Source organism: Chiroxiphia lanceolata, chromosome 1 (genome assembly GCF_009829145.1).
Source record: "Chiroxiphia lanceolata isolate bChiLan1 chromosome 1, bChiLan1.pri, whole genome shotgun sequence".
In the NCBI taxonomy this organism is placed as follows: Eukaryota; Metazoa; Chordata; class Aves; order Passeriformes; family Pipridae; genus Chiroxiphia; species Chiroxiphia lanceolata.
Window position 1 is genome coordinate 126,350,771 of NC_045637.1, and position 276,526 is coordinate 126,627,296.

The following is a 276,526-nucleotide window of genomic DNA, read 5'->3' on the forward strand; positions in this document are numbered from 1 at the left end:
TAAGACATTTACAAGGCAAAACTGGAGCTTGTAGAGAACATAAATATATATATAAAATGTTAGAATGCTACTTGCACATTTAATTTTGTTTCAAATAGGAAGCTGGTAAAATTTTGGTCTCTCTCCACACTATAGCAGAGGCTAAGGCATCCTGCATAGGTGTGATTCAGAAAAACAAAATTAGATTAAGTACTTATGTGACCAACGGAGAGAATTTCAGTTGCCCAAAATAGCCAAGAAAAATATTGTTGAGATCATTGCCCTTCTCATTTGAAAAAATAAAACGAAAACTCTCAGCTTTTGAAATGCCAGTTGGCACAAGGTCAAAGACATTATTAATATGATAGCATCAGTACAACAAGATGCCTGTGGAGGAAGTTGAATGTGCCTCACTGGAAGCAGAGTGACTGGATGTGATGGATATCAACATTTTACACGCTATTTGCCTGGTAGTTTACACACTATATACCTGGTAGTTTGCAATTACACACTAAATGTCTCACTGCAAATCCCAGTGTCAGCTACAGTATTATAATGTAAGAGCAAATACAGATATGTATGTAACCATTACATCTAGGGTCTAGCAGAGAAAAAAGAAAAATGAAAGAAACCCACAGAAAAAAAGGGATTTATTTCTTTATGAAGTGTTTATATAGACAGTTTTCTTTGCTCACTACATTAGAGTTAAAAAAGCTGAAAAATTAGAAAAGTATTGGGGACTAAATCAGAGATATAGATCTACATGTTTCAAATTCCTTTAGCTTTGTGACAACACCTGGACTCCAAAGATACACCCATATTCAGTGGAACTTTCAAAGTGAGTCTGATGTGAATATTAACTTTCTTCTCTGAATTCTGAAGAGTTGATACAGGTAAGCCTGTGTTAATTCTTGGTTTCCCCACTTCCCATCCTATTGCTTCTGCTCGCTGCATTCCAAATTCAAATATATACCTGTCCATGGTCCAAAGGAAAGGACTAACAATGTTACAAAAATGCCTTAAATATGTCAACAGTAATTTTACTGACTGAGAGTCATGGTCTAAAATCTTCACCAATTTACAAGTAACTATAGAGAATTATGAGATCAATGTACATTCTTTTTAATTGAAAAATGCAGGACAATGTATTTTAAAAATTGACTGATTCAGTTTGAATATCTAGGTTGTGAAAGATTTCATAGTCTTTTAACAATGAACATACATTCCCCAGGTAGCTCATCAGTCTCTTAAAAGCTAGAGAGATGGTTCATGTCAAAATTATGGAGCTGATTCATTGCAAACCTACTCTAAGCAGACAGAACTGACCTTGAGAGTTGCATCTGGACTCTTGCAAAAATCTTTTTCTAATTTTCCACTATTTTGTCTTCCAGTATCTTGAAAAATTGCCACGAAAGAACCACAAACCCTTAAGTGTTCCCCAAAACACTACACACACAAATCTTACTATTCTGATTGGGTTTTGGCTCAGACATTAAAACAGTAAGTGTTTCAGAACAGGTAAACAGCACAGCAAAGAAAACCTTACAGACATCTTGATCACAGCTGCTGTATAAGTTACTCTGTAACACTGGAAGGATTCCCCACAACTTAATATCAGGGAATACATTCCATACTTATGACATACAAATTTGAAGCCTATTTCATTCCCCGAACATAAAAAGAGATTAGAAACATTCATGAATATGTGGGGAACTAGAAAGAAGGAGGAAAAAGTAGGCACTTCCTAAGTGAATTTTGTAGTGGATAGTCTTTTTTTCCCTCAAAGTAACGTGCATGTATAAATGAAATTTCATATTATTTTTCGCTTACATCCATCATATAAAAAAGAGGACAGAAAAAGCAAAAAAGAAAAATTATGATATATATATTACTTGTAATTTGATTGATCATACTAATTTCAATCATTTGTTTTATCAAATAACTTTTAGAGTTATTCTTGCTTTTCATACTGTATTAAAAAGTGTGAAGCATGAAATGAACTGTAGGCTTGTAAAATGAAATGCACTCAAACATTGAAACATTTATCTTCAAGTTTAACAGACATGTCCAGTGCTTATGGATTACAGTAGTCTTTAGTTACCTCATCATAGGCTACTTGGTGCTGGGACCTCTAAATAGATTACTGTTCTAGATTTTATATATGTTTTTATATATGAATTTTCACTTGCTTGCTTTCCTGTAAGTTTTTTTTTGTCTTATCTTTTTTTCCCTCTAACAGTTATTTGCAAATTTTGTTGTATTTATTAATTAGTTTTTGTCCTGGTTTTAATTTTTCTTCAGTTCAAATTTCAGCATTAGTTGTTTCTGTTATCTTCCAGGGCCTTCTGGAGCTACAGCTTCATCCAGTTACCTTCTGAAAGGAATGCTGTTGATTTTAAAAATGGCCTGCAACTTCTGTTTTTATCTAATTGCTGATTAGAAAAGAATGTAGGACTTCAGTAAGTAGGACTTCAGCTAGTAGGTATTTTGGCAAATAAAGAGCCAGCTAAGATGTGAAGAGCATGCTGGAACGTCTCCAGGTAGGATGAGATTGCACAATATTGTAAGGTTTGGTTCTGAACATGTTACAGATAAATTACTTGGAGTGTATCAAAAGAATTGGAACAATGAAGGATCCCCTTACGCAGGTTTGGGCTGCAGGGAGCACTTGGTACTTCTCTCTGGGGTGGTTTCAAGGTGGGAGGTGTGCTTTGGCAGAGGTAGTTAGGCACTGGGTTAAGGGAGTAGTGAGAGGATTTGTGTGACTGTAAGAGGAAGTGTCTAATTTCAAGGATAACAGGCAGGTGATGGGCAGTGTCTTCACAGAGCCCCTGGAGCAGTATAAGCATCAGCTGCAACATACAACAAGCAAAGGAAAGTGAGAGGCTATTTGTGGTTGAGTGGTGGATGGAGACTCCCCGAGTGGAGGAGGCTGCCAGCTTGTGATTCTGGGCAGCAGAAGAAAGGCTCTTTCTTTGCCCTCAGACATGAATTTGCAGTATTGATGCACTGGCTTAAAGGCAAGGAAGGGGAACAAACTCTGCCAAGGGTGAGCACAGAGGCAGCTGGACCAGAAGTGAGCACTCAATCTGAAGTGGTAGGGGACAGTAGTTGTAGAGTCCCTTTGAGTGGTGGAGAGCTGACAGTGTTCATCTCCTAACATGCTTACTAGCATAGGAGGCTTGTTGCCTGCCAGAGGCCCAGGTAACTTATTCACTGGAAGAAAAGAAAAAGGGGATTTCCACCTTTCCAAAAGTGTTTCACCCCTTTTGGTACCTAAGCTTTTTACTCTTTTTATTTTATTCAAACACATTAATTGCACTCAGCAGTTATAACTCACTGTAGTTTATTCAAGGGAGTAATACACAGAAAATAATCTCTCCCTCAAGGACTAGGAATTTGCATGCTAGATAGAAGTAGAAACTATGTGGTTTTCCCAAGAAAGAGAAATTATTCCCCGTTCCTCACAATAAAGAAAAATAGTTGATTTAAGGCCAAATGATTCTTCAAGATCTTAAGTTTTAAAATATTACAGTGATTTTTATCAAGTACGTCTGCTGCTGGTACTAGAATACATCTTTAAAAATATGTTCAGTGTTAACTTATGACAACTGTCTTTTTGTTGAATTTCACATATATGGGAATAATCTTTAAAATTCTCTGACTGTTCTTTACTTTAAAAAAAAAAAATCAGTGTTTTGAGTAGTCTTGCTTGAAACATTGTACTTCACATTCTTCCACTCAGAAATGACTCAAACAATGTCTGCTTGTGCACATGGAGTAAAGTGGCAGCATGTGCTATTATCTTATGTGTGCATCTCATATCATGAGATGTTTCAGAATTCTGGGTATTCATCCATTTGGATATTTGTTGATATTCATCTGTTCCTAATTCAAAAACATCAGAGACTGTTCTGGCAATAACAAATAGTTATAATCACGGGTCAGAGAGCACAAAGACCTGTTAAATAGGTTATAGCATGTCTGATCAAATGATCTTGATGTATAAAGCAATCTATACTGAATCTGAGGTTCTAAGCTATATAATGCTGACCTATCATGTAGGCTACAGCACAAAGCAACCTGAATCCTAGTGTTCCTAATAAACTAAACTAAGATTTTCAGAAATAAAAGTGCAAGAAATTGCACAGCAGAGCATGCCAAATAAAATTTGGAAAAATACAACAGGTGGGCAGGCTGTTCTTCTCAAGTTACTTGGTAGGCCTGCCTTGAAGATGGAATTTATTTTTCCAGTAACTCCCATCCCATCCCCTCTCCCACCAAAAAAAAAAACCAAACAAAAAACCACCACATTTTTTCCTCAGTAAGAACAAAAGGTTTAAGTACTTCAAATGCATAAAATGATGGAAAATGTTACAAAAATACTCCAAAATGGTGTCTGCCTTATTCTTCAGCTTGCCTGAGTACCCTGATGACTGCTCCCTGACTCATTAGACAACTGAGTTGTCTGCATCAGAGCTGGGCACAAGCAAGTCAGCTGGTGTAGGGCCGCTTATGGCTTAAAAGCAGTTTCTTGGAGCTGATTCAGGTTGTGCAGAGTTAAGAGAACTTCACAGAGTGCCAATAACTTCCCTAATTAAGGATTTACCTCTTTAGCAGATTGGTAGCTGAACAACCAATAGATGGGGCATATGAGGAGCCCAGCCATGGGCAGCTGACAGCCCAGGTGATGAGTCATGCCGACAAAGGATTAGCAATCATTTAGTTAGACCGCATGCTGGCTTATTGACAAATCTTTCTACAGAGCTCAGACATGAGATGGATAAGGTTGAAGTTCTGAAGTTCCCAAGCTTTCCTCAGCAGGGTAGAATCTAGACTACCATGTTGCCCTGATAACCCTTTCTGTTGTGAATCTCTGTCATGTCTTCAGACCAGAACAACTCAAGCCAGTTTTAGTGCTTTGTTGGGTCATTTTTTCTGTTGATGTTAAAATGGCTCAGTGCAGTGTCTAATGACTACCAAGGTTTGCACAGAGTGCACCAAGAGTGCAGAACATACAGCTAGAAGGGGGGGTGGGCTGAAACCACTACTTAGGCTCTCTTTGGAACTTCTTTCTGTTACAGCACTGTTCAAGAAGGCTAATAAGTAAACATGTTACAGGACTTTCTGCTTGTGATTTAGTTTTCAAAATCAGGCAGAGCTTCAGGATGTATCTCCTTGTCTGTCTTCCCAGACAGCAAAGCAATCACACTGAAAGGATTTTCCCCCTAACAGTTTTACTATAATAGAAAAACTTAAACTGAAGTAGCTTCTAAAATAGAGAACACTGAGCTTTTTGATGAGCACTAATAAAAATACCAATTGGTATTCAGAGCATGAATACTAATTCCTGCTGCTCACTGTATCCTAATAGGGTGAGCCATTACTTCCAGTATATGCCTCAGCCTGTAATCTCAGCTGCTTTTCTGCAGCAACCTCTGTAAAGCTCCTCTGTCTACAGAATAACCTCCCTCCTATGGCTCTGGGCCACTCTTGTCCTCTTTCTGATCAGGTCTCTGCCTCCTCATCTCATGATACATCTTTCATCTGCTACACCCCTTGAACTATCCCCTTCTGGCTTCCTGGCAGACCAATGGTCCCTTGTGGATCCCATGGAGAGCACCATTCTTCTGTCCTTCCAGAAGATGTCACATGACCCCATCCACGTGTGGTAGCTAGAAGATGAAGTACCAGGGAACTTTCCTGTCCAACCAATACCAACCCATAATATGCAGTATACACAGCACAGGCAAATAAAAGAAAAGATTCCATCCTGGTAGAGACTGACATTCCAGAGGAAAAAAAAAAAGGAAAACTTTGAAACAAAGGTCCTGAAGTGCTGATGTGAAGGAAGTATCAACTGCTTGGATGTAGTTCCCTGCTGACATATGATAGCCTGCCAAAGCCATATTTTTGACAAATGCACAGGACGCAGTGACTCCATGAATGTTCAGTTGCTCTAATAACTTGCTGTTACTGAAATGAAGAAGTCCTCTTTCCACTTCATTCTCCCATCTCTGTAGCTGTGTGGTCTTGCACTTTCTCCTGTGGTTTCATGCCAACTCCTGCAATCTGTGGGCACTCTTTTTAGCCACTTAGTTCACTAGAGCAGTGGAGAAATATAAAACTGTTTATTTTCTGGCTTGATTTCTTGCTATGTGAGTTTGTGAAATAAACTCATGGAGCAATCCCGTCAGTCTTAGTGCTAGGGCAAAGTAAATGATAGAGGAATTAAAAACAAAGAAGTAGAAAACAGTGCTACCCACACATGTTCTAGGAGAAAATCAGCATCCGGCTCAGCTAAGGAGGGGACCAGAGTCTAAGGTGCAAATGATTCCCAAGGTCAATACATTAGGTGACAAAAGAAGGAAGATAAGGAATTTTAGAAATAAAAAAAATTAAAAAATATTTTCTCCATAAGAGAAAGAAGACAGCAGATCTACAGAAGACAGCAGATCTACCACTGTGTTGAAAAAAACCCAACAAACCAACAACAAAAAACCAACCAAAAAAAACCAACCAAAAAACCTCTAAACAAAAAAAACCAAGAAAAACAAAGTAATGAACAATAACCTTCTATAGGATCAGGAATAACAAACAAACATAAGAGGATAAAATTCTAAGACTACTATGTACATTTATCACCAACAGACTCACTAAAGGGTGTATTATTTTTGCTGGACATCTTGGCAACCCTTGAATAAATTGATTCTGCTAATAAGTTGAACTGAATTAAATAATTTAGAATGATCATATAGGAATACTCTTCTGTCATTACCAGTTCTGTGCAGAAAAAATGGAAAGGTAGCAGTAAGTGGCCAAGTGCATAGCACGATGTTGATTAATACTCAAAATATCCCTGTCTTCAGGTTTCTGGAGTCAGTAGTATGCTATTATTAAGAACTGTGCATTAATACATATTGCTTATAATATCAACAAATTAAATAAGACTATTTTTTTCTTAAATGGTACTGTATGATGTACAGTTTATCACTGACAAAGACAACATTGCAAATATTTTGTAATACCAGTTTTATAATAATGCTGATGCATTTAGTGCTCCCCTAATGTCATCCACTGCCAAGCATAGGTGTGTATAGGTGGAATGGTGATACAAAATTATTCTGACAGCTGCTTTTCACAGTGTACTCATCATACAAAGTATTTCTATATTCAAAGATACTACCACATAAACAGAGCATACTAAGCCCAGCTCCATTCTGGATATGATTCAGTTTGCTGTGAATGACTGCCAAGGCAGACTATATGGCCCATCCCAATTTCAACCTGCCCTAATTCCCTTTATGACTTTATTATTTAGTGCTGTTTTAGTGCTTAGAGAGACCCAAACAGGAAGACTCTGGGCGTTCTCTGTTCATGGAGTGGGTGGGATGGAGCTCTTTAGAGAAAACAAAATATGATCCACCTACAGATCATGTTAGGCCAGCTTCCCAATTTCCTCTAAGTAGAACAGAGGCCTTTGTTGCCTTAGTTACTGGAATGATCTACTAGTCAACAGCAGAAGCCCAGTCTCCAGACAGAACATCCTTCTGCATTTTTTATGGCAGTATAGGATGGGAAATATCAGCTTTTCTATTCTTTTGTTGTGGTGAAGAGGAAAAAAAGTAGATTAACTCTTTGTAGGAAATAAAATAATTTAAAAAAGTAACTCTCGCAAAAAAATTCTGCAAGGTCACTGAATGGAGGTAGCATTGTCTGGGAAAGGATTAGTGCCTCCAACAAAGGAACATTCCTGAGTACTTTATTTTCTTTTTCTTCCTTAGCAGCAAAAAGAATGAGCACTGAAAACTGCATGCTAAATTTCAAGGCATAAGTAGACAAAGCAGCTACACTTGTCGAGCCAGACTACTGGAGCCTGTCAAACACTCATAGATGCTCCAGATAAGATTTAAAATTGTTCTTCTCCTCACCAGAAGTGTAGCTATTGTAGTGCTATCAGCTATTCTTCCCTGGATAGAAGCTGGAAAACGCAACCCACCTTTTTCCCCTGTGAAATGTGATCAAGTCCAAATTCTTTCCTTTGGTTTTGAAAGCAAGAGCTTCACTGCAGTGATATTGGGGTGACAACTTACAGTGAAATGACGGTCCAAAATAATAATTTTTAAGAAAGTAGAAAGTCCTAAAAACTTGATGGATTACCTTATTTCCCAGAATGGTGTGATACGATGTACTGGTTCCATGGTACCTGAAATGCATCTCAGCTTGTGTGGCCATGGGCTCCCTTTCCCTGCTAACTGTTCTTACCCCAGAGTGGTCCCCCAATACAGTTCACTGATAACAATTTTTATGGGATTAAGTTTAGGCCATTTTTAACTCTGTGAGCTGATGGTGGAGCAAGATGAACACCAGCACCAGAACAGTGAAGGGCTCGGGAGAGCCTACTGAGAGGGTGTGACTGAGGTTATGGTGAGTTAAAGGAGCTTGAATGTGAGAGTAATGTCATAGAAATACTAAAGCTAATCTAAATGAACAAGAAGATGTTTTCTACCACTGGTTGCAATGAAGATCTAGTCAGAATGCTGTTGATTTGTGTGATTTTGAGTAAATTTTGAATTTTCATTTAGATTGATATTTTAGAAGTTAATAACTAGAGTTCTGGAAGAACCTGAGATTATCATAAATCAGTGACATTGAGAATATTAGGATGCAATTTTAAAGAACTTAAATTTTATTTTTTTCCCTTATATCATAATACTAGTATAAACTATATATATATTGAGAGAGTGCCCAACTTTATTTCATCATCAATGCCACTTTACAATACTTGTGCCTTACTCAATTTAAAGTAAAATATTTTATTGGTATGTCCAATGACTTTCTGATATCCCTGCTCTACTTCAGCTGAAATTATCTTGCATAGTTCCTTTCCAAAATTAAGGGTTGATTCAAAGTAAAATGTTTTTCTTAATTTAATTACTGCTAGAATTTAAATTGTGGTAAAATCCTTAACAGCAGGATCTACAGTCCATTTCTTTGGCTGACTGCAAGCAGAACTGAACATTTGAAATGAAGGAATTGTTGGGACATTTCATTTTTATTTCTGACTAATCTATCACAAAGCTTATTATTTGTACTAACACTAAACATCAAGTGTGATTGCTAAACATTTGACATGATCCTTAGCTTCAGATTGAAAGCGTTGAATGTAAAAACCTGTCCTTATTCCCATTTTTTAAAAGTAATTTTCTATAAGGATCTAGCATGCATTTGTTTTCACTGTTTCTTTGTATTTCCCTAGTTTTAACTCTACGTAAATGAAAGCAGGATTGATGGCTTCCAGAGGCTACCTTCAGTGTAGTCATGTTAACTGAACTGCATAAAACTGAGCTGTGATAAGCCCTATTACAAAATAGAATGTTATAACGTGAAGAATGCTGGGCTGGCCCATACAGCTGAACAAAGGCGCCAACAAAGGACACCTTGGCCTGTTTCTCAAAATGCTTAACATTTTATTTTTATGCAGAAGTCAAAACCTGAGCAGTATTTTTTATTTTTTGCGTGGAAAACTGTGTAAAATCGAGAAAGGACAGTTTGAGCTCTGCTGTTTTTTGAGGTTCTGACATTTTTGAGGGTACAAAGGGAGCTGGGGTGTGCAGTGGGCAGGAAAGGTGTGTGCGGGGCTTTCTCAGCTTCCAGAAGCAGGCCAGGTAGTGATGACACATACAAAAAAGAACCGCCATGCCAAGCAAACCTCCAAAACAGCACGATGCAGAGAAATAAGAAACGGGAGGCTTTCCCCACAGAAGCCCTTAAGCCCGCAGCTCCACGGGGTGAGGAGGCGAGGCCGCGGGGCTGAGCGGCGCGGTGCTGTGGGTGGGCGGTCGGTCGGTCCGTCCGTCCGTCTGTCGGTCGGTCCGCGCTGTGCGCACCCGCGGAGCGGAGCGGGGGCAGCGCGGCGGGGCCATGGCCGCGGGCAGCGAGGCGGGCGGCCCGCGGGACCCCGCGCCGGGCCAGCAGCTCCGCGCCCTCTTCTACGCGCTGCCGCCCGGCGAGAGCTCCTTCGGTTCGCTGGAGGAGGTGCCCGACTACGTGGAGAAGGTAAGAGTCCCCTCCTCTCCCACCCCCGGCAGCGCTCCTCGCCCGCGCTCCTCGCCCTTCTCCCCTCCGCCCACCTCCGCTTCTGTAAAAAACCACAGGCGGCCCAAAGAAACGATGTCCGCGAAAGGGCACCTAAATGAAAATTAAATACCTCGTGTTTCTCTGGCGGCTTTCACTCCTGGGTTTTCTGCCTATAAGCTGCCAGAGTAACCGTGCCCCTTATCTTCATGTATTTTAAATGAAGGCTCAGATGCTTTCTCCTGACACCAGGAGCTAAAGTTTTCAGAGAAGCACCCCAAATATCGGAAGGTTGATGTTAATGTTATATCCATCAGCACTGACAAGCTGACAGCAAACTGAACTGAGTAAACCAGAAAACATGATACTATGTTTGGCTGTTACCATTCTTAAAGAAATAAAAAAGTCAGGTCTCTTTGAGCGCTTAAGGCAAGTGGTACAAGCTCAGTGAAAGAAAGAAAAATAAAAAGTTTCTATTTAAAATAAAAAATAAAGATTGTTTAAGAGAATTTAGAACAAATATTTGTGCTGGAACAGTGCTGTGTCGTAAAGCTCCAATGCAAGAGTACAGAGGTCAGGGGTGAGAACTCCCTTGTCGGCAGGCAGCAGCATATCTCTCCCTCTGCTCCTGCCCTGCCAGTTTATCCACTTCCAAGAAGGTACCTTTGCTCTGTTCTGTCGTGTCTATTGTATGTATCTTGACAGTCAGCTCCTGCTGAACCCAGATCGATGTCAGCTGTTCACAGAAACCGCAGGTAAACACTGTTTTGCACTTGACAAAGAAAATTTAGCCCAGCTTCACTGAAGATCTGAACTTTTTACATGGATCTTCGTAGTTCTGACTAGCTTCTCTGTCAGGTGTACCTTGGACTGCTGTGCAGCTGCTGTCAGGCTGCAATGGGGATGTCATGGGTTTTGCAGGGCTGGGCAGTGTAACACTAGGAGCAGCTTTCTTGGAATTGTAGTATGCAGCAGCCCCTCACTGATGGATGTTATCAGCAAAGGTTGCCCTTTTGGATAGGGTAAGCAGACAGCTGCTGCAAGCTCAGCATGTGTGTGCAGTGTCTGGTCGATGGACTGCTGTCCTCAGAGGTGTTTTGCAACTAATCTATAGCGTCATGGTCAAGGAAGACTCTAGAGCTTGATGGTTTTGCCTTGTCAGCTGATATCTCCCTCCAGCTCTTACCTGTTATCTCAGTCCCTTGTACTGCTCCCACATTTCCAAAAGAGTATCATTCACTTTCTTGTCAACAGCATTCCTTAATATCCCGGGGCTTTCCTCTCCTGTGTGAAATATTAAGCTCAGACCTTGGCCAAACATGGAATTTCTTATACTGGGCACATACCTGTAAGTTTGTGTAAGGATTCTTAATACTTCTTTGAATTATAAAAGTACCTGCAGACTTATGCTGTTGTAGAGCACTGCTGTGATATATTTTTAAAGGAGTATCTCACAAAAAACTGCACTAAAAATGGGTTTCCCATTACAGTTATACTTTTGTATAATTCCTATCTTGAGTTAGCTGTACTGGATTTCCCTCTTGTCCAGTGTGTTTGTTTCTAGAACAGATATTTTGAAGCTTGGTCATGTGGTTGTATGAAAGTATTTTAGGGGTATAACTGTTTTAACTCTATGGTTTTGGTTTGAGCTTAGACAGTGCTCATCCTTCCTCTTCTGGCCATGTTTGTGGGCAGAAGGTAACTATCTACAGTCCCTCTCTAGCTGCTTTTCTTGGACTGTTTAGGGAACAATTGAAAGAGCAGCATAAACATTGGAATCATCAGGAATAGATTTAATAGTGAACTGATGAGCCTTTCAAGGAGGGGTTGGAGTGGTAACCCCTTGAGTTGGTAAAGATGGAGGTTGGTACAAGTGGATGTTTGAGATCAACCCTACACAGAAGAAAAAAACAATTCTAGTGTAGACCTGATATTAAATGAAAGCCTCAGCTCAAATAATTCACACTTTTTTAAAATAACAATCATGATGATGCATGTGTGAAACAAACTACTGATTACATTTGCATCCCTAAGTAGTGTGTGGGGTTTTCTTTCTTTTTTTTTTTTTTTTTTTTTTATTTTCCTGAGACACTGTATAGCAGGTGGATTTGCATCTTGGATCTGTGATCTGTCATGTATATTAGACAGATGAGAGTATTTCTAGTACAGTAGATCACATGGCTACAGCTGTGGGGGTTTGCACCTTCCAAAATTAGACAGGTGGCAGAACCTACTAGTTCATTCAAATATTCATGGGTTTAATGATCTACAAAACTGAGCACTTGGGAGGTTTAGGAAATATATACACTTTGTCAGAGTGGCTGCTTAGAGCTAGAGTTTAGTCTGTGCTGTTATAACTAGGCAGGAAATGACAGCAGTGGGTGAAGCAGCTCTAACTTTGGGAACACAATGGTTTGGTTAGCTTAACTTATGCAGTGTACTTTCTGTCTGTGGTTATATTACTTCCACTTTCAGAGGCAGGACAGCTCCTGGTCGCCGCATTGTGCTCTGTATGTTGGCAGAGTTGAATGTGAAGGCCCCAAGTCCTGTTTAAAACATGTGTGGATCAGCTGCTACCAGCGACAAGTAGAAAAGCTCTGCAGCAGCACCCAGGGAAAAGTCACCCTTTCAACTAATCTTCAAAATTCTGGGAAAAGGGGTCTGAATCTTGGATTATCGTCATAGAATTTATTTTTATGTGAGTTTTTGTCACATAAATGTGACAAAATGTGAATGTAGAATTCAAACCCCTTGATTTTCCCTTATTTCTGAGGAGAGTATATTGATTTTCCTTCTGCAGGGCAGAACATTCTGACTTACAAATCTGTACTGATGCTTGCCCTTTCCTTTTAAGAGCACCCTTTTTTGTATGGGTATAAGATTAGACTCTGCTCTGTTGATTGTTTTTGATTGCTTTTTATTTTATTTCTTTTTTAATTTTCTCATAATCTACAGATAGGCATAAGGAATGCTGCTTTTTATGCCAAATATAGTTTTCATGAACCATAAATTCATAATTTTCATAATTTCAACCTCAAAATGAAATTAATTTCAATTTAAGAATATTTTTTTTTCTTTTCTATTTACTCTCTTGAGAGCCTAAAGACCAAGTTCACATTTAAACTCAATTCACATTTTAGGGTTTGCTTCTAAATAATGAGGCACAGAACCTTCATATTTAGTTTTACTTGAAAGTTGAGAATCTTATAAGAATCTGGGACTTTAAGAAAATAGAAACTGTTTCAAGAAAAGCAATAAAACTATGAATGTATGCTGCGTTTCAACTTAGAATATTATTTTTTTTTTGCAACAGTATAAAGCAGAAACTGATTTAAAATGGTCCTTTGCATTCTGAACCCTCTTACTAAGTACTCAGAGTAAGGCTTTCAAGTTATGGATCAGTCATTCAAGTAAGCCACAACCTCATGCAAATCTCCGTTGAGTATTTCTGGTGATGGGAGAAGAAAAAAACCCCAACAACTGGAAACAGAGAGAGAGTAAAACATAGACCAGAAGATACCAAAAGTATCTGACTTCTGTCTCTGACCTGTGATGACAACAGTGGCTATTTCTTAACTTTGTGTCATTTTGTTTGTAGGGACAACTGTTGAAAACTGTTGCAAAGCTACCCATCTCAACAGGTTCTTAGATGTCTTCACTACCATTTTAATTTGAAGCAAAAAAAAAGTAGTGATTAGGCTGGTGAGAGTATTTTCTCTCTTACTGTCTCCTTTTTTCCTGAATTACTTGCAGTATCCTTCTGTTGTATTACATCTCATCCTTACACAGTAGGATCTTTTGGACAGGGAATGCCTTTTCATTCTGTTTGTGCTGCATCTAACACAGTATGATCCTGCTCCATGACAATAGATGTTATGGTCACATAAATAATACATACTAGCCTTGACGTAGTTCATCCCTTTGATCTGCTTTGGGCAAGGCTTAATGCAGTGTATGGTAGACGGGTAGTAATTTCTTAGATAGTAAGGGGTATGCCATAAGTCTTTCCTTTTGCAAGCTCCTTGATGGGCAGGAGGTTAAGGCTTTCTGAATGTTTCTTTATCCTCCTTGCTATGACACTACCTATTTGTGAGTCAAAAAGTGCTGTCAAATGCTTGGCTGTTTCACAGCTTCCCAGTGGGAAGAAAATATTTAATGAAGTCAATGAGAAAGGAGTTATAATAATGTGCATTAGTATAAAATCAAGTGTTTTAACTGTTTCAGAGATTGCTGGGTAAAGTGAATCATTGCATAGAATACAGACATTGTACATTTCCCATTAACTGTTTTCATTTCATGAAAAAAGTATCCCACTTTTTCTGTCCTGAACCCATTCCATTTGCTGTGCAGCTTCTGCTTTTTCATACCTTCAGACTGTTTGTAGTCTGTGTTAGACCTGGCTCCTAATACTGTGGTCAAGTGTTTCTTAGTTTTTCTTATTAAATATTTTTTTTTCTCTGATGGAATGTACAGCTGTGGTGATCAGTCTTTTTTGATAAATTAGGAATCTGTTCTTTGATGATACCAATTAAGAAAAGTACATTAAAAATCTTTTCTACTCAGAAATGAAGTAGATAGATAGAGCAAAACAAAGAAGTATTTATATTTTCCTAGAATACTTAATTGATTTCAAATGGAAGGTAATGGAGCTTCTTTTTATTTCTTTCCTTATTACTGATTTCAAATATTGAAAGATTTATCACATTGGTTTTCTTGGGTGTTGTTTAGGCTTTATGCATAGGTCTTCCTTTGCTTTCTGAGTTTTTTATGTCATCATTTAGTACATACCACAAACAGGCTTTTATACGCCTAAAATGCTGTAACAGAGCAAGCTAGGCACCTAAATTAAAAAGTGTCATGTTGATATTAATCTCTGTTCATCTGTTATTGTAACCTAACCCTGTGCTGCTGAAGTTTATGAACTTTCACATTTCCTAGACGCCATAAATCTCTTACTGCTTGCATGGTTTGAATCATCCAATTCTTCTTCGACTGAGCAATCTGGTCTATATCCATCTTAGTCTCTTTAGTGTCCCAGCCTGGTAGGAATTCCCAGATCATATCTCACTTGGCAACAAAAAATGAGCACCCTCCAAAATGCAATGGCATTTGCACAGGCAACATGCTTCTTCCATTAAAATGTTGTATAGGCAGTAGCAGCCTCTCTCCTACAGCAGTGCAGCTTGGAGGGTTTCAGTCAGTGAAGCTGTATGCGGTTGCGGGTCATTCGAAGAGGGCAAAAGCAGCAAAAGAGTAATAGGTCAAGTTTGGCAGTGTGGTGCCTCCCATAGAGGTGCAGAACGTCTCACTGGTCTTGCGTTTCTCTTGCCCTACAAAACATGGTGGGAATATTTTTCCTTAATATAGTAAAAAAGCAATTGTCTGAATGTTTCAAAGGTCACCTAAGAACTTTCTACAGAGCGAGGGAGGCAGTTGAAGGAACATTCACAGACACGGAGGTCTGATAACTCCATTTTCTTTGCAACAGGACTTCTAGATTTTGGTGGCAGTGGCTAATATGCTGCCACTGCCTTGTCATTCCTTCCACACATGAAGTACAAGGACTGTTAAGATTCCATTGTTAGTAAAAAGAGTATATGCTCTACCAATTACTGTTACTCAAGGCTTTTTTGTTTTTGTTGCCTGTGATGATGAAAATTTGAGAACAGGTCTAAGGGTCTTTCTCTGCTGGTAAAAAACAATGTCACTAAAATGTTACCAGTGCTACTACTAGTCATAGCCACACTTTTCACCAACACTACTGGGTGCTGCTGTTGTGCATTTTCAACTTGGCAGTTGGTTGGGGGTGTAAGATGGACAGTGAGAATTGAATCCTCAACTAAAACAGTTTTGAATGAGAAATGTTTAAGTCTTGCTCATCATTATACTTTGTTCAGAAAGGCAGAAAATTATTTTATAGTCAGTACAATCCAAAAAAAAAGGAGAACATTATATTGTTGCTACTTGGTCTGGAAAGAAGACATGTATTGCACAAATTGGAATGGGCTGCATAGTTACTGGGTTCTCTGATGAAAACGCATATGGAAGAGCTGCTGCTGTCTGAAGCAAAAAGCATGGCAACAGAAATGCTGAGTAGAAATAAACTCACTTTACTATGCCTTTCAGATAATAATATTGGATGCCAAGTTCAGGGGCTGAACACATTCAGAAAACTTTGTACATATCAAATAAAAACCAGATTCTATTCTACCTTGTGGTTAGAGAAATCCACAAACGTTGCTGCCCTTGCTGATTCACTTGAATATGAGAAATATGAGTTTGGAAAGACTTTTGTGTTTTGTTATGATACCTTTTAACAGTTCATGTGCAGAATATACAAAAGAAAACTATGTGGTTGGAGGTTACTGCAATGAATTTATGCTGGTGTTATGGATTAAATGGTAGCTTTGGTTGTTCTGATTTGTAAGAGCTTTATCACAGTAGTAGCTAGTAAGGTGCCAGCCAATCTGAGAAGCATCTGGCTGCATAAACTGCTGCTGGAAAGGTGTAACTAATTTTAGTTGTGTTGTGACTTCTTTTGTTTCAAACTTTTTTTTCAGAGTATTCCATTCTTCATTACTTTTATTGGGCTGGAATTTGCTGTCAGCTGGATTCAGAAGCGCAAACTGTCGGGTCGGATTAATGATGGCATAAGTTCTCTTTCCTTGGGTATCCTGTCTCGATTGCCAGAGTAAGTATATGTATACAATCTTGAGATTGCTTTTTAATCACTAAGAAGGAAGAAAAGAGAATTATATTTTGAAGTTGTTATTGATAACCCAAAATGATTAAACAAGGCATCTGGATCTTTCTTTATGTAACTTAATTTTAGCAAAGTGTGTAAAGCCTTTCTAATCTGTAAGGCTAAATATGATACTTGCAGAATATTGTTCCGCTCCAGTTCTGTTCATCTGGCTGTCACCTTTTGCCAGTTTTGGGATTTCAGCTGACTTGACCATATCTTATGTTAGACTATATGTTAAAATCTGAATTTTAGTTCATTAAAATACAGAAAGAAGATAATAAAACAAAACTGACAAACCACATCTATTATTTTTATTAGCCTTTAAAAACAAAATTCTGTGCATATAACCAGATTGATAGAATTGCAAATATGCATGTGATCCAAAGTTCTTTGAATGCCGTCAATCTTGTGTTTGACTTCAATGGAATTGAAGAATTATTGGAAACATGACCATCCAATCTACTCTCCGATATAAATGCTGTAAGATTTACCTGAATTAGTTCACGACGAACAGATTTGTATTTTAAACAAACAGCCACTGTGGGTTAACTGTGGATTCCAGTAAGAGGGAATATAGCAAATTCTTTATGTAAATACCTCCAAGTGTTTTTCAGAAGCTCTAATTACTTGTAAGGAATATCATGTTTGAGATCTGCCTTTGCATGGTATGAGCTTCCAGATGATAGATTTTATTACATCTTTTCGTATGAGATTACATTTCTATTCCCCATGTATGAATTCGCAGATGACCATCAAATTGTATACAATCTCTTCATTATATGAAGAAAAGTTTTTATTATTTGAGCTTGACTATATGGTGTATTTGCAAGTCTTTTAATTATTCCCACAGTTCTTTTTCTGAATTCTCTGTGGTTTTTCAGCCTTCTTAGTGTTGATGTCTCAAGTGCACTCCATATTTCAGAAATTACTACATCAGTGCCAAATAATGAAGTCATTTGTTCTCTATTTCTGCTGGTTGTTCTTCCCTTTATATATCCCAGATCCTTTAGCCATTCTTCATCCCTGAATAGTTTTTTGGATTCTGAGGCTTACATTCCTCATTCATAGGCACTATGTTCTTATATTTGGCCATATAGAAATACATGGATTATACATTTGGTCCTCCTGAAATAGCCTGAATTCATGAAATGTTGTCTTTGTTACTTAGAGATCCCTGGTTTTTGTCATTGCAAATTTTACTAGAAATCTTTTCCTTCAATCTAGATTCTTGATGAAAATACATTAAAAGAGCACAGCAACAATAAAAAAAATAAAATTAGCCCTTCTGGCTAGTAGCACTCATTTTCTGAAATGTGTAAACACCCACATTGTAATCTATTGAATGTTAGACATTTAGTTAATATTTTTAAGCTTTCTAATCAATAAAAATTTTGACAGGGTCCATTCAGTACAAAGACAATTTCTGATGGTTATGTTAGTTATCAGTAGTAAATATCATGGATGAAACCTTTTAAGGACACTCTTTGAAACTCATCAAATATTGGAAAAAAAGAGGCATGAGCTTTCAATATGAAAAATAGTCAAACATAAAGTAATGTGTAAGTTACTAGAGAATTTTGTGAAGCTATTTTTTCAGCTAGTGTTCAACTTGTATTCAAACCATTTTGTTGCTCTTAATGGCTTGTGAGCATGATCTGAAAGGAGCAACATTAAACTTTTCAGTATGTTTTAAGCTGTGATAAGTATTTATCAATACATTAGATTTGTGTGGACCAACACACAACTCTGATACAGCTTCTTCTAGTGTGCATGAAGCTGATATTGAAATAGTTCAAATGTTGCTTCTTCAACTTAACCCAAATTTTCGACGCTCGATGCTAAATACTTACCTTTTTTTTTTTTGAGATATTCATAACTAAATTAATTAAAGGGACTGAGATACCCGTAAAGAAGGTTTGAATAGTTTTACAAGGCCTTTCAGCTTTAAGAATACTAAAACACTTCAGATACACTCTTTCCTAGAAGAAATGCTTGCTAAGAAAACTAGCATTGTGTGTGTGGAAAGCAGCTTTGCAAGGTGCTGAGTATTTTTATTATTTTGGCACTCAGTACTTTGCAGAATTTGGCTTGCAGGCTATGCAGTTTTCTTTTGCAAGGTTGTTTCAACTGAATGAATGATCTTTAAGGACTCAAAGTTTGCAGGATCAGGCAAATCTGCAAGATCAGTACACTTATTTATTGCTACACCAGCAGAAGTCTCTTCCAGGTTGCTCGTGCAGTTCTCATGTCTGGAAATACAAGACCCTCCTCAGTTCATTCCAAAAAAGAGACCCGTAAAACTTTTAGCTTTTTGGCTGCATGTGAAAGAAGCTGGCAAAATACAGACTTCCTAAATTATTTAATCTCATGTTAATATCGCAATTCTAATGGTGACTGCTTAGTGTAACACCTCTTTTGTAAGTAAGAGGAGTTGTGAATAACTGACTGGCTAAAAAGGCTTGAACTGAAAAAACCAGAACAGTTTACCATTCTGTCTTCTGCTTCCATGGTGTGAAAGAACTGGGTCAGAAAAAAAAGGGGAAAAAATAGCACAGGCAAAATCTGTTGCTAAGACTTTCACTTCAGTCTTTCCCTTTCAGGCAGAAAAAAGGTAGGGAAAGCTGACAGTAACTGCTAAAACAATATTTCAGCAGAACCCACAGCATCAGGGGAAATAGTAGTGCAAATCATTAACAGCTGAAGGTTAGATTAACACACCATTGATTGTATCCTCTCCTAGGGACTAATTTTCATTTTCTCAACTAGCAGCAATGGTTTGCCACTTCCTTAAAAAAATCTGTGGTTGAGTCTAAAATGGTGGGCTTCAGTCTATTAGTTAAAATGAAGCTTCAAATGTGTCATTGCAAAGAGGTCTTTACATTTAATGAAAAAATTAGGAGTCACAAACCAGATTCAGCCTCTAAGTATTTTTTCCATTTCATAGTCTGTATAACAGAAGTATTGTGTATCTTGAGGGAAAACAGTATTTATTTAGTGTTTCATACCTTGTTGTTGAGAAAGTGCAAATCATAAATTGTTGATATTTGTATGCCAAATATTAAAAATGTAGGTGCAAGAGGAAAAGTCTAATCATCCAAGGCAATGTGTTTTGTTTTCAGGCTTATTAGACTCAACAGCATGTAGTAAGTTGAATTGCTTTGTATGTACACATCATCTCTTATAAAATAGCCCATACATTTCTTGAACATAATTTTCTCTGCCTTAATGCATACTATGCATTCCTCTGCATGTATGAATACTAAATGTTAAATGCAATGAAAAGTAATTTGGGAGAAAGGGAGAAACTTGATTAGTAAGCTTATTCCCAGCATCCTAAATGTTGGTGGTTAAAAAATTTCTGAGAACTTTTATTCTAAATAAATAAATAACTTTTCTAGCTAACCATTGCCAGGAGACTTTAAATGCTGCTGTAAAAATATTCTCCCAAGAGAAAGTTTATTTTGGGTATAAATATCTACTATACAAGTATGTGCATTATTTCATATTGACCCATTTCTTCTTTTAAAGCAGCAGAACATAAATCAAATAAAAAAAAAGTGTTTGGGGGATAACTGAGGTAGGTACATTTTCAAACTAGTTGGGAAAGTCTCCATTCTTTATGTTCATGCTCAGTTGCTTATTTTTAGTGTTCAGCTCTGCAATACAATTCAACAGGGTATGAGTGTTCATATATATAATGTCTAACACAGTTTGGTCAATCAAGTCTGAATGAACTTCTTAATTTCTAAAGAGAACTTTACAATCTGTATACATTATTTACTTTGATTTTTGAAACAGAGGAAGTTAGATTTCTCTGAAGTGCTGAACATGAGAATGGAATGAGGAAATGCTTTTTGTTTGGTTATTACTATTGTGTATCTTGAGATATGTACACATCAGCAACAACTGAATCAAAGCAGTATAAATCCTCTTTCTCCTGTAGACCAATGTATTCAGTTTTTTACATCATCTGGATTCTAAATAATCTTTTTTTTTCAGAAGCTGGTTTGAAGAGGCAGTTTCATGTAGATTTTAGACCAGCAATGCTGCCAAATGAAGCATCTTTGACTGGCTGATACTTCTGGGTGCTCGTTCCTCCCTTTGTACCTTTGCTCCCCTTTTGCCAGCATCAGCATTTGTGTTGCCCTGTGGTGAAGGGGCCTAGGAAGCAGGTCCAGAACCTCCCCATCAGAGTGGGGGAGGTTGCATCAATTCTTACTGTGTCTTTGCAAAATCTTGTGCTAGGACAAGAAATGGGCTTGGAAAAATGCAACCGGGGTCACAGGACAAGAAATTCTCAATGCGTTTGCAGCATTACCGAGTTATCTGCTTTATAGCATATGTAAAATTGCAGTCTGAAACCAAAGGTTTTCAATTTTTATTAGTAACAACATGCAGAGCTGATTAGCATGCCCTCAGTTCAAGTTGGTGCAAGCTGTTCACAACCCTGTGGAGCCAGCAGTGTCCTGACAGAACAAAAAATAATTGCTTGCTTGGATTTATCCATTTAAAGTATGTGCTGGTTTCCTGAAGTATCTACTAGATACTTCATGTGTGACTATGGAAAATTATAATCTCATAAATTAGTGATTGCATTTCGTAGAAGAAAATTTGATACATGCAGTTTCCCATAAATTATATTTTCACGTCCAGACTTATTAGGTACATTTGTTTCTCCACATCTGTTTGACTAAGACTTTGGACAGATGTTTGTTTAGAGCATGGTCAGATGTGTTGCTTCTGATCCAGCTGCCCCCTCAGATCTGCCAACATAGCTGCACATTTAATTGCTCCCTAACCTAGTCCTGACACGCTAAAAGCAGAAACAAAAGCCCCCCAAGAACTATAAAAGAGGTGTTTAAGCTCAGCTGCATTCATTTTGACAGAGCCAGGTCAGGGAGCAGCTATGCATGCAATTATGCTGGCAGGTCTGAAGGCTGGTAACCACCATACTTAGGGCAGTGATGAGCAGATGGGGCCAAACTGGAAAGGTAATCACTTAACCTGGTTAAATGGGGAGTAAAGCTGCTGCACCGTGCCCTTAAACCAACCAAACTTCTGGCAGTTCTGTCTTTCCTGTACTCACTTACGTAGTCCTCCCTTTCTCTTGTGTTGGTTCAGCTGCTCATCTGATCCCAAGTGGAATTATTTTGGTTCACTGTGTGAGCAAAAAGGTATTTGCTTAAGACAGAGAGACAAGCAAACTGTCTGGGGGTGGGAATGGGGCAGCCAAGAGCTGCTAGACTGTAGGTTCAGTGTCTATGGAACCTGCAGTCATGATCATGCCTGTGGCAGCTAGCTATGGCAATTTAATACACTATCTGTCAATAGGTGTTTCCAAAAAATAGAATTTTTAATAGGTAACAAGCCTGAAGAGACAGAATCTACTCACCTCCCTACTTCACCCACTCTACAAGTAGCACTAGGTAGTTATATATTTCATGAGAGCACGCTCTTGGCTTCACTATCCCATATACACTGTTAATTGTTCCCACATTTTGCCAAAGGTCACAGCCCTCACAGCTTTGTCAGAGGAACAGGTTTTGAAATAATTCAGTAATCGTCTGTAGGTAAAGCAGTCCGAGAAGGACAAACAAATTGAGTAAGAGGGTAGCGCTGTGCAGCAGAATCTGGTAGGATTTTCAGCAGGCAAACCTGACCCTGGAAGGAGACTTTCAAAATTTGTTCAGTTAAGCTCATGGCAATAACTGTCTTACCTGAACAGTTATTGTTTGTTCTAATTAGTTGTTTGGTTTTTTTTTAATCTGGTTTGCATTGGTGAATTGAGTAGGACTGAATCAGCAATTTAGTAACTCCTGTGTGGATTAAATATCTTATCTTCTTATTTCATCAGTTTAACATAGTTTTATAAATTTGGTGTAAATCATGCTGTGTCCTCCAGCAAGTCCAAATCCAGCTGTGCCCAGTAAAGATGCGAGCGCGTCCTACCTGCTGTCTAGTGCACATCACCACCTCCCTAATCCCCTTTTACCATCTGCACTTCGGTGGTGAATCCTTCCCAAACACACTAGTTTAAATATCTTCAGAGATTCAAACTATAGAATTTTAGTACTCTGGTTCCATTTGTTTGAAGCAGGCTGGAGAGCACAGATGTGGACATGGCTGCTGGCAGGGCACAGGAGTACCAATGAGCAGCTCTAAACAGTGCTACTTTGTGGTGATGACTAAGGAAAGCTGAGCCAGAATTTAAAACTCTGGACTTTCTAATAAAATGGCATATAAACTACCTTACATTAAAAGTAAGGATTCGGGAGAGTTGGGACGTTCTCAAACTAGTTTACTGAAACGACTGATAGTCTGTACCTACCATAATGTACTAGAGAGTGCTGTATTTCACACAAACCTGTCAGGGATCCAATTACTCTTTTAAGTTGTAACCTCTTATACAGAATGCGTGTTCGTCTGCATCCTTAGTTATTGCATCATTGCCTTTTTTCTGTACAGTGGGGCAAATAAATGGCTTGGTGCTTGCCCATTCTTAATGTCAGAGCCCAGCTTTGCACCTGCAACATCTTTAGAACAAAGAGAAGCTGTCGGAGTTAATTTTCAAATATACTTGTGCTTTTCTGTGAAAGCATATACTGTGAACTGAATTTACCCTTATTGAAAATATGTTCTTAATTAAGTTCAGTAGTCTCTGTAGCTCACAAAATATACCAGTTTCTCAAATCCCATAAAGATTTTTCATTCCATGTTTCTGTATTTTGATTGAAGATAAATTGTGTCAGTTTTCACACATTTTGAAAAAAACTCGAAGAAACTGCTTCTGTGTAGAGTAGCTTTCTGACTGAAGCACATCTCTGCTAAAAGATGAATTAAGCTTAAATCAGGATTCCACTAGATGGAGCACAGGAGTAGCATTTTTAGAGCTGGCCAACCTAGTTTCTTGGGTCAACACTTAGAAGTTATGGAAATAGGGGAAAAATGTCTCAATGATTCTGTAAATCAGAATCTGAATCAGATCTGAAAAGAACAGACTTTCTTCACCGCTGGGTATCATGAACAAAAGCAAACTGTCTTTTTAAATGTTCAGAAGTATGACCAAGGGACTTCAATATAAATTCTCATGTAAATGTTTTTCCTCCTTTCATCATCTGATATGCTATGATGTCTCACTGAAGCTATTTCATTGTACTTTTACAGACCATAGGAACTGTTACTGGTTCCTTTAGTTCTTCTGAATCCATCTAGGACAATCCGAGTTCAACAGAATACTCTTTTTTCTCATTACTTGTTTATATGTGACCTTTGAGAATATTATAGGCTTGTTCCCAATTTAACTTAAACTTTAATGCAAATTTTCTCACTTCAGATCAAAATCAAACCTCGAATGTAAAGAAGTTCTAACCAGGTGGTTGTATTACACTCATATGGTGATATTTGTACCAATATTGAAAAATCAGGTCCATTGCCTTTCAGGAGATGACATTGTAGGATCTTCCAGTATTGTGTATCTTGAAGTTACTGGAACAGAATTGACTGCCCAGTGTGCTGGTATAAAGAAATATAACTTCCATTCTCATAAAAGAGGAGGAGTAAGCTGCAATGCCAGAAGCTCAGATGTACTGAAGGTTTTAAACTAGGATTTTTAATCTTGTAAAGATAAAATGACATTAGAAGTACCTAAAGAAATTGCATAACCTTAGGGCATAATGTGTTACTGTGGATTGTGTCACTAAAGGCAGCGGAACTTCTCATGAAAATACTTAAGTTGTGCTGCATTTTTAATTGATTGCTTATTTATGTATGAATTAACAAAGATAAACAAGTGACTTGAATTATGTAGCAAGATTTGGACTTAGGAATAAAAAAATGTACCACTGACTTTTGTTATTTTTCTTCCAAAACCTGTAATTTCATGTTTTATTCCACCTACTACTGTAAATGAATATTAGTGTAATAAATTAAAGGATATAAAGTCAAGTGCAACAGGAATAATTTTGGTGAATGAACGGTCAGCTTGGTCAGGCAAAATACAACTAGCAGGGATACCTGAGTCACCTGCATTTGACTTCATTTTGCATTTGATATTTTCTTTTCTACTTGAGGGAAACTGGAGGTTTGTATTGTTTAGGCTAAAATACTGGAAAAGAAAGCCATACTAAGGAAGACGAGAAGCTTTGATTCAGCTTTTGTGTCTGATGGGAACATTTTCTCAAAATGTAGGTGCTATTTCCTGTAATCAAGGGCTTTCCAGAGCCTGATAATAATTTCCCAGCTGTATCATTTTGGTGAATTATTTTTTAGCCTTGGGTTATTTCATGACTGGTTTTGCATATTCAGAATGGGAGAAGAGATCATATTCATCTTGATGATAGAAAACAGGGAATAGAACTCCCACAGCTCCCTCTCCCTTTCCCTCCACCTTGTGGAAAGTTTGGCTTTGTGCTAAAGCGTGAAAAAAGCCTTGACTGCAGTGTGTCAGGCATATTTCAGCTCGATTTGTGTCAACCCTAATAAGTCAACTGACAAAGTAATAAATTGAGTGTCTGTTCAAGACCTGGCACCTGTACAGGAAATAAAAGGGGATTTCAGTTGCAGGAGGTTTGCTTTGTTTTGCAAATAGACCTTTTCTCGAGACTTTTCTACCTCCTTCCCTCCTTCTTCTCTTTACTGAAATCATGTTATCAAAATGTTTATTTCAATTTTGACTGGAGTCAGTTTTTCATCTGGAAAAGAAAGCTCTATGAGTAACCTTGGAAATCTCTATGCTTTCCACTCTGAAACAAAGACTTACAGAGCATTTAATTATTCGTGTATCCTGCTGTTACATAAATGGTCTGAATAATTTCAAATTATTGAGAAACTGCCTTTGTTCAACATTGTGAAACTTTACATTCATATAGTTCAAATCAGGCTAGGAATACAGAATTTATTTAACCCAGGGAAACTGTATTAGTAATCTCTCACTATTTTTCATGATAATATAACCTTGTGACCAGGGTGTCTTAACATGTTTCCCTCTGTGTCTGACCTCCAAGGATGCAAGTCTGTTACAGCCCTTGAGAGCAGAGCCTTTGTAGGTCCAGCTGTAGGGTTGTGTTTTTAGCTCAGGGGCATCAGGTCAGTTCCCAGTGTGACGTGAGGTGGTGACTGCACAAGTGGTAAGAGCTGAGGCAGTTTCCTTGGGGTATTCACTTTAGGTACACAGATCTTCCTCCGTTCTTGGAAGAGAGACAACAGCTCCTGTCTCTGCCCCTTTTCCTTTTTTGTGACTGTCCTGGGCACCACGGAAGAAGTTTTCTAGAAGTGTGGTTTCAGGCTCTATGGCTGATCTGTGAGTTAGAGGAAGCAAAAGAGGACCTTGTATTCTTTGAAATGGGCAGCTTTCTTTTTTTCCAGTTGAATTTCCTCCACCTTTTCCCTCCTTCATTATCCCATAGGGATCTACCATAAGTAGATCTTTATTTCCACATGGAGAGTTCATCTCCCAGAATTTCCTTCTTGGACTTTTTTAATTAGAGGAAGTGATAATCTGACCCAGTGGAAGGTGAAGGGGGAAATGATTTATTAAAAACAAGTATTATCACCATTGAGTAAAGTATGTATGAACTTTGGAAACAGGGAGATGAGAACTGTCTCTCAGAGTCAAAACAGTTGTCTAAGTGCACTTTGCATGTAATAAGAAAATTTTCAGCAGTAATATTCAAAATCCAATAAATAAATCTATGGAATGTATATAATAAGGTTTTATATACAGTCTATTCTAGAATTTATTACTCCTTATGCAGAGGATTGGACTAGATGAAAAAAGTCTTACCTATCCACTTCTGTCACATTTATGGTTATAACGTGTAAATGAAGAAAAAATTTCTTAAGTTCTCTTCAATATTTTCAAGAAGCGAAAAAGGAACTTAAGGGAGAAAAAAGGGGGAATATAAACCTTTAAAACTCCAAGTGAACTTCCAGAATTGTAATTGAATGCAAGCTCTGGCCTTTCCTATCTATCACACTGTAAATTTTTAAAAAATACTTAGCTAAGCAACTCTTCTTTCTCCAGAATTGCATAGTAATATGATAAACTACTCTAAATTAATTATGGTAATCAGCTAACGTTATGTGCTGTAGAGTTGTGATTCAAGCATGAAGGAAAGAATGTGCAGCAAATTATATATATAGAAAAATGTGTTGCAGGGTTAGCTCAAGTGTTACACGTTGGCCTCAGCCTGTGGAAAAAAAAAAAGGACTCGAGAGTGAAATACTGAAAGCTGATCAAAAATGGAGCAAATGTTCCAGGTCACATATCTTTGGATGTACTGCAAAGGCATTATGTGTTAATAAAAGCAAAAGAATAAAGTAAAAAAACAGTACCTAATAATAACTGATTCTCTATGTTGCAAGAGGTGTTTCAAATTTCCTGGTCATTGAAACTGTGTTAAGAAATGCCCGTTTCTGTGTGTTTGAATAATATCAGCTCCCTTCTGACCTGTTGTGAAATGGATTGAGAATTTATACTGAACTTTACAGATTCCTCATGAGATGAATTGCAAAAATCTGGTTGGACACATATAATCTTCTTTAAAAATATTTATAGAACACAGCTCTTATGAAAATTAAACATGTTCCAGGTGTGTATGGTCCACTTTCTGGGCATAGCCAATTTGTTTTTGAAGTTGCAGATACACCTGTCCTTGCTAGTCAAGAGATGTTCTTCATGGGTGTGAGCTGCTGAAGTGAAATTCCACCATTTTTTATTGTATTTATCCAAGAGAAGAACGAGTATGATTATAGGAAAGGTGGGAATGAGTTGCAGGTAAGAGATGCGCCTGGCTGTGGAAAAGATATTAGCTCTCTTCTTCCTGAGCAACAACAACTTGTAATGCTTCAGCTCTCAGGATAAAGTGGTGGATGTGATGCTATTATGCTTGCAGGCTAGTATTGGGAGCTTGGGATTTTCAGATGACTTTGTTCCTCTTTAATAGAGAAAGTGGCACCACAGAAGCTCAAGGTGTTTTTTTCTAGCCTTATTCAAAACACTTATGGGAAGAGGTGCTAATGCCAGAAGTATAAAAGCTCTGAATGGGCATCTCTGCAAAAAAATGGAGGTGACTGCAAAGTTCAGTTATGGCTGAGGGGGTGGCTTGCAAGCTGAAACAACCATATTTGCTGAGGTTCCCTTGTGTTTTGGTGCAGCTGCCCAAAAGGACAGGGCATGGCCAGACTATTTTCAGGGATCTTTTCCAGATGCGTGAAACAAGGCTTTAGAGGTGAAGGAGTATATTTCCTTTTTTAGTTTTCAGATTCAAGTATTTTTGTGGCTATGCTGTAAACTATATGAAAAATAATCTAGCAAAAAAAAAAAAAGGGAAAATATAAAAAAAAGGCAGGGTTTTGGGAAGAAATACCATTGAGAAGTGGTACTGAGACAAGAATGAGCAACGTGGACAGAGATGCATGGATAATCTTTTAGCCGATTTCAATGTAAGGTGAAGTTCCAGCTGAGTCTAAAGGGAAAGAGAGATGTTGCTCTGTCTTTCAGCTGAGACTTTGCAAGGCTAGGACACCTACGTGCAATTTGTTACCACCTCTATTCAAGTACTGTCTTGCAGGTATGCCGTCTGTAATGTCCTTTGGAAGCTCCCCGAATTTGAATCCCTTAGTCTTCCTTCAACCACAAATATATTTTATAGATTTTTAAAGTCTTGCTCAACTTTGTACAAAGGTGTTGCTGATAATTCTTCCACTTCCCCCCCAAAAAATACCAACAGCAAAACATCTGAGAACTAAATTATTTTTTGTGTGTAGAGGATGGTGATAATGATTATCTTATTTTTGACTCTTAGGCTCTAAACTCAGGTGCAGTTAATTCACTGATATATAGAAAAGGATACGTGTGACTTTCCCACAATTAGTATCTTTTACCGACTTTTTTTCTACTCACTGCTTTCAGACACTGATGCAGTTCAGTTCACCACTGTTTCACTACATTTTCAGCAACACCACAAAGGAGAGTAGCAGGAGGAAATGTAAGGAAGCTGCTGCAAATCCTACTGTTTCTTCTAGGAAAATGGCAGTTTAAATATATATCAATCTGCAGTTGAGGTACCATTTCACAGCTACCTAAGCCAATTGTCACCTGGGCTACCCCAGTGCCTACAGCTTCTCAGCTCTCATTTGCTGTGTTTAACGCTTCCTGATCCATCCAAAAACTCACCCAGTAAAACCAAAGCAATTTGTTGGAGATGGCTCAGGCTCCCAATTAGTGAAATGAGGTGGTGAGGTACTGAGGAAAGGGTGTGACACTGGCAACTCAAATTTGTATTATCTCGAACAGCTGTGGAGAGTTGCCACTGGTTTTGGACTGCCCATCCCAGAGCTACTTCCTTTCTTCTTCTGGTTGTACCTCTGCGCTGTGTTAGGTCAGGGGGAGCTACTCAGTCCCTGTAGTCCAGGAGCTCAGAAGGAACAAAAGCTGCTGTTTGTGGGCTTTCCTGTCTTTGCAAATTCATGATTTCTTCTGTCTCTTTCTGGCAACCCTGCCATTTCTCCCCTCTTTTCAAAGGCACTGGGCTTTAGCTCCTCCTGCTGCATTTATCCTTTTTTAAAGTGAAGTGATATGATGAGCAGATTGAATATTTCACTGGTCCTAAAAGTCCTGTCCTCTTCCCTGTCCTTCCCCATAATGGAAGTAGTCAGAGTATTTTAATGTCTTACATTAGTGTTTGAGCATAATTGCTGCTACACTTCAGTCACTTCTAACTTGTGAGTTAGCAAGGATGGGTTTCTTTCAGATTTGGGAAAACCGGAACACCATAGCACCTGCAGAGCATAGGAGTGCTTCAGCCCTTGAGCATGCCTAATGGGTGGTGAGTGGGTGAAAGCTGGATTTAGAAACCTTGTAGATGTTAAGGCAAGGTTCCGCTGAAGTAAGTAGTAGTATTACTTGACAAGATTGCAGAATGGGGACTGTGTTTTTGTGTGTTACAAAAAGACTCTCAGCTGAAAAATAGTCAATATATAGTAAAAAGGTTCTGAAATTAAAATTGACAAAATTATTGATAAAACATTTTGGATCTCTATTTCAGCGTTTTATTCAGAAGTATTGACTTAATTAGTTACATCTATGTATGGAATAACTACAGACTCTTTGAACTGCCCTGGGACTCGCCATGGACGTGGTATTTGACACTTCTGGGAGTGGACTTTGCATACTACTGCTTTCATCGCATAAGCCATGGTAAGATTTCACAAGTTTTTCATGTGTTTAAATACAAAATATGTGAATTGTCTATTAATAAAATGAGGTATTTGTTTTTGTTTCTATACGTATTCTACTCTAAGCATATATAGCTGCTCTTCTTCTCAAAGGTTAGCAATGACACACTTTGAGCATGGAGAACAGTTTACACATCATACTCAATATAGTAAACATGATTTTGTGAAAGAAAGGAGTATCATTTTGAAAGTACCACAGTACTTCAGAAGTTACCACTTCACAGGAATTGAAGTATCATTAAAAAAATAGTAAGGAAAAAATAGTAAGTGCATAAAAAGTAAAATAGAGAGCAGTAAAAAGCAAAGTAGCCAAAATAATGGAGCCTGTCTAAATCATGCCAGTTGTTTCTGTACATATATATGGTGAAGATGTAATAGGATTGATCCCTGTGTGTCTGTCTTGTTACATATTTCTGTTTTGTAATGACAACGTATTTTTGCTCTAGCCTTTTATACCCTATCTGAAAATGCAATAACACTTTCTATCATTCCTAATTGTGGGCCTGATTGAAAGTCTGTAGCAATGAAATAAGAATCTTCTTGTTCTTTAGAAGACTTTGGACTGGGCTTCTCAAAGCAGAGCGCCCACTGCTCACAGAAGCTGTGAGATCTGGTAATGGTACTTTATGTAATGTGCTTTCAGAAAGGGAAAATGCTTTGATGCCAATAGGTCAGCGGAATATATGGAAGTAGGTAAGAAAGGAGCCTGAGCTGCTGCTGCAAGGAGTGGGAGGGAGGAAGGGTCCCTCCCAGGTGGAGATGGCAGGCGAGCGTGAGAACAATGCAGGGTGGGCGTAGGGGGGACAACAATGGTGGGGGGACAGGGAGGGAGGCGAGGAAGCAGGGGGAGCTGGAACAATGCGTTGAGGGGGACATCACGGCTGGGAGCTGGGATCTTCGTGTGGGTGTACGCAAGACTGGGAATACGCTTGACAAACAATGACATTAACAGTGCTGGCAGGGCTACAGCCTCAGGCTGAGAACTGGAGCAGAGCAAGAGGCTATTCCTGCATTTTAAAATAAAAATAATTGTCTTCGAGTGTTAGAAAATCGCTAGCTTGGCTGTGCCTTCACTGGAGTCAGTGGTAAAATTCCCACTGGCAGAGAAGGGAACAGCGTCATCTCTGGGCTCCCTAAAGCAATTGGATGTATTTCTGTTCCTGCAGCAACTTTACACTTACTCTTCTCTGTTTTTCTATGTTTTGAGGGAATTGCACACTTTGAAGTGAATCTTAATGGGTTTTAGAATTAAAATACAAACCAATTCTATATATAATGGAGTTGAGGAAACTGTAAGAAAATGCTCTTCTCTTAAGAAGGTCAGTGCTGAGCTATTCTATAAAAATTTACTCTTTTTCGGATTACAGAAATATTGTTCGCTGTTAGATCTCTGCTACTCAGCAGGGAACTGATACAACATTGTAGAAAATCACTCTAAATGGAGATTTTAGTTTAACCAACACTCTTTTCTCTGGTCAAACAATGATGAAATCTGTAGCACGGCAACACAGCTGTGAAAGTCAGCTGCCTTGGAAGTTGCTGAGGAAATTTAAGTGTAGGAGATGGTCTTAAAGATCCTGAAAAACACCTTGGCATGTTGAGAAGTGCACTGGAAAAGCCGCTGGTACAAGCAGACAAAACACACCCTTGCATTAGAAAGTGTGACAGGGCCTGGTGATTCAGGCTTGGATCCTAGAGCAAAGTTAAAAATTAATAGCACATGTATTTTCCCGGAAATTCAAGCTATGTGGGTTTATGTGTGGGGATATAAGTAATAGCACTAATTGTTTCAAACTGAAAACCTAAAATTCAGATACATTTTTCTGTTGTTTCTTAATACTTGATATAATTTTTATACAAAGAATTATCATCATCATGTAGCTTTTCCTAGGTGCAAGCAATAATTTAGTAGCTCAATCCCCTGACCTTTTTACTATCTTATTTCATGTTGTCCATGCAATAATTGGATTTTTCATTCTACTATTTCACAAATAGTCTGAATCATTATGGATTTTAAAGTTTCTTCTGCAGAAGAAACTCTACTATGCAATATCAAATTTTTACCCAGGATTTGGGGAGATATTTTTAACTCTTCACTATATGCATGTAATAGCTATTATCACAAACTGAAGTTCGACAGCAACAAAAGGAAGTATTTTTAGGTGTGATCTCATTTTGCAAAGGATAGAGTTATTCTAAGTATGTGCTTGTGTTTTCCATTGTTTGCAGTAGCCCCTAAAAGGATAGAAAATAAAATGTTTCAACACTTATTCCAGCTTTCTTCTGGGTCTGATCCAAAAGCCATGGCGGTCAACGGACTATTTAGCCACTGCTCCTTTTTTGTGGCATTTAAATAAATTTATAAATCAATGTAACTTTTCCCTTTGTGTCAGTAAAAACACCCATTTTTAGGCTGTACTACTGAAAAAAGTAAGCTGTAAAATCACGGGTTTTATTTTAAACAATTTTTTTTTTTAGGGAAGGATATGTGTGGGTTTGAAGGATTTTTTTACCAGATATTTTAATCTAGCATATATGGATTACTCCTCAAGTTTCCTCTCCAGGTGCGGAGTCCTTGCGGAGTTATTCCTGCTAGTAAGGGGGATTCGGTGGTCCCAGAGCAGTGCCGAGCCCCAGCCGTGGCCCAGCACACTCTTCCCCACACCCTGGCCTCACAGATACTCCTGTTGCAGACAAATGACAACGGCAGTAAGGAATTTGGAGGCTCTGTAAACTAATTTCTTCAGCAGCCACACCTTTTAATCAGGGGAGGAAATCTAGAGAATTCCAGATCCATGCAAAAACAAGGGAGACAGCGCTGGTGTGGAGCCCAGGTCCTGGCTGCGGTTAGTGGGGTATCTGGTGGTGGATTCTAGTGTGGGGGGCTCTGCTGGGTCCTGGGGCACCCCTGGCCAGAGCAGGTCCCTTAGCAGGGGCTGTGCACTCAACCCTATGCTCCTGTGGGGAATAGTGGGGAGCTGTAAAGCTCTGGTCCTCTTAAAGGGAGTAGTTTTTAATCTATGGTTTGTAAGGGATTGTGTCCTGAAGAACAGAGTGGGTTTGTATCAGCCAGAGGACCCTCCTCTCCTCTTTCAGGCCCTGGAAGAAGCTGTCCAAGTCTGGCAGCCAGTGGGTTTAGAGAGAGAGCCTGTCTCTTTTTAACAGCAGCTTCCAACACCTCTTCTTTTGTTCTCCTTTACTGCTGGGGAATTTCCATTGCTTCAGTGTCCCTCCCCTTAGACAACCTGGGAGAAGCGAGTTTCCTTCACCAGGGCCAACCTCCGCAGCAGCTGCATTGTTCTGCCTGGGCCCCGGTGGCCGATGTCAGCCGCTCGCCCCATTGTCCGCTGGTGGCTTCCAGCCGCCCTGCGGGATACGTGACATGGTCCCTGTCAGCGAAAGGCCGAGCCAATATGAACTGATGGTTTGAGTTACATCAGAGGTCATAAAATAGACCTCAGCTGATGAGTATATTCTCAGCAGATTCCCCAGCTGCTACATAAAATTTTGAGTTAGTGGTGTGTCTCTTAGTAATTCTGAGTTTATTTATGGTGGATGAGAAATGACCCTTCTGCACCAGGTGTATTCTAGAGCAATAAAGTCCAAGCTTCTCAGATTCCCCCATCCAAAAGGAGTGACCTTTTGGCCAAGGCCAGCTTCTGAAGGGGCAGAGGACAAAGAAAGAAATCCCTAAAACTCGCTTCAGTATTGTCCTTGAAAAGACCATGCCTCAGACTGTGGCAAAATGTCTCAACTGAAGATGTTGAGGATTTTCCTTTCTAAGATTTCCAATAATTGGAAATTTTATGAACTTTTCATGCCCTGTTTTATAGATTTTTTTTTTTTAAAAGACTGCTTCTCTTAGCTATGACTTAACGTTGCTTCTACCTCTTCTCCCAGTGAGCAGCTTTTGTTACAGTTTCTTCAGCAGCAGAGCTGACTTCACAAGTTTCTGGCTGCTCTTTCCTACACCATGCTGCGCTTCGCAGCCCACTCAGTCCTGAAAAAAATATTGTGCATGGAGACTGTGCATAAGATCACTGAAATAGTCCGTGTTAAAAAAAACAAGGTTGTGTTACATTTCTTTCCTAACAATTCAGCTAGTCCAGTAGTCATAGGGGTCAACTTAACCATGGAGCAGGACATAAGCAAGACTTACTAGCAGAGAATCTATGGGATAAGTGGGGACTTGTGAGAGAGCAGACAGAATTTTCTTATTCAGGAGTACACAGACAGGTAACTCATTACTTTATGAGGAACTAGAGTGGATAAATTGGGATGGGTGTCTCAAGATTTGTGCCATTAAAATGACTGGAATGTGCAACAGTAAAACCCAGTCCTATTCTTTCTGATAATGATATATGTATTGTGTAATAATAATCCTAATCTGTTATCACTTTTGACAGCAGTGCAATACTATGTTTACTGTTGCACGAGGAGGTGAGTTTAAACTTCTTAGAGGAAAAGACACCAAGACTCAGAGTCTCTTCACCATCTACATTTGCTGATAGTTTTTGGAGGATGTATTGAAATCATATGATTGAGCTATATTTGTCTGACCCATTCCTACCTTTGAAGTGCTCTTTTAATCTGCATTTTATAATGTACTTGTCTGAACTCGGTATATTAGAATGGGCTTGTTAAGTAGATTTTATATTAACAATTGATAGTATATGGAAATAATTTTGGGTTTAAAGTGTTTCAGATTTATGGGAAATTCATTATAATAAAATGATGTCTGACTTTTTTTATTGGAAACATGGTCAGAGACACACTTTTTTTATTTTTTCAGGAAAATCTGTATTCCCCTACAAATATAGTAAATTGCAATGTTCTTTTACATGCCAAAGGGGTCAGGGGAAGAGATGTGGATGGTGGTGGGGTTTTTTAGGCTTTTTCTTGCTTGTGGGAAAATGTCATTGTTTACCTGACTAGAAATTCAGTACCATATTGGTTATCCAACATGAAATACATTTAATTTCACCCTAGTGAAAGATAGAAAATATTGGGAACTGTCAAGTGACTAGATGAGGCTCTGCTCTTTTTCTTGTCACAGCTTGTGTTGATTGCAAAGGGAATTGATACCCAATGATTAAGAGAAAAAGATCCTCTTTTTGTGAATTTTACAGAAAACATTTTTTAGTATTCTATCAGTTGTTTTTCTTATTTTTTTAAACAGAGTTGGGAGAGCAGGATATTAAAATGCTGCCTTTACTTGCCTTACAAAAATAGCAAAAGCAATGGCTGATTGTCGTATTTTCTGTTTCATCTTCTGATTGATTCTAGTCTAAAACCTGCAGACAACATAACATGAATTGAAAATAAATAGATAGTTCATGTGATTATGACTCATTCCTTGCCTTCCAAGTTGACTGTAAACTAGATGATTTGTTATTTCTATATACTTGTTTTTATAACTGTGTCTTTTATCCTTCTCTTTTTAGCAGTAAGAAGTGCTCCTTCACTATGTGTCTTTTAATTTCCTGGGTGGACACTGAATTTGTAGAAGACCAAAGTCAGTCTTAGCAAACCAAGATGTTGCTATTCCTTCTTGTATTTAAATGTATATTTTTTTGAGAAAGTTCACCTGAAAACACCTCAGCTGTAATGAGGCTTCCTGATATGGAATGTCTAGGGTCCCATAAAATTGTAGGAGCCTGCTTGTATTGTTTTCAGTTTGTTATTGTTCATAATAAGTTCCTGTTGTTTGAAAGACTGATTTCTTGTATACTGGCAAGAATAATGTCCTGATATGAGGTGAGGTTGACTCATTTAGTCTGTTAATTTTATTGTGGCACATGCAGATAGCACAAGCCCCTTCCTGTTTTACTTTAGATGGGGTGAGATAATAATTGACTTTCTGAAAAATATTCATAACCTGAAGAGCTCAGAAGATGGAAATAAGAGGGAAACCCCTAGAGAGTTTTTACTTAATTTCTGACTATCCAAAAGATGTTTCTGGGTGAATGGATTTTCTAAATATGTGAAATGTCAGAGGTAATTAAGAATGATGGCAATAACAAGTCTGCCAGCAGGTTGGAGGTCAGACAATGGTTGGCCGTGAATTTTTGGCTCTTTAGATGTGCTGTAGGATGTGCTCCTGAGTGGGAATACAATATAATGGAGGGTGGGATGTGGCTCATTGCTATAGGTGAAGAATTAAACTCCGTGGTCCGGGTTCAACACTATATGCTTGCTTGACTCTTGTAGGTTTTCTGTAAATACCTGGTAATTGCTTTTCTTTCCCCAGGATTCTGGGAGAGACAGATCTCTGACTGTTATGAATTAGGCCTTGATACAAGCATAAAAGCAATCTTTTTTATTTTTTATTTTTATGATGCTAGACACAATGTTTTTTTTAAAATATAATGAAATATGTATTAATGAAAGCGTGAGCTGACACTGTTGAGACACAACTTTTATGCCAAAATTCAGGTGGTAATTCCATCTCTTTTCAGCACTGTTTATGTTTTCTCAAGCTCCCACCATGGACAGATACGGCAAACTTCTCAGTACAAAATGAAAAAGAAACTATTCCTCCATTTTCCTTGTTTGTCATTTTATGGTTGGGAAAGTGGCAGCACAAGGTTAATACTCCTTTAAGTGTCACTTATTACCCTGCTTTAAGGATTTACATAATACATTTCCATTCTTGAGGCTCTCTATATAGACATGTATTAGTTAGACATGTATACGGGTGTCTGGAGGGTGGAATTTCATCTTTTTCCTACCTGCAGTGCCTGGGTTTTTCCTAAGTACACAGATTAGGGAAAAAGCTCTGGATCTGCTTGCACAAAAACAAGTTTGCAACCTACTTATTTAGTAAAACATTAGAAAATATAACAAACTTTCTTCTTCCACTTCATCATAAATTAGCATGTTTGACCATTCAAAAAGTCAGCTGTCTTCACACGTCCATATCCTTGGCTAGTGCTGCCCTCTAGTCTGCACCTGCCTTTTAAACAGGGAAAAAGATAATCCCTTTTTAGTCTGAGTGGAGACATGAGTATGAAAGCATCCAACTCGCTGTGCAGAGAAACAGTTCATTTGACATACTTTTTCATGTCTGCTGCTGAAAACCATTGAAATGGTTCATAACAGTAGTATTTTTTTTAAGGTGTTATAGAACATAAAGTAAAATGTGAATTATCAAAGTTAGTGAGTGTAGAAGAGGAGAAACTAGTTCTTTTGCAATAGTTTAAAGAGTTTCTTTTTATGCAGTTTTACCTGAAACAAATACTTTGAAATATTTCTGTTTTACTATATTTACAATATTTGGCCTCCTAATGTTATAGAACCACCTTCAATCAGGTGACTTCATAAGTTAAAGAGAAGGGACTGTATGTTTGCAAGGAAAGCAGTCCAGCTATGTCTGTATTATCTTCCTTTTTCTTTGTCTTTTGAATATGTATCATGCTAGAAACTTGTATTTTGACTAAGTGAAGAACCCACCTGAGAATATATATTCCTGTTTCCCTTGACTTAATTTTAAGCCATGACTTCAGCTAAAGGCTTCTTGCTTAATTAGAGAGAAATGTAAAAATGCTCACTAATATCTGTTTCCTGTAGAAGATGCAAAAAAATCACTTCATCTAGGCTCATTTTTAACCCGTCTTTTTCCAAAACCAATTGTGGTGACTTTGGAGATGCTGCCTCAGCTTGTGATACAGCAGCTGTGCACACTCTCTTGCTAGAGGGCTTTGTCTGAACTGGCAGGATGTTTGAAGAGGGGCAAGGTTCATTTTTATGTCACTTCCATCTTTTACCAATCTGTTGAAATCAGCAGTTCAGCAATAAAAGGTACCAAATGCAACAACTGGTTTTAATCCGCGATATGAAACTATGATTGTAAGGAATTAGATTTAGAGTAAAAGCACACACCATATAATTCATCAAACAGCAGCAGTGGTAACTATTTTTTGTCACTAAGTTTTAAAGTAGAAGCAGAGGCCTAGAGAAATAAAAGGCATTGTTGAAACAGATGACCCATTGAGATGCTTGTGCTTTCTCTGTTACAAAAAAGAAGTTGTTTTTCTCCTCCTGTGCTAGTAAAAATTTCCTGGTCACTATTGCTCTGTTTGTCAGTCTGTATATATAGTTTTAGCTTGGAGAAAAAAATGAACAATGCTATTGCTCTGCACCCCTACTCGAAAGCAGCTCTTTAGCTAACACACACTTTGAAGACCTATGGCATTTGCCATTTCAAATAGCTCTTTTGAAATTTCTTTCTGTGCAGAATTTAGCTTTGGAGCCCCTTGACAGTCTACCTGAAGGGAAAGGTAAGGATGTTGCTGTGGCATGTATGTGGTTGTGTGGCTGGGGGATGTTGAGTAGGGGCACAGACCCAGCTCTTCTCCTGGGGAGATAAGCTACTCTGAAAGGCTCTGACTCACACTTCTCTTCCTCAGCAGGACATTGCTAAAATATCCCATTTCTGCAGTATTAGGACCAAGGACATACCAGAAATATCATAGAACAGTTTGGGTTGGAAGGGACTTCTAAAGGTCATTTAGTCCAACCCCCCTGCAGTGATCAGGGACATCTTCAACCTAGATCAGGTTGCTTAGAGCCTCATCCAACCTTGAATGTTTCCAGGGATGGGGCATCCACCACCTCTCTGGGCAACCATTGTTTTATCAACCTTACTGAAAAACACCTCTTTCTTATATTTAAATTGACCCTACTTCAGTTTAAAATCATTCCTTCTTGTCCTATCACTACAGACCCTATCATTTTCATTTCTTCCCTTCTCTTTATGCAATTTTTTTCTGTAATTTAAATACACTTTTCCAGTGTGTATCCATGAATATGTGTATTTTATGCATGCATGCATATAAGTTTTTTAATTATATTTGTTATCAGGTTATGTGACTGACTGAAATATTCAGAACTAGCTAAAATCAAAAAAAGGAAAGAAAAAAGCTTCTCCATTTCTAATTGCACCCTCAGTTTTACTGACTGATGTGCACATCTTCTTGCAAAGAATACTGCACGATTATATTCAAATTTAAAAAGGATATTTTTTTGTTTTGCTAAGAATGAGAAATTTAGAACGACTTTTTAATGCAGAATAAAAGTTTATTCCACTCCAACCCCCAAATAGCAAGCTGTTCCTTTCAGGATATTACTCAGATTTCTAGAAACTGGATGTCTGTAATAGTTTTCCTGGCTTGCTAAAATCTAGCTAGGCCATCACCATTTAAAATACTTCATTTTACATTTCAAGATGGGCAATTAACATTTAAAGTGTGTTTTGAGCAGACAAAACATTATTCTATCTGGACAATGTTCTTTGCATGTAAGTTTCCTTCAATGCATCTTTATTGCCTTAATTAAAGTATTTAAGCTGCCAAAATTGATTTTTAAGTGTAGGAAGGGCAATCTTTTCCACATTGTATTCTGTCTAAATTGATAGCATGCTGGTGGAAGATGCAAATTAATAAAAATTACTAACCAGATTTTTTTTTCTTTTTTCTTTTTTTTTTAATGGCTAAAATTATCAGTAAATCCCATTTTGGTATAACTTTTTTTCCCCACCAAAGATATTTATGTAACCTACAGTATTTCTCAATAATCAGTGAACTTCAAATCTGAATAAATTCATCAACAGTAATTGTTTTAAAAATAAAATTACTTTTAAATTTAGATGAAGACATGCTCTAAATAGAACGTAAACATACTGTTGCAAGAAGATACCTACAATGTTCTTATGTATAAAGCTGTATGAAAGGCAGATATCCTAAATAGCAGTCACTCAGCTATTTTACAGTCTCCGTAGTTGGATTATGTAAAGGATTATGTTGGGTTATGTACTTGGATTTGAGCACTTGATGTTGGCTTCTGGGCTGCTTATTTTGAGGGCTACATGGGAACAGAAAATTTCTGTTTGTTGCTGGGAAAAAAAAATTGTGACTAATCAAATCGTATTGCTATGTATGCATGAGGAAGTACAAGGTTTTTTAGGGTCCAGGAGGAGGATTCTTGATTCTATCTAGCTATTAATTTTCCAGAAATGTTTACAAATGTTTTTCTGAAAAAACTCTGACTGTGCTCAGTCCTGATGAGGACATTATGCAGACTGTCAGTAAAATGGTGTGGGCATTGCTTCAGACAGTGCAGTGCAACCTGGACATGTGACCTTTTAAAACATGGGCAAGATTCCCCCTTGCTACTTTTAACTTTAAAATTAGATTAATTCCTTTCCATTTAAGGAACATATATCATAAATATCACTGTCGTTCTAAGTATACCTCACCATTTTATTTCTGTAAATTCAGGAGTGGCAAAACTCTTGCTAAGTATAAAAAGGGAAGTGCAGACTCTCAGCCTGTAATAACATTATGGCATGTAAGATGTTTTCACAAGAAATCATTTCAGAAATCAATGACATTATGTTCATGCCTTCCATCACCTGGAAACTAGCCTATTAAATTGAGACAAGAAGGTAGGATTTTATTGATTATATAGCACAGTGGTGTAAGGAAAGTATATGCTTTATATGTGCATCATATATTTTACATCCTTCTCTGCTTTCTTTTAATTTCTTATACATTTTCATCACTATTAACACATATGGATGCTGAGATCCTAAAGCATTTGTAGTTATAAAAATAAAATCTTATATTTTTTAAGACAAGGTAGCCTATACTTTGTTACAGAAATAAAAATAAAAGGAGTTCTTCATCAAAAGCTGTCTTTGACTTTAATGTGCTTCTGACTGCAGATTAAGGGAACTTTTCCAAGTTGTTTGTTGGCTAGAATTGAAGTGAGGCAGGAACAAGCAAACCTGTCAAAGCCAATGCTCGAGTCCTTCCCCCATTTGCAGCTTTACTCTTCTCCTCATGTCTCTTATCCACTCATTGAAATGTGATTTTTTTTATTATTATAAATGTTGTTTTGGTACTAAAACATATATATTTTTTGTTGATGTAAAGTTGAAAAATAAATCTAAAAATATGGAGCAATGCAGTTAAGTATGTAAGCTTATTATATCGTTAGCAGCTTCCCTTGGACCACATTGTTAAAATGAATCTGAGTCATGAACACTTTGTAGCATTCCTATGGGACAAAGGACAACATGCAAAGTGCCCGCAGTGCACATAGAAAATAAGTTAATACTAAATGATAGAATATTAAGAAGCCATAATGTTAATTTTTGCTCTTTTGTTTTTAAATACTGGTATGATTTTTAAATTAACATCTCTTGTAAAAGCACTTCAACTTCACCAAGCAGAGTTAAGTTGGAAAGCATGAAGCTGGTTCAAAAAAATTACTAAGGAGAGGTGCATGCAACCTTTGTTTGAAGTATTTTATTTCTTGTCTAAAAAATGTTGCTAAACAATTTCAGATTAGATATCAGGATAGAGATGTGGAAAATTTAAAGTCAGCAGTAGCTTAAAATTACTGACCAATACGAAAAATTAAATTCAAAATTAGATAGATTAAGAAATGATTCACCTTTTCCTTTGCTCAATATGTATCTTTTATAATAACAATTGAGTCTCTTAGAGTACTTTTTTCATAGTTAAACTGCAAAGTGTGTTGCAATGGGGATGAGTTTCATTATTGTCCTCTGTAAAATAAGACAGATGATAAGACTTTCCTAGTACAGTGGCAGAGCAAGGGACAAACTCAGGAATGAGTTCTGCAAGTGAATTTTTTTAAGTGAATGAATTATATATTTCCTGTTTTGTGACTATCTGAAGTTTAATTGGCATAAGTTTTACTATATAGTTGATTCACAAATTAGTCTGTATTCTTACTTGTGATTTCAGTAGTTTCTTCTGAGAGTATGTAATAAATATATATATATATATATATGCCTGTTTAAAGACGTAGGATATTTTGCAGGATTGCAGATATGACTGTGTAATTAATTCAATTGCATATGTATGCTCTCTGTGACTACAGTGGTACATATTCACAGAATAAAAACTACAGTCAAAGGAATCCAGACTGCTTATTTTTATACTTACTGATATCCCAGGGAAAAAGGTAAAAAGCAGTTTATAAAACCTGGACAAAAGAAGGATGTAACTTTTTTTTGTACTCCCTTGGGCTGAATCTCAGCTGAAATAACGGACAGTTTTTGGACTTACTGAAGGAAATGATGAGTGAAGATAAATATCCAGATGTTTGCTGGCCAGATGTGTAAGGTTACATTTTGGAAAGCATGAAAGTTCTACCTGTGTCTTCTGAAAAGGAAGTTGTAAATAGTAAACATGCTGGATTTTTATTTCTACAATTTGGGGCGAAAAGGGGTTCAAAGTAAAACTTTGTTTTGCCTTCAGTCTAGTGTCTTAAGAACAGATGCAGGTTGAACATGCAGATTTGCACAGCATGCAAGTGGGATTTTTTTAATGGCCATTGTGTCTGCATGGCTAACTTAGCACCCTTTGTGCATTGTTTTTAGTTCAGGGGAGATGCAGCTTATGGAACTATCTTAATTTTCCAGCAGTAGGAAATAGGTGTGTCAAGTCGTTGAAAGTTTCCTATTTTTTGTTCCCATGTTTCAAACTGCTTATTTATGACAACAAAAAATTTAAACCTTGACTTTTTCCCCTCTTTTCCCCACCTACGCCGAGTCTCTCCCTTCCCACCTAACATACATATCTCCTTCTTTTCAAATAAACAGTTGGAAGCGGCTGCCTGCTCATACAGCAGCACAGCTCATCTCAGCTTGTGGCTTGCTCTCAAACTCGGGAAGAGGAAAGAAAAGTCTTGTTAAAGTCAAGTAAATAACCTAGCTGCTAGGCAGTAGGAAAAATATTGGATTTGATTGTGTATTATTCCCATATGGGTGAGATATATTTAAAATTGAAAAGGAAGCCAACTCCCTTAAAACTTAAAGTGACAGGTTTTCAAAAATTGGCAGCCAATTTTCACCTCTAATTGTACTTAATGTGGAAGGGATTTTCCTCTGCTGATGAGGGATAAGAGGGTCTTGCCACCATACTAGCAGTGGGGCAGAGGAGGCCCCTTCCAGCATAGATGTTGCTGGCTGGGTCTTTCTCTCCTTACTTGGGCTAAAGATCTCCCATGGCCTGCAGGGCCCTGGAGAGGCAGATGAGGGCTGGAGCTTGCTCCAGTGCATGGGAGGTGATGAACTGATTTATGTGAACTCCCCACTCCTTTAGGAGCTTCAAAACAAGCATGCCAAGAGTGAAACCTTTTTTTAAAAAAAAAACAAGGAAAAAAAAGGAAAAAACCAAAACCCACCACAAAAACCAAACTCAGCTTCTAAACAGGATTATTCTTCTTCTGGGCAGGCAGCGTTGCAATATGTTGCAGCATGTTCTAGCCCTGCAAACTCCTTTCAAGGGCATTGCCTGTAGTTTTAAATGCAAAATGCCTTGAACTTTTTTTTGTGTGTTTCTGCAGACTTGTTTTATGTGTTCCCATTCTGCTAGTGTGTAAACATTAGAAAATATATAGCCATATAATTACAGAAGTCCATTCTTTTTCTCCTTAGAAAAAATAAAGAGCTTTCAGAAATCCTTGTCTCAAAGACACCATCTGTCAACACCAAATTTCTTCAATGATTCTACTGATTTCTTCTCAGTCATGTATGAGAAAAAATAGGCTCTGGAGCATGACCTGAAGATGGCCATTGCAAGGATGCAGAAGTTGCTTGTCTCAATTACCATGTAATGCCTAAAACATCACTTGGAAGTGTCGTATGCTCAGGACAAAGAAAGACATTAAAAGGTGCAAAGAAAGTGTGAAAGTATCACCAGTTGCAACACTTGCTGTCACCAGTCTTTGCATAGAGAGAGGGAAGGGAAGCCGTTTAGAAGAGAGAACAGGAGGAATGGAGAGTGACCATGAAGAAAAAGGGACTAAGTCAAGAGAGAACAAATTGCTAGTCTCTGGGAGAAAACCCTTCAGCTAAAGGCTAAGTAACCATTGGAAGCTGCCCCAGCCCATTAGTTACAGTGGCAACGCAACTCCCAGGGAAGGCATTGGTTCTGGACTCCACCACTCCTGTGGAGGAATAGGAGAATGGGCTGACAAAGCGATAGTTCAGATTTGCTAGTCAAACTAGTTGTTTCTCAAGCGTGTCATGATGGCTTATCTGCATGTGTGGCCAGGTCTTGCAATATTAACCTGTCTCAAGAATTTTTTTGTGGTGTTGGTTTTAAAATAATTCTGAGATTATTTCTCCTTGGTTTTGATTTTTGTGCCTATAGGACACATTTTTCTTTCTTTTTTCCTGCTTCTTGGAAGAGCAAAATAATTTTTATAATAGTGGAAAGGGTCTAAACTACAGCAGTTGAAGCACTAGGAGAGATTTTAGATATCACAAAAATGACTATAGAAGGAGAAAGCTGGGGCAGGCAAAGTGGGGTACATTCACATGGGAAAATGCTATGTCTGTCTGTTTGAGTGGGATATGGAAGCATTGCCGGATGTGGGGAAGAGCATGGGGAGGGTTGGATGGAGCAGGGGAATGTGACAGAAAGCAGTAGGCATTGGGATGGTGTGGAGGAATATACTCGGAGTTAGGACGAGTTTAGGAGGAGTGATGATGGATAGATTTATGGCTACTGCATGTCAAAGTTGAGGGATAAAGCCCTGTCCTATACAAACTGTTAGAAGGCTTGCTGTTAATTGCAAAACAAGAGTTTCCACCAAAAATGAAGGAAAGCACTCTTTTTATATTAGGCACTAAGAAATCCTGTATTTTTTTTTTTTTATATAGCTAAGATGCAATTTTCCCATAAAGTTAGGTAGCCCTGTTTGGTCTTCTGAAAATACTCTAGTCTCTTCCCAATTAGATATGCCTCAAAGTTTACAATTGTCAAGAAAATATAATGATTTTCCAATGTGCAGAACTGGCAATAGTAGTTTTTACTAGATGAGTTGGGTGAAATTGTCCTCTACACTGTTAGCACTTGCCATTGCCTTTTCCTTTTTAAAAAACTATACTTTTATGTATACTTTGTATATTATTCTTGTATACTTTTTACATCTTAGGAAAGAGTTAAGATTTTTCATTTGCTCATGTTTACTAAAAGGCTGAATTAATATTTTTTAGGTACGTACAGATTTATATCTATTAGTCAAGTAATACAAGCATCCCTTGAGAGGTGGGCTACTGAGTGTTAATATAATTGCTGAAAAGTTTCACACATTTTTTAGTTGGGAATAATATCCAATGTGTAGTGGGTTTTCTGTGAGGTGATAGCACAACATTTTACATATTAATCAAAATAACTAACAGAGCTTACTTCATCTTCCACTTTAGTAGGATAGTAGGATATGGTTACTACACAAATAACTTTCGGACAGGAAGTAAGAATAATACTGTAATTAACTGAAATTGCAGGAGAACTTAGGTAGTCAGAATGTAATTACGCAAGGCAGAACTCAGTCAGGAAACAGGATTAACTTTCCTGTTCTTTTGAAAAATGCTAGATGATTGCTAATATTTATAAATGGTTTTTACACATCAGCTGAGTGATGATGCCTGTGACAGAGGAACTGCCTTTAAAATTATGCTAAGCAGTTGGTTCCTCTCTGACTAAGTGATAAAGATGCTTCCTCCAGAAGCAGCTGTTGAATTTCCTCCTTGCAAGACAGATTTCCTTAATGGTGTCACATCCTAAGATCAGCAATCTCTACTAGGTTGTCAGGACTGTTTTGATTGCACTATAGCCAAAGTAAAGTCAAATTGAAAATGACTGAGTAAAACTGTTTTATTTTAGAAAAAAAAAACATAAGTGCATATGTTATGTCTATGTTATGTCAGACACTGACATAGGAAAGTTAAGTATGGCAGAAACTGGATCAATAGTGAAATGCACAGTTATCTCTAACTTTCAAAGGTTTACTAGACTTCTGCTTACTTTAGTAGAAATAGTTTATATAACCTGTACCATGGCTGAAAGTGTTTGCCATGTGGTTCAGAAGTAGCACAATAGAGGTAAAATCAGAAATAAACTGTGCCAGAAGAAATAGAAAACAGGAGTAGCTAAGTAAGTATTGTCAATTAAAATCCAAATGCAGGGAATGATACCTAGTTCAGGAAGAAATTCACTGTATCTGTGATTTGTTCTAAAGAGAGCTTTGGAATGCTAATTGAAACCAAAGTATTGCAGCCCCTAAGTCTGACTCAGGAGAATGCTGTATTAGCAGCAGCTTTGAATGTTAAATATTAACGTGGTCAAATGAGCCAGAGTGTAGTCCTAGTGTATGCTATTGATTCCTATACACAAACCACAGCAACTTTAATTGTAAGTCTGATGTTATTCTCAAGTCATGAATTTTGCCTTTGATCGTTTTTTTTATTTATTTTCCTATTATTTATAAAATTGTGTTTGCAACACTTTTAAGGATTCAAAAATTAAATCGCTGACTACTATGTTAAAATTTGAAACAGGTTACAGTTGTGAGCTATTTTGAGACTGGTACTTATTTTAAAGTAAAAATTAATTTTTGTCTTCTGAATTTCTCTACTATCCATAATGGAGAGTAACTCTATGAATTCTCTATAATCCACTACGTTGATACACTACATTTACGATATGATGATCATTAAATATGTTAGTTTGCGAAAGAGGGCATGATGTTATACTGATTACAGTTTAGTATGAAATAGTTATACTGTAATTTGACACATCAAGAATGATATTTGCATTGCAAATAAAAATTGTTACTTCTACACCTAATTTTACCACATTGATCGAGTTAGTCTACAAGGGAAAATCCCCAAAAATCCTCTGCCCTCTTAATGATCTTGAGGGATTTGTTCTGCTTTTGGCATGTATATTTTTATGAAACCTATTTGAGTAAACAGTATTGCTTGCATTAGATGCCTAAGGGCCAGTCTTTCTAATTAGTTAGCATCCTGAACTAAAAGTCTGAGGTGTGATTTTTTAAGAAAAATCTAGCTGAAAGGTTATTTCAGCCTTTTTGGATTCTCTGCAGATCAGCAAAGAGATACAAAATGTTAATCCTTCATGCTAAAGTATATCTGACATCATGAGTGGTATTTCTTGGGGAAGTACTTGCCAAAACTGTAAAGAAAATGTTTTTACAGGGAACCTTACTTTGTCCTGACATCTATGCAAGGACACAATTTGCCATGAACCTTTTAATCTTCCTTTTCCTTCAGAGAATAATGAAAGGAGCCTATTCATCCTGGTCTCTTGGCATTTTTGTGGAAAAATAATAGTTCAACTTCACAGGCCCACTCCTCATCTGAAATATGAGTAAGCCCTGAAGCTGAAGCAATCTGTGCCCACTGCATATTTCTACCAGGATGCTGGACCATTGCCATTGTTAATAAGGTTGAACCTAAACCCAGCATCCACAAATGAAAGAAATAGATAAAAATACTTATCAAAGATCAATGTTTATGGTATAAATGTATCAAAGATCATGTTAGAAAATATCTGTCGTGTTAACTGTTGGTTATTACGTTAGGTTTTAAAACATTTACACTTAGAAATGGCTCCCTACTAATTTCGTAGTTGGGGAATATTCCTTTGGGAGCAATGGCAGGAAGTTTTCTGTTAATCTCATCTATTTTATTTTAACTAGAAAAGGAAAAACTTTTTTAGCCAATTTTTCTTTTTTTTTTTGTTTTTTTTTTTTCCTTTTTCCCTGTAACTGGATAATAAACTTGTATCTAAAAAACCACTTGCTAGAAAGTGCTGTTATCTGTTTAAAATTTACGGAAATGCTGTGTTTTAATGGTACAATAACTAATGCTCAATTATAAAGGAATTCCTCCGGAAGAACAAGTCATGACTGCAAGTGCCAAATAAATCTAGTGGTGTGACATGGATAGTAAAATTTCATAACATAGTAATCTGAGGGTTATGTTTTCAAAGCAGATTGTGTTGATAGTACTACAGCGGCCTTGCCATGTTTGGTTTGGTACGTATGTGAGTTATAATGTTGCTAAACTATTGAGGATTAAACAGGATGACTCACTGTATATGAGGTGAAGACTCATGAAGTTATGTTTGGATTAGGTACTAAAAGAAAAAATAGTATCATGGCTATATGATGGTACCTCAGATTGGTACCCTGCGCTGCTGTGTTGTAACCCAAATGTATGACTATCAAAATAAAGCAAAACACTTTTGTAATGCTATATAAGAAGAAAAAATATTTAAAACCTGAAGGTGAGAGACCAATGAGGAGAAACCTTTTCAAAATAGGAATAGTATCATATAGAATTAGTTTAAAAACTGAATTGCCACAGGAATTCTCCTTATAGGAGAAGAATTGCAACTCCACTGCTACTGTAAGTTGCAATGCTGCTTGCTTTTTAGATTCAGAATTCCCTCTCTGTCCTTTTATCGTGTTGTTTTTTACCCTGAAGATTCTTAAATCTTAAAAAGTGGATGATATTGTTTTCATATAAGGTGTCTATGTAGTTCTATTTTTACTATACCATTAAATAGAACAAAGTACTAGTTTATTCTTGTAGATAATTTAAAAATGATTTCTTTTTCTGAAAGATAAAGATTTTTCTGGATAAAAATCTGCAACAGAGTTTAATGCTCTTATTTTATTATGTATTTGCTTTTAAGTTTTAAGAAAAAATATTCCATGCCTCTTTTTTTGTTGTGTTCCCCCCCCCCCCCCCCCCGAGATGCTCTAGTAAAAATGTACAGCTGACTTCTAAAGGAAGTACATTCCTCATTTCCATTATGGAAATACAATGGATTAAAGAACCAAAGTTTTCTTAAAATTTCAGATTTCCGATTAAATGAGACAGTCCTGGCAATAGAAGACATACTTTTTAGTGAAATAAGATTAATTGCTTTTAGGAGTATAGGGGTTTTAGATGAGAGGTTTTTTATTCCTTTCATTTAATAAGTGAATCAGAAATTTTAATTTTCTTGTTGACTGAAGCAGTGTCAGGTTTTATAGGAGCATGATTTGCAATGGCATAAATTCCATACAGGATGCGTAAAATAAGATTATTTTTCATCTTTAAGAAGCTGAAGAAATGAAGGACTGGGTAAATCACTTCACACTTCTTTACTGAATATAGGTGATATAAGAAGCATAAATAAAAATAGTATCTCAGAAGTAACTTATCATTTGGTTGCTGTAAGTATTAATTCCATAGCACAGCACAGGGAGTAATTACTGCAGCAAGTGGTTATTTATCAGTGTCTCGGATATGGTGATGGCACTGACATTTTAAAAGAACACGTATACAATTCAAATTTGGTTTAACAGAATGTAGTTAATGTTCAATAATATATTAATTTTAAAATAGCAAGTATTCACTCTATAACAAATACCAAATGCTAGATTTTAAAATTCGAGGTATCAAAATTAATTATCAAGGCATATAAGTCTATAGAAATAGCATCATTTTGAGAGGAGACTGCAAAAGCTGATATTTAACTATTTCTGTTTTTGCTGTGTATTGGTAAGTGTGTTGGTAAGGATTGCAATTCATGTCTGTTTGAGAGCTGGGTACTTTAAGACTATAGGGGAATAACTAGTTCTATGGATCAAGTGAAAAACCCTTCCATTGTTTGGAGTTCCAGTCGCTTTGGACATTTGAAAATCAGGTGGCCTGAGAAAAAGTACAAACATAGCTGACCCCGTGGTGGAGAAAGAAACAGGCATGGCATAGAGAAGATGTTTCTAGTTTGCCTAAGTTTGTTGGACAAGAGACTGTGAACTGTTACAAGGTAAGGACTGAGGAGTGTTGCTGCTGTTGCATGAGGAATCAGAGGGTCATTTGAGTTGGAGCCTCCTTTACATGTGGAAAAGGTCAACGGAAATGTTACTGGGGATGTACTGAGGCTGGCTTAGGAAGGCCTTTCCCTCCTTGCCCTGTGACTTGTAATGTACTTTACGTCCAACTGTAGTGGAGGAAGTATGGAAAAGTCATCTTTGCAGGAAAAAATGTTTTTGAACCTGTGCACATTTAATAGATGGCTATTTTTATATGTTTGTTACATTATAAATATATGGAATATTTTCTATTATAAAACGTCTACTTGAGACAAATGAAAACCTTTAGACGCTGTGAGAGGTGAGGCCAGTAGGGTAACAAAATTGCTTCTTGAAAATACATCTTTAAAGTTGAGTCATACAACTGTTGAATGAAAAACAACTTCTGGTAGTCAGTGTCCTGAAAAAGTGAGAGCATCCCTGTGATACATGTTTGATCTGAGCAACAATTTCTATTTTTTAAAAAGGTTGCATTTAAGGGAGAACAGTACTACTTTCTCATGTTTGAAGGGAGCAACTTAAAGAATACTTTTTTCCCCTGAGAGACTGAAGAACCTTATCTCTTACAGAATAACCGTGTTCTGTACTAATTGCTCTTGTGGGATTAACTGCTGCTTATGGAGACATCCTTTATCTAGCTGGTTTGTTTCTGATAGCATTGGAAACCAGCTTATTACCAGCTCTAAGACTCTGAACAGGCAGGATAGCTTGTGTTAAATTTTCTTGCCCTGGTTTGCAGTCTGCAAAAGAACTAGTTGCCAGTTAGCTTGGGTAATTCTACACAACCTGTGGTCACCTAGGAAAGTCTTCACACTTGGTGACTGTTACATTGCTTTAATCAAGAATTAGTCTATTCTCCAAGGAAACATAGAATGTATACCCCCCTGAAAGCATCCTGTGCTGGCTGCTGTTTCACTGCTTCTGGAAGAGTTTGACTGTGGATTAGGAGAACATACCTTAAAGCAAACTTCAGAAGTTGTGTTGCACAGAACCATGATTAAGTTTTTGAGAATGGTTTTAATTAATAAAAGCTGGTACATAATTGCTGATATTCTTTTTGTAAAGGTAAGCTGATTCAAAAATTTATGGTTTTATAAAACCATTTTTGTATGTGTGACATGGGTCAAAGGAGAGAAAAATTTGGTTTTTTACAGCATGAATGTTTTTTATGACTACCAGGTTCTTCCTTGATAGCAATACATGCATGTATTTCTGAATGAATTACTTTTCCAATTGCTCAATGATCTGGATGAGTTTATTATGAAATATCAAAGTACCATTAATGTCCTCTGAGCAAAAGAACAGCTTTTGTGGGGCTCAGTGTTAATTCAGCTTGTTTCCTCACTGTTAAAATTGTCCATCATGTCAAGGATTTGTTTCACTGATCTACTCTTGCAATGGCAAAAAAAAAACCAAACCCAAAACCAAAAAAACCCAACCAGCAAATTCTAATTTAAGACTGGTTATCCCCCACTTCTGTACATAGTAAATGGATGTGGCAGGGACAAAATCTTTATTCCTTCTGTCTTATTAAACTTCAAAAGCAGTAGTCTTTAGTTTAATAAAGGCTCTGTCCTCCAGCTGGATTTGTGAAAGGAAATGCTCCCACACAGAGCTGATTGAAACTAATGATTCTTTTATGTGAACATGTTATACCTATCTAGATCTTATGGCACTTGTTACAGTGAATACAGTCTACTAGTCATCAGTATTTTATAAAAGTGAACAGTATAATCTGTGATGTCTCAATACCTGTCATATTACAGACTTCTATTTAAATATTTAATAATTATTTAAATTATTTAAATAATTTGTACTGTATAGTGCTTGAGGTTTCTTTATGTTGTTGTTTTCTATATTCACTTTGAAACTTAATTTAAATTCCTTATGCCTTTTGCAGTAAATGACCAACAAATGCTTCTTGCACTTTGTGCACTTTAGAGTAAAGAATATTCCTTTTTTTAATTGGTAATTGCACAGCATATTATTTTGTGGTGAAAAAAATCCATTCTTTTCCTAAGGCAGAAACCCAAGTTCCTGTCTGTTTTGCGGATGTTAAAAATCCCTTGACACTCAAAGAAGAAGAGTGGGAGTATTAACTCTCAGGAACCCTTGGCTGAATATCCATGAAAAGAGTCTTCCTCCTCCCAGCGCAGGGGACTAAACTTGTTAGGAATGCTTACTGTGAAAGAAACACTTTATGTAATCTTAATAAATAAAATAAATTTAAGAGCATTTTCTTAAGCAGGAGGGGAGGATTGGGAACCAGTTCAACTTTTTATTTTATTAAGAAATATACAGAGGAGGACAGATTATCCGAGGGTTTGTCCAAGCTTCTAAGCACGAATTGCTTTGGGAAAAATGACTGTAAAAAGAATTTTCCTTACCTACTATTAATATTTTCAAATACTTTTAATATTTGATAACTGCAGTGGAAAAAAAAAAGTCATTTTTCTCTCTCTTCCAAATACTATGTGCAATGAATAGTGAAACCACTTGCACTGTAAAAATCATAATATCCTTGGAAGTAGCTTTTAACATGTTAGCAAAGAATCTCTTAATTACTAGAAATGATGGGAGTTTTTCAGTCAGGGTGACCACTCTACATAATGAAATAATATTAGTGACTGGCACATAAGAATAAAGGGTCTTGCACTGTAATTCAGTATAATCAGAGCCTCTGTAATGCTTTTATTAGTCCACATTGCAGACTTTTACGGATTTTGTAGATTTGCAAACTTTTTTATATGCAAAGATATAAGACCACTGGCTCCAAGAGTTGAGACTCCAAGAAGTGGTTCTTGGAGGTGTGGGTTATCTCAGCTGACACAGGCCTGGCAGGTAGCAGGAGATGGGGCTACTGTGCCTATGGGAATTGCTGGCCGCCCTCACTAGAGCCAAGGGCTTTGTGTGTGCCTGTTGTTAAGACAAACAGGGAAAGCGAGTACCAAGAGAGACCGCCCTGCCTAGCTGTGGATAGATGTTATTATTTTTAAGAAGAAGCTCTCTGGTGATATAACAGGGCTGACCCTGTTAGCAGAGGCTTCATAAATCTTTCTCAAGTGAAAGTTCCTGGCTGTGCAGGTTGGAGGGCAGACAAAAGAATCAAAAGAGCCAGGATGTGAAGTCTCTGTACTGTACATGTGAGGGCTGCCTATGGGACTCTGCAATAATACAACAATAGCCAAGATTGCAAGGCACAGCTTCAGTTCACTGCCTGCTTTCAACTGCTTCTAATAACAGTTTTAATTTTAGATTCCTCATGGCATTCTGCATAAAATCTTAAAAGTGTAATTATTCTTTACCAAGAAAAAAAAGAATTAAATACCATTGAGATCTCAGCTTAGAAAATTCTCTCATTTATGTAGTAGCAAATATAGTAACAATTAAAGATAGTGATTAGCATAGAAAATAGAAAAAAATAGAATGGCTACAATATGAATATGTTTGATTCACGTTGACTTTCCACATATTTGCTGTGCTGTGATGAAAAGATCTTTATATAATGTATTACCTGTCAACCTACAGGAGACCTTTTTAGTCTTGTTATCATCTATTAATCATTTGAGTTAGCTAGTTTGCAGTACAGGACCTTCTCAAAGCTGACTGAAGAAGTCTCCTTGGAGCATACTGATGACATGCCAATCTCACAGTCCAGAATGAAACTGAGAAACTTTCTTTGTGGTTAATACTTGCACCTGTTCAAACATGATATATGTCTATGGAATATACATAGCCTCTCTTACTCTATCAATACTGAAGCCATAGATCTTGGTGTTTGCCAGCTGTGTACTGGTGACCCTGCAAATGGAATAAATACTTTTCAGGTCCAAAAATCACAAGACTTCAGCTATTTGAGCTAAACTGGGCTTACAGTTGCATTTAGGTGGTTTGCATTGCAGCAGGTATTAGAGATGACATAATCCCTAAGCCTGGGCTGTGCCTGAAGCTTTTCTTTATCCCTCTGTGCAGTTGTGCATAAACAGAAATTACTTGTGTTACCCTGGAATCCATACTTCTTGTGCAAGAAGAAAGGGAGCACGGAGAAGTGGAAGTGTAATATTTAGACAAGTATGCAGGGCCAGTTTGAAAGCCATTCAGATTTAATAGGGAGATTTTTACATTTTTCTCCTTGGAGCTGTAACAGGAACAGAACGTATGTTGGTAGAGCTTACGTGCTGTGGTATTTTTAGGGCAAATTCTCCTTTCTTTATTTGCTATTTTAGTATTTCAGCATACCATCATTCCCCCAAGTGGAAAATTTACATGCGGTGAAACATTATGAAAACAAACGAGCAAGTCTTGATTGGCTTTGCAATTTACTTAAAATGTTGGCAAGAGCTTTGATTAACAGTTTAAATTCACACAGGCTTAATCAAAAAGAAATTAAAATCCTATAGAAAGGCTGCTCAGCATTCTCTTACAGAAACCAGAATTGTCATCAAGACCTAATTTTGTGTGTTTATATCAAGAATAGGAGAAAGGAATGGAAAATAGAGCATAATGGACAGTTGAAATGTAATTAATACATGTCTGTCAGTGCACTCACAAAAAGTAGGAAAAATACTAAATAGGAAAAATGCTACATGCTGTAGATCTATGAGCTTGGAGCAGTACTGGCCAGTGGAAGACCCAGTCTGATATGATTGACAGTTATCACCCTTGTGGGTGTAGCCTCATGACATAAGCTGGAAATTAATGAGGACAACCCTAGCAACTGATAATGGGGGTACTTAATGTTCCTGCACAGTGGGACTTTATTTGCTTAGGTTACAACCTATGCTCTTCTGTTCCGTAGCTCAGAACATTCATGTAAGGCAACACATTAAACCTAAACAAAATCAGACTATATTGTTCTCCTTATGACTGACTTTCATTATCAAGAATGGAAGTTCTACATTGCAGTGCACTTTAATTACATACTAGACAACAAAAGGAAAAGTAGTTGGAAGAAAAAAATGGGAAAACCAGGAAAAATTTGACTCTGCATTGAAATATTGTCTGCATTAAAAATTTAGCCAATCACACTCTTTTACACAATCTTTTACAGCTTAGCTCACAAGAGAAATATGATTTTTAAAGATAGCATTTCAAGAAAAGAACTTCATTATTTTGTAAGGGAAGATGGAATTATTTATGCTAGTCATTGCTGGTATTTTATTTTTGTGGCCTGAGCCACCCATTTTATAGCAAAGTTCACAGATATGTAGCTCTGAAAATAATTTAGCCCAATAAGTCTCATTATAGATTCCCTGACGCTCCCATGCTTTCAATTCTGTATCATATTTGACAAATCTAGTTTCTAATGTTTGAATTTAATTATGGAATATTTAAATGGAAAAAACCCCCAATAATTTCTCTAGGAGGATGTTATTACTTGGATAGCTAATCTTTTAACTTGTAAGGGTGTCAGCCTTCAGTATGTTTGTTTTGTATTTTTGGAGGGTATTTCACAATTGTAATTAAATTTGAAATATGCCAAAAGTATGATCCTAATGAACTCTGTGCAGACAATAGCTTATAGCAATTAGGAGAAAATCAAGGTCCTCCATATTAGTATGTATGTTGCTGCCATACTGGAATATCTTTATTTTATCCAGCTACGAACCTCTTGTATTATGGGAAGTGTAATCAATAAATAGTGTGCTAGTAACAACTGTTCCATGTATCACATCATATTTCAGTGTTTCAGTTCCCAACAAAGGTAGAAGGTCCCTGTGTTTTATTATACTGAACTGTACCTGTTCAGTTCTCAAAGCCAGGTCAGGAGGAGTTGTGTTCCAATTCATAGTAATTGCAATGGCAAAAAACCCATCAGCTTCCTTTTGAACAAAGCAAAGCATTGAATAGAAAAATCCATTTACCTAATGTTGTCATTTCCTCAGTGTCTGTGGCCCTACTATGGAATTGCAAATTGTGCAAAATAAACTACATTCCTTTTAAGAAATCTTCATGAGTAAACTACTCAGATGACAGTCATAGTCCCTTAAAAAAGTCAAAGGTGGTTTTGACAATAACAGTTTAGATGCTTTGACATTGGGGCCTCAAATATGTAGACTGATTTACCAGGAAACCATTTCTAAATACAGTTGCCCCTGGTTTATATTGTAGGCTGTAGATACCATGTATGAATGTATATACTGTGCATGTGATTCTGCAAAATACATTAACTCTTTAAATCTTGTGAAAACTGGGCATGGCCCATCACCAGGTTTCAAGTATATATGTATTTAGTGAGTGTTCAGAAAATAACAGGTATGTTAAGTCTTGCTTTGGTAAGAAGTTTCTTGGAGTTACTCTCTACATTGTTTATGACTAAAATCATGAAGTTAGAAGGAGGAAACATAACAAAACGCGGAATGAAATGGCTTTGATATGCTTTCTATCCAACCTTTAGGTAGTCAGGCTTAAGAGTTGAATGAAGAAAGAGATCATCTTGAGTTAATCAAGGTAATTGTTAGACATTTAAATACTGTTGCACACAAGTAATTTTTTATTAAAACTGATTTGAGAGAGTCTGCATTTAATATAAAAAGCAGGCTTTTCTGCTGGCATGGGAGTGAGAACAGCAGCGTGATCTATGATGGCGGCACGTGACATGTCCAGTGTCCTAGGATCCAGTGCTTGTTTTGCTTGGCCAGTGTCACACAGCAAATTCCATGGGATTTTGTACCCCATTAACTGTGCTGGTGACAAGATCTGAAGTCACTCAGCAGACAGAAAATCAACAGCTATTCAGCATATTGCTTGCATGTGCTTGACTCTACTGTTTTCTGTAAGGTTTATTAGCTGCTTTCATTATTTTTTTGTAGTAAGTATTGCTCTTTCTGATCCAGAACAAGTTTAGACAGCAATAAAAAGAGATTTTGTGCTGCTTACTATGGTTTTAACTGTGTTTAAAAGTAGAAGCACATGACTGTTTATTGAGTTGCATTGATTTTAATGAGTTTTCAACAGCTCATCTTGGGTATTTTTTTTAAAAAGGTTTAAAAAAGGTTGCAATTCCAGAGTGAAATTTCCTCCCTAAACCATCTAAGTGAATTGGTCAGATTACACTGTAAAATAAGAGATTTCCTTTTTCTTCTTTACTGGCAAAAGTTGGCCTACTGTTTGTTTCTCAGTATTTGAAAAAATTGCTCAAATACCCATGTTGGTTTGAAATAAGTTCCAGTTGTGTGTACTGAATTTTCTGTGTCTGCACCTGTGAAAAAGAGACAGAGAACTGGAGTTGAGTTCTCACCCATTAGTGAACAAAATTCCATTTTGAGCTGTACAGTGATTCATATGTAATGTTTTTGTATGGCCCTTACAACTAGAATATCTCATTACCTCACAAATGATATTAAATATTTTCCCCCATGGGGACATTTTCTTTTTACAGTACCTTTTGCAAATATCAGCGTAAAAAGAAAATTATATATACGTAAATACATCTTTAATTTCAGTGTTTGTTGAAAGAATTTTAACAGGCAAAACAAGTTTCAGTATATATCCTTTCTTCATTAACAAATGGTCTTCTCAGGAAACTGAGAAGCATTTTAAAGTACCATTTCATGGGTGACTTTGTCTCTACTGTACTGATCCTTATTTTAATTTATATGTAAAAAGCTGCTGTCAAGAGAGGGCGTGTATATACCAGATAGGTCAAAATTGGGGGGTTTTTAGTAAGCAATAATTCAGGAATGCCAGTTAAAATGAGCAGCTTAACTTTGCAGTGACAAAGAATGTCAACAGTTTTCTTCCCGTGAAAGGCCCAGCCATTGTTTTCATGCTGCATGTTTTGGTGCTATATGTGTATCAGTAGTGAAAGGAAGATGCCTTTTCTCATAACATCTTTACTATCCATGGTAGGAAGCAGCAAACAGGTGCTGGGAGTTAATCTACTCCTCCCACTCATCTCTTCAACAACCACAAGAAAGTCCACATGCATGTAAGCCTATCCGTTGCCAGCAGGTCAAAGGAGGAGATTCTCTCCCTCTACTCTGCTCTGGTGAGACCCCACCTGGAGTGCTGCATCCAGCTCTGGGGCCCTCAGCACAAGAAAGACATGAACCTGTTGCATTGAGTCCAGAAGAGGGACACTAAGTTGATTAAAGGAAGCCTACAAGGAAAGGCTGAGGGAATTGGCAGTTTTCAGCCTAGAGGAGAGAAGGTTCCAAGGTGACCTATTGCAGCCTTTCAGTACCTGAAGGGAGCCTACAAGAAAGATGGAGAGGGGCTGTGTCCAGAGGCATGTAGTAAGAGGACAAAGGGGGAATGGTTTCAAACTGAAATAGAGTTTAGATTAGATATTAAGAAGAAATTCTTTACTGTGAGGCTGTGGTGAGGCACTGGAACAGATTGTCCAGAGAAGCTGTGGATGCCTGTCCTGGGTTGAGATTGCCCCCCCGGGAGTCGGGGGGGGCCCAGAGGTGATGAGGTGCCAGGGCAGTGTTCCCTGGAGGGCCAATCACCGCTCGTCTTGTTCGCTCCTGCTGAAAAATCATAGATACACAACCAGCAGAAGTTGTTGGCAATCGATCTGTGTCTGCTGCTGTGTGAGGGTGTAGAAGGCCAAGGGGTGGCAGGGTCTCCTTCTTATCCCCTTTGGGGGAGGAAGGGGAGCCCTGCGGCCCCACAACTCTGCCTAAGTCAGGGTTGGAGACAGCATTGGAGTGAGTGTGTGTTGTGAAGGAAGGGATTCACAACACCTGAGATAAGAGGGAGAGGCAAGCCCCTTGCAAGGAGGCCAGGCCCTCTTCCCCCTCTGCAGCTGGGCTGCGGGGCGCTTGGGACAGTGTATAACTGGACTGAGCTGCCTATGGCCAAGGCTAGGGGGCTGTTTTCCCTCTCACAATCAGAGAGGGGAGGGAAGGCTCAGCATTGAAGCAGAGCCAAGTGGATGGGCTGAATACAGCTCGGTGCCAGGGAGATAACCCAGGCAAAATTAGAGATGGACTGGAGAAAGGCCTGGAGGATGTCTTCACGGTAATTTAGACAGAGGACAACCGAAAACTCGGAGGAGGAATCAACATTCCAGGACACATACGTATGATAAGCTGACTGAACTACAGCAGCCTACGGAACCAAGGTATGAGGTATGAGAGAGAACCACACAACAGAGATGGCACAGAACCATCCCCTCTTCTACTGACTCAACATATGAATATTTTGTAGGAACACTTATATTGCTATTACTCATAGTTGATTTTTTTATAAAGAACACTTGTTTATGAGTAAGCCCATAGTAATATTCAAAGGAAGAAGTGTATATCTACATGCAGAATTTTTTTGGTGTCCAGGTTGATTTTTAACAGTCTGAAGCTTTGTACAGATGATAAATGAGCTGAGAGTGGTCACTAAAGGACTGAAAAAAACCTAAAAGCATGCCAAGGAGCAGGGTACCTTTAGTGTGCATATGTATACACATATCTCAGTTTTTTTGTGTGATTTTCAGTAAAACAACCTATCTTTCTATCTCTTTCGTACAAGATCCTTGGCTGCACTTCTGTAATGAAGTTGGTTGGTCTTTAAGTGTGCAAAATGGTAAAATTATTAGTTCTTCTATAATGACAAGCAATTAAAATCTTGAGTTGCGTTTTGGAGGAAGTCTGGATTCACAGTCCAGTCCAAGACTGTTACTGTTTGTACTGTAACCAACACCTCTTGCCATCACACCAGAGAAGAAAGAGCAGGTCAGTTGTCTGTATCCAACAGAATGACTTAAGTACTTTAGGCAGTGGCTTTCAGGTGAGGCATCCTCCTTTCTCATCTAAGGTACAGATCTTGAGACTGTAGGAAAAGGATATAGCATAAAATAGAATTTGAAAACTGCTTGTTTGAGGTATACTTTTAGTTGTCTTAAGTTCAGAACACTGTCTGCCCTTGTGGGCATCCACACCTTTCCCTATGAACGTGCTGATGAACGTGCTGAACTTCATGCCTGACTTTTAGGTGTTTCTGTGCTCACTATTGTTAGGACTGTATTTTTATAACTGGGTCTAAATGCTATCCATGCTGGGAAAAGCAGGGGTTAAAAGGAAAACTAAACAGATGACAGAGCCAAGGATGACAGTCCACTTCTCTTGTTTTACAATCCCATCCAAAAACTAACCCATGGAGCTGAATTACCCTGCTGAGTGTTCTGAGTGCCAGAGCGAGCAGGCTTGTGTGTGTGGGTGTACAGGAGGACAGAGAGGAAGAGCAGCAGAAGAGGGACTTGTGATCATCGCTTTGGTTAGAGCAAACAACCAGATGGGCTTTGCCGTGTGGTCTGACTTCTCCCTGGAGCTCAGCTCCCCTTCCCACAGAAAACATTTCCTTTCCATGCCTCCAGATGCAAGCTGAAGCAGGACTTTCCGCTTCGGGTGAATCCAGCACAGCCAGAGTGGCACAAGGGGAATCCCTATGGGACTGGAATTGGCAGACTTGCTTGTCCCTCTGTAAATACTCACATATCCATTATTTTTGGTGGACACACATCAACACTGCCAGGAGAATCACCAGGTCTGCAGAGAGAGCTTTTGGCTTTCCATTGCTGCAACAGGCTAGTGCTATCCCCAGGTACTACTGGCAGAGATGAAGCATCTCCACCTCCTTTCGGGGCTTTGGAGGAGGCAAGGTCAGAAGAAAATCTGTCTCAGAATTTTGCGAGGTGCAAGTCTGTAGCTGAACCAAAGCTGCTGATTGAAGAGAAACAGCTGCCGGTTCACAGGGCTGGTAGAAAGAGGGGATGAAAGTAGGGGCTGGAAGAAGCTGTAGGAGAGTTCCAGATACACAAGTGTCTTTCTGTTTTTCTCCTGTTTCCCATTTCTTCCAAGATACAGTTTCACTGATTGCCACAGGATTTCATTGGGTTTTTTATTTTATTTTGCTTTTGTGTGAAGAAGAAAGGGGTGGATTTAGTTTTTTGTTTGCTTGTTTGTTTTGTGGGGGTTTCTTTGGTTTTGTGTTGTTTTTTTGGGGGGATTGGTTCTGTTTGTTTTCTATCATAAAAAAGCTTCAGTGATTGTCCTGTTACTCCATCAAAAATGTGATTTAATTCCCTGGCATCGTACCAGAGGGGAAAAGAGATGAATTCAAAATAAAAGCTCCATTGATAAGTGGCAACTCTGATAGTGTGTTGCCATTTTCTCTTAGTATGCTTCTGCAGAGTCAGGGGTTTTAATGATGTTTGACTTTGTTACATTCATGTAAAACTTTTGGACAAGATGATTTCTAATACATCAGCTGCATAAAATGTGTTAAAGTTGTTTTTCTGTGCTGGCTTAAAATCACTTTTAGTTTAAAAACACTCTGTGCTAGTCTGATCCAATACTTTTTTAGGAGTGTATGTGAATCTGAAATAGAATTACAGAGCATGACACCCTGGGATGACAGCTTGTTGTAGATAATAAGAGGGGGATGTGGCATGTGGCTACAAGGTTGTCTTCTGTGAGAAGATACTGGAAGCTTCACCCATGTCTGACAGGGCCAATGCCAGCTGGCTCCAAGATGAACCCACTGCTATCCAAGGATGAGCCAGTCAGCTACAGCGGTAGCGCCTCTGGGACAGCAGATTTAAGAAGGGGGAAAAATAGGTGTGAGGGAAATTGCTCTAGGATTTAAGTTTTATTTCTTCTCATTATCCTACTCTCATTTTGATTTTTAATAAAATTAAACTAAGTTGCCGGATCTGAGTCTGGTTTGCCCATGACAGTGATTGATCTCTTCCTGTCTATGTCTTGACCCATGAGCCGTTTGTTATATTTTCTCTTCTCTGTCCAGCTGAAGAGGGGAGTGACAGAGTGGCTTTGGTGGGCACATGCCATCCAGCTAGTGTCAGCACAACCCACAAACAAATCCTTTTAGTTCTGTAGGGGCCAGAATGTTGACTTGTCAATCTAAAGTTTTAAGAGTATAAGGAACAGCTTCTGGCCAGGTCCAGGAAACATCAGCAGATGTTACCCTTACACATTCTTACCATTTCGTTTTCTAAAATTATTTTCTGCTTTACCTCTCAGTGGAACAGAAGCACTTTGTTTGCTGAATATTTGTATTTAAAATGCTTGATGTAAAATTAAGCTTAGCAGAATGCAGAAAGTAACCTCAAACAGGGCTCAGGAGATGTGTAAGCAGCCACAATTATTTCATATTTAAAATAATCACTGAAGAATTAGAGAGTTGTGAAATAACCTTTTTTTCTAGCAGATTTGGGTTAAAAAGAACCCCAGTCATTCAAGCACAATAAGTATTTAACTTTAGATTTCTAGTATGTACTGTTATTACGTTCATTCCCACAACATATGAGAAAAGCCTCCTCATAAACTTATAATGTGTACTTCTAGTGGCCCAGCAGGATAGAATAACTATATCTGGTTTTTGTTAGCAATGTATCTACTAGCTGTTTGAAAAAATTCATAACGTAAAGACACTCAGAAGGGAAATAAATATTTTATTTTATCTCTTTTTTTCTAATATAAAGTTGAAAAGGAAAGTGCATCTTCTTCTGCATGTAATAAATTCAGATTTCCTAGAAAGACACACAGATTTCTTTGCACTTATCTTTCAATTTTGTATTCAATAACTCTTTCAAAACACAATACATAATAAAATATTATTTATACAGAACATAATAAAAACCTTTCCTTTACAACCAAGTATTTGTTATTTCTGAGTAGTCCAAAAGCAGAGACATGAGGAATATCCTTCCTAGGAAGATAGGATCTCTGGTATAGCCATTTGTAAGAATGGAAAGGTTTTCTGTTTCAAGCCTCTGCTTGCTTTTATATCACTCCAGTCTCCTCTGCTAAAGTCACAAAATAATGAACTTTATTTAGTGCTGACTGGTGGGTTTTGGAGACAGACAGAATGCTGTGATCCTTAGAGGACATAATGAGCCATCAGACTAGAGAAAATCTTGCAAAAAGCTGTTTGAGTGGTTCAGGTTTGAGAAGGAAGTTGACATGGGGTTTTCTTACATCAGACAGCAGAGCTGGCCTGTGCCATCTCCAAAACTGTGGCCATTCAGATGATACACAAAGTATCTTCTCTTCAAAGCTGCATGAAGTTCCAGTTTGTCATGTTTGTACTCCCAGCTGTTATGATCCTGTTTTTAAAATTGTTAGAAATGCTGCTGCCCAAATTAAGGTACCAAAGAGACCAAATGCCAAAGGCAATAGTATGGGTTTTATTTAATGGTAAATGTGAGACAAAGATAGAAAGAAATAGGGAAAAGGAGGGGATGGGGGAGAAGAAAGAGCATGATGGAGACAGATTAAAACAGGAAAAAGTATCACCACTCCGTGTAACCTGGAGGCGTCTCATTGGTCCAGTTCTGGTCTTCTTGGTGGTGAGGGTTTCCCAGAAAACATAGAGTCCAATGGATTAATATACATTCAGGAGATGCTTGGCACCTCCCCTTGGGGTGTGTGGGGGAAACTTTGCAGTCTCTTGTAACAAATTTGTTGCCTCACTTGGATTACATGCAGTCTTCTGGTGGTGGAAGGCCTCAGGAATTAATTAGGGGGTTGCTTTGGGGATCTTTGGTGGTTTATGATCCCTTCTCAGCTGCCTCTCATGTGAATGTCCCATGTGTATGTGGTCTTCTCAGGGTGGGAGGGCAGGGGGTTACTCCTTTGGTGAGTGGAGAAATTTCACCATCATACACCCGAAACCCTTCTCCCCTACTACCCTCTGGGTCCAGCTAGGGCTGATTCTTAACACAGATGCCTTCTTCTTTCCTGAGCTTTGTTTACTTCTTCTCAACTTAAGATGATTAGGCAATGGTCTTATCTGAAGTTCCCAGCCATAGTCCAAACTCCAGTCTGGAGACACTGGGAGGAGAGGGGTGCGTCGGTGGCCACAAACAGACTGTTGCATCCTTGCAGTTTGACAAAAAGGATGCTATGATATTGACAATGTTTAAGACATTACCAACATTTTAGTCCATCACACCAGCAAAACAACCAAGTGTTTAGTTACTAATCAAGACTGGTTTTACTCTTCCACAGCAGATATCCTGGCTATTTTTGCCAGCCTGTGAAACACCTGTTGTGTTTCGGCAGAGAAAGTCTGTACTGCACAGTCTGTCAAGACAGAAAGCTAAAAAGGTCCAGCTCCTTTCATTTTCCTGGGAGTCTCTGGGTTTGCACGGGTCCTCGCCGAAGGGCTGGAGGACCTGGCGAGAAATCCCACCACTGTGGAAAGATTCTGGAGGAACAGGCTCCGAAGACAAGAAGGGTCTCCTGGGGATGGCAACTTTGGCCCCTCTGGGCTCAGAGGGCTTTTCCCATTGCCCAGGGTACCCATTTGGAAAAGCCCATCTTCCAATGTGTTCCCACTTGAACTGGGGTATAAACTGTTAATCTGTTGCCTAATTAGGGGAAAGGCTGCAGCAGGAGATTAAAAAAGAAATTCAGGCTTCATTCCATATGCAGCAGATTATCTGTGACTTTGGTGAGGACAGTGCTTGCCCAGCCCTGTTTCCAGGGTGTTTCCAGCCACACCACATACTTTCTAGAGAAGCCCCAGGAGCACAGTATTGTGCAGGAACAGGATGAATTTATTTGCCAATGTGTGGATTTAGAGACTGATCACATTGGAAAATCTTGGTCTTGACCTTGGGTTACATAGATACAATTTCTGTGTGCATCCACACTGTATCTATCTATCTATCTGTCTCTCTCTCTCTCTGTCTATACACATTCATGTTACCTGTGTACATATAACATGTACAGTTCCTTTGAGTTGCATGTACCTAATTCAGGATAAGAAAGACAACACCAAGCCAATGTCAGTATTTTTCTCTTACACAAGACTTAAAAATTTTAATAGTACTGCTTCATTGAATCCAGCTATAGCCAATTTTGCAAATAAAAAGTAAGTTTTTCCAGTTTTTGAGGCAAGCCCATAGAAACAATGTTGAGAAAGGAAATTGTATCTGGCAAGTTGAAGCAGCCTGGATTGCTATTCTTTACTTCACTACAACATACACCCACACAAACTTTGAACTCCATTGCATCCTAAATTCCTGCTTGCTGCCTTTCCAAAGATTCAAATTATTTCTAATAAATGAAGTCATCAGCCAGCTTTTCCCTCTGAATTCTGAAATAAATGGTGTGACCTTTAGTTACCAGTTTCCAAAATTAATGGATGAATCATAAGAAGGCATACTTCATTCTTGTTTATAATTTGAAAATGTTGGCCCTTGTGTTTAGGATCTTCTTTTATTATTATTATTATTTTATTTTCATTATTCACAATTTTATTGTTATAAATGTGGGAAAAGTTCCTAGTGGGAAAAGAATGCTGCACACACACACACACAGATCCCACAGCCAACCCCCACATTGAAATTTTCCTATTGCCTCACATCTGGAATGTTTAACTTGCAATCTTGACCATAACAAGAATTACTGAACAAGTTGAGCAAGTAAAAATTTTGCATTTGATAGAAGAAAGAAGTTTACCCTGATAAGGACTTTTTTTTCCCTTTACATGAAGCCACATCTTTTTTCTTAAGGGAAAAGAAAAAGATGTGCTAAGTTTCAACCTAACTCAGGAAGTTAAACCCTGCTAATGAGAGCTCAAGCTCACACAGCTGGCTTGTAATCAGGACTGACTGTACTCCACATTGTCTTGCACATATATCCAGGTTTTTTCTTCTTCTTTTAAACAATCTGTACGTTGCAGCTGGAACATCGTGATTTTTCCAGTTCATAGCTCATATGTAGTGAATACCATAGAGAAGGGTAAGTTGAAAAAGTGGGGTTTGGATTGGAGATTTTGACTTTTATCTTCCATTAGACATAATTCAGAATTTCTGTACTAGTATTTGGATGGAGTAAAATAAGACCAAAATAAAAATAACTCACCTAAAATGATTATATATTTCAAAGTATGCTAAAATCAGCAGCATAAAAAATAACAAGTTTAATCTGTCCCTGGCATAACTCAGCTGGATTCAGTAGATGTAGTGCTTAGATGATTTTCTGGTCCTGTGCAGGGTCAAGAGCTGGCCTCGATGATCCTTGTGGGTCCCTTCCAACTTGGCATGTTTTGTGATTTTGTGATTCTCCTTTCATAATTTCTAGTTGGACAATTAAGAGTTATTATACTTGTGGAAACCTTTGCCAACCTGATATGTCTGAAATTCTGTTTATAGATTTTTGTGCAAATTGACAAAATGTAGTTCATTACAGGTGTTTCAATGTGAGTTCATGTGTCCATGAGCTATGCAAGAATGTATAAAAAGTGTGAATTTACAGTTGAACAGTAATTTTTTTATATTCTTTAACTTACTTTAATAATTAAATTGTCTAATAGAGCATCCATTACAGGATGACCTGAGCCCGATCCAACAATCTTACAGTCTTTGTAAAAAAAAGATTAAATTGATTCAATTTCCATTTTCCATGGTCAAAGTTATAGATGGAAAAATTACACAAAAATTCCGTGAGATCATAACCACCAAGTTATATGTTTTCAAGGCTGATACTGCCAAGCAGAGATTTGAGTCTTGCCAAAGGTAAACTCCATCCTGCATAAGTAAAGAAATGGAAGATCAACAGGCTGACAAGAAAGGAAAGTTTCTCAGCAAGAGTCAATAAACCCACAAAGATCTACTGCATTTCTAAATAATAGAAACTGGGGAGGCATTAACTGAAAGGTTTGATTACATAAATATAGCAATGGTGATTATAAGCAAGAAGTAGAATCAAGAAAAAGAAGAAGACATGGATCACTATCAAGGCACATTGAACACTGAGGGCTGCAGAGGCATAGCTTTATGACCTCACTAATGCTGAAGGTGAATAAATTATTACCAATAAGTAAATTATTACAGAGAAGATGTCCACAGCTACAGAATAGTCTTTCTATTAACTGCTGATGAATTTGAATGAGTTATTTTGTTAAAAAACGGAAAGGTTCTTGACTACTACGGTTAGATGTTTAACATGTGTTAAGCACCAGTCTTTCAGATGTGCACAATGAAAGCATCATTCATGGAATAACTCCCAAAAAAGAGTATACTATGCTGAGAGCTTAAATCCTCCCACTCCCAAAGTGATCAGATAAGTATGAAGAATGATTGAACCATTCTCCCTATGTGCTCCCATTGCCAGTCTGTAAAAGAACGCTGTAAAATATTGGTGGACATATGATTAGCATATCAAATGCATACTGGAATTTTCTCGTCATCTGAAGTTCAAAACCTCAGGTGTTCAGGATAAAGATGTTCACAGTAAATGACTCGCTTTGGTGAGAACACAGTATCTTTTTCAAAATAAGTTGAGCTCACTAGCAGCCTCCTAAAGATATGCAATGTATTATATTAATCTGTCTGTCACTTCAGTAGCTCAGTTTCCAGATTTTTTCATTTCATACAAATTCACTGATTTTTTGTATTTGATGTCGGTCTGATGGTGGTTTTTTTTCCCCCTAGTTTAACTACACAGAGGCAGCTAAATAATTTAACAAACACAATATTGGCTGTGCAATAAACTTGACCAAAATGAATGTCATTGTACCTATGGATGCCTAAAACGATTGGCTGCAAAGCAGGCATCTGTGAATGGTACAAATTTCAAGTCCCTTGATTTCCAGGTACTGAGTCTGACTCTTGGTATCTAAATATATCTATGGTAACTATAAGCAAGATGGTGAAATGAAGGCATTTCCCTTTTCACCAGCTTTCCTTTTCATGACTTTCAGTCAGGTTGGTTGTCTTTTAGAAATCTGAAACTGGTTTGTGCTGACAAAGAGGTTGAAACCCATTAATTAGACAATAAAAATATTTTGATGTTGGTTTTAGAAGAAAATGTGTCCTTCCATTTTTTCTTATCCTTAAAAAAAATATTTTAATTTCTAGTCCTAGCAACAAGAGAAGCTTAATACTAAAGACCTTTAAACCTTACAGTTTTTCCACATATGCATTCCAATCTAAAGATTTTTTACAAAATAATGTTTTAAGTAGAGAGGTTTTTTTTTTCGAATTTAAATATCAAAATTAGCTGTGAAAATGAAACTGATGCAATCAGCTACTTTCTTGAAAAATGTAAAAGATGTCTGTCAGTCACTAGGAGAAAGACTTCACCTGTGTAAGGATTAATTTGTTGTTGTTGTGGTTGCTGGGAAAGAAGTCTAAGTGGAAGGTAGAAAATAAGTCCCATTTCTTTTTCGGTGCATCTTTAAATACATCAGTAGAATCTTGACATCAGTTTGATCTCTAAAATCGAAATTGGGTTCAGTAGGGTACAGTGAAGTGAGACTTTCAAAGCAGCAATAAAAGCAGCTGTTGAATCTCCAGCATAAGTGTAGTAAAGTGATGTCTCTAAACATGTTAAGGCTGATTGAAGAACAGACCAGAAAGTTACTTTTCTTGCCTGTGCAAACTTTGGTGCTGCCATGGCTTAGGTACACTTTTGCCTTTCAGTCTGAAAGATCCTTTCCAACCTAAATGATTCTGTGCCATCAATACTGATGTGGTGTGAAGTCAGGTGAGTAATTCAGTTTCTAGAAGAGAAGCACAGTTTCTTTTTTCTTTCTTCACTTGTCTAATCACTTCAAGCCCCACTGAGAGCTGTCTCTGAAGGGAGCAGCCCTGATCTGCCACTCCCTGTCACCCTGCACCCATTGCTTTGTCCACTATGCAGGCCACCAGTCAAATTACAGAAATTCAGAAGCACAGTCCTCTGCCACACCACCATTCTCATCCATTCACAACCTCCCCTGGTGTTTTCTTCCAAGTCCAGCTACCATCTCACCCTGGCTGTTTTGTTGGTTACGTGTGCATCGTCCTTGAGCTGATCCAATATACTAATCCACTATACTGCCAGGGAAAGGGATATTTTTAATTTTTCATAGGGCTAATATCCAGAGATATGGGAAATCTTGAACTACAGGTAATATTATAGTTACCTTTATTAGCATCTCTGGATCATCTCATCCAGCTAAAACTGTACATGTAATAACCTTCAACACACTTGTAGGAAATAAATGAAAGATTTTTTAATTTTGATAACCATTGCATTTTATTATCCTTTTTATGAAATGAAGAGAGAACAAGATTTCAATTAAAGATTATTAACTAGAACAAAGTCAAAACATGTCCATTATAAATTTCATTTTTACGGAAGAAGGATTAATACTTCTTTAAAGTGATAAATGACCATTTAATCTGTATACGTATAATGTTAAAAATTTGAGGCCCTTATGTATGCTTTAGTAGTTATGGTAAATTTGCACAGTCCTGCAGAATGCCATTCTCTGGAGTGATTCATACTAGCAAGGTAATTTACACTCTTTACTTAATCCTGCTGTCCATGGGCAAACATGGTTGATCGGCTGGTTACCAGAATAGCTTGTTAATATATGTGTGGTTAATCAGCTTATAAGTACTTTTTACTTTTAATGATTTGTTTGTTCTTAAGTTACATCCTCTAGCCTCTTTCCTTCATGGCTCCCTCAGCAGTACTGAGGCCAGACATAGCAAGTACATATCTGATGCTTATTTATAAAGAATTTGACCTATCCCTTCTGCTTGCCCCTTGAAACTTCTCTCTTATGACCTCAACATTTCACTCAGTCAAGTCCTATAAAATTCTGTTTATGGGAAGAACTTTTTATGAGGGAATGTAGTATCATTTTCCTTGTTTTTTGGTCATTGCCTTCACAATTGCTATGGTAGATTTGGTTGCACAGATGTTGTATTTTGAGCTGAGAATTTTTCATGGCAGTTATGTAAGACTGCCTTAATCACAACTGGCTTCCTCAGCTGTCCCTTGGCTGTGACCTATGACATCTTCCCTCCTTTACTTCTAAATCCATTTCCTAATAGAACCCAGCAGATCTTGTCTATGATAAATTGTAATTCTGGGTTGCAGCTGGAGATCTCATCAGATATGCAGTGTGTTCTGGGGCTCATTCATTAATGCAAAATAGTGGCCACAAGCAAATCCCTACGTGAGCGCTTCCAATTTTAAAGTTCAATTGTGGTGGAAACTGGTCTAGTAAAATAGGCTATGAGTAGGATCCATAATCACAGTCAGTCACCTCTGTCTGTATACCAATGGGTGACTACTGCAGAGGGGATGTTATTAGGTAATACATAGCAACATACTTATGTGGAAGTACATGGAGTATGGCATGTTTATGAATGCTCCAATTTCTTTATTTTACGTTTGTATAATTTTACCTTCAAATAAGACATCTTGTTAAGAGCTCAAACTTACAATCTTATTGTGAGTTGTATGTAGCCTGCTATTTCTTCTGTGTTTTAAGTGATTTTGCTGAAGAAGCATCAAATCCATCTTGACATGCAAAGTGATACAGTGAATAGCTGACGGGCAGAGGACCATTCTTGTTCTTTGTCAAGAGCTTTACTAGTCAGTAAAAGATGGCCATGAATACAAGGTGGTGCTTTTTGACTACGCTGTGACTGTCATAAGCGTCATTTGGGGTCATAGCAACTGGCCTAAATCTAAACCAGAGTTTTCCATGAGGATGTTGTTGAGGTGGGGCAAAGCCATATCAGTGTGGCCAGCAGGACCAGGGAAGTGATTCTTTCCCTGTACTCAGTGCCGGTGAGGCCACACCTCAAGGACTGTGTCCAGCTCTGGGCCCCTCAGTTCAGGAAGGATATTGAGGTGCTGGAGCAGGTCCAGAGAAGAGCAACAAGGCTGGTGAAGGGACTCGAGCACAAGTCCTATGAGGAGAGGCTGAGGGAGCTGGGGTTGTTTAGCCTGGAGAAGAGGAGGCTCAGGGGAGACCTCATCACTCTCTACAACTCCCTGAAAGGAGGTTGTAGCCAGGTGGGGGTCGGTCTCTTTTCCCAGGCAACCAGCAGTAGGACAAGAGGGCACAAGCTTAAGCTCTGCCAGGGGAGGTTTAGGTTGGATATTAGGCAGAAATTCTTTACAGAGAGAGGAATTAGGCATTGGAATGGGCTACCCTGGGAAGTGGTGGATTCACCATCGCTGGAGGTTTTTAAAGATAAGACTGGATGTGGCACTTAGTGCCGTGGTCTAGTAACCATGGCAGTGTTGAATCAAGGGTTGGACTTGATGATCTCAGAGGTCTTTTGCAACCTGGTTGATTCTATGATTCTATGGGAAATCAACAGCAATGTATGAACTGAAGCTGGTGAGTTGCTCTCATAGGCCCTAGTTCTGTAGTTTGGCCAGTCGAAAGACCTGGTTGACAGCTGCAGATCAAAACATTAGGCATCACACTGAAAGGATTAACTTGTATAGATTCGGATAAATGTTTGGGGGGAAACAAAAGCCAGAAATTTCAGGGCAGAGCAGATATATTTCTCCATAATAATCTCATTCATCTTTTCTAGTACAAATGGAGATTAGTTAGTAGGTTAATTTTTCTTGTCAAGACTTCCTCCAGTATTTTGACATATAACAAAAAGTTATGGGGAAAACCAATTTTTTTTAGTACTCTATCATCAGCATTTTTTTTTTCTATCCAGAAATACAGAATTCATGTAGAATGTTTCTGAAAGTGACTAGGAACAATCTTCTGGGTTATGGTTGGTGATAATCTTGATTTATTTGAGAATGTAATGCAGATGTTTGTCATTTGTGGTTCACTCTTCAAGATGCAAGAAAACCACCCCAACTATAGATTTCATGGTGCAGGAGATCATAAACTGTGTACTCCTTGGGTCATGAGGTTGGCAATTTATATGTAAGCTCCTAATATCCATAGGACACCAAAGATGTGAAATTTTTCTGGAGTTTTAGTCCAAGAAAGTTGACTTACGGTCTCTAGAGAGTTGCATTGTTTCACAGGCTTTATTATCTCTTGTTGCTCAAGTCTAGGACTGCAGCTCAAGAGAAGATTGTCACAGCATGCATACAGTATGTACGCAGTGCTGAGGCCTCTGCACCTTGCAGGATTAAGCCCTGCTTGAAATAGCTGCTTTTCTGATCTGGTTTGATAGAACAGATTATGATAAGAATACTTAAACTATCTCCAAACTACTGAAGTAATATAAGGCAAAATACAGAAATACATGGTATAAAAGTAAATCAGATAACTTTCTGAGTTTTTGTAATTTTTATTAAAAAATCATAATTATAGAAAGAATAATTTCTTTTTATCATTAAACTGGATTAAAATGAAAGCTTCTAAGTAATTTTAATAAAAAGAGACTGTCCAGAAATCTTTGAACATATAAAAAATTACCAGTTCTCACATCAAAACCACTCACATATTTTCTTTAAACAGATCTTTGTCCCTGGTTAGGCTCATGAAACTGTGGGGTCTGACTTCTTTTTTTTACTTGATTTCTCTACTGTGAGATAAGAGAGTTGAATGAAATGTGAACAGAAAGTTGTAACCATACTCTTTATTTAGTGTTTTTGAGAATTCTCTAAGAAATGTGCTTGCTATACTGCCAATTTTGAGCATGTTCATCTGTTAATCTGTGAATCAAGTAGAATATGAAAATATGAAAATATGCTAGAAGAGTGAAAGAAAAGACTGTGGTGGCTGCCACAGAGTATAATTGTTTTTTCTTTGATTCTATGATTCCATTTTTAAGTGAACTTCCGATATTCAGACTGATGATGCATGACCATTCTGCTCTTTGCTGCATTAAAACTGGGGGGGGAGTAAGTAATAAATATCTTCATTAAATTATGCAAAGGCAGAATAACATCTACATAGCTGAACGTCTGTAAATACAGTACACTAACATAATATTCAGTGAGATGATCACACATGGATTATGGCTGTGGCCTTCAGGAGAAACTCCCCTAAACTACCTCTCAATATATTTTGCTGCATATATATATTGAGCTCTTTCAGCTCAATTTTTTGCATTAATGCTTATTATATTGTACTGAAGTAATGAGGCTGACATAAAGTGATGTAATACATGAATAAATACTAAGTTGTTTCAGTTGTTCAGTTATTTTTACAAAGGCTATCAAGACTGTACATGGTGCAAAGTAAAACCAACATTTTTAAATCTCTGTGATTCTGATTGAGCAAGAACACTTAAAACACACAAATAGTCACATCTCTGTGTGATCAGGTTCCAAATTAATGAGACCCTTGAGATACAGCTGCTCATCTGACTTTCCTTGAAATGTGAGAATGCTGGAATATAATGAAGGCTTCCAAGCTCTGAAGTTCTGTCTTTCCGCAACAGTGGATACATGTATAAACTAGAATAAGAAAAATCTTTGAATACAGATACCCAAAAACTTTGAAATGTGTAAAAAACCATGTATTGCCTGCCCATCGTGTCATTCCAGAGAGAGGTGCAACTCTGAGAAACTTGTAGTGAAATCCTGATTTGAATATTACCACTCAAGGGGTTTCCTTCTATGCTACTAGGACAGTCTCCTTCTTTCCGCTGACTTTAGCTGTGTTCATTCCACTTGTCATTCCACTGACAGGCCAGCCTAGTACATTTAAAGAAAATGCGCTGTGTGCAGTCACTATAACTGGTAAACGAACCAGCCAAAACCCCATACCACGTGTAAATGAAAATGTTTGCATGCCTGCAGGATCAGGATCAAGAAAAGTTGTGAAGTATGTTGTTAAAGCTGTTCCTGAAATATGATCTGTATTGGGAGCCATAGTATATTTTGAGTTTCAAACTCTTCCTCCAGAATTCCTCTTAAATAATTACAGGGAAATGAAGCAGCAATCAAAAACTATGAAAATCAGTAGCTGAGAGTTGTTCTATGCCTGCTTTAATAAAGATATATGAAAAAGAGGTAAAATAGTTTATACATTTTTGTAGTTTCTCCTAAGGCTCCTGGTAGATCTGAACTGGAATTTAGCAGTTCTTCATGTGGCCTCATGTTCCTGCACTTGTAGTGCTTGAAGAGCTCAGACTCTATTTGATCAAGATGACGTAAAATGTAAATAGACATAAATTCAGAATAATTGCTGAAGTTTTATAAAGTGTATGATAGGCACAGTTTCTCTATCTTGAATATTATTATGTATGATAACAAATTGCAGTGGAGAGAGTGCTCTTTTGGAAAGTATATATAGGTGTTGAGTGGATTGCTCTGAAGTCTGGTCATAATACTGTAAATCTTGTCACTCTTTTGCATTTTCACTAGATTATTAGAATCTTTACAGCATCAGAGGATACCCCCCAACTGGTAATGTTCACACTGCTAACAGTAATTTAGATCTGTTGGCATCCAAAAGTCACTCTCATATTAGTCCAAATTTCAAAATAAGTTGTAGCTCACATGTGAAAATTACTTGTATAGTTTTGAAATAAATTAATGCAAATTGGGAGCTTAGAGATGTTAATTTTTTTTCTTGCACCTGTGAAATACCTTTCTGAATTTATCTTTATAGACTCTGAACTGTGACCCATGTTAGATGAAGGAGAGATTTAGATGTGTTTGGTGCAATTGTAGATTAATGTGTCATGCAATCTGTGTGACTATGTGTTAGTCATGCCCATTAGTTTTCCTTCAAAATTTCATCTTTTAGTGCAGGAAATATGGTTTGACTTTAGATTTTGTTTGTATCTAGTAGCACTTAATCCTCTAGATTAAGTTTTTGGGGTTTGCTTGATTTTTTTCTTTCCCTTTTTATATGGTTTGCTATGTAATTGGTGTTGTAAAAGGCGAAACTTCTTCTGTTACACCTACCAGTTTCTCCTCCGGGTAGGCAGCATTGTAAATTATTAAATAGAACCACAGATAGTGTCATGATAAGTTTTAATGTGACAGTGAAGTGAGAGCATTGATCTTATGTAATTTGAGTCAGAAAAATCTGAACAGGTAAACTATTTGTAACTTCTTACAGCTGAATAGGAACATAAGTAATATTAGTAACAGAAAAAAGGCCATCTGGTCCAGCTTGCCTGAGTTTGTTTGACTGGTTGATCATAATCTCAACCACCTGCTTTTCCACTGAGCTCCACTTCACGAGCCCTATCCTATTCTGGTAACAAATGTATCTGTCTCTTGTACACCTTTATAAATCTTTCCTCATAACTTTGAATATTTAGACCTTATGTGGTCTTATGGCACAGGAGATCTGCAAAGCCTCAGAAGAGTTCAGAGTTGGTATGTTCTGTAAGCTCAACAGATGCACAGAAAGAAGAGCTTCTGATCTAACAGATCATATTTTCAGCAAAAATATGTGGATGATTAGAAGATTGTCATGATAGAATTAGATGAACATCTATATAATGATATGATTGCCTCAGCCAGTTACAAAATGCAAATTTTTGTCTTGCTTTTAGATTTGAAAACAGACACCTTTACTGTACTGACATCCTGCTAAAACTATTATTATTTTATTCAAGTTTTGTTAAGGCACTACTGTCTTCCTTGTAATTTGTGGGAGGAGGGAATAAGGAAAGTATTTATTACTGGTAAACTACAGTTCTTTCTGCTAGTAGCAGAGGGAAGTAAACAACAGTCCTGTGAAGTAAAAGTTTTGTTCTATAAACTAAAGAACAAAGAAATTTACTCTTCTGCCCATGTCTTTCAATTCCCACTTGCTCTTTATCAAACATGCTGATTCTCTATGGCAGTGGTTAAATAATTGGGAATGTGATTTAAATGGATTAAAATTACCTTAACAGTCACTTAAATAATGGTTTGATATCTTTCTGCAAAATCACATCAACCTTTATATCCTTCAAGTTCTTTATAAACATATGTGAATTTACTGTCCTGTTGTGTTTCAGCAACTAAATCTAAATAAGGTTTGCCTGTGTTTTTACAATCCTCCCCCACCACCTTTTTTTTTTTTCTATTTAATTTTTCTTCTCCCCTTCTTCTCTCAGCCTGGAGGTGAAATAAAGAAGGTTCATGTGCTATAGCCATTGTCTTAGATGTTATGATACTGGAACCTGTAAGTTATACTTGTTTGATTATCTAGGTCCTGATTCCCTAGCATAAGCTCCTAGCATTTCCTCCAGGGTTTTGGCTAAAGAATTTTCTTACCTGGACTTGCACAGTTGTGCTCTGCCTCCCTCTGGCCATTGTTTCACTACCACTGAGTGTCTCTTGGCTGGGAAACTGAAAAAAAAGCCTTCATCCATTTCTGGGACCTGCTACTAAAGACTGTAAGTTAGTGCTGGGATGAATATGGGATAGTTGTTTAACTTAAAAGTTTTGAAAGCTCCCGTGCTGGGTACAGAGATAATGGGTACTGTCATGAATATAAAATATCATATGAAATTATACATAGCTGCTTACTGTTCTATATGTCTTAACACACTGTAAAACTTTTTGCTTACAAGTATGTTTTCCATAAAGAAATCAACACTTTTCAGATAAGAGAAAGATTCTCTGTTTCCCTCTCCTCCCCTGCTAATAGTAGGAGGAGATTGGCTGTGGAGTAACAGGATTTTTTTTGTAGACTAGAGTTACATTTGGCACAATCTGCCTAAAGAAGCCAATAGCACACTCATTTTGGGTCAGTTCTTTTGTCTAGCAATGGATTTTAACCAGAAATCTCAAAGCAGCAAAAACCCTCCTATTTTTATATTGAAAATAAAATCCCCTATCCTTGCCAGATAATAATGACAATTTATAAAGTAGAAGAGCCTACTTTTCTTCTGCAGATCTGTTTCCTATATACAATTTTAGTGGTTGAGGTAAGTCTGCAGTCTAGTATCCTTCACTTCATAGCTTTAATGCTGATTTTTGTGTGTTTGGAAAGTACAAAGTACAACAGATGCATCCAGCATTGAGCCTTCAATCTTAGCTTGTTTTATAGCTTAGAGCAAACAGACAAAGGATAGCAAATAATTAATTTACAGTGGGATTTGTTAAAATGTCATTATTAATTGGTTAAATATCATTCTTTTCCATACTTGTTATTTTCTGTCTCTGAAATCTTTTCCTTTCTGTTAGCTCTGGTACTAATTATCCAGCCACTAGCTGCTGGCCTTTAAAGTCAGACAATGCAGTATCATTCAGGAGACATGTGGCTGCAAAACCCAGTGAGCATGCAGGAGGAGTGCCTTTACAGGTCAAGTGCTATAGCTGCTCTTTGACAAATCAGTCTGAATTAGCATCACAGGCGCTTGTTGGTATTCCTGCTCTCCTGCACCTCTGGCTTCATCTGTTAGCTGCTGGTGTTGCCAGCCATCGTTTTGCACTTCCAGACCTGCAGTATGTTTCAGAGTTTTTACTGGTAGTGCTGGAGTACCTTTGGCCCCCCAAACATCACTAGCAGAATTTATGGCACACATTGAAATGAGCTCTGTACCTGAAACTCTACTGTGTGTGGCTTCACCTGTCTTCAGCTAGTAATCATTTATCAATATTTTGTGGAAAGAGGAAATGGAGTATAAAGTAACTCCTCTGACTGATGGTTGAAGTTCAAGAGTTAGCACTAGCAGCAATGGGCACTCAAATAAAAGGCTTTCTTAGAGGCTGTTTCATGCCTTTTGGCTAAATGTGATCATGCTGCTAGTACCTGTATCCCCATGGATGGTTCCAATGTAAACACCTACTTGTGTAGTTCTAGTTGAGGCATATGTCTGTTCCCTGCTGAAGAGACAGGGTAGGGAGTGGTGGGAGAGAAAACACTGAAGATAGCATCCTTGTGCTAGAGGCATCCTCTAGATAATCCTAGCTGACACATTTGGAGGTGGGCTCTACCAGATGGGTCCCAGCCTGGTGGGGTGTGGAGGCAAGCTAATATGCCCCCTTTCTTCTTCACATTTAAATTGAGACTGCCTGCTTTGACAGTTACCTGTGTTCTGCTCTCTTTATCTAATCTATCTGTCCAAATGGCTTCCATGTCCTTGTTAGAATGATAAATGGAAAAGGCTGTTAAAGTTTCAGCATGTTTAATAATGTCCAGAGCCAATCTCTTGCATGACAGATGCAGCAGTAGGTAATTACTTGATGGACCCAGAGGATCTATGGTCAACTATGTGCTTTTAGGAATGGGAGTGCAGAATAAGTATTGACAACACTGGTCCAAAGGTAGTTTGTGGAAGTGCAGGTTTCTTTTTGTTTGTATCACATATGCAATAAATAAACTGCATGGCTACCAAATACAATGGAACTATGACTACTTAATAAGCACGTGGTATCCATAACTATATTTGTTCTTTTTATTTCTGTGAGAAATAATTTGACACTTGTAAAACAAATATATAAATAAATATGTGTGGCTAAACTCACTACATACCTAAACGTGACTTCAAAGGGTTAAGTGTCCTTTGTTTTGAGTTGAATACTATGTAATGAACTTGTTTAAAAATCTGTTAAAGTATAATGGATATTTTTCAACTCAATTCACTAAGTTTTGGATCAGGTCCGTAGAGAGTACAAAATTCATGTGCATTGCCTAAAGTGTCTACCTGTCTTTTTTGTGGTTTGCAAATCAATGAAGGATTGGGACAAAAGTTGGAGGTAAATTTTTTTTTCCTAAAATATTTTAAAAGTTTATTTAAGGGAGGTGGTGTGCCTTGATGTCCCCCAGGCTTTACCAATATCTCTGTAAATTTCCGTATATTCATTTGCAAATCTAGTCTGCATTTCCACACATCTATCATTCAGGAACTTGGCTTAATAAATCATCTAAAACACTCTGGAGGAGAGGAGAGCTAATTCCTCTTTTATACCAGAATAACTCTGTTGACTTATCAGTGTTAATTCTTACTGTATCTAGTTTGGAAAAAGGATGAATCAAATAAATGAATGCAGGAATTCAACCTAAAAGGTAAAATAGTTACATGAAGGGGCCATGGATATTTTCTTTTAAAAAGTGTTTATGCTTTCAGGTTGGAAGACTTCCATTCATTCTAGTTCATCCTTTTTTTTTTTTTTCCTCCCGAGTATGTTTATTTCCCCAGCATTCTTTGAATGTATTGTTCTGAGGGGCAAAAAAGTAAGATTAATGTGTGTATGAGTTAGTATCAGTTATTGTTTTCTTCCTAATATCCTGCAGCTTTATGTTGCTTTAACTTATGTGCATTCAGAGTTTTGAACATTGTGGGAAAAGGTTTCACTGGTATCCATTCTTGCCATTAAAGTGCTTCCCATCTGAATATTGCCTGCCAAAGTATGTGGTATCCTGCAGAGCAAGAGGATGAGGACGTAGATTGCAATGAAGCTGAACAGTTTGCACTTCCTAACGGTGACACCAACCATCAATCTTTTGTAAAGACAGCCCAGAATACAGGAGAATGAGAACTCTCACCCCCACTCCCCCCCACAAAAAAAAAAAAAAACAAAAGGAGAATTATCTTTTCTTTTTTTTTTTTCCATTTCATTGCAGCAATTTCCTTCTAAGATCCTCCAAGATGAATACGTTCTCAAATTGCATAAGTTGACATTTCAGTGGCTGAGACGCTTTTGGGGAAGGAAAAAAATAAAAAGAAAGAATTGAAGTAAAATTTATTTATTTATTAGGTCTTCTGAAGTACCTTTTTTTTTTTTAAAGAATTTATTTAATTTAATCTCAGTTCTCTTTTTATCATCAGACTAATGAATATGGTGCTAATTCTATAACAGTTAATGCATTTCACACATTTATACCACAGTTTGACATCAGTATTCAGTAACACTAAGTTATATTATACAGGTTGGCAAAAGCTCAGAACTAAAGATTGCCAGTGCTGTAATCAGCCATATTTAGAGAGGCTTCAGTCAAGTCTGCAGCTTGTATAAAGTGGCACAGATCTGTAGAAATCACTTTGCCCCAGCTGCTGGGGATCTTCTCCTTTACACAGAAATTTGTTGCAGGTTTTATTTTAATGTATAAACCTAATTTCACGAACAGGATGATTTATAGTTGTGAAATTAATGAGCCATATGCTCCTCTTTGTAGTAAAAAAGGTGCAGAAAGAGAGAAGTGCTGCAAAAAGTTTCTATATCAATGAGTTGCAGAAGTTACCATATACTGTGTCACTCAGTCAAGAGGCTCTGAGGGTACAGGGTGGGTAGACCAGAAGAAACCCTTACTAAAGAAAGGGTAGTTGGGAAAAACTTGAGGTCTACACTGGTGGGAAATGTTTGACAGGGCTTGGGACTGGGTTCACAAATAGGATTTTATGCTATGGTTTAGTTATCCTTGAAATTGCCATAGCACCAATTTTTTTTTTTTTTTTTTTGGTACAAATCAGAGCTATTTTAACACTGTTACGCCTAAAGAATCTGCTGTGAAAGCCTCAACAACTGGAAAACAGGATACCCAAATCAAGCCTCATACACACATGAAGGAGACAAGTGAAAGTGTAAGAGCTGCTGCCATCGTGTTTCGTCATAATCTAGAGACTCATATTTTTGCTACAGAGGTCATCCAGACCTCAGGCAAAAAAAGCTTTAACTAACTGCAGAGCTGCTCCAAACAACTAGAGCACTTGAAATTGGGAGATGTGAAAAACAGGTTGGTCAGGAAAGTTGGTGTAGCAGAATTTGTGTGAGATACCTGCTGTGGACTGAAAGACTTGCTAAATTCCACTATTTTCAGAGTTTGCAGATAAACACAGTACTAAAACTTCATTCCTTCTGTGTTTTTCTTCTGCTTTTGAATTTTTCCTATTTGTGGAAGTGTCCAAATCCAACATTTGCATGCTAAAATTGCTTTGGTTCCTTTCTCTTCTCAATATCTTTTCGCACAAAGGAATGCACATTCATTTTCTGACAGAACTATGAGTGAATTAAGAGATTGAGTCACTGTTAATTAATTTCTGAATTTTACCTGATAACCTTTATTCCTTTATGGTTTTACCTGGTGTATGTATGTAGAGAGACTGTTCAGTTCCTGGAAACTGTATGGAAAGCTCACAGGCCATGGGTTAGGACTGCCCTAATGTAATTGAGATTCTTATTTTGGTTTACATGGATATAACTATGCTACATGAAGTTTAATCTGTGCAGCTTAGCTTCCAAGAGAACTGCTCCTACTAGAAGAGTCTTTGGGAATGCTGTGGCTTTCCCTAGCCTTTCCATTGATGTCCCTTGCTTATGAGGATGCCAGGAAATAACATTGGGCATGTACAGGTTGAAAGGACTGTTATTTTTCATGTGGCGAAGCTCTGCTTTCCTAACCACATGACATCTTAAATATTTTACAGATTCAGAAGTGTATCTAAGTATAATTCACAGCCCCTCAGATTCTTGCTAAGAGGGACACGATCTGGCCTGTTGTTTGTTCTGGGTAGCATATGTAATACTTTGGCTTATCTTGATTCTTCCCACGTTTCCCTAGACCATTCTTCAACTTAAGTTTTGCAGATCTTATTGTGGATTTTTTTGTGTGGGAGCAGATTTGTGTTTTCAAATGGTATGGCAGCAGATCAAGCAGGAGGTTTTGGCTTGTGCATAGATTCTGGAGGGAGGTTTTGTAGAAGGTTTCTCCAATTTTTGGCTTTTAAGGCATGGGAGCATATACCATGTATTACTTGATTACAAGTTAGCCCACTCACTAAATAATTTACTGACTGCATACAGTAACGTAAGAAGAGGGCTGAAAAACAGAGATAGTCCTGAACAAAGCTCAAAAAATCACATCTTGGAGCACAGATGAATCACATGCTGAATGTGAAATCTCCTAATTAAGCTACTGGATTATGATTATGTAGGATGCCGAGTGTCTCATGGTAGCATTATTTTCTCCTTGAGACTGGCTTTGTAATGTGCTGTATGATTGCCTATCCTGGCATTACCTGGGTAGTGCAATATGTATTTCATTGCAAAATGACCAAAGAAGACTAGATAATACTGAGGCTGAAAAGATGCTTCTGAGTTGTTCATTTCTCCTGACACACCAATTGCTCTGTGAGCAATGGCTAATGTATTTCAAACAATGGTGGAACTCCTACTGCCGAAATTTTGAGAACTAGTCTCTGTCAAGGACATGCAGTGATACGTGCTTCTCAATAAAAAGAAGAAGAAAGTTAAGAAAATTGTTGGAAGGTCTATAGTGAATCAAATCTAATTCACCACTTGAACTCAGATCTCCTTACAGCCAATCTTTTGATTTACATATGTGATCGTCTTGGGAATACAAACTGCTAACACTCACTTTAACCAATGCCACAATATAAGAAAAATGTGTCTTATTAAAAAAAAACACACAAAAAACCAAAACAAAGCAAAAAAAAGATGTACATTTCCCTGTATACATGCTTCTTAGTGTGTGGTATATAACAGAGCCTTCCAGATAAATTCCTTGGATCTAATCCTGTTCTCATTAAACCCGCACAGCTCTACTAACGTAACTGAGGAAAGAATTTTTCCTAAAGAATTATATTTCTAATAAGCAGGAAGCAAAGCCTTCTGGCAAACCACCTATCCTGCAACTCTGACTGAACAACACTAAAACAAAAAACATAAAGCAAAATTGTCTCAGAAGACTCACAAAAGAGGGGCTACACCACAAGAGACTGAACAGGGAGGTTACATACAGATCATATCTACTTCTGTTGTGGAGATTATAAATAATTTGTGTAGGTAGATTTCTGTTTTTACTGCGAGGTAGAACGGAATCTAGGGTTACTTCGGAATTTTAATAAAGACATCCACTCTGGGTCCCAAAATGCAGTTTTTAGCCAACTTTTCTTAGAAAAAAATCTGGTAGTTGTCCTTTCCAGTAACAAAGTTTAGATGGTGTTCTATCTCAGTGTTTGTTCACCCAGTGCAAGTGTAGAATCCATCAGGGAATGAGATTCTGTGAAAAAGCTCTACATGAGAAGAGATTTATTCAAATTCTTAAAAAGCATCAACTGAGCACTAAATTGGGAGAAGCTGTTGACTCCCTCGAAGGCAGAGAGGTCCTGCAGAGAGACCTAGACAAGTTAGAGGGCTTGGCAATCACCAAGCACATGAAGTTAAACAAAGACAGTGCCGGATTCTGCACCTGGAACTGAACAACCTTGGATGTATGTACAGACTGGGTAATAAGAACCTGGAAATGGATCTGGGGCTCCTGGTCAACAGCAAGTTGAACATGAGTCTGAAGTGCCCTGGCAACCAGGAGGGCCAACTGTATTCTAGGGTGCATCAGGCAAAGCATCACCAGCTGGTTGAGGGAGGTGATTGTCCCGCTCTGCTCTGCACTGGAGTGGCCTCACTTTGAATATTGTGTGCAGTTTGGTCACTACAGTGTAAGAAAGATATTAAGCTATCAGAAAGTGTCCAAAGGAGGGCTTCAAAGATAGTAAACAGCCTAGAGGGGAAGCCATATGAGGAGCTGAGGTCACTTGGCTTGTTCAGCCTGGAGAAGAGGAGGTTTAAGGGAAACGTCACAGTCTACAAATTCCTCATGAGGGAAGAGGAGGGGCAGGCACTGATCCCTTCTCTGTGGTGAGATCAGTGACAGGACCTGAGGGAATGGTATGAAGCTGTGTCAGGGAAGGTTTAGATTGGCTATTAGGAAAGCTGGTTCATCCAGAAGGTGGTTGGGCATTGGAACAGGCTCCCCAGGGAAGTGGTCACAGCACCAAGCCTGACGGAGTTCAAGAAGCGTTTGGACGATGCTCTCAGGCACATGGTGTGACTCTGGGGGCTGTTCTGTGCAGGGTCAGGAGTTGGACTTGATGATCCTTGTGGGTCCCTTCCAACTCAGGGAATTCAATGATTCTGTGAACAAATCAATTAGAACAAGGCAGGAGGGTAGTGAGTAATCACACAGAGTTTTTTGTGGATAACAAAAGCTAATAGCTTAGCAGGTAAATTATTTATATAAATACTATGTATTTTTCACTGTTTTATCTTTATAGGGACAGTTGAAATGCATAGAAAAGGAATGACTGAAAAATTTACCTTCTACGCCATTTTCCTTTCCTTGGTTGTCCTGGGGTTTCTAGTAAATCTGACTGGAGAGAAGTAGACCCATGAGATGATCCCTTTTTTGCTTCTGAAACCCTACAGGTTACAGCTGCTGTAAGAAGCAGCAGATTACACACTGGGGTCAGTGGGGACCACACCATGGGCAAGGGAGTTCTTTGCCATATGCTTGGCTTTATGGACTTCATTGTAATGTGGTAATCCATAGCATAGTAAATGTAATTTTGCTATCTTTTAAGTTTCAGGCTAGATAAATTGTAGTTCCATTCCTCACTGAATGCTAAAGGTATCTAGTCTTTTAAAAGATAGCAAGCATAGCAAAACTGAAGGCTCTGTTTAAGTAGATACTGAAGGGAAACTTTCACCTGTTCTCCTAGGTACAGTTAGTATTGACTGAAAGAGAATGGAAACTTTGCATAATTCATCATCTGTATTTTTTTCCATATTACTTTAGTGCCAGGTCTTATAAGGCTGTATGCATAGAAACCACATATTTTAATTAAAAGGTCTTATCTAATCTTTTTTATTCACTCAAGATCCATCCAACCTTTACCATTTTACTGATTTTGAGGATTTTGTAAAATGGCTGCTTTCATTGACATCACTCTTTGAAATGACTGCAGGGTTTTTTTGGCACACATTTTCTCTCTTGTTGACCAAAATGTATTGGCCTGTTCAAATTACTTATAATTACAGAAATTAACCAAAAAAAAGTCTCATTTTGACCTCTCTCTACTATGCATTCTTAAAGAGGAATCTTATGTGCATGATGACAATTTTCTACTACCACAAAGGAAATATTTCAGAAGTAGTGAAATATGGCCCAGGCATTGGATCTGTATTGGAGACTCATAGAAAGGGACTTCAGAAGTAATGAAAAAGTAATTTGAAATAATAAAAAAAAAAGGCTAAGTAAAATCATAGGTTGCGTTACCACTATGATTGTGAAAGCGTGTGAAACATTACATTTTATTTATTAGTTAGGAGGAGGAGAGAAGGAAGAAAAAGGAGACTAACATCAATAGTCTACCTTCATTTAGGAAAACTCAGAAAAGAAGATAAAGTGGGACTGCTCCAAAAAGCTTGGCTCGAGCTTCTTGATAGCCAGTGCTACAAGGCTACTGTTAAGTTCCCTCAAAGCCTGTACTTCTTCAGACCACTTCTCTCAGCTTCTTATTTTCTTTCCTATAACAACAGAATTCATATATTGAACTAATGCTAAAATGACAAATCTTCTTTTCCTTTTAGAATTAGTTTAAAGATACAAATCTCTCAACTGCTTGGAGCCACTGATTTTACCAACTGCCAGTCTGACTCTGGGACAACTTCCTAGAGACTGAAAAAGCTAGAGTAAAAACTGAGGGCCTGTCCATCATTGAGCAATTTCTGTGTAGCACCAATTTTCTTTCCTTCCTCACCAAGCTACATGGCCTCATTTATTCTCTGTTGTGATTACATACTAATTCTTTTACAGTTTAAATTGGGTGGTGGAAAAACCCCACTACAGTGGTAATAATAATAATAATGTATGAAGCAACAATTAACTCCAGTAGCAAGATGCAAATAGTTCGTCAGGTCTCCATCTGTTAACAGGAATCTGGGGAACACCACACAAGGAAAGGAGGTCCTTGCTGTGCTAGGTTATGATTTGTATAACTTTCCTCACAAGTACATGAAAAGGAAATGCCCCTTTTATCTTCAGTTATAGTTCTTCATAACAGCAGAAGATGCAGAAGTTTTCCGAGACTATCTGGGTGTAGTACTCAGGAACTTAAAGCTGATCCTGTTGTGAGTAGGAGGTTGGACTAGAGACCTCCTGTGTTTCTCTCTAGCCCGTATTATCCTATGATTCTGTGATGTTCACTCTCCTGAATTAAAAATAGGGGGTTTGTGCATAACTGTATTGTGGTTATCTGGTTTTTAAATTGTATTTACCAATCAAGTTTGAATCATGAAACAACAAAAATTCCATTAAAGCATTGTCTTGGTGGCTTCTCTAATTCCATCACTTAATTTTTTTCTGTGACCTTACAGTAGAATTTGACTGGAGAGTTCTATAAAATTCAGTAATACTTCCTATTTTCTGCATTGATTTTTTTTTTTTAAATCTGTGTTGGAATTGTTTGTATCTATCTTGATCTCTTTATTGGGCATTATGTAATAATACATATGAAAAAGTGCATGTGAGAGAGTCTTTTATGATTTCATCATTCTTCAAATAATTTTTGTCATCTGCTTTCAAGTTATCATCTTTAGGTATGAAAAAGTGAAACCACAGCTCTTCTACAGACATATAAAATTTTGTTTCTGTTGTGGGTAGTTGGTGAGCACTCAGTGGTATTCCTTGAAGAATGCTTGGTCTGTTTCTCGCATTTGAGAGATGTCTTCTAGGCATTATGATTGTAATATTTTTAATGTGCTAATGGTTACAGACTGAGTTTTGGGGTGATCTATTTCACACTTTTTCATGATGTTATTCTTTTGCTTCAAATAAAAAGTTATTGATGATCAGTTTCTTCAGATAAATTTTTAATACAAAAATTATTTCCAATCATCAATTCTGCCTGTTTTGAAAAGGAATTTAATGTAGTCTCTGCCATTGGTGTCATCAAGAAAAGGATTAAGAAGCAAGATTTAATTCACTTAGCTGTAACAGAAGTCAGAAATAGCTTTAGCAGTTAAAGTACTTGTGGCAGAATTGTTTGTTTATGTCCCTAATATTCCTGTGGTATATTTTTGAATGATAGATCATTTAAGCTGACTCGCACATCTGAAAGGCTAACATTTTACCAATATTCAGTTACCTTATTCCATATACTTGTTAGTGTAAGAGGCAGTTTAACTGAAAAATGAATCCTAATAAAATGCCTTTTTAGTAATTCATTTTGAAAACCATTTGACCTTAACTACAATGAAAGTAGACTGTAAAAATCATCATAGATTCCCTTCCTTGAACTTCTCATAATGCTGAAAAATGACTGAGGGAAAGGAGAAAGATCCAGTTACTGTACCCTGTTTGAACAGCTGTACTTCATTGAGTGGAGTCTTGTGTTACACACAGTTTGTGATAGGAAGTAAATGCTTTTAAAACAACTAAGGAGACAGGTCTTTAACCTCCACCTTTTCAGATGCTTTGTTCACTCATTTAGCTTCTGTTGAAGTCTTGGGAAACATTTCAAATACAAATTATTATTGAATACTAAAGCTCACCTGAATAATTAATTTCCTAATGAACTTATTAGGCAGAGATGCACTGAGATGATGTTGGAGGTTTTTTTGGAGAGGTATCATTAATTCTTGATATACTGAACACTTCTTCCTTCAGGAACAAATACATTTAAAGAAGAAAGAATTCTCAGATTCAGTGTTAAGTATTTTGTGATAGTTGAAATTACAGATTTATTTCAGCAATTGTAAGTATTTTCAAGGACTTAGAGGACATTTAAAAATGTTTTCATGTAAATTACTAATTTGTCAAAATTAATTAGATTTAAAATTCTCAGTTTCTAGCAGTGCACAAGACTGTTACCTCCTGTGACAAGACTGTCTAGACCCCTGAAATGGTGAAGATACCTTGAGATTCATTAAGTGGACTTTTTGGCATTACTTTACATTGCAAGTGCATGTTAATCGACAGACCTAAACTATTTGATGTAAACTTGGCACCAGACAATTTCAGGACTTTTAAATACACCTTATAAGATCGTTCTGTGAGTGTGATTCTAATATCCTCCCAATACACTTCTCTAATGGCTCTGGTGAAACAAGTCAGTGGCAATGGGAGTGTCCAGCTGGCAGACAGCCAGTCCACTTGTAATTTCTGTAATCAAGCTTTGTGTATACTTCATCCCTTGAAATACATGAGATCTTAAAGGTAGGTTTATGCTAAATAGGCACTATTTGGGCTGCACTGACTACACAACTCTTTCTCTTTTCCTGTGATTAAGGTGGCCATGAATATTTTTGTCCTAACGTCTGTCTGTCTTGCCACTTCAGACTGGCCAGATATCACTATACTTACACTGTACAGTGCAGAGAGGCCAACCAGATCTGCACTTAAATGAGAAAATGCCTTGAAATATGATCAGGATTTTGAAGTATTCTTCACTTCAGCACATTATAGATGTCATGCCTTCAGAGGACAGGGCTAACACTGGTTTTGCCCTTATTCTAACAATCTTTTTATTTAACTGTAACAATAGAACTACTTCTCTCTTTTGGCTGGGTCAAGGGTTCCCAGCACCATCTGCTTGTTTTTCCGTCTGTCACTAGTGTTTTGTGATCTGTGGTACAAGTGGGTTGAAGATTCATGCATTCCAGAAAAATGTCAGCATAAAAGCTGACACCAGTTAATTTGTTTAAATTTGATGCAGAAGACTTTTAGAACATTTTGTGTCCCCTTTTAGTCTTGAAATATAACAAATGTGGTCATGAGAGCATCCTCAGTCCTTGTCTCTCTGAATCCTGTAACACAGCTCCTATTGATTCGTGTTATCAGGACTCAGCTCAGGCTTTCTTGCTATTTAATTCTCGTCTCACACATCCTTCTGCTCTGCCTGCAATGATTTTAGTTCTTGCCACAGCCTCGTCTTCCTCAGCGTGAAATTCACGCTGACTTGTGTCCACTGACAGACAAGTAACCCAGCCTACCCAAACTCAGCTTTGACTGTTGGGCTTTATTATCTGCTATAAAATGCTAAAATAGCAAAGTGTAAATTGGGGGCTTAGTTGCTTTTAGCTTAAGAAAATAGGCCTTGGGAAACAAACGTTGCTTTTTTTCTCTAGTAAAAACCTCATTAGAAATTATTTGTTTTGCAGAGGTTAATATAATATGGGCTGCGCACCAAGTACACCATAGTTCTGAAGACTACAACTTATTCACAGCCTTGAGACAATCTGTACTGCAGAAGTACACCTCCTGGGTAAGTTGCAGAATATTTGTCAGACAGTATCAACAATATTTAGTAAAGGTGAAAGCATAGTGTTTATTTTCCTTCAAAGAAAAACATAATTTAAAGATGTTTGACAATCAAAGCACAGAAGGTGAAACTGAAGAATCTGAGAATCATAAGCATAAAAATATATCCACTAATGTTTGTACAAAAAACTTGAAAACTTCTACAGTACTTAAGTTAAAGAAGGCTAACTATATAAACCTGCATTTATATTTTCATAACTTTATGAGTAGAATGGGGAATTTTTTTCATTCAATTATTCGTGTATAAGTACAGGAAGAACAGAGTATAATGTAACTACTTGAGAATATGTCTGTATAACTGAAAGAATCAGGGAGAGAAATACTTGTTAAAAATTGATCTGGACATACAAATGTATTTATTTGTCCCTGCTCATTCATGTCATGTCAGTACTCTATTTAAGTATTTAAGGGCAGTATGTCACTACTTTTACCTAGTGTTATTTCAGATATAAGGTATTTGAAATGGTGAGCTGTGTACACATGCAATATAAATTGAGTATTCATTTACAGATTTAAAAATGTATATTTCCAAATGCATTCATAAATGTAACATGATATTTAGGGTTTAGTTCTGGGCCCAGGATATCTGCTGATTTCCTCAGTTGTGCTCTCATGTTCTCTTTCAACTCTGTTTTTTTTTTTTTTCAGATTGTATTTTGTCTGGTTGTTGTTTCTTATTTAAAAAGAATAACTTTGAAGTTTGAATTTTAAGAATTAGCATTCAAAAGGAATATTGTGTATTCGCATATATAAATATATGCCTATAATTATATATTTACATGTATATACTCTCCAATGAGGCATAATATGGGTGGTGAAGGAAACCCACAGTCCTCTGGCAATCTCTACATCCAGCATGTGAGCAAGTGACTCAAAGTCAAGAATGTGTGCTCACACATGCAAATCCAGTATAACTCCTTTAACTTCAGTAAAGTTAGTCTGGATTTATGCTTACATAACTGAACATGGACTTAGCCTGTTTTGGTAACTGTTTTCAGTGCGTATCATTAAATTAGTTAAAAGTACTAGGTTACAAGAAAATGGTTAGTTCTTCTGAAAATCGTGAAGCAGTACTATTTTTTAGATTTGTTTCTTAAAGTCTTCTATATAAATCCTTGTTGTTTATTTATTTAGTAAATAATCATCTGATGTTAGTCAGAGTACCTAAAATTTAAATTACTGTAATGAACAAGAGTGGAAGGGATGCATCTTTGTGACAACTCTGCTTCCTCTTTAAATACTGCTATGTTAAAGATTTAACCTTTGGCCATTTACCATTTGGGACCATATGTGCAAATGCTTAACAAAAACAGTAATTCAAAAAAAGACAAAAAGCCTTGTGTACATATGGATGGGTGCATGAGCACTTTGTCTGTCTGCATGATTTGGAGGATGATAGCTCAGAAAGCATAAAATATTCAGGAAGACCAAGATGTCTGGCCACCTTGGATTCCAAAGACCGTCCTCAGGACCGCACTGGTGGCACTTGGCAAATAATATATGTGCACTGAAAACTCATTTGCTTTGTGCTAAGGAAATAAGCCTAGGAATACATTGTACTTTTGTGTGCAGTATTTTTTTCACCAAATATTTCGTATTAGCCAAAACATGTGGTTAGTGTAAATACTGTTTTTCCTCCTCCCAGAACTTTTGAGACATATGCCAGTTTTCTTCCTGCAAAACCTTACTGTGCATGATCACAGTTCTTGCTAATTCTTACCAAACTTCTATTTTTGGATTGCCAGACTTGTCCAATACCGTGGATGGATCTGCCTTGAAGCCGAAACTCAGCAAAGCCTTTAGTTACTCTCTGAGAATGATCTAGTTGTTGAATATGTATTGTACTATGTTGTTGAATGCAGTTTGACATTCAATTTTGTGGAGGCTGTGAGAAAGTTGTGGTGGAGGGTGTGGGATTGTGGGACTGTTCTACTGCCAGCTCTGTCGTGTTTTAAGTTAAACACTGTAAGATAAATAAATCAGCATATTAATCTATGTGGATTGTGCTCAAACTGATAGAAAAGATGTGAAGTGAAAGAGAATTGCAAAATGTGCTTGACAATCAGTGGTGTGAGATGTACTCCTGAATTTGGAACCAAACGTGCAGTGCTTCATTTTGCATACACAGTGTTTCTGTTTCTCCAGTGGAGGGGCTATAGGGAAACAAATCTACTGTGAAGATTAAAAGATTGTGTTGAAGCCCATTTTGTGGGAAAAAGACATAGAAAAAATATATATTTTTTTTAAGAAGAAAATAGCAAGCTAATGCAAGATAATGCTATGTAAATGAATATATAAACGATGAAACAGTCAAAGTGCAGTTGTGAAAGGAGAGATTTGGACGTGCACCTTGAAAACTCTGATTTAATGTTTTGAGTACCAGTTCTCAACTTTCCTCCAAGGGTAAGATTCATAATAATTTGATAGCTTAAGAGTATACATTTAGATAAAGTGTTGAATAATGCCTTGGTATAAAAGCAGGGGAAGTATCTATGTATAAATCTGGAAAGGGAAGAGGTAACGCAGTTCTTTTCAGCAGTCAGAAGTTCACTTGTCTACTGAGGAGTCTGTCAAGACTGCAAGGGATGTGGTTTTTTTTTATCCTTGTCTTTAACCCCTGCAGATTCCTCACACAAGTTCATGCCCACACAAACTAGTTCTCAGCAGCGGTCCTGCAGCCCCCCCCGCCCCTGCAGACCCTCCGTGGCTGCATCAGCAGGTGGCCCCAGAGACCCAGCGAGGAAGTGGAGGGGCTTGGTGCAGGAAACTCAGCGATCCTGCTAGACCTCAGGAGTTTCAATTCTTTCCCTTTCTGTAGTGGAAGCGTTTATAAGCTTTTACTTACAAATAAAAGGGAGAAAGGTAGAGATGCCCCCACCGGAGAGTGTGCAGTGGACATTCAGTCTTCCCAAGGGGCAATGCCTTCGGCGTGGAGGCAGAGCTGCAGTGCAGCAGCTCCATATGAAAAATTCCTCTCCGCTCTCACTGGGTGCCTTTCCCGTCAACTATTGTGGCACTTTCTCAATGTCTGCTGCTGAATCCACAAGTTGGAAAAGATCTGTGAGTGTAATAAACGTTTTTCTGCAGTTTTGACCCAAAATTCCATCTTGGAGCCAGGAAAGCTTTTCCTCTACAGATTAGTGAAAGTTGGTATATTCTCATAAAATGTTTTGATTTGGTGAATTGACATTTCCAGGGAAAAACTATTTAATGATTTCTTTTTTTCTGACACTGATCTTGTTTCAGCAGAACCACAAATAGTAGAAATGAATCTTTGTATGGTTTTCATTCCTCCCTAAGGGTTCCACTTCTGTAAATGATCTTTGTAATCCTTTCTGTGCAAAATAAAGCTTACATTGCAAGGAAATGTGAGGCAGTTAGGAAAGCATACTCCTTTGTCAATCTCAAATTTACCTGTAGATTTACATAAAATTTCCTTCATCTCATGACTTAGCAAGGAAATTCTAGTGAAAAGCAGGTTAGAAAATAAATATGAAGATGATCCTTCCTTCTCCTCTGAATCATCTGTAAATACCACCAAATTGCCTCTGATATTTTTAGGGGAAAAGTGCATAGTTTTTTAACCCTACTTTCAATCCTGCAACCATTTCCATTAATAATCTGAAAACCATCTGGGTTTTTTTTGTGTGGGTGGGTTTTTTTCCTTTTTTAATCAACGTCCTCTCCATTACTTTAAAAAAAAATTCCTGCTGTTATCATGCAATTACACTGGTACAATCAATAATAGGAGAAAACTGAAGTAGCTTTACAAAAATGTGGCTGTGTGTCCTGTTGTGTTGTCTTCTATGTAAGATAACCTTTGAGAAAAAACATGCCAACCCTCTGATTGTTGTGGGACAAATATCTCTCAGTGTTGGGGTTTTTTTGATATCTTTTAGCAATTAATTACTGAGGTGGTACAGATTAGAGGAAGGAGGAAGAAGGAACTCAGAAAAGAGATTGACTTAATACCAGTGTTTAGAGCATTTCTTTTGAAGTACTGGGAATTTTGCACTACATTTCTGTTTAAGAGCATGGAGATTTGTGGATTTTAAAGTCACTCTTCTGTTTAGTAGTCTTCTGCACAAGCCAGTCTGATCTGTGTTTTTTAATTCTTATATACCTCTACTCTACCTCTACTCCAGAATTTCATTCCTAAATGCCCCTCCCCCCCCCCCCCGATGGCATTTACCAGCTCCCACTCTACATAAGAGTTGCTGTGGTTTTTTTGTGAGTTTGCTTAGGCTGAGTGATTCTTATGGATTGAATGCCCAAATTTCATTTTCCAAGTATAGTTTGCTTCCTTTTTTGTTTTATAAATGCTAGGCAAACACATCAGCCTTTGAGGATCAGAGTGATTAAAACAAAATAGCTGTTTACTTCATTTCTCCTAAGTTCCAGAAGCTCAGTATTCTTCTACTACCTTTTAATTCCTTTAAGTCTTGGAAAACAACTTCCAAGACATTCAGCCAGAAACACACCCCATGTGTCATTTGTGGGGCAGCTGTGATCCATGAAGTCTTTGAGTGTAGTTTTACAACTGTCCCAACCCTACCAGGTGATCCTGCAAAGTCTATAGGGTTTTATCCTAGTGCTTCAGACCTTGTCTGGTGTTGAAGCCAGCAGACTAAGCTGAGATTTGAGGGCCTTAGTCCTTCTTGGTTCATCACAGTGATGACTGTGGTGACTTCCTTGAGAGCATCAATCACATCACAGGGATGGGGCACAGTTGTTTCAGAGCCTCAGTGGGACATCTACCTATTGAGTAGACCTTTTGACTAAAACTGAGAGAATATTGTCTTTAAATGCTACATCCAGACCTACACTAAAGGAATTCCTGGTTCAGGAGGCCTGTCATGGCTATCAGACTGCTTTCGCTGATGTTTAAAGTTTTGATTTTAGTGAAAAGGACAATAGGAATTTGGAAACAGATTTTGCTAATTTTGCCATGTTTCACATGGATCTCTTGTCTGCTACAAAGATTTTCCCTGAGTGCTAAAGAGATTTAAAGTTTTAAAGATACTTCTGCTACTGTTTGGTTTAGGAAAAATATTTTAGAGAAGAATTAAATTTTAATTGCAGGTGATACAATACAATGTCAGGTACAAGGGAAAAGAAAAATATAAGCCTTTTTCTGAAGAAAGCAGATTGACTTTTGATGTAAGGTGGTCTTGGAAGTTTTATTCTATTGCTCAGCCAGTTAAACAATTAATTGTGGAATTCCTGTGACTTAATCTGTATGTAAGATACCAGAGTGTTTCCTAAGTAAGATAATCTGTATGTAAGATACCAGAGTGTTTCCTAAGTAAGAAGTTTTCTGATACTGTTTTCATGCTAGCGTGTTTTAGGACTCACACTTTAATGAAGATGCCATAGGAAAGTTAGGGTGAGAATTTATAATTAACTTAAGGCTAAGTGGCCTTAGCCTTATGGTACTCATGTAGGGAGTTTGGATGTTAAAACTATGGTGTTATAAATTCACACCTTGCTTACTCTATGATAATTCTCCCCTTTAAGTGAACCCTTCATGTCAAGGATATGATGCTGTCTGCTCCATGTAATACACAGAATAAACATCTAATATCAGGATTTATGAGTTCTTGTCTTGATTTTTCTACTTACTCAGTATGACTTTTGGGAAACCACTTTTGGATCAATTTATGTCTCATCTAGTAGTAGTATAATGATCAGTATCTATGTATGCTGTGTAATTTCTACATTAAGGACATATTAGAAGAAGCAAGTATATTGTGCAGTGGTTTGCACTCCTGAGGTAGTACTTCATTATGTTATCATGAGTTTACAATTATATATCTAATATATGATCTTTTTCTCGTTTTTCAGATGTTCAACTTGCCCATGGCTCTTTTCATTCCCCCTTCGGTGTTTGCTGTTCATTTACAGTTTAATCTACTTTATCAGTTTTGGATACACACAGAGGTAAACCAGGTTTTTAAGCCATACCTAAACAGTTAGCCTGGAGCAGTGTCCTGGAAATCCACTAGCAGCTGATTTATTGTGTAAGAAAAATCTTTGTCTGATTTCTTTAAGGAGAAACATCTGTTCATTTTTATTTCTTTTTCTGAATATATATTGCTAAGTTTATAAGAAGCAATGAGGCCAGTTGGTCCCAATTAGATTTAAAAGTAACTGTGAGGAATCAAAACTTTTTGCTATTTTAATAGTATATTTTTCCCTATCTTGCAGCTTATTAAACATTTTTGGCAGATACTGAAACTGATTTCAATTTCTAAGATAAATATTTTAGGGAAAAATATCCAAATACCAGTGCTTCTTAAAGATCATTTAGAGCTGCAACTAAAGTCAGATATTGTTTCTTTCTTAGCACTAGTAATTCTCAGATGAAAAATGCTCTTTGATTATTTGATGGCTATTTGTTTATGACTTTATTTGTGTTTTGTGAGTGTATAGACCATATCTAGTTTATGCACATATACAGTTAATAACCCACTGTAATTAATAGGTAGTTCCCAGACTTCTCAGGTAGTTCAACAGCCTTTGCCTTCTTCCTTGCATTACAGTAGAGGTGTTTAAAGGTATTCCATGTTATAGGTCAGTAGCGAATTTCTCAGTAGCCCCGAGTGGGCTGCGGGCTAATTATTTTTACAACACTTACTTCTTTGATTATTCTGCCCATACAGAGCCTTTTCCCCCTCTAGTTTCATGATGTGATTTGTAGAACAGTTCTTTGGGAAAGCAATTTTATTTTCTTTATCTGCTATTTTAGGTGATTGTGTTGTTTAAATTACAGTTTTTTCTTTTATACTTTCTGTCTGTTTCCTTTTAAAAAAGGATTAACCAAAAAATAAGAAAAGATAGTTTTAGTGAACCAATAACAAACTTTGGTTGATGACATTTCATTTCTGTTGGACACAACTCTAAAATCATTAACACGTCTGATGCTCTGCAATACCACTTGAATAGGACAGGCTTACGATAAAATTTCACAATCACCAGAACTGGCATAAACTCAAGCAATACACAGTTAAGCTTTTCAAAATGTTTTGAACAAATTCAAGCACTTTTTGAAACTACTAGTGTGAATCACATGGTAGCAAAGTTTCTTTGCTCATACTTTAGGTTTCGCAAACTACTTTTAGTGTGTTTTGCCACTGAAAAAAAATGTAATATGCCTCATCTGTGTCTTTGCTGTTTGAAGCTATCTCTTCCTTGGCTGTGAGGTTTCTAACATTCTGCTGCATAACAGTAACTCAATGACTCTCAGCACTGGTGCCACAGTGGACGTCTAAAGTTTCTAAAGTGAATTTCAGATGCTTATGAATTGCCTACATCCCTCTAAAGCGCTAAATCCTTCATAGGGCTTAAAAGGAATTTCCATAGCATATGTGCAATGTGCCAAGTTTAGACACTAGTCTAAACAAGAATGAATTTCAGTCTCAATGAAAAGATAAGCACTCCTTACTATTAAATTATTGTGCCAGTAGAAAAACAATGGATCTTTTGTACTGATCCAGTTGATCCACTCATAGGACTTTGCTTAATGTTGATATTGTTGATTTTTTAGTGCAGCTGAAATGAGTTGAAATATGTTGAAGTCATGCTGTAAGGTCAAATATGATGTCAAAATAGAAATAGGGTTACACCATGTATTAGCAGATTTCCTGCTCTCAAGGGCAAAGGATTGACAGAAAAGAGTAAGGAAAAGAAGGGAAATGGTAGCAGCCATGCAGGTTTATGTTACCCAATATTTTTGGTGAAATTAATATGATGCTTCATCTTTATTTTGGATTTTCTTTGCAGAAACTATTCAAGTTTAACTGTTTATAGCTGTGTCATCTCTATTTTTTTTCTTGCAGTCGTTTTGTGAATTTTAGTGGTTCTAATTATTTTACACAGATCATGTTAATAAGAAAATTCTTTCTGCAAGTCTCAGTTTCCATCTGTTTCCAAACATATGAGGGTTTTTTTGGGGCTGCAGACCTGGGGTTCTATGAAAAACAGTATCCTGTCTCAGTAACTGCTATTAGCTCTTGCTCTGAGAGCAGATATTCATCATCTCCCAGCAGCTCTGGTGTTCTCTGGGAGCCCATGGTGGGTGCTGTTACAGCATGACGGTACATATCAGTAGGGGCTAAGGGACATAGGCTTTATTATGTCCATTCTACCGTGAAAGATAGAATAGTTTGCTTCTAAAATGAAGGAGCAATTGGTAAGAAATGTTGAGTTTTTCTTCAGATTTCTATTGCTTTTTCATCAGTGTAGATGTTTCCTTAGATATAACTTGGCCCACATTAACTAGTCAAATATGTTTGGAAATTGTCACTTTAAAACTTTTGATTGTACATCTTTCTCCTTGAGGAAAATAAAATCTATTAAGATACAGGGAAAAAAATCTCTCTTTTTTTTTTCTTTAATAGTTTTTTTTTTTTTGCTTAGAACTGAAAAGTTTAAGGAAGGACATTCACAATTTAGCATTTATAGAAAAAACCCCCACATGATATTTAACTAATGGGAAAGATTGAAAGTATGTGAAAGTTTCTAAGGGAAGATGTTTTGTTTTGGGAGTCATTTACATTGAATTCAGTAATTACAAAAGAATGATCATACTGTGCTGAAATTTTCTATGCCATGTTTCAGCCTAGAGCAAAAGTTTAAAGCCAAATATGATCTCTAATATTTTTCTATCTTTCCTACTTTCCAACATGTGTCCAGTGTTGTTTCAAGTAGTGTTAAGAGATGTTTCCTGTGTTATAACTTTGACTTTTCTCAATATTTGTTATGTTAAGTTTTTTCCAGCTTTCCTATGAGCAGATCAGACATGGTCTATTTTATTTTATCTTATCCTAAGTGACTCATGTATTCTCCGACAACAGTATCATGAAGATCAAAAGTACACTCTGGTTCTATCTCATTTAGACTTCTGTATTTCCTTCATACTTGACATGTGTTAGTTTTTGTCCTTTTGTATAAAATAGTGCAGCATTTCAAATGCTATAAATCTTATATAAAAACTAGACTGTACCATTCTCTTTTATTATTACTTATTATTAGAATAATGATAAGTATCTTTTATTATTACTTATTATTAGAACGAACTATCAATAAAGGAAAGGCATATCTGAAATTAATCAAGAAAAGCTGGGTATGCTAGAGTGAAAACACGACTTTTTGACTTAATATTACACACTTGTGTTTAACTATATTGTCCCATTACAAGAATTTTTGTTATCGGAAGTCTACTTTTTTTTTTTTTTTCACTGCTTCTGTGCATTCTGGATGTACGGGCCAAAGGCCAGAGACATGAGATTCAAGGCCAAGTGGCAGGTCCTTCACTTGGATCACAACAACCCCATTCAGTGCTACAGCCTAAGGGGAAGAGTGCCGGGAAAACTGCTGAGCAGAGAAGAACATGGGATGCTGGTCAACAGCTGCTGAATGTGAGCCAGCACTGTGCCCAGGTGGCCAAGAAGGCCAATGGCATCCTGGCCTGGATCACCAATATTGTGGCCAGCAGGACCAGGGCAATGATTGTACCTGTCTACTCGGCACTGGTGAGGCCTCACCTTGAATTCTGTGTCCACTTCTTGGCCCCTCACTGCAAGAATGTCATTGAGGTGCTGGAGCAAGTCCAGAGAAGGGCAACAGAGCTGGTGAAGAGTCTATAAAGTAAGTCCTGTGAGGAGAAGCTGCGGGAACTGAGGTTGTTTAACCTGGAAGAAAGGAGGCTGAGGGGAGACCTTATCAGTCTCTACAACTTCCTGAGCGTAAGTTGTAGCCAGGTGGGCGCTGTTTTCTTCTCCCAGGCAACCGGCAAGAGGACAAGAGTAAGTAGCCTGAAGCTGTGCCGGGGAGAGTCAGGCTGGACATCATAAAGAATTTCTTCACTGAAAGGGTGATTAAGCATTGGAATGGACTGCCCAGGGAAGTGGTGGAGTCACCATCTCTGGAAGTGTTCAAGAAATGACTGGACATGGCACTTAGTGCTGTGGTTTAGTGACATGGTAGTGTTTGGTCAAAGGTTGGACCTGATGATCTTGGAGGTGTTTTCCAACATTAATGATTCTATGATTCTGTGATTATTGCACCATGTGCATGCCAATCTGAAATTATGTCAGAAGTTTTCCAAAGATTTTTTAAAAATCTCTGAGTAGCATCAAGGTATTGAAATAAACTCCTAAAAGTTTATTTAAATGAAAAATGAAAAAAAAAAAATCAATCCAAAAGCAACTGAGAAAAACATTTGGCAGTTCTGGGTTGATAATTCACTTGATCTTAGAGTTCTTTTCCAGCCTAAATGCTTCTATAGTTCTGTGATCTCAATAAATCAAGAAAAAACAATTTTTGGTTCTATCCAATACTGTTTAGATCAATGGAATAAGTCAGGAGATCTGCTTCTAGTCCGGGAGAAACACTTCTGTGACCAGACAGACCATTCTCATCTAGATCATAGGGGAATGAAAAAAAAACTTCAGTCAAAGAGCACTAAAAATCTAATTTTTCAAAAGCCACTAAATGTTTAAGGACTGTTACTGACAGGCAGAAATACTGCATTTCAGTTTATTTTCACAGGTGATTCGGAAGGTCTATGGCTTATATTAAACTATATCCTTCCATTATGCATTTATTACAACCAATAAGTTAGGTGTGTTTATAACCTGATAGACACCTGTGAAAAACAGAAATTAGTTTCTGTTGGTTTAGCTGTAATTTTTATGAGATGTCAAATTGTATTTGGAAAGTATCAACTGATCCAATCCCTGATGGTAGTAATTGCAGCAGCAGATTATTCCTTGCCTGTTTGATCTTTGACATGTATTACTTTCTGTTTAATTTTCTAATTTAAGGAAAGACTGTAATCTGCCCTTTACCATACTCATGGAAGCCAGGTTTTTTAAGGCATCTCTTTTTACCTTGTTTAAGTTTTTCTACCCCATCAAACTCTGGGAGCAGAAAAAGGTGAGGGACAACTATTAACCAAGAGTAACATGGGTGAAAACAGGTGAGGAATGGGAATAATTTTGGCAACATCTCGTGCAGACTGGAAAGAGAGACATGATATTGCTACAGATATAGGGAAAAGTACATTTGTTTTTGTCAGAAAACACCAATTCAGTGAAACTGAAACTTGCTGAGGAAATGTATTGTATTTGTCAAAAAAATATTTTGCACTTATGTGCAGTATGTACTGGAGTTTTTTTTCTGTGTCTTTGTTTATCTTTGACTTCTGCTCAGTTTTCTTTAATAAAAAGCTTTGACAGAAAGAAGTCATGAAGTCATCACACTTTCATGCCCCACATAGCCCATCTGGGCTCCTTGAGTACAGGTGAGCTGTTGTGGCCCAGTCCTAAAGTCCTTGCATCAATCAGCTCATACCTAAGAAAATGGTCAAATTCAGGAAAGATCTTCTGTGTTTCGTGTTGATTTTCTGTCTGATAAGGAAATTAAACAAACAGCTTTAAGAACCAAGTAAAATTAAGGAAAATACATAAAAATGTACATACTACTTTTAAGTAGCAGTGCACCTGTGACTACTGTATCAATAGCAAAAGCTATTCTTGAAACTCTAGAGAATGAAAAGTCTATTGGATGGTGGTCAAAAGAATCATAAGATTTTTAAGACAATGTGAAAAATAAGTGACAGCATGAGACAATAGATAAAATATTCAGTTGTTAATTTCCAGGTCCTAACAACTGAGGTTGGTATATTTCTTGGCAAATTTTATTTCTCCATTTTCTTGGACCTATTTATTCCATATTGTATGCTGTAGTCTCATTTAAATGAACAAGAAAGGAACACTGGGTTAAAAAACAAATTACAGTGTCTATTTAAAGTACTTACAGTAGTTTTGTAATTTAAAAGCATGTTAGTAATCCATTTCATAAAACTGAAAGGTATATCTGATCAAGACATGAGACTTTGAATTTAGAAAGCATTTTAACAAAACTTATTTGACTATTACACTTTTGAATGTTTGCACTGGGAACAAGTTAGTTTTGTTATTGTGGTTTATTTGTGGAGTTGGAGGAAGGTCTTTAGTACAGAGCTAAAATATTCAATAGTTTTCAAATAAAAACAGAGATACTTTGTTAGTAGGTTAAAAATGTCTAGGCCTTGTTTGCAAAGGCCTATATTTCTTCTTATTTTAATATATTGTGAATAGTTTCTATAAGGTCATAAGATATGAGTTAAATTTAATGTATGGAAGTTTTTGCAAAATGGTGATATACAAATGGTATGCATAGTGGAAACAGAGTATAATAAACTGATCTGATTTTCTGGCCAAGATAACAAATATGGTTAGGCTTTGTGGTTTTTGGTTGTTGTTTTAGTTTGAGGTTTGCTTTTGTTTTGTTGGTTTTTTTTTAAATTAAAAAGCATCACCAGTAAAAGGTAAAATCACTAATAATCCAATGTAATTGAGTAAAATAGTGAAGCTGTAGTATCTCTTGAATTTGATGCTGGAAGGTCACTTTGAATTCAAGTACCATATGCCAACAAAACCTTTAATTTTCTTTATTCTAGTACATTGGTTCACTTAATGAAAGAGGAAAAAGCTGTAGCAAAAACCAGACACAGGTCTATCTGATGTTCCCCTTCAAATTAGAAACACACACATCTGTCCTAGTCAGGTTAAAAGGGATCAGAAACTTACCATTCAGAAGACTTTTACTAAAAGTCATCAAATAGATGAATGTAATTAAAAATGATTACAGCCGTTCTCCTAATCTGATGTTCAAGATCATGTCTGTCAACTCTCAGTGATACAGATGATTTAAGTGGAATTCCTAGAAACAGATCGCGTCATCTGACACCTACTGGATACTTTCTCACTGTTACAAAGGTCCAAGAAATTACTCTGAAACCAACGGGGAATGAACTATTTACTGATATGCATACAGAAAAAAATTTTGGTTTACAAAGGAAAGTTCTCAACCCATTCCTGAAGCTGACGCTTTTATCATTGATAAATTCATTGTTTACCTGCCACAAACTCTCAATTCAAACGTTTACTCTGGAGGGAAAGAGAACAAATAATTCAATAACCACCAGAAAGATAAAAATACTTTCTTCAGTGTAGACAGTGACTTTGTAGGCCCAGATAGAGTATATATACAATGTAGAAAATAAAACTTAAGCATGATTCCAAGAAACAAAGAGATCTCACTGCTTCAATCCAGCCTGTCTGCCAAAATGGCTTATTAGATTTTCTGATCAACCTGCAGGATGAAAGTCTTGTCAACATTGCATTTGCCAGAATGTGGAGGAGAGCAAAGCTGACAACACTATCACTAAGCAGAAATACTAGTAATAACTGCAAAATATGTTCTACTTTTCCATGTTTCTCTTCCCCCATGAGGGGAGAAAAGTATTATCTTTCTAGATATATAAAGCACATAACTCTGCTTTTTGTTTTAAATAAAAAGAATAACAAAAGGGAGAGAAAATAAAACATTCAGAAAAGAGCACACTGTTCCTGTTCTGCTAATTGTAGGCTTCACTTGAACACAGTTTAATCAGGAGAAACATAGTGGGATGAGGTATGGAGTTCCTTGCTTGGCACCTAGGACTTCGGTGATGATTAAGAGTTCCAATGTGACACCTTAGTCGCCTCAGGATGACCCTGCTATTAAAACCAAGTTCTCCTTGGCACTTTTAAGTATCTGAGTCTACCTGGAAGTGCCTTTACGCCACGAGCCAGTATTTTATTCTTATCTATCTTCTCTTTCAACCTAACTGCAAATAGAGAGAGGGAGAGTTAAAAATATTTAAGTAATTTAAGTGAACTGTGTCGTGCTGTGCACTCGGTAGCTCTGAATTCAACATGGAGCACAGGAGCCATGATCTTTTCATTCAAAAGTGACTGCTCCATGATAATAGGCTTATATTGGTGATTTGTGTTTGATGGGCAACAATCCAGGCAGAAGAATCCTTCCCTTTCCCTGTTGAAGCTGGGTCAGTAGTGAGGCCAGAAATGAAAACTTTATGGGACAAAAACATAAGCAACGACTTCAAGTTTGATCCCAATAATTAAGTCCTTGAGTTTGAGTATTGGCTTCTGGTCCTTGCACCAAAGACTCTTCTTGCAAGTGACAGATGTGAAATGTTTACTTAAGCAGCAGTGGGCCTGACTACTGCTAATATGCCTGCAGAAACCCTAAAACTAAAAGTCATAGTTCAAGAGTTTTATTTAGGTCACTTCTGTCTATTAAGTCTCTGGAGAATCATCAAGGTAAAAGTGAAGTGAGTTACTTAGAGATGCAATGCATTTCATCACATTCTGCATCTTGGAAAAGAATCTAAACAACTGATTTACCAAACAAAGTTAATATAATAATGAAAGGATGCCACATTAATGATGTTAGAGATGCTGTTCTTTGTAAAAAAAAATAAATCTAATTTTCCATCTTAACATATTACATGTAATACTCTTGAGTTTTTCTCATTGCTTACTCATTGAGAAGCTATTTAAATGACTTAAATTCAAAGCCAACAGAAAATGTGAAAGACCATTATTTGTTAAAAACACAAACTGTAGGCTGCTTACTATATTTCAGTCTGTTTAAAAAGGAAGATGAAGAGCCTCACTTGGCTATATTTTAGTTTATTTCAGGACTGGCATACTGATTTATGACTTTCTGGTTTTTTCCCCTGCAATTTCCAGTATGTATTTGTCAAGCTGCTGAAAAATGCTGAAATTGTATAGCAATTTTTCTCCTGGAGTTTGTTTAAAATGCTTAACTTGATGCATGACTGAAAGTGTGACTTGCTCCTTGCTATGCTATTTGTAATACTGCAATTAAAACAACCAGTTAGTTTTCTCATTTTTAGTGGAAAAATTGATTGAAGCTTCCTACATTTCCTACCTTTCCCACAAGGTTTAATTGGACCTATAAAGAAAAAAAAGTTACATCCAGTTATTGCAACTGTTAACTTAAATATTCGTGTAAGATGACAGTTTGATTCAAACCTTGCCTTCTGGCTGAAGTGCAAAACGATGAAAAGTGACAACAACGTGCCTTCAAGACAATTTATTATAAACACATTTCTTAAGGCTGCGTGTTTATTATATAAATATGCCCTAAACTGGACTATCCATTAAAACTAGGCTTTCGCTTCCCATTCCTACAATCCAGATTTATCAGAAATTCACCCCTATGAAACTCTTTATGATCCCAAAAGGCCTGATTCCTCTGACTTGTTTTATTTCTAAATTCTAAATATTGTTTTTTCACTTCTCAGTGTGGAAATCTGGCTATATCCATTTTACATGCTTACTGGAGTAGAAAACTGCCTAATCAGATAGGAAAACAGTTGGCGGCATATAAATCAGGGTTTGCTGAGGATTTCAAAGTGTGAAACTGGCAGACAAGCACATATCCTAGGAGTTCCGCCTTTCCTCAGCTTCCCTGTAGAGATTTCACATGGCAAATCTGATCACTAGAGCCATCTGTATAAATACATGGGTGTGTTGTCCTGAATTAACACAGCAGCTCTACTGGGGAATGTAATTAAGGTCTTATTTTTAAATTTCCCCACCAGACTGTCTGAAATATAGATTTATATACAAGGAATAAGAAACTTGTCTTGATTTTGATGAGGAAATGAATTGTAATATGTGTTTTACTACCAACTAGTCTAACAGAAACCCCAGAGTTCAGGGTGCTCCTTAGTGATGCTCCAGGGATGAATTTACCCTCTTCTGTCCTGCAGATCAGTAACACTGTGATGTTGAAAGTAATGCTGTGCTACAAACAGCTTTCCTTTTACTCAAAGGAAAAAAAAAAAACAAGGCAGAGCTTTTTATATACGAATGGTTTTACTGTAAGGTTGCCTGCTCTACTCAGTCGACTTTCTTTCCTAGCGTTCATGTTGAAACAGAGTTAAGTAAAGATTCATGTTGCAGTGGTGACAGGAGGAGTTGTTACACAAGATGTAAAGTTTCCCTTGGATTTCATGTCACGATTTTTTCTCATTACTTAAACAAGAACTACATTGAAGTGGTGCAGGTACCAGGCAATAAAGATTTCCCTTGGTGCTGACAAACTCTGAGACCGCAAACGGAGGTGCTTACATGCCGCAAGAGATATTGCATAATGTTCTTTTCCTTTAGACTAGGGATTGCTGTCACAAAGGAAACATCTTTATATAAGAACTACTATTGTAGCAAAAAACATTTAGTTCTCATTATATTCAAAGATTTCAATTCCAGTGTGTTTTATTCAGTAGTGTATGGAAGCTATTTCTAAACATGCAGCTTTTAGCCTGCCTTCTTTATTGCACTTGTCTTGGAGTTGCTTCAGTTACTGTCAGTAATTCTGCTTTATTATTTAATGATACCCAAATACAACAGAGGAAATAAGTTGGTTTTTAAAGTAAAGAAAGGAAGAATACATTTTTGCGGAGAATTCTGACAAAGCTTTTACATCTATTATGTGAAAGACATCTACATATCTGATTTGCAGGTAGTTTATTGAGTCCGTTTGTAAGGACTTTGACAAGTGAAAAATTTATTTTGGCAAGGAGATGTTAAACAATGAAGGAAGTAGGATAAGAGTTTTGTTGGAATACTGAAGTTCATCTGTGGGTCACTAGCATGGGAGTTTTGGTGCACATGACGTGTTTGTTAATTGAGAAAGGCAAAATTGGAGACAGAAGTTGATTTGGAACCGTAGGTGTCTATATCAGGGAAACAAACACAAATGTAAATCCCCACTCATACCGGTCAAAATACAGATAAGGTTATTGTGGGACAACAGTTTAGGTATTTCAACTTTTAAGGGATTGGTAACTATTTTTCTATATTCCCCAAATCACTGCAAAGTGATGAGAAAAAGAATATTTTATATTCACAGTATTTCCTTTGAATAATATGTAATAAGGTTTGAAATACTGTTGGTAGGGATATTGAACAATGGCATTTCATGGATTTATTTTTTTTACTTTTGAAACTACTTTCCAGTAAAAAAGTCTGATACAAAAATCACAGTAGCTGCATTTCCATTTTTTTAAATGAAAATCCTGATTACAGGCAACTGAGCTGATCTGCTATTCTTATCACATTTATTTTGCTTTTTTAAAACTTTTTTTTATTCCTGAATTGTGAACATTGTGAAAATTCTTACTCTAAAAAGTCAATTTGAATACAACACTATTTTAAGCTGAAAATGTTTTTCTGTCTTGAATAACTGGAACTTAGTGTATATGCTTTGGTGACTAGTTGCAACTCCAGCATAAGCCTGGTTACTGCTACAAAGAATGCTTCTTTGAAATTGAGATTCTCCAAGGAAAATGTCTGGATAAAATGAAGGCACGGAAACAAGGATAGACTGACAGATGAAAAGTAGATGGGTAGGTCGAGTAACTGCTGCTGCCTTTCTCTTCTCTGTTACCTGTTAAACTTATTCTTTGGAACAAGTACTGTTGTTACACCACATTAGATTTTGTTCCTACAAACTTCATTCCTTTCATTGCAGTAAGTTCCTGACAGCTTGACATGGCAGTGTCAGAATCTTGCCTGTCAAAAAATGTCCTACTATCCTAGCCTTGTCAATTTACTTTGATGAAAAATCTGCTGAGTTTTGCCCCAGGTAAATGGCAGAATATAGAAAAATTCAACAAATTTAAACAAAATAATTATCTTCTTTGCCATGAGGTGCTGCAGAAGCCTTCACAATTCAGTTTTCCACTAATGATATGTTTCTGTTTGTTGGAATAATTGGTTATATTTATAGCATATATGTTTATAAAATATTTATAAAATTTTTGGCACCAAGTTTTCCACGGACAGCATTTTTTATGTTTTAGGAATGTGCTAAGCATCCAGAAGTAAACTTACTGATAGCAAAGGAAATTTCTAGAAATAGCATCCAGTACCATTTTGACTGTCTATTGAAAAAATATTTTGGATGTATTTTAGACAAAGGATTTCTTTATGGATTGCTAATTTCATCATACTGGATTTTTGCTTCATCACGTACAGAGTTCTGTACTGCCTCTGATCTTAAAAGTCATGCAGTTATAACTGTTATCTCAGATGATATTTCGATCAGTGTGTGGCTAATATATCTTTGCAATGGAAGAAACCTTGACTGAAGTAGGCTCAGGCATCAGTCACTTATTACGCTGTAGAGAAGATATTTCAGTAGATTTTTGAATGTCATCACTCCAAGAAAGACTGTTTTAAAGAATGAGAGAGGTCTCATTATCCAAAGAAAGTAATTTCTCTAGGATTAGTCAAAAATACTTGTTTAAAATTTTACGTAGGTTCCTGAGGTCCTCAGGGAGCCCCAAGACACAGAGTTCTGCTTTAGCATATGGATGTATTATGTAGACTTTCAGAATCATGAATTTTAATTTTAAAATATTAATTCAATCAGCTGGGCATTGAGACCTGAAGTTATTAATTCTGAGAATATTTTATTATAATTCACAGGTAGGCTAAGAGTGAAGACTGCTATTCCATACTGATTCCTTGCTCTCCTAGTGCAGATTTGGTTTATTTTCACAAAAATTTTTAAAATACTTACCTAAAAAAATATTAAAACCAACTGGATCAAAGTTAGGTGTGGTGTAATAGAGAAATTGCTGCTCTCTCAGGTGCTGAGTAGAAGTTCAATCCAAGACATTTGTCTTGGATTAAGTTAGTGGTCACATCTCATACAGCTTAAAACAGTGGGATGTTCTGCTTGAGAAAGATGGGAAGTGGAACTAGCATGAATGATGAATTATTTCTTACCTTTAGGTGGTCTTTTCAGACTTGAACTTATTTTGAGGGAGAAATAAGAAATACAAATGGTCCTACTTATGTTATCCTTGGCTTCTGAGTTAAATTAAACAAAAAAAACTCGTCTCAGTATTCTGCTTTTCCAGTCAAGTGTATGCAGGATTTTGAGAAAGGTGCTACAAATGTTACAGTTCTCTCTACCTGAAGAAGTTGCTCATTTCTATACTCCTTTAATTACAGAAACACTCTACTTAACCAGTTAGGTAGATGTTCTTTTTGCTGTTATTAAAGAGAAAAATGAAAAAAAAAAAAGTATTTTTTCCCTTTTATTGTGATACTTTCCTGATTCATAACAATTTAAATATATATGATGAATGTACTAAGTCTGCTTTTTGAATCCAGATCTACTTGCACTTGCACAACTGTGAAGAGAAATGGAACTGCCATTTTTCGGGACTTTGTTCTGTAAACATTAAATGAATAAAACTCCTTGTGTATTTAGCTTTTAGATGAATGGACCTGCTCTCATGAGTAATGACTGCTTCTCTACTTACTGTATTTTGTGCCAATATTATCTTATCTCTATTATTATATTACAGATTTCCCCTTTCAGCAGTATGAGTACTAAATTTACTAATTAAGTTGCGTAAAAGACAAAGTGATAGATTCTTAAGTTTGTTTCTTAAGGTCTAAGAATTTTTATTTAGCTGCTTTTATGCCCCTCCCTCCTTTTTAACTGCAAGACATTATGGTCATAAGACATGGTGATTAGATACCATTTTAGAATATATTGTGAATACAAATCCTTTTTGGTTAACCAGTGATTTTATCAATTTGTGGTTGATGGATTTGTGTTTGGGATTAAGGAATGGTTGCTGTTTTCAGGTGTCCACACACTTGTGTCGAGCTAACCAGACCACAAAATTTGAAGTCAGTAGTGGCTTTCCTCCATAATACCGGAGAGTTCCTAATTTAGTATAAACCCTGCTGATACAAACTTAATTCATCCATGTTTTCTGACAAAACTTGGAAAATTAGAGTTGAGTTTATGGCAATTATGCTTTCTATCACTTTGGATTTGGTATTAGAATGATCAAGGCTGGACTTTCTGTACTGTTGACTCATTGCCTTAAATTGCAGCTCCACTATGAATGAAGCTGGTCTGCTTTCTTTTCATGCCTCCAACTCATGCTGGTGTATTTGTGAGGATATGTTGGATCAGATTCAGGAACTGATTGAGTTAAACTAATTGAGAAAAACAAAACAAAATTAGTTTTGATTTGCATCAGTTCCCTAATCAGGTTTGTTGTGTTACTGCATTTGTGCCGGGGTAAAAGAAGGGCATTGATAGAAGGAACAAATAGTCAAAGGTACCGAAGGAGGAAGGAGTACTTGTTTCTGGGTCAATGCCATTTGCTCATGTAAAGTGTTCACATAACTTGAATCACAGAGTTACACTGGATCCCAAGAAGTGCTCATGGATATGGATAAGAAGCATGAGTGAAACAACTCGTATGGAATCACAGGATCATCAAAGTTGAAAGAGACTTTCATGATCATCTAGAATCACCCCTAAACCATATCCCAAAGTGCCAAATGCAGACACCTCTTGAACATTTTCAGGGACAGTGATGCCACCACCTTCCTGAACAACTTATTCCAATACCTAATCACTCTTTCAGTGAAAGTTTTTTTTCTAATATGTAATTTGAACCCTACCTGGTGCAATTTAATGCCATTTTGTCTTGTCCTTTCACTTGAGACATAGCAGAAGAGACCAACACCCACCTCACTACCACCTCCTTTCAGGAGTTGTAGAGAGCAATGAGGTCTACCTGAGTCTCCTTTTCTCCAGACTAAACAACCCCAGTTCCCTCAGCCACTCCTCATAGGACATGTTTTCTAGACTTTTCACTATTGCCCTTCTCTGGGCATGCTCCAGCACCTCAATGTCCTTTTTGAAGTGAGGGGCCCAAAACACAGTCAGTACTCAAGGTGCAGCCTCACCAGTACTGAGTGCAGTGGGACAATCACTTCACTGTGACTCCATGCTATTATCAGTTCTTGATTCCCAGTTCTCTCCATGATTAGTTCTCTCTCATGAACTAATAATAACAATATTTGCTGCTGGATCAAAAAGAAATTTAATTTTTAACTTGTGTTTTACTATTTTATTCTTTTTTTCCTGAAAGTTCTTGTACAGGGAAATGGTTTAGGCACAAAAAAATTTGCATTTTTGTCTTTTTATGCAATTCACCATAAGATAAACATCCTCTTTTTTGCATTTTCTCCCTCTCTTTTCACTTCTTCTTGATCTTATACAGTATTTTCAAGTTCATTGAAACATTATGTTTTTTAAGGTTATCACCAAACTTGGGCCTCTGGAGTGGATTCTTAATACTCCCAGTCATCACAGAGTTCACCATGGTAAGATAAAAATGGAACCTCTTATTCTTCGGTGTGGGGTTTTTTTTTCTCAAGTTCACTATTTATATAGTAATAATAATGTAGTAAAATTGTACTGTAAAATCAGTTTTACAGGAAGATTTCAATTTTGACCATTGCATCAAAAATAGTCCCTGTTCAGTTAGAAATTTCACATTATTTTAAAAAACTTTTTTAGAACTTAAGTTTATTTTAAAAATTTTATGTTTAAGATTAATTATTGAGCAGAAATTAAGTCTGGATAACATGAAAGAATTTGAAGACTGAGCAAAACAATTCAATATTTGTAAATATGAAGAGTGATAGAAAAATATCTTATCCTTCCCTGACTACTGAAATATCATCAACAAACATGCTTTTGTGTTCAAATTCAAGCACTGTAAGTGCGAAAAGACATGGTTATGTTTTGGAAGAACTGTTAAATGTTTTAGTTTTGGCTGGAATTTGGAATTTGGTTTTGGCTCTCTGAATTATTCTCACTCCACACAAGTGCGTGATGATTGACTTTTCATCAATATTCAGAGGCATTCAAGACTGCACAGCATATGTAAATTGGATTAAGAATGAACTCTATTGCATACTGAAAAATGTCATGGACATATTTGATGAGTAGAAGTGAATTTCATGGATGTCCTTGGCTCATTCAATGTGCAGAGATAATAAGTTTGAAAAAAATAGGGGAATGGAAGAAAAGTTTGAAACAGACTCAAATGTAGTTATATGTAGTTATATGTACAGAGGATGTTATAAATATTTATTATATCCTCCCAGTGTAAAGTGTTTATGGCACTGTGTAGACTTTTTAAAGAACTGTGATGCTCTAAGTGTCTAATCCTTAAAATTTGCACAACTACTGATAATCCTGGAGGGAGACACTCTGCTCTTGTTTGCTCTGCTGTAAATCTAAACTAATCCTCTGATCCTGATTGAAGTTAAGCTGAATCACTCTGGAGCTGATCAAGGGTTGTACAGTTGCTCCAGAGAATCTCCATGAACTCTGGGATATGTAATTGATGTTTCTTTGCTCGTACCTTTGAGGACAGTCTATGTACAAATACATTCGCTAGAAAAACATAGAAGGATCAGTTTTCCTCACACTGAAATTAATAATAATGAAGGCAGGTTAAGATATATAACATAGAAGACAGAGACAGCTGACAGCCATTAATGAGATGATTACACATACATGTATTTAGCATATATTTTCTTTGGTTAAAAATGGTGAAATTATTTTTGTTCACTTTTTAATTTGTCTTGATAAACATATTTTGAATTGGTTTTACTCTACAAATGAATCCTTCTATTTCACAGAAATTTTGGGTATGACACATTGGGTTTGCATGTTTGAATCTGAATAGAAAGAGAGCAGTAAGGATAGTAAGAAAAAAAAGATTTTTTAGAATTATAAGGAGTGGTGGGTTTTAAAACTTTTAAAATTATTTTTAGATGATAAATTATGCTAATGATTTTCCTTCATAATTTAGTTGCATGTATTCTTCTGTATGCCATTACTTGTCTCATAAGTGATTTTCATTATAGGTAGAAATCCTTACTGCATTGACAAAAATTATGGCGGCACACTTATTATCTGGGACAGGATATTTGGTAAGCAAAAAAAGGTTTTCTCTCTCATGTTTAGTCAGTGTGGCCAAAATATGTATACCTTTGAATTTGATTGTTGGTTGTTTTTTTGTTTTCTTCTTCCGTCAGGAACATTTGAGGCTGAAGATGCAAAAGTTGTATATGGCTTAACACATCCAGTAAATTCATTTGATCCCATCATGCTCCAGGTGCTACAGTTTGTATCACTGACTCTGGTATTTTCAACAGTCAGTCATGTTCAAAAGAAAGTCCTCTCTTAGGCACAGTTGAGACCATCCTTGCATTGCTGCACAGTCAATTATCTAAATTATCTACATTATCTAAATTTTTTCAGTATTTCATTGCAAGATAGTAATTTCTACTCACTGCACTGAGTATATGCAGAACTTGTAGTAATCATGAAAATACAAAACAGTAAAATCAACAACTAATTACAATGGTGATTGTAATAGGGAGAGTTCGGAAAGATACTGAAACTGAAACCATAACACCATTGAAAGCTCAACAAAGACCAATATTTATTATTAAGAGGTGGCCAACAAAATGAAAAAAGCCCAGGAGAGAGGAAGGAGGAGAGAAATAAGCCCTCAGTACAACTCCCCCAGTCGCCCAGGTGTTTTATATGAAGTTATCTTACTGCCCCGGAATGCCTGTAATTACCCGTAGCAGAAGCTGCATTCTTGGAGAGTCAATAGGCTCCCAAGGTAGCAGGCATCCCTGCAAAAGGCAATGTCGTCCTTTGATGTGAAGCTTGCACTTTTCATCCCTCCTCCCAGCATGAGCTCTCTGCTTTTTGTACAATTAATTGGTGAAGTCTACCTGGGCAGGTGTGGCCAGCACCGTCCAGCTAGAGACCTTCAGTCCCACCCCCTGGTTATGTAAGTGGTGTCTCTTCTGCACATGTGTGGGTACCTTGGAATTCCTCTTGAGCATGCGCGTTATACCTCAGGGGTCTTTTCTAATTGAGTTTGGGGGTTTACTTCATCATTCTCCTCTTCAGTTTCTCCTTCACATGCCCTTGAAAGGCGATGAGCCAATCATAAGACCGCAATTAATTTCAGTTTATACAAGATGCTTGCTTCAAGGACGAAGTTCTCTTTTACCAGTGCTTGTTTTCTCATAACTTGGCAGTAAAAGAACAAACTTTCACAAGTGGCTGGGCCAAACACAGACCAAAGTATCAACATCTAATTAAGCCCTGATACAGTGATATAACAGGCTTTGGATTGAATGATGTCTGTTTTGCAATATGCAGTGATGCATGGACAAAAATATATTTTTTCAGTTGTTTTTCTTCTCTAAATATTGCTATTTCATAAAAAATTCCATGATTATTTGGATACTCTTTTGCATTTTGCTGTTCGGTGTATTCCAGAATGATTTGTGTTGACAGGATTATATAGCAGCTGTCATGGTCTCAACAAAACCTCCAGAACAGGCTGAAAATAGTTTTTTAATTAAAAAAGGAAAAAAAAAAAGTACTTATTGTGATGCTTCTTAGATTTATTGGTCCAGGTTTCATTTAAGCTAGATAAAAATTCTCTGTAAAAACCTGAGCAGTAGTGGAGTCCTCATTTGCTTTTCATGACTGTTCACCCAAGGAGGCATCTCAAAGAATGAGAAATTCTACCTGCACGAGTGTCTGGGCTGGAAACTGGAAGGATGTGCAACGATATCCATTCTAGTTACATACCAAGTAATTTAGTTATTGAGAGTATGTCATGTCAAGGTCCCAGTAACCAAATTCTAGATTAAAACTACCATAAATATAGCTACACAATATGCCATTAAATACTCTGGATTGATTATAGAAGGGACAGATGGAAAACCACATATTTCTCTGGGCAGAAGTCATTGTAATCCTCACAGTAAACTAAGGGCTTGTTTTGGCTTCTGCCTATTTCAGCCAGGTTTTCTGCACTATCTTCATCTATTTCTAATTTATTCTCTTTACAGAGTTTGATAAATCATTTATTTGAAAGCTAAAAATGAATAAAATATGATGTTTTATTAAACTTTATTTTACTAACAGTGAAAAATTACTTAATTTTTTTTTCCAGCTACGTCCCTTGGCTCATATTTGGAACACATTTTGGGCCACACCTGGATTCTGCAATAAGCTTTCTGTCATATTCAAAGGGCCAGGCTGGGGACCAGGCAAACCTAGACTTGGCCTTCCTGAGGAAATCCCGGTGGTAAATAGAACATGCACAGGCTTTCAGTTGTGTGTAATTTACTTGGACCTCTTAATGCTACTGGATCAATGTTAAAAACTCTACACATGCTATTTTAAATTAGCAAATTAGCAGTCATAAAGCATAGGGGAAGATGAAATGGGAACAGAAACTGAAGGAAATTAATGTTTTAGCTGTGGGGTTTTTTTCTTTTAATTTGAAAGGAAAAATATATTTTTTATTTATTTTTTCATTATTCATTTCCTGAAGAGATTTTCAAAACTGTTCTATAGAGTACAGTAATTTCTTTTTTTTTTTTTTTTTAGCTGTGGACATGCAGACACACACACACACAGAGTTAAACTCTGTCTCACACTAGGTAATACATGAGTCTGACAGTAGATTATCTTGGTGCAATTCTCTGTCTCCCTTTTTATATTTGTAAGTATACTAAGGAGCAGGTCACTCTTGAAGACTAATATCTGTTTTGCTTTATACAGATCACTGGAAAAGAAGTTCCCTTCAATCCGATTGTACCAGCTTATCTTAATTGCTATGCAGTTGTACATTTTGCTGTAATAGTGGACTTGTACACTGAACTCCTTGCTACTGTGACTGTAAGTAATTCCTACCTTTATGAAATAACATCTTGTGCAAACAGTAATGACACACAACATTTTTAAATATTAAAGCATTGAGCAGAGGTTCTACAGTCTGACTTGTATTTTATTGGAACTTTTAAAATAATAAATAGATTCTGTAAAAAGAATCAAAATAAATGGCTAAATATAATTCTGTATAATTCTATAATATTAAATATACAATGTTTGATACTGTTTAGTAAACAGTATCTAATAACCATATCGGTTATTTGCAGATGAATATAATTAAGTAATTAAATTTAAAAGTAGTTTTCCTAGAAGGCATATGTGTCTGCTTCAGTTTTTAGGACATCATGAGGCTTGAAACTCTGTAGGTTTTAAGATGTCAAGTTTGGTCATACTGTTAGATACCAATAATGTCCAGGCTTTAGAAGGAAGATTGCAAAGGTCTTGCAGTGCTTGCATGTGGGAAGGTTCACGTCAGCATGAGTTCAGAGTTGGAGTAACACAGTAAGGGCAAATTCTTCTTCCATTCTCCAACATACAACAGCATTGATAGAAATACAGCAAGGAGAAGCATGTATAAATCACCTTGTTTATGGGCTGATGGGACCTCCCTGGTAACTGGTTCTTCTATGGATACCCGGCAGCCTCCAAAGGTGAACTACAAGGCCCTCTCCACCTACACGAAGTGAGATGTTAACTGCTTCCAAGTTTTCAGATCATTCCAAGGTCCTTTTTTTTCATTCCTTCTATGATGACTCTAAAGTACTAAAGCTAAAATTTTCTAGTTACGAAGTAGAATTTAATGCATTTAATATTCCCACAAATCAGTCAAAGACCTACCAAGACCTACCCAAATGCCACAAAAGTCTATCAGTTTGATATACTGTCCTTTGACCATCTTCTTAAGCTCTTTCTAAGACCTCCTTGGTTAAACAGCAGTCTTCTTGTTGTGTTTGTGTCATCCCTGTTGGCACAGGCAGGCTGTGAGCATTCCAGGGGCCTCTTGGGTTCAGCCTCTGCTGTCCTGTGGACCTGTCTTGTCCTGGCATGCTCACCTGGCAATCTCCAACTCTTGGCCAGCAGTGGTTACTGTCCCCTGCCCACCTCAAAAGACACTGCAGCATGTAGCATTCCTGATATAATATAAAAGCTACCTCAGGCATACTCTTCTGATTAGTAATAAGTTATTCTACATATTGTATTTACCTCTGCAAAGGGTCACACTGCAACTGCAGGGAATTTGGGGATTACTGAATCATCCGAGGCTTAGCCTATTCTAAGTTGTTTCTGAGGACAGGAAATTAAGCCAAACATAAGAATAAATAGCTCCACTGTATACAAATTATACAGTATACATGATTGCCAATGTTCTTATATTGAGAAAAGTCTTTGCAAGATTTTCCAGTTTGTTTTTTTCTAACTCTTTTGCTGTTGCTTTTAGCAACAAGAAGTAAGGATTATGATCATGAAGGTTTTTTTCCTATTCTATTCTTTTTTCTTTTTTCCTTTTTTGGGTCCTGGAAGGAAAAATGGATGGCCTACATTATTTTCTCTGTTGATAACTGCAGCCATTTAAGAATAAGTAATAAGGGAAGTTGAAAAATGCACTCAAGCCCCGCATGATCATTAAAATCTTTCAGTCATGGAAGAAACATCCTGAAGATACACCATTTATGAACTCATTTTAGAAAAGCAACTAGAAAATTCTCTGCACAAAACTGTGGTGTAATAAGGTAGTAAGGATAAGAAGGAGAGCACAGGGGATTAGAAGCACCTCATCTCAGGACATAAACCTTCAGCGTGGGTGTAGAAAGTGCTGGTCCCAAGGCAGAGTTCCAGCATCGCTCTACAGTACAGTGGGGAATCTGTCATGAGAAGGAAGCTTGTGTATGAATAACTTTACTTGGCAAAAATCTTTCTTCAATATCAGTTTTCCACTACACTGAGTTATGAAATGTCTATGGATACAACTGGAACTTTCTGTCTGGCTATGAATTATGTCATAACTGTGGCATAGCTCCATAAATGGAGAAAACTAACTGTTTTCCTCATCTTTAGGTATAAGTTCCATTTCATAATAACCATAAGACACAGCACACAGCTATTACATTTCTCAAGTGATTACAGTTGCTCAGTGTTTGGTCTCACGCCCTGCAGAGGTGTTAAATTTCGCTATCCGTAATGAGCAACCATATACCTTCTGTCTCAGTGACCTACATTTAACTTGTGAAAAGAGCAAAACAAGAAAGAACAAATACATATTTTCCACAGGAGAGAGTGTACTGTGTTTGTTTTCTATATAGTGATCTGCACTATATCCAGTGAATAAAAATTGCTTCTGAGCTCTACACATCTAGACCTGATCCAAAGCTCATTGAAGAAATGGGATTTGAATCAGTCCCAGAGAGAGTGCTAAGAGTGTAAAACTGCAGTACATTCAAAGCAAAAGTCTCATAGCTCCAGAACTGCATGTATCACATAAATCAAAGTGAAGTGCACCTTAAATACATTTTGTAGTGTCTTTTTTATTGTTGATAGATAGTGTAACATTTACTGTGCTTTTAATTCTGTGAATATGTGAGCAGTTTCAGTTAGACGAAAAGTAGTAAGGTAGATGTCTTGAAAGTTGAGAACACAATTAATGTGTCCATTTAGTAGGAGATCACTGAGTACTGTGCATGGAATATTGCTAAGAATTTACAATTTTTTTTTCGCACGAATTCTAAGTTAAAATGAGTTCATACAGCCAAGGACACCTAAAAATATAAATTTCATAGCATTGTATTAGCATTCCTAACTTAAGTGTCGAAAGTGTCTATGACAGCAGGGCATCTGTTAACTTATGAAACAGACTGACATCATACCTAGCAGTTTTTTTGAAACAAAGCAGGATGAGAAAATACATCTATGTTATGCTTCAAAAGGAATAAAACAATCGGAGTTCTTTGAAATGTAAAAGTCAATTTGGAATATTTGATTGCTTATCTAAATATACATTGGTATAACATTTCCTTTGTGTAAATGAATTATTTTTTTTCATTACAAAAAAAACATAAAATAATAATGCTGTAGCATTCTGTTGATTACAAAGCCATGTAAAGTTCTTACTAAATTCTATAATCCCCTCCCCCTCCTTTTTTAAGTCTCAGAAATATATTTAAAGCTTTCAATGAAATGAAAGTCCAACAGAAATATTTTTTTCTGTTTGATTGCAGCCAATAACCACACTGCAAAGTTGTGGCTGACTTGTAATTGGGGAACCTGCTGTGGTCCCACATGCTTCTCTGTTTATACAAATACTCCAGTATATAAATACTCATTTATTTTATATATACATCCATGCATACTAGGTTTAAGTGGAACAAGGATGCTAGCTCTAATGAAGGTGTAAAAGGCACATTCTTTTCACACTGCTGCTTGCAGTGCATAGATTTAATATATGGATGTTAGTTTAGTGATATAACCCACTGACTATTTTGTTGATTTTGGTAGAGTAGTGGCTAGAAAATGGATGCCTCAGCTGCCAGCATCCACTTCATAGGGTGATACATGTTTGAAAGCAAATAAAAGAATCAAGGCAGCATACAACTATACCACTGAAGCTGTAAGAGAGAGTTAGAGAAGCAAAGTAATAATAGTAAAATCTATGCTACATGGCTAGTTTTCTAAAACCTGTTATTCCCAATGGCATCACGGTGTATTTCACTGCAAATTCTTGGTAATCCTTGACTAGGAGCACAAATGAGGGAACGCACTCTTTTTGTTGTATGTGAATGTGGTATGTGTACCTACAGTGAAGGGTAACTTATGCCTTCTACCTTCAGGGTTCCCAGTAAGGCTTTATGCCTCACCCTTCATTCCTCCAGAAAGCTGAAGTTTTGGGAAGTGGAAAGTTGCAACACTGTGCTCAAGCATTACAGTGCCATGCTTTTGTGTGAATATGATGATAGTGGCAATTTGAAATTAACTATGATCTGCAGGTTGTGCTTTAGAGTTCTCCAGTCCTTCATGTTCTGGTCCACAGGGGGTACTGACCATATGGAATTTTACAAACAGTTAGTGTTCAAAATACTATGGTTCAAGTAGGAGAGTGTCTGAAGAGAAATGGAAATTGACCTGAGAAAACAAATCTATAAAATATGATCCCACTTGGCTCAGGTAGTTATTATGCCAAAGAACCCCACATAACATTTTAACCATTTAAAGATAAAGGCTTGTTTATATTTAAGTTTGATTTTTTAAGTTATAAGGTTGCTTCAATTCTTCTGATTGACTAACATACATTAAAAAGTATTTCTGCTCCCTTTTTTTTTTTTTTCCTGGAACTGCATGTTTCAAACTGATATGCAATTTATTAATTTCCTTTCAAGTTCTTAATCTATGCTTTATTTTTCTGTGGTTAGGTAAATGTAGAGAGTCAAATGTTAACTCTGGGCTCCATTTTTGCAAGTCTTTGAAAAAATGCTTAAAAAAAAGTTTTCAGGGTCACAACTCCTTTCTTTCTTTGTGGAGAGAAAGTTATGTCTCTATTACCAAGCTTATAATTATTTCAATGTTCATCAACAACAATATAATAGAAAAATGATAATAAAAATTGTTACTGTTCCTGAAAATATGTTAACTTTAAAAGAGTAATTTTTAATTTCTTTTTCCTACTCTTCTGTAAATGTCAAATAAAATGTATTTTTAAGCAAAGAAAAAAAGTAGTTGATAGAAATTACGGGTAAAAACACCACTAAAATATGAATCAAAAATGTCTACTTTGGGGAAATGTTTCCATCACCCACTCAAATCCAACTCTTACTGCAGTACCAAATTTAGGCTTTAGAGTTGCAGTCTAGCTAATAGCAAGAAATTGAATCATTCTCAAAATGCTCTCTCTTCACCAATTACAGCAGAAGTGTAGGTTAATAATAGGTTTTCAGGCACTTCAGTGGAGGTACTTAAAGGCAAGTAGAATGAATCAGCACCTCGGTTTTCTGAAACTGGAGTCACGAGGAAACCCAGATGCCCAGGACTTGGTGACTGGTTGTCTAAGGTAGCTAGCTCATAAACATGGGAAGGCAGAAAAGTGTGAAATCATGCAGCATTTTTAAACTGGAAATTGGGGACACCCTTATTAATTCATAGCATGTACTCTTGGATCCTCCATGAAAGCAAGTATTAGCTCTTGTATCAAAACCATTGCAGTTTCATTAATTTTCCATAAAGTGTGATTTTAGCCATATATTCTAATGTAGAACTTGATTGAAATCTGGTTTTGATGTTCGGTTCTCTTTCCTGCCTAAGAGAGATACAAAACCTTACTCTCTTTTTCTCGGAATAGTGCCCTACCACTGTGGGAACATTTTTAAGGCAGTCTGCAGAACCCGGTGCATCACACTGGGAACAAAGCAAAACCTGAACCACCTGGCCAGAATGATTAGGTTTTTAAAAAAAGGTGTAGTTCTTCAGCTTAAAAGTCAGGACAGTCTCTAAGGAGAAAAGTCTTGAATTCCAGTCCTCATTCCCTGGAAAACTCCTTTATTTGACAAGTAACAATCATTGAAAAACATATCAAAGCATTTCTCAGAAATTTATGGGTGAGTTCCCTTATGCCTTTGCCAAATCATGTTTTTCTTTGCTCACTTCTTGAATTTTTGTATGACCCAGTTTCTACAGGAAGCTGAAGTGGGAGTTGAACTCACTGTGGCTAGATGAGCCGTTAAAGAACTTCTCATTTTATTAAATTCAAATAAAATAAAAAAATCTGTGTCTGATTTTTATAAAAAAACTCTGTCCAAACATTTGGTCACTTCAAAACAAATTGCTTCATGCTTACAGTGGAAAAGTTATCATCAGGAGGGATGGAACAGATTGGAAGTATAGAAATGCAGTAATAAGTTTGATTCTCTCCTAGTATTAATCTGTGAAACAAAGTGGCTTGACAGGTGTCATTTGTGAGAAGTGTGTTCTGGCTTGTAAACTGGTGAGGCTGCTGTTCAGCTTGCTCATTGCTGGGATTGAGTTTTCTTTGTTCAATAGCTGTTTGTTAAAGATAGCTAAGTAGGTGTTTGTGATTCTTCAGTAAAACAACAGAAAGCTTTCCAGCCCGACTGTGTGGTTTGATGTGTTTTGCAAACATGGGCACTCTAAGTTCACACAGCTGTAAAACTTGAGAATATCCTCCTGTGGCCTCCCACGCTCACAGATCCTTACCTTAGATCTCTTCAAGGGGTTGGGGCCACCACTGAAGGAAGCTGGGCATGTCACTGAATGGGATTTATTGAAATCAGGGCAGACATTCATAGAGTTTTATTTTTCCAGTGCTTGCATTGTGGAAGTGCAAGATGCTGTTCGTAAACTGTATTGCTGTTGAAGCAAGAAAAGATTCCTATAACTCAGATCCATTACTTTTGTTTTGGGTTTTTTTGTTGGTTTTTTTTTTTAATGAAAAAACTAATATTTGAAACAAAGTCAAGGAGGAAATAAGAAAACTGATTAAATATTTGATTTTCAAAGGCAGTTGTGTAGAATACAAAAGAAAATTTAGTAAATGAAAAAATTAAAACTTTACAATCAAAATAATTTCTGTTTGCCTGAATTTTAGTTATATCATTTTTATGTAAATTTTAAGGACAGAAGTCCCCATGCTACTATTCATCCAAGTACTCACATGTTAACATTAAAAAATGTTTTAGGTCTGATTGATTTTAATGATATGAGTTGAAGGGTTTTGTTGAGCTGGGAATTGAGTGTTTAGTTTTAATGAAGGGAAAAGATTAATTTTGTTTCTTCTCAAATATGATCACGTCATGTGAATTGTTATTCTCACCAATACATTGGTTTTGGTGTCCACTGGGATTCATACATGACTATTGTAAAGACCTCGTAGCATAAGATGAAAATAAAAGAACAGGGATGCTGGGATTTTTGTCTAGAAATAAGTTGTTCCCTCTTTCTAAAGTCATAAGGGAATCAAGTAACTTTGGGAAAACAAAAAGTGCACAAGGGGATAACATGAAACATTATTTTGGAAATGCAGCATTCAGGAAACAACTATTAAGGTGGTTACTCCAGATAGATTACTTTAAAAGCAGACACTAACACCACTGAGTGAGGAATTTGAAGCTACTGTTCTATACAAACCCAGTTTATTTTCAGCAAATTACTCTAAATGAATTCTTTGCCTACTTTTTAACAGATGTTATCACAGGGAACTGTTCTCCTGAGAATTGGCTTTATCGTTCTGTCCCTGGCCTCTTTCGGACTACTTATGGAGAACAAGTAAGCTACAAAACATAGGTTTTCTTTCTTCTTTCATTATGTATTATTATAATTATATGGAAATCTCAAGTGTGTCAGAATTTATATCGATAAAGAAATGCAGATATACTTGGACACATATGTTGTTTCCAGTAGACTAGAAAATAGCACATGACTAGCCAGCATCTAAATACAGGAGTGTTCTCATAGCAATTGGTGGCTGCATTTATATTGTCCCTTGCAGAAAAGTTTTGGGATGGGTTAGTCATGTCTCCCACTGTGCTTGCATTTATTGGGTCCACACCTCTGGGTTTGGGACATTGGCAGGTGAGTGGGACCTGCCAGCTGTCCCAAAGCTGTTCAAGGACTGACTGCAATCAGATCGTGTCAGTCCTGTGTAGCATGCCCAAGGTGACAGATATAGTGATGGTATATGAAAAACACACAATGTAGCTCAGAGTAGACTCAATATCATGCAGAAGATTGTGTAGACTTAAGACTAAACGTAATCAGTATGCATTCAAATGAAATTGGATGTTGAGTACACAAGCCCAGTGAGACATACATTATGAAGTAGTGCATACAGGCACTGTGGCCCTACAGAAGAGTAAGTGGCAACCCTAGTTTCTTACAAAGAAACTATTTGCCCTGCCAGAGCAGAAATGTGGAATAGAAGCTTCCTTTGAGACTGAGGGGCCAGTACTGCTTTGCACCTGTTGTTCATTGTATTTTCAGAAAGGAATGCATTTTATTTTTATGGACTGAACAGTTTCTTTCAGGATAGATAAAAATCTGTCAGTATGACATATATGTGTATAACTAAGGGAGTTAATAATGTGAATTAGTAAAATTTATAGAAATAGACCCATGAAAAGGTGTATACTATAAAAACTTAGCTATAAGGTTATGAAAAAGATGACTCGATGCAGAACATCACAGACTAATTCTACTTTCTGTTTTTCACTGAAGTTAAAAAAGAAAGGATTGGATGTTAATCTGAATTGATTCCCTTTTCTAGGTCCAAAGCAGGAATTTTGGAAATCATCCGCTGCTTAGTCTTCATAGGTGTTTACAAACTTGGCTACTTTAGGAGTCAATTTTCTTTCTTGGGCTATGCATATGAGGTAAGACATTTATTTTGAAGTGTCTGTGGTGATTACTCTAGATTTTTATCTTTCCAGAAAAAGCAGAAACACTAAACATTTATATTTTGCTTTTTTATGTTTTGTTACACTATTTGAGCATTATTTTTTTCTTATCTCTTTATTCTTCATTTTTTATGATTGTTTTATAAGAAAATTATTTGGGTTTGCTACACAGATGACATTGGAAAAAAGTCATGAAAGTGTGTATTTACCATTTCTTGTGAAAATAATACATTACTCGCCATATGCTTTGAAGAGAATAATGTAAATGAATTGCTGAATTTGAATTGTTTAATTCTCCTTTTGTGGGAGAAATCTGGAAATGCTTGGAGTCTGGAAGACTTAAATATAAAATATTTTGTTTTATACTTTACCTCAGAAACATACTTTTAGCCATTGACAAAGACAGGATACTGAACTAAATACATCTATAGTCTGATTAAGTCTGGTTGCTTTTGTGTTCTTAGCACTCATTTTTATCCTATTTGTGTCTTTAGCTTTTTAATCTTTCTTTCTTTTTCCAGTACAGTTAGCATTTAATGACCCTTTTAATAATATCAGAATTAAAATAATCATTAATGAGATTCTGATCTGAATAACATTACCAAGCTCCCTACTGTTGGTTACCAGCAAAGGTTGTTTTCAGTAAGGTTATGAGTAGTTTGCTGGACTAATAGAACTGTTATCTACTACTTTTTGGATTAGAATTGGAAAAAATCAAATAAAACAGTAGGGACTGAGACTCAACCAGGTTCAAAATGGTTCATTTGACTCGAAACATCTGTACAATTTATAACAACTTTCCTAATTGGAGGTTTCTGGTCATGGTGTTGATTCTCCTGCTTTTCTAAGGGAACAGGCAATAGAAAAATGAAAAATATCTATTACTGCTGTGGGTCTGGGTGTTTTTTTGTTTTGTCTTTTTACCTGGAATAGGAAACAATAACTCTTAGACAATATTTAAAGCTAGAAAAATGTCACTAACTGAGAACTTGTTAATTTTTTCCCCCTATATTGTTACATTTTCAAAGCTTTGGTGTATAAATCAAGCAGCTCTTGAATTGCTTTGATAGGAGTCTGCCAGAACTCAGCAGGTATTTTAAGGGTTTTACTTGCCTAAATATAATTTGGGAAATGTTTGCATTATTTCATGAGTAGCCTACTAAAGTAGACAGGCTTGTAGCAACAAATTCTAAAATTTGGCAGCTAATCCTAGAGGCCTTGAGATATAGCTTTCAGACTTGAATTATTTGGGTATTCTAACTGAATTTTGGGAGAATTATATGTCATAGTATACACTCTCATTACTTGCTGAGTTGTGTGTATTCATACGTAATGGTGTTTCTTACTAAGAAACGAATAGAAGTAAAATTATCAGATTATTATTTCTATTGTTTGTAGGGAGTTATGGTTCTTACTCCATTTGTTATATTTTTCTGTCATAAAAAATTTAACTTTAGTGTCATCTCGAGTTCTTCTCTGCTGTACTCTCCTATCCTTTCTTGTGTGCAATGTTTTTCCTTTTATCCTTTATATTACAGTTCTTTGTTGCTCTTATTTTAGTCCCTTGTTTGGCACAGTCCCTTGTTTGGTAGTCCATTTGTCACAAGAAACAGGAGTACCTTGCTTACAATTTTGCTTTGAAAATTCTGAAAGAATAGTTGTCTTTCAAATAATTTGCTGTTGGGGAGACCAGAATAGATAATGTTTCTGAGTGATGCCAATGTGTCCGCACTGGGGATTTACATTTTATCATGAATCAACAATTTGGTGATATTAATAGCTATTATGATCATAGAATCATAGAATAATAGAATAGTTTGGGTTGGAAGTGACCTATAAAGGTCACCTAGTCCAATCCCATGGAATGAGCAGACACATCTTCAACTATGTCTGGTTGCTCAGAGCCTCATTCAAGCTGACCTTGAATGTTTCCAGGGATGGGGCAACTACCGCCTTTCTGGACAACTTGTTCCAGTGTTTCACCATCTTCGTCATAAAAATATTTTTCTTTTTTTAGTCTGAATGCTTGCGATGAACTCCAAAGCATCCCCCATTTTAAAATAAATGATCTGCTTTTGCTCCCAATGCATTATACTGTTTCTGGATTCATGTTAGTCGTGTTCTTACGTGTCTAATGGAGTTTATGTTAAAAAAAAGTCTGAGCAAAGGGAAACTGATTAAGATTTTTCAATTCATGTTGAGAAGTCTTCAAACATTAATGTTTTAGCTCAATATTGAGATTGACCTGATCATTTTAAAATAGCAGTACCAGAAAGCATAATAAATAAATAAACAAATTGTTTCCCCAGAAATTAGGTTTAAGATTTATCCTAAAATTGTTTCTGTTCAGTATTCAAACAAGTTATGTATCCTTGATAGTATGATAGTATAGAAAACTTTGAATATCTTTTGTGGCACATAAACCTAGAGATGCAGGTTTTTTAATTTATGCTACATATATCCTGGTAATTTTTATCTACTTGCTTTTCAACTTCTTTGCTCTGTTTCACTTTCACATCCTCTTAAAAATTTTAAGAGGTATAAATTAAAACATTAATTTATTATTTTTGTTTTCCTCGTCTAAATATCCCTTCTTTAACATACACCTAGATTTAGCTGACTTGGATCTTTTTAATGTAATATTTCTAGAACTCATAATCTGTAATATGAAATATATCAAAGGATGTCCTCCTTACATCTTTATCCTTATATGTTACCAAATAATGCTTTAGTAAACCAGCGTTCAAGAATGAACACACAACATCATGTAAAAGAATTTCTGTTGAGTTTTTTTTTAACTATAAATTATGCCTTCAAAGGCATAATTACTTAGGGATGAAGAGAAATTAATTGCAAGAGACATGATGGCACTATTCAGTATTTCTAGAATTTAACAGATAATTCTGTCCCAGAATTCTTAACCTGGCAGTGCACATTGCAGCAGATAAGTGCAGGACTGATTTTACCAATGGCATGTTCAATTATTAGTGAAAAAGTATGTGACTCTTGTCTATACATGTTTCTATGTTCATATGTTTTTCTCTTACTATGTTTCGTATGTTCATATTTCTCATGACTATTTTAGAGATAGAAGATAAGACTTCAGAAATAAATAACTTTGCAGTACAATTTGCAGGGTATTCTAACTAGCAAAAATAGGTGCCTTAAACTGCAAATGATTGCATTTGGCTCATAAGAAGGTCTGACAATTATCAGAATTAGTGCATTAGAGGAAGGCCTTCTGGATGGAAACTAGATGGGAAAATAAAGAAGAAATGAGAGAAAACTAGGGGATCAGTGAGAGAAGGGAGAAGAACAGAGGAAACAAGGAGCAAGCCTTTCCCACTTTTCCATTAAATTAGCTCAGATGGGCGTGAAGAAAGCAGCTAATGATGGAAGTCTGTGGGGGAGGAGCAGTCCTGTCCTCTGGCTCCAGCCTCTTACCCTCTTCACTGCCCTGCTAGCTGGGTTAGTCAGCTGGTCTGACTTAGGTAGCCAAAGATTTTTCTTCAGATAAGTGACAAAACTTCCTGTGGAGCAGGTGAGATTCTTAATGCTAAGGCTCAGGGAAGGTGAAAGTAAAATGAAGCTATGGGTGTGTAAGAAAGAAGGACTTAAAGCTATATCTTAATATGATTGTTAACTGTGTCTGCAGTCTAATAAAAAACCAGCATTTGCTCTACTGATACTTCAAAGTTGTGTGTTACCAGCTTTGGTTCTGTATGAAAATGGTGTTATTTTTCTGATCATTTAAATATATTGTTCTCTCTACTATTGTATTTGAAATCCTTCAATTATACACTCATGGGGATCTCTCCCGGTGCCCTTTCCTTCTACAAACAAGAAAATAATTTGAAGCTATCATCATCACAGAAGTGACTACAGGAGGTAGAACAGTGCATGTTTCTCAATATGCATTTTCTGTTAACCTTGTCCTGAAAGTATTTTGTATGGATGGTTAGATGAAAGAAGTTGGGGTGATTGTGGTTGGTGTGTTTGTTTGGAGTTTTATGTTTTGTTTGTTTGTTTAAGAAAAAAAGTGGTGATGTATGAGGAAATTTTTAGATCCTAAGAAAATTGTTTCTTGGATGGAGGTCAGTGAAAACCTCAGTGTTAGGGACAGTTACATATTTGACTGGTTTGAAGAGCCAATATGTTTCTTTTTGAGAATCTGTGCTGCCTATAAAACTAAAACTAACTATACTAGTTAGTTTTCTTTAGGCTGATTACTTCATGCCTGTGTAATGTGATGATTGTGTGTATTACTAAAGCCAAATCATTTTCTGTCAGACTGGGCCTGGAGCCTTCTAACCACCTGGAGGTAGCAGAAAACATTGCTTGTATGTTCAGTTATGTGACGGTTCAGCAGGCATGATATGTAAAAATAAATCTGTGATGATGGTGCACCTCTTCAAAGTGTTTCCATCCAACTGCTCTGGTTTGGCATCAACCTGCATATTCCATGAGCTGAATTTGGTCAAGCACTGGCTGTTATTTGACAGTAGTACTAATGAGGAGCAAGTAGAAATGAAAGCCATTGACATATTGTTGGAACTCTTGTCTTAAATATTTTCAACAACTCTCATAGTGGCTGCAACTCAGTACTGAGAAAGAGTCTTAAACTAAGGGGTTAGGAGTGAGGAAGCTGGAGGAGGAAATAGATGTCTGTCTTGATGTACTCATTTATCTGGCAGGCATGCATTAATTTACAGGTAGGAAGGACAAAAATCTAGGGCAACTGTCATGGAGGAAAAAAGAGAAAAAGAGAGACTGTATATGCATGTGATGTTTTAAATTAATAACTTGTTTTCTTTTTTGTTTTATGTGGGTGTGTGGTACATTAGAAATATAACTAGCTTTGGAAGTTATACAGAATGTTGTGCTGCAGGGTACAGTTCAACCCTTAACTAATGAAGGCAGAAATAAGCTTTGTTGTGGTCGAATTGTTTATTTACACCTTCAGAGTATCTGAACTTGGTAGATTCAGCTGTTGCAAAAACTTTCGGAGACAGTATTCTGTACCAAATGGACTGCTTCTCTGATCTTTGATGCAATTCACGTGTTTCTTATGGCATGGCAACTAATTGGTCTGGATAAAATATAAAATATCTCTTTATTAAAGAACTGATTTACACTGTATCCTGTGTTCCACAGAAGTCCCTCTTAATGTGATATATTACCACGCTACTTTTTTCTCTTTTCATCGTACAAAGAGTTGCTGTTACCTCACTTGTTTCTTAGTGTAATTTACCAGCGTTGGAATACTGACTTATGAGTACTGACTTAAAACAAACATTTACTCATAAGAACTTATTTCCATCAATGATGGTTTTCTACTCTGTAGCATTTTTCCTTGGTCCCTCATTATGATCATCTGTGCCACATTTCAAAGAGCCGCATATCCCATATTTGGTTTCCATTAAGGTTAAAGCTCCATGCCCTGTGTTATGATTTATGGCCTCAGCATTTATACAGCCTTTGTGCCCTAACTAGATTGGCTGGTGTATTTCAAATGTATTTTAGAAATGTAACTGGGGATGGAAGGAAACTCTACTGCCTTATGATAAAAAACCTTGTCAACACACATGGAATTAAATAAACACAAGTTGTAATAATTTTTTCTATGTTAGCTTCATTCAGAAGAGTTTGCTATGCCATACGGTGTATCCCAGGGACTGGACTTATAATATTCTTGACAATTGCCCTAAGAGGAATAATGTCCCTTAGAAAAAGTCACAGTAAAATCTGGCAGTGGATTAAGTTAGTTTCCACTTAGGTGTGACAGCAGAGTCATTACTGATTTTAGACTTAGCCAGTTTGAGAGTCGGCTTCACCACCATCAACTAAAAACTATGATGTATAGTTCCAGATGCTCCGGCCAATTGACCGTAAAATTGCTCCACATTTCTGGCAGAGCAGTTGAGCTGGAGCTTTTAAAATCTCCACTCTCTGAGCTCAACACCCTCCCCCCTCTGCTTAAAAGCTGCTCATTATTCTTCTTCTGCCTGCTGATCTTAGCAAAAGAAAAACTTCTGGAATCAATTAGAAGTGTCTGCACTTGATGAGATTTGCACGTGAGTTCGGAATTGCGAGGCTTTGATAGTGTCAGCCAACAGCTGCAGTTTCAGGTGGTAAAATTGGGGAAGGAATTTTCCAGGGTTTATTTACAATCATAAAAATAAAACAAAAATCAAGACAAGTTGGAAACCATCTAACATGTTGTTAAAATGAAGCCTGAATTGGGTTACATATTTATTTTGTCTCAAAAAAAAGTAAACTGGTGGTTTATTATCAGGATCTTTTCAATTACCTTGCAATTACTAGGCTGTATAGAGCAGTTGTAATAAAATGCAAGCTATGGTCTGCTTGCTGTAGTTTTAAGTATGAAAGAAGCATCTGCTATTACTTTTGTCACTTTAATTGCTTGACAAGACGAGGAGGTAGTCATACTTAATGGAAATCAGAAGCATGCAGTCAAAGATAAAGCCAAGGTAGTACTCTGAAGATAAAAATACATATTCACATATGCTGTCTGAAATTTTGTGTTTTTTTCTGTCAACACACTCATAGTTATAAAGTTTATTTTCTGACCCTTCTTAGCCCAAAGCAGTTAGTGATTGGCTTGAAACTGTATGCAGTGATTTGCATTTTAAAGATAACAGACATGTCAATGAGATTATTAATGTTCAGTTATACATCTGAGAGTGTCTTTGTGAAAATGAAGCTGTACCATTTCACACACATTGTTACTGAGTGGTTTGGTTCATAAGTCAAAGCATAATTTTTCTAAAAGCCAGTAATACTACAAACCCCGTCAAACTACATTCTTCTCTACATCACAATAACACATGGATAGTGATAGAAATGTCCATACCAGTGAATTGCTTCACTGACATTAGTCCCTGGTGACAACTGAGATATTCCACATGGATAGATGTTTCTGTCTGTGCAATTGCAGTTCTAGTACTAGAGTATTAACGAGCAATTTTTTTTTTTTTTTTTTTAATGCACAAATGTGTAAATTTGTTTCATACCTGGTTTCTTCCACAAAGGAAATCTAATCTGTACGGTATTTTTTAATTAATTTTTTCTCCCTTTAAATTTAGAGCTTAAAGTATTTCCAGCAAAGACACACTCAGAGAATGCATGTTGGCAGTGTTAGTTATCTGTGTTAGCACAGAGGCACCTCTGCATCACCAGACAAGCAGTGCTGGCACACATTGGAGTGAGAGGCAGGCATACATACAGACCTTGAGCTGTTTGGATTCTATAGGAAAGGTGCAAAGGCAGTTGGAGCAGACGTGTTTCCTACTCCTGACAGAGCCGTTGCTTACTGGTATGTTGACACTCTCATACATTTTACGTTCAAAGATGATTTAAAGGTATAGTGGAAAGTACACTGCAGTCTCTAAGAGTCAAAGATAGGGTAATAAAGAATGGGCGATTCCTGTGTCCTGAAAGAAAGATACTGGCTTGTCTGCTGAGATTTCCCGTCCATGCAGGTTGTATGGGGAGAAGCAGAAGATGCAGTCCAATGGGTGCAGAAGGTATCCCCAACCATGTAGAGCACCCTAGAGTGGGGAGCCTTCCAGCATCACTGTGCCAGGCCAGGATGTGTATGTTCTCTGGGACCTGGCTGTCTTTAGCCCATCAAGCTCACCTCTATGTATGTGCTTGTTAGGACAAACTGATAGGCAAAATTAAATAGCGTGCCACCAAAACTGTTGTAACAGGCAGGTGGGAATTATCCTAATCTGAAAGAGAGGAGAGCTGTATCTGCATTCCCAAGACCATGAAGACAGATGACTTAGTTTGAATTTTATCTTCAACATGGCAGGCAGAGGGATTGAATCAACTTTTAGGAGATAAGAACTTTAATTAAACGAGCTGTTTCTGATGTGGAATAGATCTGGGTTTGGCAGGTACAATGTGACCACAAAGAACCAACCTAGTGTTTAAAGCATTCTGGCTATTTCTGTCTCATAAGATTTAAATAGAGAAAACCCAAATGTAAAAAACACATGCAGTCCAGGGTTACTCAATGTTTATGTCTTGCAAGGGAAATGGAGGTACAAGACCCTTCTTCCCATAAATGTCCCTTCCCACTTCTGTAACAGTGAGCAGAACACAGCAGCTGTGAAAACTTAGCATTTCTGCAACAGAATGTCTGTGTAGGATGCACAGAATTAGACTGTAACATAGGCCATTGGAAATCTAAATCAATACCTGTATGTCGGAAAGCAGAAAGTCATTCGAAGTGTTCTATAATATGTTTTAGTACTTTTTATTTAATCATAAATTCTATCTTTTATCTTTTGATCAGTCTATTTTTTTTTCAGAAACTTCCTATGAGCAACAAAGAAAGAAAAGCACAGTAAACACTGAGCCTCTGTTTTTCTACTAGCAGTACCTGAAATAACCACAGAGCCTGAAAACTAGTTCATGACATCTGGGCAATTGCATGCTAAATTCTAACCAGCCAGTCCCTTTTGTCTAAAGTGGGCAGTAGATCAGTAAGATAAAATCAAGCTGTTATCTGTGCTGTCATTTATTTTCTGTATTACTGCCTTGTTGTATCATTCCCTTGTACAAGTTCTGTTTTCTATGATGTTTAGAGTGAGGGAATATGGAAATATAGAGAAAGCAACAATGCTATATTTGGGTTTATATTTGGGTATTGTGGAGCACGAAGAGAATGTTTTAAATTTTTTTTCTCTTGCCAATGCCAAATAAAAATTGCCTGATGAAAGAAGATTAGCAAATGCTGTGTTTAACAGCTGATTACCAAATGCAGAACACACAAAACGTTTTGTATATTTAAAAGTTGGAAATAGGTGTTATGAGAAAAACCTAAATGTAAAACTCTAGTTATCACTTGAAACCAAGGCAAAATAATGCAGCAACCCCCTATAGAGTCTGTGAGTGATCACATCTGTCCTGACAGAATTTGTTTGGTTTGTCTTCATGTGGAACCCATGAAATGCCTGGAATAGGTTGTTAATTTTGCTGATCGGAAGCTAATACACAGTTGAAAATGCCTGATTTTAGTTTGAATATTTTAGATTTTTTGGATAAGAGGATGCTATATTTTGTCCTTAGCTATTACTTGAATTCACTGCATATGACTATAAATCTTTAGATCTATTAATTTCTCTTCTTGTTCGCTTCATGTAGTTTGACTACAAAGAATGGATAGATATTAGGAAACAGTTAAAAGTGGTAGTGAAGCAGGATGTTAAGAAGGAGAATCTGGCCATTAACTGCATTGTTTTATACCTACCTGTCTCTATAACTCTTTCCACTTCCCTTTGCCTGAGGCCAGCACAGTTAAATTATAATATTTTGGGGAACATACCTACCTTTCTGCATACATAAAAGGGCCTGTCCCACTTCTATGCACTATGTAAGCAGTGAATAGAGTTGCCATCATCCTAGTTAAGTTCCTGGTCACTTTTTTCTCCACACTTACAAGTGAAGCCTATTAAACAGTTGCCTTGTTTAGAAAACTCAGGAGTTTTTATATGTATACATAATATTTTTAAGTTCTCTGTTGTCTTCATCTGAGAACATTCTAGAACAGGATGAGATGTGTTCAGGAGCATAATTGTAAAACTTGATGGGCCATCTTTGCTTCTAATGAAAGTGTTGCCCTAAGCTGAATCCATTCCAAATGTATCCTCCATACTATGTGTATGGATAGTAATTAGCTTCTGGGGTTATCTGAGGCTTATTGAAATACATCCCTTGACCATAAAACATGTAAAAAGCAGAAATTCATCTGTCAGACTTGTGAATTGGACCTAAAAATGTGTTACCAAGATGCCAACATCTGAGAAGAGCTTAATAAATTTTAAGAATTAGGCTACAACTTGCTAGAATTTGCCATGCCCTCTGGATAGCAGTTTAAAATGTGCAGTTTGCTAAAAAAACATGGCATATGCTTTGATATATTTTAACAAGCACTGAAAAAAATTTGAGACTTTTCTAAATAAAAGGATACAATAGTCCTTTCCTCTTTCTCTTCCCTTTCATTACTTTTTCATTTTTTTTTTTTTATCTATGTGTGAGAAAGAAAAAGATACTAAAGGAAATGGAGAGGATTAAGGAAAATTTTATTCTGTAGTTTACTAACCAAATCAAAATAAAACAAAATAAAATATTTTTGCATCCTTGGAAACTGGAAATTTCTTCACTTCTTTTACAAAATGGAAGACAAACAAAAACAATTGGGAGGTTGGAGGTGGAGTTAGAATGTTTCATTCTGCCTGGGTTGATACACTTTTTTTTCACTTTAAATGTTGGGGTTTTTTTCACCTCACTATTATAAAATAAGAACAGTCAAATACCAGAACAAATTATTGGCCAAAACAAAAACATCTCACTCAAACTTCTCCATTTAAAATAAAGTCAAAAGTCTTCAACTTGCCGTGAGTCCATTAATCTTGAAATTACACATTTCAAGAAATAAATTCTTTGATTTAATTGTCGGATCTATACTTCTAAGAGCAGAGAGAGGTAAGCAAGTGGCTACCTGAAGCTCTTGCTGTTGCAGTAAGAAACTTTCTATTAACAGAGGGAAACTGGATATTTAAAAAAGCAAACACTGTCTAGTTTTAGCACAGTCCTAGGTATCACACCCTGATTTATTTCTGTCATTATACATTATCCAAGGGTAGCTCACTGGAAACAGCCAAAATAATTCTAGAGTGCTCTGATTAAGAATAGTGATAGAACCAATACAGTTACATAGCCTTAATTTGTATATAACTTGGTGCCATCATTCCTTGATTTTTTCAAGGATCTTATTGGACTATCTATCACCTTCTAAATAATTGCTAATTTCTGCCAAGTTTTTATAAAAAGTCTAAATTCCCTAAATGAATCAAATCTGCTCATTCCAGTGATGTAAAACTGACAGTTTCACTCCTGGCTCATGAAGAGTTAAGGAGGCAAACAGGTTCTTTAGTGGATCCAGGTTTATTTTTTTGGCTTTGTAAGCTCTCTGGCTTTCAGAACTTATTAGCATCAAATAGAAATCAAAAGCATCAGATTGCAAAAGTAACAAAAATTATAGCTGTGAAAGCAGCATGCAAGCAAAACTGGTCCATTTTTCCTGGACAGTCCACATAAAACCTGCACAACCAACTACTTTACATGGTCTACTTTTGTATTTTGATCTTTTGGGAGATCAAATTACATGATCTTCGTGCTTTTCTTTTGCTTTTTGCAGTAGTCCTTACTATTAAACTCTACACAAAAGCATATTGCGAGTGTAAAATATTTGGGCATATATGCCAATAATTTCAGAGAACCCATAATGGATTTGGCGGCAGAGGTTCTGATTTTCAGAACTGTACGTGTGTGGACAAATGTTTGCCTTTTGGCTTAGACGGAGTCTTTAGAATGTAAATCATCTTTGGAAAACTGTCATTGAAAGGGAACCATGTTGCTAGCTTAATTGTTAAGAAAAAAGGCAGGCTTAATACCCTTCAAAATTCTGCTGAATGTCAACTCAGCTAAGAGTTTTGCCTTTAGTCCGAAGTGTGGTCTCTTTTGAGGGAAGGACTTGGAAACTGGTAACTGTCAAATATATTATCAAATGCAACATTATTCTTTGTTGAACAGAACATGCATGTTCCAATATTAACCAGGTTAAAAGTAGAGTAGAAAGAAATGGCAGAGGGGGATGGTGGACACAACAGACCCTCTCCAGTCTGTGTAGGGCACAGCTGGTCCAAAGGGTACCTGTAATGATCTGAGAGAGTGTTAGGGTAAGGATGGAAAGTAGGGAGGATTTTGGAGAATGTATTCTTCCAAACTCCTCTTATTACTTCCTTTGTTAAGGAACCAAATGATAAGAAGTTGCAATATTGTAAAATTCAAGCTTTACAAGGAGAGTGGAAAATGAGAGAAAAGCCTTGGGTTTATACATCATTATCTGCAAAGCTTCTATTGTGTCTTTCCAGTCCAGATGCCCTGATTTCTAAAGTATTTTGTCATGTCCTTGCAGACAGATTATCTCTTTGTAGTTTGGGGCAAGGTCATGGAATCATGGTTCGATATGCTATAGGCACATACTTATCTTATTTTCCCAGTGGTCATGAGTTCCTGAATCAGGGATTTAAGCCTAAACATGGTGCTGGATTTTTCTCTCCCAAACTACAGAGAAAACATTGCTATTGTTAATATTCATTAGCAAAAGTTTTCTCCTTTGAAATTTGTATGAAGTCATCTAAAGTGCAGGTTCAGCTAACGTTGTACTAATGCCAGGCAAGAATGCTGTATGACTTTTCTCCACCATCGTTTCCCTATTACAGTTAATGCAGTCCATCTTACTGAAACCAAAAAGCTATTGCCAGTACACCTCTTAAATTATTCTGAAGCTGCCAGCTGTGCCATTTGCCTTTGATCCTTTCTTTCATGGTAATTGTCATACTGAAAGGTAAAACTAAAATATATTCTGTACCAAGTGCCACCTCTTCATACTTCTGGAGGCTCTTTGTCTGCACGAGATTTCTGCAGATTTCACATGCTATTAGTAGTCTTCCCTATGTGCTATTGCTGCCATCAAGTGCAATTATATAATTATGCATGTGCAGGTATTCATGTACAGTAATTTTTAAGTAATGCCAGCTCTCTGGAGCTCCAGCATTTTTGTACTTCTTAACTTTAAAGAACACTTAGCATTACATGAAATGCATGAAACACCTCATTGTTTTATTTTAATGAGAGGACTAAAAAATTAAAAAATTCTGGTTGAATATGCACTTTGAAGTATGTTGCTGACCAGAAGAATAGATTGCCTTGTTCATAGATGATAATAGTTTAGTGACTTGCTTTCATGTTTCTTTACTCTCCCTGATAAGATAGTTGAGAAAAACTGTGGAGTCATCAATGTAAATAAATCTCTTCAGTAACGAAAACAATTATATTTCCCTTACAGGTGTTATTGTACGCTAAGAGAAAGACCTTTAAGATGTTCTTCTGACTAACGTGGTTTAAAAAAATGCTTTTCAAATATGAAAATCTATATAATTTCTGATTCAAAATATTTAGAGAGGAAAACACTTTTCAACTGTTTATTTAGTGCTTTAGGAATGACGCTGTCCATGCACTCTACAGCAGCAAATTAGTATTTTAGTGTACTAATGAGAGGTTGGACTGCAAGTAGAAAAACACTTCATCGGTGCATTCACTCTTGGCAATGTGCTGCTTAAGAATAAATATTTCCTTTATTAAATCTGAAGTCAAACTAGTTGGCATCCAGGTATTCTAATAGTTGTACAAGATACTGTCAAGTCCCAGAACAAATATTCGATGTAAACATGAGATGAAAGACAGCAGATAAATGTGGACCAGTATTAGGACCATTGGAGGAGAAATCACAAAGCATTTGTCTGAAAATTGAGCATGTTCATAATGGGAGCTAACAGAGTTAGGGAAGAGAGAGGTATGCTGAAAAGATCCTTAAAATGTTGAAAACTAGCTTACTTTTGAAAAGGGTGCTAATGGAAATGTACCTAGAGAGGGATGACATAGCCAAAGGCACAATCTAAAACCCACTTATTTCGGTAGCATTTTGGGTGGACATCAGTAAGTTATAAAGGTTTTGGCAGAGAGAATTGCTGAATTGGAGATATGAGAAGACAAGGGTCTGGATGAGAATTCTAGATAGGACCGATTATCTCTGGTGTGTTGTTAGAAAAGAATCTGTGCATGTGGATATGGGGAGTCTCAGGAGAGGTGGGAATTGAAGACGATATATAAGCAGTGATGATGGTATCTAGAATTATAGGGAAAGAAGGAGGTAAAATTTAGTTGAAAATAGAAGAGATAAGTAATTTAAACTATATTTAACCTAAGCTAACATTCAAACAAACAATAATATTGGGAACAATGGAGTTTATTTGGTGGGAAGAGGGGAATGCGACTTGAAGAGATGAGTGGGGTCTGCACAGAGATGATAGATTTGTGCTGGCATTAGTATCTAGAGGAGTATAGGAAGAGAACAAAGACAAAGCTTGCACAAAAATGGTATATCTGAGCTGTACATGATGGCTTAAAAACTTGATGTTACTGAGCCCTACATAATGGCATAGAATAAACTATATTTATTTATAACTTTATTTATATTAAAGAACTGCACAATAGATCTTTTGAATAAAAGCAAAAATTATAGAAATATATTTCATATAAAGGAAACTGGTCAAATATACAACAGATTAATAGATTTCTCCTTGCTGAGTTCAGGGTGGTAATTTTTTTTTTTTTTTTAACATATGAAAGTAAATTTTTCTGGCAACTGGGACTAAATGGGATCCCTGGTCATATGGCAGTAGAGTGCTCTAGTACTACAAAACGACTTTACTATTGTCAGAGAGGATTCATCTGTGAGATAGCAAGTTTGCAGCCACCAATGTCTTCTGCAAAAGCAGGAATGAATTGAAGTAGTGTTGAGAATTCATTAAAAATATTTGTGATAAATCAATAGCCATAAGAACTAAAGATCAGGGTGCTAAGTAGGATTTAAATCTTTGCCATTGGCTGTCTTGACTGATGCGTGCAAAAATGTATAGATACTTCCCTTTAATCTGGGCAAAACTTTATTTATTACCTTTCTTCATATGAAAAAGGGCCCTCTAAAATAAACCTATTTAAAAACATTTTCAGAAAGAAGGAAAAAACTAACTCCATAGAAACCCTGAAGTAATATATGAGCAACAATAAAGAAAGGTTTCAGGAGGGAGCTTCAAATAACTGAAGTGCTAGTAAGACATAAGGACACTGGAAGACTTTATGGTGGGAAGGGCTGAAGAAAAATAAAGTGGTGAAGTTGTGTGAAAGAATGTAATACAATGAAAGGAAGGAGAAGAGAAAGCAAAATGATTTGTCAGGTAAATCAAAGATGTTATGGAAAAAAAGTATTGCTAAATGGTACTGCTGTCACATGTTCTAGGAATAAGTTAATATCTGTTCACAGGACTGTTCTCATGTAGTTCCTTCTAAGACGTCAAAACAGCGGTAAAATGAAAGTGAAAATCAAATCAACCCAAATACTTGAGAAGTTTCATAACAGCAAGTTTGGTGCAATTTTGAAAAATTAAATAGCATTCCAAAGCAAGATAATCTGAGTCGTTGGGCTTTTTCTAAACAGGAGAGAATGAAGATGTATAGGCAAACATTTTTGGTGAAAGTACTACACACTCCCTTTGCAAATGTTTTTATTTTTTAACAACTGTAACCCTTTGGATGATTTGGGACTATTATGGATCATCTACTATGCCTGAGGGAATGGCTCTAAAGTTTCATTATGAGAAGTATAGAGACACTATTCTTTTTGCATTAATTTAATATATGTGTGCATTTTTTAAAGTAAAAGACATTGCACATTAACGTGTATTCTTATATATTATAGAACTCCGAAGAAATTATTAGCTTCTTGAAAAGTAGTGCAACAGGAAAAGTCTTAGATGATTATAACACCTACTGTGAAGTTTTGCATTTGATATTGCTGTTTTAAATGGCTCTAGTATGTACTTTGTGTGTGAGTGAAAAACATAACTTGGAAATATTTACATCTGACTGATCTATTTTAAGTAAAAGACATAGATTATTTAGGTGCTAGTGAGAAGTGTGAATATTGTGATTGGCTACCACACAGAAACTTGCAGACAGGTAGTATGTGGGGAGCAAATGAATTGCTACTGTGTAAGCTTAAAACTGTAGATGCAAAAGCTAAAATAATATTTACCTATACATGGTATAATGAATCTTTATTGGCAACTGGTGTTCACAGACTATTTGAAAGGCAATATTGGCCAGACACAAGTTATTTGGCAGAGATCTTGCCTAGTATATATTTGCAGAGCCTGTCTGAATAAGGATGCTGGCGGGTTTATCCTGATTTCTATTCCAGGTGACAAATTTCTATCCAAGCATATGAGTGATCAAATATTTTCCACTGGAATCTGGGCACTGTAAAATTTCTGAAGCGGAGTAGAAAAATTGAAAGATTTGCTTAAACTGTAGTAGTCTCTGCATACCAAGGTGACAGCAAAATATTTCCACTTGGACAACATCAGGGTGAACTGTGCTGAATTGAACTAAACTTTTCTGGAATACTGATGGTATTTTGTTGCCACTTGTCAGTGGCATCTTCTCTTAAACTAGAAGCTGTGATCACCATAGTCTTCAGGTAATTCTGTATGAAAATTAAGCAACAGCATTGGAAAGTACTATGCACTAACTTTATCTACTAAAGCAAAGACCTTGGTTCAAACCAGATGAAAGCTATACCATAACCACATTAGCTTATTTTTTTCTGATGCTAAGCCAATTAAGAAATGGAATAGTTTCCATTAGTTTATTTGTCTTTCCTGGAACAATTACAATTACTAAACTTTCCTAAACTATACAAATGTGGAATCTCCCCTTGTGACAGGTTGTTTAAATTTATAACTGAAGTTAGCATTTCCATCTCCAATAAAAGCCAAACAGACATTTAATTATGGTGCGTGACATTTCTGACTAAAATAGAGCCAACAGAGCCTGTCAGAGAGCCGTCATTGTTCATGGATTTTGAACAAATTGGGGATCTGTGAATTTATAGCCAGGTTTTTCTCTACTATTGTTTAAAATAGCACACATGGAAAACACGCCATGGGTGTGTTGTAATTCAGCTTTAATGATGTAACACTTGGTTTCAGTCAATTGTTGGAGGATCACAGTAACACTGGTTTAGTGCTTCAGACGTTGCATGTTCCTTAGCAATTATAGTCCAGCTTTCAATAATGGCTGTTGGCGGGGTATCCACAAGTGAAGTCATAGCAATTTTGAAAAAGAACTAATAAAAATACACCTGCCTTGTAGTGGAAAATGAGCCTTTAATATCTTTACTTTGAAGTTGAGTGAAGCCCACAGCATTAACGAACAGATACCAGTGTTATGATGCAGTAATCCACTCCCCCAGGGAAGTCAGGAGATTGAGGTATGAAAGTGTACTATTTTTTAGTCACATATTTTTTAGTCACCATAACATCATGAACAAAGAATGAGAATAACAGGGTGACAATAAAAACTGGAAAGAGTGTTAGCTGTAAAGTTAGGAATATGCAAAGCCATCCCAAGCCATAATTCAGGGATGCTACTTACAGCTTAAGTGATGTATAGTGAGTCAGTTTTTAGCTTTAATACAACTCCGTATTTAAATATATTCAAATCCACTTTTTGTTGAAACAATATATAGTCTATTAAAATAGGATTTAAGAAAAAGAATGAGAATTTTTTTTTCATACAACTTCTCAGCTTTCTATTTTGGATCAGTTTAGCTTTTGACAACATTTTTCACAGCCACTGAATATTCACAGGCATTAATAATCTTCAGTTGGTTTTCTTCACCAAAAGATCTAGGGTGGATTGATTTTGTCCTTTTGTTACATTTTCTTTTATATTCTCTCCTGATATACTCCATATGTTTTGAATTATTTTTCATTTTAGAAAGCATGTGTAGTTACATCCTCGCGCCATATACAGTCAAGTTACACGTCTTTCTAGGGCAGTCCATAATGCAGTAGTTATATGCAGTTATAAACTTGTGTTTGGAAGAAGTGTAACAAAATATATTTTCAGTAAATGGTGGGAAAAAATCCAACCTCTTTAACTACTTCTAAAATGAGAATAGGAACTTGGAGGATCTGTTCCTGCCTATTACTAAATTAGCAACTGCTTAGGCAAATGACAGAATCTTTCTTCATGTTGGTTTAACTGAGTGGAAAATGCATCCAAGAATGCCCACATTATAATGAGTTTTGATTACTGTTTTAGCAAAGACCCTCTAGAATTACCCTATTAAAGGCCTTAAGCAACTGGATGTTACACGGTCGAAGGAAACCAGTTCCCCGTGTCCACAGCTTTTTTTTTCAGCACAAAACTCCATTGCCTGTTGTGACACACTACTCCCATCATGCAGATGGCTGCACTAGTCTTACTATGGTGAACATGCCTAAAGAGACTTCAAGCCAAGTATGTATAATAAGAGCTCAGCTTAGGCTTGCAGATGCTCTGTGATATATTATGCAACTGTTTTGCAATCACTACTGTTGAAATTAAGATCCAAACTGCAAAAGAAATTGTATAGGTATATACACAAATGGGCCTCTTATCATAGTCAGAGTAGAACAGAAATTAATATGATTGATATATTCTTAGCACAGTAAGATTTATCTGGAAATCGGCAGAGCTGCTTCTGTAGTAATCGCTAGATATAATTTAGGAAAAAAATTCTAAAACATTTTGTCAGAAATTTTTCTGCAACCCAAAGCAGCTCAGGAACCCAGGATACAAATCCTGCAGTTGGACCTTCAGTTTTAGCAGTGTTAGGGGTTCCTCTTCTTAAAATTACCAGAATTTGAACTGTATACCTTCAGGGCTGGATGTTGCTTCTCTCATCCTCATCCTCACCCCCAGCAACATAGTAGGTCCTCTAAGTGGAGAGGTGAAAGATAAAGGGCGCTTAACCCCATGCTGGCCTGATCAAACACTGTTCCCTGCTAACACAGGAAGAAACATTCATCAAAGGGATATCACTTGAGTATGTTCCTACAAAAACATGCACACATGCTTAACTTCATGTTAATGGGACTATTTAGGTGCATGAAGTTAAGCATGTGTTTTAAATCTTTGCTGGATTGTAGTCTGTATTTTCCTTTCCACTAACCCGAGCTTTTACGCAGGGTAGTTACCTTACTGGTCTGAAATGCCGAAAATTCCCTCTGTCTATGGAGAAGATTTTATATGTCTGAATTCCCTTGTAGATCATCCCTAGTTGCCATGGGATTTTAATCTTACTACATCTGTGTTTTCTATTTTTTGTTTAGGGATAGTAGCACATTTTTACAAATTTCAAATAACTTGTATGGACTTGCTACTTTTCCAGAGCAAGTATTTATATAATTACTTTTCAAATAAAGCTCCTATAATAGCTACTTATTTATACTAAAAATACTATGAATAATGATACAGGTTTCTAACTTTTGTGCTAGTTTTTACTCTTAACTAATGGTCTTATGGTCATTTCTGCTTTACTCTTTTCTATAAGGAATCTTCCCTGCCTTGTGAAGAATATTTATCTATTCCATGTTTATGTAGGCTGCATATAACCAACTTTAGTGAATCTGGACTGAGAAGCGTCATAATAAAATTACCCCTACAAAAGTAATGTATTAAGAAATGTGTGTTTGTAATCCCACATATTCATCAGAAGATTTCAGCTGGAAAATGTTTATAAATTAATTTCCCAATGTGTTGATAAGCTTATTTTTCAGAAGGTGAAAGGGAGAACACGAGAGCAAAAAAACCAACTCATCATAAGCTTGCTGTGCCCTTCATACTTATGGTCCCACAAACCCAAGTCACCAATCCAGTTCACAAAGAGATTCTGAAATACTTATTTCCCCAAAGGGAACGAACTGCGACATAATAATGCCTGCCAGATAACTTGTGATCATTCCACTTTTTTCTGGAACTTCCACCAGCTCCATTCCTAGTGAGTCCAAACTTCTTGTCCTAATCTTCATATCTTCCATGCAAATTCTTACTCTCCTCTATGCTCCTGACTGCATGGAGTTGTCTCTCATCACCATCCAGTGAAATGCATTGGGGAGGTCCATCTTAAGACTGTGCCTGATGGTTTTTACTCCTGTCATTTGTTGAAGTGACTTCTTGAATTGTTATTTATTAATGTCTCCCTCAAATCCTCTCTCAGGATCTGCTTCTTTCAGGGCTCCTGAAATACAGGGACCAGTGTGTTAGAGTGTTAGCCGAAACAAAAAAAAACCTTTAGATGGCTGCTGGCCCAAGGCACATGCTACAAGCATCCCTCACAATTGTCTCTCTTATTTGTGAGCTCTTGTTTGTCATTATGGGTTATAAACTCATGAGAAAAAATGCATTTTAAGGTTTGTTTGTAATTCTTCACTTACTGAAACCCAGATCTTGATTTCTGCTGTAGAAGTTGACCGTGGTAAAATAGTGAACTGACAAGGCTACCCAAACTGAATTGCTGAATTATGTCTTAATAGGCACTATTAGTGCTATGCATGGCTTAGTAGGCGATTTTCAGCCAAAGATACATTATAAATTTGCAAGAAGGTATCTGTGACCTCTGTTAGGGCCCTGTCCTGGGTCATGCAGCAGATGTGTTGTGGTGGCTGAGAAGGAGAAACCCTGAAAGCAGTTACACACTACATTTTGTCCTGGAAAACATCAGGGAATCCTTCAAATAATACTAGAAAGCATTGTTATAATGAAACCCTTGAACCTCTATACAAGACTAGAAATGGAAACTAGCAGCTAGGAGAGAAGTATATGGCTGCATTTAAGTTGAGAGGACAGAAAAGAGTCATAGATAACAGCTCAGGGGCACAGACCTTTCATGCTGAGAACTGTGCCTCAAGCAGAGGTGTTAAATTAGTGTTCCCAGACTAAAAACTTTTACATCACCACAGAGACAAATTCAAGCTTCCTGCCCTGATGGAGCCATCTGATGGAAGTTTTGAGCAGGGAGTTGGACTATGATCCTATAAATGAGATGAGGTTTTCTGAAGAGGAAATAATGCAGCCATATACACTTCCTGAGGTTTTTTTGAAGTGAAATGTCACGATGAGGTATATAAACACTCTGTAAGTTCCTTGGATGCATGATTTATAGCTACTAGACATACTAAGGAAGGCAAATTGTATATTGAAAGTTGCGTAATTAATAGCCAATGACTAAGCATTAAAAAGAGGGCCAAGTAAGAATTTTGCTATTTTTGGTAAATAGCTGTACTTGCAAGTTTACATGTACACCAAACTTGTAGCATGGAATGATAGCCACTGAACTTGAGCCTCTTGAAGCATTGCATTTTCTTGGATCTGCCTACTAAAGCCATTGCCATTTATGTGTCCAAATCAGTTTAATGTGGGCATAAGTCCACATTATGGAGTGGGAAGAAAACACTCTGTATTTTTGCATTTTCAATCACAAATCAGATAAATTTTTAGTTTTCTTCTTTAATGTTTTACATTTAGAGTGGCACGAGTCTCAATGTCATAGCTTTTTTGTGTATTTTGGAGATTACACCTGGCAGCCTGACAGAAAGCTGTCAAAGTAAACAACCAGAATTAATTACCTTCAGTAGTGTAAAAATTAGATAGGGATGTGAAACTCATAGGTGCTCCACAGAGTAATATACTAGTTTATAGCTCTCTATGTTATGGTTCATTAGGTGTATAAATAAATTTTTTTAATACACTTTGTCAGTATGGAAGTAAATTGTCATTTTAAATTAGAATCTCCTTAGTGAGCTAGTATACACCTTGATATAAGAAATGCACTTATTTTTGTATTGATGCCATGTTATTGAATTAACTGTCAGTGTTCTCCAGTCAACTGAACTAGATAATAATCAAAAAAGATGTGAAATTATTCTTTTCATTTTGGATTTGAACTTTCTTATACCTCTTCCCAGTGCTGCATACCCAAGGGAAAAGAATTCCTTTATTAAGTCTGAAGCCTAAAATTCCACTACCTCAGCTCTTAGGAGAATTTTAGAAAATGAAAAACCCTGCCTACAAGAGGGGCTGAAGAAGGGAAAAATAGCCAGTTCACATGCCTTGGGGGATTAATAAGTCTTCCCATATTCCTTGGAATCCCATTGAACTAAAGTTACAAGGAGGCCATAGAGACAAAGGTCTTGTGTCTTTTGGTTTCCTGATCAAAGTGGAAAATATAATTTTTTGGATAGCAAATGCTATTTTTCCCTACTTATTTTATCTCTCAGTCTCTATGCCACCATTTGTTTTATAGATTGGAAATTCAGAACTTCACGTTAGCAACAAAAATTTGTCAAATAAAAAATGAATTATAAAAGTTTTGATGCTGTGATGGTTATGACATCCTACATATTGAAGGTACAAATTTCTGTGTTAATATGGGAGAATTTGCAAAATATTTCTGTATTCTGAAAGTACATTGTTTTTGTCTATGCTGGAAAGATTGAAACAGATTGTCAACCTGAAAAAGGTAGAATAGGAAAATTAAAGAATTTGCATCTACTAAGTCCACTCATCTGAGAACTGACATGATAATACTCCTGCAGTGTGATTCTTTAAAAAGGATTCACCTACTGAATGCAACAGAAGGGTTGGCTGAACTTTTGTAAACCTAGCTGGAAGGATAAAAAAGAGGGAAAGGTCAGTGGAGAATGTGTATACACTTTTGGATAAAAGGAGCCACTTTCAAAAATAATTTTCAGTCTAGTCACAATTAGGAGACAAATATGAAAGGGTGGGGAGCTGTGGAACAGACCAGCAAAGGAAACAAGAAAAGAAAAAAGTGTGAAAAAATTCCAAAATATATTGTTTATAGTCCAACAGGAAATTAGCAATAAAGTCACAGTGTTTGTGAGTAGAGTTGAAAGGAGAAAATGGACAGCACTGAAGGGCAAGCTAAGGTAATGCTTTCACTTTCCATAAGCAGCAGAATGCAAAGGGTGGTGAAGAAGGAGTGTTTCTGAATGTGAAAGGGTAAGAACAAAACTATGATGTGTGTAGATTTGTGCCTATCTTATTTTGGCAATATAGCAGGAAAAATGGGTACGTTCGGGTCTTTTACATCTAGAAATGGTGAGTTTTTTGAAAATACCAGACTCTGTATTAAATAAATCAAGCATTTGGAACGTGTTGCAGCCTTATATTGGATTCTGTGAACTGAGAACAGAATGCAAATGTGAAAGAGCATCATAGGTGCTACTTAACGTATAATGGTACCTGATGATCTCTTTATGTCAGTTGTGTGAGCTGTTGTGTCACCATGGTGGTTTACTGGCACTCATATCTGCTTGCACTTGCTTTGCACAGATAGAACTGTATAACAAGGTACAAAAAGAGAGAAAGAACCTGTGCAAAGACTTTGTTGGTAAAAAAGACAGGGAACGGAGTAGAGAATGTAACACTCCTTATATAGGAAAGAAATATGTGTTAATTTTCACTTGTGCATTCAGGCATTCTGTCAGGCCTCTTTGTGTGCTTTCCATGCTAATACTGGTTTGACAATATTGTAAGGCCCAATCTTTTATTCCAGTAAAATATCACTTTACAGGATTCCTGTTTTATTCTTTTTTGTGGAAATTCCTTATAGAAAGATGAGAAATTTCAAATGTATTGATACCTAAAGACATAATGGCAGATGTGGTTTCAGCTCAAAAAAGAAAAAAAATGGCATAGACATCTCTGTGAGGGATTGTTGAGTATGGTTTGTTGTAGTGGTGTCTAATTTAAGGCATCAAAGTCTTTTTTTGTAGCTGGCTCCAACTGACTTCTGTAAGTCCATCTGTCACGTCCCATTAGCATGTGCTAGTTGCAAAAGCATTTGGGAACCAACAGTGGATTAAATACTAAATGAAGTTTGGATCTAAAATAAAGGAAATGCCTCCAACTACCAGAGGGTCCTTCCACAGAAAATCAAAGCCCCTCTTTCCCACTCCCAAAATATGTGTCTTTTAACCATTAGCTTATGTCATTATTATAAACTGATTTTTTTATATAATTTAGTGCGTACGAGTTTAAAGATTCTTCATTATAGACACTTTCAGTCAATAGCTTTTTTTGTTGTTGACACTATGAAGTTTATTTGAATGTTGCAGCATAATCTAACATTGTCACAACTTTGAGACATATCCAAGTTTAAGAGCAAATGACAATTGAGATTTAGAAGCAAAATCTTGTCAGATTTGCTTAATTATAAACTTTTTAGGGAAAATGCTATGTGTTCTTTTCATAAATTTTAATCTTATTGTTAACTCTTTCTGTTTGAAATATATATACTGAGCAATATATTCTACCAATTCAGTATTCAGTAGGATTTATAAAAAGAATGGACTACATGGTGCTAAATGTATTCTTTCTACTCGTAGTAAAAAGCATCCATCAAGTCACTGACATCTTCTTCCCCTTCAGTTGAAGTGTGGTGAACCATTTGTTAAAGTGCCAAGAAACATTTAAAAAATCAAAGGTAAAGACAAAAAGGTCATTCATGGCTATTTACTCCCCACTGAAATGAATATCAAAGAATGTTATCTGTCTGGAAATTCCACTTTTGTCCACCTTTTTAAAGAAACAAATGGAGAAAGTAAGAGTACAGAGACATTAACTTAGAAAGGGGATTAATAACTATGTATTCACTCATATATAAATGAAAATAAAATACACATATATTTCTGGAACATATAAAGTAATACACATGCACCAACATTTTGTATATTAAATAATATAGTATACAATATAGGTCATAGGAAACTCATTAAAATGAATTAGTATTTATCTTCATAATGATGAGCGAGATCATCACTCATCCTTTTTCTTGCCTCTCGACTTTCTTCTGAAGTATTTTGAATTTGCTTTTGCCTATCAAAAATACAGTAATAATGATGGGGTCACAAATTGCTAGCTCTCACAGATGCATTGATTTTTTTTGTACATTGTTTGTCACTATAGGTTTGTTTCACCAATATTATGACTGAGAAAGCAAAAGCCTTGAAAAATAGTCACTTAGCTTTAAGTATTTTTCAGGGTCTTGCAAAAAAAGCATCCTAATGCCTTTTGTGAAGAAATGCAAAAAAAATATATTGTTTGAAGTGAGCCTGAAATCACCAATTTTTCTGTGCTATTTTTTTTCCTTCTGGTAAACTAATAATGAGTAATTGATGTACAAATTTGCTTATATTATTTTGTCATGATTTTTCTTCTTACTGCTCCTGTCTGATCCTTTTTACTGAATACCCGCTGAGTTCTGATTCGCCCATCCAACAGCATTGTTTTTATTATTATGGATATATTGATCTTGTCTTGAGCTGTTCAAGATGGAATATTCTTAAAGATAAAAATGTCACTGAATTCTTGATTTAGGCCTTTTGATTCACACTTCTAGATTCTAAATTCACCTGTTATTCCTGCAGCACTGCTGTGTGATGTAGCTATCAGCTACAGTATTTTCAGTGAAGATAGGATAATTAAAAAATTTAGACAGGAATTGAGTTCAAATTTTATTTTATGTGTTAGGTTTACTTCTTAAAAGCAGCCTAGTAAACAGAGTACTGAAATACTGAGACCCTTTGAATACACCTTTAGTAATCTTTAACTAGTTTGGTGACAGGTGCGTAGACGTACAGACTGAACTACACGTTTGGGAAGTAAAAACTAACAAAACTGAGAATAATTCAGGCAGAGATGGTAACATCTTAACAGCATACTTTTCTACTTGGGAATGGTCTCTGCACTTCAGAAGTGCAAAATGTGAATAGTATTCTAATTTTTTTAAAAAGAAGAAAAAGCCCTGAAGTGATATTTGGTGCATTGTAATTGATAGTATTTTAAAAATAATTGATTTCCCCCCCAAATCAAATTCTCAAACTTTTTAGCCTATGTTATTTATAAGAAGCTTTCATTACGGAGTAAGAAGCTGTGACATTGTTATTGGAAGGGCCTCTTAGCTTATGATAGCCTTTTCCTAAAGTCAACAATGACAGCCATGCAAAAGAAACTTTTATGAGTTTCCACAGACTTAAGTGTAGTTATAGATACTTTAGGAGTGTTGTCAAGCTGCAAATGGTTTAGGAAATAGTGACAGTAATGATTCCACGATTGCTTTCCAAAATCTTTAAGTGGCTGATTGTCTTGAGACACTTTCCATATCCCTCAGAGAACTCAGAGTAAGGCAAGGCGAGGCAAGACAAGAAATTCTGATGGTTTCCAGGGCCCTGCTGCTCCAGGGCTAGACAGTTTAGACTGTTTAGTAGCTTTACCACAGGGAGACTTGGCAGTTGCAACCTTGGCTGTCTTCCTTGGCTAAAATGCACTAGGGCCACCACTGTGCACAGTAGATGAAAGGTAAGATCATGGATATACAAGGAACGTTGGGATTGCCCTCTAGCCTCACACTGTTTTCTTCATCAATCAAGAAATAGGTTGTTATTTTAGCCAGCTGCACTCCTACGGATTCAAGGACACCTAAAATTCATTGCAAACAGTAAGCAAAGTAAGAAACATTGTAAAAATAATTGGAACTTTTTGGCCCTTTGTTACTTGCTTTTAATAATCCCCACAGACCAAAAACTGTTTGCTAAATATTGCTGCTGTTTAAAATTCCATTTCATGGCAATCGATGCACTTCTTTTTTTTTTTTTTTCTGAAAAAGATTAAAAACTAAGCAAAACCTCAGGTACATGAAGCACAACAAAATGCAAGGCTTATTGTCTTGGTGGAATGTCATGATAACATGGCAAAGTCAGTGCTAGGTTGCTTTGGTGCCTAAGTTAATACACTGAAATTTCCTCAGGCTACTCATGGCCTTTGCCCTCCTGGACAAGCTATCTGTTTATTAACAACTTTTTACAAAGTGCAAGAAGCATTTCCTTCAGGAAAATAATAATTTCAAAACCCCTCACAAACTCCATAGCAGTGTGACATAGTTATTCTAGCAGAAATCCAACTTTTAATAAAACCTTTGATCAGATATTTAAAAAGGAGTTTCAGTGAACATTGTGCCCAGTCCTTTCATGAGCACTGATACTACACCAATGAATACATTTCACAAGCATTTGTGTCTTCTTTACTCTTATACACAACACAGAAACTCAGCTCCCTCCTTGTTGTTCCTCCCACTTGCAATTATCTCCAACCCCTGACTGTAGTAACCCATCCTTCTCTTGTCCTCTGCCCAGTTCTTTCCCTGACATACCAACAGGGATATCAGATACTGAGGAGAGGGACCAGGTTCACCCTTAATGCAATACTGGAAGGGGTAAGATGGAGAGCTGCAGATTCACAGGAAAAGTGAGATGATGGGTTGGTCTCTGAAGGGCACAGAATACCACCCAAAACTGATAGAATTAATAAAAATGGACACTTAACTGTAGGGCTGCAAGAATCACATAAAATGCCTCTAATACTTCTGCCTTCCCCAGGGCAGAGTCAATAATACTTCCTAGCCGTCCTGGCAGATCGGTTGCTATACCTATTCCAAAGACTTTCAGGAGTGGTCATTCTCCAAGCAATGCATTTCAGTATTTAATTGTTCTTACAATTAAAAGAATTACTAAGTCTGAATAGTACTTGCTGTCTCTTGTCCTGTCTAATGGGGATATATTTTTATTCAGTTTGTTTTTCATGCAACTTACTTAGTTGTTATGGTTTACACATGTATTTGTAAGGGTATTTTTATACTATTTATAAATAGTTTATTTGACCTTTTGTTACAACATGCTTCAAATATTTAGTGTGCATTCCATCTTGTGTTTGGAATCAGGAAATATTCAAGATTTAGGGCAACTTATATCATAATATTTTTTCTTCATAATGATAGTTTTATTGGTTTGCTTTGTTGGTGTGATGGGGTTCTTTTTGACATTTACTTCCTTAAGGGGTTTTAAGATATTATGAACGCTCTTTAACTCCTTTTCCCTTAGGTAAGTTTTTCTTAAAAACTTACAAACAATTATGTAAGTTTATTGAAGTTCCATTGCTGAAGTTCATTGATTTTATGTCTTTCTTAGTCCTTCTTCCTATCCCAATCCTTCCAATATCCCAAGGTAATATTTCATGGTCACTGTGGCCCCAGTTGTCAAATTATGTTTTGATATTCTTTTTGTGTTACTTTTGAAAGAAGGAACTAAGTACAGAGGATCATTTCTTCTTACTATTTTTACACTCTCTGTCCAAGAAATCATATTGTAGTAAAAAAGCTTAAAGGACAAGGTAATTTTTTTTTCCTCCCAAAAAATGTCATTATAGTTACATTTCTGCATTGTTACCAAGACTCATATTATGGATTTTGCCACTTGCTCACAGAAAACCTTATATTCAATAAAATAAATTATTAAGCAGCCCAGATGTTGGATATGATCTTCAGTAATATCATCTTGGTCTTGTCAAGTCTTGTCAAGTAGAATTGACTCAAAATGGAAATGCAGACTTTTATGAAGATTTGGTATCACAGTGACTATTTTTCTAGTCTCCTTGGGCAGAGGCAATAAATTTTCATATGTTCCAAACATTTGCAGATAATTTTTTTTAACATTATCTATAAGTTAAATATATAAAGTAAATTAAATCAAATATTATCCAGAGCAGCTCTATTAACATCTGATTTTGAACTTAATCTTGAATGACGTGCTATAAACAGTAAGAACTAAATCGCATGAGAATCAATTAATTGGCATTATCGAGAAGTCTGTAAAAATAATTACTAAAGCAAGTCTTCAGGATTCTGAAGCATTGCACTACCTGGAAGACAAGCAGCAGGCAGCAGAAATTCTTTAAACCAGGAATTTTGCCAAACCTTCTCAGGCTGAAGTCCAAGTGAAATTTTTTTTAACCCAGCCAGATTTTCCATACTGAATCAAGGAAATTGCAGCCCAGCAGAGTCCTAGGAGCCCTTGCATACACTTCATTGCGAGTGAATGTCTGTCTTTTCTCTTTTAATAGTGTCTGTATTAGATACTGACAAAAATGTGTGTTAACAGGCTGACAGAAAAAAAGATGTGAAAATACTGGAAACGGTACTTGCATAACACAATTTATGATGTGATGTGCATAGTATAAAAACTGAGGGTTTGGTGCTGCAAAAGTTTACATACGTTATTAACATTATGTATGTGAATAATTCCTGGAGGATTGGATTCTACAAGTCTCATTCAAGTCACTATTATTTGAACTTTTTTATGACTGCAAGTCTCAGTTTGCTTATCAGCAGGAATGAGATCTACAAGAAACACACTGCTGTTTGTTTATTATAATGTTCTTGTAAGCATTTGTTTTCATAATGCCACAAAAGAGTTTCTTTCATTTGACAGTCTCATCTCAGCACATGTTCACATTTGAGTCAATGATTTGGACTTAGTTGTCACTGGTATGCTTTAACCATTATGCTGAAATTCCAAAATAGTCCCTAAACCAAAATGTAATCATTCTTTCAGTTTGCAGACCTGAAATTGTCTCATAATAAATTAGGTGATTATAATTCTTAGCTCTAGGTGAGAAATGAGAAGTCATGCAGGAGCAGATAAGAGAAAAAAGAAAAAAGAAAAGTCTATATGCAGCATCACCTTAGTAAGTAGATCATGATGGCTGAAATTATGTGCTGACATGAAAATGGGCAAAGGCTAGCCTGTTCTACCATGTCTGCTGGGGCAGAGGTCATTCAAATGGTAATGACTTGGACAGTGCTATCCAATTGTGATGGGGATAAAAAAAAGAATGAAAACCATTGCTGATGTGGCTGTAAACATCCTATTAAAAAAAAGGAACCTAAATAACCACAGCTTTGATCACTTACTGCAACTGATTTTTTTAAAAGCTTTTAATGTTTATTTCCATAAAATTATGGACTAAAAAAGAAATTTTTTAAATGAAAACCAAAGCTGATCCACCAAACATGAGCCAAATTGTTCAGATATATAACTGCTCTCTGTTGCAGGTGCTTCGGAAATAATTACCCTGAGAAAGAACAGAGATAGATTTTATGATGACATGTAACTGATGAGTGATGACTTCAATGTAGAAGATGATTTGCAGTATTGACTATAAAAATGGTACATACACCTGGACCTGTATACTGGAAGCATTCATATGCACAAGATAACCACCTAGAAACATGATTTAAATGAAAATTTTCTTACTGAGTCAGATGGGGCCCCTTGTGGCTGTATGAGTATATGTATATGTGGGCTTATGAGGGCTAGAGCTGTACTGAATGATGAGCACAGAAAAATATTTTTGTCAGAATGGTGTAATTTGCAGTCTACATATCCTTGGTATGAAACTGATTTCAAATACCTAAATTATGGAGACTTCTTACCCAGAACTACATTCCAACGAGTGTTGTGGGTAAGATAAAGTTATTTAATTGCTACTCTTTCATGTAGGGGCATGAAATCAGTCATACAACATGGCAGAACATCAGGGAGCAACAGGTCTGTAAGATTCCTACTGGGAATGCCTGTGATATGAGGAAGTCCTTGAGAAGGTGGAACCTGACTCTTGTGTTGCCTACCTATAACTACTGAAACAAAACTCAGGGGAAAGTTTAAAGCAACTGTCTTTTGAATGAGGGACTGTTCTCTGATAACATCTGTCAGATTGTGAACATAAAGCCGGTAGTCCTGGCCTGGTTTGATGCTGATGTGCATGGCTAGAGGATAAATACTGCGTCCTGGTTGTAACTCAGTGTGTTAGATTCAGGCTTTTCTGCATGAAGATGCAGCCACCTATCTAAGCCTGGTTCAAACCACAGTATGATTTGTATACAGTTTGAATAAAGTATTTTTAAAGCATGACATCAAGACAGGGCATCTTCGGCAAATACAGCTTATTCATGGATGGGGCAGCAGTCTCCTCTCTCTGACGTACTTTTTTTTCCCCCCTTCTCATAGTTAGTATATTAAATTGTTAAGGAATAAATTCATAGGCACACTGACTAGCCCTCTTCAACTTGTGAAGGTTTTGAGTGCTCAGTCACAGATGTTTCTTCACTAGAAAGGAGTAATTGAGTCAGTAGAAACAGTCATTGCCTAAAAAGGTAAGTGTTTCACTATTTACACAAAAGAAGGCACTTTGTCCATTTTCTCCTTCCAGGAGATCTTTTTTGGTGATCTTCTGTCAGTTGCTGGAGGGTCAGAAGTGCTGCCCAGCAGCAGGACAGACTAAACTCTTCCCTTGCACAAGCTGTGACAATTCAATATGGACAGTGCCTTTCCAGCAGCCCTGGCAGGTCTCATTCATGGTGAAATCTGTTTGTGGAATTGCATTTTTAGCTCCATTCCTTGAAAATACTTAAAACACATCTTTGTGAGACATTGGGAAATGTCTGAAAAGAACTTGTTTTCTTTTTTTTTCTTTGGATTGGTTTTTTGTTTGGTTGGGTTTTTTTGTTGTATTTTCCTTTTTTTTTTTTTTTAAGGATCAACAAGCCTATATAGAACATGAGCACCCCAAGGGCTTAGGATAACTTCACACGTTGGTGGGACTAGAGCTCAGCAGTATCTGTGGCTGTGAAGAGCTGGTGGCTTGGTGGCAGGCTGCAGGAAACCTGTGCGTGTGTACAGTCTCACCCCTATCACTTGGGCACGGATGTTCTGTTGAGGTTTGAGTCCATCCTAGTAGGCCCTTTGTCCTTGTTATAGGCAAGTCCATCCTTGTGTGAAAAGCACCTTCAGGGTCAGTCTTGGTTATCAGCGTAAGCCCTGCTAGGGACTGCATCTGTGCTGTCTGTGTGTAGCTCTGAGGCTCCTTGTCAGATCTACCTACCCTGCAGGCAGTGAGTCTTTCAGGAAGCTGCAAGTGAAAATATAGAACATACCCTATGGATTAGCTTATGCAGCAGAGATATTTCATGCTTCAAGCAGTGTATTGCAGCCACTGAAATAACAGTTTTATTAACATATTAATTTTTACTGAACAAATATAATTTTTAAAATTTAGACTATTTAGCTGATGTACTAAGAACTATTACCTCTAGCAATAGACATTGTGCATAATCATCTTTCCCCTGGGTTTGTGAACTGGAAATCACTGGAGGCTGGGAGGGTGTTCTGGAAAGATATCACTGCATGCTTGCCCTGTACTAGCACTCTTCCTTAGGCATTCACATTTTTGATTCTACTAAGTATTTTGTTCATAATAATCTTAAGCAATGCACAGAACAAAAAGAAACCTGGCAGTTTTTGCAGGCAGTTTTTTCATTTTTATATCATTTTAAATGCCTTGCATACTCGTTGTGGTCTGTTTCATTCAGTGCTACTACATAAAGATATCTCCCAAAAGAAAATCAATTGGAAGTGCTACATTTTCTTCTTTTTTCCAAGCTCTGTCCCATATCTATCAAAAAGTCTCAAGTTTATTCTGAACTTGTCTCCCTTCTGAAAAGAAATTCCAAATTCTGTCATTCCTAGTCTCTAAAGGTATGCTTGAATAAATAAATAGTGTCTTCCCCTTAAAACTTTATTAGGGAGCCACATATTATTGTTTTGAGGTTTTTGTTTTATTGCCAGTGAATTATTAATACAGTCTGCTTTGAGTTTTCCACAGCAACTTGTCTAAATTGTAGATGTACAACCTATATAAATGCAGAGATGCTGAACTTGATGGCTGCAACCTGGATTATTAGCTCAGTCCTGGCACTCGACAAACATAAGTATACTTTTTCTACAGAATTTTTGCTCAAGAACAGGCTAGAAGTTCTTGCTCAGAAAGGAGCATAAAGTAATAAACCCAGTGAGACTTGGACTGCACAGTGAATTGCACACATAACCATCTGAGATCTCCCTGGCCATGTCCCCAATCCAGGGGAGCTAGAGGTGCAGAGGAGCAGCAGTCCCATGGCTGTCTGTAATATTCCTTAAAGGTACTAATTCCAGGAACACTTGTAATTTGGACTGTTACCTTATTCTTTCACAAAGAGACAGCTCATGTCTCAATTTGTGCCTATACCAACAAACCTGTCTCCTCCCTAAATGTTGTTCCTGGTGAATCACAATCTAAAAGTACCATATTCTGTCAGTGTAGAGTCGTGACGGCCGATAAAGATACAAGGAGTCAGTTATGTGCAGAAAAGATGTATTCCCCCTCTTTATTTCCTCATCTCCTTTTTTATACCCCTTTTATACCATCTCCTTTTTTATCCCCCTTTATACCCCTAGCAGCAAGCAGTATCCTTATTTTAGGTAAGCAAGCAACAGCATTTTCATTGGCTAGGTTCTATGGGTGATACATCTGGCAAAGCTCAAGGCCTTATTGCAGTTCCCACATCCTACCAACTTTACAGTCTGCCTTTGTTTTCTCCATTAGGGCTGCGTAGTGACTTCCTTATCATCAAGGATAGACCCAAAAATTTTCCTAGTCGATATCTCCATCCTGGGAGCTAATAGACCCGCTATTAACCCCTTCAATTCCTCCTTTCTGCAATTGTGCAAGAAATATTCCCTGTGTCGTCTTTTGCAGGGCCTTTCGCAAACACGACAATATTCTCTGCAGAAAGTTGATCAAACAAAAAGAAATCTTTTTTTTTTATTTTATCTAAGGACAGACCAGGTTTCACCTTGATTGACCTAGTGTGAGCTTGTCTCTGTCTTCTACTCCTCTGTATTTCTCTACTCCAGACAGTATCCCAGATGCCCAACATTATTGTAAATACCAAGAGGGTGACAGCATTTTTGTTACTCTTCAGTTAGACAATCAAAATGCTTTCTTGGAGATGTGAAGAATTTGTAATGTGAGGAAGAGACATAAATACATAAAAAGAGGGATCAGGACAGAATCAAACAATAATACATGCTTAGGCATATTATTCTATACACTTGTAGTATAGAATTGAAACTTTAATAATAATTGCCCTGCGGAACTTTTTTTTAAAAAGCATCATCATTGCAGAGTAGAACACAGGATGTACAAGATTTTCTGGATGAGGAATAGAGGAGAGACCATAGAGACACTGAAAGACACTTGATCTACAATTCTTTTTTCTCAAATACAGGAGATTTGTGGGCTCCAGACTTCAAATGGAGCCCATAAACATGAAAGAATTTTTTCCTGCACTTCAACAGAGGAAGGTTTTTCTCAAGGCATGATTTTCTGATGTTTTGTTATGGTAGGGACTTTTGGTGGTTGCTGTGTGTGACTTCTGTGTATGCATCATTTCCTCAAGTTTAATGGCTTTATTTAATGGCATAAATAATTCTTTCAGTAAGTGTCCTCACGTGAAGAAGACATTTTCAGTTTGACCCGTGTAAGAAATGGGTATATTGGAGTATAAACGGAACTTTGTGCTGAAGGTCTGTTCTGACACCTCAGGTTTTCTGTACACTTTTGTACAGATTTGAGCCTATAAAATTACAGGGTTTAGATTTTTTAAAAGCCATTTACTGTTCTTCATACTGATGGAGGTAGAAAATTTTGCAATGTAAATAATTCTGAATGAAAATCACACCTTATTCAGATCCCAAACTTCATGGGACAGCTCTTATCTAGCATTGCTTGTATATGCAATGTAAAATTACTATTAATGAGCTTAATAGTAGCCTGCCTTCCAAATATTTTGTTGATAAACATACCTTGAAACTGATTAATTTTGTTTAAACTGCATAAGATAATGTCAGATGCAGAGATTTATTTATGCTTATTTTAACTAATAAACAAGGCATAATCATATAAGTAGCTTTCCAGAAAAGCAATTCTGAAGTAAAAAGAAACATGATATTTATCATTCTGAATGATAACAAATAGAAATTTCACTTTATTTTAATAAATTAATACCTTTATGTGCAAACCTCCTTAGATACCTTGTATAATAAAATAGCTGTCACTTTTGCTTGTGGAATTAGGTGTATGGTGATTATATAAAAATGAACATTCTTCTACTTCTAAATGTGAAAAGCTGACCTTTTAAAAACACTTTAACAAGTTTTAGTGTTATCATAAATCTTACCAATTCTTTAATGTTGCAGTTTTTTGGTTGCATATATTACACCAGTTCTACGAGTCAACTTTTGTTACAGGGAAATTTGGGCCTGGGGCCAGGTAGAGCTTTGGAGAGCTTTTAAGTTTGAGAGCCTGTTTCACAGCTGGAAAGCTCCCCAAAGTATAGTGATCCCAGAAGAATATGTTTCCCATTACCCAAATCTCTACCAAATCATGCCTTGTAGCTCTAAAATAATTAAGACTTTGGAAGCCCCGAGAGGTCTTTTTTGATCCATGAATGAAGCTACCCCAGGTTCAAATAACTAAAACCTGACTCCCTCTTAACCAATGAAACACAAAACCCCTCCATTTGTCAATGTAACATAAAGAGAATGCTCAAAAATGTCAGAGCCTTTACACTTTAATGGATTCAACCCCAGGACATGTCAAGAGTTTTGATTCCAATTGTTGGAGACTGAGGTGTCTGTGCAAGTCCCAAGGGCAGAAGAATCAATGTATGATGTAAAAAGATGTGTTGCTTTATGTTGAAGTTTGAATGATGGTGAAATTCATAAAATCAGAAGAAATCCGTCAAGTCCCTTGTGCAGCTATTAGTAATACACTCTTTAGCAGAGTAAGAACACTGTGATAAATTTTAAGAATTGGGCTACTGCTACTGCTATAAGATAGAAAATAGATAGTTGTTGGAAAAGGTAGCATAACAAGGTGTTATGAAGCCTTTTGATTTATTTTGTATTCGATTAAACTTATACAATGGCTATGGAGGACATCTTACTGAAAGAATACGTAGAGACATCAAGCACTATTAAGAAGAATTTCCAGATTCACTAGAGAAAGAAATGCACTGGCATGAATTTTGCTGGAAAAGTAACAGGTTAGGGTTAATATGAGTATCCAAACTTCACTGAGATTCAGAAAGAGAAAAGGATGATATTTACAGGCTATAATTCCTACAAGATAAAATTTGTAGGAAACATAATGATAACATAACTTTATTTTCATTTTTTTTAATATTTATTAGAAAAATTGAAAAAGTTTAAAAACTTTACACTGGGATATAGGCAACAAAATGTAGTTTCTAGTCTACCTCTTAAGTCTGTGACTTGAAAAAGGGGAAAATTTTGCAGGATGCTAACTTCTGAAAATATACTTCTGTATTCTTGTGCTTGTTTAGTGATTTGTGGATAGAAAAAGAAATATGAAAAAGAAAAACAGAAATAGAAAAAGAAATTGGGATGTGTTGTGAGGGAAGAACTAATGTCACGTAGACATCTGAGCATTTGAATGTGTTCACAAATCAGCCATACATAGAAGTTTAACAATACTCATTTATAATTGCTGGTGAAATATTAATCCCTCAATTGTGGGTACCTACAAAATCTGAGAACTCAAAGTGTATTCCTTAAATTGAGAATTTTCTTCTGAAACCAGTGTACTGACTAGAATTTCTGATGTCTAACAGGTGGCACTAATTTATTATAATTCCATATTTAATACAGCATAAACATCGTAATAGTTAAAGTATTCATTTAAGCAGCAAAGCTATAAGGAAATTCATCAAATACAATAGAAGTATTTACACACCTTCCTTTTAGGATGTGCATATTTATGGTTGGACTACCTACTGGATGATCATACTGAAATAAATGTGTTTTAAACAATACTGTTAAGTTGGCCAGTGTGCTTTATTTCTGGACAGATGAAAGTATTCTTTTATTTCACTGTTCACTGCTTAGACCCTGTTTTGGAAGAGATGCCAGCTGATGAAGATTCTTTGCAAATACAGTTATGTTCACCTCATGACTTTCCAATTATGAATCAACTGTCAGCACCTCCGGACACTGTTGTTTTATCTGGTAGCTAAAGGATTTACAGCCTCAAAAGAGACTATATGAAGCAGTTATATCTAAGATTGTCATTAAAAATTCTTCCTTACTAGGTAATGGAAGTACCCAGACTTCAGTTGCCTTGCTTGCTTATTGGTGCTGCAATACCGTGGGGACTCTAATTCCAATATCCCTTTTTACAGAATATTTTCACAGCTATAACAAAACAGCTGCTGCATCTTGAAGGGAGCTTGAACCTGTCAGTGCCATGACATCTTATACTTTCCTGAGCAGTACCTAAATCAGCAGACTTTCCTATCCCAGGAAGTGTTCAAGGCCAGGTTGGATGGCATTTTGAGCAATCTAAATCTAATGGAAGATGTCCCTGTCCTTGGCAGAGGGTTTGGACCTAGATTATCTTTAAGGTCCCTCCCAACCCAAACCATTCTATAATTCTATTATTTTATCTACTGAATTCCTTTTTATGCAAAGATTCATGTTGAAGTTGCCTAAAAAGCAATAAAAGCATGGACTGGATTTAGATTTCTCAAATCAGTGGTCTGTAGAGTCATCTTTGCCTTTTTTGGTAGACATTTTCTCTCATTTTTTAAGTCTTTTATTGTATTATTGTATTCCAGTGTAATTTCAGTATGAATGAAAGAGTATTTTCCCTTTTTCAGTATATTTTTTTTAGTATGGCAGTTGGAGCATGGAAAAGAACTCCCTTGGACTGAGGAGAAAATTGAAGTAATCATCCTAACCAACTTATGACTTTATAATAGACTTAATTTTTGAAGGGGAGTGCAATTTTGTAAAAGCTTGGTACAATCATCACCCCCTGCCTCCCTGCCTACATTTTTAAAAAAGGGAATCTTGCTCAGCATTTTCAGACACCTGTTTTCGGATGTCTCACCTTAGGAAACCTTGAAAACCTGACCCTAGAAATAGACTTGTACTGATAGATGATCAGTTAGATCCAGAAGTGTTCAGTTGAACTACAAATTGAAGTGCTTTTTCTCTTTGGAGAAAAGGTATTTTCCTGTGATTGTTGGTTGTGCTTCCCTTTGGTGTCACAGCCCTCTTGGACCTTATTTTGAACACATTTATTTTCCCTGTACATTAATAAGGTGTCTAAACATCTCTGTAGAGTGAGTGGCATCTGGGTTACAATTTCGTAGCAGGTGCCTAAAGTTAAGGCATTGCACTGTGGATCCTGCCCTGGGTTACATTTGAACCTGTGACCCAGAGATGTAAAATTCCATGTTATATTTCCTGTCTTTTGAGTCATCTAGCTCCGTCAAACATATTAATACTGTTGCTAAAAATGTACTGCATATTGACTGCTGACAGGTTAGACTCTTTTTGGCCATTTGCTTCACATATTACCAAGATTTGTACATCAGGCCTGGCAGTGTTATTCTTTTGTGCTTATATTTCAGGATTAAGTTAAAGTTTTCCAGAAGAAATAGCTGCAATAGAATTAGATTTATGGTTGCATTTTTTAATTTTTCTATTAGTCACTTTTAAAATTGGAAGTGAAATTTTCAGCTGGAGTGAATTCTTTCCTTATAGAGTTGCCTTAATAAATTATCTTTCATCTTGAATGTGAAAAGAAGTGCATTGATTTGTGCTTTGAGATTGCATAGATTAACTTTGACTTCAGGTTTTCATCTGTTGCATTGATCATATTTAACAAAAGACCTACACAGACAATATGTTTATCAGAACTGGATGTTAAGCATGCTGTTTCTTGAATTGTAGATAGTACACATTGTCAGTAAGCAGCCAATTGTATTTTACTTTATTTTATTTAGTGTTGCCACATGGGAAAACTGACAGTTAAAATCTCTTGAGCTCATTTTTCAGGAACAGTGTGTTATATTTATACTGATATTAGAAATATTTATACATCCAGCTATCGGAAAATAGGAGTGTTTGCTTTTCTTAAAGAAAAAAATGAGTGGGGTGGGTGGTTTCTGGATGAAAACAATTAATCTTTCTCTCCATGTGATGAGTTAGGAGCAATAATTTCTAATTTGAAAATTTATATAAATAATATAGAATGCTGATGAATAACATTCACGAATAGAGTTGGATTAACAAATTGGTACTTTTTTAACTACATTGCCTTAAATTTTATAATTAGAAGTTCTAATATGTTTTCAAGAGCATTTTTGGTCTGAGAGGTAAGGAAATGGCATATTCTTTTATTTGTTTTTTGTTTCTAGAATAGAAATGGCTTGGTTATGAGTAAGTTTATTTATTTTTTTTGTGTATGTTTCTTCCTCTTCCTCCTCCATTTAGCCTTCATACCTACCTGAACAAACACACTTTCACTTCCACAATCAATAATTCATTCTGACTTTCAGCATAATTCATATTCCTTGCATTCCTTTTTAGCAGTGCACACTTGCTCACTCTTATAACAAAAAACATGCATTGTGGTTAGACACAGGGGTCACCACTAGTGTTGTGTCACAGGTCAAACAAGATCACTTACATTCTTTATCAGGGTCATTTCTTCTCCCTGGGTGGGATATGACCTTTTCTTTTTCTTAGAGAGGAAACACCACAGATGTTCACCACTCCTTTTTCAGAATTTCTGCTGCATCCTTTGCAGTCATCTTTCATGTATACTCACAAAACAACAAGGTATGAATCCCCTATAACTTATTCTACTAGTTACATTCATTATTCAAGCAGCAAAGTAACTGCACAGTGTATTTGAATACACTCATGATGTATGTAAAAGTTTTATATTTATAAAATTCTCAAAGTGGTTATTTCTGGATTCTCATAGAAACATATATATTTTTCTGTTGCATATGATTTCACACTTCTTAATATATCTTGATTTATTACTATAAATGTTATTTGTATTTCTTCTTTTTTTTTTTTTTTTTTCCCCCAATGCTTTTTCAAGATCATAAAATTTAAATGAAATTATTCTGGTTAAAAATGTTTGCAACTTTTTGTGATGATTTTCTCTCCAGCTAAATGAAGCTCTTTTACCATTTTTTCAGCCACAGAAAGGCAATGTTACCAGTATTTCATATTATTCTTGTGTTTTATTGATCCTAAAAGAAAATAGGGTCTTAATTATGCTTTCACCATTGAGTATTCATCTTTCATGGATGAATGATGTAACACCTAAGAAATTCTGTTGGTAATCTTCCCATTCATGACTGAATTTCTTGCCAGTATGTGTCAGCAACATCCCATTTCTAGGTGGTTTTATGTCATAAGCATTTCCTAGAACATATGTCATTCTCTATTCTTTTTAGTCCAAGCTTGCCCTTTTTTTTTCAAAAAAGTTGGAATAAGAAACTAGCAGTATGAAAAAAAACCCCAAATAACCAACCAAATTCACAACAAACCTTTATTCAGAAGTTTCATCATTTCAGATGCTTTCTTCTACTTTTTAAAAAGTGTTGGTTTTCATTGCATTACAAAAACAGTAGATGTTTCTAGTTGTTGTGTTCACTTGCTTCAGAAAGCATCATTTCTTATTTGTTTTGAGGCATCAGGACAACTACTGAGCCTTTTGAGTTCTCTCCTGAGTGTGTGTGTGATATGTGATACAACTCTGGCTACATTAGAAAGTTGCACAGCACAACAGAAACTAATCTCTAGAACAAACTGGTTGGTGCTGAGAATCTTAGTCTACACTGTACATATTTTACTCTGGCCTGGCTCTAGCCTGGTCTGAACGCCCAGCTGCAGCTGGAGAGTATCAGGAGTGCTGCCAGAAGGCATCTTCCAGTTGTGTTTAACCCCAGAGGAATCCAGTTCTAACACTCCAGAGCCGCAGTGTGAACCAAAGCTCAGCAAGGGGGGATGACCAGGAGATATAATTTTGGAGTATACTGAGCTCAAATAAAACACTGTGGTAAATGCATTCTTTGCACCTATGTTCCTAAGTACAGTAGAAATTTGGTGTATATATATTCCAAGAGCAGAGTTCATTATTTTTTCCTCTTATCAATATCCACCTTTTATTCTTATATGTTCTGTCTCAAGGTTAGTTTGTCCCTTCTTGCAGTCAGGCAAAGAGGATCTCCGTCTCTTATGTTGTTTTAAAGGCTGTATCAAACAAGTTGGGAGTTTTGGTTTACGTTTTGAGTGAGCTAGGATTTTATTCCTTAACTGAGTATTCACAGAGAAAACAAAGGGAAAAGGAAAAAGGTAAGGATCATGGGAGGTGATGTTTCTTATGGAAAAAGAAACCAGTACAGCTGAACCCATGTCTAAAAATTACTGACTCATATAACAAGCATAAATAGGTAAAGTCAGTTCACTGACTTAATAGCACCACCTTATGTTATTATTGTTTGACTTACGGTAATACCTAGGTGTTTGTTAAGTTTCACCATTCCATCATCCTAAAAGTGTGTCTTTTCCATAGTCCAGGGACAGGAAAGAACTTAATGAATATGTAAGACAGAAGGAAAAAAGGTCAATGAAAAAACCAGTCCTCATTCATTTTACAAAAGCTGCAGTAGTTATGTTACAATGTATTAGCAAGGTGTTGGAATAGGTTAGGTGTTAGGGTAGTTGAATAGTACCAGGCAAACATTATTTTGCAGTATTTGCATGGTTACATTCTTAAAGTTGCTTTTTCACTTCAAACCACCCAGTAAAGCATCATGTGTATATATATCATATGTATATATCATATAATATATCACATATATTATATGTGGGGAAATATGTGCAAGTGATTTCATGTGTTTCAGGTGTATTCAACAGCAGAACGGCTGTCTTGCTGAAGTTGGGATTATCAATTTAGACATAGTTAATGGATATTATCATTTAAGCTAGGTATTAGCTGTTCTTATAAAACCTGTCACTTTATAAAACAGTGTAGATGAACGCTGTATGATTTAACTATGATGTTCACATCACCACATTATACCACACTTACTTCACATATACACTTCTTGACAAAATACCTGTGTATGACTTCCTTTTTTACTTAGCATTTCCTTAACTTGACACAGAAAGTTACAATGGAGTCAAACTTGCCCAGCAATGCCATTTCCCTTCAGCCCAGGTGTTACACCTTAAAACCATGTGTATTTCTACTCCAAACCTTCTAATACCTTTTTTTTTTTTTTTTTAATCCTGAGGTTCAGGATGCACATGCATATCATTTGTCTCTAGTTTTGAAGAGATAATGGTTCATAATATTTTCAATACATTTTTTCATATAAATCAAAATTTGTTGTGGAGATTTGATAAGTAATGCTGGAATAGATTGACAAATCATTCTGTTTGGTGAAAATCTAGATGCAAGAATGTGTTGATTTCTGTAAATGGATTAACTATGTGCAACCTTTGAGCACAAAATTATGAAATGCATGTATCTAGAGGAGCAGCAAACTTGTCATCACTCTACCCAACACTTGCATCACATTATAATCCTGAAAAAGCATACAGCCTTATTTCCAATAATTTTGGTAACTTACTTTGGCTGTTGCACAGTCCACATCTTGCAGAGTCCCAGTATTTAATTTTAAAATTTATGTGCTTTGAAAAACTGTATAAGGCAAGAAATGTTCTTTCACTTTTTATCCTGTAGCTCAGATTTACATTTTTAGAGCTTCCATCAGCTTTGGCAAAATGAAGATTAGCTTGATCCAACTTCTGAAGCTGGGAGCTAAGCCAAGACTCTGGTAGTCAGAGATCTGCAACAGCATGTTGCTGCTCTATTACCTGACACTTTTGGCCCTATTGTCAAGATTTTTATACACTCTTTTTATTTTCTTGTATGTAGAGGGCTCATATTTTCTTTTTCTCTGAATCAGATCCTATTTTCACTTACCATCTTTTGCACATCACTAAAGGCATTATGAAGCAATTAAGAATTCCCTGAACTCAATTCTACTACTCTGGGCATATGTCAACAAACAAGTGATTGAGCTGGCTTACCCGTGGAAATACCCATGTCTTATGACTATTTCATCTTAATTAATAAAACGAGCCTGTATTTTTTCAAAATACAGATGCTTACAAGGAGTAGCCTTTGTTTCACCTCATCAGTTTTCTCAGCACCTGAGCATTTATTCCAAGTGGAAAGAATTTTCACGTAATATGCAGGTGTACAGTTGAGCATTACCCCAGCTATAATCAATCAAAGTATGACCAGTCCAATTATTCCACAAATATTATTTACTGAATGATTATCTGTGGATTAAGTTTGTCACAGTGTAACTATCTCTGCTGTAAATATAAATGAATTGTGAAAACAGATCTATTATTAAGGGAAGCCTTTTTCAAACCACCACAATCTCTTCTCTCCTTGTTTCTATAGTTGCTCTGAAAGCAATATTTAAATTAATTTATGAAAATGTTACACATTTCAAATCCAAAACTTGCAGAAATTAGTTCCTATTTAGATACATTTTTGAGAACATCATTTTAATGTTATATATTATGAAGCATTTAAAAAATGGCTTTGAAGGCCATAGAAAGGAAGTATGTTCATGTAGATAGCTTAACTGCAGAAGAATCTGTATTATTACAACAGGTAGAACTATCCACAGAGAGAGAATGATACAGAGAAAACAATGGATTAATTTTTACCCTTTCAACTATGTCTACTTTAGTTTTTGTTTGCAATTAAGTGCCTCAGAAATTGTCCCATGGTGAAATTTCATCCGTGAGATAGGACAAAACCTTTGCAAATTGAAGGTTATCGAGGTATTTTAGGGTTTCCTTTTGTCACACAGAGAAAAAAAATGAAATGGAGAAAGAGAATGGAAAAGTTGGCTAATGGTCCTGGGGTAGTAATTATTGAAATATCCAGAAAAAAAAAAGAAAAAGGTTAATTATAAAACACACTGAATTAAAAAAACAGAAAGGTATGCTACTCTAATTTTCCTATTTCAAATGGAGTATAAGAAAATGTTGCTAATTATAAAGTATCATGTTGTTCAGTCAAAAACATGACAGAACTAGTGGAAAAGCCAGATGCTATAATTTTGCTTTCTGATATAAGTTAATTTAATATCAGATACTTTAGAAGTAGTTTTTTTACCAGTGGACTATTTTTAAAAATTAATATTTTTGAGATTTTTTTCCTTCCTCTTTTTTTTTTTTCCTTAGTATCTAGATACAGTTTTCAACCTTTAAAAAAATCACAGTTCCTCCCACTTTGTTTCTCTTTACTCACATCCCTATTGATGCTCATTTTCAGGGAAAGAAAAAGGAAATTAAAGGTATGGGGTTTAGGGAACTTGACACACTTTGCAGCACAACAAGAAATAAACTGAACTCAAAGTACTTTTGCAATTTGTTGTAACTGTTTTCAGCTAATCCTCCAAGGCTTTTCCCTTGATACCAGCAGAATTTCCCACCTTTTTTAGGTTCACTCTGTTGTCAGGGGCCTATACAGGCGTGTGCTTCAGCTTGACAGGTCACAGAAAGTATAGACCAGCCATTCACCTCCAGCTGCCCCTCCACTCAACTTCCTCTAAGTAATATTGGCTTCTGCAACTAAAAACTGCTTTTTACATATAATGAAATTCACAAGTGCATTGGAGGAAATGTGATTTTTTTTTTCTGCCCCCACAATTTCAATAGCAGTTTATTCCTTTAAAAGGCAAATTGCAGAAGGGAATAACTTTGAAAGCAAACTGGAAATATAAAGACAGGAAATGAGTCTGTGACTGTATAACAGAGTTCATAAATGGGTCCTTTTTTGGTATGAAACTGGGCTTTTAAAGTAGAAAAATCACCTACTTAACAAAACCATTCGCTGTTTCAGCACTGCAGGAGCATGAAATAAATCCATGTTTCTTTCTAATATATCATTCAGTCTATCAAACTATTTCCAAATGACTTGAGTTCTAGCAGTGCAGCAGAAGGTTCCATACCTCTGGTGGGATGGTGATTTTTTTAATATAAGCCTTTGAATTTCCTTGTTCATTCAGGTTTACAAAGATGCCTATAAATCCTCCCTTAATCTGAAAGTGGGGCAAGCAAGCTCTTTCTCAAATTACGAGCTACAGACACTCTAACTTCCCTCAGAAACCCCTTTCATTTCTTCTGTAGCAAGAATTTCTACATTTTAATGCATTCAAACCAAGTCTCCTATATAAGTCTCAGAGCATCTGTACATGCTCATTCTACATCAACAGTTATTTGGAATTACCAGAATTGTCCCTAGTCACTGAATTACAGTGCTGTCAAGTCAAACAGCACTGATAGAACAACTAAATCACTTTATTAGCATGGTATTAGGAGAACTCCCTTGCCTACACTGTTTAGAGCAGTGTGCAACCATCATAGACTTAAAATTTCTCTCTAGCTTGACTTCATTTTCAAGGTGAAAAATAGGAATAATCAGTTGTTTTTTGTGTTCCTTTCCCAGCCCCCAAATTAATAAATAAAAGGCATGTACACATGCATATTTTCAAACAGTTCTGTAGGTTTTAGACTCAAATGACTAAAAAGATTTCCTATTTTTTCTGCTTGAAAAATATTATTTTCTGAACCTTAAGGCGAGACACTCCCAAGCATCGTTCCATAGTCCAGTGCTCCATCACAGTTTCTTACTGCTTTATTGGAACAACTTTTCTTCTAATTGAGAGGTTTAAGAAGAAATAAATATTGCAAATTCTGTTTATGCTAAATGTAAAAAAGTCTTGGGAACTTTCGCAGGTTTGCGTTATCTCAGACTGTGTTGTGCATCAGGAGGTGAAAGTGCTGCATAGCAAGTGTACCTCACAAGCAAATGGAGAATAAAGGACAAAATCGTTGTGTGCATTAGATGACTAGGGGTGATTCCTGGATATACAAAGTGTTTAAAGAAAGAGATGGTGGTGTATGAGCTAGAGATGGTGTCGGTGTCCTGTTTAATCCATGTGGCTGAGGCTAGCAGCTATGATAGATGACTGGGTTAAGATATCTGCTTTCAATAGAACCAGACTTAACCATGGAACTTTAGAAATCTTTTCCTTTTCTTTATGTTTTTCTCTCTCCATAGAAAGCACCCCTGTGCTCCAAACTGTACTTTATTGCTGTAGTCTAAAGGTATTGTGATATTACCTTAAGGTATGTGAACATCACACTTAAGATGACTGACAAAATAAGAATATCCTTTATCTCAGAAAATCTCATCTTGGTCTTATTTAGCCTCATCAGTTTTGTGTTATTTTGGAGTGTATTTTTTTGGTGAGGTTTTTTTGGGTGGTTGCTATTGTTTGGGGTTTTTTTTTTGCATGTGTGGTTTTTTTACCCTTGCCAGGAGATATGAAACAGGGGTTGATAATCACATTTTCACTCTATGCAGAGGAACAAAATATACTGTGATCTCAAACCATGATTAGCTACTAAGAAAGAAACTTTAGAAAAATATTATTTGGGCAAGAGTGAGGAGGAGGAGGGTGCTAATGACAGTTTTCTTGGTTTGTTTTTTTTTTTTTTTAATAGTAAAGGTGTCACTATGCTGAGTCATTCTGCTATGTACCTGAAAATGGCTGATTAAAAAAGCACGAATTGTATGTGAGTTGACATTTATTAGTGGTCAGCAAAACCTGTGAAGCTATCATATTCCTTTCTCCTTTTAATTTTATTTTTAAAGGAAATTTTATCCATCTGTCATGTTAGAAAGTGAGTAGGTTTCCTCTCTTTTGATAGGTTATATAGGAATGGTATTTTCATTATTCTTGTGGATGGGAACTTTGAGAAACATTTGAATTTTCTTCATTGACATATGAATTATATTTTTTTAAGGAAAAAAAGAATGGACTGGATAACATCTTAAACTTATTTAAATGTAACTCTTTTTATGCTGTTTTAGAGGAAAAATGTCATCTTGAGTAAAATAGAATAGACTGAAAACATCTTAAATTTATTTAAATATGATATTCTTTACTGTGTCTTATGGAAAGAGTTTCTTTTTTTAATTCTGAGCCAAATTCCACCATGTTGCAGTCAGACAGTTTACATTAGTTTTAATATTAGTGCAAAATATACCCTTCTACAATACATTTTGTATTTAAAAATAAGATACACAATCTATCTCATAATTATTCCAAGGCAATTAAGAACATTTAAAATTTAATAGTCACTCTTCATCCAGTCTTAGACTTGTTAAAACATACAACTTTTGAGTTCTTTGCAAAACTCAACCAACTCAAAGTTGATTGAAATATTTTCTTTCCATAATATGTTTGTTCGTTATTTTTTTAAAATTTATTTTCAGTATGTTCTTATGCTTAATAAAGCATGAGGATTTTTGTGACTTTGCATCCTGGACAGTTTTCACCAAAGTGTGTTTGAAATAAATCAGCTTAACTTCCAGCCAGAGGAGCATGCATATATGCTAAGTTTTGGATGCTGGAGCAATCTGTATTAGCAGCACTACTTTCTAAATGACTGGTTCTGTTTTTTGCTTAAAAGAAGATAACTTAATGTGCTGTATTTCAACAAGATACTTTTATCAGATGTCTAAGGGTATTCAAATTCACTCATGTATATTTTCAAAGTTGGATAGGCATAGATACACATCTGACTACCTTTCATGCAACTACGTCCTATTTCTGCATCATATCAAAATTCTCCTCTTGTCCCTCTGTCATTCACTACACTTAATACTTCAGGGCCACCTGTTCCTAAGACTCTGAGGTGACCAACTGGGGAAGTGGTCTAAGCCACTAACATTTCAGCTTCTAAGTATATATCAGACAAGTTCAGATACAGCTCTGCTGCTCAGACTGCAAAGTCTCAAACAAGTTATTTCTCTCTTACTCTGCTGGAATATACTAATTCATCAAGGTTCAGAGCACAGTTGCCTAAATAATGCATCAAAGATCATCATAAGTGAATTGATTTGCAGGTCCCCTAATTTGGTCAGCATCAAGTCTGCCTATTTCTTAGGTGAGTTAGAGAAGTGAGCTTAGCTACTTTTTTATTGACTACTGGGTCACTGGCTTAACCCATGAAACATATCAAAAGGGTAGTGGGGGTAATGCTCTTCTTAAATCTGTCTGGGACTTGAAAGGAAGATTAAAGTTCACCATGCTTTTCTGCTGTTTGATTTTTCCCATACTTTTAAAACTAGGGCCCCCGGTGATGAGAGGGCCAGAGTACCTTCTGTGGGTGTTTGCACTCTAGCACTTTTAGGTGATGCTCTCATTTTTGAGTCAACATTTTCAAAATTATATGAAGAAATTGAACTCAATTCTGAGGACTAAACAGAGTGATCAAGCCACAAAGCTGTATTCTTTGTCTCTCTATTTCAGTGTTCATTCTGAATACATAGGAAGTATAGGAAGTCTCCTCCAGTTTTTACTTTAAAATGAATAGCATTTTCAGGCACTTAGATCCAAAGGAGAACTGAAAATATTTAAGGGTAGGAAAGAATTTCCTTTGCTCCTACATTTTTGAGAGACAGGCCTAAGTTTCCTATTAAGTAGTTTAAGTGGATAACTCCTCCGTTTGCCTGTATTTACAGACTGGGGTTTTTTGGTGCTTCTAAAACTTGATGTGTTCTTTATGAAGCCTGCACATCTCAGGAAGAGTATCTGAAGGTGTATTTGGCTTCAGGTGTTTGTCTACAAAGGTTAGACCTCTGCTACTGAAAAAGTAAAAATGAGCATTACAAGGGTTTTTTTGGTTTGGTTTGGTTTGGTTTTGTTGGGGTTTTTGTTTTGTTTGTTTATGTCCAAATCTTTAAATTTTTTAAGTTCTCTCAAACATCAGGGAAATCTGTAGTTCCATGGCTTTATGTATTCTAAAAATTCACTTCCTATCACTGAAGCATCATATTTTTGGCAGGACTATGCTTCTAACTTGTAACTTGATTAACAAAACTCCCAAGCTAGCCTTAGTTCAAGCCCGGATTTCTCTTCTTCTTCAAGAATATTATTCCACATCTATTTGCCAACTGTTTTCTTCTGACCTTCCTGTTGTTGAAGCCTTTATCCACCCTTGAGAAAGCTTGCAGATCATCTTACAGATTTCCCTGGACATACATTATCTCCTACGCTCCAGGCTTTGTTCCCTCCTGTAACCATCCTGGCCTCCCCACCCAGCAGTGCTATGAACTCCTGGGCTTCGAGACACATTCTCTTTCCAAGTGTCATTAACTTGGATGCTAGGTAGATAGTTTAGCTGTATTATCAATGTTATTCTTTCCACGATAATGTTTTTTGTTTCTTGTTTTTGCTTTGAAGTAAGAACCATGATTATGGTTAATAAGGCTTTGGTGAACATGACCAGCATGTCTTGAGCTGTAGTGCTTTTCAACTTGCTGCATATATAAATTTGAGAGCAGTTTGTTTGAGAACGATATTAGTATGGCTCTGAACATTTCAGGAATTACTTCTCAGAGCTGGGTGGGAAGTCCAGAGGTTAATAGTGAGTTATGGTTATTTCTGAAATTCTTAAGTCTTATCCAGTCTGAGAACTTTGTTAGGGACAAGAAAAATCACCCTAAATAGCTCTTTGCCATTGATTTTTATCTCAAGAAATAGAACTGAGGGGATGTGGCCTTGGAATATCCTGATAATCAGTTCAGGCAGGAATTGAAAGTTTTAGATTAGGTAACTCTTCCTGCTGAGGCCTCTTGCACCAGAGTGTCTGTTAAGCAGATGAAGAAAAGTTGCTGGAACTCATTTTTCTAGAAGAATGTCTTCACATTTCTTCACTCTAATTGGTTAACTCAGTGCACAATAACAGGATATTGAGAATAGTATTCAGAAGCTGCTGCTCTTGATCCCCTGTTACCTCTTTGAGCTGTCTCATTAAGGAGAGGATGGGACTACAGACACAAGTCAGTTCAGGATTTCACCCAGTGGAACGTACTAATTTTAACAAATGGAATTTTCTCTAGTTTGCTGGTCCTTCTGGTTACTTTCTTACATCTGTCATCTGCTTACAGTTTTGCGACTGCTTATGTGAATCTAGCTGAACTTTAAAGAATTGCAGATGTACGTGTATTTTTGAGAAAGGCATTCCAGTCATTCCTCTTTGAGTTAAATGGTCATTCAAATATCCTTCAAATACATAATTGTCTCTGTGGAAAAGCTTTCTGCAGCATGAGAGTATTTCTTCGTTCAAGCTAGGTCATGGCTGTAGCACTGATAATACTTAGTTAAGTAGTCTTAGAAATTGTAAGAAAAGTTCCATGCACATGATGTTTTGGATACCTCCCTATGTGTAGATGATCTTCATATATTTTTCATTTCATATACATTCAGTTACCTGAATGCATTTTCTTGTCCTCTACACACAATTCCATTGGCTTCGCTTTCTAATGTAAAGCATTCTTAGGAAAGTTCATAACTGTGCTTTTGTTGCTTATGGTTGTATCATTCTGAGGGGCTTTTTCTGAGCTTCTGTCATGTCAGATTCTTAAAAATAACAGCATCAAAAAGATGAAAAGGGGTGAGGACAAAATTGCATGAACGAATGAAAAAATCCTGAGAAAGGAAAACTAAAGTATAACACCTGCTTAGAATTAATCCCGTTTTAACATGTTATAGAGACTTATGTGAAATTTGATGACGGCATTGTTTTTTCCTATTTAGAGCTGAATGCATTCTCTAATCCTTTTATGCTTCTAGATTTCTGGGCAAAAACGCCGTACCAGTATATCTGGGCATCAAATATTTAACTCTGAGTTCAGAGGTTATTGAAACTTGAGGTTAATATTATTTTACTCAGATTCTGGAAGCACAAATGAGATGAAATTGCAAGAGGCTCACCATAAAGCTTGCCATAAAGTCATCGAGGGACGTTTAAGGAAGCTGAGGCTTTGGCAACGAATATATTGTGATTTAGTGTAGCATCTTTGGTTTTCAGCAGGTAGCTGATATTTTGCATATATTGTCTTTGTCCTCTACACATTTTCAAAGTTTCTCAAATCTAATTATTAGTAAGAAATAAATAAAAAAAAAGGAAGAGGTAGTATTTCTGTGATCTCATTTCTCAACCAAAACCTCTTTGTCCCAGTTCAACCACCTTCTTTCTGAGGAATTTGCAATTCTAAGCCTCAGCAGCAAAGGAATGAGCATGTGTGCCTTACCCAAGGGCATTCTCATGTACTCTGGTAGCTGATCAGTTTCTTTTTGGTGCTTCCACTACTAATGGCATGACCACTCTGCTTTCGACTTCCACCACTTTCATTCTCCAGATAAAGTGTACAGAAGTTTAGTCACATTTAATGCACAGAAGGAAGCATTCATTGAGGAGAATTCCTCTGTACATTATAACATTCCACATAAGTCACTTCCTGGCAAGATAATACATATTTTGATATTATGTCAGTGCTAAAATTTGATAATGAACACTCAAATTAACCTTCATATTATATTTTCATTTTTTACTATGTTGCATTTTACTAAGAGAGGAATACATCCCGAATGCGTAAAAATTAACATCAAATACAGGAAAAGCAATGTAAATTACATTTTGTCTTCAGCAGTGAATGATCTGTTAGAGAGAACAGTAAATACCTTTCTGCAAAACTGAAAGATAAAGGATTTCCATGAATTCTGCTACTTACAACAGTCTGTACAACGTGAAAAATTCGATTGCACTTCAACTTCATTCTGAAAAGCATTTCTATCATCTCTCTTTGAGTGAAATGGTCTAATACATATCACGGAATCATAGAATGGTTTAGGTTGGAAGGGATTTTAAGGATCCTCTAAAGATCATGCAGTTCCAAGCCCCCTGACATCAGCAGGGACACCTTCCACTAGACCACATTACTCAGAAACCCATCCAGCCTGTTCTTGAACACCTTCCAGGGATGGGGCATCCATAATTTCTCTGGGCAACCTGTTCCAGTGCCTCACCACCCTCACAGTAAAGAATTTTTTCCTTGTATGTAATGTAAACCTACCCTCTTTCAGTTTAAAGCCATTACCCCTTGTCCTATCTCTACATGCCCTTGTAACAAGTCCCTCTCCAGCTCTCTTACAGGCCCCTTTTAGGTACTAGAAGTCTTCCCAAAGCCTTCTCTTCTCCAGGCTAAACAGCCCCCAGCTTGGCTTGTCAATAACTTTTGATATCAGGTTATTGAGGTACTGAGTATAAGCTGTTGAATTTGAGTTTGTTTGCCAATAAGTCAACAGAACATTGTTTCAATTGACAGGAAAATCATGACTCAATGGGAGAAAAATTACTTAAATAAATTAGTAGTAAAAACAACATGATTCTAACTAGCCTTGTGTCTGTCCTTTTATATACCTTTTTTTTTAAATCATTCTAGAACAACCTATGGTGTCAAATGGCAGATTTTGTAGCAGAGAGCTGACCACAATTTAAGCTGTTCAGCAATTTCTAAGTGTCCTTAAAACAAAAGCACCAGCAGATCTTCACACAACAATGCAGACAGAGTTTCTGAAATAAAGGTGACTCTTGATTTTTTTTTCTTTCAATAAATCCTGGTAGCACACCAGGTGACAATGTGTGCTGCACATCCTTTGAGCACATCACAGAACTGGCAGCTGAGAGTAGGGTGGCTGTAAGTCTTTGTTAACACTGAGACTGGTCTACTCTGGGACCAGCACTGCCAGCCCTGGTGTGATTTAGAAAGTCTTGAAAGGTTGGGGTTATGGAGGCCTGTCTCTAGTTACATCCACTCTGCCTTAGTCTCTAGCTCTGTTTCCTTGCGGGCAGGATCATGACCCAGTGTGAGAAGATTGTCTAGGTACACATGTCGGTGGCCTGGCACTATCCTGAGGTAACTGTGTAATTCTTGTATGCATCTGTCCCTGGGGGAATATTGCTGGTTTATGCTTTATGTTGTTTTATACCTGGGATGGAGAGTGTACAAGAATCTGATCCTTTTGTTAGCATTTTAATTTTTGTGTTAGCACATAGGCAAAATATACATGTGCTAAAGAAAAAAGCAGAGAGTCGTTCTGACAGGTTCTTAATATTTTGTCGGGCATCCTTATATTGTTTAGACTTATCTGAATTAATGGAGCTAAGATTGAATCAAATGATGCTCGAGAAGCATTTGCAAGCTGATATCCTATTATTTAATAATGGACAACTGATTAAATTCTCTCCCTAATCCACTTTCTGCCACTCACCAAAATTGTGAGGGAGCAAAAAAGAGTATTTTGAAAAACTGAGTAGATAGAAAGTGCTATACTGCAGTTGTTGTTATTTTAATACTAATGGAGTAGTGTATCATATCAAAGCAACTCATGTTGAATTTGAAGTGTGTTGGAAACGATGATTTAAAGATGCTCACACAAAACCACCAATAGCTGTGGGCAACCAACTGTGCAAATCAGAGAATTGCCGCATAAATTCTGGCATTGTCAGTCATTCTTGTTCAAAAGCATGACCACAAAAACTGAAGTAATACATACCAGCAAAAGCCTACTGAATTATATTTGAGGGACCTATGCTAGAGAAATGACTAGCCGGTATTTGCCAACTTCATCTTCTCTTAGCAGGACCCCAAACAGCCAGCCTGTGTCACTCACCACATGAGCTCCAGGGCAGACTGTCCATTTCCTCTTTATTCTATTATATTTTTTAAACATGAAAAAATTTGCTTGAAGCAGATCCTAATCTCTTATCAATAGGAGAAATAATTGGCTTTGATTTCAGCTTCTAGAAATAAGTATTATGTTATGATTTTCCTGTCAGCAAACACATTTTTAAAGCGGGAAATACTCTAAAACTAGGCGACAGAGAAGATGAAATCAAGCGGAAATGCATTCCTCCCAGGAGATAGGCTAGTTTTTTTCTTCTTTTCTTTTTTTTTCTAAGCAGTCATTAAAATCTGTTTCTGAAATCTTAACTTTATCAACTGCAGATAGGAAGGTGGAAATATGTGTGGAAAAATTCTTGTTTGAATTAGTTCCATTTTCCCATAACTACAGTTGGGATGCATGATAAAATTATCAATGAAACGTCCTAATTTGATCCTTAACCAAAGGGATGTTGTCCTATGAATCATCTGTGTTTGTGGGAGGCAACACTGAAGCTAACAGAGCAGGAATGGGACCCAGATGTTTTCTGGGAAGCTGGTTGCACTGTAGACTGTGTGTATTACCTAACGTAGGCGACCATATGGAAGAAAAGGTTGGAAACATCCCATTACAAGTCATATATCACTGAGCTGACAGCAAGGATTTCAGCTTATTTTTATTTAAATCATGAAAGCAGCTGCTCAGCTGTCCAGCTGCATTAAATTTAACCCTTTTTTCTGTCAAGTGAATTTTGCTTTATGAAATGGCAGCCAAAGAGTTTGTTGTGCTTACAGAAATACCTACTTTACAGGGTGCTGCCATAACCCTTGCCCCATCCAGCAGGACACCACTAAGGATGGCAGAGCCTGCCACTGGATGACAGTGTAGTCACTCTATACACCTGGACTTCATGAAATACCATCAAGCCTCTTCACCTGCAGAGGTTGCAAGGAAAGGCACATGCACTATGTAAAGGGAGTATTTGTGGGGGGTTTTTTTCCCCTTTTGTTGCACACCTTTAGAATGACTAATTACAATTTTCTTTTTTCATTCTTGTGCCCTTCCTCTTCATATTTTTCTTTTCTGTTATTATTGATTCTTCCTTTCCTTAATTTTCTTTCCTCCTCTCTTTTTCTGTTTGTTTATCCATTTTCTGTAGCCTCTCTTCTTAACTCTTCTCTGTTTGTCCTTTTCCTGGCTCTAACCTTTTTCTTTTCTATCTCCCCCCTATTGTTTTCGCTCTGTCACTAGTACATAAGATGCTCTGAGGGATTGTCCCTTCACTACTTCTCTGTCCCATTATATACACTGTATATTCTTTACTGTGTTTTTTTTTACTTATTTCATCTTTTCATAGATTTGACATTTATCTAAAAGGAATGCTTAGTTTGAAGAATGGCTGTTCCCATCAACAGGAAACAATCTTTGGCTTCCAAATCAATCCTTCACCACATGTGTCTGAAGTAACTTATTGATTTGTTATTTTTTAGCACTCTTTTGTTAAAGAAGGAGTAGCCTAACAGTTACAGTTAAGTAACAGCCATACAGTAAGTACAGACTTTAATTTCCTGTGTAGAAATCTGTAGAAGAAATATAAGGAGTATCTAGCATAATACTAAACCAGATTAGTAGTTTTGGCATGCTAATGCATACTAAAGTTTGTCTCTTACTGTTTTGGAGGCTATACGCTTTATTGTGTGCTATGTCTGCCCTGCTCACCTCCATGTCAGAGTTCTCAATTTTTCTGTCAGAGCATGAAGGTTTTCTTATTTTTCATCCTTCCTGTTTTATATCCTAGTCATAGTCCTTAAAGTCTGCAGAATATTTTAGAAGGATTTCTTCCACATCCATCAGTGTGAGGCTTTGGCATAATGAAATGGTGTGCTTACATTAGCATTTCTATTTGATACAAATATTTATGTCCGGATTAATTCTCTCTTCCTTAACACAGTGGAAACACAAGGAATTTCACAGCAATTGCTTCCAAGTAGTGCTTTCCTTCAGTTACTGCCAGAGAGCTCCTGGTGTAAACACAACCCATAAGCTCCAATCCAGGCACTAAAATGTGACTCGGTAACAGCATTAATAACTAGCTAGCTTTAGAAAAGGGGTAGGATCAAGAACTGAGATCTTCCAGTCAGGATAAGAGCAACAGAAGGTGTTACACCTGGCCACAGGAAAGTTCTTCATGCCCAGATACTGTGAAAGGCAGCCAAGACACTGCCCTCGTGCAGAAGAAGTAGCTTCTGTAATAATGCTCTCTCAGTAATTCCATGTGATTTCTCCAGTTCCTGGAGGTTTGATTTTCTTGTTATTCAAATGACACCATTATTTTTTGCTCTCTTTTCCTGTTTCAACTTCCATTTCTATCTCCTTAGGCTATTCTTCTGAGACACACAGATGTACCTAGGATATTATTTTCATACCTATAACAGGTGGTCTGTTTTTTGCTAAAAACCTATTGTTCTGACTTTCTGAGATTTCCTCATTGTTTTAGCTAGTTCACACTCGTGCACTGTCTATAAGATAAGGTTTGAATCTCTCTGTTCCTTAAAACTTCCTTGAATTCCAAGTAATAATCCAATCGCTAGCTGTAGTTGTCTCCTGGACACTTCTGCTGGGGGATTCACAACATACTGACCCCCCCTCCTGCTGAAGCAGCCTTTCTTTCCTGGTGCAGCAGTGTCATCTCTGTGTCTCTGTCTCTGTGTCTCTGGTAGCATCATTTTTCAGGAATGACTTGCATCTGTGAGTAGACTCTGATCTGCTCTGATGGCATATCTTGACCAGCTAGACTTGCAACCACAATATGCCTAGAGTATTATGTTCCTTCAGGGGACATACAGAAAAGGTTTCAGGTTTTTCTGAAAAGTTTTACTTTACGAAAATACGGCAGTTTTGGTGAAAACAGTGGTTTTTACTTGCTATCACACATTATTCGCTGACTTTCTACAGAATTACTGTGTTTGCATTATTTTAAAACCTGTTTTCTATCTCTGGTTGTTATAAAGGACTTGTCTTATAGGCATTTGAAGTAACATCATCTTATTTTCCTTCCCAAATATGATCTCTTATGGGTATTTTCTGCAGGTTGATATATCCCTGAAGTTTCATTTTTTATCTAGGGATACAAAATTCTTCAAATCTCTGTTGCTCTATCTGATAGAATGTTCTTTCTCACTTGTTTACCAGTTTTTATGTAAATCTAAGGCCTCAGACTAAGCAGTAGTTTCAAGGAGCCACTATTTGTTCAATATTTAGTCAGTAGGGCTTTTTTTGGTTTATCTCTTAAAAAAATGATCCAAGTTCTTGACTGACTTTTTCCTAGTTATTTACCACATTTTTAGATAGTGCAGCTGGACTGGAGAACTTAAGTTCTTTGTTTTGCCTCTGGCTTTCAAGGAGCTGTGTTCTCTTTTTCTCAGCTTCTCATATGTGTTTGCAAACTGAATTAGTGTCAGACCTTTGTGATTAAGACAACTCATATAATTATTAGTATGTGTGCTAATGTAAAATACAGTGCAGGGGGAGGGGAAGTTAGAGAAGTCTGTCTCCTGTTTACGTGGATTACCATATACCTGTTTAGGCAGCTAGATGTCTTTCAGGCTGTCTTGGCACTTTTCAGGGCTGCCTCTTGTGAGAGAGATTGGGGTCTCCTGCAGCACAAGAAGCTGCTTTAAGTCCTGGAGTCTTAACACAGAATCTCAGCTGAAGAATTTTACCTGACTTTGCTGGGAGGTCCTCCAGGTGGCAATGCAGACAAACTAACAGGTCAGAGCTTGAAAATATGGTACTGAGGAGATCTAAAATTTAGATTACCAAAGTGGTCATTTTAATTGTGTTTATTGTGAAATGTTCATCATTTGGACAGAACTGATAAGTTCACTTGAATAAGAATTGGGCACAAAACGAAGGGGATAAATTTGGTTTATGTAATTCCATTAACATTGCTAGTTAGTAAGATTAGAGGATTAGATATTATTAATGTTAAAAAAAAAACCCCAAACTAACACACATGTTACATGTAAAGGCACTAAAATTAGTTACTTTGTTTTTTATGGTGCTTCATTCTCCACAGTCATGTATATTGGTAGCCATTTATTACTTGAGGAATGAATACAAAATGTTACTATTATGATTTCATGTAATTTGTACCAATTTTACAAAGTTAAAAATATGTGTATAGTTCTAACAGATGGACATGTAACTTCTGGATGATTTAAAAATTTTAATCCTCAAGAAAAAAACAGCTAATATGTTTAAACTAGATTTTCAGACAATTAATTTCAGTGTGCTTATATATTGTGATTATTTATTTATCAAAAAAGTCTAACTGGTGATGTTTCATGTTCTAATTAATAAACTTTAATTTGCAAGAAAGCCAAAACCAAAGTCTTCTAGCAGGACGAAAATAAAACTCAACCCTAAGTTACATAAAAGCTTTAAATAAGATTTTTCTCTATACTTGTTATAGCGATGTTGCAACAGCAAACAAAAATAAAAACAAGCTCCCAGTGCCAACCTACAGGAATTGATGATTTAAGTGACTATTACTTTTTGTGGTTTTGTGGAGAGGTGATTAACTTTTGCAGCAGTCACTTTGTCCATTCCTTATTGTACCAACTTGGCAAGATTGCTTTGTTGGGAAAAGAATTTTAAAGGCGTTTAGCCTTCTCAATGAGACTTATATCCCAAATGCTCCAATTTGAAGCTACCTTTTTTCAAAAAAAAAAAAAGACATTTCACCTTCTGAAGTTTTATGAACGGATATCTGATTTCTTAAAAAATTTCTTTTTCAACCTGATCCACCATCTGTTTGAACTCCCATACTAGGTTCTTGCATGAAAGGAACAAATATCTCACTTTAAATTGGCCACTCAGGTGGCTAGTGTTGATAAAACCCCACACAACTTTTTTGATTTGAAGATTCGGGGTTTTTTTCTAAGATACAAGATTTAGGATTTATAGCTGAAATTTACTACATGAATTTTATTTTTCTGAAATGTTGTACCTGTTTATGTCAATTCATTTGTTTGGATTTCACTTTTACTTGTAGTTCCATGCCACGCTGCTATTCTATCTGTACAGAAAACCTTCAAAGGAAATGTTCCTGACATACATGTTTTGTTTTCTGTCTTTTTTTTTGTGTATCTCTTAATACGAGTGCTGCTTCAGCTAAACATTCTACAAATAAATGTACACAAAATTTTTGTGACAAATTACCAGACCACACAATTATTTACAGAAACCACACAAATGTTTATATGAATTTAATAAAGTCAAAAATTAATTATGTGAATTACAAAAACACTGTGTAATTTAGAAATGTTCCTCCTAGAAAATTCCAAAGCACACTCTAAGCTACATATAGTCATTTGAGAAACTCTGATATGGAAAATATATTTCTATTTTGTAGTATGTTTTTAGATTTTAGCAAGAGCATAATGAGTAAAGCTGACTCTTACACCCATGAATTTGAGGAACTGTAATTCTGTTATATGTGTATGCCTTTGAGTGCCATTATGGCTTCTCTGATATTTTCTTTTTTTGTATAGAGCTGTTGTAGATTTTGTGATTTTATTACAGACTAATGCAACTTAGCAATGCATTTGGGAAAATATTTTTAACTTCTGTTATGTTCCGTAAGTTTTTCTGGACAAAATATTTGTTTGTGTAGTTTCTTATCACTATGGGAACTGAACTTGTTTCAGAAAGTTCTTCCAGTCATACATTTCTAATACCTCTAGCCCATGAAACTCCTGTACATTTGTGTTTCATGTTGTGGAATTGATATATGTAATGCATTTCGTGTGTGTGTGTGTGTGTGTGTGTGTATACATATAATATTCTCATCACTACAATACCTGAGCAGCAATGACCATCCAAGTTCTAAGTTGGGCCACCATGTCCACTTCGCATAGAGTTACTTACAATACCCATATTTGTCCTTTAATGCCATAGTTAGAGAAAATTGCACCCTACCTGTCAGCTTCTCATTTGCACTTCCTACTCTGTCTCTTGGTTGGTTTTTTTTTTTATTTATTTTGTCTTTTGTGTGTTTCCTTTTGACCCAGATGCTACTCTCCAATGAGCTAAGCTTGTTGAAATGACCTGAGTTTTTAGTGACAGTTTTCTGGTGGGCTTTCAATGGCATACCAATTTAAAGACATCATTTTTGTCCCTATTCAAAGAGAACTGATCAGTTATAAGGCAGTTTAATGATATGACTATATATAAATCCTTAATACTGTTTTCGTTTGCTAAATTCTTTCTGACCTTTTTTTTCCCCTCATAATTTATTTTGATATCACTATCCACATGTTCATAGATTTGGTCCAATGTGTGCTGTCCAAGAGGGGAACTGGGTATGTGAGAGGTGAAGGGCTGATACAGGATGCAAATATACATATAGTTCCTACAGCAGGTGGGATGCCAGGCTAGGCAGGAGTACACAAATACCATCAGAGATTGCCACAGGCTGCTCTGGTTAAAGGGCAGAGTAACAAAATAAAGTGATTGAAGAGGGAAGAACTAAAACCAACAAGGGTTTATTGTTTATTTTTATGACTGTTGGTGGTGAAATTCTTGATGTAATAGCAGGATATCAAGTGTAACAATGAAAAGAAAAAAAGAGACACAGAATTAGGAAAGAAGTTATAACCATCAGTATGTGAGGAGCATTTTCCTCAGGAGAGCAGCAAAAATGGAATTATGAGAGTTCTGCTGCTGTTCTGGGGAAGAGCAAGTGTTCATTGTGCTTTATATGTTTATTTGTTATCTGTCCCAAGAGCATGTTTCTGTATCTTTTTAACTTTTGTAAGCTTAACAGGTCACACCCCAACATGCCAATGCTGTTGACCTCTTAGCTTTTTGTTATCTCTTTAACATTAAAAAGATAGTACTGACTCGATAAATAGGTAAATAGGCTTCCTCTTGTCGCTCATCCTCTATGAATATTTGATTCATTCTGAATGGTACTTTTTCCACCATATGTTTGACCTGGGGATGGCAGATTGTAGGTCTTCTCTTTCCTCTATAAGGCAACCTTATAGAACTGGTAGAGTGGTTTGCCTGCTTGCTATTGCTTGAGAAATAGGAGTTTAGTCTCACTCACTTCCATTCAAGTTGGAAAAGACTTTTAAGGTTATAGAGTCCAACCATTAACCCAGCACTGCCAAGTCCGCTATTAAACCATGTCCCTAAGTGCCACATCTACATGTCTTTTAAGTACCTTCAGGGATGGTAACTCCACCACTTTCCTGGGCAGCCTGTTGCAATGCTTGATAACCCTTTTGGTGAAGAAATTTTTCTTAATATCCAAACTAAACCTCCTCTGGCACACCTTGAGGCCATTTTGTCGTCTTGTTGCTTGTTTCTTGGGAGAACAGACAATTTTCCCAGGACAACACAATATTTATGCCAAAGAATGTTCCCAGTCAACAAAGCTGTAAATTTCCATCTGATTATGTCAGCTGGAGAATCAGGGTGGTTGGGTACTTTTAAACATGTGTATGCTTTTGTCTGGTAACCAGTAGCTGTAAAAAGTTCTGTATTAGACTTGATGGACCAAATAGGCTCCACTGGACTCAAGAGATGAGAGGCAGTTCTTGTAGGCTGCTCAGGGACTGCCTTCCCAAAAGTTGTCAAGTACCTTGTCAGGTTTGTACAGGGTAGATGTCTGGATTACAATAGGATGTCTTCATACAAGGTTAAATGTGTGTTTGACGTAAATATAATAGAAAATTGCGATAATAATATGATGCAGGCACCTCAAGGATTTGTAATAAGACATGGTCTGTAGGAAAAGTAGAATCCATATGGAAATAGCTAAATTATTTCGATTAATAAATCTATTGCATAAAATCTGCATACTACAGACAGGTTGAAATCTGTTGAATAAAATTAGTATAAAAAAGTGTATCTAAACATGCTATACATAAACATAGCAAAGCTTTTCATTTTTTTAATGCAAAAAAAAACCCAACATGAAAGTGAACTCAAATCTAGAGTTGTATCTTTTAGGTTGATAAGTTCTTCCTCCCCTCATCTCGGTAATAGGCTTCAGTCATATCAATCCCACACAATAGTTTCTGTGCGTTTTGACAGAATAATGATAGACGTATATGTCTCTACGTTTATTTCCTAATTGCAGATATATATGTCATACTACAAATCTTATTTCATTTTAGATGAACTACACATTCTGCACATCTCTCTGATTAAAGTTTTGAACCATAAGAATAGAACTCTTTTTTGATTTGGTTTTTTAAATTACTATATCCCATATATGTGCTTCGTAAAGCAAACATGGCTTTGTGGAGATAAAATCATTTATATAGGTCCGATTGGTTTCGCATATGTTTTTTTACTCTAAAATTGGTGAGCTATGTTAAAGATATATAAATAAATGTTACTTCTTTCTCTCTCACATTTTCCAGACAATTATGTTTCAGTACTGAGTATGAATTCACATAGGAATCAACAGACTTGGAATTCATAAGACTGACAAACCACTGGGCAAAATTACAAAACTATAAAAAATAAATTTTTCATTTTACACTCATTATGTGTTCTTGTTATGGATGTATGTGGGAGAACAGCTTTACAATGAGCCCATTCAAGGACTGTTTTGGAAACGCTACGTAGGAATACCATTGCAAAGTGGCCTTTACCATTGTTCTAGCCTTTTGGAAGATCCCAGAGCCCAGCTCACCCCACGTAGATGCAGTGAACTGCTGGGAGTCACCCTGCATGCTACGGTTCCCCAATATTTTGGCATGGCTCGTAGCCTGATGAGCACATTAAAGCATGTTGATCCAGTTGCCCTTTGTGGATTAGAATCAGCCCTGTAAGACAGTCCCACAGAAAGCCGCTAGCTACAGCTAGAACAAACCTATGCATTTAAATTAAATAACTGTGTGTGTTTAGTTAATGAAGAACTCATGTTTGTTTATTCAAAAAGACAACATCTGTGTTCAGACTTGTTTGATTCTACTTCACTTTTTTTTCTCCTCTAATCCTGAATGCATTTACATAATACTGCAGACTGTGATAAGCTTTTTTCAGTCTATGGGTAGCTCAGTCATTTCTTTTTCTCTGATTAGTGGCAGGTAGAGGTGGGTTTTTTTAGCTAGTTAGCTGCTTCTTTATTCAAAAAATCTGTCCTCTCTGATGGTGTCATTATGGTTACAGTAGTAAATTCCCTTATATACAGATTCATCTCGTAGTATCTGACAGTATTTTCTTTAACAGTCATGAGACTCAATGCCATACTCCAAATTTTCTATAATAGCCTCTCCTCAGGTTCTATCATCTGTCATCACTATAGACATGTCTGTAAGTCTTCTATAAGATTATCTTGTTGCTGAGCCCTTTTACTCATCTGGACATCTTTTTTTTTTTATGCAATACTTGTTCTCATAGCTGAAAAAATGAGTGGACTTCTATCAGGCTTTCAGGGTTAATACTGCATTTTTTATGTCTGTCCTCCTATAGACTTCAGTAAGATTACTTTTGTGAGTAAGGGTTGCGAGATTTGTTCTTATATCACACGCACATACATATATATATGTATATGAATTTTTCAGAACTGTGCCTACACTTCTGTAACCCTCTTTCCTTTCACTGTCTGGCTTTAATAATTATTATGATAACACACTTATTTTCTGTATTTCTGTATGATTCAGTATTTAAGTATGCGGGCTTTCAACGAAAAAAAAACAATTTGGTTTTATAGTACTGCTGAAAGAATCATTTGTCTGATGTATATGCATAACTGCAAAAACCTTCTATTCTGAGAGTGCTTGAAGAATGTAAAAAAACAGGAGATAATTTAAACCAAAAAATGGAAAAATTCCTTATGAGTTAGTTTAAGAGTAGAAAAATAATTAAAAGAGTTAACACAAAATATTTCAAATAATTAAACTAAAACTAGAGATAAATATATCATTACCTAGATTAATTGTAGGTTAATTAGTCATCAGAAAAACCTCTTTGATCCTTAATGAACAGTTGAAAATGGTTACATTCTTATTTAAAAAGGTAGTGAGGGATTGATTCTTATTGTCAGAATAGGACACTTTATCTTGAGCAGCCACCTGACATTTTTAAGCACCTGTCAATTAGTTTGGAGAAAAAAGGGAGGATTGCTCACTTTTTAGTTGCTAGAGTATCAGATTCTATGTTACAAATACTAGGACAACAAAGCAGAAAGGTCTGGCAAGGAAGTACAATAAATGAGTGGCTTAAATACAGTAGTTCTTTTTCTGAATTTGTGACTTTTTTACAAGCCCAGACTTGCTGATTTCTCATGTAAAACCACTTGCTTCCTCTAGTTTCTTTCCTAGAAGGATTCATAGGACTCCTTCACCGTCTTGCTGGTGGTTTCTATCTCTAAGAGAAGAGCAGAAGCCTGCATGGCTGAGCTATGAGATCACCACTTAGAGCTGATCCTTAGAGCTGATCTTATCCTTATGCTTTAGAAATATTGTGTCTTCCATGCTGGACTTGACTTGATCTCATCAGCTCTAGTTTGAGGATGGGCTCAGACCCTCAATAACAGAGTACATTTGTGGAAGCTGTCAATCCAAAGCTATTGCTCTGTCTGGGGAAAGTACTGGCTAGGAATGCAGCTTGGCTTTTAGTGCAAGAGCATTGGTAATGTAGTTTGATCACTAGGTTGAAGTAGAAAAAGGTGTCTAGTGTGTAGGCAGCAATCAAGACATAAAGAACAAAAAGTTGGGGGGATTGAATGTAAATGAAAGGTCTTGAACAATCGGTTGGAGAGGGATTGCTCTGAGGAAGACTGGTCAGTGGCTGTTTAAGCAGCCTGATGGGAGTCTTGAAGGGAACATCATTTAGATGTCTTGTGGGAAGAATTCCTTTTTGATTGTCTATTAGGAAGCATCACCACTTTTATAGAACTGCTCTTTTCCAAAGGTTTTTGCAGACATCGGCGCTCATCTGCTTACTTCCCTTCTTGATAGACAGATGTTTTTTCATTTCATAGGAAAAGAAGCTGTAGCAAAAGGGGCAGGCACTGAATGAGCACTGCAGGTAACAAACAGGTGCAACCATGAGAAAGACTGACAGAGCAGTCCTTAAGCAAATAAACTAGTGAACTGTAAGCTTAACTGAGAGTGCTTCTGCTGATTAACTGAGCAATTAATGACCATTAAATCCAGGGGGCTTACAGTCTTATGGATATGGTGTTCTGCTGTTTACTTATCAGCTGTAACTATCTGCTATTCAATTTTTGCTTACATTAATTTACTGTGTTGTAATTTGACTAATGAAGTCCATTTAAGAAATATTTACATAACTTCAAAAGGTAGAACTGGAGAAAATTTTTGAACAGTGTCAATATAAGGGCTTCGAACCAGCTGTGTAACCTGTGCAGAACAGAAACATAGACTGTTGACCAAGTATATCTATGAAAAGATCATTGGACATCAATATGTATATGCAAAAAATGGCAGACATGAATAACTACTAAATAGTTACTAAACAGTATCATAAGCCACATCCTAATGTAATGTGATTTCAGTGATATTTATGAGGCAGTTGATGTTAAATACAATTCTGGGCCAAATCAATGTATAATATAACTTTGCATATGTGTTCTCTTTGACTTCAGAGAGTTACACTGGGAATAACTATGGCCTCACAATTCAAAATCAAATCCGTATTATAACAGTCAACCTACTATCTGATGGAAGAAACAAATCTTTCTAGAAAATGCACTGGACGTATATATTTTTTATATCTGCTTGAGTTTCTGTGTACATATATTTATATACATACAAACATACACTTCTATGAGTGATATCTTTCAATAGTGAAATAGTCTCTGCTTTTGTAATTAAGGTATTTATACTGATCACTGAATTTCTCCTCAAGATGGGAAGGTGGGGAGCATTAGTGCATGCCTCCACCTTTTTTATAGTTTGAAATCCAGAAAAAAATTCCTTCTTGAACATTTTTAGTGTTTAGGCAACCACTACCTGTGCTGCCAAGGCTTATTGAAAGCAGCTGGATGCCTGCCTCTGTCCTCCCCCTTTCTTGGAACTGCTGCCAGAACAGGTAGTCAGAAACAGAAAGCAGAGAAATATTTGAGCATCTGTGCTCTCTCTCTCTCAGGAAAACATCTGTGGCTTCCATAGGAAGCACTCATTTTTTCCCATCAGCCAAGACTCTGGATACCCTTGGGTCTGGTTTTGGCACAGCAAGCCAAGTAGGATGCAGTTTATGGCTTAAAACTTACAAGAGAAGTCGTTCAGGCAATCCCATCCCTGGCAGAACATTGAGAGAAATTCCCCAGGCTGTAAGCCACATATGGGTCTCTGACCTTTTATTAGCACACCATGGGAGAGGTTAACAATTGTTGAGACTTCAGTCCTCCCTTTGACATACAAATACAACAATACCAAGTAGCCTTTCCAAGACAAGCATATTTAGGGCACAACATGCTTTTTAATCCAGGGTTCAACACAGGGGAAAAAAAAGAACAAAACCAAAAACCCAACCCAAAAACTTAGAATAAGAAAAGGATATATTCATATGATACAGAAACCTGAACTGGTATTTTTTCCAGCATTCTGCCATTGTTAATAATATAGTGATTTGTGAGGGTTTTTTAAAACCAATCTAATCATGAGATGGAAAAAAATTCTCACACCATTTTTAGCTGTTCATGTGGTCAGTTCCATGAGTTATGGAATTAAGATTGCTCAATAGCTGGAGTGAAATAAGAAATGCATGCAATGATGTGATTTTAAAGGACGTCTGTTGTGTTTATCCAAATACATAAATGTTGAGATATTAAAAAAAAGTATGGATTCAGAATTATGGATATGAGGTTTGTCAGAGAAAAAAAACCACAGAGGGCTAAATCTAAGTATTTTTGAAATGTCTTTGTCTTCTCAGCGTTACTGTAGTGAATGAAACTATCTGAGATTTTAGTAAAACAGGGATTGGAAAGTAACTCTTTTTTAGGGAAACAGAGTAATTACTTGTTTTGCGGCTAAGAAACTGTAAAGGCTAAATGTCTTGCTCTATGCTGCCTAATCTATGCCAAAGAACGCAGACTGAATAGCCCAGCATCCCAGGCTTTTACCATAACTACTCAATCACTCTTTCAGTCTTAAAGGCAAATGATTTTGACTATGCACTCCCATGGCTTCAGTGTAGAGTATGCTGAGTGTAAAATGGGAGTGAACTAACTCATGCTTCTGCCAGCAGCCTTTGCAGCTATTGACTGAAGAGCCAATGCAAGCTGATCTCAAATGTAATAGTCCTATGACTACTCTAATGGGAAGCAGGTTCAACCCTGTCCACTGGCAGAAACATATTCTGCTTTTCATACTTCTACTAAGGTGAAAACCACATCTGAGACTGAATCAGAAAAGTCTTATGCAAGGTTGCTTATTGCAGAAAAAAAAGTTGCTAAGTTATGGTTGCTCCATGTGCTAAGTAGTCACATCTTTATTAACCACTGTTCGGAAATTAGAGCTTAGCAAAAGTTAGTTAGAGGTGAAGAGTGCTTTTGCATTCGTTGGGAATAAACAAAAATACCGATCTGGTGGAGAGCCTGCACTGAAGAAGGATCAAGTACAGCTACACCAGAGACACATGCCTGTCTAACCATTTACACAGCAGCTTCCTTACGTAACTGATTCCAGCACTATGTCATCCCTATAGCCATCCACTATATAATGAAAGTTTTAGTTAGAAAAGATATTGTTGTTTCCATTACCCTGAGCACTAGCTTATCATCTTTTCTTTTTGTATTAGTCTTTTACGTGGCAGAAGATTGATCTTCTTCCCCTTCTGAGTGGTTTTTTGTTTGTTTGTTTGTTTGTTTGTTTTCTCAAGAATGCACAGCAGAATTGCTTCAAGCTTTCCTGCAAGTCAGCTTTTCTAAACCTTTTATAATTCTTGTAGTCTACTTCATGACTATATCCAGCTTATCTATGGTTTCCTTAAAGACTTCACCAACTTTCAGTAGACTGGATCAATACCTGTGGACTACATGAAAAGCTTCTGTTAATATCTTCCGCATTGATACTGACATCTTTTTGTATCACCACTGTTTGGTTGAGACGTGTTTTGGTTACAAACTCCTCTAACTCTCTTTTTTTTTTTTTTTATGTACTCCTCCCTAATGATTATTCCTCATAGCATACTTGGTTTCTCTTAAGTTTAGTATCTTCCGTTTCTATTAAATCACACATTTCCTTCAGCGTTTCCAGATTTTTAAAAATCTACTATAAAATCTCCCATTTTTCAGGAAAAGAGAGATGTTTCATATATTTTTGTATATTAGAAATGTTAGAAAAATCATGCCTGATTTTTCATCTAAATTATGATTATCTCTCATTTTGTGATATAGTAATTTATTCTTCTTTCATGAATGTCTCTTCTAGCACTCAGTTCTGTACCCTCCAGAAAGTTTCATTTAGACCATAGTCCCCTAGTTTTCCTAGTAAAAAGTCACATAGATTACTTCCATTAATTTTTTTTCTCTAACTCAATTAAATAATACAATTACATTGGCTTGACATAATGAGTTGGAATATGAATGATTTAGGCCATTTGAATACATCTGTGGTTAATGTCAATAACAACTTCTTTCATATAATTGAAAGATGATGAGTTTTGGGAACAAATGGGAGTTTCCCCAGACAAGAATAGAAGCAACAAGCCAGCACACAGGAAGAGTGTCTTGAGAGCAGGGAAGAGAGACACCAACAGCCAGGAGATCTACTTTTCCGTGTAAAGGGATGGACAGAGGGCTTGATTGACCTCAGCACATTTTTCTTCTCCTTGAACTTAAAAACAGTCACAGTTCACTGCCTTTGGCCTCAAAAGAGGGTTGGCCAACAGGATGGGTGTGTTCTGTCTGTCTTTGACTTGGACATGTATCTTCTATGGCAAGATTTTTCCTTTTTGGTATGAATGAATATTAACCCATTTCCTTCATTCAAAAGTTGGTGGTTTTTTGGCTGGTTGGTTTGGTTTGATTTTTTTAATGCTGAGAACAACCTTCCATTTTCTTCATTTTTAATTAAATTAATTTCTCCTTGCAACATGTTAGGTTTAAGATCAGTCTTAATTCTGGGTGACTTTTAGCCCTGTCTGTCTTGAATGCTGTTCTGGTGTTCACTCTACTAGAAACCCTGTCCGCTTGTCACTCAATTGTTTTATCCTTCTTTGCACGTTCTTAATCCTTTTTGTGACTGTGTTAGTCACAGTAGCCAGCTTTTCCCCATCACTTCTCTTCAACATCTGCAGCAAAGTTTTTCCCGTCAGTGATCTAATGTCTGTGGGTTATAATTAAAGGCTGGGATTACTTTTTTAATATTTTTTCCTCACACACAATGGAAAAGTTTCCATTTTGGAGCTCCTAGCTAGTCAACTTTTTCTCAAGAGAATATTTAGTATACCAGTGAGTGAAGATCATTTTGCAGCCCCCTTTGTCAGAACTCTCCAGGCTGACAGACTGCTCTTGGCTCTGTTCATCACCCTGCCAGGGTGCTTATGCGCTATAGCCACACTCTGAAAGGAAGGCATCCATATAGAAGCAAACATTATTTTATGTCTGCTAATGATGGAGAGATTGGACACTGACTTACCTAAAATTTTTCCTGCAATTTCAGTATATTATTGTATTAAACTGACATAAAACATGAAAGGATTGAAGAGACTGAATTATCTCCGTAGATGCTTATCTGGGCAATGTTACAGAGCCAGGTACTATCCAGTCCAAATTCTGAAATGTTATGTTTAGCAATTTTTCTTTTATGTTCAAACTACAATTTTTTTTCCTGTAGCTTTAATTTTTCTGTATTTTCAAGCAAGGATGAAGGCATAAAGGAGAGCTCCCTCCTGCGTGCATCATTTAAATGAATTTACTCTCACAGGATAAGCAGTCTGGTACCCAAACTTTTCGTAAAGCCATGACTATATAAAAAGGATACCCTTACTCTTATATATGTGCTCAGCCTTTCTCACGTAGAATATTGGATTTAAAAACATTCAATTCTTTAAGCCTAAGAGAACAATATAAATTTGATAAAATCTAAGATCTGTACAGTAAACTATCAATTCAAGTAAAATGAGGTTTTTGTTTTTTTTTTGAATAAGGGAGATTAAACTGCTCTTTACATATAATTTAAATAATATCCTGTAAAGTGAAATACTTCTTTGCAGATGACTGGCTTACCCTCCAACTTGTGTTTGAGCTAGAAGTGATGCAGTGGAGTGTATGCAATTATGCTACAGCTGCTGACAGGCATAAAGTAAATGAGATGTTTCATCTCAGTGGGTACATTTCCTGTTTAAATGTTTAAGAAAATAAACTCAATGGCTTTAGCCAAACTGAGACCAGGCTATCTCAAATATTTCATTTCTGCAATGAACATCTATTAATAACTCTTTCAATCTCATTTGGCCTAAGCCTGCAAAAGATTAAACTGGTATGTTTACAGATTGAGTAAATTTTGTCATCTTGTTTTGTCATCAGTTTTGTTAACTTTTCTGAAAGCTTTATTTTTAACTGTTGATTGATAATATAATGAGAAAATTTCCATGGCTGTTGTTTCTCAAATTTGGGGGGGAAATGGAGGCTGAAAAATTACATAACATTTGAAATAAAAAAGGTGACATTCAAAATTAAGGTCTTTGAAAACTGTTGATCTTTGAACTTGTTTTTCAGAACTGTGTTGTCAGAAATGAAACTAAAGCAATATGAAAGAAATTCTAAAATACTGTTGTGCTCTAGAATGTGTAACAAAGTGTAAGCTTTGTTTGCAGGTTTTATGACATTTTTAAGTGATGATGATAATTCATAAACACTATTTTTTTCTGGAAATTATTTGCAAAAGAATGAAACAGACTTGGTTCAGAAGTTATTTTTAAATATGCATTGAACAGATAAAAAGAGTTTTTCTGTTTAGCATGGTTTTACTTTGAGGACAACTCGAAATAGATAAACATTTTAGAATGATCTAGAAATTTATAGGCAGAATTAGGTAATGCTTTGGAAAGTATTATCAGATGTTTCAATAAAATATTTTAAGAGAAATTTCATACTGAAGAGATGCAGAGAGTTTATGTATATGTTAATTATTATGATGTTGATACCATCTCCAGCTTACATTAGCTCATCGTGAGGTGAAGATTTAATAATTATTAACACATTATGGAGTTCCTATTCATATGACTGACAGCAAAGCTTCCCACTTTAGTGGGTTTTTTATGTTTTGGGGAATGAGGTAAAACCATCCTAATCCTAGTGCTTAGGTTGTGGATTATTTTGTGACTCAAGAGAAAAGGTATTTCATAGGTAACAATTCAATAGGATATATTTATCTCCACAAGTGATTTGAGAGACTGGCTTCTCCTAAGCACATGATGCCAGATAACATGGTGAATGCACATAAGGCATTTTAGGTCTAAATATAACTGCAGTATCACTGCTGTGTAAAAATCCCCATGTATTTAACTGAGGAATGTGACTTACTGGCTTGTGTGCAATGCCAGGAAAGACAGAGTGAACCTGGTGCTGTGCTGAGATTTAGCAGCTTATGTGCTTGCTAGCTCAGGCATCTCTGCAGTGCACTTGATTTCATAGTGGGGATGTGTCCAGCTGTGAAAGCAACTGAGAAATAGATATCTTTCCTCCAGATCTTTCTTTCTCTTTCCTGCATAGGTAATATAAGCCTTTTAAGGTATGGGGGCTTTTGCAGCCTATGTTTTCATGCATTATCCAGCTTCAGAGTCTTAGACCATATTTTAATAAAAGAAGGAATGTTTAAAACATTTAACATAATAAAAGGGAGATATATATATATATATATCTCTTTCCTTTTATTTTCTCATTATTTGTTTGTAATGAAGTATAACTAGGGAGGTGTATCACAGAAAGAAGAAGCCATTCTGTGAGTGAACTATTAATATGCTTTGTAGGTGTTGAAGATACTTGGCTTAATCCTGTATGGGCCAACAAGGTCTTAATCACAGAGTCATAGAATAGTTAGGGTTGGAAGGAACCCTTGGATCATCTGGTTCCATCTTTCCTGCAATGAGCAGGAACATCAAATACACACCTTGTTCTAGGTCAGGGGAGTGCTGAATCTGTGAGACGTACTGCACCAATAATCTGAATGCATGTCATGAACCCTTATGAAGGTTTTCCAGACATCCTGCTACTTTTACAGAAATCTTGAACAAAAGCTGTGAAGCCACTTTTATCATAGTTGTCCCTGTTCCCTTTCTTCACCAAAAGAAAGAAAAATTGTCTTCCCACTTTCTTCTACATATATTTCCAAGTATATGGGAGTCATCACACAGAGAAGAAACTGTACTGTTTCTTGGTTTCCCTTTCCAGCTATTATTATTGCAGCTTTTTGCTAGTGCAATCTTCTTGATCTGTGCACTGTACAAGATTAGTGATTTTTGCATCTGCTGTTAATGTCATGACATTTCTCTACAAGACTGCTCATCTTGAAACATTACACTGAGAATGAAGATCCATGCATTTGTTACCCTAATTCTGACTTCCAGAAATAGTCAACCTCTTTCCCTACTTCTGAGAAATATATTTTCTATCTCCTCTGTGTATTTCAGCACCTGTAATAGTCCTCTGTAGAGAAATGGGAAAACAATGGTGGTATTAGTGAAAAATACATCCTTTGGGTACTTATGAAATATGAAATAGTTTTTTTCAACCATTTTGTTATCAGTATTAGGGGGGTTTTTTAACTGTTGTATCAGTTAATGATATCCATCTTTACTAGGAAAGGACAGTGATTACCCAGGCACAGCCTTCTCAGACAAAGTCTAAAAATTACTCTATCATTACTATTGATAGGATGAAATGATGTCTGGTGCCTTTGAAGAAGCCATGTACAGATTGTTATACAAAGAATTTAAAAAGAGCCTTAATGGTGGTTGATTTGAAGTATCAGTTAAACATTTATCATATCACATTGACAATTTTCAGCACACATTGAGAGAACTAATTGTTTATCATATTTGCCAGTACCAGGTCCACTTTATGATGTGAACAGCCAACTTAATGAAGTACGTGGATGTGCTGATCTTCCTGAGCTCTCTCCAGAGCCAGGAATACATTCCCCAGCACTGAGATGTTCAGAGAATTCAGTGACATAAACATGCCCATTCTCATGGTGTTGTACCCCAGAAAGAGCAAATTCGTTGAACAGTTGCAGGCTGTCTCTGCAGCAAAATTTGAAGTGAACATGTCTGGGCAGAATCTGACAAATGCCAGAGAATCATTGAATGATTTAGTAAAGTAGCTGAGGTGTTGTGGTTCAAGACTCTTCCCCCTCCTTAAAGCAGGAATATCTTTGGACATTTGACTATATTTTTAGACCAGTGTCTAAAACCTTCTAATTCCATCCAGATGAAATCTGCAAGAAGAAAGACACTATGTCTAAGCATCTCAGATATACAAAGACATTATAGAAGAGAAAATGGCAGAAAACATTAGTGTTCAGCAACAAAGCTAATCATGCAGAAGTGGGTGCCTGAATTTAGCTAATGATTTTAAACTACTTTACAGCCTAATAAACTTAGATTGCTCCAGTGGGAATTTCCTGTGAAGAGCAGACTCAGTCCTGCAGTCAATCCATTAGTTAAGCTATCTTTGTTCTTGTGAATAATGTTATTTGCATTTCTGTAGGTTTATTCAGAGAGAGAATATGGCTGTATGGAAATAGACTGTATGAAAGGAAGTAATGTAAATATTTGTAAGAGGACAGTATCTTCCAGAAGTCTAAAGGACATTCTATAAGTAATCTGTAGTTACTTCAACAGGTAAATGTAACAAATGTTTATACTAAGAGACAAAAAGTTTCTATTTATCTTGGCTGAATGTATGGTTGGGAGAAATTCTGCATTAAGGCCTGTTCCATATATGACTACTGTCCACAGTAATTTTTAATTTGAAGACAGAATTGAAACTATGTTCTTATGTAATATTGTTTGTGGGAGAACTTTTCTCAGTATAAAAATAGAGAAAGGCATAATATCTCATTTTTTCTTTTTATTTCAAAACTGGCTGAATTAGGAAACTGATATGTGAATATTTTTATCAAAGGACAAATATTAATGGGTTTGGAGAATATAATAAGGAATGAGAATTTCTGTGACAATAATTTAGAAAGAGAAAAAAAAAAACAAAACCAAACAACCAAGTAAAAAACCAACTGTTAGAGTGTGAGTGTTGGACAGAAAATACAAAATACCTGCACATAGGATTCAGGAAATATGTTTTCCTGAGGGCATTAGAAAAATACTGGTCAACTATAGTTCAACTTGTCTGGTAGAATGCTCCTTGCTACTTCCTGCTGCCCACACTATTGTCTGCTCAGAGTTCTGGCACATATCATCTCAGCTTTCCATTGCTGACATCACCTGATTGCACGATTCATTCAAGTGAGTTAAGCCTAGTTACTCCAAAATATGTAGCAGCAGTCAAAAGAAACTGAACTCCAACCTACACAGCAAGTTTCTGCTTGGTAGCCCCATACAGCTGGCTCTGTTCGGGGTAGCCAGTGTTACAGCAGTAGAGCCAGCCAGAATTGCTGTCATTCAAGGGAAGATGTGGCCCCTTAATTTTTTATCCCGATGTTTGGGTTTTACTTAAACCCCCATCCCCCACAACCTTGCAGAATTATTGTTTCCTGAATACATTGTTTCCACAAGTACTGGCAGTCCTGACATTGATAGGCAGTGAATCAATACTTTTATAGAATCATGGAGCCAAAATGGTTCTGCAGATCTGCAGTGTGCAGTATGTGGTTTTCCATTTTGGATATAATAACTGCAATTTGAAATACTCTCCCACAAGCATGAGTTGCCTGCTTTAGGAAATTCACAATAGAGACTTTAATTAGGAAAGAAGAAACTGCATCATGCCATTTAAAAAGGAAAAATTCACACAAGATTTTCTTTTTTTTCCAGTTTTGGGCTATAATAGCAATAACTGTCTTTAGCTGAGGACATTTCCTGGGGCTTAATGGCCCATGGCTTTGCTTCTTCGGCTGATCATCATCATCTCCCAACAGTCATTAATCCCCTACAAATGCCCTGCACCTCAGTCATTAAATGTGCTTAAACGTGCTTTTTCTGAAAATGAAATACTTCTATATTTAATGCATCTTCCAGGAATAGGAGTGATCTTTCTGAGGTGACGAATGAAAGAAATTTAGTAACGTGTCAAAGAAGTACTAATTATGACAAGTGGATAAGTTGTTTCTGGAGATAGCACGACAAAGAATTTTTCCACAGTAAGAGCACGTTATGTGTAAGTCATCATTTTACATATGTCACGATTCACACTCATCCCAACTGCATAACAGCAAAATCAGGAATACAGGTAGTTATTCGTAGTTAGATTTTTTCTGCAGAGTGTCTCAGTATAAAAAAAAAAAATGAATCTCACAAAACATGGATAGTGTGTGCCTGCAGCACTGCTTAGAAAAAACTTTCCATTCCGTAGCTGTAAAAATAGAGCTGTGCAGTTTTACAAGGTGTTTGTGATAATGCAAGAAAAAAAAAGAAGTTAAATCTTTTCTACCTAAGGTCTGAAACTCTTAGAAATAAATCTTCTGGTGAGCATTTTATGCGTCTCTTACAAATAGGTCCTCAAGTACAGCACCAACTGCATCATCAGATTTTTAAACACAGTAGACTGCCTACCCTTGCTCAAGTAGAATTAAAGCATTCAACAAAAGCAGTTGAAAGGAATTTGTCTTGATTGAATGAGAATTGAATTTTATTTTATTTTATTTGAATTCTACTTACTGATACAATGTGTTATTTTCATCCTGTGCTACTAAGAATGCATAGCTCTCCCAGATTGTGAGAGGGATCAGACCTGATCCTGTCACATTGCCTTCAATGAGTGAAAAATTAGTACCTTTTAGGTATTATGGTAATTTATTATTTATGTTGGACATTGTAATCTCATGTACCTCAATGAGTGACTATGTAGATGAAAACAGAAATAGAACTTTGGGCATGCATTGCTAAATGTTGAATGTTAAATGATGTTATTTGTAAAATTGGAGCTCTCCTAGTCAATACCTTTTGATTGCAGATTAACCTGAAAAAAGAATTATTATAACCTGACTTCACAATTTCTTTTCAAAATTTTCTGTTCCTTCAAACAAACAAAAAATCACACGAACAAAGTATCTTTCAGTATAAATGGAACTCCCAGTAAAAAATTTCATTTACTTCAGTAACCAATAACAACTGCCTTAATTTTGCAATTTTCTAAGTTAGAATAATTTTTCTGTGTGAAAGTCAAAGGTTTCTTTCAGAAAATTTTAAATACAAGATGACACATACCCACATGTGCACCCATTTTATCTGGCTCTCCTTCTTGTTTTTTTGGACAGAGCTATTACCTGATTTAGGCTTCGCTCTAGAATTATTCCTACTCATCCTAAGGCAGTTTTCAGCAAATAAACTAGTGAAAAAAAGTTCTTAGATCTCTCATTGAGTTCACTGACTAAGAAAAAATAAAATTGCACAGAGCCAAGGACAAGACAAAAAGTATTGCACCTTTGTTTCCAATCTACTTTATATCTCATCATAAATAGCAGGCTGGGGAATAAGCACTGATCTATTGTACTGCAGCGAGAACACTTCTTTTGCCATAGATTCTGTTTAAGGCTACTTTGGTTATTTGTACCTGTCATGTAACTTACAGTGTCAGCATTCTTCAGACCATTTGTCAAAATTCAACAGGAATGCACACAAGAAAGAGTCAGAGAAAAAAGAAAGCTTTTTTCCGTGAATTTTTTTTCTGTGAAATGTTTTCACTTTCCTAAAGTGCATTTATTAGTATGCCTAGAATTCTTGTATAATTTTTCTACTTGGGAGTTCTCTGTTTTCATCCATTCATTATATTTACAGATAAGTAGAATTAAAAAAACCCACAAAAACTTATATACTGTTTCTCATTTTATATTCTGTGTTGCAGGTCTTGTTTTCCCTCTGTGCTGCATTCTGGGGGATCCAAATCATGAAGCAGATCACTTCGTTCAAAGATAAACGTCATTGAAAGAGCAAATCTATCTCTTTAATTATGGAAACAGCACTTTGGAATAATGTTCTAAGTTCCTTGGAATTAATCAACCATGAATCTTACTGAATTGCAATCAGTTCACTTATGATAGGAGAGGTTTGTGATTTGGTAAGAATGTTTGAAAGCTTCTTTAGAGGGTGTATTCATTTTTATTTGATTTTTTAAAGAAATATTTAATTTCTCCCCAATTTAAATAAAATGTTCATTCACAACATGGGTTTTTTACATTCATAGGATTGCAAATTTTTAGAAACCATGTAAAACTGATTTCATTTTTGCAGTAATTTTGTTAGTAATTATATGTGAAAAGTATTTTTCACAAGAGGAATTATTAAAATCATATTTGTTGTAACCTGGTATAAAGTGACTGACTGTCTTCCTATTGAGGCTAAACACAAACATATGTGAATGTCGGTTTTTCTGTAATGATTGAATTACACCAGAATCTCCCTGTCATGCCCAATTCAGTGTTCATAACATACAGCTACATGAGGATGAGTAGTCGTAGCAAGAAAATGATTAAAAACAGCATGATAGAATAACTCGAACTAGTATGAGTTGAAACATCTTAAATAAAATTGGCTGATGTATGTGTTGTATAATGCAGACATGCCGTTTAGGGTGAATTATTTATGGAGTACACCTGTGTTGCCAACTTTAGATGCTGATGAAGCCAGAATTTACAGTCAGTGGGTATCCCATTGACTAACGTTACTCACGTGACAAAATATTTGCGAGGCTGGGCTCTTAATTTCTGGTAATTTCCTGCCTGGGTTATGTCCGGGGAGATGCACATCTTGTCTTTCAGGAGCTGTTGGAAAGACGGTTTGTACTAAGATAGGAAAATTAAATACAAATGGTAAAGGGAGTCTCCAAACAGCAGGACTGGCAAAAATACTGGATCTAGTTTGTTTTTCTTTCCTCACACTCATCCAAAATTTTTTTTTTGACTCCAAGCCTTTTAGAAGTGCTTAAAGTCAAGTAGCTAAAAAATGGAAGCTGTCCTGCATGCTTCAAACTAGTAATAATACCTGGATTTAAGAATGAGTTTAAGTTTGTGTTGGTTTTTTTTCCCCATTTAATTTTCCTCTAAAATGTTAATGACAGTCTAACAGACATCTCAGATTTAGACAGATAACCTAGTTTTAGTTAACCAATATTTTCAGTCTCTAGCTGTAACAGATGCCACTGTCTACATACTTGGATGTTTCCAATAAATTTTCAGAAACACAGTAATATTATATAAATAAAATTGCTACAATCGGTGGAATTACTATCATCTTAATTTTGTCATAGGATCATCAAAATGCTTGGGTTGGAAGGGATCTTAAGGATATTTAATAGAATATTTAATAAAGTAAAAGAATCTGATTCCAGAAGTCTAACACAATCTACAAACTTCTTTGGTGATCCCATAGGTTGGCATAGCTGTATTTTCCAAACTTGTAATGGTGACATCAACCTCACAGGAATATTTTGAGGTCAGTTTAATATAACGACTTAAGTAACATAACAAAGAGTCATATTGGAAGTCAGTTTCCTTATCAAAATAAGTCCTTCAAAGAGACAGGAACAGGACAAAAATTTAACGTCTTCTGCATTTAAAAATTGACAGTCTTAGAGGGACAACAATGAAGAACTGAGTAAAATTAAATTAATTTCAAAGCTATCCTAATGAATGTCATGTATTTACATGAAGTAATGAAAGAAATGTAATTTCAAAGGCAAATATAACATGTGTCTGATGAAGGCAACCTAGTCATTAAAGCAAGGGCCAAATAAATTTCCACTTTTCCAAGGGTTTTTAAATCCCAATTTCCTATTTCCAAGGACTTGCCATTGTGTATAGGTTGTTTGAAAGAGAGGAGCAGCATTCTTCATTGCATATTTATCAATAGGGTCTGAGAACACCTCCTCTGGCTGAAGGCTTGAACAGACTCCTTGTGGGTGTTGGAGACTCATGTGCTTTACAGTAACGTACCCTGGGTATGTATAAGCAATCCTTTGGATACAGACTGGAAGCTAGGATTTGCCCTTATTGGAGAAGAGAGTTTCAAGGACAAGCTCATAGAAACACCCTTGACTGCATCATTGTTTCAGTAGCTATGTGATATGTAACTATAGTCCTGTCTACTTACCTGTAACGAATTTTTTAAAATATAAATTAATTCGTATTTTAGGCACCTGACACCACTATTGGATCTAGTTCATGCTGTCTGTATAGCCACTGCATAAAGTGAAATAATCCTTCAAAAGGTCTCTGGGTTTAAATAATTAAGAGACTCTGGAGACTAATTGGCCACTGAATTGAATTATGTGCAGTTAATATACATCATGCAGTTAATTGAATTAATTTAATGCAAACAGTGTTCATTGCTAGCACGTATGGGTGATATTTCGGTAAGCCACTTACTCCTCTCACCTTTTTAGTATTCCATTTAGTATGAGATTGAGTGAAATCAGGTGAATTATGTGAGGAAATTAGTGAACAAAATATTTATGCAGAACTAATAAATTTTGTGCGAGTAACTATCTTTCTTTTAGCAAACCAGTCTTTCACATCTCTGGAAAGAAAACTATTCTACAGACTAACAGCCTAGCCTCACATGTCCAAGTGAGGAACTTCATAAATGGCATTTGTAATTTGCACTATTGCATAAGACTTCCTTTTGGTCTTGTTTGTCATTCAGCTTCACAGGGACACACCTTAGGAGAAAAGTGTAGATAAACAAAACTTTTTTTCATCGGGATTATGAAAAAAGTGACTTCCCCTGCTCCTACCAGCTGTTGTAATGTCACATCTCTACACATGGCCTTTCCTGGACTATGTACACAGCAATATCAAGTTACTGAAAACCCAGAAGTAAGCAGCTGAATCCTGTGTCTCTTGGGATATGACCCTACACCATTCAGGTCACTGAAAACTTGCTGCTGACCTCAGGATCAGGGCAGAGCATTCCCTGTATGAAAACAAGAATGATGCAATGTTTACTGCAACTCAAGCTTCGGTGCAGTGCATTGATTAAAAGTAACGGAATTGCACAATTACTTATTCCTGAAAGTAGCTAACATTGTATCCTTTGTGTTATAATAAAATCAGAGCCCTTTGCAGGATAAATGCTGACAGCTAAAGCTGTAAGCTATGTATACCAGATACAGAAGACTCAGAACCCCTTCCTCTTGTCTTTCCTGTCTTCAACTTTCTCTCAAATCTGTGGGATTAGGGACACTGTTGCTTAAACCATTATCTGAAAGGAGGTAGTTGATCAAATATTTTAAAGCTACCTTTTTACAGACAAATGTCTGTGATGTTTCAGGAATTTATGTTGTGCAATTAGAAACTACTAAATTGTATGCCACCAATGGTAACAGTTGTTTGGACTTTTCTTACTTGTTCTTTAACTAGGGATAAAGAAAGAGCTAAGTCTCAGCAATGCAGTTCATCAAGAAGAATAGTAACTCTCAGAGAATGCTCAAAGCACTGCCTATTATGCAAACTCTGCTGCCCTTAGTTGACATTTTTCTTAAAACTCTGGCTTCTGGAATCATGTGAATGAAAAAAATATTTCTGCCTGCTGAAAATAAGAGCTATAGAAAGTTCAAAATCTAAAAGGCAAACAAGAATATTTTAAAATATTTTCCCTTTTTAAAACACCCTAGTGATTGCAGGAGGCTTGACTCATGGTTTTTAAACTCTTGGGATTGCTAATGCTGAATGGGAAAAAACTTTTTCCATAAAACCTCTGGTTCCAGCACGGGCGTATACAATGACCATGAAGCAGTTTTGCTGGGTTTCGTAGTTCCGTGCTGGCATTTGACCAGCAGTTCAGTTTGGAAGTAAAACAAAGTGGGCCACAAGCTGGCTCTCTTGAGGGCCTCTGACCCTCAGTAACTCCCAGCACATGCAGACCTCAGCCACAGTATGTCCTCTTGCCTTCCACCCCCAGCAGTTCTGGGCCTAGGAAACAAGAGATGTCCTGTGGACTTCAGGATTTTCTCTTTCTATAGGGGAAATAAGTGTTAAAATACTGCATTTGAAATTCAGATACAAACCACAAGGTAAAGTAAAAATAAGGTATGCTGGAGAAGCGCTTCCATATTAGGCGGGCCAATGGAAAACTTGGCTCGGTTCTTTGTCAGTTTTGCCCCACCTATGGAAAACAGCAGAAAAATGTGGAAACATTGAGTAAGACTGAACTGTTGAGTGTCCTTGTGTTTATGGTTTGGCACAGAAAAGTGATACAAAATGAATTCTCTCCACCCCACCCCTTGCTATATTTTTACTGCTTCCTCCTCTATTCTTTCTTCCCATTTCTCTCTCTCTCTCTCTTGTTTATTCATCTTTGTAAAATATCCTTTCCTGTCTTGCTTTAGGTTTGTTATGTGTGGAGGTACATATGGCATATTTCATATCCACAAATATTTCATTTTCTTTTAATAGATGAAACCAAAAATACTTACCTAAAGGTGCCTACTTTCTTTACTGTTCCTGTCAGTGAACAGACTCTTCTAATATTCAAAACATACAATATATTGCTCATGAATTGTTAATGTTATATTTATTTATTTCATATGTGTCTACCTAGTGTCCTCTAATGATTCATTTTCTATTTACACTCCAGTAACATAGCAGTGTTCTTTTCCCTATTTCTACTTCCTCTCCTGTTTCTTTGATATTAATTCCTTGGAGTTACTTTTTGTCTCATAGCTGTCACTGTCTTTTTGGTTCAGGGTGTACCACTGCAGTTTTTATGGACCATTTTCTAACCTGCTGTTTTTAGCATGGCAGAGAGCCAAATAATAATAATGTTTATTAAAAAGAGATTAAATGAATAAAGAAAGTCATGGAACATTTTAAGCACTATGGAATTTGTAGTGTTTCTGCTACTCACATTTTTCCACAAACTTTGAATGAAACTACTTATCAGCACATAAATTACAATTATAGACATGTTTACCAGGAAACAAAAATACCATTAAGACAATTGAGCTACAATTTTTAGATCAAAGAATAACATTCACTTACAGAGTGTGATCACGTCTTTTGCTAGTGTCTGTCTGCATTGAGGTCATGAGCCTGTTATTTGAAGATAATGGCATTACTCTTTGCTTCAAATAGCAGCATTTGCGATTTCAGACCTAACAGCCCTTTACCTTCTCTCCACTCATGACTCACCGCTGACTCATTACCTTTAATCATTCTGAAAGCACAGGTTTTATTTTTGCTCTTCTTTTAATCACAATGCAAAAAAAATGCTTTGAAGGAAGGTACACTGCAGCAGTGTAGGTATGTACCAACACGCTTATTTTTGTAAATCTTCAAGTATTCCCAGTTTCTTATCCATGACCACAAACTGAATTTCACAGTCATGTCTAACAGAGGAAAGTCTAATGATCAGGAATTGGTGGGAGCAATTAAAGGCAAGTTTCTGAGATTCTGACAGCAAAGTTTGTCATTGAAGGTCAGATCACCTTTGGTTTTATTTATATATTATTTATTTTAACTGAAATACAGCTGTGAGAAAGAAGTAACATATTCATGACTTCATGGTCAATAATAAGATATACAATTGAATTTTTTTTTCCAGCAATGTTCCTTTTATTCATGGGAAAATCTAAGAGCTCCTCATGCCTGTAGTTAATTATGGTTAATTATGCCTGGTAATTGGACTATGATATGTGTGTTAATGGACTTATTAATGAAGAATAATGAACAACAGTTTGTGATACAGAAGAAGAATTATTGCTCCGTATTATATTCCCCAGGTTTCCTTCCTGCAAGAAAGCCCTGTGGTAGAGTTGGAATTTAGCTTACATAGACATAGAAAATTGCTGTACAGTACTAATGGCTTCCTGCTTGCATCCCTTTATGGAAACCTGTGATATTTTCCCTGAGAAATCAACCAGCTCTTAAGATGCTACATCTCTAAGTGTGACTGAGAGACATCTGAGCATTGGCAGAGGTGGGCGTTGTACCATGTCAAGCAGCGTAATCAGCATGAGGTGATCAATCTCCTTTCCAGGCACAGAAGCAGAGATGGACTGGGGCAGCAAAAGTTGCAGAGTGAGAAAGGAGCACAAGTTATAGCAGACTCTGTTGGGGCAGCCAAAGGGGATGCCCTGACAGTGGTACAGCAGGACATTCACAGTGACCAACCTATCAGGCACAGAAGTGAACAGCACAAAGTCCTTGTCATTCAAAGCAGAAATTTAGTAAGAGCAGATATGACAGAGAAGGTGGTCCACAAAAAGTTGCTGTAGTAGAACCACTTGTCGTGGTTATTATTCTTTCTTTGCGCTTTTCCTGTTTAGGAATTTCTCTGTTAGGTTGTGTCCTGGTTAAGTGTAAAGCATATGGGTCTTCTGATACATAACAGGGATTTTTCTAACAATACTTGAGTAAAAAAGATAAAATGGTATTCTGGTGTGTTGCAGCACTTGACATGTATTCACAATACACATCTGTACAGTCCTGTCCAATTCTATTGCACATATGTGCAAGATAATGAAATTAAGCAAGATGGAGCACTGGACATTGGAGTTGTTATAAACACATCCACTAAAGAAGATAATTTACTACATTGCCTACTGTAATTTTCTCATTTAACAGGATGAGTCTATAGGGTTGTATGCAATGCTTGTGAATCACCATCAGAAACCACTTACTTAGTGGATGCAGAAGTCCAGTATTTTAAAAAATGTATTTCTTTTGAATTTTCAGAATGAACAAAAGTTAAGATACTATTTCTTCTAGATAATATTTCATGAACAATATAGTTGTAAGCAGTGTAATAAAGAGTAATAGCTATGAAGTTAATTTTTATACGTATGTTGAAGAAATTGTCAGAGATGTCTTGCAGTCAGATTTTAGAGAGAAACAGCAGTAATGACTAATAAAAATTTTAATAAGGGCTAAAAAATACTAGTCAACATATTATTAATATAAGTAAAAGCAATTCAACTTTTTAAGTTCAGTTGCACAGTCTGAGCTCAGTCATATTTGCCAAAAATGTGCACTGGGATGTTTTTGTTTTTTCTGGAAGATTTTCTGGAACTTATGGAAAATGTAGTTATGTAGTCTAAATATACTCTGTGGAAAATATTCAACCGTAAGGTCCATTTTCCTGTTGAGGAGATCTCAGAGAAACAGAATTAATTGTGCCTGAGTCCTTGAGCTTGTCTGATTAGAAGATACGCATTTGATTTCTAAGATGTGGAGATTTATGTCTGAATTCTGACAGAATAGGCTATGTAGATAAACTTCTGTGTTTTCTAGAAGGTAACTTATCTCTAGTAACTGCAGTAATTTCTGGGTACCTGCAGTCATTACCTCTATGTTTTTACTGACTACATATGCAGCAGGCACTAAAGTTAAAAAGGTGCAAAATAGTAACATGACATGGCTTTGTTCTTACATTTGATTTTTTTCTGAATACGGAGAAATGAGCTAAAATTATATTGAAAAATATTTTACTTCCATAGTTTCTGTATCTTATTTGCTTGTCTGGAGAAAATATGTTAATTTTTTCAACTATGCATTGGAAGTCTTACCAAAATTTTCAGCTTTTCATACCTGTGGTCACTGAGACGAGAACTTGACATTTTATTTTCTTTATCCTTATAGCAAATATGGAATTATAGGCCAGGTAAAGTCCTGTACTTTAGATGTTTGAGAAAATCTGATTAATATAATCCCATTAATGATTTTGCTATGGCAATTGCTCTTGAGGAATGTTGCTTTCGGCTTTATCTCACTGGATTCTTTGAAAGGTCTCAGTGCCTTTCTTACACCTTCTACAGGGAAAGCACACAATGGGGAAAGCCAGGTAGGCTGAGGACCCTAGTATCATCTCCTATACATGGATTACCCATGCAAGATTTTTTAAGAATCAAAAGTGATGCTTTACAGTTTAAGTCTGCTTTCTGGCTTGCTTTCTGGCTTCCCATTATACAGAATCTCTGCAGGTGGTCACTCAAGTAAACTGCTTAGACATCATGTGTGAGAACCTGGGGTCTACTTTTCTCTAATGAGCTGAGTTAAGATGAAGAGAGTCTCACAAGTAAGGTTCCTGCTGTCAGTAGTACATCAGAGAAGATTAGTAAGAGGTGAAACAGTAATTCCTCCTCGCAAGAAACAGCAGGTAAAAAGCAAATGGAAAAGGCTCTTGCTGTGTTCCCTAGGAGATATTTCTAGATTGTATGTACTCAGGTCATGTTATTTCTGGTGGGAAGAAACCTTGCAACCTGTAGTGTGTGCCCATACGTGGTGATCTCTAGCACGCCCTGATGCATGGTACCTCTTGGAGGTTCCCATTATCTCAAAGCAAAACTGGCCTTGCAATAAATAAAAAGATAAAATTAGGAGGCAGAAGCAGCAGTTTGGTCCTATTCCTACAGTAAATCACTAGAAAGAACCTGATCTTTGCCTGATGTAAACTGAGTAGCTGTGCTGACCTTTGTGTTTGGTTGTTTTTTTCTTTTGTCTCATTGAATTTCCTCACATCCTAAACTCATTAAAATATGGCTCAGCCAAATTGCCTGTAAAAAATGGTTTAAAAGCTAAGTGCAGTAGCATATTGTAAGTTGTGTAGCTTCAGTCATAAATATTTTACAAAGATAGCACAAAGGTTCTCTAGACTGGGAGCCACAGACTTGTCTGTAGCAGAACTATTAAGCTGTCTGTGTCTTTGGGTTAATGCACAGATCAGGGATTCTAGACAGAGAGAGAAGACTTCCTACAAGAGCAGGAGGGGTCTAGGCTGGGCAGGTCATTGGCAACAAGTTATTCAACTCCTCTTTTCTCTTTGGTCCTTCCGCTAGGTGCTTGTAAACAGAATAACAACCTTTTGAACATATATGTTGCTCAAAAGAACTTCAAACTGGAACAAGGTTCACAAGCAAGTCATAGGGAGTCCTCAACATGAGAGTTGTTTGCACTGACATCTTGTGGTACAATTTAATTTGGGGATGGATCCTGATGCAGTTTTTGACAAACTTGCACCAGTGAAAATACTCTACTACTTGATCAAAATGACATTCATCACACAAGCTTACAGAGATTTATAGAAGTCACAAGGTTTTCTAAAGATGGAAAGCCTCCCATTCCCAGGTGCGTTTCCAAGAGTTAGGTGCTACAAAATTTTTATTTATTTGAAAATAAATAAATAATTTGTTTTCTTTTTTAAAGTAGCTTTCCAAGGCATGAGAACTAGTAGACTCATCTCAACATCATGTGGTAGAGCCGACACAGTAGTTACAGAGAGTTTTCCTGCTCTATTTCAAACAGAAAGAGATTGTTCAGAACAATGAAAGATTCCAACATTCATACAAAAATTATGTGGGTTTTTTCCAAAGACTTAAGGGTTAGACAAAAGAACAAAGTATCTGCTTGGTCAGTACAAAAGCTTAGATTTCTGTAGCATGGGCAAATAGCTGCAAAATCATTTTACTCATAAGCTTTACTTCTCCATTTCAAGCAGTGCTGTCATGTTTTGACAGATCATTCCAAAAGCAGTAGTAAAGCTTCACAGCAGACTTACTCCAGATGCAATACAAAAGAACAGGAAAAACGAACATTTGTAAAACACAGTGCAGTAATGTGTATAGTGGGCTGAAGAGAAGATAGGCCATTTTTTTGTAGTTGAATGAGCAGAGAGCAAAAAACATAACAGGAAAGTGCTTATTAGCCCAGACACTCAGTAGGTTCAGTCTTACTTTCATGTTCAGTGAAACTATTAGATGTTTTTGATCTAACAGTAAGGGTTTAAAGAATAAAAAGATTTGCACTCTTTGGCTGGCAGCTGTTCACTTCGAAGTCTAGCTTAATGAATTGTGCTGTCATGATGGGATTTGAAGCAGTCCAGTGAGTGAGGCTTCCCTGCTGCCTTTCTCTTTGACTACATCACACAACCAACTCTCTTTTATATTTTTATAGTGACATCTATTGGAGCTTTGAAGAATAATCTTTTGAAAAAAAAAATCCAAATGTATTCAGTAAAAGAAAAATTGTTGGACAATAAAAATTTCAGACAAAACAAAAGCAGATACATACCTGTCATCAAAATACACACAAGAATGAAAATTCTGAGGCAAAAAAAAAGAAAACTGTGGCAGAAGTTCAAATCAGATTCAAGAAGAAAATTGCACCAGTCTCTATTTTGATGATGGGTGAACTTAGGAACTTACCCAGCTGTCTGAAGTTTGTTTAGAAGGAACCCATCAACCAAAGCTGCAACCTCTAAGTGAAACAAATACAGTATTTGATTGAATTCACTATAGAGACTCAAGACTTTGACAAGTATTAAGAGGACCAAATCTAACAGAGTGGGTACAGCAGCAGTTAGCCAGTCAGCAAAGACCTGGCAAGCCTTCCTCGTAAGAAACGGATGTCTGTGCTGTCAAAGGGACAGAACCATAATGAGTATTTAGAAGGAAATTAGCTCTGGTTTTCCTAAGGAAGCCATCTTCATGGATTATATTGTGAATATGGCTTGTGTCTGTTTAGAGCTTCAGACAAGGGTCCTAGACTTGTCCAGAGGTGTGAGACTGATATACAATGAGTAAGTGTGGCCAATGAGTTTACATTACACTAAATTACTCAATGTATTTACATTTTTTTTAATGTGTATGCACTATGAAACAACATTCAGTCCCTGGTGTCACAGTAGGCAGTGCTGAGTAATGCTACCTCACAAAATCTCCAGGAGAAATTAGGAGATCTGAAATGCACAAGGAGAGTATGCTGTGGCAAGTCCTCAGGACAGCACCTTTCCCTTCTGTTTGTTCCTTATTTTCCTGAGGACTTTCAGAGTCCCTTAATGCATAGCAGAGGAATGTACCTTATTTTTCCTCAACCCACAGCTTTACATAACATCTGACCCATGATGAGTATCTTCATATGAAAGTTTCATGCTTATTTGCTAGAGGTTGTGACTTTGGGACCTATTTGCTGGCTTCTGTTCTACAGAAAATGATAAATAATTCCCCATAAATGAAGCAAGAGATTTCTTCATTTCCTCAGATTATAGATTTTGGTAGGGTTTGGATTTTTTTGCATATTATTTGATTTCAGTTAATTCCGATTTTTAAAGAAAATTTATTTTCTCAAGCAACTAAAGCTTTATATTACATTTTACTTCTTGATATTGTTTCATGTATCTTAAAATCTAGTTTTGCTTTTTTTTTTCTGGTATGTCTTTACCAGTAGCAACACAGTTTATATCGTATTCATTATGGTAATAAACCAACAACTCAGTCAGAGAGCTAGTCAGAGAGGGATCTTACTATGAAATGAAGAGGTGAAGTATGATCTTGGAATAGCAAATGTAATTGACTCAAACAATCTGAATGCAAAAGTACTTGAGAAAGCCTCAAATTACTGTTTCCTGAACTGCATGTTTTTCAAATTTCTATGCATAAACCACATAAAACAATGCATTCAGCTATTGTTTTCATATAGATCATATAGATCATTTCTCCTGCTGCTGAGTGAGAAATGTTCAATTTTTACAGCCAGTGTTACATCTTTCATTCTTATTCAGGCTTTACAGAACTTGTGGGACATATAAAGTGGTAATGATGTTTAAAGACACTTTTTATAATGAAAATTATAAAAATTTGTATCCAATTAATTTGTATCCAAATTAATCTCACATTTCATTTATTTAAGAGGAATTCTGTCATACTATTTTGTATTTTCAGATTGTTCGTAAAAGAATAAAATAGGAAGTAATTAAGTAGTTTACTTAGCATGTTGTGACTTTTCTGTGCAAATATTGGTACATAAAAATAGTCCTGGTTTGGTACTGTGTCAGTTTAGCTTTTATGGGCAGTTTTGGTGACATCAGTTCGGGTGAGAAAACACTGTAGTCTCTTTTCTCCATTGAACTGTGCTTTCAAGGTCTTTGATTGCACAAATTACTATAAAAGGTGAATACTAGAAGCAGCGAAGTTTCTTTCTCTAGGCTCAAAGAGAAAGATTCAGGGAGAAATTTCTTGATGTGAAATGAGTAAACTCACTAATATCTGTCCTGGGAACTTAGCAGGTAAGATCACAAGAAACAGAAGGACAGGGATACCACAAGGGAATTTTATATATCTGTTTCTGGCACAGCCAGGAAATTCTAATATACCTGACTATTCTCAGCCAGAGTCTGAAAGGGTTTTTAGACCTCTGTGTACTGCTCTTTTATCATACAATTGGATGCATTAAGCTCAGAAAGGCTCCAGCCTGATTTGCACAGTGCTGTGCTGATAAGCTTCTTGGAACATTGTGTACCGAGAGCACAGGACAGAGACATCCTGCCTGAGTCTGTCCTGTCTTATTAAAATCCACCTTCATCTCAGCTGTGACAGAGCACAGCTCTGTGCAGAGCCACCTGGATTCCTGCTACATCACTTTCCCCAGTATTCAGGCTGTGGGGGTAGCGTGTTAGTTCAGGTACATCACCAGATCCGTGTTTCCATGTTGGTGCAAGGTGGTAGAAAGGCCCTGCATTGAAGTAATGACACCCTCCCAATGGCACCTCAACAGCTTGTACAACCGGAGCTGCAAAGATAAAACAATTTATCGTCATCATCATCATTATCATTGTTATTTTTGTTTCATATAAACTGAAGGAAGAACATAAGTACACAGGGAAAGATCTGATCCTAACTAGATGAATAGTCATGTTAAAAATATACTAGGAGTAAATCTGAAAGAAATGAAGAAAAGGACTCATCAACAAAGAAAACTTTACCTAAGAAGCCAGGCACTAGTAAAGATCAGTTGAGAGCTGCAAAACATTGAGCTCAGAAGCTGTAAAAGGAATGGAAAAATAAATTCGAAAAGTATGTGTACATATCCAAATGAATGCCTTGTTTCAGTTTTAAATTAAGAGGAAGATATAGAACGTGAGAGGAAAATGAGGACGATTCATGACTTTGAATACAGAAAAAGGAAATAACTCTTGGGAACAAAAATAGGTAAGCTTAATGAATTCAACTTTGGGCACCCATTCACTGTTCAAAAGTAATGAAATAATAAGGATGCTTTCAGCTCTGGAGAACAACAGATACTGCACTTCTACTAGATAAAAAGACAACATTACTGAAATAATTTGACGCTTATTAGTCTGACCTCAGTATAATTTAAAAGTGTTTAAAAATAAAGAAATATTAAGAAGATGCAGGTAAATAGGAAGCAGAGTAAAATACAGCATGATTAACAAAAGCAAGGTCATTTCAGACTAAATTGCTGCCATTTCTACATGCGGTAACTGATTTTTTTAGACAAGAGCAGTACAATGCATTATCTATCAATACTTCAACAAATAATTGTTGCAAAGTTGAGAAAGATTATGATAAAGGCAGTAATTATAAAGCATGTAAGGAAAAAACCAAAATGGATTACTAAATACACTAGAAAGAAAAGCCTGCTGAAAGGGAATATGATTGTGGTTTATAAAATCACAGGTAGAGACGTCACCAATAGGCAATGCTCATTAACTTCCTTTAATGTTGAAAAATTTAACTAATTTCAAATGAAGTTATAGGCTGTTAGGTTCAAAAGAAAATGAAGTACTATTTCATCTACCATATCATTAAGCTGTGAAGTTTACAGTTATAGAAAGCTATTAATATAATGGTGTTTATGAAGTTCAAAAATACTTGGATTTATGGATTAAAAAAAATCTACGGGCTATTCAAGAAAAAAATCAAATACTTTCCCTAAGCATCTAGGCAGAAGGGAAATTTTGGTCTCATGCAGTTCACCTGTTCTAATTTTCTTAGAAGAATCTTATAAAAAACACCCTGGGAGTTAATATTAGAACTCTTTGGGACTCAGTCTTAGGGTTATTATTATTTAACTTTTCTCTTATTACCTTGGCACAGAATGTTTAGGTGCAGAAATGAAAATTGGCTGATAAAGCTGCAAGATATCAGGACAGACAGATCTGGATATAGTATAATCTTAAAGAAATAAAATAACAGAAATTAAACTCTAGTAATATAAACAGCAATGTCATTCACTGAAGGGCTAATGAAAAAAACCTGCTGTTAACTCAAAACATAAGTGACTAAGAGTAATTGAGAAGGAATAGCTGGGTTTGCTAGTCAGTTCCAGGGGGCTCTAAAGGACTGAGAAAGGAGGTGGTGTGCAATGACAAATTCCTTGTTAAGATGGAAAAGGCCTAATGCTGTTTTTACAAGATGCTGATGAGACTCTGTTCATATTACCAAAATATAATTTACAGTTCCAGTCACCTATATGCAAAGGCAGGCAAAAAAGGTTATTTAAAGATTGAAAAAGGACTCATCTTTCAAAGAAATAAAACACAATGTAAGAGGCAGTATGATTTCCCAGGCTGTCTGCAGATTCCATGGTATTTGATTGAGGACAAAACAAATACTACTTTCAGACTGACGTAATCATCTGTCATAGGGAGGGAAGAAGAATGAAAAACCTTGCCATGTGCAAGCAGGTAGTCAAAACACAACTGGGATGCACACCAGAACCTGGGAGAATAAAAGGGCAATTTGAATATAACCTTTGAGTCTTTAGGGATTAAACATGAAAAGCAGAAGTTGGTAAATTAATTGCCAAAGAAGCCTTAAAATACAATGGACAAAGTAATCATCAGTAAATTTAGAATAAAAATGTGAAAGTAGATGTTTTGGAATTGCTTCTTAATAAAACTGGTTGTGTTGTATCAGAGTCCCTTGTCCTTCCTGTCCTAAACAGAGTAACACATGCATTCTTACAGTATAATATGAGAGAAAGAAATGAAATAGACACTTCCATTCTTATCATCTCTTGTAAACACAAAAGCAGAATTATTCAACTAACTAAAAACTCACTCAAACTTGGTGTCATTAAGCATAGATGCCTTGAAGGTCTTATTCCTTATTGGAAGCAAATCAAAGTGAGAGATAACAGAGAATTTTCCATGCAATCGTGTGGGTGAGTGACTTGTGGGGACAAGGGGAGTGCTAGTAGAGACATTAAAGATAAAAGTAGTGGAAAATCAAGATTTCAGATTTTGGGTGTCTTCCAACTTCTCTACTAGTTGCTATTAAGAGGTATCCATTTCCATAGGAAAATTTACATAGATTTACATAGGAAATAGTATTGCTGAGTTAGACTTTTTAATGTTATCACTTGTATACATTCATATACAAGTTCAGACCTTGATATTTAACATCAGATGTGATCAAGGTAAAATCTTTTGCAGAAGTAATTTGGTGCTTGCAGCAAGGAGATGTTGCTGAAGGATGATGTACTCATATTTACCGAATGTGATTCCGTCATCCTGACACCTAGTGTGCTTTTCATTCACAACAGGTGTATTCTCTGATAAGTTTATATTGAAATGAGGTTTTATCTCTACTGCTCAGAATTTGTGATATTGTAACTGATTCTATTCCACTTACATCACAGACTGTGGGCTTTATTTGTGTAGTGTAATACAGTGTATTTTTTATATATCCTCTGACTTGATTGATATTGATACACTTACTGTAATGGATTCTTTCACAAAGATATCAAATTATGTTTTCTAAACTGAAATCAGAGTGTTTGCTTACCAGTATGAGTCACTGTTTTTCTTTTTCTGTTGTTTTTGTTTTACCCTGCAGTGTATCCTAGATGAATTATTTGGTTCTGGGAATCTTAAATAGTACTTCATTATATTCTGTAACTGTTCTACTTTTTGTTTAAATATTTTAAGATACTATTTTTACAAACATCAGAGCTCTTGTCATATATTTAGGAAAGACACCAACAAAATATTTCATTAAAGAAGGAATAGAAATTTATTTTGGTTCTTATTAACTGAGGTAAAGCTTGCTTTGCTAGCATTTTCCCCCTCCTCTCTGTTTATATTGCTGTAATATGTATGGGTCCTTTGCAGTTCGTTCACTATTTCATACCGTTGAGTACTGAACACCCTATTCTCATTCTTGTCACTCTATTTCATTTTGTTTACTACTTTGATCTCCTTCAAGATGTTGCTTGATGCTGTGTTAATCCATTGTCTTATTGCTATTACAGTATTTCACAGCTCCCCTTTGTTGCTAAGCTCCTAGATAAATGAATCACATGACCTTGGCAGTTTCCCTCTGTTAACACTGCTGTCATTTTTCCTTGAAATTTTGCTCTTCGAATTGTAACAAACAGTAGGTCTAACTAAGCCTCTACAGTTGGATGCATGTAGATAATTTGGGCTGTTAATAGACTAGGTGGAGAAATTTGGCTAATCCCAGTACAACAGGGGAACCTGCTGCCCTCAATGTAAATGATTGCATTGGTTCAGTGGGGGAGTTCTGAGGAGGTTTTTTGTGTCTTCCTCAGACTTTTAACCAGTATAATGAAAAAAGGTATTCTGCTCTGGAGGTACATGTTATGACATGCTAATGTCTACATAATAGTAGTATTAATAGAGAACAACTTTGGCTATTCCAGTCTTTAATCAAAAATATTTTGGTATTCTAATGGTGGTTTTGAGTTGGCTTTTTTTTTCTGGTGTGAACTAGAAAAAAGAACCTTTGCCTTTAGCTTCCCTGGAGGTTTGTTTTGTTCTGTTCTTGCTTTTATTGTTGGTGTTGGCTTTTGGGGGGGGTTCACATTATTTTTGCCCTTTCCTCTGCATCTTGCTGGCCTTTTTGATTTATTCTCAGATCTTTTTTCTTTATGAAACCTTGAGAGAGAGTCAGAGGCCTACTTTTAGAGGTTGAGATTTTTGGATTTTTTTTTGTTTAACAGCTGGGGTTTTTTGTCTCTTCTTAGAAATAGGCATTTAATATTCTTGAGTATTATTCAGATAGCTGGTAATACAACATTTCTCTTCATACCTGAGGACTCTTTTCTTAAAATAATCTGTATAGTTTTGAAGTAGCCTCTAATCAGACATAAATTTGTAGAGAAGAAAATAGTAGAAAGTCAAATTTGGTGGCGGCCACAGTCATTTTTCCAAGCATTGTTAGTGACTGAGAGGCCCAGAGGGCTGTAGCTCTCTTTTCTGAACTTCCCTAGCGGACACTCTTTCTTAATGTGCTAAATGACAGTGTGTTATTATGTCTGTGCCAATCTGTTATCTCTTGAGGACAGGAGTCATGTCCTAGAATTAAAAACTATGAATGGCATTGCAAGAATGGCTCACAACTTTCTCTCCCTTTACATATTAATTAACTTAGTATAATTTAAGTTATAAGTGTCTCAGTATGTGTCCTGAACATTATTTCTACTGAAGTGTGTCAATTTTCATTACACTAAAGGAATACTCATTTAATTTCCTATCTCACCTCTGAGCCCATTTTGTTAATGTCAGGATTATTCTTACATCCCTCTGAGTCTTAAATGCTCTCCTTATTTTAGTATCATCTGCAAATTTAATGATATGACTTATTACAGCTTTATCTAGACCATTGCATAAAATATGAAAATCTACTGGTGTTAATCTACAGCCCTGTGAGACTTCACTTCTCAGCTGCTGCTGCCTTTCCATTTTTTATCCCATTCCCTGTTTTTCTGGGTACTGGTTGGCACCCTGGTAGTGCTCACCCCTGAAGGCAGGCAACTGCATCAGAACTGGAGGCAAATGAACTTTTTAAGGTTTTACAGGAAAACTAGATGCCCTAAAAATCCAAACCAATCAAGGGTGGGAAAGAGTCAGACTTCAGGATACGGACCTTCATATGTGAATGCTGGGTCACAAGTGCTTGATATTGGAGAAAAGTTTTAGTAAAGGTTTACTCTATCCACAACAAAACTTTCTTAATGATAACAATGATCCATCATTTTGAATTTCCTCTGAACCTTTTTAAAAACCCAGCTGTGTCAAGCCTCTTGGTTTATCTAGGCTAATAACATTTTTCATTTTTAAAAGTAACCAGATTTCTTTAACATGATTTACTCTTTCCATATCCATAGTGACTCATAATGATTAAATTGTGCTTATATAATTATATCCTTTAAAATGATCTATAAATGTAACATCTCTTAAAGATCAGACTCTGAGGAATAAAACTTCCTTGATTTATCTCTAGAGATAAAACACTAAAGGTGTTCATGGCAGGATTAGGCAAGAAACTGGGAGCTCTAGAAAAGAGGTTTAAAACTTGCTAATAGAAGGGACTTCCATTATTTTACCAGGAGTATTATGGCATAAAACACTCGTGGACTTAAGAGCAGAAGAGCTGAGAGTCAGACTGATTTGAATGTTGAACAAACAAAGAGAAGGAGCTGTGTGAAGTATTTGTATGTGAAGATTAGAGACTTGTGACCATGAGCAAATGAAAGAAAAGACACCAGGCCTTGTAGCTGGAGGCTGGGGAGCCTGGACTCCAGTCCAGTGAGCAAGAAGAGGATGAAGCTAGGGAAGCCTGTGTGTTCATGTAAATCAACTGTATCATGATGTCAGGAAAGAAGGAAACTGAAAGTTTGAATGCTTTTTCTGAGTAAATTAATACCTTAAGATGTGAGTTTTTTCATTTTCCCCTGAAACATTCAGTACATAGAGTCAGGGCTTATAGCTTGCCTTCGTTTTTTGAATCAATAGTGAAATACTGTAAAATACAAATACTGTAAGTCCAATTGCAAATCTGGCTATGAGGTGTAATAAATCATATTCTTCCTAATTGCTAGAACAGTAGTGCAGAAAAAAGATATAATTTCAAAAAATGTCATGCATTCTGGTCTGGATGTGGTGGGGCTTTTGAGGATGGTTTATTTTTTGTTTGGGGATTTTTTAGAACTATACTTTCACCTTTGAATGACAAGTGTCTGAGTTATCTTCTGTTACAAATAGTAAAAATCTGGAGAGCTGAAGTTCTCAACCAAGAGATTAAGCATAAAAAGACAACTGAGAAGAAACTTGACAGTGATACATTAGTAGCACACGGGGTGTGGGTAGAAAATTACTGCTCTCCATTGAAGGAGAGGAGGAACAAAAACTCAACAGCAAAAAATAATCAGTAGACATAAAGTAGTCAGAGCCAAGTTCAAAACAAAATGATGGATGTGGTCCTTCATACATATATCTGATCTGTAGAACCTCTTGTCAAAGAATAAAAACTTATATTGGGCACTAACAATGAATGTCTCATCTATTAGCTCTATGGTGGCTAATATAACAGAAAAAAAGTGCATCTTGGAAGAGGCTTAAAATGAAGCACTGAAGGGTTTGGAGGCTGGTAGAAAGCTAAGAAGTGCTCTGTTCTTATATTTCCTCCTTTGGCATTGGCTTTTTTCCCCTTAGCCAGAGTAGCTGGTTTTGTGTTGTGTTGCACTGCAAAATGCCACAAGAATACCTGTTTTCTTGGCTGTGGGGAGGACAGAGGTATGGTGACTTCATCTTGCTCTATACCCCTTTCTTCTCTGTCATGACCTTCAAGACATGCATTAAGGCCCTACAACTGAATATTTTATAGTGCTGGTGTTGGAAATTGCCAATATTAGAAGATGTTCACTAGTTGTAATCTTCTAAATTCTTCAGTGGAGAGGCTTGTAAGTGGAAACCCTTTATAGGGAGAAGGAATGTGAACTGCATATATTTCAAATAGCTGCAGCTGCTGTCCTAGGCTTTCCTGTGGGCCTTTCTTAGTCTTTCTTTTGTACTAGTTCTAGGCACCACAATATAAGAAGGTTGTAAAGCTACTAGAGAGAATCTAAAGGAGGGCTACGAAGAGGGTAAAGGGCCTTGAGGGGCAGTCGTACGAGGAACCACTGAGGTCACTTATCTTGTTCAACCTGGAGAAGAGGAGACTGAAGAGTGACCATAAGCAGTCTACAATGAGGGGAAGTGTGGCAGAGGAGGCACTAAACTCTCTGGTGACAAGCAGTGGGATCTGAGGGAATGGCCTGAAGCTGTGTCAGGAGAAGTTTAGGCTGGATATTAGGAAAAGGTTCTTCAGCCAGAGGGTAGTTGGCCACTGGAACAGGCCTCCCAGGGAAATGGTCACAGCACTAAGCCTGACAAAGTTCAAGAAGTGTTTGGACAATGCTCTTGGACACATGGTGTGGTTCTTGGGGCTGTCCTGTTCAGGGGCAGGAGTAGGACCTGATGATTGTGTGGGTCCCTACCAGCTCACAATATTCCATGATTCTTTCACAAATGCAGCTTGATAGAGTAGACACATAAGAGAAAACAGAGGGAATGTTGAGGTTGATGTTAACAATGTGATCCAGGCACTTCTAAGCCTGTTGAGGGACTCAGTAGCTCCCGTATTTGCTTTTCAGGTGCCTATGGAACTACCACCACCACACCACCCACTTACCCCTTCTTTTGTATCTTCCATCATGCAGGATGATGGCACGAGGGGAAAGTGGGTATTAAATCCCTGTTTTTATATCTTGCACCTTCCATCTTGGGAACTTACAGTTCTGTCTGTATTTAGCCTGTGTGTGGGTGAACTCTAAGGAGAAAGTGTGGGAGAGCAATTTTACAAGGCTGGAAAACTACTGTTCAATAGCCTTTAGGCATCTGCAGGACCTTTTCCCAGCTGATACACCTTATTAACAGCACAGGCTAGGTATTTATAGAGCCACTGCATCCAGAGTTTCTTTCATAGGCAAGCTGTTCATACTCTGCAGGACCACAGCACTTGGCGAAGGAGGCTGAGCAATTTTTATTGAGGCAGCAGTGTGACCTCATACCCTGCTGCTAACAGAGGCATAGCAGCAATGGAAGATTAATTTTCTATTGCTTTCCCCAGAGTGTGAAAGTGTATCTCTTTTAGGTTCAGTCTCAAATAAAAGAATGAGATGGAAAAATTCAGCTCTGCTTTCACTGTTCCCCATTTATTAGGTAGAGAAACAATTCTATTAAGTTAGATGATACACAGTTACAATTAATCTTATATTTTTATCAACTCAACAACATTTTCAAGTCATTGTGAAGGAAAAAATTATGCAAATCCTAAAGAAGAGGAGAAAAATAAGTTCTGAGATTTTGTTTCTTTTACATTCACATTTGGTATTGGTAACACCTCCTGGTTAGAAAATGCACTGTATTGTTTTTATAATGCCCTTTTCCAGTCTTGGGATGGACCATCAAGATAAAATCAAGGTAAAAATTAAGTGCAAGAAGTGTACTACACAGTCCTTTTGTTCATATGAGATATGAACAAAAGGACTGTGTAGTACACTTCTTGCACTTAATTTAGTTCATAGTCTGGTAGAATAGCTGTAACTAATGAAAACAGCAGGAACAGCATAGCACATCAAAATGCAGTGTTTTAAAAGCACTTTGGCAGAATTCAAGAGTGCTAGGTTCATAACAGCAGAAAGTAGGATCTGATATTTAAGAATTATACTAGTGACATAGACCAAAGAACCGTCTACTGTAGTACTCAAAGCTCAGTCCATATGTGATGCTGTGGAAGCTGATAGCTTAATTTGTACATTCAGAAACAACAACACAATACTAATATTTTGTCTCATTTAATTCATGTCATTTTATGCAGGAAAAAGAGTAGAAGTACAGAAAGATCTTCTTAATGAAGGGGCGAAAATTCGTAAAGGTGATACTGTTTATTCTTCACAGAGAATGTCCATAGATTCATTACACTGTTTGTAGACCTCTGAGGTACTGAGTGTTGTAAGAGCAGCCACGTTCCGGAGCCTTCAAGCCATTCATGACAGTTCTCACAAACACTGTTTGTGGTTTCCAAACCTCTTTAGGCAAAAAGAAAACAAAATGCTTGGTCAGAAAATGGATTAATTTGGGGTTTCTTGTCTACTTAGCTCTTGGGAACTCTGAGGCAAAAGCTTACTGTAGGTCTTTTCTACTGAAATCCCAACTCAATATTTTTGGTAAAAGAAGTTACAAAAACTAAAAAAGACTATTTTGCTTATCTGATTCACTCCTTGGAAACTTGGTTAAAGTTTGCAAAATAAGTAACCATTACTATGAAGTACCTTGTTTATATTTTTTGGGTGCTAACATAAACTGAACATTAGTTCTCTTCAGATGGTTAGATGAGGGAACAGGTAGACCAGATGACATTCTTGAAGTTTACCATTAAAAACATTTTTCACCATCAAGGAATAATTCTGCAGTTCCTCCTCAACGTTCTTTGGGAAAATTGCAAAGCAATCTTTTTGCTGACTGCTTCAAGAACTTCATGCAATCATTAAGGGGTTGTTTATTTTTGTTGTTGTTGTTGTTATTTAAATTCTTTAGGTACTTTAAATAAACATTGAAAAAGTAAATATTTTTATGTAATTGTACCTGGTAGCTGAAGTGACAGCCATCCTGGACTCCCAGTTTTCTCCATGCCTCTTGCAATCAGAAGTTTGTCAGGAAAAAATATTCTGATATAAACTAGTTTGGAAGTACCTATTGTTCTATAATGAGTGGTCATTATGGGACTATCTTTAACTCTCATTCCTCACCTCCTCTTTATGTAATGAGAATTGCATCTCTTGGTGTCATTGCATCAGCAATATACATGTCATTAAGATGATGCAATGTCCTCTGATGAGGATGATGAGGTGTACTGTGGTTTAGTTGGTGGGAGTAGCATCTTTACAAATGTTCCTTTCCCAAATGGATATACTTATCAGTGAGCAATTGTCACCAAACAATTGTGTCTGGCCTGAGGGTACACGTGTAAGATGATTCTTATGATCAGCTCCCTTTAGAGCTGGTGCTAAACCCTGGCATTTTGGAACAACAGGGTGTTTCGCATAGTTATCTTAGTTTATACCTTTAAGATGAAATGTAAAGCCAAAGCTATATAGACTGCTATCTGCTTTCTCCTGTTATGCAGAATGGAGAGCACAATGCCTGCAAACAGACCATTTGCTTCAATCTGAGCAAACATATCTCTTCAGAAGACAAAACCTGTCTTTTGCTTGAACCAGCACATTTCCAAGGAGATTATTTCTACTCTAAGGTTATTGGTCAAGTCCTGCTTGAAATCCTGGTAACAAGTAGAAAATAAATTCCAGTGCCTCAGAAATCTCCAAAAAGGAGAACTTCATTTAGTTTTGTTGGAGGTTTTGTTTTTAAGTGTGGTAATTTGTGCAGGTATTAGATTTAGAAAGAGATATTTCTGTTTTGTGTGTTATAGGTAATACTATTGTTATATTATCTTTCAGTCTATTTCCCCTTTTATGATTGTCTTAAAATATATTTTATTTTCTTTAGTTAGAGAAAGTTTCTCAGTTACTTGGGACAAGTGATTTTAGAAAGAGTAGATTAAAATAATGTAGTTTGAGAAGGAGTGTCTGCTGTAGTTGTACAACTGAAATAATGGTTTAGAGTGGAACTGATAAGAAGCTGGATAATAGGCCAGCAAACAGGATGTCTGTAGTCCATCAGGGACTAAATGAGGTCTATATAAAGCAACAGTGTAATTGTAAAATCAAGAATCGTAGACTGGAAAAGATAAAACAATAACATTTAAAGGTTTGTCATAAAGCGACCATGTGGTTCTGATAAAACACTCGAATGACACTGTATTTAGCATATAGGTAAAGCAGATAAACTGATTCAAGTCCTAGTAGCTGCCTGATGATATCCAGTAAAAAAACAGTCAATATGTAAGGTACTGATTCCCTACATATGAAGCGGAGCTGTGGCTTTGATATTTTATGTTCAAGCTGTTGGAGATGTAGATTCTTGTAGTGTTTGGACCCAGTGCATAGGGCTATGCTAATTAGTTATGTTGTCTGAAGAAAGAATCGACCTGACAAAGGTCAAATCTTAAGGACAGCTGAACGAATATGGCCTGTGGTTGGTGCAGAAACAGTTTCTTCTCCAGTTAAATCACTGTAGTGGATTGGTAGTGTTTGGATTGTTGACGTTTTCTGCAGACATTGGAAGAGGCAGACCCAAGAGGTAAGAAGTAATCGAAGTGGAGCATCCTTTTTGAGAACCACTGCATGTTCCAGGACACTGTGTCTTCATCAATAGCTTTGATAGATTAATTCATATTTAGATACCAAATTCTGCCTCTGGAAGGATTTGGAAGCCACCAGATTAAATGTCACAAGCTCTCCAGGAATTAATACCTGTTAGGGCTCTGGTGTCTATTATCCACAGAATTATGATCCACAGAATTATCTGTCTCACTATGGGGAGAGGTGTGTCTTCAGACACAACAGTTCCTCAGCAGATAGTTGTCTACAAATGTCTTGGATCTGTCATCTCAGGCTTACAGTTACCAACATGTCAGAAATCCACGGTTTAAAATAAAAACAAACCACAAAACCGAACAAATCAAATGAAACAAAACCAAACCAAAACATCTCATCATCTCAGATCCTGTCTGAAGATGCACAGAGAGGAGTAGCTTCCACACTGTGTAAACAGCACATGCAGAGAAAAGAGAATAGAATAGTATAGATCTATTTGAGTATTGCTTGTTCCTCAGACATTTGAATGAAGGAGTCTGTCCTTCTTTTGGTTAACCTTAGTAGTAATTACTGTTCTGAATTATTTGTTCTTTGATTAAAAAAAATCTAGCAAATGATGTATGAAGTTTATAATTTCAAAGGGTTTTTTGCAATTTTAGGGACCACATTTTAACTTCAATAAAGTATTTTGTTAATGATGTCTCTAAAGAAAGTCCATGCCTTATGCTAAGCATTCAGGCTCCTACCAAAGACGAGGCAAGACATTTTGAGGGAAAGAAGGGAGAGGTTTACAGAACACTTAATTTGAGCCTCAGTTTTGACTTTAAAGCATGAAAAAAGCTATATCCACTTCATTAGATACAGAAAATAATTGCAGGATTATCATTCTATCCAGGTATAAGCTTTGTTAGAGGTAGCATCACTCCACATCTTCACTACAAGGAGAGGAGAGGCCTCTTACATACTAACTGCCTTGAGAAGGAATCAAAAAGGGATTAAAATTCATAAGTGTCCTTTGAATTACTATTTTTAGGGTATGTAATCTGTATTGTACCTTCTTTAGCAAAGGGCACTTCAGAAGGTCAAGATCTATTCAGGAAGCATCAGAGATACAGTTCTCATGGGACAAAACACAGCAGTTCTTCCAAAAATAAAACCAGTTACGAGAAATAACTTTTTTTTAAATTTTATTTAGGGCTTTTTAAAGCTCATCTACTGTTATGTTCTCTGTCTTCCAAAAGCTCTAAAAATTGTCATGGAATGCACATTGTCTCTAACTGGCTATTCAAATTTTTTTTCTTTTTTTGAAGTCTGTGAAGTACCATAACTTCCCATAAACTTCACAATGTGGATATATAGTTTAAATCAAGAAATAAATATTGTGTGATCCAGCCTACGAAAATCCCATTTGGGCACTAAGAAGAATTACAGGCATAGAACATAAATACCAGGCAAAAATCCAGATAGTTAATCTTATGTATATAAAATAATTAAGCACTACAAAGTATTTAAATTGTCCAGGTATTCAGCTTTAGTCATTGTGGGGTTTTTTTGGTTTGGTTTTTGGGGTGGGATTTTTAATGCCTCTTTAGGGAGAGAGACATGTACAGTCTGTTCTGATCTGAATTTAAGCAGATAGATATAGTTCAAATATTTAAATTTCTTGAAAAACATCAACTTTTTAGGGCTTCAGTTGGTCATTGGATAGAAGATGGTTATCTTTTTCCTGCTAATTTAATTTCCTGCTAATTTAATAGCTGGAAATAGTTGTCTTTCCTCTAACTAATTTTAATGTTTGAAGCAAGCAATTCCATCCGTTTTATTCTCACCTTAGACCAACCAAGATGTTGCTGCCTTTTGGGGAAGTCTGAGGGAGTGTTTATGTTGTATTCAAAGTCAGCCACACAGATGTAGATGAGCCCCAGAGCGACTTACAGCAAACTGCCTGGTGAGGTTCAATTCTGGGCCCATCAATGGAGGAAGGACACACCTAATTTAGAAATACAGGGCTTTGTTTCAGAGGTTTTCAAAGATATTCAACTCTTATTGATTGCATATAAAACATTATATGTTTTAGAGAGGCCTGTTAACTTGATCCCAGAAGGCACTTTTGCATTTTTCTCCCTCAATATTCAATTTCCAGGATTTATAGTGCTGCTGAGCACTGTGAAAGTGTCATCCATTTGCTTTTGGCAATGAAGCATATGTGGGATACTTTTTGTTTAATAAAAGTTTAAAAGCCAATGGGGAAGTGTTTTGTTTGTGACAAAAGTTTCTTTATAGATAAAGCAATACTATACAATTAAGAAGCTTATGTAATAGTGTCTAAAATATATAAAATTATTATTATTTAAATGAAGTATAAAAATACTCGACATGTCATCACTTAAATTTTAGGATCTGTAGAGAGCCTTGCAAAATTGAATTGCATTGACCTGAGATCTGTCAAAGAATATGAGGAAAAAAAGATAACTTACTACCAATACAGGGTTCAAAAATGAGTTGAATCTAATGTGATGGAAAAAAATTTTTAAAAAAATCTTATTAAAAAATAGCAGTCAGTATAATCTTGATGCAAAAAGTTATTAATAGCTGCACACTGGGGCTAGTACTAAAAACCCTTTTATTTATTCCTAAAGCCTAGCTTTCTACAGCAAAAAATTACACTAAAATAGTCCATGGAAAGCATGGGATTTTTTTCCCTAGTAGCTCACAGATGGATAATTCATCAGCTAGTTCTCAAAATAAGAAGACAGATTTTCTTCCTTTTAATCATCATGTATCTCTCACAATAGCTCCTATTTAGGACCATCTTAAAACTTGAAAAGGTGCAAGAGTAGAACTACCTTTCCTCTGCCCTTTTTCCCATCTAATGACAGTGAAAATGTTTTCTGAAGGAGCTTCTACCAAAAAAAAAAAAAGGAAGGGAAGGTAGAGACTAGTGTCTTAGAAATCTGCTCTGTGTTAGCTACTTTTCATCTAGTGCTTTTCCAGGCAAAATTGTAGCAGTGGATAGCTATTTGATTATTTAAAGCAGAAATATTTTGCAGTTTTAGTGGGTCTTAATGTTGAAATGTTAATGTCTTCTTCCTTTTCACCTTCTCAGTACTTTTTGAGTTGTAGGATATGTTAGACACAAAAGGCTTTCACATTTAGGAAAAGCAATGGATCCAGTAAGACACCTGACTAAACACAGACAATATGAATTTATTTTTTGTGGTTCACTCCCACCCATGTGAGTTAATTCATCTGTGTTTTGTCTTAGTTGATCTGTCCTCATTCACTCAGCTCTTGACCTAGTCAAGAGCTGACAACCAACTTTGTATTCAAATACAGGCACTGAGCTGACTTCACAACCCTACTGAGATTACAAAAGCCAAATGTGCCTACATCAAGCAAGACAGTGACGAAGTCTTGTAACAACTCAAGCACAAAACCAACCAGGCCAGGTGAGAAACTGTCCAATACTTTTCCCTAGATTTTAAGAGGGAAGAGGGAGGAAGGAAAGAGCAGAGCCATGTGAAACTGTCTCAGTGACCAGGGTCTGCAGCTGTGTCAACACCGCATTGTTGCTGCCAAATGTCTCTGTGACTGCAGAGAGAAGCTTTTATTCCATCTGGGAATAAGGAGCTATTTTTCACAAACATTACTTTCCTTTTAATAAATGAGATACACTAGGATCTGTTTTAATGGTCTAATGGACTTAAAATTACTCTTTGCAGCCAAATCATTGTCCTGTTTTGAAGTCTGCTGGGGCCAATGCAGACATATTGCACATGTAAATGAAATGACACTTCAGAGCAATGAAGCATCTGCAGAAGACACCACTGTGCTTGTTTAATGTCTTCTCCACATATCTCCTGAGTATGTAGTTAATTAAAGTTAAATAACATGCAGCAAAGCAAATTCTGTCAAATCTTGTACCAGATCACCTACTAACACAATCATAGAATCGTTCAACAGCCCAGATTGGAAGGGACCTTGAAAGATCATTTGGTCCAACCTTTCATCTGAAAGAGACTCTAAATGAGATGACGTAGCACCCTGTACAACTGCACCTTGAAAACCTCCAGTGACAGGTACTCTTTAGCAGCCCTGAGTAGCTTGTTCTGTTATGGATTGTTCTCACTGTAAAAAAATTCTTTCTTTTATCAAGATGAATTGTGTGAATGTCTTCATCCAAATTCATATAGCTGCCATAACAGATGAATCAGAGGGGAATTAGGCTCAATGCCCACTATTATCCTTGAGTCTGTAGAATCAAGAATAACCTAATAATCTAGATCTCTGTTCCTGTAATATCCACTCCCACAATGTTTAGCAATGGTCGCCAGATAATTAGGGATACCAGGGGCTTAGTGAATTCAAGCATAATTTTAGACAAGGCTATATTGGAACTGCTTTGTTACTTTCTAAGAGAAGTAAAAAATTTCCTTTCAATCAGCTTAATCATTTGTCAGGATAAGCTAGTGCATATGTTTGTGTGTTTTCCCACAAAAATTAAAAGACAACATTTGAAATTACTTTTATTGGTCTTAGCAAGAAACTGGCTTGTTGGTTTCATCTGGTTTTGTGGAGTTTTTTGTTTCTCAGAAAGATATTTGTACAATACTGCAATGGGATCAATACAAGGAATTTCTATCTTTTCATCTACCACATCCATGCAAGGAAGGAGGCACAGTCCAGCCCTATGTCCTTTTTTTATTTTGGATGTCAATTCTTTGCCTGCTAAACAAGCATTCCGCTTTTCTCCTTCCCTTTAGAAACAAGATGGTAGCCCAAATAGAATCCCTTTGGCATAGCTTTCATCCAGCTATTGGCATCCAATGTTGGAGAGCCCCAATAAAGACCATGTTTCCAGGCTTTTCAGTGAGCTACTCAGGGGGCAATGGAAGGAGTCACATGACAAGCTGCATGTGGAGCACAGGCACTCAGAGTAAAAGGACAGGGTTTGAACAGTGGTTTGTGCTACAAGGGCAGCTCACTCAGTGTTTTAGAAATCATCTAGAATTGCACTTTGGGATTCACTGATGTAGACCATGGAACTGGTTGTATGTATTTCTATGTCAAAGCCTTTTTAAAATTATCCTTTAAGAAAAGAAATACTTTGAAATTTGCTTTGGGTTTGTTTTTCATGGGCATTTGATATCAGTTTAGAATCTAGGTATGTAGATTAGGTATGAATATCTAGGTATGTAGAATAGAGATTTTTCATTTGATGAAGACTTGGTCTGAATTGCAAGGGAATGGTTTTGGAGGAAATGCTAAAATGGTTCCATTCTGAAGATCAAAATAGAAATATTTTTTTAAAGTGATATAATGTTTTCAAGGGTAGAAAACTAGATATTTCAACTTAAGTTCAGATTTTTCTGTCTAAAAAACAAAACAAACAAACAAAACACCAAAAAGCAAACACAAAAAAGACCTCAAGCAACAACCTCTTTCCTGAGTTTCTTATTGCTACTATACAGATACTGATATTTTTTTTAAAAAGCACATATTTTAATTAAAAAATATTTTTGCTTTAATTTAGAAAGCATGCAACTATATTGACTCAAAATACCTCATAACAATGAATCAGCTTTACACAATAATAACTTCAAAAAACTCTCATAATTAGTGTTCTTCGTTTTATCTTAAGCTTGTAATATTCTGAAGCCAATTTATACATTACTAAATATTAAAACACCTAAATCAGCAAGTCAGAAATTTGGCTTTAATGATGGGCTAAATTTCCTGTGTTATATCCAGCAAAGAACTGGTAATGAAGCACAGAGTGTTTCGCAAATACATACATACTTCATAGGATTGTCTGTCAGTGCATGTGGAACAGATAAAAGTACTCTAGAAGAAGTTCAAAGGAAATATCCTAGTAACTATGGAAACAAAACCCTTCTGCCCTATGTTGTGAAGAAAAAAAGATTAAGTTAGACTAAATGAACATCTTCTTTTTAGTACCAGTTTGGCTGAGACACATTGGTCTTGCAGAGATGATGAGGCTTTAAAAGAGATAATGATGAGATATCTCCATAAAACTCTAAATGCTTTTCTTATGACCTGGGGACAGCCTTGAAACAAGCACCTTACAGCATCATTCACTCACATATGATTGAAATCAAGCTCCATTTCAGGAAAACTCTTTCTTATGTTTGGCTGGAATTCCAGATTTTGTGCCAAATATGGGAATCGGTTATTTCAATTTTAGTATGGCTCAGGCTCTGGACTTTTTAATAATAAATAAATAAATAAATGAACTTCATAAGTTCAGTATTGCAGAAATTACAACTCTGAGTCAACAAATGAGAAACATGAGCATCCGTATTCTGGTCCTTACATAAACCTTTAAATAACATTTTATTATATTAAACATAACCTAATAATAGTTACATAAAGAGGATAATATAAGAAAATGTTACAAAAGGGCTGGAGTCATTCAGTGTGAGATTTATACAAGAATTCTCGTCCATCTAATCTTCTTCAACCATTTCACTACTGTAATAGCAATGGGCAGAAAAAGCATAGTACAACATTATGTATTCCATGTTAATATGAAACATCTATTATTATTATTATTTACATAAAAAATTTCAAGTTTTCCTTATACTTTTGACTCACATATCTCTTCTATGTTTATCCCTGTTCATTTATTTATCTATTTTTCTTTTATTCTGAGAAAGTGTGTGTGTGGGGAACCATGTTCACTTTTGTTTGAGTTACACCAGAGTCAGAGTTTGGCAACTGAGAAATATTACTTGTCTAAGATCTCTTGGAATACTGTAGGTATATTTTTTAATTTGTTGTTAATTCCCTGAAGACAGTTCTTGAAATGCATTTGTCCTTTCTTCTGGCTTCTTTCATTTCCTGAAAGTCCATTTGGAATTTGTATCTTTTAGCTTAGTCTTTCTTAACTCTGTGTTTTCATTAGGTTATCAGCTGAGGGTATATGCCATATTATAAAGTGAATTAATTGGTTTTGCATTTACTGCATGTAAGTAATTTGAAGTACTTAGTACTTTTTCTCTATGTTAATAGTTGTGTAAAAAAATACTATATTTAATGTGAATTGCAAGATATTTCTGTAGACTCTTCTATACTTATTTTAAAATTACACTAACTGTGTTTTAAGCTTAAAGGATTTGTTCCAAATTTTGAGCATTTTGTTTCTATGCTAATGAACCACCAAGTATTATGAATGATTTCTCTACAGGTTACATTTTACATGCGAGTTTTATAGAGATTTTTCCTTTCTTCTGTCTCTTCAAGATTCTTACAAAGCCCATGAAGTCTTAAAGCTCTGTGAAAATTGAAATGACTCATCTGAGGCAGTTCAAGACACAGTTTTGCAAGAGAGGTCTAAAGTACAACTTGCATTTTTCAGTTCTGCATTATGACTTACAGCATGCCAGCTATAGTCTCACTCAGAATGAATAGAATTTACTGTAGGAAATACGTAACAGTAGGATTTACTTATCTTTATCAGAAAGGCTTTTAATATAGCTGGCAACAATGCCTTGCCAGGGAAAGTTCCTCAAAGCACTTTACTCAATTTCGATAACTAACTTATGAGGCTTGGTTACCATCTTTTCCATATGTCAAGAACAGAACTTAAGATAGCAATGAAATTGTTAGACTACTGTATTCAAAAATGTAATCAAATGTATTATTTTATTCTCTTTTATTCTCACATAGTTAATTATAGGTATGCTTAACCCATGCCCAAAAATCTAAGCAAACAAAAAAGCCTTCCACAACATACCTTTCTGGCCCTGTTCTCTGTTCTTAGCTCTCCCTACCTAAAATGAGAACTGTTGCAATTACCAACCTTCTGCAGAAGACTTGGAAATTGATAACTCAGCAGACATAATGAATAGCTTTTTCCAATTTGAGTCTGCGGCCCTAGGCAGAGATAAAGCTCTGAGATCATCCCATTCTCCTTTTCTACTACATAATTATTTCTGCTACAGCAGCACCTTGGAGCCTTAATCAAGCCTGAGATTCCTTGATGCTACAGAGCATACAATTACAGAATAAAAAAAGGTCTCTGCCTGAGTGCACTGATGCACAGAGTAGTAAAAAGGAGACATGAGATGAGTAGAGACTGATGGAGAAACAAAATGAAAAGAGAAGTAATACTAGACAACCCATGACAGTCAGAGATCTCTCTGTGTACATGTTCAGGTTTTTGCACTGCAGAGGTTAAGTTTTGCAGGCTAGCTTGCAGAAGAAGAAAGAAGTAACTTTTCAAACCTTAATGGGGAGCTGCTCTCCAGTGGCTGCGTGGGCGAAGGTCGTGATTGCACCTGCAGCTCTCTGTCAGAGCAAAGCACTTGTAACTGTTCCAAAATCCTCAGCCATGCTGCTTTGATGATTGGTTCCCTTAGCAAAGGGTGGTTGAAAAGCAGAGCTGTTTGTACTGTGTTTCCTACATTGCAGGTAAATTTACAATTTACATTTAAAAATTTACTACACTTTTGAACTGCCCTTAAACAGCTTAGTATCAAAACACAGAGTGCTGGCTCTGTTACACACAGGATGGTGTCTAAAGGCACAAGCAATGTATTTCAAACTGAAAACTAATTGCCAGTATAAAATTCTGCTTTCTTATCTATACTTTTCTTGTAAGTATATCTCTGCACACTTTGAGAGACTCTGAATATTATTCTGTTCATAATTATTCTTCCATGCAATTTCTTAAATACAGGAAGTGAACTTCTTAAAAGATAATTACATTTTTAAATTGACAGAAGAACCCCTCTGACAAAATTAAAGTTATTTGAATATATAACAGGATCACAATACTTCTCGTGAGGATTTAAAGGTAAATGGACTGAGGAGGATGAAAAGGATTGTTCTGATATTGCTACTGTGCTTTCAGAGAATCCACAGGGTGTCCCCATCTATACTGTGTCACAAATCTCTTCTTTAGCTTGAGCAATTTCAATTAACCAACAGCAGTGCACTGGGGAAGTGAACTTGTCTTCAGTACCAAAACAGAGGATAAAAATAATCTGGGCTTTTTCCAGAGCTATTTCTTGCCTTTTATTTCAGCTGATTGCTTCTATTTTAACTTAAAGCCTTAGTGTCAGCTGTGCTATTTCTACATGAAGAAATAGCCATGGAAAACTAGACTTGATCTTTACAATTTTAGAGAGATATCTAATAGTCTTACTCTACTATTTCTTTTAAGTTATATTCTAAGTCATGGTACGGAAAAGTTCTGTTATATGACCTGCTGACATAGCTGTAACTTGGAACACTTTTTCTACACCATGTTCTCTCACTAGTGTTTTTGCTTCACACTACTCTGGAATCATTCATAATGATGATAATATCTATGTACGGTATGCTTCTACTCCTCTCAAATTGGTATCAAGTTAGAAGAAGTTCTTTTCAACTTATTTCCCAAGTAGTCAGATGTACCGTGCTGTTTCAAATTAATGTCCCAATGAGGGAGTTAGCATTAATAGGGAAGTTAAATAAGATGATATCATAATAAGTTGTTTCAGACAGCTTCTTCCTTAACATCTCTTTTTGTCTAAGTGGCTTCCAGGGAAATAGGTTGCTCTAAGGTGGGTGCAAAGCTGATAGGATAACTATCAAGAGTAGGAATCAATTGCTATTTGTCCCACTGGAATGATGTGTTAATTGAAGGTTTTCATTGATCTTTGAGTCTGGAATGGTTCTGTATTTCAACAAGGACCAGTAGAATAAATTCACTTGCTGAACTTGCTGGAATGTCCAGCAAGTGAATAGTAGCTACAACTTTTTTGGAAGATTTGTAATCCAAAAGATCTTAGTCAACTGGAGAAATAATAATAGTTGATAGTAGGAGTAGTAGTAGTAGCAGCAGTATTATTAGTAATATTGTTGAAATTTCTGTTTTATTTTGCCTTTTAAATATGTGCAAAGTTCTGTCCTTGATAGAAATCATCAAATGTGAAAACACAGGTTGGGGAATTACTCTTAAGTAGTACTAGTTCCTGAGAAAAGGATTCTGCTTACTGTGAATTATAACTGAATGTGAACCAAAAATCTGAGACTGCTATTAAACCAAACATTTTAGGAATTGGATAAAGAGCATAATTTTTAATGCATTCAGTGTAACATGTCTATTCTACCTAGTACTATAGTACAAGTAGCAGCTGGAGTATTTTGTCCCCTTTTGGGTATCACATTGAAGAAATGCCACTGGAAATTCTACAGAAGAGAACAGTGAAACTTATTGCAAATTTTGCAAACATGACCTCAGAGGAAAAGCTGAAAGAAGTGGTTGTTCAGTTTGGAGAATAAAAAATTACAGAGTGACAGAAGTCTTCTAGTATCTTCGTGTTATCTACAAATAGGAAGGGAGCACATTTTCCCTTCATTCTGGTCCTGAGGAGAAATAAATAGTAGGAAGCACAATACTCAAAAAGGGCAGATTTAAGTAGTTTAGCTAAGCATCAAATATAACAGGAGGGACAGTGAAGAATGGAAACAAGATGAAAGTTTAACTGATTAAATCAATTGGAGAAACACACTGTGAAGGATTTAAAAATAATTAATTCTGTCATGGAACAGGAGGTTGGTCTGGATAAGTTTACGGGGTGCTTTTCACCCTTGTTTTCTTTTGTATTCCATGTTGTATAAAGAATTAATGTAACTCTTTAGCATACTTTCTGAATTTACTTGTGTAATACTAACCAGAAAAGAGTAAAAGACAAAGCTAGGAGTAGATAACTTTTTTTCATTTTAAACAGCAAGTGTAGTTCAAGGAAAATTTGCTTAATTGAATGGTAATTATGAAATCTGATATAATTGAGAAATTGCAGTGTCATGGAAGTAAAATATATATGTGACTGTTGTTGTGCAAATAGCATCTTCATGTGTAAGGGCTAATTGCAATTTTTGCCTTTGACAAAGACACAAGGTGATTTTCTGCAACTTGATATTGCTAATAACATCATAATTGCAACTAGGACCAACATATTATTTTACCACCTGCCAAAGTTTCATGTTTGCTCTAACTTACTTTTTATCAGTTTTGTTCCCGTATTTTCCACTCAAACATGAATATATGGTAGATACAAAGCTTCAGGTTTTAAGAAATGGACTAAAATGACGTAGGTTCTCTACAAAAAATTAAGGATGAAGAATTTACAGCAGCAATGTGGGAACTCAGTACAGAATAGCGATGTGCTGCATTCTAAAAGTAGGCTATCTCACTTTCTCCGCTTGTAAAATTCATCGGGAGTGTCATTGTGCTATGTAGGTATAACGTAAGGTTTGGTCCATATTGCTGCACAATTCTTTAAGGATAAACATAAGAAAAAATTTTTTGAAACTGGGAACTAACTAGCAGAAGGAAAAAAACATAGAACTACATTAAATATGTCAGTGAAAAATCACAGAAAATTCTGTGAAAAGAGTTATATTGCAATGTCTGTTTGTCCCAAAAACATATGATACTAAAGCACTGAAAAAACAGCCTGTACATGCTTTCCAACCAGAAGTAAAATCTGCTCTCTAACTCATGGCTTGCTCATGCACTGCCATATTTCATCCTTTCTTCCTTATCTGATGATATATAGGTCTGTCAGTGAGCTAATGAGGTTTTCTTAGAAAGGGTTTTCTCTTGTAATGAAATATGTAAATAAAACAAATTCAACTGGAAAAACTGTGGCAAGCTGTAAATTATTACAGAGTCAAATAAAGGCCAAAAATTATTTTCAGTTATTCTTTTCACTGCACTTTAAAACATTCGTACAAAGTGAGTAATTAGCCTCTGAAGCCCAGATGGACATAGGCAAGCCTGTATGCGCATGGGCAGAACCCATCCCTATAAATCCCTCAGCTGAAGCTTGTGAATGTTCGGGAGGAAACCATACATCACTTCAGCAGTCCTCAGTGAAGAAAAAGGGGAAAATAGACTTGCTTTAAACCAATTCGTACAAATGATTCTTTGGTTCCTCTGGAGGGCCAAAGAGAGTGCCTTTTTCAGTTTCTTTATTGACATTAGAACTCCCCAGTGGCTTTCCATCAACACATTCCCAGTTTGCATCTTCTACAGAAGTTTCACACAAGTGTCAACCCCAGATGGTGGCTTCGGAAAGGGGGTGGTAAGAAGGGAAGACAAATAAATCCTTAAGGAATAGTGGGCTGCTATCCAATTTTGTTTCTAAACAGGATCTTACTGAGTTTTTTTATGCCCTTTCAGTTCCTTTGCGGCAGGAATAGCTAAAATGACTTGACACTATTTTGCTGATGCTTAACTAAATCAAATTAGAAGTCTTAGATTTTTGTTGTTTTGTTGGGGGGGTGGGGTGGTGGTGTTAGTATTATTGCATGCTACTGTTTATTTCCTAGAGAGTTGCAGATAGAAACTAGCAGTTCTACTGGTTATCCCAAGGGGACGGGAAAGGAAAAAAATAAAAAAAATCTCTGTGGAAAGATAAATGAGTCAGAAGATTTTACGCTAAGGGAAATAATTGCAATTAAAGAAAATGTACATGTGCTCTTAGAGAATGGAATGTGTTTTGTGTCTTGAAGCATCAAGTAGAACATGTGAAGTCAATATGCAGGTAAGAGAAAATGTTAAAAGGGAAAGTGATATTGGCTTTTATTCCCTTTAGAGCTAGCATAGCTTCAGATTTTCTTGGATGGTGGATTTGTTCTTAAAATAACATAGACAATTCTAGAGAGTGAAAAAATTCTACTTGAGTATTTGTTCTCCATGAAGTGACCTGGTACCAACCCTATCTCTTATTCAGGAAATCGGGTCCACATGGTTTTAGCTGAATCTGATCTGTTTCAGTAGTAAGGTCACCAAAGCAACATGTGTCCTAAATCCTACATTTTCCCATGCATCCCCAAAAGACTTGCAAGAGATGATCTACTATAGTGATGTTATAGGCATGGCAATAGCACTAGACACTAGAATAGAAAGAAAGAACAAGAGGATTATAGCATGCTAGATATGTTCTTGTTGTTAATATAAAAGAAGAAACTGCATATCTTGTGCTTTAAATTTAAAATTTGCTTGTGTTTAGACATGCACTTATTACAATTATCATTAATGTTATCATTAACATTATGAATAACGTTTGAAATGCTCAATCTCTAATTAAAAATTTTTAATTATCATCTTGGAAATTCTAATTATTGTCTGTTGAAAACTTCATTGTTGCCTCATATTGATACTGCTGTATCTAGTTGAGTTTTGTAAATTTTTTTGGTCTTTGAAGATCCTTTTGCTGTCGATAATCCAGTTTCTTTCTCAATGCAGGAAATATAATACATCTTGAGCATTTGAAATACCATTTCTGTTGAACCACTTTTACCTACTTAATTCCAATGTATAATCAATATTCAATAGGGGATATGTTGGGGGGTTTTCCCCTGCATGTGCTTGAGAACATTCCTAGGCTTCTCGAATATTATTCAAATATCTAAAACTAACCACACAAGCAAGTTCATTGACTTTGTGATAGCTGGACTCTGCTGAACATGGAGATTTTCAGAGATCATATTGGTGGAAATTGTACACTTAATCATGAATGATCTGATTTACACATAATTATTTAACTGTAAAAATTAAACAATGGCATGAAGTAATATTTTCAGATATAGGATGACTGTAGGTTTTCTGGCAAAATTTAAAAAAAAATATTTCTATATTTTTTTGCTCTGCTGATTCCTGCTTCAATTTTCAACTAATTAAAACATGACCAGTGGTTATAAAACACTATAAGGCATGAAGGAAATGACTCATAAAAAATTAAGGGAAATTAAACAATGAAAACCACTATGATAGTTTTATGATTTTCTGCTCAGAGAGAAAGAACCAGAATATGTGAAATAAGTACATAACAAGTAATATCACCAAGGTAGTAAGGTATGTGTTGCAAGTCTCTTACTTGCTAGAAATAAGCCACCCTTTCTCTTCTCTTGTGCAGGCATATATATTTGTATCAAGCTAGAATGATGGCAAAAAAGTAGACAGAGATGTCTAAAATGATGCCAAGTAGTGCAAGAATAAGGTTCCAATGCTCTCTCGGTGCTCTCTCAATCAGAACTGTACATACCAGGCACAGCTGAGCTCTAAGGAGCCAGGAGGGAGCCCTGCCCATGGGCAGTCACATTTAGGGTGGGTGTGAGGCTGCTGCTTAGGGCTCTATGGCAATAGAGCAGAGTGAAGGTGGTGGCATAGTCTGGCAATTCTGACACCCTCTGGAACTGTCTACCTTACAGTGGGAATCCATCTGGCTTTTTGAGGAAGAGGAAGGGAGGGAGGGAGGGAGGAAGGGAGGAAGGGAGGGAGGGAGGGAGGAAGGGAGGGAGGGAGGGAGGGAGGGAGGGAGGAAGGGAGGGAGGGAGGGAGGGAGGGAGGAAGGAAGGAAGGAAGGAAGGAAGGAAGGAAGGAAGGAAGGAGTACCTTTTCCTCCCTACTGTCTTGAGGACTGTGCCTTGCTGATCTCTGAACCACAGGCAATATTAGCAGCATATACATCTTCCTGGTTATTACCCTGACCCAGGAAGCCACAAAATTACTCCCTTATTGCATTGTGATATAATGTATAAATGTGATTAAGATATAGTTCAAAGGAGATACTGTAATTAGCATGAAATAAAATTACATTAGAGACAAATAAGAAATCTTGGTAATTAACTAGAATTTCCTTAAGTGTTGTTTTGCTAATACATTAATGAACAAGGAGAAAAACTGTGCACAGGAAGGATGCATGAAATGGTGACACTGAAATACCTGGTAATGGAATTTCTTCCTATTTAAATAAATATGCTCTGTAGCATCAAAAGAACTACTGTTTTTCACTGATAAACACAGGGCTGGGTTATAAATCATTAGGAGTGACAGTATTTATTCAAGAAATGTCTCAAGAAATCTACATGAAGCTAAAAATATATGAAGACGGCTGGGGAGGAGATTTAAGAAGTGAATATAATGCTGTGACAGTATTTAAGTAATTTTTTTCCTCAATTTTGTTTCCAAGAATGTTTTACATTTTAAACCATGTAATTGGTAAATCACTATAAAGAGTAGAAACTTTCAGGAAAATAATTACTTGGATCCAGTATTTATTGTAATAGAGATCTGTACCAACATTTGTAAACAAATAGTCAATTTTACTACCTGGTTAAGCAGTTTAACTGTTTCAAGCCCTGCGTGGTCTAGAAATACCAATCGGTGATGGAGAACATGATAATTCAGGACCCTATTCCATTTACAGGCATTCAAGAACTAGGAAGCCTTAAGGTACTATGACATAACTAATATTTGAATAGCAATCCAAAGACAAACTGTATCCTCTTGAAATGCAGTAGAACAAATTTTTTCTGTTTGCCTTCTTGAACAGCAGAAAACATCTGGACCTTACTTGTCTGGAATATTAGAAGAAAAAAGGCTGGATGTAAGAGAAATAAGAGACCAGAAGTTCCAGGAATGTAGCCAATTTTATATTATAGTCAAAGATTATGTAGCTGATTCAAAGATTATTGTGCCTCCAGGATATTTTTCGAAACAGAGACACTGGGGAAATTAGGAGGAATGAGCTAAAGGTGTGAGGTTAGACTGCAATGCATTACATCAGCATGGGCATTCTTTTTCAGAAGCATGGCCTTGAATTATTTTAGTCTAGTGAACCTTTGTATGAAATAAAGAGCAGCACAAAAATTGGGTGATGCAGTTCAGTTCACACCTTCAGTTAGTTCATTTTAACTTCCCTAAATGTCCTTTTGCAGATGGGTCAAAATTCTTGGTCAGTGATATCATAATGTCATGGAGGAGAGCAAAGAAGAAAAGACAACAAATCCAACTAAAAGGGTTCAAGGTTTAACAGGAAACAAACTGGAGTCTCTAAAGGTGTTGAAAGTTTGACAATAAAAGTGGGTTTCCCCACTTTATACATTAAAAATTGAAATAAAAATATTCCAAATCCCACATAATTACTAAGTGTATAAGAATTTATTGTTTCTCAGGACTTAGGTGCCCTTTACTAAAGAAACTAAAGTGCAATATCGCAAAACACATCCTAAGTCATTGACTGAAGTGTACTGCACTCTTATTGTTTCTTCTCTTGGGGTGCTGGAATCACATCTAAACATGTCTCTTAATGTCCTGTCCCATTTTATACATTTGCAAGTGTCAGATTCTCTCAGCTGTAGCAGTCAGTTCACAGAGCTCAGTTAATTTAATTCCAAAGAAGTTACTACAATCACTCTTTCACTAAGAATGAAAATATCATATAATAACATTTTTTCAAGGAAATACATATGCTTTTTTTCCTGCTGTCTAGTCTTCTTAAGCTCTTTCCCAAGTCAACACCAACTCAATTTTTTTATAGTTACTATGAAGCCAATTATTTAAAATTATCTTTTTTTTTTTTAACTGGACAAGAGAAATTATTTGCAGCAGTAGACTTATAACAGTGTTTGGGGTTTGCATTTTCAAGAATATGCTATAACCATACTGCAGAAGGTATGAGCCAATAGGGAATATCCATGTCTTCTTCATTTTTTTTCCATCGATTTCCTTCCTTGTTAGCTGACCTTAACAACTGGATTAAGATCAGTTTAAACATTCAGGATTTATAATGATTTCGCCTGTGAAGAGTAGTAGCAGAATGCAAGGACACTGTCAGATAGATGTATGAGAAATGTCTAGAAATTAGAGTGAATGGGATTAAGCATCTTTATGGAAATCTTTTCTGTAACCCTTTTTAAAGGGAATTTAAAGCTGCTAAGCAGTGATTTTGCTTTGAAAAATTAGTACAATTGAAAAATAAATGCTGAAGTCAATAATGTCTCCAGCAAAAATATACTTGAGACATCTAAAATTAATGAGCTAGCAAAACGTCTATTCAGTATTTTAAAATACCTATAAATAACTTGGTATTTTAGTCTTGTGAAGTTCAGGAGGACCCATTTTAATATTTTTTTTAATGATGGAAATTAAAATTCTATTTGAAAAAATTAACAAAAAGCAAGGCAAAATTTCTAAATAAATTGACATGACCCATGTTTGTAAAAGCTTATTAGTCACTCCTTTTTCTGAATTTGCACTGTAGGTGTGGAGCATATGATGTTTTTTAAGCATCTAACCATTGCATTCATATGGACAGAGGCCAAGGCAATGGCCAGTAGCCCAAAACTAGACATCTGATTGAACATGTGTCTCTTCTCCAGATTTATTCTTCAGGTGGGAGGCTAACAGGACCGTTACAAATCCTGTAGATATTGTTGCTGAGAAATACTATGCTTCCACTTTGGGAGATGGTTCATCCTTTCAGTTTTCCTAACTCTTGTAAGGCAGAGGAGATCCTTTATCTTTCCTGGTTGATGCAGTAGTAATAGTCAGAGGAGAGCTGTTGGTATTCCCATCCTCCTGCTGCAAAAGTTTTTCCTCTTTTATTTTTACCTGTTTCTTAAGGAGCTTAAGATCACATTGTTTATGCATTAATGCATTTTCTTTACTATAATCTTCACACTACTGGATTTTCTCCTTGAACTGTTGAACCATTCATTTTCTTCGGAGTCATTTGTTATACAGGTAAATAATATTTCATAGGATGAATTCAACATTTTTAAAAAATGCAAAAAAATTCTTTCAAAATAATTAAATAGCCAGCAATTTTCTAAGCAGCACTAAGCTATCAGTGCAATCATCATGATAGAAAATTTATTGATTGTGAACCTTAGAAACAGACATTTAAAACTGCTTTGCTCTCCTCTACATGCATTCCAGCTTTTTTATTTCAGTTTCCCTAAATGTGTCCATATATTCAAGCTCTTATAAACTCACATATAGGGGTATTTCAGCAGCTTTTAGTTTTTCACCTGATATCAGACAGAAACAGAACACACTATGTTCTTAATAATCATACTTCTAGAACTTCTGTGTATTTCTTTTTTTCTTTTTTTATAAGTCTTCTATGGTATTTCAAAGATAGTGTGCCTTTCATGTTGCCAAATCAAATTCCTGAAGTGTAAGGAGACAAAAATAGGAGACAATGAAAATGATGAGTACAACGAAGTGAACACACTCCCTGTGTCTTCATTCATGATGTTATAAACGCTTCAGAAAAACATCCAGATATTTTTCTTAGCAGATTGACAATTCCTTTTTTGGTATATGGCTATATCACAACAGTCCCTAGCTTCATATTTCAGTCAAGTTTAAATAGTGGGAGCATGATCATACTACTTCTAGAGAAGAACAACAATCCCTAGAGAAATCAAAAGGAAGATCTATTCAAATAGTAGAAGCTTTGGTTCAGTAGCTGATCCAGAAATGTTGCACAGTGAAGAAGGAAAAGACTGCAGTTACATTTGAGCTTCTTTTTCAGATTTATTTATGTAATTTCTAATATACTTCAGGAGTTAAAAGAAGTTTAGAACAAAAAAACATATTTAAGTTTAAATACTTCCTCTTGGAAATGTCAAATGAAAAAAACAGTATTATTTTGAACTCACCTTCTTGACTTGTGGTTTTTTTTTTTTTTTTTTTTTTTTTTTTTTTTTTTTTTTTTTTTTTAGCTTTGAGTTTGCTAAAACTATAGCCAAATTCAGGAAATTGCACTTAGGAAATTTATTAATGCCAACTGGTTTTGCTCAGATCTCTCTAAAACTGCTTCTAGAGTTAGAAGTTAGTTGGGTGAATCATCCAAAGACTAAAAGATCAAAGTGACTGTATTTCCCTCCATTATGTTGTCAAAGACATTTTGGATGAATTCAGTGACGTACATAATATCGTGTATTACTGAAATGGGTGTATAGTGATGTACTCCTAAATAATTCTGACATTATCCCATTTCACAATGTGCACTTTTTTTCCTAAATTTGCACTGTAATTCTCTGTTGTCAAGAACAATAAGTCAAACTATTTTCCCCAAGTTCACACTGTGGTTTTTATCATCTATCCTCTCTTACAGCCAAGAAATGCCTATGAGTAAGTGCTAAATGTTCAGTATTTCAGAAGGAAAATATTTTCATTGAAGCAGATGCTTCACGAGCCTAAAACATTTCCTGAAAGAGTTGCTATTCCCCACAGGATAAATAAAAGCTTTACAGACCAATTATTTCTTTGAAATGAATATGACTACCAGTATTATTTTCTGTGCAACACAGGAAAATAAAATTACCTTCTATATGAAGTGAGTTATCAGTGTACAGTGGGGATTTATTCCTTCAAACTAAATGTTCTGCTACAATCATAAAAATGGCTCCAATGTTCATTGACTTGTTTATGTGAACATCTGATTAATTGCTTCCATCACATCAACCTTCCTACAATGACTTTGATATTTATTTAATGAATTGAGTTTTTTTCAATTTCATAAGTGTCTGAGGAAGTACTAGAATATGAGACTCTATCAGAATATTTAGAATATTTAATTGAAATGAACCCTATGAACTAATCATTCACTGCAATGGCATTAATTATATGTCACATTCTTGTGACATATTACTCTGGTTAATCTCTGCTGCAGGTACTAGGTACCTATGAGTTGCAACCCATTAAAACAATATGTATTTCACATAAAGATATAATATTTAATTAACTGAAAAATGAGTACTTTTTTTTTACAGAATTAAACATAAGTGATGCAAAACATTACAAAAAAATTAAATGGAGGCTCAAATTATGAAGTAGAGAGCCAAAACACATTATTCTGCGAAAAGAAAAAGGCTTAGAATATAAAGGCAACAAGGAAATAGTATAATAAGTTTTGTCACTGTTTACTTTGGTAGTTTTACTGAAACTGCAATATTAGCTAGTGATCCTCTATCAGACACATTACATTAGTTACCTTTTTTAACCCCTCAAAAATACTTGTAGTAAACACATTAAAACATAAGAAACAGCTCTCTTCTAAACTGAAATGTTTACTTCTCAGTCATCACTGTAATTCAGTCACTAGATTCAGACCCCTCCTTTCTTTGTATATGTCTTAATTTAAATGAGAAAGCTTTCAGACTCTTAAAGGCAACAGTCTTGAACTGTGAATGAAAACTGCTTTTGTGTCTACTGGAGTTGCATTGCTGAATGTTATGATTCTGTTATATTAGAGACCAACAAAAACCAGCTTATACACAGGTTGGAGCATAAGCTTCTGGTTCACCCTCAAAAAGCTGTAGATGTTTTTTCTCTTTTTCCCTTCCTTTTTTTTCCTCTTTCTGATTTGTATTTTCTTAAAGTTATTTGTATAAGATGCTAAAGCCTATTGTAAAAGCAAAAGAGGAATTTTCTGCTTGGACCGTTCTAGGGTCAGTGTAGTGCACATTAATTGTAATTTAACAATCCTAGTCCTTAGTCGTCTGGGGCTGTATCCAAAGATTACTGACGTCAATGGGAACCTTTCCACTGCCTCCATTTTGGCTCAGGTCCTAAATTTCTGTGGCAAAATATAATGCTGTGAACTAAGCTGTCACAAAAAAAAATATGTACTGCAACTCTTCAAATCTCAAAATAGCAGAATGTGTACAGAATTCACAGTAAGAATTGTATTGCTATTCTGAGATGCTCAAGCAGAAAAGTACTGCTGCTTTTACCTCCAAATTACTGGTTTTCCTCTATGGAATAAAATAACCTATCTCAGTCACGTATATTCTGTATAGGGAGAAAAAATTCACTTTAAAACTGTTCCATGATGCTGCTTCTTAGGCAATTCTAATGAGATTAGGAACGTTGAAAGGGTGATGAAATAACTTTTTTGCTTCTCAATAGTAAATTCAGTAGAAGAATTAAGCCAAATACTTCTCTATTCAGTTGCCATAGAGTCATTTCACAAAAATAAAGTGAAATTTTTCCCTTGCTGTTTCTAAGTAAAATGATTCATGCAGTCAGAGAATTTAAGGATAGCATGGATTATTAGGAGCTTAGCTTTCTGAATACTATACTGTTTTGTATAGAAATTCCTGCTTATTGCTTTTTTGTTCATTGGAACTTTTTAATGACTCATTTGGATTTGTGTACAAAGTAACAAGGTTCATTGCATTCTCTTGATACTTGCAATCTAAGATGGCTTTGCTGTTGTATCAGCAACCTTTAATTAATAGTAATTGTTCTGTATTAAAAGATAAAACACTGAAAAGGTCATAAAAGATAATTACACTTCAAATAATATATATGATGATAGCTTGTTAATGTTTTAACATGAAGCTTACAAAAATGTAACCTGTTCAGCTCACTCTGTGACTACAGTTGTGTATTGTACCTATCTGGCTTTCAGGGAAGACAGAACAGATATTCATTTGGAACTGAGGCATTGTGGGATGAAAAAATTTTAGATGAGACATTCTTGTCTGACATTATGGTAGTTTTGAAAGACCTGCACTAAAACTGGATTTGCCAATGATTATGGGGTTTGTCACATTTCTTTCCACTTTGGAATTGTTGCCTTTTGGAGTCAATGAGTAACTAAAACATGATACTTACCATAGTTAAGAAGCTTGCTGTCCTCTGGGCTGGTAGAGAATAATTTCAAGAACTTCAAGTATTGTTTTATCCACAGAAATGGTATTTAACATAATTTAGCAAACTTGGAAGGGTAGCACTGAGTGTGGGCAATGTTGCACAATGGATTTGGGGGGAAAAACAAGGTTGGGCTCTCAAATTTCTGCATGATTTGGGAATCTGACATAAGGTTCACTTTTTCTACCGATAAAGACAAGTGGAGTTAGAGATAAATACTACACGTTATAGCCTGGCATCATTTTGCACACAAGCTGTGAATCACAGGGTACTATATAAACAAATTTTTAATTAAAGTTCATTATTCTCCACTCACTCAACAGTGCAAGAAACTATTGTTCTGGAGCATGATTCACTCACTTTCTACATGAGGGTAAACCAAAAATGCAAGGATTGGTAAAAAGATCAATAATAGCAAATAAGGAGACACAGTTCCCCTGAGAAAAGATAAAAGAACTTCTCAGATATTTCCTGTGAACATTCCTTTCCCTTTTTTTTCCCCTCCGTTTTAGGGAGAAGGGTTTTTTGCAAGACTGTTCACTTACAAGCTGTGGGAGCTATATATAGCAGTATTTACTGCTACAGTAACACCTCAGCAAGCACTTTTTTCTTTGCACATCTAAGCCTGTCTGGTTCATTTTAGACTACAAATAACTCTGCTGCAGCTGTTAAACGTGACCAGTTTTTCTCTCACACACACTCCACTCAGAAGTGCAAACTCTTTCTGGAGAATTTCCCTGAGATAGCATGTATCAGTATATTTGAAATAGGGACACAGTGTTTCAGAGAGGGATGCCACGAATAAAGTAGAAAAGGGATTATGGATATGAAACTTTGCTTTCATAAAATACCTCAAAATAATAACTCATGTATCTAGTTGCTAATGGGAACAATGTAAATACAGGTTTATGGTTTTCTGGCAAGGTCCAGAAACGTTTCAGCATCTGTGGTTTTAGAGTAGATCCACAGAAGTCTGTTTTCAGTAATAATATTTTCCAGTGTATTTTCATTCTGTCAGTAAGAACTTCTAAGGGTCCAGTCTGGTGCAATAAAAAAAGTAAAAAAGCAAATGTGATACAGCAGTACTTCTTTACATAAGAATGTTGATCCTTTTGTAAAAAAAACCCAAAAGCACCTCAAAAATTTAAAAGGGTAATCACAGTTTACAGGACAGGCATTTCATTGGATCAATTAAATTAGAAGACTATACGATTAACTGTTTTGGTTGGGATTTTTCCCACTTATTCTCTATTTGTGTGAGAAAACTAAACTCTAAACCTAAGCTTTAAAATTAAGTCTTTTCAAATTGAAATGGAAAAGTGCTTTTTAAATGATGGCTTAATGTTACTGAAAAGTCATAGGCATTAAGGATGCCCTTTTCCTCTGGGAGAAGATAAACTCAAACTCGTGCTGAATTCATTCTGTTTCTAACCAGAACAAGTGCATTTGTTTAATCCTGATTTAGGTGGGTATATCCAAGATTATGGTCATGTCCTTAACAAATAGAACTGCAGGTAAATCTAAAGCTTTAATTTGAAAAGTAAACAGTAACAGTTCAAAGCACAGATATAACAATTATAGATTCTATAGATGTGGAATAATGGTCTATGAAACTATAGATAATCAAATATGACAAACCTCAACTTTTAAAACAAAATGTGCAGCATTGAAGATACAGTATATTGATTTGCATTCCCAGGCTCTATAAGTCAAACTACAAGAAAATCACTGCTGATTTTTGAGGACTTTTTGTTTGCAAGCTAACTGCTAGCATACAAAATCCACTCTTGATTGCTCGGCTTGATGTTCCACTTGTATTTAATCTTTCAATGACAGCAGTATAGATGCAAAGTAATGTGAGGAAAGCACTTTGGTGATTTATTCTGTGTTCTGAAATGTGAGATTAAAAAAGAATTACAGAAAACATTTGCCTATTTTGTGGGATGACAGAGTGATTTTAAAATCACAAGTCTTTTGGAGAAGATAGTAATATTGTATATGTCAGTGTTGGGCTTTTTCCCAAAGAGCTAAAGATAAGAACATTTTTTTCACTGTAGTGAGTTTTAGTCTTAATATGAACTCAATTTATAAGCAGTAATATAAGTCTTTGATGAACATTCTTGATGGGTAAGATTAGTAGCACCTTGAATATTTTTTTTTATCATGTGGGATGAACCAATGGAATAAAACTCAGGTAGCTTCATTTTATAATGGGAGATTCTAAAATGGAAGCTTTGCAATTTTTAGTTGCAGACTGCCTAGTGGTCTGACTGAATGTCAGAATCACAGAACCACAGAATCACAGAATGTTGGAAGGGACCCACAAGGATCATCACCTCCAACTCTCAGTACATTGAAGAGGGCCTTTCACATTTACATCCAAAACCAATAGCCCAGTTAGGATGGTAGTTTGAATATAAGATTGGAATGTCATTTTGATGGCCTTTTGAGCATTACACACAAAATCCTTCTGTGGATTTTAAAAAAATTCCATTTTAAAAAAGTTTCTTCCATCTCCTGAGTTATTTTTTTAAAATATATTCCGAAGTCATATTTCACAATTTAGTTACTGGTGAAAGTCTGAAAGGATGGTGCTCTAAGAAACCTTTTTTATCTAATTGAAAACTGTTAGGAAAAATCAGATTTCTGTAAAACAAAATGATTCTCATATAAGAACATTTTCTTTTCTTGTTTTCTTATGAAATCTGAGATTCACCAGGGAGATTAATATGAGCTGAAGATGACTAAATAGAGTTTAGAAAGAGTTAATGTGAGAAGGAAGAAAAGTAATAAAATACTGCATCTTTACAAGCAGAAGCTAAACCTGAACCAAGAACAAGTTCAAAATGCTCTTGTGGTGCAAATCAAATGTTTCACACAACATGTTAAACACTAGAAGATAGACTACAATGGAAGTGAAAGGCTCGGTACGTCGTGAGTCATCCAGGCTCCTGTCAAGAGCTTTATGAGATAAAATGTGGCAACTGCTGAACTTTGGCGTAGGGGCTTGTTTGTCGCTGTCCATGGTGCTGTTGGACAGCGCCTGAACATGTTGTCAACCAGGAGGACGGTAACTGTCACTGTTAAGAACAGTCGTTCTCGTTTTTGTTGATATATTATGACCATGACCTCCAAATACGTAATATATTCCCATCACAAGATGTCGTTCCCTTCCACTTAATTCTTTTTGTCTCAAGCATACTGTCAGACACAACATTAATTTCTGTATATTCGAAGTGCTGATTTGTTATGAAAATGTGTAGATTTTCAGCCGGAATGCTTTTAAGGGTAACTATTAAAACCCAATTTATGACTCTTAGTTATGATCTTTAGAAAACATAGTATATCTCTCGTGAACAAGAATCAAATGCCTTTGAAGGAGAAGGAAAGAAGAGGCAGAACATGGATGGTTGGACGGGAGTTACATAAATGGAGACTGAAAAGAGGGAGATACGCACAGGAAAAGCGTAATGAAGACAGGAAAATAAAATAAAAAATAAAATCTAGACGTGACAACAGAATAGTGAAATGCTGTGTAACAAAACAAAGAAAACAAGAGAGTGCACTCCTGTGCCGAAGTACCAGATTCTGCTAGTTCTAATTTTTTTCCAGTAACACCAACCTCAAAATCTCTTCACCCATATCATCTGTCAATATTACCCCTCTGCAACGTTTTACTTGATATTTCTATCCCTTTTGATTTTCTTCCTAGTCCTTTCTACCAACTATTTCCCTAAGACAGGTTAGCTCTTCATCAGAACTTCTTGCCATGTGACAAAGGTGGAGAAAAATACACTTATGTAAACACTAGACTTTCACTGATTTGGCTCATGTTGGTTATATACACCAGTCACCATTCTCACGTTAATGAAACAGATGAGGGCTCATGTTCAGAGTGAAACATATTCAGAGTGAAACAGCCCCGAGTGAAATGGGTGTATTGTCCAGAGAGCCTAGTATATAGTGCTCTTGAGAAGGCTTTCTTGTTGCCCATCTGTTTTGCTGCCAATACGGCAATTGCAGTAAGTTTCTTCTGAATGTCTGAATTCCTTCTAACACTGTGAGAAAGAGACCAAACCTTTCAGCTGAGGGACTTTCCCAAACCCAGTCAGGTAACGAGGCTTCAGTACAAACTTGTGCTGATTTGTCCAGCCTACAGAAAAGTTCATGACTGCTGGAGATTACTCATGTATACATTTTTCTTTCTAATATCTATCATTATTTCACTTCAGATTCTTAAGATATATCTTACTGATTTCATGTTCGAAAGTCAGTTTTATACCCTTTGTGATCCTCACTGTCTTATATCAATGAGCACTACAATGAGCTTATTTCTTTTTCCCACTAGTCTAATTTATGGTTTATGTCTTTTGGATACAAATCTTGCTGGCATTATGTTCTCTTTTAGTTTTTTAGAAGCAAACAATTCAAAATGTGAAACATTTAAAGGCTTAAGGTTAGGCACATGACACATTTATAAGACCTACTTTTCCTTTGAAACAGCTCAATTTTTATTAGATTTCATGAAGCACTTGAAGCCATTTGAGCCCCACATAGCACAGCTGCATAGTACCTATAAAATGAGAAGATAAATGGAACTCGTTGCAAATACTGCAAATTACATTCTGATATAAAATTGATCTCTCTAAAATTAAATTATTAAAATCTTGTAACCTTTCAAATGTTTACAAGGGCATGTAGAACAATAGACTGTTTGAAAATAGTACATTATTGAAAAATGTATTTCTACCATTCCTTACTGGAAACCAGATCTAAAGGTTTCCCTGAAAATCACACCAGTAATAAATCTAGGGTTCTTTTTAAATGTTTCTATATATTACTAATTTGAATACTTGTAAAATACAAGGAAAGTTATATTTTGTATATCACGAGAGCAGAATATTTCAGAATTTGTGGATACTTTTATGCTCCATTGGACTGTATTGCATTGTACAGTATGTAATTGTGACATGAATCAAACAGTGAAGTGCGACATTAATTAAAATTTGTTATTGTATTGTATTGCAGTGTTCAGTCTCAGAGGTTCTTATTACAGAAAAGGTAAAAAGGCTCTGTTTTCTCTGCTTTTTAGTCTTCTAAAGCTCTTAATTTTGAAAAACAAATTGCTAAACAAAAGTGAGAGTCCTTAGACTTTTTTTGGAGGCTAGGTAGCCCAGATGGTAGCCAGTTCTGAGTTATGGCAGTTTCCTAAGTATCAAGGTCAAGGCTTGAAGCACAATAAGAAAACTGTTTGTTAAGCATTTTGCATTCTTGTGAGACATTCAAAAGACAGACACACCTGACACATTTGACAGCATCAGAGGAAGTAGCAAATGTGATGACAAAATGTGTCTGAGAAGGCAAAGAGATACCGTGGAGTTTATCTCCATGTTTTCATAAGGAAACATAATTTGAGAGTGGTTTGTATGCTAAAAATGTTAAAGAAATGCTGAATTTTTCATTATCACTTTCTTCTCAGAACATTTGCTTACCTACAAACACACAAAGTTTGCTGAAACTCAGCAAAATGACCAAATCCTCACACTATTTTCTTGAGGTTATTTATTGATTCAGTGGAAATACTACATTTTTTTCACTATCCCGAAGACAATGCCCACACAGAGATTATCTGTCTGTCATTTACCAAATGTTTCCAGAGGAGGACGTAAGTGCAGTACTATTTGTTGATTTACTCTCTGACAGTGAGAAGGATGAGTTAAGAGGTGACAAATAAAACTGTGTAGAACATCAGAAATGGTAAAAGAATAAATATAAATGCTATGTGAAGCCTGCAGTGAGGTTGAAATCATCAGACTCCTAGTTATCTTGCCTGAGGAAGCTCTCCTTGCCAACACGTATAAAGTTGTTTTCAGACTAAGCTTGTGGACTAGCTTGGCATTTCAGCATAGAGAGGAATATCACAGGAAAAGTGAATTTGTCCAGTCCAGATAAGGCTGGGTATGATCAGATAAGATAAGAGGAGAAATGTGAAAAGGAAGAGGGGAAATTATTGAAACAAACAAAAAAAACAACAACAAAAAATAGATACTAGAAATTTGGCTGGACTCTGATGGCTATTCTAAGGGAACATTGGTTTTAATAATAGCTGTCAGAAACCTTTAGTGTACCTATGTAGCTCAAATCTGAAATTATAACTGAAGCTGAAGAAAAACTGAATGTGGCTTGAGTACATATTTCAAGAGGAATATTTTCTCCAGTTATTATTGTAGTTAAGATGATACCTGATTTGCCCCACATTAGGTTGAGCTCCTTCATGTGAAGCACCTGAATTATTTTTATTCTCAGCCACTTGACAGCATTTGTGTGAGGCAGAAAAAAAGAAGAAAATACATTTTCAGGTGAAACCCCTTCGCACTGAAGGCAGCAGTAGGTTTGCATTCAATTCAGTGGAGCCAGTTGTGAACTGATCCTTTTTCTTTGTGCAGAGAAGCAAAATTAGGGGTTTGTGCATGAAAAAAAAAATCACTCGTAAATGTAACTTACATGAAGAATTCCAGGTGCTTTTGTGGTGACTATGGGATTGAACATAACACATCTTTAATGTAAAGATAGACAGTGTCATTATCCCATTCCCGTATTCCCTTGCATGGGAAATGGTGGTTGCTGACCATCAAAAGCTGTTGTGACTTTACATGATCTGATCTTCTAACTGAAGACTTTTTGTTTTCTAGTGTATTATCCTGTTTTATCCAGAGTCAAGTGCTCTGCACTGATTTAATGTTGCCTCCCATGTATCTGCCTCAGCGTTTGGGCAGATACATAATTTTTATCAGTCCTACATTGCATTTCAGTAATAATTTAACATAATTAAGAAAGTTCTGCCTTAAATGTGAATTGCTCCATGTTCAGAATTGAAGGATCAGTAAATTTTATCATTCCTCAAATATCAAGTGTTAGGAAAGGATTACAAAGATGCTTAATGCTGAATGACTCTCTAATTGAATGATCAATGCCCTTTTTGATTTATTGATTTATTTTTTTGAGCGTGTGTGTGTTGGTTTGAGCATGTCTGGGAAGCAAGCAGAGTTTCACATGCATTTTAAGGTTAAAGAGATGTTGTAATATCTCATCTGAATTCTAGAGAAAATTTACGCTTAACCATTTATTTTATTTACCATATTTATACTTCAGGCCAAACATATATCTATGTTTGACCAGAAAAATGTATTCCTGCTTGACAGTAAAATTTGAATGCTTTATGGCATGTTTTTTTACCTTAAAAAAGCACTCAGTCTGTTTTCTTGCTCAGCACATGTCCTGTGTATGTAGTATGAACAAGCAAGACAAATATATTTTGTCTTGTTTAACCTAATTATTGTTTCTTCTGGAGAGATTAACTTCGATTCATGCTCAAAACTGAAGGTGACATAACCATTCTTCATATATTTTCTTCAATACACAATGATGGTGTTAGATCTTCAGTTTCTAATAAAGAAAATTATTGCAAATATAACTAGATATAAGTGAACATCTAAAGACCTGTAAAAGTGTTTCAGTCAGAAGCTAATTTCAGCCTTCTTCTAAAACTGTAACAATGTGGGGAGGAGAAAAGTACTTCATGAAATAATAATATATTTATGTATAAATAATATGCTTTTATTATCTCTTGTTCTCTTGTTAGGAAGCACTGTCCTCAGAGTGTTATCAAACTGATGATGTCTCATTAGCAAAATAGGATTGTAGGAAAAGCTTTAAACACTATCTCTACCTTATCTTCCCACTGTGAAAGGGATCAGAAATTGGCTAATTTTCAAGAGACACTTAAGCAGAGTAAGTGCTTACATGAGTAAGCACTTACTGAGCAAGTAACTTCTCCTGAACTGTGCTACTTTGTGTGGCAGACGTGCCCTTGTTACAACAGTAGACAGAAAAGGTCTGTAATGCAGAAGTTCTCTAAAATCTGTCTGTAGTACCATATTCATAGAAAACTTTACAATGCATGTGTAAATGATTAGCCTAATTACATTTCTTATACCCATCATAGAAGTCCTTTCCTTCTGTTCCCCCATCTGTCTATGCCCATCTGTTTTCTCCTTTATTGACCTGTAAGGTCTTTGGAGTAGGGGTTGTTTTTTATGTACAATATCTAAGGGGATCCTGCTTTATAACTAGGAATGATAAGCAAAACAATAAAATATTTCATAACCAAACTTGCATATGTAAGAAACTGAGCTATCTGTAAGTTATAAACACTTGGAGACCTGAAAACTTCAGATTTAAAGCTAATTAAGGGATCCTCTTTAGCATATAGACAACTTCTGATATCTGTTTAACCTGTGTGTTAATAACCTATGTATTTTTCCTTACGTCAAAAGTACACAATTCATAATTTTAGGATTTGCATCATCTGTGCCACCTGCCTCTTTGTGTGTATGCTAATTTGTAAGTCCTTTAGCAACACTCCTAATTTGTCTAGTTAGAAACTCGCATTTCCCCATGAATGACTTTCACACATATTTTCTTTAAAATTTCAGTAATATAAAAGATGCCAGAGGAAAGTTTAAGGGTTTATAATGGAAGTAAGAACAGTTAGGGTTTTAAGTTTATGACAGAGGCCAACTTGTAGATATCTTCAAAGCCTGACTAAGAGAAAACCAGATTGTGGGACAGTAAACAAGCTTAGTCCATGGCAAAGTAATTTTGCTTAGTTTACCGTTTAGTGAAAAGTATTTATAACAAGCCAAATTATCTCACTTTTGCATTAGGCTGGGCGTGTCTATAGGAACAATTTCCATGTTTGCTTCAATAATCAAAATATATGCACGCCAAGGCCCAGCTATCTATTGCTATTGACATTTAGTGACCACTACTGGTAATCCTCTGGTTGTAGCAATTGCAAGCATTTAACTTTGCCAATTATCTAAGAACAATGATATCTATAATTTCTTTATTACATAGCAGTTTTTACACGGGCTTCTTCTTTCAATTTCATGATACCCCATGGCGAAATGTGCTTTGTCAAAACTCTGGAAAGACCTAATGTATATTTCTTATCTTAAATATGTAAGAGTTGTTTGTATGAGAAACACAGGAGAGGCTTGTCTCAACGTTGGAGTGATGCCTTCTATGATGTGCACTGGAGTCCTAACCCCCCAGTATCTCAGTCTATAGGACACAGCCTCTTGTATTTTCCTGTCCAATCTGGCTTTCCTTCTAATGGAAAGCAGCGTGGACCCAGCAGCGGTTCACACCCACCTTTGCTTCAATAGGCAGCCAAGGCAAGGCAACAATTCAGACAGCAGGGTTTCAATTCACATGCATTCCTTGAGACTTGGTACATAGTGAGATGGTCTGCCTTTCCCCCTTCTGCCTTAAAAGCTTTTGAGTGCCTTAAGTTATACAAAACTAAATAATTTTAATAACCACGGAAGGATACTAGCTGTATGTGTGGAAGTGGACAGATCATTGTATCAAAGAGAACATAGTTAGTAACAGAAAACGGGAAATAGATTCACAATTTATGAGATATATATATTTCACCACTGTCCTCAAAGTCTTATCAGAAAATATATTTATTTTATATTTAAAATAATAAAAAAGTGACCTAATAAACTGAGTTGTTTCTTTTTTTTTTTTTTTTAAGCTCTGGTCACACTGTTTCAGGTGGGTCTTTATACTGCGTATGGGATTCCAATTCCTTCTAAAATCCACCTGCTTTTGTGTGTAGGAAGTAAATTGTAACTGACAGATTTTATGGGAAAAAAACTCAAAAAAACAACAAAACCAAAAAACCTCACAGAACCCCACAAAAACAAACAATCGAATAGCTGAGTTTAGATGTAATTAGAAAAAAAACCCTTTATATTCCATGTAAACACAAGACATTCCCTGGTGAGCTGTACTTTCCAGAAAGAAAAATACAGCTATATTTAGGCATCCGTACTTTTTACTTAGATGCTTGTAAAAAAACCCCTATGGATCATTTTAATCCTACTTTAAAAAAGAGATTTGGAAATAACAACTATCATATCCTGCAATATTTTTATAATTTTTATTCCTTTCCATTTAATGATGGAAAATTGTTCATACCATTCTCATATAGGTGAATTTTTAGCTTATAGCAAATGATATGTAAGTGATTAAAGATAAACAACTGAAAATTATTCTTTCGGTTTCTTGCTATCTGGAACTCTGTGATTTGTGTAACAGTGCATTCTAGCCATGTTAATCATGACTGATGCTATCTACAGTGACTCAAAACACTGCTGTTTATGAACAACTATTGTCTTTGAATGTTTCACAATTTCATGTCTGTTTAGACTCTTTCAGAGGAAGAAAAAAGACGAACATGTAAAGAGGAAAGCTGAAGAAAGGTGGACCACAAAGATTTTAGTATTGACAAAACGTTAGCAATGTATCAGTTAGTTTCTCTGAGGTGATTATGTGAAAAGATATAAATAATAGGCCATAGTAATTTAGAGCCACAGAATAACCTAGATTAATGCTCTGATTGCTCATGTGTTTGTATCTTATAAATTTTAATAGGATAATCTGTCATCAAAACTTTGTTGTTTGTATGGCAACAACCTGCAAATTGAGAGTGAATGTTTCAAGGATGTGAAACTGAATTTCTAGAAGTCAAACTGCTTTTGGTGAAAGGTACTTCTGTGTGTCATTTCATTGCTTAGTGTGTTGTCATTCACAATCAGAGCAATATTGTTGTCTGAAGCTGTACTACACGACTCACATTTTTTCATGTCATATATTGCAAATAATTTTAAATGTGTCTTTAAAAAACTCTAAAATTTTTTCCATCAGATAAATGTTTTCTTTACTTACACAGACATATGTAAATCCCTTTACATAGCTGCAGTTAAGGGCATAAAATTGTTTACATATCATAGGTTATCTGGCTGTACTTCCTCTAAGAAAATGGAAACAAAGTTTAAACCTCCAACAACAGCAAGAATTGAGGTCTCACAAAGTGTTTATCCAGGAGGTGAAACATTAAATCACTCTGATGAAATCTTAAATTAACTTTAAAAAATTCTTAATAGCACATGTGAACACATAACAAATTAAGTTTGATACTTCAGGATTTACAAAAAGTTGTATATTGTATTCTTAAACCACTGGACTCTTTCTTTAAGAAGGATAGGATAGCAGGAGCCTGGCTGGGGTTAATGAAGAGTTTAATGATCTGCTGCTCTGATGAAGACTCCAGGATGCAGCTGCTGTAAAAGATGTTCTGGTATGAGATGAGGAGCAGTTTGGAGCAGTCATGAAAAGACAGTTTTTGTGGGGAGGATAGTTGACTTAGGAAGGTCACCGGGAAGAGAGAAGAATGGTTGCCAGATGTCTAATTCAAATTTTGGTCTTCTGTTCAGAGGGGAGGTGTCTGGACTGATTCTGTTTACTTCTGAAGGGCAAGCAGTGGCAAAGGTGCTGCAAGTTAAGGCATTCTAGATTACTGCATAACCTAAAGAGGATGTTGTTTGTAATTTCCTGCCTCTCTGGGAGAGAAGAGATATTAAAAGCAGTATGCCAGCTGTGGTCCAGGGCTCTCCGGGGCTACTTCAAACACTGGTATTCCCAGAAGTTCTTCAAACCAGGGTGCAGTGTCTCCTGCTGATGGAATTATGAACTTATACCTGTTACTGTGCACATCTGATCCTTCTGGATGTGACTATCAGCTGCAGATTTGAAAAAGATATATAGTCCACCTTTTGCAGAGGTCAGGGTCTATTGCTATAGTTTAACTATATAAGAATTAAAGAGTTCTATTGCTATAGTATGATTAATAAGAGTTATTTAACTATAATTCTTTTTATTGCTATAAATAAAAAGATCCACTGCACACACTGAGCAGTGCAGAAGTGCTGTGGGTATTGACAGTTCTTTTCTGCCAGCATACCTGAGCTGGAAGAGCTTGTTCACGGCTCTGCAGGTTATGGTACATAGAGTCTTGAAGAGCTGTGGGTGAGTGATGAAGTGTCCTCTAAGAAAAAAAGAGCTCTCTAAACCTGTTGTACCATCATGTTAATAGCCCCTGTGTTAAGCTGGTTTAAAGTCATGCTGGTGTAGCCCTTCTGGATGTAAGGGCAGAGATGCTGAGGTATGTGGGCTATGTGAATGATTTCTTTGTTTGGGGCTGTTTGTTTTTCTTGTTCAATCACACTAGATTTTAATGAATCACACCTTTTTTAATGAATGAATTAATGAATTCCCCAAATAAGAAATAACAAGTTCATTACCAACCACATCCTGGGCTATATCAAAAGAGGCATGACCAGCAGGCTGAGGGAGGTGAATTTCCTATTCTCTGCTCAGCTTGGAGGAGACACCAACTGGAGTGCTCCCAGCTCTGGGGTCTTCAACATAACAAGGATGTGGACTTGCTGGAGTGGGTCTAGGGGAGGGCCATGAAAATGATTAGAGGTCTAGAGCACCTCTCCTATGAAGACAGCTGAGACAGCTGGGGTTTGTCAGACTGGAGAAGAAAAGGCTCCAGGGAGACCTTATATCACCCTTCCTGTACCTGAAGGGGGCCTAGAAGAAAGTTGAAGAAAGAACTTTTTACAAGGGCATGTAGTGATAGGACAAGGGAGAATGACTTCAAATTGAGAGAGGGTAAGTTTAGGTTAAGTATTAGGAATAAATTCTTTACTGTGAGGTTGTGAGACTCTGGAACAGGCTGCCCAGAGAAGCTGTGGCCCCATCCCTGGCAGTGTTCAAGTCATAGAATCATAGAACCAGAGAATCCACTGGTTTGGAAAAAAACCTCCAAGATCATCAAGTCCAACCCTTGATTCAACACTGCCGTGGCTACTAGACCATGGCACTAAGGGCCACATCCAGTCTCTTCTTAAATACCTCCCGGAACCGTGACTCTACAACCTCCCAGGGTAGGCCATTCCAGTGTCTGATTACTCTCTTGGTAAACCATGTCTTCCTAATATCCAACCTAAATCTCCCCTGGCACAGCTTAAGACCGTGCCCTCTTGTCCTACTGCTGGTTGCCTGGGAGAAGAGACCAACCCCCACCTGGCTACAACCTCCTTTCAGGGAATTGTAGAGAGTGAGGAAGTCTCCCCTGAGATTCCTCTTCTCCAGGCTAAACAACCCCAGCTCCCTCAGCCTCTCCTCACAGGACTTGTGCTTGAGTCCCTTCACCAGCCTTGTTGCTCTTCTCTGGACCTGCTCCAGCATCTCAATATCCTTCCTGAACTGAGAGGCCCAGAACTGGACACAGTACTCCAGGTGTGGCCTCACCAGTGCTGAGTACAGGGGCAGAATCACTTCCCTAGTCCTGCTGGCCACACTGTTCCTGATCCAGGCCAGGATGTTATTGGCCTTCTTGGCCACCTGGGCACACTGCTGGCTCATGTTCAGCTTCCTGTCAATCCAAACTCCCAGGTCCCTTTCTGCCTGACTACTCTCCAGCCACTCTGAGCCCAGCCTGTAGTGCTGCATGGGGTTGTTGTGGCCAAAGTGCAGGACTCAGCACTTGGCCTTGTTGAACCTCATCCCACTGGAATCAGACCATCTCTCCAGGTTGTCCAGGTGCCTCTGAAGAGCCCTCCTTCCTTCCAGCAGATCAACACTTCCCCTCAACTTAGTGTCATCTGCAGATTTGCTGATGGTGAACTCAATCCCCTCATCCAGATCATCAACATGTTCAGGTTGGGTGGGGCTCTGAGCAACCTGGTCTAGCGGAAGGTGTCCATGGCAGGGGGCATTGGAACTAGTGGATCTTTAAGGTCCCTTCCAGTGTTCCACAGAGTACTACCTGGACATGCTGCTGTCTCAGTCTCTGAACTAGCTTTTCGTAGTAAACTGAAACTTGTTTCAGACATGGGGTTTTAAACAGGATCAGAAGGTGTGGATGAAAAGCACAGCCCAGTAGACCCATTCCATGGTTGAAAGCCCCCTGTGTTAGGCTGCTTATGCTGTGGTACTGGGGCTCTCCCTGAAAGTGGCGAGATGTATTGACATTTAATGGTCATAGCTGGATGAAAAGCTGCTACTTTTAATTATATTAGTCAGATAGTTGTTGCCAGACTCAAACTAAACTGATGTCCTGAAGGACAGGGAGCTGAACTAGATCTTCACCTGTGATTTAGGATACTGACTGTATGTTGCATCATCTATGGCCTGTGCAGTTTAAGTTATATAACTAATAAAAGGAACTGCTTAATGTGTCACAAAGATAAGGTGGCTCATTTGATCTAAGTCCTGAATCTGAGGATGGGGTAGGGAGAAAGGAAAAGCCTGTGCTGACTAAGGTGTTAGGATAGTGATATTTATCCCTGCTTTAACTGTTGAAGTCGCTTTCCAAATCCTCAGAAATGTGCAAATCACATTAAATAGTAATTAAAATTTTAAAAATAAAGATTTTTCTCTCAATTTATAATCCTGTAGATGCCTCCTCCCACATCTCTCAAGTTCCTTTTCCACTGAGTTAGTGAAGTTAGCAATGTCTGTTCAGGAGGGCTCTTAGCAAGGTCTGCATTTTTCCTGCTGCTGTGAGCTAACAGGTTTTTTTCCCTGAATTTTGCTAAGGTCCTTTTGTCAGTCCTTTCTTGTCCCAGATAACTATGTGTGAAAGCTGTTTCTAGTCTTTTCAATGGTTCATCTTCAGCACTATTCCTGTATAAGGAGCAGGCTATCACCTATGCTTTAGTATCTTATCTCTCTGCCAGGTGCCTTCAGTATTTAAAACAGTAAACTCCAAACAGACAGATTTCTTTTTTCCCCTCTCTCTAATATTAATTTTCTTTTTGGTGTTAGCTGTCATTCATGCCAGGAGTGAAAATAGAAATTCAGTGACATATTTAGGACTTATGAACTGAATAAAATTATTTCCATTCAAACTTTTCCACATGAACTTTTATTATTTTTTTCCCGGAAGGAAGACAACGTGATTATTTCTAGTTAAACATCGGTTCCTGAATGTTTATAACAATTTTATTAAGACCCATGACTGTGCCAAAAAATTTCACTGTCAAACGTGATTAAAATTGTATGTACTGCTAAAGGATTTTTCACAGATGGATAGTTAATGAATTTCATTAGAAGTACCCGTAAACATAAATGATAACATTCATTTTGGTTAACAAAAACTAATTTGTTAGATTTTTATGGGTTTCTAAAATACTTTTTAAATACCCTGAGTCAGTTAGCTGACTCCAACTAACCAAAGGGATATTCTATGCCATATCATGCTCACGAGTAAAAGCTGGGGGAAGGGGGAATGGTCAGAATGATGATGTTTGTCTTTTCAACTAACTATTACATGTACTGGAGCCCCACTTTCCTGGGAATGGCTGAACACCAGCCTGCCCATGGAAAGTGGTGAATGAATTCCTTGTTTTGTTTTGCTTATGTGCACAGCTTTTGCTTTACCTATTAAACTGTCTTTATCTCAACCCACAAATTTTCTCACTACCCTTCCAACTCTCTCAAATTGGAGCAGCTGTGTCTGGCTTGGTTTTTGGCTGGAGCTAAATCATGATGCTTCCTCTGTCAGGACCCTTGACCATGATTCTTCTTGCTTCTTTCTAAACTGGCAAATTTCAAATTTTTTTGTTTTATTTTGTTTGAAGTGGTGATTTCTTCTCCTTTTAAAACATGGCTGCAAAACAAAAAAATTAATTATACTGAAACTTTACTCATCAATCTATACTGTTCCACTAAAAATAATTGAAATTAAACTCTTAATTGCATTGTTTTAGTAAATACTTCAGTAATGTAACTTCAGCACTTATTAAGTTATCTTTTGCTGATGTCTTAAGTTAGTTTCAAAGCTGTCTTGAAGACAGTTGAAGTTTAACAATATTGTCTTGTATGACCCATAGTACAACACTTTAGGGTTAAGGTTTTTTTCAGATAAAAATAATTCTCATTTTTTAGATAAAATTCATAGAGATAAAGAAATACTGAGACAAATTTTTCACTAAGAAAATGAGGACAGTAGAATCTGTGGGTGATTATTTTTGTTAAAGGGCCATCTATTAATTTCACATCCTAAAATATCACTTTGGGTAATTTAGTCCAGCTCAAGTTTAAGAGCCTCTGCTTCTTGTCCAGACTTTAAAGGACTTGAACACTTGAGGTTGCAGTTAGAAGCTTAGGAGTGCTTCAGAATCCTACTAGGCTCTTATTTGCAGTTACCTGTAATCTGCAAAAACTCCAGCAGCCAGAGTAAACTGCACCAAAGTGTTTGTTGTGCCCATTGTTTAGCCAAACCTCTGAGTAAAATGCCTTTGAAGAGAAAGGACTACAGGAGAACTAAAAGAAAGCTTAGGAGGAGAGCTTCAAACAAGGCTTTCTTTTCTTTTCCACTTTAAAAGTATTTTTGAAGAAATTATGTCATGTACCAGCAGATAAGCAGGCATATGCTGTGAAAATTGCTTATTGCCCTGTTTGTACCTGCCTTCTCTCTATCCTTGACACTTTTCTTATTGTTTAGCTTTGCTGAATAGGTTCATTTCTCTTATTCTGAGGCTGCAAATTCTGTGTCACAGAATGGTCTCTCTATATAGTTGTATGCTTCAAATTTAGTATGATTTGAGTCATACTCTAGAGGTCAGTTCAAACACATTTTAGAGAAAAGCTGTCAGTTTGAGACACAAAGTTGTTTTGTTCTCTTCCTAAATCTCAACTTTCTGGAAGATTGATTTCAATGTAGTTGCTCTTGAGTACAATTTGTGGCAGAAAAACTTGCTTTTTTCCTTGATTGAGACCTCCTGGGATGTGTGGCATGTATAACTGATCAGTCATCCATCATGACTTTCCACTATGGTTTTGGGTTTTTTTGTCTTGTTGTTTTGGTTTTGGTTTTGTTTGGTTGTTTTTTTGTTTTTGCTTTTATTTTGGTAAGAGCTGTGAGCTGAGACCCAGTGGGTGGAGGTCTCAGGTGAGATGCGTACAGCTGAAGCCCTGTTGGCACACTCAGGGCCTTGGCACCAGGTTTAAATAATATATTTATAACAACTGCAGTAACACTGAGATGCTGAATTCATGGTCATTGCCTTTGCCCTCTGGTTGACAGGGCATTTTCCACAGCTTTACTGGTTAAGGTTTCCATGCTATCTCTTGTCTGTACTGTAGGCCATAGTTCATCCATTGGCGAGACTCTGTCATAGAGGGGAAATCACAGAATCAACCAGGTTGGAAAAGACCTCCAAGGTCTTTGAGTCTAATCCATGACCCTGTCCACTAAACCGTAGCACTAAGTGCCACATCCAGTCTCTTCTTAAATACCTCCCGGAACCGTGACTATATCACCTCCCAGGCCAGGCCATTCCAATGTCTGATCACTCTCTCTGTAAAAAATTTCTTCCTGATATCCAACCTAAACCTCCCCTAGCTCAGATTAAGACCATGCCCTCTTGTTCTACTGCTGGTTGCCTGGGAGAAGAGACCAACCCCCACCTGGCTACAATCTCCTTTCACGTAGTTGTAGAGAGTGATGAGGTCTCCCCTGAGATTCCTCTTCTCCAGGCTAAACAGCCCCAGCTCCCTCAGCCTCTCCTCATAGGACTTGTGCTTGAGTCCCTTCACCAGCCTTGTTGCTCTTCTCTGGACCTACTCCAGCACCTCAATATTCTTCCTGAACTGAGAGGCCCAGAACTGGACACAGTACTCCAGGTGTGGCCTCACCAGTGCCGAGGGCAGGGGCAGAATCACTTCCCTGGTCCTGCTGGCCACACTGTTCCTGCTCCAGGCCAGGATGCCATTGGCCTTCCTGGCCACCTGGGCACACTGCTGGCTCATGTTCAGCTTCCTGTTGATTAGAACCCCCAGGTCTCTCTCCACCTAGTCACTCTCCAGCCACTCTGCCCCCAGCCTGTAGCACTGCATGGGGTTGTTGTGACCGAAATGCAGGACCTGACACTTGGCCTTGTTGAACCCTATACTGTTGGATTTGGTCCATTTATCCAGCCTGTCCAGGTCCCTCTGTTGATTCCCCCTACTCTCCAGCAGATTGACACTCCCTCCGAACTTGGTATCATCTGCAAATTTGCTGATGGTGAACTCAATCCCCTCATCCACATCATCAATAAAGATATTAAATAGGGTTGGGCCCAACGCTGATCCCTGGGGGACACCACCAGTCACCAGCTGCCAACTGGATGCAGCACCGTTCACCACCACTCTGTGGGCCCGACCCCCCAGCCAGCTCTTAACCCAGCACAGAGTGCCCCTGTCCAAATTGTTCGCTTCCAGTTTTTTCAGGAGTATACAACAAAGAAATGAAAAAAAAAGTATATAAATGAAGCTTAGCTGGGAGCAGAAATTGTTAAAGAAACGTAAAAGTGAAATTTTACAAAAACAGTGACTTGTCTGCTTGTTTTGTCACAGGTTCTCATTTTTAATATCTCACCAATGATACACAGTCTATAGACATAAAGTTAATAAACATGAAGATATCATACCAGAGAGGCTTTGCTGCAGCTATAGAAGAAGTTGCACAGTACAAAGAGAATTTTTCAGGTCTTGTTCATTTCAACTGACATTTGGATAAACAGGATGTTTTGGTTTGGGATGGCGAAGTTTGTTTTTCTGGGTTCTTTTATGTGTTTTTGGATTTTTTTCCCTTAGTTCTCCTCTATTAGAAAACAGGTAATACCAACAAAAGCAGAATCAGTGTTGAACTTTATAGGAAAAGAGTGATATATGTAACAATAAAGTCTTAAAAGAAACCTGAAAATTCTTTTAGTATTACTTTTTTAATGGGAGTAACACCTTGGGAATAAGTTATTTACTAAGAGGATTGTTGTTCAGATATATACTATCTGAACCCTAGAAATCTTCTTTTCAAAATTGTTTTGTCCCTGTAAAAAGCTGCAAGTGCAAATAGGCTCCCAGTAAGAACTGATTTATGATCCTTTGTCTGTAAAACTGCTGTAGACATAAATTCCTAAAATGCAACCCTTTGCTATCACGTGGATAAAGCAAAATACCCATAGCATAAGTTATAACAATTTTTTTGCCCTTTCCCACCCCTAACTAAAATATGTTTATTCCTAACAGGAGTAAGTTTGCAAGGTTTTTGATGTTGTTGCTGGGTTTTGCTATGGAAAAGCAATGATGGGGGTTTTTTTCCCTGTGACTATATTTTGAGGTTAACATAAAGTCATATTTGAGTTGGAAAAGGGATCAACTTGTCACAAGCAAATCTGGTTTCTTAATCTTTGCTGCCAAAATCTTTCACTAGAAAAGCTTCAGTTTGTTTTCTAAAATTATATTTATTCCACCTCCTCAAACTCCTACTCACTAACCCTTACTCCTGGGGTGTAATGAAATTAATCATTGTTAAAAAGTAGGGGAAAGTACAGCAAAATGACACTAACCTCGATGAAGAAAAATCATATAGTGTGCACAGCAGTGTTTAGCTTGATTGAAGATTATACAATAAACCCTTTTGCCCTCTAGTTTTAAAGTTGCTGTTTTGATGTCAGCGTAGTGTCTGCTTTCTGGAAAGCATAAAGCAGAGTTTTTTATTACTTTGGCTTTACTGGGGCTGCTATTAGGGCCTATCATTCTGTGGAACGTAATTGCATGTGTGGCTGCAGAATAATAAAATTACTTTCATTCATTAGATTATAAATCTCTGAGAAGAAAGAACACTGATATTTTCTAGCAACTGCAATTCAAATAATGCTTAGTTCTTACTGGTCCCATAGTACAACTTTAGCTTGAGGCTTAATTTGGCTAGGAGTGCTGCTCTCAGGTGGTTGCACAAAATATGAAAAGTTAGAATTTCTTATCCTTCAATATGCATGACCAGTAACTCTCCTGAGAGAAAGCATAGTGGGAAGGGAGAATTCTATTTAGCAGAAATTACTGGGGCAGAGAAGTATGAAAAATAAATAACACGATAAATTCGATTTACTGAGGTACTTAGTGTACAAAACTGTGTGAACAGTCAAAGCACTTAGGGTGTCTGTCTTCAAGAAGTCCATGAAGATGAACCTTAAAATTCAGAGTGAAGAGCAGTGTATCTACTTTATCAGCCTAAACTGGAAATGTTTGTATACTGTTAAGCATGTCATAATCATAGTTCATAAGAGATGAAGCAGATTTTTTTTTATATTTGAGAGATTTTAAAGTGACTCCATGTGCCTAAAAATGCATAAATTACCTAAAACAAGGAGGCTATGTAGTCATCCAACTGTTCTTTATTTTTCCTCTCCCCCTATCCCAAGTACCAGCAGCAGTTATACCTGTGCTTCCATTCATGTCTTGACCTGTGGACTGCATGATACACCTTATCTCTTGACTACTCTGGATGCTAAAAATTCCGTTACTTTAGAAAACAACTAAACAAATTCATAAAAGAGAAGTTTTGTATTTTCTGTTTTAATAAGAGCTGTTAAATACAAACATCTTTTCCTCAAATTGTTCAAATAACTGAAGATTTGCAGAGTTATTTAGAAATTATTGCCATATAAGCAGTGTGCCCATATAAGCTGTTATAATTGATGCCTATGGATTTTTTTGATTTTTAGCTTTCGTAGATTTTAGAAGTAGCTCGCCCTTTAGCACAGTAGTTTACACATTTACCCAAACCCTTTTCCCCATTTCACATCAAACCTTCTAAATGCCTTTAGTTTGTTTAGACATCCCTCAAGGTAGGACTTCTTTCTGTTTAAGAACATTGCACCCAGGCCTCTACAACAAGGTACCATGACAGACAAAGCATCCTTCAAACCCAGAGCCTTGGAGGAGCTCCAAGGACTGGATGTGCTGTGACAAAGAGGAAGATAAGAAAGAGGGGGTCTTAGGACCCCTGACTCAGTTCCCAGAGAGGTGTGCTGGTGGGAGGGTCTGGGGGGCAGATAGATCTGGGATTGGATGGACAAATACCTTGAATTTTGGAACCCCCTGGACACGTGGCCCATGTCTCTGTACCCTCATGGTGGAAGTCCTTCTGTTAAAGCTACTCTCTACCTTATCTCTACTAATGATTGCCTGGTGTGTCTATGTTTTGGATCCCAAATGCCATCTTAAGGCAACATAATACAGAGCAAATATCTTACTGTACTGAAGCAGAATATTGAAATAATTAATGCTGAAAACAGTCTACTTCATCCTAGAAAGAATGGAAGATATGAAGGAATTATGATTCACAAATTGACAACACTCAATTCTCCTTTAGGAATCCAATAGCTCTGAAAAAGCTGGCAGCCCCTGGCTTGGACAGGCACACTCTCTGCTGGGTTAAGAACTGGCTGGAGGGCCGGGCCCAGAGAGTGGTGGTGAACGGTGCTGCATCCAGTTGGCAGCAGGTGTCCCCCAGGGATTAGTGCTGTTTCATATCTTTATTGATGATCTGGATGAGGGGATTGAGTCTACCATTACAAATTTGCAGATGACAACAAGTTAGGGGGGAATGTCAATCTGCTGGAGAGTAGGAGGAATCTACAGAGGGACCTAGACAGGCTGGATAAATGGACCAAATCCAATGGTATGATGTTTAACAAGACCAAGTGTCAGGTCTTGCACTTTAGCCACAACAACCCCATGCAGCACTACAGGTTGGGCACAGAGTGGCTGGAGAGCGACCAGGTGGACAGAGACCTGGGGGTTCTAATCAACAGGAAGCTGAACATGAGCCAGCAGTGTGCCCAAGTGGCCAAGAAGGCCAATGGCATCCTGGCCTGGAGTAGGAACAGTGTGGCCAGCAGGACCAGGGAAGTGATTCTGCCCTCGGCACTGGTGAGGCCACACCTGGAGTACTGTGTCCAGTTCTGGGCCTCTCAGTTCAGGAAGGATATTGAGGTGCTGGAGCAGGTCCAAAGAATGGCAGTGAGGCTGGCAAAGGTACTGGAGCACAAGTCCTATGAGGAGAGGCTGAGGAAGTTGGGGTTGTTCAGCCTGGAGAAGAGGAGTCTCAGGGGAGACCTCATCACTCTCTACAACTCCCTGAAAAGAGGTTGTAGCCAGGTGGGTATCAATCTCTTCTCCCAGGCAACCAGCAGTAGGACAAGAGGGCACGGTCTTAAGCTGAACCAGGGAAGGGACATTAGGAAGAAGTTCTTTACAGAGAGAGTGACTGAGCACTAGAATGGGCTACCCAGGGAGGTGGTGGAGTCACGGTTCCAGGAGGTATTTAAGAAGAGACTGAATGTGGCACTTAGTGCCATGGTCTAGTTGACAGGATAATGTTAGGTCAGAGGTTGGACTTGATGATCTCAGAGGTCTTTTCCAACCTAGCTGATTCTGTGATTCTGTGATTTTAATTCAGTGTACAGTTATTGCAGAGTTCAAATCAATCAGACAAACTGTAACTGGGTTAAATTCAAGAACAGTATACAAAATTTTCCTTCACCGTAAAACGTCATGGAATCAGACGAAGATATCCAATTAACTTTAATCTCATTACTTCCTTGATTATTTTCACAAATTATTTCCATTAGGCTCACTAGAAAAGTGGCCCGTTCCTTGACGATGGGCCTCAAGAATTTGTTGGAAGTACCTCTCTACAGGCAGTTTAATGTGTTATGTTTAATGTTATTTTGAAAACCCAATGACAGCATAAAAGATCATAAAAGATCCCACATCTGGTGTGATGTGGGAAATTAGCATTTTTGTGTCTTCTTATAATGGACAACAAAGGCATGAAGAATTCTGGATTGCAGCATGTAACAGCAGCTACCTTGGCCTTTGCTCAAACCAAAAGAAATGTCTGTGACTCTAACCATGGTGGGAATGACAGCTGCTTTGTACTGTCAAAATATGGGGATAAGCCTTTATGAAAAAGCTCCTACTTTCAGGGAAAATATGCATGGCAGAATCTGAGGAGGGAAAAAAATACCCACAACAATGGAATTGGTATGAGAAAGCTACACAGGTTCTCTTACTTGGATAGTAGTTTATCTGAGGTTTGCTGATCCTACTTGCAAGTATGTGAAGGCACTATCCAAAGGAAACATGGTGGAATTTCAGGTGTGTCTGCCATTTGAGATGCCTTCTCAGCACTGAGAGCATGACCATTTGTTATGTTGCATCGCTACTGGTGCTAAAAATTAGGGTTTTGATACAACCTTTAAATTCACAGTAATTTGTTGTATAGGCTAACTGTAGTTGCTGTGGAATCCCAATGAAGAGAAACATGGCTGATACTTTTTGCTCCTGTCAGCTGCCTGTTTCTCTGTTTAATTCAAGCTTGATTTTTTCCATATCCTTTGATGGAGGGGAACAACCACTAAAAAATAATTATTCTTGTGCAGCACTTTTTGACTTGATTTTCCAGTGAAAGTTCTGACCTGAAATAGGAAAAAGAACATATAAAATAAGTCAAATAATTTTAGGGTTTTTTAAATCCTAACATTGGCTAAATACACATCCTCTTTCATTAGTGATGTAATTATGGCTAAAAAAAATGAAAGCAACTGGCATCCATTTTTTGGTGAAGAAGAAATAGTATTTACTGGGGGAAATATTACTTAAATGTAGTAATTTATTTCTTTGTCTTTGGATTTGCTAATACTTCCACTTATTTAGTGTGAAGAATCCTATTATTTGGCCCATGTGGGGTGCATAATTTGATAAGCAGTTTTCACTGACTGTTGTGGGAACTCTTCTTTTTGTCTGCTGTGGAAATATTTGTCTTAGCCAACGATAATGGGCACTATTATATATTTTAAATGTTACATTAGGCCACAACTTCTTGTGTAGTCTAATCTTCAGAGGAATCATTGATTCATATGTCACATAGTCATTTATTATTTAATTAATTTTTTAAAATTAAGTATAATTTAAAAATAATGGTGGCTTATACACTACAGCAATAAAGACTAAAATGGCAAAGATGTTTTTCTGTATCTGTAAGGAAGACTTCGCTCCCATAAAACTGAAAGCACACTGTAAGGTTTTTTTCTCTTTCTACTATTTTATGGCCTGCCAAAGACTTAAGGAAACTCCTTACTGAAAAATCTCCATCATAAAAATTAAACTCTTTCACTTGACTGGACATCGATATGTCAAGCCCAAACCAAAGTGCAGCCAGAAAAATACCTTCACTTTTTTGGTCTTTGATAACGTTTAAGTACAACTCACTATCTTGTTTCTGATGCAATGAAAATAGAACACTTTTAACATAATAAAGTTTCTAAAACAACTGATAAATGGTTTTTTACTCACAAGAAAGGAAACAAGGGTTATATTTTTAGTCTTTAGTCATGGAAGAATGGACTTGTGTGTTTTGTTTTTTTTTCATTTAAACTGACTTGCATTATTGGCAATAAAGCTGATTTTTCTTTTAAAGTGTTTACAAAATTGCTCTTCCGAAGGCTTTAATCTCTTAATCCAATTTCCAAATTTTCTCAATAGGCTCCAAGCCACCAACAAAAACAAATTGTTGCTCTTGCTGCAGTCAGTCCACTTTCACTGGGATTTGATTATAAATTTTTCAGTGTTAGTATTGTCTAAATATTTCCCTAATTCTGTTCCCTCAAGGAGAGACTCACTCTAATGACTTTATGCTGCAGGGAATTTAGTCCCATGCACTTACAATTTAATGCTTTTGTTAGTATACAGGTAATTCTCTTTTCAGAGACAAGAGAACTTTCTCTGTCATGAAAACTTGAATCAAATTCAAGTTATTCAGTATTTTCCTTTATTTAGAAGTGAGGAGTAGGAGTGCGTGTATTAAAAACACTGACACATTTTGATTTATTTTTCCAGTTTACCAACAGTTAGGCTTATTCAGTGTTGATTGGTTAATATTCCCAAATGTTAATTGGTTAATGCATTAACAAGTGATTAACTGCTTACTGAGACATTTTTAGTTGTTTTTGACTGTATATTTTGTTCTTCATTGGAACAGTCTACTAATTTCAGGATCTACCTATCTATTTATCAACATGGATACGTCTCCTGATGAAATAATCTTTTCTTCCCTGTTTTCACATTTAAGGTTCTGTTTTCCTCTGGTTTCTTCATCTATGCTATTCCTGAAAGACAGGGAAATATCTTTGCAGTTAAATAAAGCATCTATGACCCAAAGAGGGTATATGTTTTTGTCTGCAATTTTCTTCAGTATTTCTTACTGTCTGTCTTTAAATCCCACTTGGAAATGACTTATTCGCAGGCGAGGTGCCCAAGGCAGAAGTTTACAGTTCCAGTTTAGTGACTAGTGTATTAAAAATATAAGCTCTTAAGTGCTAAAATGCTGTAATAACATGTTCTTAATACATTTATTGCTTCTCACCTCCATTGACTCGAAGAAAGAATCTTTTTTCCTCCATGCTTTTTTCTTAATTTCTTCACAGCCCAGTCATGGGTAACATATAGACCCTACTTTTTAATACAGAATCTCCTATCTATTTAAACATTAATACTGGTAGAAGCACCACCGTAAAGGGTGTGTGTCAGGCCTTTATCTATCTAGGTTTTTAGGAAGGTGGTAAGAAAGTGACAGTTTATATCAGGAATAAAAGTCTGTACATTTACCAATTTTAATTGTAATCTTCACTGATCTTTCATGTTGCCTGTGAGACTTTCTGCAACTCTTTTTTCTTTCAGCTACTGGGACGCTGCAATGAACTTCAATACTAGATGATTCTGGAGAATTCAGCACAGAGAAAGACATTAGTCAAGCAGGCCAGCAGGTTCTCAACTTCCAAAACTTATTCGATCGTTGAGAATTTCCTGTGCAAATATTGAATATTAAGAAACCATTTGGGCAGCTACATGTTGACTACTTTTTATAATACATAGAAATAATATTACTTCATTGACCATAGATTGACACTATGTCCTTTCTCATTGAATCTGACTTTTTGTATTGTTGCTTTAGGAATTATTCTTTTTATTCATAGGTAGCTAATTGTGTTATAGTGCCAGCGGGGGCCATTTTCAGAGCACTAGCAAAATGTAAATACTGTCAGTTTGGATCTTTAAGTCTGCCCTCTGCGCTGCAGTGTTGTGTTTTTCTGATTTGGGACTAAGCCTATATAAAAAAATATATGATCCAGCTAAAGCTGTTTTACTGTTTAAAAGAAATTTATGCAGGATTTATTCCATAAACTCACCAGAAATTTCATTTTTAAAAGCAAAAAAAATATTTTTATCTGGTAAAAATATAGTCTTCTTACAGGCCAGAAGACTACATTCTGAGAAGTGCTAGATGTTCTGTTTTCATTTTTTTCAGAGAGAGATCAATGATGCAAGTTGACATGGTGAGGAATAATCTGTCTGTTGAGAACTATGAATATTCAGAGTAAGCCTGATGATAAGGAGAGAATAAAGCATGTGGCTCAGTGCCTCTAATATGATTTGGCAACGAAGTCACAAATTAAAATGCATGAAATGAGCGATAACTATTTTTTTGCAAATTCTCTGTGTTTTTTGTTACCATATCTGCAATAAGTGTTTTAGCTATTAAATTTGTAATCTCAAGTGACTACTGATGCACTTAGTATATTAAAATAACCATGACTGACAAACATCTATGTTGTACTTTTTAACTGAAGTAAGCAAGCATGCATATTAAACCACCTCAATGTAGTCAATTGCCTTACTTTAGGATTCAGTTAAGGATAGAAATATAGAGTCCACAGTTGCAGGTGGGAAGGTGATTGTGCATGAAATAGGGACATGGAACCTAGAAGTCCCAGGACTTGATTTTGTTCATCTAGCTCCCTCACTCAAAGATCTCTTCAGAACGTGGAAGAAGGTAATATAAGGAATAATTTGAGAACTAAAATATGTAAATAAACAGACTGCCAAGAGAGATTTTGGAATCTCCCTCACTGAAGATATTGAAGAACTATCTGGATGCAATCTTCTGCAACACACTCTAGGATGACCCTGCTTGAGCAGGGAGGTTGGACCAGATGACCCACTGTGGTCCCATCCAACCTTAGCCATTCTGTGATACTATAATCTATTAAGATCAGAAATCCAAAATGCCATCCACACAACTACATAGTTACTAATCCGACTTAACACTAAGAAAGTTCAGGGAAAAAACCTCAAATGAAAGAAAAACATAATTTAGAATATAATTTAGAAACTGAAAGCAAGGTATATCCAATTCATCTTGTAGGCTTCCCTGATCATTCGGGCAAAAGAAATGTTGCAGATTTAACAGCAGTCACTCTTACCACCGATCAAAGATCAAGCTGATTGAATTGCCTGGCAGACTGTGAAATGAAATTGGGAAAATAGATTAAACATGAAGTAATGGAGACAGGTTTTCAGATGACAAAAATAGGTTGCCATGTTCCTGTTATACAAAAAATCCCACAAAAACAGCAACAACAACAAAACACCAAATGAACCAAATAAACAACCAACCAAGCCAAAAGAACAACCACTGGAAAACTATTTTTGGCTCTAGAAGGGAAGCATGCTAAAGCCATCTAGTAGAGACCAGCAGTTGTAAAAGGTTGCCTTAGTGTGTATCTCTCAAAGCTTCCCTTTCCAAGCCTCTTTGCCTGATTCAAATATGGAGCTATCTTCTGAAAATGCAACAGAGAAGGAAATACTTCTTGCTTTTTATGCAATATCCTTGAATTGTGACATTGAAGAAACAAAGGCTACCATTCTGTATGTTCCTAACCTCACAGATCTTGAACCTAGAGATCCTGTAGCAAAAGAGCTGCCCTAGTCATAAGGTAAGATTAAGTGAAGTTTTTTCTTTGCTCCTGTTTGAAGCTAAGAGGCAGTCCAGAAAGGCATATGAACTTATTTGGTTTAGTGGTAAAGCAAAAAATTTCCTCTCTAATCCAATGTTCCTCACTGAACTATAATTTCAGGCCAAGGGTTCTTCTGGTTTGTGATATTTGTGGGGAGGTTATTGATTTTTTTTTCTCCCTATCCCATCCTGACTCTAAAGTGAAATGCAGAAACATTTTGCTCCACAGCATGATCAGAAATCCAAACTGCATTAGAAGCAAACTTGCTTTGCCTTTTTTGTTCTTGGAGAACAGAGGCTCACCTTTGACTGAAAACAAAAGGTTGCTTTTATTCAGAATACATCAAAAAATGGATAATAAGAAACTCTGGGATGTGAAAAATATAAGAGCCTGCAAGTACAGCTTAGAATTCAAGACTATTTCTTATTAAAGTCTTTAGCCTCTAGCCTTTTGCATTCAAAATCAGTATTGAGATTGTTTGATGTTGTTTTAACAGGTCAGGAGTTGTTCTTTTACAAATACCAGGGGAAGGAAAAGGATATAAGTTGCATTATCATAAGTTGCATTTATCAAATATTTACCAGCAACGTATTCCATGTCTCAGAGGTATGAGTGAGTCATGTTTGAGTCATCTGAATGAAAATTTAGGTGAATAAGGCCATTTCTCCATTGACATTGACCAGTGATGATGTAAAAGGAAATTCCATATCTAAACTTCCTTTATGATTTTCTCTTCATAACATGACACCAGGATTATTTTCTTTAATCTTTTTGTGAGTGGTCTTGTGGCTTAGAGAGAAGTGGTTTACCACTTATGAAATTGATGAGGGCTTTTAAATATACATGGATGTTAAATAATCCTTTTACTGTTTCTAATTGCATTTTATATTTTTGCCTTTCAAATTTCTTGCATAAAAATATTGCATGCCAAATAAGCTGGAAAATTTCACATCAAGACAGAGTCAAGGAAGAGACTTGTCACATTCAGGCTTATATTGTTCAACCTGTATGTGAATCACAGAATCATTTAGGTTGGAAAACACCTTTAAGATCATCAAGTCCAACTTCTGACTGATCAACACCTTGTGTCAAGTAGACCTATGTGGCACTAAGTGTCACATCCAGTCATTTCTTGAACACCACCAGGCATGGAGAATCCATTACCTTCCATTAGAATGGGCAGTCCATTCTAATGCTTAAAACCCCTTTCCATGAAGAAATTCCTCTTGATGTCTTGTCTGAATGTCCCCTGGTGCAGCTGGAGGCTCTGTCCTCTTGTCCTGTTGCTAGCTGTCTGGGAGAAGAGACCAATGCCCACCTTGCTACAACCTCCTTTCAGATAGTTGTAGAGAGCAATATGGTCTCCCCTGAGACTCCTGTTCTCTTGGTTAAGCAACCCCAGCTCCCTCAGCTGCTCCCATCACCAGCTTTGTTGCCCTTCTCTGGACTCACTCCAGCATGTTAATATCTTTCTTGAAGTTAAGAGACCAGAACTGGACACAATACTCAAGGTGTGGCCTCACCAGTGTTGAGTACAGGGGGACAATCCCTCCCCTGGTCCTGCTGGCCACACTATTTTTGATCCTAGCCATTGGCCTTCTTGGCCACCTCAGCACACTGTTGGTTCATGTTTAGCCAGCTGATGAGGCTAGACAATTAGGCTTCACAGTTCTTTTTATGGTTTTTATATTGAGTTAATTAATCACTTCATACAGTACCTACCCCTATGCATGTTAGTTTATTTTCCTTTTTGGAGTCAGTTCCTCCACTGTTCCAGTGGAGCTAAGTGGTGGTAAATTCAGATTAGCAAGAATGTTATTCTGTGAGTCTATGGTTCTGAAGGGTTTTTTTGTGTAGCAGAAATAACAACAAACAAAAGAAACTCCACACAAAACCAATACCAAGAAAGAAAAAACAGGTCTCTTCCTTTAGTTAAGATGCATATCACTATCTGGTGCCAGGAATGATCTGCTTTTAATGCTGCCAATGAGATTCTCGAAAAACTAATGCTTGACACATTCTTACTAATGGGAAATTTCTTGGATGGGTGCCTATTTTGTTGAAAGATCTGCAAAGCTTAGGATTGCTATAGAAGGCAAACACAATTCCCACTAAAACTTACACTGTTACTAATGCATATCACATCCCCTTTACTGTATTCTTTTTAACAAAATCTGAGTCTATCAGAGAGTTTCACAAAACAAAACTTTGCTTTTCATAGGGCATTAACTGTGTATTGAGGGGAGTAGATGGAGTGATTTAGGAGATGATCTATCTAGAAGGTTTCTGTTTGAAGGCAAAGACATTTTAAAAGACAATTGAACCAAAATGAACTCTTAGAAGTAGTAAAGTTTTTCTGGTTTTTAAACTTTAATTGGTATAAATATGTATTTAAAATAATTTGTCTGGGATATAATAGACTATTATACAAGGCCTTTAAATCATGATTAAACATGATTAATGCTATTGCAGCTCACTTAATATGAGGCAGGCTAAAGAAGTGAAATAGTGGAGTCTGCTATATAAATTACAAAGTCATCCAAAACACTACAGGATCAGAATTTATGTCTGGAAAGCAGAAAGATACCACATTAAAGTTCATGTAATCTTAAGAGTTTTGAAAATCAAGCAGCTTATCCTTCTTGATTATGATTTGAGATTCTGCATGGCTCTGTATCCTTGCAGGGTTTGCTTTATCTAGCCTATATTCCTGCAAAAAAAGAGAACGCTGGCACCACACACAGTGTTTTCTATACAGAAAATTTGCTCGATGCATGAAAGGAGAGAAGAGCTGAAGTCTCTAAAGGCTAATTCAGAAAGGTATATATGGAGTCTGGAGGAACTAGACACCTGTGCTAGGCTGAGAATGGCATTGAGTAATGCCATGATCAGTAAATATGTTTTGCTCTTAAAAATCAATTATCCTCTTCTTTCTGTGATCCTAGCACTGTTCATTTCTTTTTTTCCTCAGTTTGTCCTTTAGTTATCTATAATTTTTATCCAATGACATTTTGATCTTGAGATTAACTCGGTTAGAGCATGGTGCTAATAACACAAAGGTTGTGGGTTCAATCCCTATATAGGCTATTCACTTAAGAGTTGGACTCAATGATCCTTGTGGGTCCCTTCCAACTCAGAATATTTCATGAAACTTTTTTTGTCATTATTATTTTCTCTCATAGATTTCCTGTATCATCATAAAAGTTGTATCTTGCTCTATTATAGGCTTTTCCCATATTCTACTCGTTTCTCTATAAGAGAAGTATCAGTGCACACCCTGCTGTAAACATTTTCCAAAACCTACAGTCAAAATTTCTGATGAGTCCTGCACCTGCTTTCTATGGGAACACCAAGCTTGAAGTTGTGTGTACCATGGAAGTAGCTTTGACATTCCCAGGTTCACTGGAGTTTCTCACTGGTATATCTCCAGTCTGTCATGTGTTTTGCTTTGGTCTAAGACAACACAACCCATTCTACCTGTTTCTTCAAATCCTACCTGGACATACCAGTAGAACTCTAGAGCTGTGTGTTTGCAGTACTTTGTGTATGGTTGTTTCTCCATTGATACTGGATAAAGGGGGATGAATATAATTCACAAGTAATTGATTCTGTAGTGATTTGTCCATTTGGGATAAAATAATAGCAAAAAAAGCCATATGCATATACAAGCCTAATGCTGAACTTAACATGCCAAGCATTAGCTTAGCATTGCTAATCAGCTATATCACAGCCAATATATGTACACTTCACACAAATAATGTATTGAGAGGGTCAGCATCTGCACCCACTGAAATTTTTTGGACCAAAATATACTCAGACAAACTTGTGAATTTTTAAATTCTTATTTCAAACCTCAGATACTTTAGGGATTTGCTAATAAAATTGTGCATGTATGTATAGATGTACGTATTAAATGTTATAGAAAATAGTATTTCCCTGGCGATTCTTTTTTCATTTGCCATCTCCATTTCCACTTATTTCCTTCTCCTTCATTGTTCTAGCTCATTTAACTTTCTTCTCTTTTTGCTTCCTTCTTGCTTTTCTTCCTCTTCCATTACCTGAACCAGTATGAATTTATGGATCTGTTCAGTGTAAGTAACATAAATTACATACTGTTAGAGCCACAGATTCCTTTTGTATTTCAGCATTAAGTATAAGTAATTTTTATCAGTTACATAATATCCTAAACAGAAAGCTATTAATTTGAAAATTCAGAAGAACCCAGTACCATATTGTTATAAGTCTGAAATTCATGTTGGGATTGTACAGCAATATGTTCAGGCATCTGCACAGGCAAATGCTTCATAAACTCTAAAGTACTAAAAAAATATATGTTACCATGACTCACACTTAGTCAGATAAATAAGAAGCTGATAATGAAAACATAAGGAAAACAAGATGTATACAGAAATAAAATTTCAGGGTGAAAGTTACAGTATGCATTTGAATCCCTTATATGGCAAATTTAATGGGATTAAAGTTTAATCCATATTCTTCTTAGAAGTGTAACACATTGATATACACGATGTCAAAGTCAGTTAAAAAAAATGTTTTGAATAGAGCACCAAACAGAAATTGGTATTGAAGAATTAGGAAGGATTAGGAATTAGCCTAAATGAAATAACACTGAGGTATTTTCTAGTCCACTTTTAAATTCCTTTTGAAACAACACTTTTAAGAGTTTAGAATCCAACCAAACTGTAATAAAGGTTTATTGAAAGTGTTGGAATGCATTAGGTAGAGTCAACATTTTGTTTACAGGTCCAGACACATTTTTTGGACTATAAAAGTCATTGGAAGGAAGTGCAAATCTTCAAGTGAAAACTGTTAAAAAAGTAGAATGCTACTTTATTTATTAAATCCCGTGACTTAACTGAATTTCTGGACTTTCCTGGGAGATCATTTATTTTATGTATTTTTGATTAGACTATAAGGCCAGATCCAATAAGTATGCCAGAAAGTAGAGTATCTCAGCAAGAAATAGTAACATTGAGGCTTTTGTGACTAAATTAGTAAAACAAAAAAGGTTTGCTTAATTATATTTTCTTTTTAATAGCCTCAAAAGAGTATCAAACATTTTTCTTCACATTAAGTTTTCTAAAGTGAAGAAAATTATAGTTCTGTCAGAAAGCCTGAGACATGCTAAAGAGCCCTTACTGTGACAGAAGCATTTTTCAGTGCTGGGTGACACAGCACAGAGACATCAACAGGAGTTCTGTTGGCAGCAAAATGAATTAAGCGTGGTTCCCTAAAAAACCTATCTCTTAGTTGAATTCTCTCACACTTAATATATTGAAAACTGGCATTATAGGGTGTC

The 276,526-nt window shown here is 36.6% G+C and overlaps 1 protein-coding gene and 1 long non-coding RNA gene across 2 annotated transcripts; one reads left to right on the forward strand and one right to left on the reverse strand.

Annotated features, from left to right (window-relative positions):
• Positions 1-9,903: 9,903 nt before the first annotated feature.
• Positions 9,904-198,890, forward strand: AGMO (alkylglycerol monooxygenase). Its single transcript, XM_032708002.1, has 13 exons — positions 9,904-10,038; positions 16,617-16,747; positions 29,848-29,999; positions 88,291-88,394; positions 94,295-94,390; positions 109,518-109,584; positions 111,142-111,207; positions 111,313-111,392; positions 113,265-113,399; positions 113,879-113,995; positions 121,170-121,252; positions 122,250-122,355; positions 198,180-198,890. The coding sequence occupies exons 1-13, from the start codon at positions 9,904-9,906 to the stop codon at positions 198,258-198,260; spliced, it is 1,353 nt and encodes a 450-aa protein (XP_032563893.1). The 3' UTR covers positions 198,261-198,890.
• A 70,136-nt stretch (positions 198,891-269,026) lies between these two features.
• Positions 269,027-271,051, reverse strand: LOC116785600. Its single transcript, XR_004356745.1, has 3 exons — positions 270,886-271,051; positions 270,676-270,714; positions 269,027-269,131 (listed from the first exon to the last, which is right to left on the reverse strand). It is a non-coding gene; the product is annotated as an uncharacterized LOC116785600 (long non-coding RNA).
• Between the last annotated feature and the right edge of the window lie 5,475 nt (positions 271,052-276,526).

Coding starts and splice junctions, on each gene's coding strand:
- AGMO (XM_032708002.1), top strand. CDS start 9,904: ATGGCCGCGGGCAGCGAGGCGGGCGGCCCGCGGGACCCCGCGCCGGGC. Junction 111,208..111,312: donor TATCTGGGACAGGATATTTG/GTAAGCAAAAAA, acceptor TTCTTCCGTCAG/GAACATTTGAGGCTGAAGAT. Junction 121,253..122,249: donor GGACTACTTATGGAGAACAA/GTAAGCTACAAA, acceptor TCCCTTTTCTAG/GTCCAAAGCAGGAATTTTGG.